General features: G+C 44.6%; 1 protein-coding gene across 3 annotated transcripts; it reads right to left on the bottom strand.

The window, feature by feature from the left end:
- Nucleotides 1-58,758: 58,758 nt before the first annotated feature.
- Nucleotides 58,759-243,203, bottom strand: PIP4K2A (phosphatidylinositol-5-phosphate 4-kinase type 2 alpha). Of its 3 annotated transcripts, none has more exons than XM_047755043.1 (10): nt 242,808-243,200; nt 130,315-130,412; nt 128,621-128,717; nt 112,563-112,715; nt 98,183-98,329; nt 93,669-93,707; nt 72,626-72,739; nt 63,981-64,224; nt 62,572-62,675; nt 58,759-60,972 (listed from the first exon to the last, which is right to left on the bottom strand). In XM_047755043.1, exons 1-10 carry the CDS (start codon nt 242,949-242,951, stop codon nt 60,892-60,894), a joined length of 1,221 nt encoding a protein of 406 aa, XP_047610999.1. In that variant the 5' UTR covers nt 242,952-243,200; the 3' UTR covers nt 58,759-60,891. The 3 variants fall into 3 exon arrangements, with proteins under 3 accessions (XP_047610999.1, XP_047611000.1, XP_047611001.1); XM_047755044.1 differs by lacking the exon at nt 242,808-243,200 and adding an exon at nt 176,802-177,020; XM_047755045.1 differs by lacking the exon at nt 112,563-112,715 and having other exon boundaries at nt 242,808-243,203.
- Between the last annotated feature and the right edge of the window lie 45,155 nt (nt 243,204-288,358).

The raw sequence follows: 288,358 nt of genomic DNA, 5'->3' as shown, positions 1-288,358 counted from the left end.
AAGGGCACTAATCCCATTCATGGGGCTCCACCCTCATGACCTCCTCCTCTCTCAAAGGCCCCCTTCTAATACCATCACATTGGAGGTTAGGACTTCAACATATGAATTTGGGGAGCTGCAAACATTTAGTTCATAGCAAAAGTATTGTAGGCATTTTCTATATATTAAACCATTTAATCCTGCCAACAGCTCAGTAAGACAACTATTAAGCCATCATCCTCATTCATTCCATTTAGTAGGGGAGAATACTGAGGCACAGAAAGGAGAGAAGATTTGTCTGAGGTTATGTGGCTGGTAAGAGAAGGAGTCAGGATCCTGGTTCTGGGCAGTGATTCTTAGCCTTGAGTGCACTGTGGAATCACCTGGAGAGCTTTTTAAACGCTGATGCTTTGGGTCTCAGCTGAGGTGCCCCCTCCCCCATGCCTGGCCCCAATTCCAGATTCTCATTTAATCGGCCAGGGATTTTAAATATTCCTTGGGCAATTGTAATTAGTGGCCAGGTTGGGCCTCTGGTCTGGGACCTGGCATCTTAGCATCGTACCATGCTGTCCTCAAGAAGTTCTGGAACAGACCCTATACCTTGGTTCCTATGGCTTTCCTCATTGGGCACAAACTGGTTAAAGTTGATGGAAGGACAAGTCTTGTGAATGAAATAATGACAGCCCACGGGCATCAGCCAGTCACAAGGTTTTAGGCAAGTGGCTCAGGACTTAATTTTTTCATCTGCAAAGCAGAGGGTTTGACTTGAATAATTTCCTGCTTCCTTCCAGTTCTATGAGTCTATGAATGAAATCAATATATTAAACCCTTGATTATCCATGAGTGGATGATCCACAGAAAATGTTTAATCTGAGGATGAGCTTCCTTCAGTCAACCTTCTTATCAGTTGGTGTCCGCCCAGGAATGCACATCAATTTGATTTTTGGCCTAAACAGAACATAATGAGGAGGGAAAGAATCATGTGTGTTTGCGTGTGTGTACATGTGAAAACCATTCAGAAGATAAATTAAATGATTTGGAGGGATTATCTGCTGTTGTGGATTATCCACATCGCTGCCCCCTCCAAGAGCGTTGATAATTGAAAGTTGCCTTAGACTGATTGCTGACAGCTGAAGGATCCATGTTGCCAAGGGAGCTATGGCAGTAAGCCAAGTAGCGACCTGATTAATTATCCTGTTCTTTGTGCTGTCTCAGCCCTTCATCCTCCTGTCTCACCAGAGAGGTGTCCAGTTTCAGGAACCTGGAAGAGAACACTAAGCCCCCCAGAAATGAACAGCACCTCTTTCCTGAGGCAAAAAGTTCAATAGAGAGATTTCTCATCCCTCCTCAGGCCCTTTGCTCACCACCCTACTCACTGACTCTACCTGAGACAATAATTAAATCAAGGACGGTCTGTCCAGTCACTCTGGCTTTCCACATGGAGGGTTTGGGAAAAATGCTCTCTCTTCTTCAATCCGATGCATGTGGAAGTCACCCAAAATAGTACAACAGATGCTCCAAGATAAGAACAAATTGTGAGGGCTAAGTGGCTCTATGAGTAATTATCCTTAGTATTTTGTTTTATTTTACTTTATTTTTAAAAATCTTAGCATCGTACCATGCTGTCCTCAAGAAGTTCTGGAACAGACCCTATACCTTGGAGTAATTATCCTTAGTATTTTGTTTTATTTTGCTTTATTTTTAAAAATCTTTTATTTATATACATGTATTTTTTTCTACTGTACAGCTTGGTAACCCAGTTACACTTACATGTATACATGCTTTTTTCTCACATTACATGTTCCATCATAAGTGACTAGACAGAGATCCTACATAGCAGGATCCCATTGCTAATCTATCCAAAGACAACATTCTGCATCTATTTACCCCAAGCGCCCCGTCCCTCCCACTCCCTCCCCTTCCCTCTTGGCAACCACAAGTCTATTCTCCAAGTCCATGATTTTCTTTTCTGTGGGAAGTTTCATTTGTGCCATATATTATATTCCAGATATAGGTGATATCATACGGTATTTGTCTTGCTCTTTCTGACTTACTTCACTCAGGATGAGAGTCTCTAGCAATCCATGTTGCTGCAAATGGCATTATTTTGTTATTTTTTATGGCTGAGTGGTATTCCATTGTGTGTATGTATGTATATATATATATATATATATATATATATCACATCTTCCTAATGCAATCATCTATCAGTAGACATTTGTGTTGATTCCATGTCTTGGCCATTGTGAATAATGCTGCAATGAACATGTAGGTGCATGTGTCTTTTTAAAGGAGAGTTTTGTCCAGATATACGCCCAAGAGTGGGATTTCTGGGTCATATGGTAGTTCTATGTATAGATTTCTAAGATATCTCCATACTGTTCTCCATAGTGGTTGTACCAGCTTACATTCCCACCAACACTGCAGGAGGGTTCCCTTTTCTCCACACTCCCTCCAGCATTTATTATTGTGGACTTATTAATGATAGCCATTCTGACTGGTGTGAGGTGGTATCACATGGTAGTTTTGATTTGCATTTCTCTAATAATCAGGGATGTTGAGTATTGTTTCAAGTGCTTGTTGGCCATCCGTAGATAAGACAAGACACCATCAAACTCCTAGAAGAGAACATAGGCAAAACATTCTCTGACATCAACCTTATGAATGTTTTCTCAGGTCATTCTCCCAAAGCAACAGACATAAAAGCAAAAATAAACCAATGGGACCTAATCAAACTGACAAGCTTTTGCACAGCAAAGGAAACCAAAAAGAAAACAAAAAGACAGCTTACAGAATGGGAGAAAATAGTTTCAAATGAGGCAACTGACAAGGGCTTAATCTCTAAAATATACAAACAACTTATACAACTCAACAGCAAAAAAGCCAACATCCCAACTGAAAAATGGGCAAAAGACTTGAATAGACATTTCTCCAAGGAAGATATCGTCAGTATTTTACTTTGGAGTGGCATCTAGAATTCTGATGGCTTTTTCTAACACCGGTTTTAAACAACTGGCTTTCTACAAGGGTATTACATGAGCACTGAACTTATGGCTTCAGGGCAGAGGCACTGATGGCAGAGGGTACCCTCCCTGGCCTACACTGCTTGTGGGAACAGCCTGGCAATGGAGAGCCCATGTGCTTTTCTCTACTTCCTGGTCTAATATCAGGGCTGAGGGGCACTTCCTACCATGGCAATTTGTGGATTCCAAAGGCTTTCCCTGTCCATCACTCAGTCAATGGCCTCCACAGTCCTTGAGAGACCACCTTCTGATTTTTACTGGATGTGCTTGCCAGGGGCCAGCTCTGTACCATTCTGCTGAGGCTCACCAGTGCTGGCCCTCGGGGCCAGCCTCTGGGATATGTCACCTCAACTCTGGGAAACAAGCCAGGAAGAGGGTGGTTCTCCTCAGCCCTAGAGCTTTTCTTGGCTGATGGCTTTCTGTGTGACAGAGTCAGGCAGACCTCAGGCATCTGTGCTACCTGAGGCTCCATGGGGGTGATTATTTCACTGAGCATAAGTCTGATTTGCAGAAATTTCAAACAAATTTCTTAAGAGTAGTGATCTTTCCTGGGGACAGCTGGAAGGGGACAAAGTTCCTCTTAGAACTTGACCTTTGAAGTAGACCCTGCCAGCTTTTCTGCTCTGAGCTTTTCAAGAACACAGTTGTAAACTGATTTGGGAGTTTGTCCTAATGGGCTGGAAAACAGCTCTTCTGTGTGGGGAGGTTCAGGGAAGCCACTATTTAAAAACAATTGGATGCCCCACACATAGCCCCCCTCCAATGAGATGGTTCTGGACACTTCTTGAGGTCAGTAAAAAGAAGTTGAGCTTGTGTTCCTATTAGTGGAATAGATGAGTTTGCAGATAATTGGACACTGATTTAGGCATAGATTTGTGCTTAAACCACATAAACAGATTACTCTGGTATCTAAGATGTATAAATAACTTGATTTCACTATGGATGCTTGTCTATAGATATAGCTTATTAGTTTGTCTTCATACCTTTCTTCCAAAGAACAATTTACGTAGTTTAGAAAACACATTGATGTTTTAAATAATAATGTAGTTTTATAAAGGAATTTTAGCCTAGACTTGAATTGTTTTGCTTGTCTGCACATTTCATAGATTTACTCGGGTGTAAAATACTAAATTGATGTTCCCTTTATCTGTTCCCTAAATTACTTTATGACTTTACCTATTGCCCTAAGGATACTTGTTGATAGATATGGAGACCTATTATATTTTCCTAGTCATCAAAGGAATGTAAACTGAAACTCAAAGATAATGATTTTTTCCCATCAAAGAGTAATATTAGCAAAGAAACTAATATTGCCACTGTGACATTTAGGAACACATCCAGACACAGAATTACTCTTAAATAGGAGGAAAAGTTTTATGCACAATTTACTCAGTACTACTCTATAACAATTTTTAAAAGTTGAAAAAAATTAAATATCTGATTACAGATATTAATCAGAAAAAAATTAAATATCTGATTATGCTCAATGACTAGCCATATTGCAAAGAAAAACAGCTCTAATGAAAATATTGAAAATGTTTATGATATACAGCTAAGTAAAAAAGCAGGCTATGACAGAGTGTGGACAATGGCAACTCAGTTAAAAACAAAAACAAAAAACACAACTGGGTATAAAATGTATTTCTGGAGACAAGTTCCCCCTCCTTCCTTCACTGGAGGCTCAGGGCTGTAACACAAAGCCCTGAAATTTAAGGCAGGGCCCAGCCTCACCTCTGCTCCCACACTGCTCTGCTTCCATCAGCCCAGACTGCTTTCTATTGCATCCTGCCTCCAGGCCTTTGCATGGGCTCGTCTCTCACCAGAAAAATGCTTCTCTCTTCCCCATCTCAATGCATCCCCCAGTCCTCCTGGACAAGTGTTTTCTGTGCCATATGTTGGTCATTTAAGGTCTTGCCTTCTACTCTAATTAGTCATGTGCTTTCATTTTTTGTACATTCATCCAGGTATTCAAGAAGAGCAAAAGCTCCTAACAAGCATGTGATTATTGTATCCATATCCATATTTACTAAACGTACCCTGAAATGCATTTCATGAACAAACCGAAGAGTTACAAATACTCAGTCTCTTGCTGCGGGTCCCAGGGAAACTTGCAATCAGTGCTTTTTGATCTGCCTGAAAGTGGAATAAAGTTGTGTTCAAAAAGTCTTAACTCAGAGGTCCCACTGTGGCACAGTGAGATTGGTAGCATCTCTGCAGCGTCAGGAGGCAGGTTTGATCCCTGGCCCAGCACAGTGGGTTAAAGACTCTGGCCTTGCTGCAGGTGCAGCATAGTTTGCAACTGCAGCCTGTATCTGATCCCTGGCCAGGGAACTTCATATGCCTCAGGGAGGCCGAAAAAATCCCAAACAAAACCAAATAAACAAACAAAAAAGAAAAATCTTAACTCATGACACATGACAAGCTCATGTTTGTGACTTAGATGTGAGGCTGGTGGCTCTGGTAATAGTGGAACCAGGGATCATGTGAGGACATGGAAGTCCTCAAGGACTTGGAAGTGATGCAGCTGTTATTGTGCCTGCACTTAGGACAGTGCCCTGGGCTTGGTGCTCAATGATTAAACAGATAAGTCCAAGGTTTGTGGAAAGCAAACTATAGCAAGTATCTATTAGGCAATCAAGATAATATGTAATAAAAATATGCTATATAAATCTTTTATGATTAGGAGTTCACGTCGTGGCACAGCGGAAACGAATTCGACTAGGAACCATGAGATTGTGGGTTCGATCCCTGGCCTCACTCAGTGGGTTAAGGATCCAGCGTTGCCATGAGTTGTGGTGTAGGTCGCAGATGCGACTCGGATCTGACATTGCTGTGGCTCTGGTGTAGGCAGGCCACAATAGCTCTGATTAGACCCCTAGCCTGAGAACTTCCATATGCTGTGGGTGCGGTCCTAAAAAAAAAGACAAAAAAAAATTAAAAAAAAAATTTTATGATTAGGCATATATGAGTGAAAAGCCAGGGCAGGATGCATGACAGTGACTAGAGAATGTCCCTGAACATTATTTCTGACAATACAAAATCAGTTTCCTTTGACTGCATTTAAAATAACCAAAGCACCCAGAATTATTTGATATTGCTAAAGAGAGCCGAAATTGAATCTTAATGTGGTTCGTGAGTATATTCAGCAGTTTCTTCAAATGCTTCATGTAATCACAGTGCTTTGTTGTCGAAATGATCAGGTTTGTGATATAAATATGCTAGATTCATAATTAAAACATTTTGCCTATTAATACCACTACAGCATTTCTTCAAGTAGACACTTAAAAAAACATCCTACTGGAGTTCCCATCAGTGGCGCAGTGGAAACGAATCCGATTAGGAACCATGAGGTTTCGGGTTCAATCCCTGGCCTTGCTCAGTGGATTAAGGATCTGGCGTTGCTGTGAGCTGTGGTGCCGTGAGCTGTGGTGTAGGTTGCAGACTCTGCTCGGATCTGGCATTGCTGTGGCCTTGGTGTTAGCCAGCAGCTGTAGCTCTGATTCTATCCCTAGCCTGGGATCCTTCATATGCCGCAGGTGCGGCCCTAAAAAGACAAAAGACAAAAAAAAGAAAGGAAAAGAAAAAAGAAAAATCCTACACACTTTCAAGGATGATTGAGTTCCTCTTTTAAGAGAAATCCTTCCCTATACATGGTTTATTTATTAATATGATCAACCCAGAGAAGAATAAAGCATTAGAAAAATTAATGAGGCCTAAGAGCACAACATTAAAAATAATCCTCACCTTGCCCAAACTGTGAAATAGTCCCTCCAGACTACCCACTTCTTCTGTGGTTTGACAGTGGTATTGATTCTAAGGCTCATCAAACAATGTGGTCAGAGCCATCACAGAAAAAAGTTAAAGCTCTAAAGAAAGGGTGTATTTTTTTTTTTGGTTGTTTTTTGCTTTTTTAACAGAGGTTTCCAGTATGGTCAGAATAGCTTATTCTATGCCCTACTCTATGGTTTAGGGATGGATGAAGAGTCTGGCACCCCCACCCCACCCCCTACTTCCCACAGGGCTCTGGGGCAAGAGAATATTTCCACACATTTGCCGTTACTGGCCAAGCATAGTCAAGGATGCTGATAGGCAAGAGTGAGGCAGGAGTGGACTAGGTTTGGAGGGCAGTAGAAAAGAGCCAGGGAGTATTCCTGGGGTATCTTTGTGCTCCACTGCCTAGGTGGTTAAAAAAATCTAAAAAGGGCTTTGGGGTATGCTGTGCTTAGAAAGCAACAGTGCATTTGCCCCAGAAAACTAAGCACGGGTACCTAGGGGCCTCCAGCCTAAAAGATACCAGACATTTGGGCTTCAGGCAAATCAAGCATTGTCCTTAAAAGCTAATAGTGTTCTCACATTCTTATATAACCTGTTTTGCCTTCTCTGGTTTAATTTTCATTAAAATTTATACAATGAAAGTGTCTAGAGCAGAGGCATCCAGCCTTCTACAATCAAGTACTCTTTTTAGTATTCCCAATCATGGAAAAAAGAAGTAATCATTAACTAGTTTTCTCCTTTTGAGGTTCAGAGTACCTGATCAGCAGGCAGGACAAATATTACCCCAAATTGTTCCTGTTGTTCTAGCTAAATGCCATGGCTCATGGTGTTTTGATCAGACACAAGCTCTTAGAGAAGGCCCATGTTGAACCTTGTTGGACTTTGGGAAATATCTTAAAAAATCTGAGGACTCCTTTGGGTGTCATGAAAACTCTTGACAAGCGGGGGCCTGTTGTATTGGGCAGAAGAGAATCCGGGGAGCGGAGAACCTGGAGCACGCCCATTAGTTGCTGTGGGGTCTCAGGACTTTACACATTTCCAGTGGCCGTGGTGGAGCAAGAAGCTGGGAGCCTCCTGGTGCTGAGCAGGTTTGCTTCCAGGGTTGGGAGGAGTTCTGGAAGAGCAAGCTGGTTGCTTCAGGGACGCAAAGGTTAGACAACAACAGAGATGGATATTTTGAGAGCTCTCCAAAAAGCTAAAAAATGGTAAAAACGCAAAACAAAAACCAACCAACCAACCATGCAAACAAAAACCAAGGAGAGAATATGTAATTAAGTGTCCCTTTTCAGGCCACCAGTGACAGACGTGTTTAAAGCAGAGAAGGACTATTTCCACAGGGGATATCAGCATTGCTGAACCGATGCCACATGCCAGGCACTGTGCTGCGTGCTTTACGGGGCTGGGTTTTTCCAATAGCCTAGGGTGAGTCACACAGATCATTCTCTTGTCTGTCCCCATGGGCTCACCAGCTGAACGCCCACATGAAGGGGGCTGTCGTCCGAACAACAGCTATAGCAACATCAACTACAGCAACATGGACAGAACATGTCATGCCAACCGAGAGCCTGATCTTGGCACTGGATTAGCCTTTTACACGGATCTGTTAGTTCAGCCCTGAGGACACCCCCATTACAGAGGCCCTACTATGATCATCCCCACTTTGCAACTGGAAAAGCCTCGGCTCAGTGACCCTTTCCCTAGACTCCAAAGAGAGAAGGGTATCTGGGGACCCAGATTCCAAGTCTGTCTGGCTTCAGAGCCCTTGCTTATAATATTAGAGTGGATGATAAGAGGAGAGAGAAACAAGGAACTGCTTCACTAAAATTTCCGCAGAACACAGAGGGTGAAAAGGGCAGTGTCAGCAGCCATGGAGGTGGAGGCGCACTTAACATGAAGCCTCAAGGAGCCCTATGTGGACTGAGCCGGCCCTGCAGTTCCCAGCACCCTCCACGCCTGGCTATACAAGACAGCCTTCTGTGAGCTGGGGCAGAAGAGAAGGAAAATTGTACAGCTGACACGGAAACCAAAAGAGACAATTTCCACTCTCCCCATCATCCCTCCGTTACCCCCAAGTCCTGGGAGTGTTTGGGGAGATCTGGGGGTCTGAGGGGAAGACTGGGGCCCTGCTGAGTGAGTGATCCCATGTCTTGAGAAATATGAGGTTTTGACTATTGATCAGGCCCTCTTTTTACTCCCAAACTGGTAGGCCTGGGAAATAGGTCTTAGGTTTATGTGAATAGTCTATTTGCCTGATGGGTCTTGTATCTTTTTTTACATCTAGGTAGCTATTTTCCGAGTTGGAGTTCAAGCTTCTTATATGAAAAGTCTTCCCCTGCTTCTTTGTATTTTGCAAAGTGTTGCCTGAATTTCAGCCTTTTGTCTGTTAGAGTTCTATGACAATTGCAAATAGGGCTAAGAGATGGGGATCTTCTTCACAAAGTTTTTAATTCCAGAGAACCCTCTCCTTAGCAAATCCTTGGTATTTGTTTCCTAGAAATGAGGGAGGTGTTCCACTGCTCTTTTTAAATAATTGGGTTGCGTGTGTTCACAGTGTGTTAGTTCCTTTGTCTTACACTCACACGTCTTAGATTTAGTGGGTTTGAGCCCCAACGAGACCATTATTTGCCATTTGACTACCCAGTCATCAAGCAGATTGCTTTATGATCCGATAGGATTGTTATAGACTCACCTAAGTAACAAGAGGAGACCACAAGGTGGTGGCTCTTACCAGGCTCTCGTGTCACTGCTCTAGGACTTACAGTGGATCCCTATTGCCCTTTGGATTCACCAGACACTCTGGGCCACAGTCTCCCTCACGCAGGCTCCCTGCCCTGTGTGCTGCATTTCATGCCCCAGCCCCTCTCTGCTCAGGGGCCTCCACCCCGTAGGGAGCTCTCAGGAGAGTGTGCTTCCCTTCCCACAGCCAGCACGCTGCGGTGACTAAATGGAGACATGCTCAATCAATTTATAATTAACATACCATTCAAAGGCCTGACAAGCATCACACGTTCTGAAAACCAAAGACAGGGTGAGGAAGGACTGTTTTTAAGAGTGAAAAGGAAGAAAAATAACAGGCTGTAAACAAGGATTGTTTACATTTGTCAGCATTTCTACCTGAAAAAAAAAAAAAATTTAAAAAGCCAAAGAACAGAAGCAGCTTCTTGAAAACCAGCCTGTTCAAAACCACAGAGATACGTTAAAATACACACCAGCACAGACGTTCTATCACTTTAATAATGTTTTGTATCCCCGATGCCAAGCAGGATGCTGGGGGTTCTTGCAGCCAGCACTAAGTGTTGGGAAAACATCAAAAAACAAAAAACAAACTCTCCATGTTGACTCAGCCAGAGTAAACATTTCATGACTCCCATAATAAAGATGACTTCTTGATTGAGCAGATGAAATTCCAGGTAGCTTTCCAGGTTGTACTGGGGAAGCGATTTTCAGAGACGCATCATAATAGCATGCATGTTAAAGTATTGAATTTGATTGGCCGGAGAGAGATTGAAGGAAAAAGATAGCACCGTGAATGAGTGTGATAAGCCCTAGCAGGGAATTTGATGGATGATTGAATCCAAGGACTTGTGTGCCATGTACTAGGTATTTACTAACAATGCCCCAGAAAATGTAAAAATAAAGTAATGGCAGAAAATGTGAAGAAACTGTCTCCAAGGAACATGCTGAAAAAACTACTCAGGCTGGTTTGTGGAATTTTTAAGAATGCAAGAAAGAGAGAGAGGGAGAAAGAAAGCAGGAAATAAAGGAAAGGAAGGAAGATAGGAAAGGAGAAAAGAGGGAGGGAGAAAGAAGGAAGGAAGAGGGAAAGGAAGAAATGAAAGAAGGGAAGGAGGGGGGAAAAGCAGTGATTTAAGTGGCTTTGTAATCCCCCCTCCCACTATCCCCATGAGCAGCAAGCACCCAACCATTCTTCAGGGTTTTTCCTCATATTTTACCTTATTTCATTCTTATCACAACCTTGAGGGAGCCGTTTTTTTTTTTTTTTTTTTAAGCAGGGAAATGAACGCACAGAGGGTGATATGGCAAACAGATGGAGGAGCGAGGACCACAGCCAGTCCCTCCAACAAACAAAGCTAAGAGGGCCTGTTCTGTGTTGTGGAATGAACCATCCTGCCTCTTGTCTGGGGGCCCTCTGCCCTCATGTTTCTGTTCAGGTCACCATATGGAATGATTTATAGAAAGTCTTCTGAGGGCAGGGCCATGGACTTAATTATGCCCAGAGATCTGGCCATGTGATGGTTTCCTTGTACTTCTAAAAGTGCATAGTGGGGAGTTCCCATCGTGATGCAGCGGAAACGGATCCAACTAAGAACCATGAGGTTGCGGGTACGATCCCTGGCCTCGATCAGTGGGTTAAGGATCCGGCCTTGCCATGAGCTGTGGTGTAGGTCATGGACGTGGCTCGGATCTGGCATTGCTGTGGCCATGGCGTAGGCCGGCAGCTACAGCTCTGAGTAGATCCCTAGCCTGGGAACCTCCATATGCCCTGGGTGCAGCCGTAAAAAAAAAAAAAAAAAAAAAAGACAAAAAATAAACAAATAAATAAGTGCATAGAGGGCCTCTATAGAAACAGAGTCTATTATATTAAGCCAAAATATAGATAGGATCTGAAATAAGATATCAATAAAAGGGAATAGATGCAGTTTAAATAATTTGGTTTGGGAGAAAGGCAGAATTTGTATTCTGAAGTCCCTTTATTTCTATCTTTTACTTATTATTCATGTGGGAATCACTGGTTAAAAATAAAGTCCTTACCTTTTAGAGATTCACACTGAGGTATTTATGGATGAAATGATATGGATATCTGGGCTTTGTTTAAAAATAAGACAGTGGGTGAGGGTTGGAGAAAGAGGGAGGATCGAAATGAAACAAGATTGGCTATGTGTTGACGGTTATTAAAGTTGGCAATTGACACATGAAGCTTCATTAGACTTGCCTCTACTTTTGTATATGTTTGAACACAAACTAAAAATTAAAATAATAACGATAATATCGTCGGGATCTGTTCCTACGTATAAATTCTCTGGTAGAGACTGAATGCTCAATTTCTCTTTTCAAGCCAGGCAAGCATGAATTTATGTCAGCCTGATGCAGAAATCATGTTGCTACGGCAACTCTTCATCACATTAAATGAATGTGGAGGCAAAATGGCAGCACGTTTTCTCCAGGAGATGATCTGAGTATCAGAGAGTGAAACCCATTCTAAAGACGCCTCCCAGCAACCCCCAAACTCTCAAAGAGCCTCCAGTCCCCACCTGCCATAAGGGATTGAGGGGTGTAGATGCCTACAGTTTGAACCCAGAAGATTAGGAGATGAGGAGACTCTGATGCAGACACTTGGAAGAAGCTATCTAAATTCTCACTCTGTCAACTGGACTTCATATGAAGTCCCCACAGCTCAGGTGAGGGCCACTAGCTGCCAAGCAATGAGTTCTCCTTAGAAAAACAGACTGTCAATGAACATGTTTCTCTTCTTTTATGCCCTTTCTCAATATGTGCAACTGGACCAATGACAAGAGACGGAGCCCAATCTCAACTTCCTGCACACAAGAAAATACATACCTTTAAATGGAGGGGGAAGATTTTCCATCATGTCTGCCCACATCGACTTTATTCAATATACAGTTTTCCAGTGTCTTTTTAGACCTAGTTATTGCAATTTAACCCGGGGGGAAAAATAGCAGCATGTTATCTGAAGTTTAACATTTAATATCTTAAGATTTAAGATTCTTATGTTGAATTACCACTACTAACAGTTATTTTAGGTTTCAAAGAGACAGGCAAATATATAGAGCGAGAACTGAAAAGTCAGTTTTAATAGAATGTACAAATACTTTCCTTACATTTAATAATACAGTAAAAAGATAATCCAAATTTTCTGAGACTGTTCTAGTTTTAAATATTTGTCTCTTACTCCCACATGTACTTACCAGATCACACACCAGGCTTTGCTTTAGAAAATGTAGTTACTATACCAATGGATTAGTAATAATAATTTTAAAGTTGTGCAGCAACTCAACAATTGTCCTTCTTACACAAGCTTGTGTATCTTTCCATATTTTATTCTAGGTGTTGGCAAATATTGAAAACATCTCATGTGGTGGTTCTGGGATTATACTGAAAATGATGGTTTTTTTAAATGTAACTGTGTAGCTTATATAGTTCAAGCTGTTTCCTGAGAAATAGAAATAATCCTAGGTAAGCGCTTATGGGAAAAATCAGAAGTCTGATAATTTACTCTGCCCTTTTTGCTTAATATAAAAACATAGGAAGGAATTGAACATTTAACATATATGTCACCCATCACCAAGTTTCTGCATTTTTGTCAAGAAAGATTTTATAAATTGCATTCTTTATACTGAGGGGGGTGTGTGTGTGCACACACGTGCACTCAGAGTTCACACTTAAAGGATATGAAATTCCAGCTCAGCCGACTTCTTTGCTGTCTTTGAGAAATTGCTTAATTTTACGTGGTTCATTTTAATCCGTCACAAATGGGATAATATATGAGTCTTCATATATTATTATGCTTCGGGAATTAGACACAGTGTCTAGGCAGTGATTCGGTGTTCAACCAATATTTATCTGATAAAGATTTACTCTTCTGCCTCAAAAATAGTCATGGATGCTAGTCCAGGTTTGGGGGCCCATGACTTCCTAACCCTACACCCTTCAATTCTCTTTGGGATTCTTTTTAAACTCAGAGCCAATAACCAGGCAACTGAAAAATACGTGCTCTGGAAAGGTTGGGAGCCACAGCAGCCATGGTGACAGTCTCATGCCCGAGCAGGAGGGGAAGCTTGTCCGCTGCCGTCTCACTGGCCCTGCAGGATGTGTGGCTGCCAAACAGCTTGAGAGCAAAATGCTCGAGCTTGAGAACACCACTTCTCCTGGGTGCTCTCTTGAGGCCGTCCCGTGCTGGAAAGGCTCTGGCTTCCAATGCAGAGCGGGGTTCCTCCAAAAAGGCACAACTTCTCACTGGCTTTGTCTTCCCTCTGAGGCACGAGGAGGCAGGGATGTTGGCCAAATGACATTATTGCCAAAGGCCGACTTTCTGTTAAATTAAATACAACCCCTGTCCGAAACAAAATTTTTAATCATGCTTTCTTTGAAGCAGTTTTAGTGTGCCTGTCTCCATGCTCTCAGAGAAGCAGTGTTTATACTTGTGTTTAACCAAAGCTCCCAATGCCACAGCAAGTCACTGGCATAGGAGCTGGCCTCACTTTCCAGTCTGCAGAGTTTACCTTTGGGCCTCTTTCAGAAACATTGGGAGAGCAGATGGCAACTTCAGCTAAACTGAAAGAGAGTGTGGCCTTCATCTGAAAGGAAAAAAGCCTTTTGTTGCTGGTCCCATGATAGCTCAGAAGCAGCACAGAGCAAGGTCTCAGTTTCACCTAAGAAATGACACCTAAAACTTTATATTTGTTTTTGTTGATGTAGAATTACAGTCCCTGAAATGGGTAAGGCCATTCCTTCTGGTATCATTGATTTTAAATGCAGGCATCATTCTACGAAAAATAGCAAATCCTGGGTTGGAAGACACCAGACTTTAGGGAATAATTAACCCAAGAGATACCAACTTATTCTAAATAAAACCTGGCCCCAACATAGTTAGGTGGATCGTTCGTAAATAATAGCTAAATTTATTGAGATGTATTGTGTTGAAGGTACGGTGCTAAGGAAATGACATGGATTACCTGATTGAATCTTGATAAGAAGTAAGAAAACTATGAGTGTGGTATTCCGTTTTTAGAGGAGGAAAATGAGGTTTGGAGGTGTGACTTTGTCCAAGGTCATGCAGCTAGCAGATGGTAAAGACTGCCTTTATTCAAATTTCCCTGCTCACTGATGCTCAAGCACCCATCTGCCACGTCACAACATCTCTTAGAAGCTATGGATTCCTCTCTCCCTCAATACCCACCTCAGTCAGGCCACTTGAGTCAGTAGGAGTGATTCGTTGTTGTTGTTGTTGTTCACAGGTATTAGAACTTCATACTTTGGTTCTTAGTGTGCCCAGAAGAATAAGCAAAGAAGTTGGCAAGAGTGAAACGTATTTACTCTAATCCATTTTCGCAATTCTTAAAGCTCCTTGAGAAATTTTAAAATAGTTAAACATTTTAAGCTAAATGAGGGAGATAACTGTAATTCTGCACACACTTTATTTTAGGATTGGAATATATGTTCAATTTAGTTCTAAAGTGACATTCTACGGAATCAATGCTATTTTCCCATTGATGCAAACTGTAAGTCTATTTTTCACGGGAAATTTTCCTGACCCAAAAGCTTTAAGATGCTGGGCATGATCATATAGGACACCCTAGAAAACCGCATAGCAGGCTTTCATCAGGCTTCCATGTCCGGGATGGCCCAGGTATCCATCTGTAGACTGGACATGTTCATGTCCACCTCACACTCGTGTGTCTGAGATCAGACATCTTCCTCCCCAGACCTGCTCTTTCTCCAGGATTCCCTCTCCGTCATTGGCTCCACCTTCTACCCAGTCCTCCAAACAGAAACCTGGGGTCTTCCCTCCCCCTCTGTTCTCCCTTAGTCCCCACATCCAATTGGTGGCCAGACTTTGCCTCTTCTTCCTCGGGAGACTCATCCCTCCTGCCCACCCTTCGCAGCTCGTCTCTCCTTATTGCTCACCTGGATCAGTGCCACGTTTTCCCTCCTCGTCCACATAGGTTTCTTCTCTGGGAGGTTTTTCTTGCCTCCATGAACCCCTCAGGGACTGGCTCAGTGTCCTGTAAAGTCACTCTTGTGCCTCTATCATAACACTCATCCTGAGTCCCCTCACTGCCCATTTACTTTTGTAACTTGCCCCAGTGCCCTGTAAGCTTCTTGAGGGTGGAGACTATGTCTTATTTATGAATAGCCGGCTCCTGACATTTGGTCATGACCCATGAATATCTGTTGGGTAAGTGGAGGAGACTTTACAGGTGGCCCCCTGTCTTCAGCGTCCTGGGGGGAATCTTGTCAGGATCAGTGTGGAATTACGTAGCTTATCTGCTTGGGGCGTGGGGGTAGGCTCGCCAGGAGTTACATTTCCTTTTCCCTTTATATCTCTTCTATGATGATGAACAAGAACACAGCAAAATCAGTGGCATTTAGGACAATGTTATAAATACTGTAGGCCAGAAATAAGAGCTTGTTAAATTACAATGAACAGGTCAAACAGGTTCAAATCTAAGGATTCACTTTTTAGACTTCATGCAGCAATACATCTGATCTCTACATTACTGAAAACCAGTATATAATACACTACCTTGCCACAGCAGCTATTACAAAATTAACCATAAAAGCAAAGGTGGGAGTTCCTGCCATGGCTCAGGGGTTAATGAACCCGACTAGCATCCATGAAGACACGGGTTTGATCCCTGGCCTCATTCAGCGGGCTAAGGATCCAGTGTGGCTGTGGTGTAGGCTGGTGGCTGCAGGTCCAATTGGACCCCTAGCTTGGGAACTTCCATATGTCTCAGGTGCAGCCCTAAAAAGACAAAAAGACCAAAAAAAAAAAAAAGCAAAACAATAAATGTGGTATTAATACCCCCATTTTACCGTTGAGAGCATAGAGTTAAGTGACATGCTTAAGGTCACTTACAAGTCAGTGGTGGGACCAGATATCGACCTGGCTGTCTAATTTCAGAGGCCACATTCATTAGTCACTGCTGCCTGAACCAGTACACACAGGAAGCTGGCTCTATGCAGGCAAACTCTCAGCCTTGAGTGACAGCTGCTGAAATATGATTTGTAAGCAAGGAGAGAAACAGACTGTTTCCAACATCCTTTCTGGTAGTCACAGCTTACCCAAATTCAGGCAAATAATTTAAAACATCACACATGCTAACTTGTTCAACATTATGGCTTTTCTTAGCTGTAAGTAAAGGTAGACTTCATTAAAAGGGCATTACTCCTCAAAAAAAAATTCATTAGCTTCCTCCCAGAGTTATCTTTCTGGAATATATTTGTTCATATTCCTGGGTTTGGGTAGGAACTGCGATCGATTTTTTTTAGAAAGGGTGGAAAATATTTTTATGCTAATTACACAGATCTTTGACTCTTCTTTTGTCATGGTAAAAGAATGACAACCATCTGCATGCCACTCCCCACACCTTTTGAACATTCTTCTACCCTAGTTGGCTTGGTTTTTACTTGTGGACTGGGAGAGATAACACGGGCCAGAATGCTGTTGGTACAAAATGGCCTGACTCTAAAATTCTGTTGGCCAAATACTTCCCTTGAAAGGCAGCTCCTGGAATGACTGACAGAAGCATTCTCTGACATGACCAGCTTCAACTAAATGTGGTCAGGGCTCCACCCTACTGGGTGTCTTAAAAATAGTTATGCATAAATAGTGACTAGCACAGAGGAGAAACAGGGCCTTAAATTTTATGTTTTGTCTCTGTCCTCACTCTGTATAACTAGCCATAAAAATATGACCTGCTGAGCCTATGAGCATGAACCACCACAGAGATTGAAAGGAATTTAGATTCTACTACAGGCATACCTCAGAAGATATTGCAGATTTGGTTCTGGACCACTGCAATATAGCGAAAAATGCAATCAAGCAAGTCACACAAATTCTTCATTTTCCCAGTGCATATAAAAGTTATGTTTACACTATATTGTAGTCTATTAAGTGTGCAATAGCGTTGGGTCTTAAAAAGCACACACCTTGATTAAAAAGTACCTTATTGCTTAAAAATGCTAACCATCATCTGAGCCCTCAATAAGTCAGAGGAGTGACATAAAAGATCACTGATCACAAATCACTGTAACAAAAATAATAGTAGTGAAAAAGTTTGAAATATGGCAAGAATTACCAAAATATGACACAGAGACACAAAGTGAGCAAATGCTGTTGCGAAAATGGTGCACATAGACTTGCTCAATGCAGGGTTACCACAAACCTTCAATTTGTAAAAAAAATGCAGTGTCTGTGGAGTGCAATAAAGCAAGGTGCAATAAAATGAGGTATGCCTGTAATTGAGTGTGTCACTCACCTGTTAGTTCTGGGTTTTGGTACCCGTGTTCACAAGGTATAAGACCTTTATCTTCTCAGTTCTAAACTTGTTAATATCACTTAAAAATATATATCTACATATCTATATATGTGTGTGTATATATGTATATGCATATATATATACACACACATACATACATATACATTCAGGGGCTATACCATGTGTCAAATTCTCAAGAACTTAAGGAAATATGGAATACATTTTTTTTTTTTTACAATTAGGAGAATCAGTGAGCTATGACAGAATTGCTGACGTGCACTTTAAAACAATTCTAAGAGCTGTACATGAACGAGCACATTATCACTTCAATATTAAGAACTTAAAAATGAATTTTTTTAAATTGCTAAGTCACCTAGTAAGCTCCCCCAGCCTGACTCATCCCTTGATTAGTCTAGTTTCTTAAGGAACATGCCTAGATTATACTCTCTATAGAGAAGAAAATGTTCTAGAACAGAGACTAATCCCAGTAGCTTAAATTGTGTCCAAAAGATTATTGAACTAAGTGATCAACAGCTCATTAGGATAACAATATGTTAATAGCTCTTTAATAGCCTTTGGAACTGAAAAATTTTTAATTTTAAGTTGGAATTGAAAGATTTGGGGAAATTTTTAGTAGACTGCATATATATGTGGGAGAAACTATACATATACATTTGCAATATTTGTGTGACAACATTTCAAATATAAGATTTGATGTTTTCTATGCAAAAGTGGATTATATTAGGTATATGCAATTGTTGAAACTCATAAAACTATGACTTGTGGTCTCTGCATTTCAGTATATATAAATTATATTGCAATTTAAACAGATTCTCAAACTGTTAAGGTCATCAAAAGCAAGGAAAGTCTGAGAACCTGTCAGTGCCTAAGGAGACATGAGGATTAAAATAATGTAATATCCTGGATGGGCTCTAAGAACAGAAAAGGGAACATTTTTAAGTGAATGAAATCTAAATGAAATACGTAGTTTAGTTAATAACAATATATCAGTATTGGTTCATTGTGACAAATGTACCTCACTAATGTAAGATGTTAACAATAGGGAAAGCTGGAGCTAGGTATAGGAAAACTTGGCCACTTTCCATAAGCCTGAAACCATTCTAAAATTCTTTAAAAATAGAAACAAGTAGGATGGGGGGGGGAATGAATAATATGGCAGTCACCTAAGAACCTACTGGAAGGTCAATAAAATGAAAATGAAAACATCAATATACATTATTTATTTCAAGCAATAAGTGTAAATAAGCCATAGAAAGCAAATGTTTTTATTTACTGAACCTTAGCATCAAATATATTACCTTTCTATAGATATACTTTCCCATGATAAAACTGAAGATTATCAGCATTAACCATTAATTTTTTAACTGGGCTATCACATTTAAAAAGAAAAGGTTGTACACATACAAGTGGCAATGGACTGAATAAACAGTATAACTTTTATGTTAGAGTAGCAGATTCCTCATCGTAAATTATCTAATACCAGTGTTCCGTCCTGTTTAACTCCACCATCCATGGGTTATGTACATTCTTTACGTGGGTAAACAGAAACATTCATTTCGTGCCTGCCAAAACATTTTCTTCTCAGATGTGTGTGTGTGTGCGCGCGCAGAGATTGTATGTAAAGAAAACTCGCTTACAAAGCCATCCATGTCTCTGGTAAATATGCGTTTATGCTATAATCCATAATCATTATAATAAAATCCTCTTGGTCATCCTTTTGATACACAGAGAGTCTTCCTCATTTATTGGTATGGGTGCTAACCAGCCCTCGGAGCGGATCGGATGGATGGAGCACAACTGTGAAGCAATGTCTGGTGTCGCCACATCTGGGCCTGGATGCGGGAGGCGGGGACTGCTTTGGTACCCATAGGATGTAGCAGGTACCTTCCTTTGTGTTGCGCAGCTCCATCGGGAACACCCCTTTCGACGACAAATTCCTTTTTTTCAGTTAACAGTTCTGGGGCAGGGGATGGTGGAGAGGCCCAGAGCCGACGTAGACCGAGATGAAGATGAGGAAGACCAAGAGCAGAAAGAGGCTGGCTGCTGCGGCGGCCACAGCGAAGACCTCCATCCGCCGCGCAGTCTCCCGCAGCGGGTACTCGCGGGTTGAGGCCAGCGCCGCGTTGCCATGGGAACCGCGGCGGCGCCTCTGCGGAACCCTGCGTTTATTACCGGAGAATTGACTGCGCGGACGCCGCCCCCACCCCTGGGGCTTAGGGACGCGCATCCTCCCCGCTCCCGGTCACCTTGTGCAGAGAAAGCAGAAATCAGACGCGGCGTGAAGGACGCAGTGCAAACGCTTCGTAAGCATTGCCTGATGGCGGAGCCAGACGCCCTTGGTGGAGGCCCACGCGAGATCGGCCGGGACAACCAACCCCTGCTTCCCCGCCGATCCTGCGCGTTTCCCAGGCCCGGGTGCTACGCGGAACGCAGAGAGCCCCCCTCGCTGGCTGGGGCTTCGCCGACACTCTGGAACCCCGCCCGGGGGAGGAACCGCAGCGCAGAGCCCCGCAGATTGGAGACAGAGGCCGGACGTGGGCGTTTTTGATGAACCGTTCCAAAGCCAGGCTGCGTTTACTCCTCCTCGCCCTCGCCCCGCAGGCTCTGGAAGGGGAGGGAGGGAGCATAAAAGACATTTACCCCGAGTCCTAGTTATTGGAACATGTCCCTAACACGCCGTCTGTCCCGGGTGCTAGAAACATACTGCAGAAAGACAATGTTTGGGTAATTAATAAAGAGACAATAACCCGGCTTCCTTCCGAAACACTCGCTGTCCAGAGCAGTTAAAAACGCTAGGCGGGAGGCCCTGCGAGGTGCGGAGCCCTGCGCGGCCGCCTTCGGGACGACCGGACTGCGGTTCCTCCCGGCCGGATTTCCACCGGTCACGTAATTAGGAGAAACGCAGAAGGCAGATGATTCCCCTTTCTCCTCCCCGGTCACTGGCGAAGCCCCTGGCCCCGGAGACAACCGGCTGCGCGCCTGGGCCTGAAAAACCTGCCTCAAGGGAGCGAGGTCTTGTCGCTCCAGGTTATAAATATTAATAAGCTGAAAGGCTCGGGCATAATATCTCCCTTTAATTGCAACTCAACCAAAAATCCAGCCTCCTGCCACTCAGGCCTCACTAAATCGGGATTGCTGCGGTTTGGTGTCAGGAGACTCCCCCGGCCCAAAGCCGTTCTTTGTATCCGCTGCCCAACATGGAAACCATATGCCGCGCCTCTCGGCGTGTTAACATCACCCTCAGATTCGAGCTGACTCCCCTTCGACTTTCATTCGCTCGCCTGCATCCCCCGGCCGCCGGGCGCCCTCTGTTTCTCTCCCTGCCTCCAGGGGACCCCCGACTCTCTCCAACCCGCCCCCAGCCCCGACCTCACTCTACTGAGGCAGTAGTTTGAAGGGTTTGACAAACTGGGAAGGCCCTTAGCGGGGGCGTGGGAAGAGCCTCGGGTTTGACCCGAAGGCACCTGTGGCGGCCTCGCCCCGGGAGAGGCCTGCGGGCCGCGGAAGGCCTCAGTCTGGCGGCGGCCAGTGAGCTGTCGGTCGCAGGCCGGGCCTAGCCAGTGGCCCGGGGCGTCGGAATCCCTCCGCCCAGCCGGTCGCCTTCTGCCCCGAGGGCTGCTCCCGGCGCCCCGAAGGAGCGGCGTGCGGTTGAGCAGGGGCTCTGGGTTGCTGGGGGCTGCTGCTCCTGGGCTCAGCGTGTGTTCCCCCGGGTCGGAGGTGGGGGTGAGGACATGGGCTGTTGCCCGTCGCCGAGCGTCCTCGCATCGCGCCGCCAAAGGTAAGAACTGGGGTTTCGCCGCGACGCCCGGGATGCCCAGGCCTCCCTGCGGCGGGCTCGGGGACGGCCGGGCGCTGGGAGTCGCCGGGAAAGGCCGGGCGGGGTGAGGGCTGCTGGCTCCCGGCCCGCGGGCTCCGACGGCGTAGGCCCACACTGTGGCCCGCGCCGCTGCCCGGTGTCCTGGAGGCTCGCAGAGCCGAAAGGAGTCCCTTGCTTGCTCTCCAGGCTGCGGAACCAGCCTCGGGAGGAGGCCCTGCGGAACCCAGGCGCCTGGGCACGGGAGAAGCCCAGCCGCGCTCCTCCCGGGCAAGGGGTGGAGGCTGGGCTCCCTGTCGGGAAGACGCACCGCCGGTCCGCTCCACGTGGAAGCCTAGCCATCTTTTCGAGGACTTGGTCGCTCCCATTTCTGAGGCAGCATCGTAGGCCAAGAGGAGCTGCCGCCTTATTTCTTGTTCACGCATTTCCTCTTCCTCGAGCAGCTGGGTGCCAACAAAGAGCGCCCCCCCCCCCCGTGACAGAGAGTTGCTGTCCACTTCCTAGCGATTATTATATGATCATTTAAAAATATTCATGGTCGTTTACTGGATACATTCCCATTTAAATTGCATCAAGAGGAAAGTTAGAAACGCAAGATAAGGATTTAGGTAAAGCACCACAACAGTTAGTAACCCTTTTACTTTAGTTAAAAGCGGTTAGTTTAGGTAAAGCACTCCAGCAGTTAATTAGTACCCCTTTTACTTTAGTTAAAAAGTGCAGACCCATCAGGGAGGCCCAATGAAAAGACGTTCATAACCTGTGTAGTGTGTGCTCTTCTACCAGACATGTTGGTTCGTGTGACCTGCGGGGGTCCCTGAGTTTCGTGGATGTTAACTGTCCAGTGTGTGAAATGAGAAAAATCCACCTGGGAAGTCAGATGCTTGAACTGTAACTGTGTGAATCGTAGGTGGTTTCTCCCAGTCACTCCAGTGGCAAGATCAGCTTTTTTGCTGACCAGTTCCCTGTAGCATTAACGTAGGCTCCAGGTTTTGGTAACAAGTAGTTATCTGAGGCTGAGCTGGGGAGGATCCCATTTTGGTGGTCAGGGCAAGGGCATCAGTGCTACCACCATTAACACCGAGGTTTTGCAGCTTCCCCTTTCTACATCCACCCTCCCCCACCCAGGTCACCTGGGTGGGAATAAGCCTGGGAGGAGGTGATGATGAGGGCACGAGCTGGCAGGCAAATGCAGAGGGCGCAGTGGGCATCTGGCAGGCATGGGTTTTATTTATTATTATTGCTGCACCCAGCAGGTGTTGAGTACATGTTAAAAGACTACAAGAAGAGCTACACGAAGACAGTGTGGGCTTGGCTTTCCCTAAAGACAAATTTAGCTTGAGCTGCCCAGTTTAGAATCAGGCCTAGAGGCTGCGCAGAATAACATTTCGTTCTATCTTGAACTTTTCTTTCTGCCGTGGTGGGTGGAGGCAGGCAGGGGTGGGAGGTGGGCAGCTGTAAGGGCCTCTTGTCCCTTAGAGCACAGGAAGGCATCTGGAAATATGCTAGTGGGAGTGTTTCTCCGATTGTACTGGGAACTCTTTCATCTCCACCAAGAAGGGTTTCACAAGGCTGAGATAGGCACGTAGACATTGTTCTTTGTTAATGACAGTCCGGGACTCTCTTTCTCACTCCGTGCCCTCCTCCCTAGCCCACCCCCAACACACTCCCAAATCTGCCCTTTTTTGTATTCTGTGTTAAACTTTTTAGCTTGATGAGATCAAAGTCACATACCAACTTGTTTCTCCAAAACTCTGCACACAACCCTGCAAAGTCCTCTCTGGCAGTAAAAGTCTGGAAGGTGTTTTTGAATTCTGCTGGCTCCACCTCATCCCGGCCCTCCCGGATGATGCAACACCAGAGCAGCGCCCAGAAAGCTGCTGGGTCTGTCACCAGCTGGCTGAGTCTAGCCTCGAGGTGCCCGACTGGACAGAAGGAGAACTCTGTTGAGTGATCTTCCCTGAACCCCTGGAGCTGTGACAGGAATCACTACCTTCCGTCTTGGTAGGGCTTTAGAGCAGACAGCATTCTGGCTTGTTCCCTACAATAGCTCCTTGTTATCTGCATTCACAGATGAAGAAACAAGCCCAGATAGGCTAGGTGCTTAGGCCAAGGCCACATGGAGAGATTGGGAATCTTGTGAGTCTGACCCAGGGCTCTTGCTGCCACCCCTGTTTTGTTTTTTTTGTTTTGTTTAGGGTGGCACCCTCAGCATGTGGAGGTTCCCAGGCTAGGGGTCGAATGAGAGCCATAGCCACTGGCCTACGCTACAGCCACAGCAATTCGGGATCCGAGCCATGTCTTCGACCTACACCACAGCTCATGGCAATGCTGGATCCTTAACCCACTGAGTGAGGCCAGGGATCGACCTCACGTCCTCATGGATCCTAGTCGGATTCGTTAACCACTGAGCCACGAAGGGAACTCCCATACCCGTTGTTTTAAAGTCAGCGATAGACAATGTGAACTCTAGTCAGTATTTTACCCTGGAATTCAAATGCATCTCTGCTCTGTTTGGCAAACACATCTGTTAGCGGCAGAGAGATTAGTGGATGCCTAACAAGAAACTGGGTTCAGTCCAGGTAGCAGAGCCACAGACAAGCGAGAGCCAGGCCTTTCCACAGGACATGGCCTTCCAGCTGGAGGACAGTCCCCCAGGAAGTGGAAGCCCCTTTTTACAAAGACAGGGGCAGAACAGGGGTGGTGATGGGTGCCCCTTTGTCTCCTCTTGCCTCCCTTCCGCCTTGCCTGGCTCACTGGACACAGGCCCAGGCAGCTGGCCTTGATGGTCAGTGCAGGCCGTGGACTAGGGCGTTTCTTTTTCTCCCCAGAAGCTGCAAGATGTGACGTTTATTAGCCCTAGACGGTCAACAGCCTCAGACCTATAATGCCTCCTGAGTTTTATATAGCATAGACGCCCAGACACACCCACCATTCACAGTCCCAAACAACCAATCTAATCTACACCTCTCACCTGGTTAGGTCTTGCGACAATGAGACTGGGATCTAAAAGAATTAAATGTAGTCTTTCTCTTTTTTGCTTGGATTTTCCTACTTGCTACTTAGAGTTGCTCGTTTTCTCAGCCCAGAGGCATGAAAAATATTGGAATGAGGTAGGAAAGTGTATCACAAAAAAGAAAATGACATCTTTTTGGATTGATAGGACTGGCGTTAACAAGCATTTGAAGATTTTTGTGAACAGCTTATAAATGTATGAAAATTACAGCTCAGCTGCTGTTCACCAAAGCAGTGAGTCTGACTGGAAATGGGAGCCGACACTGATGAACACTTAACTAATTACCTGGCCACTGTGCTAAGCGCTTGACACTCACCACTCACCTACACGACAACCCTACATACGGAGCAGTGATTGTAGCCATACCAGCTTTACAGGTGGGAACACTGAGGCGCAGAGCAGTTCTATAAAGGTGCTAGTAAATAGCAGAGTCAGAATCTGACTAAATTTTGCTCACTTGTGAATTAGTGCGAGCCATCAATCAAACAGGTTTAGCTGGTTTCACGGAAGTTATGGTCACTAATGCCAAGTGGCTTCATTTGAAAGTCAAGTCTTCACTCTCCCAGCAGGAACACATTTCAAGTTTTTTTCGCCTCCTTCCTCCCTGCCCTGCCCCTTCCCCCTTGCACCTACGATGCCAGTGGTTGAGTCTCCAAGAAGGTGGTAGGTGGTTAAAAAGGGGAGGGTTTGTTGCCATTTATTCCTCTTGTAACCTGTATCCCAAATGGCTCTGAATTCAGCTGGGCTGAAGTGTGCAAAGAAAACACCTGTTTTTACCAGCCAGTCAGGTCTGCCTTAGGTCAATGACAGTAGTGCCTTCTATACATTTGGATGTATTTGGTCTACAAAGCATATTCACACACCTCTCATTTTAGATGTTTCCGCTTGGCTCTTGGGGCTTTATCTCAAAATATGGAATGGAAGGCAGGCTCCTTTGTTAAGAAGATCCCAGGCCAGGCCAGACTGCCCCAGATGGAACCCGGTGACTAGCCATGCCGTCTTGGAAGGAGAAAAATGTAAATATGCCAGGCTTGGGATCAAAAGAAGGCCGTCTTATCCAGACACATTCTTCCAGGGTTTCCCCTTTATTACAGCTTGTCTTGGTTGTTCACAGTTCAGCATGTTTTCCCTAGATTGTTCTCATCCTATCCCTGCAAATCAGAGTTTGGAAACTGCGCTCTATGGGCTAACCCAAGGCACAGTGCAGAGAAGGTTTCTGCTTCTTCTGTCCTAACACATCCATTTTGCACTTGGTTAACATGCAGCCAAGAGACTGAATCCAGGAGGTCAGAGTAATTTCTCCAGAAAGGGGTGTGTGTTTGTAAAATTTTCAGACTCCTTTTTTCTCTTCCCTTCTTTTTCCCCCATCTTTGACGAGACAGAAGGTGGGATGATCCACACTCAGGTTTCTTCCTAGGAGTAGAATCATCAAGTTAGGTCCCATGTGCATTTGCGCTTTTTTTGCTGCGTCTGCTCTATTAGGACCCTTCTAGCTCCCCGAGCACCCCTGCTTTTTCTGCAGGGCAGAACGAGGGTGAGGTTAGTGGGGTATGTGCCTTGTGCACACATTTTCAGGAGGTGATCGAAATAAATATTTGAATGCAGTATTTTTTAAAAAATCAACACTCACCCCCCCATGAACAAATAATAAAACTTTTCAATAGAAACAGTATAACTGACATTTCCTTTTGCCTCAAGCTTCAGTATGACTTGTCACAGCACTGCTTTCTTATTTATCTTTCTCTTAAATCAGAGGAAATGAGAGAGGCAGCAGGGATAAAGCTAACTGAAATCCATGTAATAAACCAGAGAAACGAGATGTGAACCAAATGAAACCAAAAGTAAAATAATGTGTTGAAAACAAGAGGAAGAGAATGAGAGGGAGTGCCTAGATTAATATATATATGGCTTTTTTTATCAATGTCAGAGATTTTTAGCAAGAACTGTTTGACTCAAGCTATTATCTTGTTACAGTAATTATTAAAAACCTTGTTACCGTTCAAAATGTTTTTAAACACGTGTATACTTCCCTTAGTTTTTCAGACTTTTTTTTTTTTTTTACTCTGTGTTTTTAGATTGCTGTATTTTTCAAAGCACTTGGGGGGAGGGGTGTATTTTTCATTTATTCTCACATCAAGGAGGGAGAGAGGACATGTTATCGCTTCTCAGAAAAATGAGGAGGTGGAATTTGGGCAGGAAAAAGAAAAGCTGTCTGCTGAGTGCCAGGCGTTGAGCTACATGCTTTACATGTGTTTTCTTATTTATTTCCTAGATAACCCTGAGTTATGGATATGATCAGCTCTTTTTTACAGATCAAGAAACTGAAATCCAGGAGGATTAGTTAATTAGCTAGTAATATTCTCAGAATGTTTATTTGCTGAAAAGCATATGGTATCATTGTCATCAATATGGTACTTTTGGTTGTTAGTAAAACTTCTAAAAGGCTAATTAGACCAAGAAGTTATAGTCCAACAGCTCCCAATAGCGTATAGCACTAAAAATTTTTTATACCTCCATGTTGAGTCAGAGTAACTCTTTAAGACTCTCTCTCTGCCTCTTCTGAAGAGTCTATATGTATCTATGCCAGAGTGAGTCTACTTCTAAAGTGCTAGTTTGATAGAAATACAGAGATTCTTTTAAAGTGAAAATATTTTGAATTAAGTAGATGTAAATGATTGGTTAGGAAAGGGTTTTGGTCTTTTTAATATAGTAAACCCGTGCCTGAGAAAATGAAACATTAGCTTGTTTCAATTTTATTTTTTGGTCTTTAATTGATAATAATAATATAGTCTGCCACGTTTTAAGCACTTACAGAGTGCCAGGCACCATGCTGGCACTTTTAAAAGTACATATGATTCCACATCAGGCTTACAGAAGCCCCAGGAGATAGGTTTTATTAACCTTATTTCACAGAGCTGGAATCTGAGGCGTCGAGTGGTGGTGGCAGACCCAGGAAGGGCTGAGCTGGGATTCAGAGTCAGCGCAGCCTGTCTCCCGCATGGGTTCCCAGTCACCCCGTGACAGTCGAGGCTGCCACGCCTCTACATTTAGTCTTTTATTGATCAATTTCCAGCGAAGAAAAAAATCTTTATGGCTCTTCCCAACCAGTCATATTGGGGTTGCAAGTGTGTATAATCCTCCCAGTAATGAAGAAAGAACCAGTCTCACCTTCACCTTGATAACCTTGGATGTTGTTATTACCTGTGTGTGTGTGTTATTACCTTAAAAAGATGCTCCACCAGCAGGTGTAAAATCACATCATAGGGTTGTTCTAATGTGTATTTCTCTGATTACAAATGAAGACATGTATTTTTGAAACATTTGCTAATTTACCTTTCCTCTTTTATGTCAATTGTGGTTAATATACTTTGTCCATTTCCTTATTGGAGTCAATATTTTTCTTATGAATTTGATCTCTTTATATTTTATACATAAAAATCCTCATCTTTCAGAGCTGATCAATATATTGTCCCAGCCTGCGGTTGACTTGGTGATTTTTTTGTAGCGTACGTTAAAAAAAAAAAAAATAGTTTCATGATGTAAATGATCAGTTCTGCAGCGCTGCCAGATGACTCAGTATTAATTATCAAACTGATTGAAGTTGATCACTGGAAGTTAATTAAGGGTGGACTTCCTCAGCTCTTATCAGGTCAAGCTCAAGTATGAACATACTTCTGTCATTTTCCATTCCTGCAGAGACCCTTAAACAGCCATGTAACAAGTAAGAAACCAGCATAGCCATCTCTGATTTTTATGTTTTTAGCTGTAAAAACATTTTAAAGCAAAACCATGTTTCATTCAGGTCAACATGAGTGACCTGAAGGATCAATTATGCAGTTAACTCAGGTTTAGTCTTTGCTTGCGTCTCCGTGGACTTTCCCAAGATGGGAAAGAAAAATGTTCTGTCATCTTACTAGGTAGTCAGCCAGCCTCTGGAGACTACACAGGACTGTCCTCCCCTCATTATAAAGGCTTTCTAAGGTGGAAATACCAGTACATCAGAGTCATTTTTTTTCTAATTTAATATAATCTCTGACTATATGCCTTAAATATGTGCATTTTAGCAAGCAACTGCCCCCCCAGTTGCATTTTTTTTGTTTTTTTTTGTTGTTTTTTTGTTTTTTGTGGGGTTTTTTTTGTTTTGTTTTGTTTTTATTTTTTTGTTTTGCTATTTCTTGGGCCACTCCCACGGCATATGGAGGTTCCCAGGCTGGGGTCGAATTGGAGCTGTAGCCCCTGGCCTACACCAGAGCCACAGCAACTCGGGATCCGAGCCGCGTCTGCAACCTACACCACAGCTCACGGCAACGCCGGATCGTTAACCCACTGAGCAAGGGCAGGGACCGAACCCGCCACCTCATGGTTCCTAGTCGGATTTGTTAACCACTGCGCCACGACGGGAACTCCCCCAGTTGCATTTTTTAAGGTTTATTCATGGAGGCTTTTTATTTTTGTTTTTGTAATTTTTAAAGATCTGCTCATGGGTAGTTAACCAGGGCCCAGGAACACACCCATGGGGTGGAGACAAGTGGCCTGCTGGGAAGGTGTTCCTCTCCCTCGGCAGAATTCCCCTCCCTCCCACACAAAGGCCCAGTTCTGTCAAGGTTCCCCCTGGATCACTCTCAGCGCTCCAGGGGCCCTAAGAGCAACACCAGCCTCGGGGCCACGATGGGCCACCAGTAGCCGGAGCTGGTGCGATGAGTGAATCACCATTCCTCACTTTTTCCTTTTTAATGTAGGAAAATCTTGAGAGGTTCCCTCTCCCCCACCCCCTGCAAATATACAGAGGACGAATCTAAATATAAAAATAAGTCAAGAAAATAAGGCGTTTCTAGAGCAGTTTCTGTACTTTGTGCTGGCGGTCCCTGGCCGTTGTCTTCATGGCACCGTTAGCATTTGCCTCCGCCCCCTTCCTTTCCAGAAAAGTGGCCAGAAGCAGGGGCCCCTCATTTTTCTTGGAGCCAATCAGCTTTTATCAAGGCTTTGCCGCCAGCAAGAGGTTCTGCACTCTTAGCGCGTCTGAAGGCTTGCTGAGGCAAAGTTACAAAAATACAAGTGAGTTGGTACAGGTTATATTTTACTTCCAGCGGATGCCACGAAATTGTGCAAAGCACAGTAGCTTCAGAAAACAGGATATCCTTGGACCATGAAGTTAATTTGACCCATGTGGTGTCTAGAGTACCAGAGAGTCGTGCTGAGACAGGTTTGCTGCCAGGGTCCGTGGCCCCCTCATTTTCTGCTGTGCTGCACTCTATAATCTATTTATCCTTTGGCCTTCCTTTTCCAATTTTGATGTCTTTACAGATACTTTCTTCCTGAAATGTGCCAACAAGCTGACTCTATACCTGGGGCTTGAAATGTCTTTTAAATTAAAACTCTCCGCACTCACCTATCAGAGCAGCTTACAAAGCCCTTTTTGAGAAAGAGGAGTCAGAAACTGTGTCCTCTGCTGAATGGTGCATTTTCCTTTTTTAAGAAAGTCAGTTTATTTGAAACCAAAGTATTCTTTATATTTTTAAAAATTCACCTGGTCTCCTTCTTACATGGAGGGAGGGGGGGGAAGCCCTTATGGTAAAGACCCAGAAAAACTCTCCAGGAGGAAAAAGGGAACTACCTTGTAGCTCTTCAGGTTTGAATTTGGCAGCCAAATATTTGTCTCATCCAAATAGTTGTTTCAGTCTCTTGACGACATTCTTGCGCCTCAGGTTTGTGGGCGACCTCGTTAGCAGCGCTCAGCAATTTAGGAAGAAGACCAGAACCTTCCGCTCATGTTCTCTGAGGTCACGTAGATGAGAGCCTTTTCTGTCACAGGCGTTCTTCAGAACAAGTTCAAGTGTCCCTGGAAAACACGATGCATGCCACATGGATGTAATTGTTAATAGTTTTTAAATGGAATGGAAGGACCCTTGTTTCGTGAATTCAGTCAGCCCTTCCCGAGACGCCTGCTACATGCCTGCTGCACGCCTCACCTGCAAGAAACATCCTTCTCTCACCCGGTCCTTGCTAAACCAGAGGACTCAGACCTCACCCTCGTGCCTGCCATTTCTTGAGCTTGTAGCCCGCGTGGAGCTCCATGCCAAGCGCTCCACACATACAGCTTTATTTTATTTTATTTATTTTGTCTTTTTGTCTTTTCTAGGGCCGCTCCCGCAGCATATGGAGGTTCCTAGGCCAGGGGTATATTCGGAGCTGTAGCTGCCAGCCTCTGCCACAGCCACAGCCACAGCAACGCCAGAGCTTCGACCTACACCGCAGCTCACAGCAACACCGGATCCTTAACCCACTGAGCGAGGCCAGGGATTGAACCCGCAACCTCATGGTTCCTAATCAGATTCGTTAACCACTGAGCCACGACAGGAACTGTGATATAGCTTCATTTAATATTCAGAACACTCTGTCCGGGTAGGTGTTAGAACTCTCATTTTAAACACCTGGGGAGCGAGCCTTACAGGGCTTCTCTTTCTCCAGCTGGTAGCAGTGGCGCTGGAGTTGGCCCCACTTGGCTGAACTCCAGGTTTGGGTCTGGAATCTCTTGGTCCCTGACAAGTTCTCCTTCCAGAGACTACTGAAAATGGCATAAAGATAAGAGGGTTGAAACGGAGGAAATCAAGGAAAGTGTGAACTAAAGTCACTTGATGGCCTTTCCTGCCTGTTTGTGGCTGCAGATTTATTTTTAGATCATATTATTTCACCCAAGTGTTGCCTATTTATTCACTAAGTCATCAGTCTTTAATTTAAAATTGTAGTAAATGTATCCTTCCAGGCCTCCGGTCATCAGTCCCCACTGGTCTCTTACACTTTGCAACTTCCCAGGATTTAGGGAAACCTGACCCACCGCCTCCAAGGAGCCCTTCTGGATCACTCAGCACAACCACCTGTATCACGTGCTCCTCCCAAACTGTTTTGCCCTGAGGGACCAGGGCAGGGCCTCTCTCCTCCACTGCTTTTGTAGTCTCTCTGGTGCCTCGCATGTGGTATGTTCCTAATAAATATTTGCTGACTGTAGGAACACCACTTACTGCTTTTGAGCAAGCACAGAGATGAAAAGAGCCGAGTAGTTTCACGGTGTGTCAAGTTCTCTGAGCATACCAGGACCTCGGCTGGTGAAAAGGCTCTCCCAAAAATCATTGTCAGTTTGTTGATCCCCCAAAGGGGCTGGCCTGATAGAAGTGAAGTCCACTGTTCATAAAGACCAGATAAAACTTTTATTTAGAAAATGCATTAGCAAAGCCACCGTAAAATTCCTAATAGCCAGGAAGCACAGAAAATCACAGTTTAAATTCCTTTAGCAAGTTCCTGTTGTGGTTCAGTGGGTTAAGAACCCAGTGTTGTCTCTGTGAGGATGCAAGTTCGACCCCTGGCCTCACTCAGTGGGTTAAGGACCCCAGCATTGCCACAAGCTGCGGTGTAGGTCACAGACATGGCTTGGATCTGGCATTGCTGTGGCTGTGGCATAGTCCAACAGCTGAAACTCCGATTTGGATCCTAGCCTGGAAACTTCCATATGCCATAGGTGCAGCCATAAAAAGAGAAAAATAATAATAAAATATAAACCTGTCACCAGCAGCCAGATGCCAGAGCCTGTCGGAGAAACTCTGTGTCACTTTGGAAACAGATTGCTCTCTGTCACAGGGCGTTCTTCCCTGGGCCCATCCCTGGAGACTGGGAGATGCATGACATCTCAAAACCATTTGTCATTTGACTGTACCAAAGTTTCCCTTTAATTTTGAGGGTATTTTGAAGCTATGGAGATTCCCACCTATGAAAAGGACTGTTTGTCACAGCAGTTTTTTGGTGAGAGGTAAAATATATTTGAAAATCAACTCCAGTTACATCATTTCATGTAATTGGGGGTTTTGCTCATGGCAGGCATGTTGTGAGTCACATGGAGGAGACTGCAGCTCATTTCTTTGTCATAAAGACTTCCCAAATCTGGCCTTAACTGCCAAGCGTATCACTGTTCAATCAACATAATGGGGAAGTAAGAGTTGCCACACTAAAAATACGCCAGGGCATTCCAGGAGGCTGATGGAGCAATGACGACATAAAGAAAACCGTGGGCTGGGGGAATGAATGAAACTCACAACCCATCTGTCAATAACAGACATTTACTCGGCCCTTGCTGTTTGCCAGGTGCTATGGAATACAGAAGCAATACGAAGCAATACGTCGTTTTGTGCAGAAGCAATACGAACTTGACCTAGCAACTGCTGTTCCCAAGATCACGGCCAGCAGAGTGCGCCCTGAGTGGGGAGGGGTGCTGTGATGGACGTGAGTGGCTCACGGACCTTGAAGAATCCCACAGATTCCCTTCCGAAGGCCAGCTTCTTTGAGCCCCCGTTCATGAACCTCACACTTCAAAATCACATGTCAATAGACTGTTGATCCTTTTAGGCACCTGGTGTCCCTGAGCAGTCCTATTTAGGAAACACAGCACTACATTTGGGGGTTTTTTTTTTGCTCAAATGAAACATCAGCTCATGGATGAAACTTAAGCGGGATAAATGTTCGACCTAGAAATAAAACCTTACTAAACAAGAGAAAGCATGGCATGATAGAAAGAATACAGCTGTTAGAGGCAGACACCTAGGCTTGAATCCTTGCCTCAGCTGTGTGACAAAGGGTGGATTTCTCAGCCGGGCACATCGTCGTTGTACCTACGCTGTGATGATTACGATATCATCCATGAAAGCACTTAATTCATGGGAGCAACTGTCCCCAAAAGGAAGACACTCACGTTGCTCCGATGGTACATCTGGGGGCTCTCAGGGAAGCAGCGGCACTGGGAGTGATTTGGAAGAAAGGATTTATTATAGGGATTAGATGAATCCAGGCTGCTGCTGCCTAAGCCATTGGTGATCCCCAAGTCCTGATAGATGAGCAGGGCTGGCAGTTGGGAAGAAGATCTGGAGACAGATGGCAGAGAGTGAAGACCAACTGGAGCGCACAGGGACAAACCAAAATCTGCCTTTTCTCTCTCTGACCACAACTGGGAGTCCCAGGAGGCCTGCAGGGTAGCTGGTACCCTTCACCTTGGAACAGCGTGCACACCTAGCCCAGGCCTCAGAGGAGTCGAGGCAGGTGAGCTTGTGGGAGCCACAGGAGCGCCTGCAGGGGCCTCTCCACCCTGACAAGGTGAGCCAACAGGTCACCAGCAGGCGCTGCAAGGCCCTTGCTGTCCTACCCAGACCCTCAGGGTGTCTTGGCTGCCACTTGGCTTCCGCCTTTCTATCTGGTACACATTTCTCCTAGCCAGATCTCACCGGGACCTTGCTGGAAAGGAGGTTCAGGGGAACCGTGTCAGGTTCATTCAGCTGACCCAAAACTAGCCTCACAGATGGGAAGCACGTGTTGCTCTGCAGCCACAGAACAGGCTTCTCTGCCCTTCTGTGGTCTTGCATCCCTCCTTGCCCTGCCCCATCCCACTCAGCCCCTTCGCACTTGGACAGCTCTCTGTGGAGTCCTTCCTTGGTCACATGGACACTCTGTTAGATCCAGGGGACAAGACTGTGAGATAAAACAGCTGTTTTAACAGACTACCCTTGTGACATTAATTTAGTAACCACACACATAAATGTACACGTCCAGCTATGGTCAAGGCCCCAGCAGAGAGCATGCGTGGTCTCTTGAGAAGACACAGAAGGAGGATTTTTGCCGAACCTAAGAAAACACCTGGAAACCCAGAGATTAAAGTATCACTTCTCTCTCAACCTCCAGAGTCGTCTGAAGCACCGATAATGCTGTTGATTCTCATCAGCTCCTGTGGGTTAGTCTCAGACCACCGGCATCCCTGATGCGTAGCCCTCATAGGGGACCAAAATAATGGTCGCCGAAGATGATATCAAGATCTGAAGAAACTTCTCAGAGTTGCGTTATTCGACGAGTTCATTTCTTAGGGAATTCCAGTTCATGTTCCAGTGGAAAGCTGAGTCGTGGAGAAGGGGACAGGAATGGAATGCTCATGTGGTGTCCCCCACGTTGCTTACCCCAGGGGTCAGTGGGACATCCCACTGATTGACTCATTTTGCAAAGGTAAGACCCGGTACAACTCAAATTACTGTACAAGAGTGGCACCTCCGTTGCCTATTTAAATATGCTCCAACTTTTGCAAGTGATGATCTGCTTTTTCCAAGGTTGCATCCAAGTACTGACATAATGCATGTCAGCCACTTACTTTTCTTGTTCTCTCTCTGCAGCATAATCCTTGCCCCATGGCATGCTCCGTAAGCAGAGGCTGCTATAACAAAATACTGTAGATCAGGTGGTTTGGAAACAGCAGGAATTTGTTTCTCACAGTTCTGGAGTCTGGCAAGTACAAGATCAAGTTGTGGGCCGGTTCAGTGTCTGGCGAGAGCCACTTCCAGGTTCTCACTGCAGCCTAACATGGAGGAAGGTGTGAGGGATCTCTCTAGGGTCTCTTTTATAAGGACACTAATCCCATTCATGAGGGCGGAGCCCTCCCAAAGGCCCCACTTATTAATACCATCACATTGGGGGTTAGGTTTCACCATATGAACTCTGTGGGGACACAGATGTTTAGTCTACAGCTATGAGTATTAGTTGAATGAATGAATCCATCCAAATGATGCCTTGGATGTCAGGGTCTGCCTGGCATGTCAGCTGGCTACACTGTAGCAAGTGTTTCACCTTCTTTCCACAGTAGGAAGAGTGTAAAAGGTTTTACACTTGAGCCAGGATTTGCCCAAATTAAAATCCTTCCTGTGTCTGGTATATATTTGGTCTGACTACAGATTTGGCTTTGACCTTCAGCTTGTTTTGTTTTTTGTTTTTTGGGTTTGTCTTTCTAGGGCCGCACCTGTGGCACATGGAGGTTCCCAGGCTAGGAGTCAAATCAGAGCTGTAGCGGCCAGCCTACACCACAGCCACAGCCATGCCATATCCGAGCGGTGTCTGCAGTCTACACCACAGCTCACAGCACTGCCCGATCCTTAACCCACTGAGCGAGGCCAGGGATGGAATCTGCGTCCTCATGGACACGAGTGAGATTCGTTTCCACTGAGCCATGACGGGAACTCCTGACCTTCAGCTCTCTAGTGACCTTTGGGTTCTCCAGACCTGGGTGGGGAGAGTTGTCTAGCATTGACTCATCTCGAAGTCACCAACTCTGACTCTTATTGGCCCCCACACCCACCTTGACCCTTTGGTTTGCCCTGTGCCCAGTTTGCAGAGATTCACCTTTCTGTTTCTCACTCCCACTTCCCACTTCCCATTCGCCACGTGACTACAGTTGTCAGACCTCCTGTAGCAAATGAGGGCCAGCAAGGCAGCCAAGGGCCTGTAGGCTGAAAGACCACATGTGTGGGTCCACGGTAGGTGCTGCTGAATGGTGCTGTCACAGACATTCCAGAAGTGGCTTTCTAGGGCTACACTGATGAGAGGCAGAGTGAAGGGGCCAGTTCTAGTCCTTAAAATTCTTTTGAAATTTGATGCTAGTCTCATCTTCTGGGTAATACTTTTGCTGAGAAAAAAAAAAAAAGACTTTTTTTTTCTGATTAGAAAAGTAAAACAGGCTCACCATAGATAATTTGGAAAACATTCGAAATCCATCATCCAGGGACTTACTGACTGGAGATAATCATGGTTAACACTTAGACCCTGTTTGGGTGCCACAGGTAGGAGCCTTGCCTTTTGGTTACCTAGTGTCATCTAATTAGGAATGCCGGTCCTTCCCAGGCAAGGCACTGCCCTCCCTGTCTCTTGTAAACAGCCCCAGAGCTGGGCATTACAGTCCCACTGCTGTCAGAGCATCTTCTTAGAGCAGAAGATCTCATCATGTCACTCCCTGCTGAGGTCACCCGCTTCTTGAGAGGAGGACTTTGCAAAGTTCTGCTCAGCGGCTCGCAGATGCCTTGGTAGCAGTGGAGTGAGGGGCTGCGGGCTGGGACAGGGTCATTCCCAGTGAGAGGACAGACGGTACCCTCTGAACGATTGCATCTGTGATCTGTCCTCACAGGACCCAGGCTGCCTCTCCCGCTGGCCACATCCTCCAGGAATAACCACCTTCCCATCTCATGCTAGGAAATCCCCACCCAAAAGTCCCATGTGTGGAAGATTCTGTGAAGACGCCCCCACCCCTGTCAGGCAGTGTGGGCCGTATCACTGGTTCAGACAGCTGGTGACAGCGTGCAGTGGGTGTGAGTCAGGGACACAGGGCTGTCGGCGGAGTGGCACCCTATTCTCTTGTTTTGGTGGCTGTCACCATTGCCTTTGGTTTATAAACTGCTAGAGCAAACATAAAACACTGTAAATTCAAATACACTCGAGGATTCCTAGACCAGACCGGGACTGGGGGGCAGTGGTGGTAGGGGGAGAGGGACTGGTCCAGAGTCTCTGCACAGAGTGCTGTGTCTGGAGGGGCCTCATCTGGTCCTTTTGCTGGTGAACTCCCCAGGGAGGGACCACAGCCTCAGACCTGCACCCCGTTTCCCGGCCTGTCTATCCTCTCTTCCAGCATCACCGGCTCAGCTTCTTTCTTTCTCCTCTGGCCTCGCTCGGAATGGAAAGCAGCTGGCCAGCCGCCTTCCTCCTGGTTCCCGAGTTCTGCCCTTTTGCGTTTTCCCTCCGTAGCTCGTGGCCCTTCCTTGCTTCCCCAGCATCCAAGGTACCGTGTCAGCAGGAAAACTCATTACCTGCCTGCCTGGTTCCGCTGTCTCAGCTCCTTCTTGGAAGCAGGTGGCGTCTCCATGATGAATACATTAAAGAGAAAAAAGAAAGAAAACATTCCTGGGTTGTTGTTAGACCAGCTTCTCACTGGAGACACAGTCCTCCTTCAAGGTAAGTATTTCCTAAACCACAAGAAGGAGCTTCCTATGGAGAAAATAGTTTTTCTTCTGATATTGTCAGAGGCCTAGATTGAAAGGTGTACATTGCAGAATAAATTAATTAGGCAGCTAAGGCAGGTGTAAGTACTGTTTAGCTATGCAGATGCAAAGGTGTTTCTTCCTGGTTGGATGACATCCAGGATGGTAGAGGCAGGGGGTGCAAAAAGCGGCATCGAGGAGACCTGTGTCCCCCTCTCCCTCTCTCCCCTCCCCCGCCCCACCCCCGGGGCAGCACGGCCAGGGCACTGAGCTGGGCGCAGAAAAGTGACAGCCAGCAACTCAGGAAGAAACCGTCAGCAGTTAGTGGTGGCGGAGTGGTTGTGCCAACATGAGGGCCTGGCAGGGATGTCTGATGGGAGGAGCTTGGCGTGAAGAAGGAGCACTTCCAAATGTGGTATCTAAATTAAAACATTAATTTCGGTGCCTTTTGATGAAGTGCTGTCACTTCCCTTGGGCCCTTCCCAAATCTGGGCCGCAAGGATGGGCTAAGAGTGAAAGGAGAAGAGGGGAGCGAGGAGCAAGAGAGGGAAGAAGAGAACTCAGAGGTTTACGAAGTAAATGAAAAATTACTTGGCAAAATTCAACCAGGCCCACAAGGTCTTCGACTGCTGGGAAGTGCCAGTTTGTACCAGGTCGTTTAGGTTGTTAAACCAACTGTCACTGGAGAGGAAAGAAAGAGCTGTTTAAATTTTGGCAGCTTGATAGACTTTTTTAAAACCTCTTTTGCAGGGTTGATTTTAACATAAATCTTGAGCAGGCCAAACATGTAAAACACCACTCAGGCCATTACAGTTATGTCAAGGTTCTATTTTCTCCCGCCAGCGGGCTCTCACTCTCTGCTGATATTCTATGCATCTGCCAAAACCATATAAAAATCATTCATGGAGAAAAGTTCCCAGCGCCAGCAGCCAATGCAGTCCCTTCCCGATCTGAAGTTTAACGCTGGCCTGGAGACTGGTGAGGACTGGATGTTGGGGAAGATCCTGAGTGAGGAAAGCTTGAAGGGAAGATGAATGTATTCAGTGTCTAGCGGTCCCCGCCCCGGGGGGAAGGACGCACACCCTTCACTTCATCACAGCTAAAGCTGAAAAGAGACACAAGTTTGTGGTATTTCTCAGTGACGTATACCTTCTCATCTGTCTGGAGTTGTTTTCTGCCAACAAGGAGATGCTGCTTAAAAAAGCCCAACCCAGGAAACCCTGCAGTTTGCAGTCATCAGTACTTAACATCTGCACTTTCCCTGTACAAGACATCCTGTCTCCCTTTCCTCCTTAAAAAGTAGGAGTTACAGAGAGGGTCAGAGGGAAAAATGCCTGTCTGTAGTAAGGAATGGCTTTGATGAGACACACACACACACTGCCCATGGCATTTAGAGTCACACAAACTTGCCTTGAGCCGACAGTCCTACAGTGACATGGGCCATATATTCAAGACCTTCGAGACAGATAAGAATTCTGAAGTCCCCTGTGATTACACTGTGAGAGGAAGCCTTTGTTTAGCTCTTGGCAGTGTTCACAGGACAATGGGCTGCCAGTGATATATGCAAATGTGTCCTTTCCCCATTACTGGACGTGACCTTTATGATTAGATTGGAAGAGCAACATCAATTCCTGGGTTAATAGGACTTATTGGCCTAAAGGGAGGGAGCATGTTCTCCTGGCAAGACTGAAAAACTCAGAATCAGACCCACCAAATTCTCATCTTCATCACAGCCCCAGGGTTCTTGTGTGGCTAGAGAAATCCTTCACCTTCTGTGCCTTGTTTGTTCTTCGGAAATCAGGGGAAAGCACCTTTCTCAGGAGCCTTAGGAGCCTTTAATAAGAGTTTAAAAGTCAGAAGAGATGGCATAAATGCTATCACGATGTTTCAGATCTCCTTGCAGGACCCTTTTCAGATTATTCCTAACCTCCAGGGCCATGGGCTGATTCAAGCCAGCTTCAGAGACAACCGTATCCATAAGAATCATCATGAAACAGAGTTAAGGGTTACTGATTATCCGCAAAAACTGTCCCATTGCAGTTACACACAAAAAATGCGAGAAGGTGACTTTCCTGGAGGAGTGATACAGCCTCACCAAGCAGCACCCCTGCTCCAGCCACCCCTCAAATCAGCTTTCCCCTCACTTCAGAAGCTATGGATTTAGCTGTAATGTTACTGCTCTGTCTATATTCATCATGGTTATTTATCTGCTCTGTGATAACACTTTACATTAAAAAAAAAAAAAAAGCCTTAAAATAACTTGACCAGATTCTCCAAGTCAACATGTATTAAAAATCAGGGGGAGAAAGACAGACTAACTTAAAGACACAGAACAGAGCCAGCATGTGCTGACAAGTACCTACAGTCACCGACAAAGCAAGCAGAGATGGATGTGGGTACATTTTTTAGTAACTTCAAAAAAAAAAAAAATTAAAAGTAGTGTTATCATTTAAAGGAAGGTGTCAGATCCTGTAACAAAGAAGGGACTCCCCATACTTCTAGTTAAAAAAAAAAAGTAAAGACAAGGTTTGCAACTGCATGAATAGTTACACACTTTACATTTAACTGTTTGCAAATGTAGAGCTCTACTGAAGTGTAAGGGTCAGAAGAAGCTGGCATCACCTTGTTACAATGTTCTCTGTGAAAGAGGCATCTGGCTGGGTTTCCCACTCACAGCGCTAAAACGGTTAAGCATTTAATTGCTTAGAAAGTAATCCTATTATTTCAGATTTTTGTGCATAATGAATTCTTTTTTTCCTCTAGTTTGAGAACCTATGAAGGGCAAGTGAGATCCTCTGGTAAATTTATTTTTGAAAAGGCCGGAGTTCCCGTCGTGGCGCAGTGGTTAATGAATCCGACTAGGAACCATGAGGTTGCGGGTTCGGTCCCTGCCCTTGCTCAGTGGGTTAAGGATCTGGCGTTGCCGTGAGCTGTGGTGTAGGTCACAAACGTGGCTCGGATCCCCTGTTGCTGTGGCTCTGGTGTAGGCCGGTGGCTACAGCTCCGATTCAACCCCTAGCCTGGGAACCTCCATATGCCGTGGGAGCGGCCCAAGAAATAGCAACAACAACAACAACAACAACAATAACAACAACAAAAGACAAAAAAAAAAAGAAAAGGCCCTCGACAGATGTTGTAGCATCTAAGCAGCGTCGGTCTCAGGCAGAGGCTCTGAGCAGCAGATCGGGGGGGGGGGGGGGGGAGAGGGGTTGGGTATCAGAGGGTGGACTATGCCAGACCCACGTGACAGTCAAATGAGGTGATGTCTGCCTTTGGTGCTGAGCATGAAATCACCGTAAAAACAGGACTTTTGAGAAGCAGGGCATAAATGAATCCTTTGTTTCATCAAAGCCTCTAATGTTTCTCATAGGAAGTGGTGCGTTTGAGGAAATGTCTCAGTCCTGAGCATTTAATAGTCAATATGCGCGCCTGTGAGACGTTTGGGGGAAAGAGGGAATGCCTTTACAGTTTCTGACAGAAATGACTGGACAAGAAGGTGATTAGAAGAAGCAGAGGAGGGGGAGGAAAGGACAGATGGGTCAACAGAAGTGTTGGATGAAGAAACTGCAGGCACCGTGAGCTCCCTGTAACAGACGTCGATAGGAATTTGTTGCTTGTGTGGATGGGATGGACAGAGTGAAAAGGTTTGTGGTCACACAGAAAGGTCAGTCAATGCTTTTCCTTGAAGACCCTCTGTCTTCCCAGCTTGCATCACTGGAAAATGGGAACTTCCGATTAAGTTGATTAATATGCCCTAAATGAACCACTTAATTTCAAAAAAAGTGTTCAAAGCCTCCAGTAACATTCACACCGCACAGAACAATCCAGCCATGATTGATGTGTCTCTTTGATGAGTCATAAAGCCCTTTAGGATAATGCAGTCCCTGGGTGTCATTTATCACCGCACAGTTCAGCAAAAGCATCCTGTGAACTCTCCTCTGCAGTAACGTTGATTCTTGATAAATAGGGCTTTATTTTACTTACATTTTAATTCTTGCTTTTAGATTATGAAAACATGCTCTTATCTGATCTGTGCTTGAAGTTTTGACAGGAGAATTTTGCAGGAGGGGCCACCACAGCCTTGACCTTGGTTGATGGGTTTGACCTTTGCTAAGTGGGTTGCTAGGGGCACTGAGAACAGGATCTTCTGGAAGTGAGAAGAATGGGCACAAGCAAAAAACTGAGATTTGGGGTTTTATGTTGTTGCGTTTCTCTCTGCGACCTTGCCTATATTTACAATTTAATGAGATTGACATCTTTTTTATTATGCTTTTTAAACTTTTTCATTGCTCTTCAAAGATAGTTTAGGACGTTTTCATTATTTTGCCTTTTTTTGCTGCTGTTGTTTTTGTTTTTTGTCTTTTTGCCTTTTCTAGGGCCGCACCTGTGGCATATGGAGGTTCCCAGGCTAGGAGTCCAGTCGGAGTTACAGCTGCCAGCCTACGCCAGAGCCACAGCAATGCCAGATCCGAGCCACGTTGGTGACCTACACCACAGCTCATGGCAACGCCGGATCGTTAACCCACTGAGCAAGGCCAGGGATCGAACCTGCAACCTCATGGTTCCTAGTCGGATTCGTTAACCACTGTGCCACGACGGGAACTCCTATTTTGCCTTTTGAATTTAGTAAAACATCTAAAGATTATGTATTCACAACATACAAGAAGCTGAGAATTATTCTTGCTCACCCCCCACCCCATATCTCCATCTCCCCAGACAGCACACTCATAACATGCCTGCCTTGAGCTACTATTCCAGTAAAGCTTTTTTTTTTTTTTTTTTTTTTCCCTGAGTTGCATCATAGAGCCTCTAAAGAATAGTACTCTGACAGAGGGTCTGCATACATTTTACCTGTAAAGAAAAATCAGGAGGGAAGCCATTAGCCAGAGGAAAGTTTCAGGAGGACATGGAGCAAGCTGATGATGAGGCAAGGTGACGATGAATCTGTCTAACATGTTATTACGGCAACTTGAGAAAAAATCCTCATCCCCGGAGAAAACCCACCAGAGGTATGTGTTTGCCAGGTCCTGCAAAGCTGTTTTTCTGTCGCTGGAGGTGAGAGGCTGTCACATCATTTGCCTGGGAGAAAATTCTCATGGGGAGGCTAGGCTGCTGTGGGGGGTGAGCCATCAGCCTCCTCCCTCACCTGTGTCCCCTCCTTTCCCCCAGAGCCCGGGCTGCCAGCCAGGTCCCCAGGTCCCTGCAGTTAGAACCCTCTCCTCCCTCTGGTGCTTTCTGTAACTGCCTGAAAAGACATCACTTTGTCCAGGGCACAATCTGATCCCATTTGGTGACCCATCTGTTCCAACTACCTTGGAACCTACCTTGTCGTATCTGCATCATCACCCCCAAATGTTGTCCTTGCTCTGACACTTTAGACAGACATTATCCTGGCTCTGAGATATCACGTGAATACATAAGAGAGGAAGTTTGAAAGGAAAGATGAACAGAGGGAAGGACTGATGTCCCATCATTTGGTCTGTAGATAGGAAGAAATGGAAACTGTGGATGAAGACAGAACATTGACAGATCTCTTACAACTATATATCTGTGTATCTATATCTATATATATCTAGAAGACAGAGTTTATGTCTATTAAATTTTCAGAAGGTGCAAAGAGCCAAAGCTATGTAGGTTTAACATCTGCCATATTATACACATCTGTTGTGTTAGATGATGAGATGGAAACGGATACAATGACTCCTGCTAATGAATAAATCTGGAATGGCTGATGGGTACCCAGAATCCTGAGTGACGTGGGGGATGTGTGCACCTACTGTGTGCTAGGTCCTAAAACCAATGCCTAAAACTTGTTGTCTCCCTTCCTTGCAAAACAACCATGGGAGCTGCAGATCGCCCACTTCCCATAGATGTGGAAAGGGAGGCTCAGAGCCTGCCCCATATCACGCTGCAGAGCCGGGATTCACACTGCAGAACCTTGGCTCTGAATGATCTTAACGTCTGTGCTCTTCTCACAATGGAATATGAAAGAAGAACCTTGAACTTTCCTAGGAGAAATGCAGAGACACCTACCTACCCGCAGACAGCGAGCAGAGGACACGGGCCCGGGGCCCTTAGAGCAACTGTCCCCAGGGGAAGCGCCCCCTGCCACCTCGGGAGCCCTGGTCCTCTGGTTCTGGCATGATGTGGCAGTGATCTTTTATGCCAGCCTGGAAGCTCCTTGATCTTAGTTCACCTACTTTTACATTCGCTCACACAAACCTTAACACCTAGCAGGAGCTCCACATGATGTGTTAGATAAAAAATTATGAGGCAGATTCTGCATCAAATCCTAGAGGCTGGACTTTTCCACTCATCCAGAGAGCTTGCTTCATGGCAGCACTTTCTCAGGCTTGGGCTGCGTTTTATAAGCATCTGGGACACCATCCAGACACATCAGACACATTGGCCACACGGCCCTCCACCTGCCTCTGCTGACTGTTAAGGCTGCTTCCTCACAAACATCAGGGCTTGCTGTTGACGTCTCATTCACATGTTTCAATTGGTTTTTCCCCTGCGTGAATTCTGGTTGGGGAATAACAAATACATGAAAATAAGTGAGGGAAATAAAAAGGAAAAGTTGGGGGGGGCCCCCGAAGCTTCACATCCTGTTTCTCACAAGAAAAGTTATAAATGCTGAATCGCCATCCAATCAAAGAATAATGCGGAGGTGAATCTACGTCTGATACCCTGACAGGTGTGATTTAATGCAGCCTCAGGAAGGCCCAGCCGATCAGCACCCATGCTTATGAGATCTGCTCGGGGGGGGGGGGGGGGGAGGCGGTGTGGAGAGGGTGGAAGCGCACCGACAGCCCTCTCTGTAAATACAGGGCTTTAAAAGCTGCCACACGTTACCCCGTCTGCTTGATGTGCAGGCAGCAGTATACAGGCTTGAATCCACCACGAGAAAGGAGGATTAGCCATGTGCTTGGATCACTGTGTGACAGCTCTGGTCCCACAGTCTTCCGTGAGGGCCCCTGAAGCATAGATACCTGACCACGTCCCCTGCTCCAGAGGCAGCACCAAGCAATGAAGCCTTCACCCGCTCTGAGAACAAGTTGTCTGTTTCCCTCTAGGAGGGGATTTTGCAGTGAATGTAGGTAGAAATGGCCAGTCTGGGTAACTTCCCGGCTCCCCTCCCTTGAAGCCTCTTGTGGCTTCTTTTGCCGTAACGGGGATGAATTCCTAGAATAAGAGACATAGTGAGTATTCTGACAGCAAAGAAAATTCTGAAAGCCATACCCTTTCCCTCAGTTTCAGTGCCACCACTCTTTTAAAGAATTATGATTTCATTTGTATATTGCACTTGCCAGATCTGCCAAGAGTATCTATCAGGTAGAGGACATCTCCCTCTTCGTCTCCCAATGATATACGTCACCTCCCAGGGGCCGTCACTGAAACTGGTTTCTTGTGTTTTCTCCCAGAGATCCTCTGTTTATCTACAAGCATATGTACGTATGTAACACAAATGGAATTATCCTCTATACACTATTAGGCACCATGTTTTCTTTTTTCATTGGTCAGTTTATCTTGGAAAGATCATTCCCACGACAGCACATTTAGAGCATCTTCATCTTTCGAGGCTCTGTGGTATTCTCTTTGTGGATAAACTCTTATTTCCTTCCCTTCCCTCTCTAGACATTTGAGTTGTCGTCGTCATCTTCTTTTTTGAGTGGTGGCACCCACAGCATGTGGAAGTTCCCAGGTCAAGGATTGAATCTGAGCCGCAGCTACAGTTATGCCAGATCCTTTAACCCACTGCGCCAGGCTGGGAATCAGACCCATGTTTCCACAGTGACCTGAGCCGCTGCAGTTGGATTCTTAACCCGCTGCACCACAGTAGGAACTCCTTCCATTTTTACCAATACAGACCGTGCTTCAAGGACTATTACTTGAGTCATGTTTGAGTATTCATGTAGGGTAAACTATCAGAGGAGCTGGTGTGCCAAAAGAGTAAGTTCCACATAGCATCCCTCTCAGGTGTAAGCACACAGAGGGCACAGGCATGTGAACCCACCTTGTTCTGGCTTGTATCTGCTCCTGGCCTCTAGCTCTCTACCCCAGCCACACGAAACCACTGTCAAATGCTGTGCCGTCCCCAGACCTCTCCGTTTACTTCTTCTCTCAGCCCGAACAGACCCTTTTCCTCACTATTCTACCCCCTTTTGGGCACATGATCCTTTGGATTTCAAACTGGACAGTGCCACATCCTCCTGGCAGCTTCCTCTCTCCTCAGGAAAGAGCATACATGCCTCCCTGTGTGCATCCACAGCACCCTGGCTTTTACCTGAGAGCAGAGCACATACAGAAAACCAAAAATGGATTCACAAGCCAACACACATGCAAAACATTACAGACTGGGAGATGGATTGTAATGGAAATAGAGAATGCTATAGGGAATAATGAAAGAACTGCTTTCATAGGATGCTCGGTGTGAGAAGGAGAGTCATGGGATGGGCATTCTGGGATGTGGGGAGAGCAAGGATGGAGACACTAAGGTGGAAGAACTTGGCTTGAGAAACTGAACCAGATCACAAATAGCTGGAGGACAGAGAGGCGCTAGCTAGGAGAGGGGTAGATTAGATCTAAGATACAGGCAGGGACAAATACACAATGGAATATTATCCGGCCATAAAAAAGAATGAAATCTTGTCATTTGCAACATGGGTGGACTTTGAAGGCATTGTGCTAAATAAGTCAGACAGAGAAAGATAAATACTGTGCGCCCTCCCTTATATATGGACTCTAAAAAACAAACAAAAACAAGAACTCAAACTCAGAACAAATTGGTGGTTGTGGGGGGAGCAATGGGAGAAGGGGTCAAAAGATACTTCCAGCTATAAAATAAGTAAGTCCTGGGATGTGATGTATAGAATGGCGATGAAAGTTAATGTTACTGTCTTTATTGTTTGCTAATGTTTGAAAGTGGCTAAGAGAATGGGTCTTCTAAGTCCTCATTACAAGAAAAAAAGGTTTTTTAACCACATAAGGTGATGGATGCTAACCAGACTTATTGTGGTGATCATTTCACAATGTATATTCAAATATTAAATCATGTTGGATACCTAAAACTAACATAATGTTATATGTCAATTATACTTTAGTGAAAAACTGTTCTTTTGAAGGAATAAGGCAGTAGTAAATTACAAGGGAAAAAACCACTAGGCTATGTGAGGAGTGGGGATTACTCTAAGTACAGTGAGAGCCATTGAAAGGTTTGTGTAGGTGAGTGACATGCTTTGATTTACCTTTTAGGAAGAAAAGAACATGCCTTTTAGCAAACGAGTGCTCTGTGATTAGGGGTGGGGGTGGGAGCAGTAACGGTGGCCTGGACCAGAATGGTAGCCGTGGAAACAGAAATTGATGGAGTGAGATATTTTGAAAGAAAAGCCAGCAGGATCTGCTAGTCGATGTGGTAGCGAGGGAAATAAATGAGTAATGGAAGCTCCCAGGTGTGTGGCTTGAGCAACTGACTGAAGCTGGGGAGCTTAAACAGGATGGGTAGATATGGAGGAAGTGGGTGAATCTGAGGGACATTTAGGAAGGAGGATGAGGAGGATGTGATCTTACTGGATGTGGGGAGGGTAATGGAATTGAGGTTGAGGAAGGAGGACTCCCAAGATTTTCAGTTGTGCACTTAAATGGATCAGGGTAAGATAAGAAACATTGGAGGTGAGCTTGGGTTTGAGGAAGATAATAGTGTGACTTCAGTTTGGTATTTGCCAGATCTGTAGAGTAAGGGCCTTTGAAACATTCACGTGAAGAGGATGAGTAGACAATTGGCTAAAGTTTTGGATCTCAGAGGGGATGTGTGGGTAGGAGATATATCTGTAGGAGTTAGTGATGCACCGTTGGTAACTGGAGTCATAAAAGTAGTGGAGATGGACCAGAACCAGTTTTATCCAGTAAGCAGAGGACCCAGGTCCAAACCCTGAGGAACTACACTTAAAGCTCCGTTGGAACTGCCAGGTTTGGAGGACAGTGGGGGCTGCCTAATTCTGTTGTGAGCCATACGGGCAGTCCAAGTGGCTGCCTAATTCTGAATCTTCCCACTTACCTTCCCCAAATATCTAGAAACCCAAAAAAGAGAGGAAATAAAACCACACATGACCCGCCCCTTCAGCAGTATCAGGAGATAGAGAACGAGAATCAGGATGCTCCAATTACCTGTAAATAGAAAACTAATCAAATTCCAACAGCTTCTGTCATCACTGTGTACACTCACCACTGCAAACTGATGGGTGTGGACAGCAGGGGAAAAGAAGCTTAAGAGGGTTAAAAAAAAAAAAAAAGCAGTGGGGTACAGAAGACAGAAATGTTACCCCAGAAAGAAAAAGCTCAATACAAAATACAGAATGCCGGTCAGAACTTGGTAATTCATAGCACTGGCTACAGGAAAGCAGCTTGAAAGTGTACAGAAAAGAAAGTGGCATCTTGGAGAAATATTGTTTCTTGGGGAGACTCAGCTGTATAGAAAAAGAAGGCACCTATTGAAAATGCGGCAGTGAGGAAAAAAAGGAAATGAGAAAATGAAGGACCCTGCAAAAGAAAAAGCCTCCTCCCATCCTATTGAGGAAATGCATGAAAATAGAAAAGATTAGACCATATCCATACAAGACTATTGTTGAAATTGGAAAAGATAAATCAAAGTGTTTCAGCCAGTGAAAATGCACATGTTTCAGCATTTGGGGATTTGATAAAACATCTTGAACCAGAAATACAAAGATGAAGAACAAAAGTGAAAAAAAAAAAGGAAATTAAAAAGGGGACTATTACACTCAGGAGAACAATAGAAAAATAGAATAGAAAAAATAGAAAAAAATCTTCTCAGAAATGATGATTCAGTTACAAAGTAACCAAGGGAGAATATATTTGAATGAAATTTTTATAAAGGATATTGAAGAAAAACAGGAAAATATCAAAAGACAGAAAACTAGGTAAACAAAGATGTGAAATGGGTCATAGAAAAAGTGGTTGAAATCGAGGGCAAAATAGGTCCAATATTTGGAGACCCTGTAGAAGGTCAGAGCAATGGAACTTAGCTAATATTAGAACTCTAATCCAAGAAAAACTTTCTGGAACCCCACAAAACCCTGAACCTCTCTATTAAAAGGACCACTGGCACCCATGTTCCTAGCAGCATTATTCCTAACAGCGAAAGGTGGAAGCAACCTGAGTCTGTCAAGTGGATGAGTGGACAAATAAAATGTACATACACACAATGGATTACTGTACTTAAAAAGGAAGGAAATTCTGGAATATGCTACAACATGGATGGACTTGAGGGCATTATGTTAAATGAGATAAGCCAGTCATAAAAAGACATACTTTATGATTCCGCTAATATGAAGAATCCAGAGTAGTCGGTTTCATAGAGACAGAAAGTGAAACAGTGGTTGCCAGGGGCTGGGAGAGGTGAGATATGAGAGTTGTTGTTTCATACGTACAGAGTTTCAGTTTTGCAAGATGAAAAGAGTTCTGGAGATTGTACCACTGTGTGAATGTACTTTGCACTACTGGACTCTACACTTAAAATGATTAAGATGACAAATTTTACGTGTACTTTACCACAGTTTTTAAAAAAAGGAACAACTGGGCACACTTGAAATAAACTTGAGATGATCAACTTTGAGATATTCTGGGAGTATATGTTATTTATCGTGGTATAACAAGTTACCCCCACATTCAGCAGCTTAAAATAGCAAACAATTCTTATCGCACAGATTCTGTGGATCAGGAATCCAGCAGCAGTTTAGCTGGTGCCTCTGCCTAAAGGTCTCCCATGAAACTGCAATTAAGTTGTCAGCCCTGGGTCTCACCTGAGGCTTAATGGAGTGAACTACACTTAATAAGAGATGATTGGGGAAACTTGGGTAAAAGGACTGATGGAGAGCATTTCCTAAATTTAATTGCAGACCCGTAGCTAAAATAAAGATGAGATTATGAGTACAAGAGTAACATATAAACATGGTGTGTTCTGAGGAAAAGAACGCAACTCAAAATGGGAAGAGAAGGGAGAGAAGAAAGCAGAGTAAATTTGAACTTTGCTGTAGACCTGAAAGTCAAAGCATGCCTCTTTCATGATCGTGAGCGTGCGCGTGCGCGGACACTGACGCAACCACATGGCGGGTCAAGGGTCAGCCCAGCAAGATGGCGGCGGCGACCTGCCAGCTCCTGGGTCCGGAGCTTTGTGGAGGCGCCAGGGCTTTGGGGATCATGCACACTGGCTGGGATTGTGACGTTAAAGACTGCAGGAAATTTTGAAGTGTAGGTTGTCAGAAAGAGGTGAGTGAAAATTTTGCCATTGATTTGATAGCAGAGCAAACCTGGGTGAAGTGAAGAGCGATAGTGTGTGACGGCGGTGGGGGGCTCTTGATCTTGAAAGTGTGCGTAAACTTGAACCAAGCAACAAAACCTGGGACATGCAGTTATTGCGGACTGCAGTTAGACAGTAACATCCAAAGGGGAGTCGTGCACCCTGGATCTTAGAATTGTGTCAGATACTATTTCCTGATAATATAGATTATACCTTCTTTTTAAGTACATCTGAACATTCCTGAGAAGTTAAATACAGGGCAGAAAGGAATCACTGATAGGTTTCATCAAAGTCAAGTATTACTAATAGCTTCTGAACGCTGTACAGTAAAGCTAGAAATTAAAAATGAAACTACAAACAAAAAAAGGCACTTCCACCTGGTAATTAAAAAATTTTTTTTTTAACTCGAGTTAAATGGGAAGTAGAAACAGCAATTACAGAATTTCTGAAAAATAATCATGAAAAGGCTATGAATCGAGAGCATAAAAAAGTTCATAGCCCTCAACACCTATATCAAGTAAAAAATGAAATCTAAAATAAAAATTAATGAAAGTCCCAATTCAAAAATCGAGAAAAAAGAACAAAATAAACCAAAAGAAAGCACAAAAAGATAATAAAATAAATGCAGCGATTACTGGGAGAGAGAGAATGATTGTAAGATGCTGCACTGGTGATTCTGAAGATGAAAGAAGGGACCACAAGCCCCAAATGTAGGCAGCCTCTGGACACTAGAAAAGTCAGGGAATGGGTTCTCCTCTAGGGCTTCCAGAAGAAATGCAGTCCTTCTCTTGGGTATATATCAAGGCGGGGAATCCTGAGTCATAGGGTAACTTACTTGAGAAGCTGCCAGGCCCTTTCCAAAGTGGATGCACTGTTTTGCATTGCTACCAGCAGTGTTTGAGCGTTTCAGTTCCTCCACGTTTTCACCAACCCTTGCCATGGTCTTGTGATTTGTGGCTTTGATTTGCATTTCCCTCCCTAACAACTAATGATGTTGAGCATCTCTCCATGTACTTATTGACCATTTGTGTATCTTTGAAGAAACATCTTTTCAAATTCTTTCCTCGTTTAAAAATGTCTCTTTTAGGAGTTCCCGTCGTGGCGCAGTGGTTAACGAATCCGACAAGGAAGCATGAGGTTGCGGGTTTGGTCCCTGCCCTTGCTCAGTGGGTTAGGGATCCAGCATTGCCATGAGCTGTGGTGTAGGTCACTGACATGGCTCAGATCTGGCATTGCTGTGGCTCTGGCATAGGCTGGCAGCTGTAACTCCAATTGGACCCCTAGCCTGGGAACCTCCATATGCTGTGGGAGCGGCCCAAGAAAAAGCAAAAAGACAAAAAAAAATATCTCTTTTACTGTTGAGTTGTGAGGTTTTTGATGAAATCTAGATACAAGTTCTTGTTCCTTTGTTTTGAACATTTTCGCCTGATTGTTCATTTTCTTCGACTGTCTTCGCCAGTGTCTGTGCATTAGACAGAACAGGCACCTCTTCCAGTCTTCATGGACTGGTCTTGTACAGAAGATAACCCCCATCAAGCAGCCCAGTTAGAGATTCCGGGGGTCTCTACCATCTCTTTCCCCCCACTGGGAGAGGCAGCTAGCTGTTGTTTTTGTCAGCTTACTCTCTGCTGAGGGGGTTTGGGAGGAGCTGTGGCCTGTGTCAGCCCAAACCATTGTCTCTATTCTCCCCCGACGCAGCTAGGCTGTGCACACCTGTCAGAGATTCAAGGCAGGTAAGACAGCTGCTAGTGCTTGTGGCAGCCCTGGAGAAGGTGGGGTGGTGGACATGCAGATCTGCTCTTTCCTCCCTAGAGGGTGCTGACAGCAGGGATTTTTCATCTACTCACTCTCTGCTAGGCAGGGGGAAGGTCTGTGGCCTCTGCCAGCCCAAGCCATCTTGTGTGTTTTTCCCTAGCTGAACTCTTCCAGGCTGTTGGAGCTCCAGGATTGGTGAGACGGAAGCTAGTCCTTGAGGCGGCCCCTTGGAAGAGCAGAGGTGCAGAATGTGTAAAGCAACCCCCTCCTTCCCCTGGGCTAAGCAGGGAGCTGCCCAGGGCCCTGGAGGCTCTTCCTGATGGTATGGTGCTGTGCTGGGTACAGGGACACAGTGAGACGGGTCTGGGTCTCCCTCCTGACTTCAGATTTGTGCTCTCCCAGGTGCAGGAGCCTTTTGGTTAGTTTCTGGATTTCTCACAAAGAGACTTTGTGAGTTACTGCTGAATTGGTGTGTTTGTCGGGGAAGGAGGGTCTGGGGCTTCCACTCCACCATCTTGCTGACAACACTCTCATTTCGGCTCAAAGGACCTCATTTAATATTTACATAAGGTAAGATAAAAATACAAAAAGCTCCCTGTTCTTTCCAAGATTCACTTGTTTTCTTGAATAAAGGCTCTTCAGATTGCTCCAAGTTTTTGGCTAATGTCCAGAGTTCTGAAAAAGTTGATGATGACCATTCTGGCTAGTTCTGATTGCTTTCATGGAGAAGTGGATTTTCAGAGGTTTTTCTCCTGCCATCCCAGAAGTGCTTCTTTCCCTTGTTATTGAAAAAGCTCTGGAAGGTTTTCATCAGAAAAATGCATCCAGTAAGAGCTGTATATTAGGAGATTTATGGCAAGGCATTGGTTTATTTGATTGTGGGGGCTGTTTAGGTAAGTACAAAATCCTTAGGGAAGAGTGAGTTGGAACTCTTAGGCACAAGCTGGAGCTGCTTTCCACAGGTAGAATTTATTCTTCTGAGAAACTTCAGTTCTGCCCTTAAGGTCTTTCAACTTAATTGATCAGGCCCACCCAGATTATCTACAGTAAACTTTCTTAGTTAAATTGCTAAACAATTACTCACATTGCTCCTACAAAACACCTTCACAGCAACACCTGGATTAGTGTTTGATTAACTATTTTCATCTGATCTTGGGGGGTGGGGGAAGCCAGGAGGTGTGTGTCGGGGGGTGGGTTGAGTCTCAGAAGGCAACAAGTTTTAAGAGCTGTAAAGAAGGCAAGCCCAGGAGTTTCCACTGTGGCTCAGTGGTTAACAAAACCGATTAGCATCCGTGAGGACTCAGGTTCGATCCCTGGCCTCACTCAATGGATTAACGATCCCGTGTTGCTGTGGCGTAGGCTGGCAGCTACACTCCAATTCGACCCCTAGCCTGGGAACTTCCAGATGCTGAGGTGTGGCCCTACAAAGACCAAAAAAAAAAAAAAAAAAAAAAAGACGGCACAGCCCAAACCAGATACAGTTGTAGGAGGCAATTTGACTCCACATGCACTAAATGGAAGGAAATTGACAGGAAACCTGAGAGTAGAGGCGATAGGATGCAGAGCAGAGAAGTCCGGGACCGCTTGGCTCTGTGACTGATGACCTCAGAGCTTACCAACCTGTCTGAGCCTGTCTTCTCAACTGCAGAAAGAAAAGATTAATCAAAACCATAGGTATAAGATTTAAATGAAAGTGAAGGAAAACGCTCCATAAACTATAAAGCACAGTGCGAACGCCTGAGTTAATATAAAGACTTTTGTCAAGATTAAGGTTTCATCACATTGATGCTATAAACACATTTATATAACATTAGTTAGACTAGCCAAGAAGACTGAAAGAAGACAAGAACAAATCTACACCGATGGTGTGTGTATCCCCTACCCACCTGGGAACAGAGGACATGAGCCCAGTCAGCAAATCCCACATGCCCCTGAGGCTGGCCCTCTAGAGCTGTCATCAGTACACACAATTCACTTGTATATTTTTAGCATTCTTACTGCTGCTTATTTTTGGTCAAAAGAGGCAATGCTCAGTTTATGGCATTTTATTTAATTAAAAATGGAATAAGCCCACATAGGAAAAGTATTAAAAGAAAAAAAATGAATGGCTTCACACTTTAGAGACTCAGTGTTTGATGTCAGGGGCCTTGTGCTTGACAATGTGAGGATGCTCTGCTTTGTGTGCCTGGCAGTGTGTCTGCATTCACTGCAATAACGTGTTCTGTCTGTGATGAGCCACTTATTTTCAGAGACGTAGAAACACCTGCTGATTTTCAGGAAACCAACTCCACAGTCAGGGAAAAAAGTGTGGGGTGGGAGAAGGATGGGTTCCATTCTCAGAAGTTAAGTGGAAAACTCCCTTGTTTTGTGTGGTTAAACCCTGGTTTGGGGATGTATAACTTCATCCAAAGCAGGAAGAAGCTCCTTTTTGGAATTTTGGGGGAAACTATCTGAGGTCATTTAAGGCACTGAGTCCACAGGCTAATGAGCAACCACCCCCCACCAGGCACTAGGAAGTTTGCCTGGGGGGTAGGGGGTGGAAATGCTAGATAAACCCACAGTCCAATCACATTCTCACATTACTTTTGGTGAAATTAAGTAAAAATAGCACATATTTCTTGCCACTGATCTCTTAACTGAGGGGTAATACCACCCGAGGCTAAAACCATTTTTAAAGTGTGTGTGAAGATATTAAAGTGGTTTCTTAAGAAAATAAACATATCACATATGTTGAAGAATTTAACACTCTTTTTTCGTAGCACAAACTGACCATATGACTTCAAGTTATGACCCCTTTATAAGTGGATTTCTCAGATAGTCAACTCCACTGATAATTGTGATGTTAATATAACCACAGCAATTTACTAAAAAAAAAATTCAAAAAGCAGTAGAGCTTTAACAAAAACCAAGGGCAATCATAAAATTGTAACAACTTTAGTAAAAGAATGACAACTCTCAGTGTCTCCAGATGAGAGGTGAAAGATCTCTGTAGATAACACAGCAATTGTAGCTGAAGTCCATGGTACTGCAGAAACTACTTTATGATACTAAAATGGGGCTCTCTTTCAGGGGTCAGTGAACTTTCTCTGAAAGGGGCTACCTAATAAGTGTTTTAGGCTTTGTGGGCTATCAGTCTTAGTCATAATTCTATACGCTGCCACTATGGTTTAAAAGCAGCCATAGAAAATATGTAAATATGGGAGTTCCCACTGTGGCTCAGCAGTAACAAACCCAGCTAGTATCATAAGGATGCAGGTTTGATCCCTAGTCTTGCTCAGTGAGTTAAGGATCTGGCATTGCTCTGAGCTGTGGAGTATGTCTCAGGTACAGCTTGGATCCCTTGTTGCTGTGGCATAGGCTGGCAGCTGTAGCTCCAATTAGTCCCCTAGCCTGGAAATTTCCATATGCTGCTGAGTGTGGCCCTAAAAGGAAAACAAAAAATTATGTGAATGTGGTGCTATGGCTTGGGTTCCATCCCAGGCCTGGGAACTTCCACAGGCTATGGGCATGGCTCAAAAAAGAAAAACGTGAATGAATGGGCATGGCTGTGTTTCAATAAAACTTTAGTTACAAAAAATCATATGGGTCTAGATTTGTGGTTGGCTGACCTCTGTTCTGATCAATAGGAAGCTGTCCTGTTCATATAGTACAAGTACAGAGAAAGGGGGAGAGGTAGAAAGAAAGGGCTGGAAGCATATTACAAAAAGTATTTAAAATTGGTGATCAGAGTTCCCGTCATGGCTCAGTGGTCAACGAATCCGACTAGGAACCATAAGGTTTCGGGTTTGATCCCTGGCCTTGCTCAGTGGTTGAGGATCTGGTGTTGCCATGAGCTGTGGTGTAGGTTGCAGATGCAGCTCAGATCTGGTGTTGCCGTGGCTCTGGCTTAGGCCGGTGGCTACAGCTCTGATAGACCCCTAGCCTGGGAATCTCCATATGCCGCCGGTGCAGCCCTAGAAAAAGACAAACAAAAAAATTAGTGATCAGGTAAGCATTGAGGTCCTACTGTGTAGCACAGGGAACTATATCCAGTCTCTTGGGGTAGAACATTGATGGAAGATACTATAAGAAAGGAAATGTATATATATGTATGACTGGGTCACTTTGTTGTACAGCAGGAATTGGCACAACATCATAAATCAACTATATTTTAATTAAAATAAAATTAGTGATCAGTTCACTGGGAGGGTTTAACTACTTAAAGACAGTTTTTTCCAAACCAAGCCATTCATCAGAAGCACCTGGGAGAAACCTAACAGATTTTCAGAGTTCCCTAGTAGGCTAGTGGTTAAGGACTTGGCATTGTCATTTCCCTGGCTTGAGTTACTGCTGTGGCTCAGGTTTGATCCCTGGCCCAGGAACTTATGCATGCAGCAGACACAGTCAAAAAAATTATACATTTTCAAGGTCCACCTCCAGAGACTTCAGTTTAGTAGGTCTAGAGAGATTTTTCTACTCCCCCGTGAGACCTTGTGATTTATTTCATTTATTTTTTGGTCATACCCACACATTTATAGACGTTCCGGGCCAGGATTGAGTCCAAGCTGCAGCTGCAGCCTACACCACAGCTGCGGCAATGCCAGATCCTTAACCCACTGTGCTGGACCAAGGATCTAATCCTTGCTTCAGCAGCAACCCAAGACAAGACAGATCCTTAACCTGCTGGGCCACAGCGGGAACTCTGACCTTTTGATTTAAAAAGTCAAGTGATAGCAATAAAATGCTGTTGGACTAAGAAAATGATAGGAAAATGGAGTAATAGAGATGGACTCTCATAAATTGACATGTGTGGAACATTTGCTATAAAATCTAGGAGGGTGCGTGCAGGCAGGCTCTTCTGATGCCATTAAAGGAACTGATGAAAGAGCTTTGACAGAGGAAGGGCGGCGGCGAGGTCTGGAGTCCCAGGGGGCACGAGGTTCATCGCTCATGCATTCAACCTTCAACCTCCAGTTGCCACAGAGCCACCCTGGCTTTGCCACGAACTATCGTGTGAGCTCAGACAGTCCCTCGGCTTCTCTGGGCCAAGGTTTCCTCCTCTGGGACACCTCTCCCAGCAGCAAGTGCAGGATTCCATACCACTCGTATCGCAGTGGATTCCGAGAAGTCCCAGCCTTTTCTCCCTCTCTTATGAAGTTAAACTAAACATAAGTGTGTAAGAGTGAGAAAAAGACTGGGGCGTGTTAAAGCCCCTTTGGTGGGATTTCACTGAATCGCAAAAACAGGACTAAACTTCCGAAGGACATTTGGTTTAGATGATGGGTTTCCTTTTATGAAGGAACTTTTACTAATCACTCTGGGGAACTTGTCAGCTCTACTTTTCCAGACACTTACTGGTCTCCTGGGCCACCTTCCCAATAGCATTTCTCCCTTGCACTGATACCAGGAGCCACTAGCCTGTGTGTGGGGAGAGGCTGAAGGCAGGTGGCCAGGCCGAGCTCCTGTGCGCAGGAACCCAGAGGCACGGCAGGCCTCTGCCCTTTACAGGATAACTTTTAACATAGCAGTAACATAACTGGAGCTGAGTAAAATGCTATTTAAGATGGGGAGAGAGGGAGTTCCCATCATGATTCAGCAGTTAATGAACCAGACTAGCATCCATGAGGACACAGGTTTGATCCCTGGCCTCACTCAGTGGGTTAAGGATCCAGTGTGGCCGTGAGCTGTGGTGTAGGTCGCAGACACGGCTTGGATCCTGTGTTGCTGTGGCCCTGGCGTAGGTGGGTGGCTACAGCTCCTATAGGACCCCTAGCCTGGGAACCTCCATATGCCATGGGTGCAGCTCTAAAAAAAAAAAAATGGAGAGAGGGGAGGTGATGGGGCTTGATTTTGAGAGCTGGAGGAGGCTGTACTGTGTAGGACACACACTATGATTGCTGCTTTTATGCTAATTTAAAAATTCCTGAAAAGGCAGTGGTGCCGGGGCCTCAAGTCCCGATGCTAAGAACTCCAGAGCTTAAACCTCTGTCTCACATTCTTTCCACTCCCCTGCTTCACTTTAGTGTATTATATATATTACCACTTCATTATTATATACAAATTCTTAATCTCTTGCATTTCACCCTTAACCACTATTTCCAAAAGTGCTACATTGGAGTTTAATACCTCAGACCACCTTTTGTCCTTCTGTGAATCAGCAATAACCAGTTTTCTGCGACTAATGTGAATTCAACCCACGAAATTAAATAACCGAAATGAAAATAAATGTCTGTGTTCCAACTGACTACAGAGAAAATGGCACTTAAGCTCTCTGCTGACCACAGTCAGCTGTGCTGTAATGTAACATACATGTTGCTAAAAATCTCTGCTGTGCAAACTCGCCCAGTAAAAACCACAGAGCCCATGGGAATAATGGGGTACAACTCCCCAAAGCATCAGTGGTGATACACTGAAAAAAAAAAAAAGGAACCTATTAATACAAACAGTAGCACAGTTTTAAACATGCTAAGTGGTCAGGAAATACATAAATGTTGCAATAAATGTGGCGCATTACCTTGAAAAGACCTGGAGGATGCCTGTGGTCATAGGTAGTGGGTGTTGGAAGGGCTGCAGCTCTTGGGTTATTGAAGGTAAAGGGAGGAGGGTGACGTGAGGTCAGAGGGAAAGTCACGGCTCCAGATACGGGCAGTGTGCCCCCCGTGTGTTGAGCTGAGGTCACTGTTTGAAGGATGTGTTGGGCACAGGTCAGCTGGGGCAGTTTCTGTGCTCATCAAATGTTCCTTGAGGACCAGCGGTGCATGCGGCCAAAGTGAAAAGTGCCTCAGGCTCAAATTATTCTCTCCCATATCGATCACATTAAGAATGACTGCATGTTCAAAACAAGCGCTGCAGCTGGAACTGGGTTTGCTCATCTGGCACCAAGGACAGTGGAACACTATGAAAAGCCTTCTAGCCACCAATGGTGTCCCAATAATGTTTCAAAACATACTGACAACTACAACTTGATTGGGAAATGTAAAAAATAAAACTCTAACTTTAGAGGATATTCATTGAAGAGACTTCTCTATCCATCTTGCAGTGAGTCAGTTTTGTCATGGAAGTTTCTATTATTGTTTATTAGCAGTTCACAGGTTGAAGGCAAAGCTCTAGTTCCTGAAAAGTCTCAATTTTACTTTTACTTCTTCAGGGATCATCTAAAGATACTCCTAGTGCTGCGTATTTAAAATCTGTTAGCAACAGAGAGAAACACAATTGAGAGAGAGGCACGAAGGCTGCACCTTGTGAGTCATCAAAGTGCTTTATTTCGTAAAGCCTGGCTCATGACTGGAGTGTACTGTTAGCACTAGGAAATACAAGGCAAACGTCCTCACTCTGTCCCAGGAGTTGACCAACAGAAATGGAAGACAGAGACTGTTACAGACAAAAATAAAGCATTTTGTAAACTTCTAAAAGCATACACAGTTTGGCCACAAAGGAAACAGTTACTCAAATAATGTACGGGTACCTTCTCTTCACTTCAGGGTCTCACTTCTGTAATTGTGGATCAAAGAAACCACAGCAGAACTTCAGAACACTGAGAGGGACTTGATGCCAGAATGAATTACGGGTGGGGGTATTAAATCACCATCTCCATTCATTTAAACACACAAAAAACAGATTTGGACAACAGGGCACATTGCCGTTGACATCATCTGTTGAGGATAACAACTATGAGAAGTCCGCAGATGAGCAGAATGGCCTTGCTGCTGGCTTCCCAGGATTCCAACTTGCTGTCACCTTGTGTGTTCGAGAGTCAACCCACATACCACGGGGTGCAGTCACAGATCTGGTCAGCCCTGAAGTCAAGTCACTGGAAGAGGCAGTATGGCAGGGGGCATTTGCTGAGTTGTAAGTAATTATTGAAGAGTGGGATTTTTTTTTTTTTCTTTTCTGAACCTGCCTACAAAAATCATCTCACGTTTTAAACAGAGAATTTCAAAGGCACAGCTTTAGCACAGTGTATAAATTGATAACCTATTCTAAGCAAATCTAGTATTCACTTGACGCCTTTCAGAAAATGCCAGGAAGTTGGTAAATACATGATCAGTGTTGAAAATTTATAACTCGATTAGACACAATCAGCACAGTTTAGGGCAATGAACATACATAACCAGATCTGGGTTAAACATTTTCTTAAAAAAAAATCATTAGGTTAATAAATGTATATCTGGAGGAAACAAACTAAACCTTTTCCTTTTCCTGTAAAAGACTGCCTACCAGGTACTTTGAATAAAACATTCACCCCAAAATGTGACTGCAGGATACATTTCAAAATAGGACAAACATTATTTCACCTACACTGTCAAGTGACTTTACATGTAAACTTCAGAAATCACATGCTGTACATTAAATTTTTAGATTCAAAAAATCCCTGTTTTCCTAATAATGTAAACAGTAATATTGAGGGTTTCAATTAAAGGGATAATTCATAACAAAATACTATGGTTTAACAGGAGAATTGAGAATTCTAAATGCTTTGCTTGCCTTCCCACTCTGGGAGATGCAGATACCATTGCCCAAAACGATGCACTTTTAAGGAAAGCTTTATTTTATTTTGTAGCATTAATTCCTATATTGCAACATAAGAGTGTATCAGTGAAGAAGCTCCAGGCAAGAAAAGAGAAGCAGTTTTCCTGGACATATTTACTGAGGTGAAAATGTACAGAGAGAGTCACCAGGGGCATCAGCTTCCTGCCGAACGAGGGGCGTGTGTCCCTGGACACTGGGAATCCCGACACCTGAACCAGAACGCACGGGGGATGCCAGCCTCCTCCGCCCGGGGCCGGGGTATGACTGTTAAGAAGGAGTGTCAGCGTGCGTAGTAGAGTGTGACAATTGCGGTAAGTTTTTTTCCCTCTTTTAATCACCATTATTATTATCTTCATTATTATTATCTTCATTATTATTACGAATACTGTCTCACATCTTTCAACTCCAAAAAATAAACTGATCCACAGTTTCTCGTGTGGTGCCGACCTGGTCGGTCTGACATGCGCAGCCTTCTCCCCGCCCCCTGCAGGTGCTCGCTCGCTCACTCACTCATTCGTCGACAGCTGCAGTCAGAGGGTTGTTGCCCCCAACACACTCTGACCAAAGCTGGTTGGTTTTCACTGATCAATGTTTAAGATGCACGCACACACACACACGCACACACACACACACACACAAACGCGCGCGCGCACGTCAGAAATAGCTAGAATGATGCTGGGAAATATCAGGTAGCTGTTAAAGCGAGTAGCCCCCAAATCAGTCATCTTGGCCTGAAGGTGTAAACGAGGAGGTGTGCTTCACTGAGTTTGGTTTTCATTTTTCCTGCGCCGAAGCCACCTCTGTCCTTCCCACGCTCACATCTCTCCGTGGCCGTGCAGGACGTTACGTCAAGATGTGGCCAATAAAGTCCAAAAAGCGCTTCGAATACTGTTCTGGGTTCACGGTGGAGATCTCCGCGCCAGCCTGGGGATGTGAGGGCAAAGGAGGAGTGACAGGATTACTACTCGGGACCCAGGCAGCTTCCACTGCAGCGGAATGAGAAGCCAGTCACTTTCCAACCTCTGCAGCCTATACTCTTAAAACAGCTGAAAATGTTTGGATATTGCGTCTGAATAACCAAGGCTCTTAGGAATCTGTGTGTGAAAATGAGGCAGAGTCGTAGGAACAACAGATGCCATCACCACAGCACTGTGACTGCTGCCACTAAAAAAAAAAAATCCAACCAGCCACCTCTGGAATGCTCCCATCAGACGTGGGACCTGTGTGGCCTATGTTCAGAAGCCACGGGGAGAATACTTTTGTTTCTCAAGAGAGCAAATTGGAGATACCTTGAGAATGACACAAAGAGCAACATTTGCCCGCAGGGAAACTCTAATAAGGATGCAAGGGCTGTGTTGTTTTTTAGGACTGAGGTTAGTGGCTGGGTGCTCAAAAATGAGGGGTGCCAGCGGCAGCAAGCAGGCTCCGTGTCAGCTGCCCGGGCTCTTTCAGGCACTGTGACCAGATGAGACACTGCTGTGACTGCATCTCCCCCAGAGGGGCAGGGCTGGTCCCCGCTGTGGTCAGTGGACCGGGTGAGGTCCAGGCTCTGCACACAGCACAACCCCATACACAACTGACAGTGTTTCTGAAATAGTTCTGTGGCAAATGGGGGGTGATATTAGGCTAGTTCCAAAGCTGGGATGACAGCCTGTTCGATTTTACACTAGAGAAAAAGAGCCTTTAATAGAGGCTGACGTTCTGGTGTATCTTGGCTCCACACTGAGGGGAGCACGTCTCTCCTTCCAGTGTGAATGAGCCAGGGCACAAGATCATCCCTGTGGGACGGGCTCTGTGGCCAGAATGGATCCCTACCAGACAACATGGTGGAGACTCGTAACTTGTGAAGTTCAGCGAGGCAGGTGGACCTCACTGGTAGGGCGGGGAGTGGGACAGAGCAGGGGCCCAGCTGGTCCTGGAGAACAACCCTCTCTCTCCACCACTGCCTAGTGACGGGATCCTGGTGAGTTACCCCATCAGCTCCCTTCCTCAGCTTCCTCATCCAGAAAGCAGGAGCACGCTAGTTGTCCCTCACAGGCTTGGCCTGGGAATCCCACAAGTTCCCACAGGCCTGGAATAGAATTCTAAGCAAGCACAAGAAAAGTGAGGGATTTGTATTATGAAACTGTAATCTTACAAAAAACTTCTCTAATAGATGAAAATACAGTCCACTGTGCAGAAATAGAATATTGCATACCCTGGAAGTGTCTGAAGCAGAGAACAGCGCTTCAGGTCTGAACATTTCATAGTAAAACACTTAGCTGTCATCATTCAATCCTTTTGTCTGAAACATTTTTCTAACAAAACGAATTTGTATAATGTGTTCTCATGTTGCATGATGCCTAAAAAGAAGAGCTGAGACTTGCCAAAAGCCCGGCTCTGACTCTGGCATCAGAATGTGACCCCTGCCGGGAACAAGGATGGAAGGACTGTGGGCAGCGTAGTGGGAAGGAGTGGACCCGAGTTGATCCCTGCAGGACAGGAAGCAGGGAGCAGAGAGGGAAACAAGACTGAGATACTTACACCGTGTTTAACAGTTTTTGCAGCGTGGGCAGCTTTCTTTTTTGCATCGTAATGAGTCAGAATGTCAATAATTGCCATAAAGTACACCTCTTTCCTAGGCGAGTCTGTAAAGGGATGAGAGCAGTGATTGTAGGACAGGTGACAACACCTGGAGAGGCTTGAGCTTCTGATGGGGCTGGGAGTCCAACTGGACGGGATTGAGGGGATCCAAAAACAAAGGCAGCAGAGGCCTTTAAAAAGTCTTGCGTGTGCCTGTGAAACAGCTTATTTAGCTTTTTGTCCCCAGTTCTCTCTCAATTTAAGAACTAAAAGGAGGATATAACCCCAGAATATAGCAGAGGAGGTCCAACAGTAAGACTGAGTATTTTTCCTTTTTTCTTAATCTGCATATTCTTTAATAATTGTGTATTACTTTGGTGTAAAGGAAAATGCTATTTTAAAAAATACTCTCTAAAACAAGAAGTAATTACATTCCCTAATTTTTTTCTACCATTACATACAACAGTTCCTAATTCTCATTGGATCTAGTATCAAAATTGGATAAAGGCATATATCATCTACAATATCTTCTAATTTCCACGAATAGGATGCTGCTTCAATTATGAACAATAAGAAAAAGTAAGTTTGACTATATCTAACTTTCCGTGTCCAAGAGACAATTTTGGTGAGCAAAATAAAAAATGCAACTACACAACGCAAACTTACCTGGCTGCTATGCCATGAGATATTTTTCTAAACAATGATGAACCACAGTTTTTATTAATCAGAGGCATGCTTTCATCTCTAAATTATTTTGGTGGTTTCCTGTAGCATGTAGTATGCCTACAAATATCCCATCACCCAGATTTTGACAGATCTCACTTTAGAGAAGAGGGCCGCAGACCCACCCCTTAATGGGGGAGAAGAGCAGAGGACATCAGAGCTTCTCATCTGGCTCCCAGGGCCAGCATCAGCACTTCTGAGAAGGAAGTGGCTGGTGGCAATGCGATGCCTGGTATGCGTGACGCGTCCATGGGAGGTTTGGAGTGGACCGCGTATGTACCTAGCTCAGGACAGACTTGAGAGCCGCAGGAAAGAGAGACAGCTAAGAGAAAAGCTATTTGAAGACCTTCCTCACATATGGTATGGATATTCACACAAGCATGTGCATGTGCGCTGTACGTATGCAACACACTCTCGTTCTGTTCCCTCAACGTCACATAATTCAAGGACCTGTCACATGACACTTCAGAACCAGACATGACAGTTACCTTTAACATACTCTTGTCCTGAAATCCATTTAGGGGGACTCTGGAGAATGATTCGTATAGGGCAGCATGCTTTTAACTGGGGTATTGATTCCTGGTAGATAGCAATGCAAAAAAACCCAGACCAATGGTAGAAAAAGTGTTGATAATAACCCCGCTTACTTTCATGGCATTTAATTCCATAAACATCAATGTTTGGGTCAAACTCGCCCGGAGCCAAGGGCGGGGAGCTGTTGAGCGTGTTTCCGGGACTGTCGGGAGGGGTTCCGACGGGGTGGGTGCCGTCGCTTTCCCCCTCCTCCTCCCCGTCGTTCTCTTCACACTCCACTTCTTCCTGCTCAGCTCTTTCCACATCGTGGATTCCTACCAGGAGGCTGTAGTCCATGAGCTTCAACTGCGCCAGAAACTGGAGGGTGGGAGGCGACATGGTCAGTTATGCCTTCAATCAACCCAGATTCCAAGAAAGAAAGCTCAGAAAAAGCGCGCATGGGGCGAGGCTGTGAGTGAAGGGGCAGCAGGAGCGAGAAGACAGTTTCCCCAGGAGCAGCCAGGAGCCTCCCTTAGGACGCTCTCATGGTCCCAGGCAGTTCCTCTGGCCCCAACTGCAGCCTCACGCTGTGGGCTGGCTCAGAGCTGGGATGATTTTCCCTGAAATGCAAAGCTGGATGCTGAGAGGCCGCACTGATCACATCAAGGTTGACTGCACCAGAGAGCAGATGCAGGACTGGCAAGGAGGAGACACAGAGAAGAGTTCACACTGGCTAATGGGGAAAGCAGGGAGCTTCCAGGGGAGTCTCCCAGGACAGCTGGGGAGAGCACTTTGAAATGCAGCACACTCCCCGGAGGAGATTATCATGCCGTCCGTCCGTCACAAGAAGTAAAAGACCAATGTCCCAATCAACCAGCAAATGCCCCTGTCACTGCTCTGGTGAACAGGGCTATCCTTCAGTCCCCTTCGGGTTTCCTTCCCATGGAGATGCTGAAGCTGGCTCACCCTCCAAGAGGCAGCACAGGCCATGATGCCCTTCCTTCCTCCTGCTCCAGCCCCGCCTAGGAGGTAACGTGCGGCAAGACCCAGCTCTGCGCACTTGGCTACTCTTGTTGGCCGAGTTCCTTTTTTACTTTCCTTGTCATGCTTTTTATTTCTTCTTTTTTAGTAGATGCACCAGATCTGAAGCACAGTATTCTAACAGATCAGTTAAATGTGGTATTTTGGTGTTAGGGCAAAGCGAGATAGCCCATCTGCCAGCTGAAGCCAAAAGGCTCTGGAACCCTCAGCCGGCGGTGCACAGGAACCATGTCACCTCTGCCCCTGGGCTCTGGGTCTGAGAGGGCACATGATCCTGACTTTCAGAGGCCTCGGGCCCCCTTGCTCAGTGATGCAGAGAAGCTGATGGGCCTTGGGGGCTACTCTGACAGAATTTAGGAAGTAAACTTCCTTACATAAGGGTAACAAATGAAATGATAGGTCTTGAAGTGCTAGCTGCAAATGAAATCAATTTGCAGAGACCTGCAGAGCCAGTTCTTTCTCCCAGCTCTGTCTCTGAGCTGAAAGAGAAGCTGTGCTCCCTGAAAGTCGGGGAGGAGAGGACGGCAAGGTCCAGCTGTTTTCCAGCGCCTTCAGCCTCGCCTGCTGAGACTCCTGCCTGCTCACCCCTTCCTTAGCTTGTCTTTCTACAGAGAATCCCCTGGGGCCAGGCTTAATCTTCCCCATTTGTTCTGAGCTCAGAAACCAGAAATCCAACAAGTCTTTATGTTTAGATATTTAAGCAAGGTAGGAAAAAGCTAATACTAAAAGTAGATAGAAGCAAATCCTTTGTCAAAAACGAGTGCCGCAGAGCAGCCAACATACATGAAAAGATGCTCAACATCACGCATCAGGAAAATGCAAACAAGGAAATGCAAATCAAAACCACAATGAGATGCTACCTCAGGCCCATGAGAGTCGCTCTTAGCCAAAGCACAAATAAGTATTGGCGAGGATGTGGAGAGAAGGCGGGCAACCCTTGTACGCAGTTGGTGGGAAGGTAAACTGTCCTTTTCTATGGAAATGGTGTGGAGGGAGCTCAGAAAATTAGAAACAGAACTACCATATGATCCAGCAATCCTGCTTCTGGGTATATGGCCAAAGGAAATGAAACTATCTTGAAGAGAGATCTGCATCTCCCATGTTCACTACAGTATTACAACACCTGAGATGTGAAAACAACCCAAGTGTCTGTCTATGAATGAATGGATAACAAAGGTATGTGTGTGGATAACACACACAGTGGAACATTAAGCTTTAAAGAAAAGGAAATTCTTTTGCAGCAACACGGATGGAACTAGAGACGCTCATACTAAGTGACATAAAAAAGAGAAAGACAAGTTTCATATGATATCACTTATATCTGGAATCTAATATTTGGAACAAAAGAACCTTTCCACAGAAAAGAAAATCATGGACTTGGAGAATAGACTTGTGGTTGCTGAGGGGGAGGGAGTGGGATGGATGGGGAGCTTGGGGTTAACAGATGCAGACTCTTGCCTTTGGAATGGATTAGCAGTGAGATCCTGCTGTGTAGCACTGGGAACTGTGTCTAGTCATTTATGATGGAGCATGATAATGAGAGAAAAAAAGAAAGTATACATGTATATGTAACTGGGTCACCATGCTGTACAGTAGGAAAAAAATAATGTATTGAGGAAATAACAAATAAGAATATATTTCAAAAAAATTAAGGAAATTCTGACATATGGTACACCATGGATGGACCTGGAGGGCATTATGCTAAGTGAAATAAGCCAGTCACAGAAGGATAAACACTTCATCGTATCAGATGTGGAACCTTAAAACAAGAAAATAAAGTCAAACTCACAGAAACAGAGGACAGAAAGTGGTTGCCAGGAGCTGGAGGGTGGAGGAAACGAGGGGCTTGGTAAGAAGGTACAAGTTTTCAGCTCTAAGATAAAGTCTGAGGGTCTCATGTGTAATATGGTGGCCACCATTGCTAACACTGCCTTGTTTAATGAAATCAGCTCCCCGGATGGCTGCCTGGCTCTGAGTTGGTAAAGGAGTCAAGCATTTTCTGGTGTTACTCTCGAGATGGGAGATGGGGAAGGCCAACCACTGCTGGTTCTGTGATGATTTAATGGGGCCGTTTGGGGGAAGCCATGGGAAGCAGCAGAGGCATCCTCTCTCGGGGGCTCAAAAAACTGATTTTATGGCTGGGGAATCCACCCTGTGCTTTGCTTAATAGAGTACTTAACACCTTAATTTTTTCCAGCTTTACTGATGTATAAATGACAGACACAATTAGACGTGTACAATGTGCTGATTTGATTTCTCGTGAAAGGATTCCCCCCATTGAGTTATTTAACATGTCCATCACCTCAAATATTTGTGTGTGTGTGTGTGCGTGCGTGTGCACACGTGCAGGGCGACAAGGTAAAAGCCTCTCTCTCCCCGTCCCTGCTTCCTCTGTGCCCTTGGAAGGTCCCTGGGACTGGATGCTGCCTAAACTTCCACTTCCAGTCCTCTGGAAAGGGGAGAATTTGATCTCATTACTCCCTGCTTAAGACTTTTCAGCGGGGTCCCATTTCTCACAGGGTAGAAACAGACTGACATGGCCTGTGGGACTTGGATGGTTTGGCCCCATCACCTCTTGGGCCATCTCCAACCCTGCTGGCCAGCCTCTGGCCCTCTCACTGTGCCCGTTCACCTCCTACTTGACCTTCAGGTCTCAGTTGCAGGGGCACTTGCTCAGAGAAGACTTTCCCAGTTCCTGCCTGATTGCACATGTTCCTCTAAGGATACCTGGCTTAGCCGCACACTCATTTTTTTTTTTTTGGCAGTGCCTGTGACCTGTGGAAGTTCCCAGGCCTGGGATTGAACCCGTGCCACAGCTGTCATCAGAGCCACAGCAGTGGCAATGCTGGGTCCTTAACCTGCCGAGCCACCAGGGAACTCCTACACACTGATTAGGTTATTTGAGTAATTTCTATCTTCCTCAAACACCGCAGCCTGACACAGGCAGAGGCTCTGGCTGTGCATCATGATGAATCAAATCCATCTCACCTGGCTTCATTAGTCCAGGTCCTTTTATGACTCAGATGTCCTCCAAGGGGCATGAAGCCTAAACAATAAAAGCTACCTGCCTAGGTGTTTTCTAGGAACTTAGAGTCAGCTGCATCTAGTTGAAGCTGAGCTGATTAAGGCTGGATAGGACCACCGACCCTCCAACTGGGCATTCGTGAGTGTCCTTTTGGCCTCGCAGAGGATGGAAAATTCTACCCTCAGATCTGGCAGAGGCCAGCAGTCTACTTTCACCTGTGCCGGAGGACGATTCCTGCACCTTTTGCCAATTGCCTTTCTCCACGCTCCCCCCTCCGCCCTGTTGCGCCTCACTCTGCCCTGCTGCTTTCTTTGTTATCCCATGAGCACTCCAGCCCCCTTGCCTCGGGGAGGCGGGGCTGAGGTTTGTTTCCCACCCTCTCTTTGCTTGGCCACATCGCCAGTGTGCCTTCTCTGCTGCTGAACCTTGGCCACGTCGCTGCTAGAGCTCAGCTTGCTGCACATTGTCGGGCAGAAGGAACCTGGTTTGGTGACACCCTCACTGGCTCGTGACTCCCAGGTAAGCAATGTAGCTACGTGTTCCTTATTGAAGGAGTGGGCTACCTACTGCTTCTTCCCCAGCCCCCTGACCTCTCTCTAATTTGCCCCAACCCCTTCTTCTAATAACCACCCAAACTGAATAAAAACTAAAACTGAACCAGAAAACCTTCTTTTGAGCACCCACTGGAAGCAAAACGAGACCATTTACGTTAGAGCTTTTGCTTTGCGGAGCAGAATCTCTAACACATACGCCTACCATTTCTTCCTTCAAAGGGGTGGTGTACAAACACTCAAGTGTGCCGTCTGTGCAAGAGTACAAAAGGGGCTGCCTGTATTAACTTGCCAAAGGTCAGGCAGGGAGGGGTGACAACCAGAGCTGCCCTGCTACACGAGGCAGGGTGGGTCTTCAGGCTCAAGTCTTCCCCTGGCACCTGGGCTGCTCACAAGGTCGGCCAGGCCCCGAGCTCTTTCCTGGGTCTTTGATCTGTGGTCAGACCACTGCTTGGGCTCCTCTCCCAGTAAAGAAACACTTGTAGTCAGTAAATCAAAGTGACTAGCTTCCAGCATCACCCAGTAATCCATCAGTGACGTGAACATGCATCTCTTGGTAAGAAGTTGTTCCGATTTGCCCAAGATCAAGGAAACCCCTCGCAGCCCTAAATGGGTATTATGTAAATCTTCAAATCTGTGGGACTGAGATAGAAATGGAAAAGACCAAAGGCAGCACAGGGGTTAAGAGGATCGCTTTGACCCACTAAAGTATGAAACTCTTAAATAAAAATTTAAAAATACAAGCCTTGGGGTCAAATGGTCAACTGAATCGTATCTGCTAGTAGCTAACTAAACTCGGGGGGATGTGAAGAGGATTAGAGAGAATGCAGTGCAGGCAGGCTATGCCCTGCACGTAACAGGCGGGGGAGTTTCGATCGTTAGGCAAGTTATGACTGTCCGCGTTCTGGTTAAAACCCTTTTTCCATCAAGTATGTAACTTAAACGTGGTGGGGGGGCAGGTTCAAGTGAGGCGGGCCAAGAGGAGAAGCATGGGGGCGAGCTTTCCCAGCTCTTGACAAAACTCCCTTGAAAATCTCTTCTCAAGTAGATAGGAACAAAATGCAGCAGTAACCCTGAGGTGCTTGCTAGAGAAAGCTGCCGGTGGACGTCAAACTGCTGCAGCGGGCTGAAGATGAGGCGGCGGAAAGAGAAAAAGGGTCCAGGACTCCCTGGAGGTTTGCCTCCAGCTAACACTGGGAACTTAAAACGCATTTGCTGCTTTCTCTTCATCCCTTTAAGCTTCTAACGCAAATTATCTAAGTACATAAGATTTCAACGCATGAAGATTTTTAAATCTTCAGGTCTCCTGCTTTCCAAGTTCTTAATTATCCGCCAGATCTCAATCCGCCTCTTTCCCCCTCGGGATATCCCATCGAATCGGATTCCCTCCTCATTAATTCCTCACAATGGCCAAATCTGAGCTGGTATCTTCCTCAAGATCTTTAGGAGCCTTGCCATGAACAAAGTCATAAAACCTGTGGCTAAAGAGCTGTTAACAAACGCTCCTTCATCAACAGTTTGGAATTCACTTTATTCGCTAACTTGAACACAATTACCACCTGCTGAATTACCACCTCCCAACACTGTGACAGTAGGAGGAAGGTTGCGAGCGGCCCTATTTAAGATTGCATTTTCTCTCTTGTTAAAAGCCGTCTCTTGGAGCGCTTTGCCGGAGCGCGTCACCTGCGATCTCCCCCACACCTGTGTCACCTTCACGAATGTCAATCAGCAGTTTAGGAGCAGTTTGGGCTCAAATCCCAGGCTGAATTTAGCAGCTGCTTGTCCTTGAGCAAATTAGCGCCTCTAGGCTCAGTTTTCTCACCCATAAACTGGGCCAGCAGCACTCACTCCCAAGGAGTGAGAAGAATGAGGAGGAATGACTGCAGCGGAAGGACTTGGGCGCCCACATCCCGCTACCCCCACCACTTCCTCCCCTCACACCCACGCGGCTCTGGGCCCTGGGCCCTGGGAAAGTGCCGTCTTGCACCCGGGTGACACCTAGATCCCAGTGTGAGTCAATGAGAGATGGGAGGACACAAGTGACTTTTCACTCTCCGAAGTGCTTTCTTTTGAAGAAAAGAGCTCCTAGATACTCATGTGTAAAGCTGTCAGAAATAAAGTGCTTTTCTGTAGCATATGAAGAGAACAGGATTTCAACTGCAGGAAAAAAGCAGTTAGATTATTTTCCTACAAAAATACTCATCTGTAATAAAGTCATCTTTTACTGAAAGCATTAAGTAACCACTCCCTTCCTCACAAAAAAACAAAACCAACACCAACCTGTGCTTAAACAGGCTAGCCAGCTAAATTGGAAAGCATAAAACTGATGGAAAAACTAGATTACATTCTAGTCTCATTATCAAGATCAGATGTCAAGCTACTTCACCATAATTACCTGCTTAAAAATTTAATAATGCTTCTGCATGAATCTCAAAACTAAGGACACTTATCAACCATTCAGAGTTTTTTTTTTTTTAAATGAAAGAACGCTTTATGCCCTGTCTCCATTTCAACACAACAGCTTAAGTGTGAGAGCCATGGATGGGATTAAAATTATCCAAATTCTCTAATCAACGGCATTATTAGAGACAATGAAAGGGCGAAGAGAATCCTTATGTAATTCAACTGTAAATTTGAACAGCTTCAGTTACATTATTTCTGGAGTTGAAATATCACAGTGATATACAGCCAACAGAAAAAAGATGAAAACCATTTTTCTAGTAGATCAGATAACCCTAAGGGCTATTTATAATTGCTAAAACAAATTATGTTCCAAATCAAAGACTTGCAGAATAATAAATAAAATTCCCAAAGAGTATGTCTACCTATGGCACTGTTATCATCAGATCAAGCTGACCCAAAGTAAAAAGGGAAATACTTAACTCATTATTCATTTTAATAAAAACAACTGACAACTGAGGAAAAATAAATGCTTATTAATGAGAAAATGGAGAAAAACTACTTTTAAAAAAAGAAACTTGTATCCTTTGCAAATAACCATATTTAGGTTCTAACTGAAGCCTGTTTATCATATAGGTTAAATTGTAAAAAAAAAAAAAAAAATCTTATAACCTAAAAATAATTATGAACTAATTTGGTCAGTCTGAGTGTCTTGCAATGAAAGATGTGAGAAGATGAAAAAGGAAGTTATAATACTGCTTCTGTCCCCATGGGGGATACAATCTAATGCAGGACACTCCTTCTCTGGCTCAAGTCATTTAGTTTTGAATGACCTGAGAAAGCATCTTTCCACAAAGCCTCCCTAAGGGGCAGCTCTGTACTGGTATGTGGGGAACTGTATTTCCAAGTTAAAACACACAAAAGCAATAGTTAAGAAAAGCGTGGTTTAGTAACTAAGAGCGCTCTTTGCATGGTTTTGTAACCTAACAAACTTCAAGAAAATAACTTTGCCTGGCCTTATTTCTAGAAGAATTATATAAAAGGAAATTCAAAGGGAGGACTGCAATGCCTTTACAATAAATAAGATAGGGAAAGGTATATTTTTAATTCCTAATGTTTACGAAGAGAGCTCCGTTATAGACTAAAGGTGCATTTCCAGAGTGTTTTATTTCTCACAACATGCCCCATGACCCTGGTGTCCCTAACTGCCTTTGTGCTGTTCCCATGATGTGCAAGGCTGTCCCGATGGGCCCAGGGGCACTAGCCTCAGAAAGGCTGGTAGAAACAGCGTTCAGTGACTACGACTGGGTTTTCTAACACTGAGATGCGGTTCAGATGGAGAAAACCCACCTTCAGGCAGTCGATAAAGATTTGTTGCGCACATGCTCTGCTCTCTGACAGAATGCAGTCCTTCCCCATCCACCCCAAGCCTAGCTGCTGTGGGCAGTCAGTCTGAATGGACTCCAGCCACGCAAAGGCTACCCCCCTCCCTGCCCCCCAACAGAGAAGATGTAAACCTGAGGGAGGCGATGCACGTGCCTGCCTTTGTCTGCCCTCTGGGGAGAGACCTGCCGAATTGGCACACTTTTCTCTCAAGCAGATCACATATGAGATACACCTGTTTTTATCTGCCTTCAATAATGTACGATATATCCATTTTTGCCTTGGTTGCAGGATAGATGGTTTTAAAAGCTCCTAAAAACCCAACAGTGTTGACATTCGTATAATGGGGCCATCCTTTATATTGATTCTTTTTCCTTACCTCAACATCCTTCTTCAGTTTTTCCAGGAATACCTTTTTGTTGTTGTCATCAATATAAATCTTCTGACCCTCGTTAATGAAATCATTATCCTTTAAAGTTGGCAGTTCTTTGGCCTGAAAAGAATGAGAAAGAAACTTGACTAAAATCTTGAAAGTCATGCACAGCTTCCAATCCTGGAGGTTACGTTTCCACCCCCTGGGAAGCTGAGGTTGCCCTGTTCACTGCAGGGGCCTTACCCAAGGCAACATGTGAGGTAGCCTGAGGGCCGCAAGGGGGCACTAGTGAGCTATGACCGCTGGAAGCATTCCCACTAGGAATGGAGGGTCCGACATACATACTCCATATCATGAGGCTTCTGTGATAAAGATTTCACGGTTTTCATAGGAATGAACCTGACTGCTTTCTTAGATTCATTTTCTAACAAGAAGTCTTCTGAGTATAGCATTTGTATTCTTGGAATTCTTTATCAGGAACCCTTGATTTTACTGCAGATACAACCCAACTGCCCTCCGCCCCCATCACACACACTCTTTTGGGGTAGCCTTTGCTGCACTCAGGTTACAAATAACATGTCATCTTGCTCAGGAAAGCACCATCCGTAATCATATCTCATCTCTGAGTCAGGAGAATGTGTAGCTAGAAGTCTGCCCTTTGAAACCTTCCTGCACACCACTCCAAGAAGGAAATGGTCTTCACCTGGACAGCAGCAAAGGAAAATGTCTTTTAGCATGAAGCATATTAAGATGAGAGGTCTTACCCTTTAAAATAAAACGGTAGTGAGCTGGCAACTAAACTGTACTTACACTGGCCAACACAAAGTAATGAGCGACTAGCAAAATTGGGTCATATGCCAAAAAAAAAAAAAAATTTGGTTTGTACTGCAGCATGTAGGACAAGAAAGGCAAATAGCTTTAAAATAGGGTGGGAGTTCCTGTTGTGGCGCAGTGGTTAACGAATCCGACTAGGAACCATGAGGTTGCGGGTTCGGTCCCTGCCCTTGCTCAGTGGGTTAACGATCTGGCGTTGCCGTGAGCTGTGGTGTAGGTCACAAATGAAGCTCAGATCCCACGTGGCTGTGGCTGTGGCTGTGGCGTAGGCCGGCATCTACAGCTCCAGTCTGCCCCCTAGCCTGGGAACCTCCATATGCCGAGGGAGCAGCCCTAGAAAAGGCAAAAGGAAAATAAAATAGGGTTGGATTAGTGCCTTAGCGCAGTAGGCTTCGCGTCAGTTTCATAAAATAGTGTGGATTATTCCATTTAACTTTGAAGTGCAACCTGCATTCTGGGAGTTATAACCACTCCTGCTTATTTCTTCTCAGTTGAAAGGAACTCAGTATATTGCTTTTCTGAGTACACTCATGAAAGCCTCCCTTCCACAAGTGCGAGCTAGATGGGGAAATAATCTGAGGAAAGAACACATGCTCCTTTCTGGTCTTCACACTGCCACCCTCCTTATTCAGATAAAAGAAATCACTGAGAACATCTACTGAGCACCTTTCAAATGCCTGAGCTTTTTCCTCCTGTTCTATAAAGTACACACTCGCATCTAGCTGTACAAACAGGTATAACTCAATCCTAAATGAGTAGCTTTGCTGCTCATTGTAACTTACAGAAAATTTGCAGTTTTGTGGTTTGTTTTTGAATTTGATACAACTACTGCCAAAACAGTTATCCTTAACAAAGCAAGTATAGCAAAGCTTAGAAAACTAAAGATTTCATTCGATAAGCAGTTACTGAATGCCTGTCAAGTATAGGAAGCAAAAAGTAAACAGGTCATCATTTGTATCCTAAAGGAATCTAATCCTGCAGAGTAAGAAAACAGGGCAGTGCGAGTTTGTAAAGCACACAGTTTCGTACTGTTCTTTGAGGGGAGACTGATCTACTTTCAAGTACTTTTATGCTGAATCAGAGTCTAAGGAAGTGAAATGCAGTGCCGTCCTTCACAAAAATCAAGGGGCCTGGTAGACCAACTCCCTGAATTTGTCATCAATCATTGAAAAGTGTAAAATGTGAAAGAAAACCCTGAATGTGAAGACAGCATGTTAATGGGAAATGTTTGAGTCAATCACCTAGACCCTACGTGTTCTTTTCTTGGAACTGGAACACGATGAAATTTCACAGTGAATGAAATGCAAGGGTCTTGGAGGGCAGTGAGAAGCTAAGCATTGCCAAAGATACCAAACTGGGTGCTTTAGAAAGGGCTGAAGCCAGATCCTTTGTCTCTTTCTTTTTAAATTATAGTTGATTTACAATGTTCTGTCAATTTCTGCTGTACGGCAGTGACCCACCAGTTGATATATATTCCACTGTGTATATGTACCACATCATCTTAATCCGTTCACTTGGCAAGGAACATTTAGGTTGTTTCCATGTCTTGGCTGTTGTGCATAGTGCTGCTGTGAACACAGGGTGGGCGGGGGCATGTATCTTTTTCATTGAAAATTTTGTCCAGATATATGCCCAGGAATGGGATTGCTGGATCACTGGCAGGGTTTTTTTGTTTTTTCGTCTTTTTTAGGACTGCACTCACAGCATATAGAGGTTCCCAGGCTAGGGGTTAAATCAGAGCTATGGCTGCTGGCCTACACCACAGCCACAGCAATATGGGATCCAAGCTGCGTCTTTGACATACACCACAGCTCACAGCAACTCCAGATCCTTAATCCACTGAGTGAGGCCAGGGATCGAACCTGTGTCCTCATAGATACTAGTCAGTCATTTCCGCTGAGCCATGATGGGAACTCCTATATGGTAGTTCTATATTTAGTTTTCTGAGGTACCTCCATACTGTTTTCCATAGTGATTGTACCAATTTACATTCCCACCAGCAGCATAGGAGGGTTTCTTTTTCTTCACACCCTCTCCAGTATTTGTTATGTGTAGACCTACTAATGATGGCCGTTCTGACTTGTGTGGGGTGGTATCTCTGTAGTTTCGATTTGCATTTCTCTAATAACCAGTGATGTTGAGCATTTTTCCATGTACCTGTTGTCCATCCATATGCCTTCTTTGGAAAAATGTCTGTTAATGTCTTCTGCCTATTTTTCAATTGGGTTGTTTTGGTTTTTTTTCCTCGTAGTTGTAAGAGTTGTTTGTATATTTTGGAGATTAAGTCCTTGTCGGTTGCATCTGTTGAAACTATATGCTCCCATTCCATATGTTGTCTTTTCTTTTCTTCCTCTTTTTTTAAAATGGTTTCCTTTACTGTCAAAAGCCTTTAAGTTTGATTAGGTCCCACTGGTTTATTTTTTTGTTTTTATTTCTACTGCTTTGGGAGACTGACCTAAGAAAACATTTGTATGGTTGATGTCAGAGAATGTTTTGCCAACAATGTTCTCTTCTAGGAGTTTTATGGTGTCTTGTCTTATGTTTAAGTCTTTAAACCATTTTGAGTTTATTTTTGTGCATGGTGTGAGGGTGTTCTGGTTTCACTGATTTACATGCAGCTGTCCAGTTTTCCCAGGATCACTTCCTGAAGAGACTGTCTTTGTCCCATTTTATATTCTTGCCTCCTTGGCCAAAGATTAATTAACCATAGGTGCTGGGTTTATTTCTGGGTTCTCTATTCTGTTCTGTTAATCTGTATGTCTGTGTACCAGTACCACACTGTCTTGATGACTGTAGTTTTGTACTATTGTCCGAAGTCTGGGAGAGGTATGCCTCCTGCTTGGTTTTTGTTCTTCAGGATTGCTTTGGCAATTCTGGGTCTTTTATGATTCCATATAAATTTTGGGGTTGTTTGTTGTGGTTCTGTGAAAAATGTCATGGATAATTTGATAGCGATCACATTGAATCTGTAGTTTGCTTTGGGTAGTATGGCCATTTTAATGATATTAATTCTTCCAATTCAGGAGCACGGAGTATCTTTCCATTTCTTTGAATCTTCTTTAATTTCCTTAATTAACGTCTTATAGGTATTTAATTTTGGGGGTGCGATTTTAAGATACTATATTTTTATATTCCTTTTCTAATATTTCATTGTTAGTATACAGAAACGCAACTGATTTCTAAATGTTCATCTTGTATCCTGCTATTTTGCTGAATTCATTGATCAGCTGGAGTAGTTTTTGTGTGGAGTCCTTTGGGTTTTCTGTGTATAGTATCATGTTATCTGTAGAGTGACAGTGTTACCTCTTCTCTTCCAATTTGGATACCTTTTATTTCTTCTGTTTGCCTGATTGCTGTGGCTAGGACTTCCCATACTATGTTGATTAAAAGTGGTGAGAGTGGACATCCTTGTCTTACTCCAGATTTCAGTGGGAAGGCTTTCAACTTTTCTCCATTGAGTATTATATTGGCAGTGGGTTTGTCATAAATGGTTTTGATTATGTTAAGGTATGATCCCTCTATACGCACTTTGGTAAGATTTTTTATCACGAATGGATATTGGATTTTGTCAAATGCTTTTTCTGCATCTATTGACTTTTTTTTTTTTAATCTATTTCTTGGGCCGCTCCCATGGCATATGGAGGTTCCCAGGCTAGGGGTCGAATTGGAGCTGTAGCCACCAGCCTACGCCAGAGCCACAGCAACGCGGGATCCGAGCCGCATCTGCAACCTACACCACGGCTCATGGCAACACCGGATCGATAACCCACTGAGCAAGGGCAGGGACCGAACCCGAAACCTCATGGTTCTTAGTCGGATTCGTTAACCACTGTTCCACGACAGGAACTCCTTTTTCTGCATCTATTGAAATGATCACGTGGTTTTTGACATTTATTGATGTGGTGTGTGTCACTGATTTGCATATGTTGAACCATCCTTTGAACTTGGGATGAGTCCCACTTGGTTGTGCATATGATCTTTTTTGTGTGTTGCTGGATTCAGTTGGCTAAAATTTTGTTAAGAATCTTTTCATCTATATTGATCAAAGATTTGGGCCTTTAATTTTCTTTTTTTGGTAGTATCTGTCTAGTTTTGGTATTGGGGTGATGTTGGCTTCATAGAACGTCTTTAGGATTATTCCTTCTTCAACCCTTAAGAAAAGTTTATGCAGGATGTACTGGTATAGTTCTTCTTTGTATGTTTGGTAGAATTTGCCTGTAAAGCCATCTGGTACTGGACTTCTGTGTAGGGAGTATTATTATTACATATTTAATTTCATTTCTAGTGATTGGTCTGTTCAATCTATTTCTTCTTGATTTAGTTTTGGCAGGCTGTATGTCCCTAGAAAGTTGTGCATTTCTTCCAGGCTGCCAAATTTGTTGACATATGACTGTTCATAGTATGCTTAAGTTTTTTTGTATTTTTGCAGTATCCGTTGAGACTTCTTTTTTCATTTATTTTGTTTGAATTCTTTCTCTCCTCTTCTTGGCAAGTCTGGTCAGAGGTTTGTCAATTTTGTTCACCCTTTCAAAGAAACAGCTCTTGGTTTTACTGATTTTTTTTTTAATCGTCTTTTGAAGCTCTATTTTATTGATTTCCTCTCTGATCTTTATGATTTCCTTCCTTCTGCTGACTTTAGGTTTTATTTGTTACTAATTTTCTAATTCTTTTAGGTGCTGAGTTAAGTTGTCGATTCGAGATTTTTCTTCTTTTTTGAGGAAGGCCTGTATCACTGTAACTTCCCTCTACAAACTGCTTTTGCAGCATACCACAGATTTTGAATAGTTGTGTTTTCATTATCATTTGTCTTGAGGTATTTTTTAATTTCCCTTTTGATTTTCTCATTGACCCACTGGTTTTTTAGTACCATGTTGTATAGTCACCATGTGCTGTTTTTCCTCATTTCTTTTCCTGTGGTTGATTTCTAGTTTCATGTCATTGTGGTCAGAGAGGACACTTGAAATATGCTCTTAAATTTGCTGAGATTAGTTTTGTGCCCCAGTATGTGGTCAGTCCTTGAGAATGTCCCATGTGCACTTGAAAAGAATGTAAAGTCTGATTTTTTTGGATGTAATGTCCTTAATATATCAATTTAAGTCTAACTTTTCTATTGCATCATTAAGGATTCCTGTTGCCTTAATGATTTTCAGTCTAGAGGATCTGTCCATTGATATGAAAAGTCTCCTACTATTATTGTATTCCCATCAATTTCTCCTTTTATGTCTGTTAGTATTTGTTGTATGTGTCTGTATGCTCCTATACTAGGGACATATATATTGATGACTATAATATCCTCTTCTTGAACTGATCCTTTTATCATTAAATAGTATCCTTCTTTGTCTTTATGGTCTTTATTTTAAAAAGTCTATTTGTCTGGAGTTCCCATTGTGGCTCAGTGGTTAACGAATCTGACTAGGAACCATGAGGTTGCGGGTTCGGTCCCTGCCCTTGCTCAGTGGGTTAACGATCCGGCGTTGCCATGAGCCGTGGTGTAGGTTGCAGATGCGGCTCGGATCCTGTGTTGCTGTGGCTCTGGCGTAGGCCGGCGACTACAGCTCTGATTGGACCCCTAGCCTGGGAACCTCCATATGCCGAGGGAGTGGCCCAAGAAATGGCAAAAAGACAAAAAAAAAAAAAAAAGTCTATTTGTCTGATATGAGTATTGCAACTCCTGCTTTCCTGTCTTTTCAGTTCTCATTAAGTATCTTTTTCCATCCCCTTACTTGCAATTTATATGTGTTCTTTGCCCTAAGGTGAGTCTTTTGTAGGCAGCATATTGTAGGCTTTTGGTTTTTTTATCCTGTCTGTATGTCTTTTGATTGGAGCATTTAGTCCATTGACATTTAAAGCAATTATTGATAAATATCTACTCATTGCCAATTTAAACCCTGTCTTCCAGTTGATTCTATGTTTCTCCTTTTTTCCTCTTTTTTTGCTTGGATGTTTTCCTTTTATTTTATGCTTGTGTCCTCTTCTTTTGTTTTTGCGACTGTCTTGTTTGGTTTTGATTTCTGTTGCCGTGTTTTTCAAGTATGTTAACCCCTTCTTATATCTGCTTGCTTTAGCCTGAGAGTCACATAGCTTCTATTTCTTTAAAAAAAAAAAAAAAAAAAAGTCTAGATTTTCTTACCTTTCTTCCCCACATTTTATGATTCTGATGCCCTTTTTTAACATCTTCATGTTTATCCTTTTGCTATTCCTTGTGTTTATCGTTGGTTTTACAATAGTTTTTCCCCCCCTTTAGATCTGTATAGTGGTTTATTTAAGTGATTATATTCCAATTGTGATTTCCTCCAACCGATTTCTTCTTTATTTAGAGGAGCCTTTTCAGTATTTCTTTTAGAATGGGTTTGGTACTGCTGTACTCTTTCAGTGTTTGTTTTTTTGGAGAAATTCTTTATTTCTCTTTCTATTTTAAACAATATTCTTGCTGGGTAGAGTGTTCTAGGCTGAAAATTTTCCCTTTTAGAACTTTGAATATTTCTTGCCACTCCCTTCTGGCCTGTAGTGTTTCTATAGAGAAATCAGCTGATAGCCTTATGGGGGTTCCCTTATAATTAACACTTTGTTTTTCTCTTGCTACCTTTAGAATCCTCTCTAACTTTTGTCTTGGTGTGGGCCTGTTTGGGTTCAACTTGTTTGGGGCCCTCTGTGTTTCCTGTATCTTAATACCTGTTTCCTTTAGATTTGGAAAGTTTTCAGCCACAGTTTCTTCAAATATATTTTCAATCCCCTTTTTTTAATTCTCCTTCTGTAATCCCTACTAAGTGTAGGTTGGCCCACTTTATTTTATTCCGTAGGTCTCTCATATTGCTTTCATATTTTTTCATTTGGTTTTCTGTCTGCTGTCCTGACTGGGAGATTCCCATTATTCTATCTTCCAGGTCACTAATTTGTTCTTCTGCATCATTCTGCTCTCCAGTGCCTTTAACTCAGCTTGTGTCTCTGCAATGAATTTTCTAATTTTTCTGGTTCTTCCTTATATTTTCTAGTTCATTTCTAAAGTAATCAGCATATCTGCTCTTAATTCCTTCAGTATTTTCACTATCTCCTTTTTTGAACTCAGTGTCTGTCAGACTGTAGAGATCTATTTCATTGTTTGCTCCTTCAGAGGAATTCTCTTGTTCTTTTATCTGGGAATGGTTCCTGAGCTTCTCCATTTTACACATATTTTTTCTTATTTTGTGAGTTTAGAGAAAACCACCATTGTAGTCTTGGAGGGCTGTTTATATGCAAGAGTGCCCCTGAGTATTTTGTGAGGGCTTACCATTTATTTTTGGCACGAGGGTCTCTTTCCTCAGTGTGAGCAGGCTCTTATCCCCTTGATAAGGTGCTGCACATGCTTCCAGGGAAATGGAGTCAATGGGCAGGGCTAGTAGCCAGTGCTTGGTTGCTGGGCAGTGGCAAGGACCCATGGGAAGGCGGTACAGGCCTCTCCTAGTTGGAGGGCCCTGGGAAGTGGCAGTGACCCTCAGGCAGGTGTAGGCAACACTGGATTGTTTGGCAGTGGCAGCAGCAGGGTGTGTGCATTCCCAGGGGAGTGACAGCAACAACAGGTGGAGCTTGGTTGCACCTGTGTCCTCTGTGCTGACCTCTGAGGTGACTGGGGCTGTAGGTGGTATCTGTTCATGGATCCCTCATGGTGGCGGGCTGTGCCCACCTCTGGAATCTGAGATGACTGAGTTTGCCCCTGCTGCCTATAGATTGCACAAGAGACACCCCGTTGTGCTTAGCCCGTGCAGGAGGCACCGCATCACCCACAGCCCACTCTCTGAGAGTCTGCACTTGCACAGAGAAAGACATTTTCATGGCAGTCCTCCCCTCCTCCTCCTGCCCCTCCCCAACAATGGCTCCTTGCTTCACCTGCGGGCCCAAACCTCCTCCCAGGTTCCTTGGCTGTGGCACACTGCTCCCTAGCCCCTCAGGCTATCTCCACTCAGCCAACCCTGGGCCTCTTCCTAGAACTGACCTCAGAGCCTGCATCTCAGTGCCCCAGCCACCTTCCAGACATCTCAGGCTGTGGTGTCCCGGAAGGTGGTACCAATGGTCTGCGTGGCTCTCTCTCTGCTTTGCCCTCCTCAGTCCAGCTGCCGTAGTTATTCTCTGCGGCTTTGAGGTCCCTCCAGTTTGGCTGATCTCCCTGTCGGCCAGGTGGCTTCCCAGGGTGTGGGTTCCTTTCCTCTTTCACAGCTCCCTCTCAGGAGGGCTAGTCCTGTCCTGATTTCTTTCTTTCTTTTGTTCTGCCTGGTTATGTGGAGGGTTTTCTTGCCCTTTTTGGAGGTTTAAGGTCTTTTGCCAGCATTCAGTACAAGTCGTTCTACATGCAGATGGGGTTTTTGATGTATTTGTGATGTGTTAGGGAGATGTTGAATGCCACATCTTATTCCTTTGCCTCCTGCTCCTGAAGCCAGATCTACACACACACACACACACACACACACACACACACACAGAGGAAATGAAGGCCAGTGACTCTCCAAATGACAAGCTGACATCTGTCTAGGGGAGCGTGGTGTGGTGGTTGGGGGCATTAAAGATTAAGATCAGCCTAAACTCTGCAGCTCGTTTTTCTATGTCTAAATAAAGAAGGGGAGAGAGATTTTTGTTTATGTGTGAGCAGGAGAAACCTGAAGGCAGGGATGGCAGGCTACAGGCAAGGTGGCTGTAAATGTCACCCAATCCATGCTGGTGATACCCGTCGCATTAATGAAGATGAATGCAATTTCAGAGGCACCCCAGCAGAATTACCTCCTGTGACAGGGAGAGTATAATCCTACCTCATAAAACTCCGGACACTCTGTACTACATTACTAGGCTTGTGAATTTCACAGGCAGTAGGGATGTATTTAGATTGGATCAAGTTCAAAAAAGGGCAACAAGATTGGTTAAAAGACTTAAGGGCTTATTGAAAGGCTCAAGAGGTGTAGGCAGACCCTTAGGGCAGCTGTGAGGGGAACCCCACACTGGTCCATAAGCAGCATCAACCCCTGCCTCTGCTCCCTTGCTTGTGTCAGCGGGATGGCAGGGTGCTTGGCAACACCAGGACTTTGAGGATATGAATCCTGAGGGTCTAATCCTCCACCCACCCAAGAACTTCCATATGCCACAAGCACGGCCCTAAAAAGAAAAGAGAAAGACACCATTTGTTTTGAGGGACGCTATTTCACTATGAATTAATGAGCATAATAAACTCTAGATCTAACACTACCCACAAAGGTGGTCTGCAGAGCAGTGCAGAGTAATTGTGGGCAGCAGCAGATCCCACCCTTCGCTTTGCAACACTGGCTTATCTACACTTAGGGGAGTTTTGAAAGCCTTGAAGTCACTGGGTCTGGTTCTTTTTTTTTTCTTTTTCGTTTTTTTAGGGCCATACCTGTGGCACATGGAGGTTCCAGGCTAGAAGTCCAATCAGAGCTACAGCTGCTGGCCTTCGCCACAGCCACAGCCACGCCAGATCCGAGCCGCCTCTGTGACCTACACCACAGGTCACGGAAATGCTGATCCTTAACCCACCGAGTGAGGCCAGGGATCGAACCCGCAGCCTCATGGTTCCTAGTCAGATTCTTTCCGAAAGACATCAGCTCGGAAGCACTTTTGAACTGGGGACTTGGAGGCCGGCTTCGAGCCAGCAGTCAGCCAATTTTCCAAAGTGGTCATAGCTTAAGCTTTACTTACTCACTCTGAATTAAGTTCTCCTGGCCAGTTGCAAGTAGACTGAGAGCCTCCAAGTGTGATGGGGAATTGCATCTCCTCACACGGTACTTGCTGGGAGGCAGCGCCAAGGGGGAATGAGGCATGGGAAGGGCTTTTCTTCCTACATCGCCCTCCCTGGGACTCACACGGGCGCCCAGGCCTTGGCAGGGGAAGTGAGGCTGTGGACCACCAAACTCAGCACCAAGGCCGGCACAGCCCAAGTCTAAGGCAGGAAGCAGTTCTACCGGGGTGGGCTGGACTCCAGTGGCAGTCATCTCCACTAATGTGGCATGTAAATGTACCAACGCGGCTAAAGGCATAAGCACAGGGACACCAGTCACCCTGCAAGCCAGCTTTCCTGCTTCTGTTGTGCAGATAAAGTCAGCAAAGTATCTTTCCTTGGCACTCCTGGTGGGTGATGCCAGACCCCAATCAGATTCGGTGCGACAGAGACTGGATTCAGGCCACCTGGGTTGTTTCTTAGCTCCCCCAGTTACTGTGTGACTTGGAGCAGGTTACTTAACCTTTCTGTGTCTTGGCCATCTTTAAAAGGGGATTGGCACACAGCACCGCTGTGAGGACTCCACAAGTTCATATACCTAAGAGGCTTAGGGCCACGCTTGCCACGTGGAGAGTTACATCTAAATGTTTTTGTTGTTTGCTGGTCATGTTCTCAAGTATGGTGTGTATACTGAGAAAAGTTCATCACTAATCCAGAACGAGATTTTGTTTTTTAATTGGCATATTTAACACTGAGAATAGCTGGGATGTTGCGAACCTGCTGCTCAATCTGTCCAAGCCTCAGGTTCTTCAGCTACGTAGTGGAAAATCAGTAATATCTATCCAGTAAGGTTAGCACATGAATGAAATGACAGTTTTCAACAATGAGAACTCACTACGGAAGCACGCATCTCAGTTGCACATTGGTCATTTTTGACCATTACCAATACGGTCACACGGTACTTCCTACTATTGAAGAATATAGACTTGCCCCTCGTCTTCTATCCTTCCTGACTTTTTAAAACAAATAGGCTCGTTAAATTGGGGCTCTCAGTCATCTAAGCCATGCTTAAAACTGTGTTTTCAAGTTTAATTAGGCACCAGTGTCTCATGCGGCTTCTCTACATACTGCCTAAGTTTTCAAGATGCTTTTGCTGATTGCACCCCCCCCCCCCAGCATACACAAGTGCAAGGTTATTTCATGTCACTGCATCAGATAAGGTGCATTACAGGTGACAATGGCGTAAGCCCCTGCCTTGGCTGCTTTCCAAACCTTTTCTGTGAAGTCTCTTGGCCCAAGAGACCGCTGGTCACCGCCAAAGCTCTCCCTAGCTAGAAAACCTCACTGAAACCCAAATGAGAAAAAAACACTGCTTTATAATAAAAATTGGGTAAGTTAAATTTTTAGAGTAACAAAGTATCTATATTTCATATTTGTTAATATGGCATTTAAGTAATACTTTTTTATGTATATGGCCAAAGACAAATATGCTTAATTTTTCATGGGTTTAGTTTTTCCTCAGTGAGTAGATGATAACCGTGGGTAATTTAATGAGTGTAATTTTGCTGACCTAACATGGAAATTCACTAATTGAAATCTCAGAAAAACAATGAAAACTAGAGAGTAATAAGCTCCTTGGGAACATTTCACTTGCTATGAGCTGTAGAAGAAAACTGTTTCATTATAAACATGCCCTGCCCTCATTTTTGTAACTATACTATTGGATGAAGAGTTTTTGGTTTCTTTTATTAAAGCACAGCATCAGAGGCTCTAGTTCAGCAAGTCCATATTCTTCAACAGTAAGAAACACACTATTAACAGTATCAGTCTTGGTCAAAGATGCTTTATGTGTAACTAAAACACAAATGGGCGGGAGACTTGAACACACAGAACCGCGTCTGAGCTTAAAGATGAGCAGCATGCAGGCAGAATTCTAATGTAAGATGCATCTGAATATACTTATTCCCTAGGGTTCAATGAAAGCTATAAATGATCTCTAAGGACAGACCTGGCCAGGGGTTTGAGATTTTTAAAAGAGGAAAAAATTCAGAACTAAGAGCTACAAAGTCTAGAGCTTTCGTCTTCAGAACTGTGCCTCTGTGGCCAGCTTAGCAAAGCCCCAGGTGTGAAGGCGGTGGCGAGAGAGAAACGACAGGACCCGGGAGAGCAAAGGAAGCACAGAGCCCTGCTGCTTCCCACTGCAGGAGCAGAAAAGAGATTTTAAAAAGCCAGGCATTAGAACCTTCCTTTTTCTCCTTTTTTTTTTTTTTCCATTTTTGACCACCCCATGGCATATGGAGCTCCCAAGCCAAGGATCAGATCTGAGCCGCAGCTGCAGCAACACCGGATCTTTAACCTGCTGTGCTGGGCTGGGGATTGAACCTGGTTCCACTGCACCACAGTGGGGGCTCCAGAACCTCCCTTCTGGTACAGGGATATTTAGCACTTTATAGCACTTTAAAATTTTAAATTACTAAAAATTCTGCACATTTTCTGAAAACAAAACCCCAAAAGATGCGTCCCAAAAGGATTTAAGTTATTCGTTTTCAAACAGAAAGTAACCTGTTTGTAACATAACTGTTTCACTGGGTTCTGTGACTTGGTGTGTGATTGCTGTCATCTGCATGAAGTAATGCTGGATGTGTTAAGAGTTAGCAAAGCTAGAAATTATGGAGAAATCTTATTTTTAGTGTGATTAAAAATCAATTGGATAACATATATTTTAAAATCACAAATATCTAAAATCTATTTATAGTTAAACTTCAAATAAAGAATTCAAACTAAACGTACTGGATTTTTATCATCATTCCACAGCTAAGCTATACAGAGATTCTATTAAATTGCCACTGACAGGAAAATAAAAATACATGTACTTAAAATGCATAGAGCCAAAATTTATATAATATAGTGCCATGTCTTAATTTCTGCCTGGATAGAAACCTTAACAGGAAGATGGAATGACCTGTCGCATTGAGTGTTTAATGCAGTCAGGATTCTGGCACCAGAAGTTTTCATAGCACAGGATAATAAGACACAGTGTAGCACTCTGTGACTAAAGGACTTGTATTTTAGAAGGAAATGAATTTTTGTTCAATGTGCTCATTTGGCAACCTGTTTTTAAAAAGCTGAATTGTAAGCCTTGATGTCAAAGACTGCTGCCTGGTATCCCTTTGATGGACCATATTATGACACTCAGAGCTGCATATACAACATAAAAAAAAAGTTCTAATTATTGCCTCATGTTAGGAGTTTGCTTATGTTCCTGATTTATTTGTTATTCCAAGCTCACCTAAATGAAAACTTGCAAAAAATAAATAAATAAGCATCCTTTGACCAGAGCTTGCCAAAATAACTTCATAAAAATCTGAGTCAGAGGGGCTGAAGAATAAATAAGCATCCTTTGACCAGAGCTTGCCAAAATAACTTCATAAAAATCTGAGTCAGAGGGGCTGAAGATAGACCCCAGAAACATTTCTGTAAGGGAGAGATTTCTTAGGTAACCCTTACACTAGAGCGTGGATAAAGATGATTTGATTAGCATCACATGTGTGGTATCAATTTTAGGGTAAGAAGAGATGTTAAAGATTTTATAATAAGATCAGTTCTGCATCTCAAAACATCCAAGCCACAAATTTGATACATGAAAGGCCAAATTAGTGAATATGGGTAAAGTTCAGACAGACGTATCAAAGATAACAGGTGTTTTCTCACAAAAAGTACATATAACAATCTTAAAAGTGGAATGTCTGTACAAGTTCACAGCTTGGGATGTGGTCCAACACATCATTAATAACTAGTAATTTCCACAATGAGAATGTTTACATTTGTGACCAGCATCTGGACAGGGAAGTCGTATTTTTTACTTTGAACGTCTTTGTCTATGTGTAAATGTAGAAAGAGAATATCCCTCGGCATACTTGCACAAACAGCGCTGCAACTAAGAAGCACAAAACTCAAGAAGCCGTTTCCTAATTCTACAGTGTAGAACCGCTAGGGCTGGTGGACCCCAGCTGTTGGTTATTTATTTCCCCTAAAAGCTTATATTGAAGAAAGTGAAAGTTACTCCTTTTCTAATACTCGCAGACTTCACAGAATGGCCCTTTAAGAGACACCACCACCAGCTGTAACATGACAGTTAGTTTATGTGTGAGCCCTACACATAGATTTCACATCCATCTGACTGGAAGAGCCTGTGGCATGGATGTCGATGGGGATAATTTACGAAATGTCAAAGTCTGAAAATGCAAAAAGTTTGCTAAATCCCGTAGTTTCCGGTTTTAGACGAATCTAGTAAACATCCTATCTGTTTTAATAACTGTACACCTGCAGCGGGTTGGCTTAACTACAAGGCACATACTGTGTTTTAGAGGTTGCGTCTCCATTCCAACTCTTTCTGGAGCCAAGTGAATACCTATCAGCTTAAAAAAACTGCCATCTCTAATAGCACTGCTCCACGTGTGCCTGGGATACTCTGAGCTGAGTTGACTCCGGCAAAGTGAGGGTTTCTCTACCAGCAGGAGCCTGACTGGCCTGAGCACTCTAGTGCTGTCATCTGGGAGATGTCATCTCTCTCACATGCCACTCCGACCAAATTCCAAACTTAGAAAATCCTACTTCCCAGAATAACCCTCATTATTTACATTACAGGGTTCTTAAGGCTTTGCTGAGACATCTGCAGAGGGATTTAACAGCTCGGAACATTTTTTCCATTAATACCAGCAGTCATCTTAACCCATACCTAGAACAGACAGGATTTTAGCGACTGTTAAGTCTGCCGAAGTTCACCTCTGCAGGAGGGAAAGCTTCATCTGCAACGAGAGACTCCTGCAAACCTTAAAGCATAAGCCTCAAGCATACAATGAAATCCTTTAATTTTGCAAATGAGGACAAAGCGGAATGACTTCTCCCCAGACTTCCACTGATGCCAGAGCAGGGGCTGAGACTCGGGATTTGCTAAGGCTCCGGTGGGTGCCTTTCCCCTCCAAACCCCCATTTGTGAGACATCTCTGGGCCAGGAGGCAGATGGCCCTGCTCCTGCCCCAATGGGAACTTCCCCCTGCACTCTGGGCGCCAGGACAGGTGTGCCTAAGACTGGCTGCTAAGGGAAGTGATTCACTTCCGTCTGGAGAGAGAAGACCTTTTGCAGAAGGTTAAAAAGCACTAGCTGACTTTAGGGCCTAAAATCCTTGACAGTCTCCCTTTAATCACCCACTGACAACAGAAAAGGAAGCACTTTTTAATGGACAGCAAAGAAGGAGTTCCAGAAGGATGCACTGCTGTTTTTGTACCCTACTCCCTGAGCCTGCCATCTCGATTACCTTGCCTTTAATTCCACCCAAAGAACCAAGTGGAGGTAGGTATGAATGACAACTGGTTACAACTGAAAGATCACAGAAGAAATGCTGAAACTGGTTTAGGAAAGCATTTTTGGATGTGAGACTATTAACGATGAATTTTCTTGAACCTTCAGTCAATAATAGGTAAAATGTCAGATGGTGACGGTCGCTTAATTGCTACTGCAATTCACAAGTCCTAAGAATTGACCAGGAGGCTTTTTGTAGCCCATTATCAAAGTGTCAACACTGATTATTGCCAATATAGTTAAACAAATGCCAATTGCAGGGCAGCTGTTTTCTTTCAAATGGGTTCCAGGGAGAAGGTTATATGTTAAAAGGAATCTTCTTGTTGTGACCCTGTGACTCCATTACACAGGCTTTACTTTACCTAATAAAACCAGACACGGGTTTTGAGAAGAACTGTGCAGAACGAGGAACAAAATCTGTGTAAATCCCCAGGACTCCCTCTCTCAAGACATGGGTTTTTTTTTTTTTTTTTTTTTTTTAAGAGTCAGGTCAAATCCCCCAGAAATCAAGTGAGTCCAGTTATGTTTTCTTTTACTTGCCTGGATTCCCTGCTGAGTCGCTTGCTTGCTGGCAGCATGCTAAGACTGTCATTTGTAAAAAGCGGTCCGCTCAGCTATAATTACTAATTTGATGTCACACTGGAATTGCAGCGCAGCTGTGAAAAGATGGACCACCAGGGAGATTCGCATTTCTGTCTCATTTAGAGGGGGCTGAACTGCTGGCGCCATGAATGGAAGATGCCCTTCCATTAATAAAGGAAAGAATTAAAGAATAAAACAAGTCATAGCAGCTGTCAGAATTTGACAACGGTTTAAAAAAAAGCACTGTTCTGCTTTTTAAAAAAAATTCAAGACATCTGTACATGCGTGTTCTGATACTTGTTGCCACGAAAGTGATTCCTTTATTGTAAGAATATAACTTCTTTATTTTCCTCAGTTCCATCTTCATTATTATGCTAATGCAAATCGCACTAATTACGTGTCAAGCTCAAACTGAAAAGATGGGATTTGTCTGCGCCTGTATCATGAAATATGTGAAATGACAGTTTTAAAACTTGTCATCAACAAGTGAAAAGTGTGGGAAATTGAAACAGCTATAATGACGCACATGAAAGAAAAACGAAGAATTACTAATTAAGCCACGTCAAGGGAGATACTCTGAAAAATTGTTCAGTGCAATTTTATAACCATGGTGTAGAGAATATGGTTATACAGCGATGGCAAAGAAAATATTCTGGCAAACCATTTGGTTTCATTTAGAAAAGGCGAAAATGCAGAAAATATTTTCAGCCTTCTCCAAGGGTTTTGTAACCAGAGGGAACAGTGATTGTTTTGATAACATTTATGGTTGTATTTGTGAAGACAAAGAAGATGATGCTTTTTGGCAGAGTCAAAAATAATAACTGATTGTGGAGAGAAAACCTGAAGCCTGACAGAAAAAGGAAAGCAAAGACTTTTTTTTTTTTTTTAGAATTTAAAAACCGGGGGTTTTAAGAGTTCCACTCCATTAATACATTTCATTTATTTTTATGTACTACAGTTTAGTAACTGTTGCCTTGGTCATTGCTAGATGACAAACAAACTAGAACAGAGACACGACGTCCTGTTGTCGTCAAGGCAGGCACTGTCCCCGTGGGTCACCAGCTCTAATTACGTGTACATCCCACATCTCTAAGCTCCCCCACCCCCCGCCTGCCCCGGTGAGCACCTGTCACCTTAGAAGGGCAGGTGGATGACCTCCTGGAAGAAGAGCTATCAGGAAGCCCAAGCCCAGAAATAAAAAGCACTCAATTCTTCCTCGGGCTCTTGTGTAGACACTTTGAATGGTTTACACTACAGTAAGCTACAGTGACACAGACTGTATTTACAGAAATACCTAAATGCCTCAAATGGAGGAGATACGAATTGGCTGGTGTGCCAACATAGAATGAGGCCAGTTTATTTCGCCACTTTTTAACTTTTAAATCCAGACTCCATGAACTTGCCTTAGTACCCTGTGTAACCCCCAAACAACGTTTTTGTCAGTGAAACGTTGTAGTGAAATGCTTCCTCATTCAACTTCATGATTCATGGGGTTAATATGAATTTTTGACAAAAAGTCTTAAAAAAAAAAAAAAAAGTAGTACCATACAGCGAAGAGAAGTGTGAGCTCTGGGCCAGAACCCTGGCTGTGTCGTGTCCTGACTGTGGGACAAGGTCTGAGCCTGTCAGGGAACTTGGTTCACACAAAGGAAGTGATACCAGCACCCACATCAAGGGGCTGGTCAGGGCAGTTCGCACGGGCCCGGCTCGGGTCAGGCATGGCCACCTTTCCAAGTCCCGGGACAATGAGACAAACACCACCATCTCCCAGGTAGTATTTCGCCTCTGCCCCCAGGTGCGATGCAGCGTGGGAACTGAGGCTTCTGGGTCTTGGATCTGCCACACGCGAGGAAGGGCAATCGGACCTTGACCCTCAAGGGGCTCCCATCCGATTTCTCTGCGCCCCCCTCTGAGGGAGAGGATTTGAGGAACAATCTGCACACGTTCAGCGTGTGATAGAAGCAGCCTCAGAAAAGTGGCTTTCTGCTAAACACAGTCTCATTTTCATGTCTTTTCACAGAAACCTGCCCCAGTAAAGGGCTAAACGTCTCTGGTGGGGGGGGGCGGGGGCGGGGTGGAACCGTGGTGAATGCCAGCAGGTCCTGGAAAGCACGAGGGCCCAGAGGCAGCAAGAGGAGGGACAGGTCGCTAACCGACTGCTCTGCTCCCGATGAAGAGACGGCACAGCCACATCAGCTACCGTGGTCTCCTTCATTCGTGTCCTTGCTCAGAACGCGGCGTGCCACCGCGCTCACCCCACTGGCTGCAACTGTCTGTCTGGGCACTGGTTCCCGCCAGAGCAGAGCAAGCCCCTGGGGGTGGGACCTGAAGAAATGGAAATGAAGGGGTGGGGGGAGCTGCTGTAGTCGTGAGAGACTTGGGCACAAAGTAAAAATGGAGTGACCATGCCCAGCGGTGGCTGGCATCGTGTCCACACTCTTGGGCTGCTTCTGACGCTAGTCTGTTTCTTTTAACAGCCCAGGAGAAAATCCCGCTGCTACTCAGCCTCTGAGTTTCTCATGGACTAAAACTTAAGACACTTGCTTGAGTCTCTGGCACCTGGAAGAAACGTTTACATAGCAATGTGGAAGTAGACAGCTTATCGTCTTCTGCTGCTTTTGGTCAAAGCTGGTGCCTTCGAGGTGATTTACAGGGGGGTTGGCCGTGTGAAAATGTATTCCCTGGGGCACAGTCCAAAACTCAAACCGTGAGAGAAGGAGCCACCCTCCCCTCTTCTGTGCCTCACTTCTTAACCTGCTGCCACCTGGGTTTCTGCTCTCCTCACCATCACTGACGAGGTGGCGGGGGACTGCCCTGCTGATAAAGCCAATGGGTAATTCTCAGTCCTCATCCCACCTGCCCGCACAGGTGCCCGGGACCTGGGAAAGTGCTCTTCCTCCGGTCCCTGGGATGCCTCTGGAGTGCAAGTCTCATGAACTGGGGCGCTGGACACAGAGGCATTTCTCATCCTGCTTGGCAGCATGCTTGCTCATACTAGACGCTCAATAAGTATGTGAACAAATGACCCAGGCTTTCCTCCTCACTGCCTGTCTGGCTGGTCTTTTGCAGGCTCTTCCTTTACCCAACCCCTTAAATGATGACCTACTGGGGGCGCCAGACGTGCTTCTCTTCTCCCCAAAACTCGTCCTGGGTGACCTCATCTAGGCATCCCTGTCTTTACTGCTCATCCTCTCTGGAGGTTTCCTAAGCCCTTTTTTCCCAGTGGAAGCCCTCTCGGCAGCCTCTCGTGGGACCTCTGTTCTCTTGCCATGCTGACGTTTCTAGTACTGCGCCTGCTTTCCTCCCTTTTTCAGTGAGTGGGATCAACACCTGCCCACTGTCCAAGCCAGAAACTTGGGGGTCATCCTGAACCCCACCCTCCCTCCACACACACCCTGGTACCACTCACCTCCCAGATTAGCTCCAACTTCTGTGGCTTCCTAAATCTCTGCTGTACCCTCTTCCAGCAACCCAGGGCAGGCCACCATCCAGGTCATTTCAACAGCTGGTCCTGCTCACCTCTGTGGCCTCCCCTCCCCTCCAATGAAAGCGCCAAGCGCTCCCTCTCTTGTACGCTCTGCTCTTTCCTGCCTCTTTCTCTAGCTCACCCTTGCTTGTCCTTCAGGTTTCCAACCACCACCTCTTTCAGGAAGACCACCCAGCCAGACTTTAGGTGCCCTTGCTCCATGTTCCCTAGCAATGCACTGATCATGTAGTACTGTCACTTCCAGTTTAACGTCCACAGTGCTTTGCTGGACCGGTCTGTGCGATTCATTATTTTAACCCCTGAAGATAAGACAGTGACCAAAAAGACATTCACAACCTTCTGGGTGCATTAAGTAAAAGGGCATTTCCAAATCTATAAAACTGAATGATAGCATCCTAAACATTTAATTTAAAAACAAACACCCATGAGCTCAGCTTTCAAATGGTTTGGTCAAGAAATGGCACTTCAGCGTGAGGAGGAGGAGCTGGGCGCGAGCGGCACCTTCCATGTAAGCAGCTGCTGGTTTGGTTTACGTACAGAAAGCTCTTTCCACACTCTTAAACTGCTTCCAGGTGAATCTGTCTAAACTTGCATAATCGACAGAATGTTGTTCAAATATTACCTCATGTCCAGTGACTCAGGAAAAGGTAAGTTTCCTCGTCCCTAAGTCTTTGTACAAAAAATACTCTAATCGGATCTTAACACTTTCTGGTTGGAAAGGAGTTTGAGGGTGAGGCAAGCCAATGTTTTACAGGTGAATTTGAAGCCCAACACCATCATTTTACAGGTGAGAGAACTGGGGCCCAGAGGTAAAGACACAGACTCAAGGTCACACCTGGCCTGCTGGCCGTAAAGTGGGGTTAGGACCCGGGTGCTGAGGGACCTGCCAAGTTTGGATCGTGTTGACCTTGGAGGCGGCAGGATTTCAAGATCACATTGATGAGCAATGTTTCACCCACAAACACCACTGGCCTTGCTCGGCAGGGCAGCTCACGCGAGGAGGAACTGGGGCAGAGGGAGGTGGCAGGCGTCACAGCGAGAGGGCGAGAAAGAAGGATGCAGAGCACAGGGGAGAGAGACAGGCACTTACCTTTTCTTTGTCACTAGCTTCCCTGGCCACTGTGGAACCCTGGAACAGAAAGAATGAATGAAAATATGCACACGCGTGGCATCGGTTTCGTGCTGCAACACACACACGGTCCAGGCAGAGCGTGGAAATACACGAGCACCAGCTCTGTTTTGGAGCCTCATCCGAGGTCAGCATTGCACCCCTTGCAGGTATTTCTGCCTCCCGGCCCCAACCCCTTCCCTGTCACGTCACCTGTGCTGTCCTTGCCCTGGTTCTCATCCTGCTGGAAATCAGAAAACCCGACAGTCCTAGATGATGCCTTTGCAAACGCTGGGTCCAAATCCTGCTCTCCTCACCTCAGCTGCCAGACACAGCCGGTCGGAGGGTCTTCAAAGTGAGGTGGGCCACCAGCCAGCCGCAGAGACCAAGGCCTCTTTCCCGCCCGCATCTTCTGGAGGGGGGCAGGCTAAGCCCCTGCCTTTGTCCCCTGGTTTAGGGTCACAGATGAACGTGCTCTCCTCACGTACTGTGGGTGAGCCCAGCGGGTGCTGTCTGGCCCCGTCTGCTTTGGAGGCCCCTCCAGACACACATGCATCCCTTTTGTGAAGAATCCAGGCTGAGTGTAAAGTGGAAGAAAACACAGTTCTTGGGCTCAGGAATTTGTACTCCACCGAGCTGGTTTTCAAAAGGATGCTCTCAGTTCTGAGGTGGGGGTGGGGTGGGGAGGAGGGCCCTGGGGTAGAGTTTAAGAACAGAAACTGCCCTTTGTTCGTGGAAGATCTTAATGCAAAAAAAAAAAAAAAAGATTGGGAAACAACTGGGCAGTGATTTCCTAACTTTAATACAACTGTGAATACTCTGTGCTCCCTGGTGCCCACGCAGTGTCTTCCCAGCGGAATAATCGCCTGGGGAGCTCACAGCCCAGTTTGCTGCTCTCCTTCCCCTCAGGCACTGGGCGTCCACACTGCCCTGAGGTGAGCAGAGGGATCTGGTCACCTGACCACCTTCTAAAGACACATTTATGGGCCCAGAATACGTGCATATAGCCATTCATTAAGAGAATGGCTATATGACTTGGGGAAAGTTAAAGCAGTTTCTAGACTGGCCATCCTTCAGATTCTGGCTCTGTGACCATCTTGCATGCAGGCAGCTCAGGCTTTCGTTAAGACACGTGTGACCTGTCGTTCACAGATGGGAGCCAAGCCCAGGCCAGAAGCTCCCCGGGGCTAATTCTCCACCCCGGCGCTCAGCATCCCCAGGTCTGGTGGATCTGAGAGACCCTGCTGCCAGCCCAGGGAAGATGCTCGTAGCTTCTTGGGGCTGTGTCAGAGGAGCACAGAGCTGACCCAGCAAGCGAAGAGGAGCCATGGGGGTTGGCAGTGAAGGAAAGCCCTCTGCCGCCTGAGCTCAGCAGCTTCCGCTGGCAGTGGACTGCTTTCCTTCCTTCACGGATTCTGGAACATGGTCCACAAATATCTTCCTCTACGTGCTGAATGCTAAGAAAGAAGGTTTCCAAATTAAAAGGGGGTAATTAGTACTTGAGTATTAAATACTTGTAATACCTGGGTTTTGCATTAGTAACAGTTGAGTAATTCCTACACTTATGGGCAGAGGAGGAAACTATTCCTCTTTGTAGCTTTAGCCAATTTTTTAAGTCTGTGTTTCCCCCTCCTACAGTATAATTCACTCTGCTGCTGATTCTCGGTGACAATTCGTCTCTATGTAAATGCAGATCATTAGCCTGGAAAAAACTCATCCAAATTTAAATTCATTCAGAATGAAAAATTAAAACAAAATTAAAAAGGTAAGTCAGTCGAGACCAAGCGTTTGAGCCATGAAATGATGCCAGAAGTCCAGGTGCCCCGACAACTGAAAGTCCTGGTGAGAACAGAGCTCATTTATTCTACAAGCTAAAAAGGGAGCTGAAATCATAACGTGCAAGGTTAAATTAAAACTATAATACCTAGTCTATAAGCATAATTCACAGCAGGATATGCTGACTGGCTGCCTGCTCAAATGAGGCACTATCTTAAACATTTGAGGAGGATAAAAAAGTAGGACTGAAAAAATTGCTTTTAAGTGACTTACTCACTAGTAGAATGGGTGAGACAACCAAAATCACCCACCACAGGCTATTGCTGGACATGACGGGTACATATCTCTTTAACCCTCACAAATACCCAGCAAGGGAGATAAAATAATGTTTCACAGACCAAGAAACTGGCTCATAAAGGTTCAGCATCTTGCATGGAGCTAACAGGTAATAAAACCAGGACCTGTAGCTTCTGAGGTCATCGGGATTCTTACATGGGTGAGTCAGACCCACAGGCAGACCCCTTGATACTCAGCAGAGTGAGCTCTTTGCAACAGAGATGGTGGCCAAAGGGCCTGTAGGGTGGCTGGGATTTCCAGGGAACAAAAACAGCTATGACTCGGAGGCAGGACAGAGCAAGACTGTACTTGGGAAGCTTATATGGTTGAGCCGCACTCCAAAGGGGAGATGAGCCCAGACCACTTCCCCACTCTTAGACTAGCATCTCTCAGTGCAGTTCAGCACCCAGGGGGCTCAGGACTCTTTGAGGAGTTGTGACTTTCTTTGCAGACCATCTTTCTGACAATACTGAGACACTATTAGCCCTTTTCATTATTTACTATTTGCACAGATACTGCAAAAACAATGGTGGGTAAAAAACTGTTGGCAGCTTAGCACACATCCAACAGTGGCCCCAGATGGTACTCCTGGAGTTTGACATAAAATAGATTATCCTTGAGGAAGCAGTGACATCAGTCTTATTAAATCCTGACCTGGGAGGACAGATCTTGCCAACAGTCTGTGTGGGGAGTCCGTACAAAGCATTTCTGTTTAAGAACAGAAATTTTTTTTGGTGATGGTTTGAGTTACGAGCTGAACTAGCCACTTTCTTCAGGAAACATTTTTATAGGCGAGGACACTGGGAATCTGTTTATTCCAGTTGGCATTTAGCAGGCATAAGAACTAGCTGCTGGCTCGGCTGTATGCTGTCACTTCATAGGAAGCAACTGGTGAAATTTAAGCTTTCAAGTGAAAATGAAAAACAAATTTAAGCGTCAACCCACCACCCCCAGCTTGGCAGCTTCTCACGCCTTTTCTGATGAGGCAGGTGATGGAGAGGTTAGTGTGGCTGCTTGACACTGGATGATGAAGTGTGGTGCTGGTGAGAGGCATGTAGCTCAGCCCGTCGTTCTGAATGCCCAAAGCAGGAGGTTTCAGACCCACACCTTTTTTAAAAAGTTCACGGATGTGATTTTAGATTCCACACTGTAACTCAGCTTTGAGAAATGACCGCTTGTCAGGGCAGGTCTAACATCAAAGAAAAATATCCGCGAACTTCTGAAAAAGTTTAAACAACCCCTTCCTTCCCTTTTCACTACATATCTGTGTGAGGTCTGATTTTCTTCATACACTTCAGTCAGATAACCTGGCAAGAGACTGAGCGCAGAACCAGAGAGAACCTTCCAACCATCTCATACTAAATCAGACATTAAAGAGCTCTGCAAAGATGCGAAACAGGTGCCACCTACCTCACTAACTTCTGATTTGGAAGAGAGTTCTCTTTCATAAAGGTATGCTAACATGTAATGGCTTGACTATTTTATATTAAGTTTTAAAAAATTTCTCATTTCTAACATTGTAAATATCAGCAGACAAAACTTCTGTAAGCAGAAGCTTCCGGGGGTCCTTTAAGGAATTTAAAGTTTTGGGGGGGGATCCTCCTTGAAGGACTTTCACTTTGAGATCCACTGATGAAGCCCAAAGATTGGCAGACCTTTTCTGAAAAGGGTCAGAGGGTAGGTGTTTGGGGGCTCTGGGGTCCAGGGCGGTTTCTGTGGGAACCACCCAACTCCGCCATCACTGCGTAACGTGGTACAGAACCCACGGGCACAGTGGGATTCGGATAATACCATCTATGAAACGGCTACATTGGACTTGCCACGCAGGCAGGTGGTAGTCTGCCAGCCCCTGACCAGGACCCGATCCCTGCACTCAGGCCCCTCACTCCCTGTCCTTTGAGACGGCCCATCCCCAGGCCTGTTCCTCGGCCTACGCCCTCGCCTCCCTCAGGTCTGCCCTCAAGTCCTCCTCTCAGGAAAGCTTCCCTGACCCCCTATGCAGAACTGCACCCCGTCCCCAGCCTTCCTTCCTCTACTCTGTCCTCAGCACTGACCGCTCCCTCGGATACGACGGATTCACGCTTTTCACCTAGTGTCCGTCTGTCCCCACCAGAGTGTCGGCTCCCTGAGTGCAGGTTTGGTCTGTTTTGTTCCTCACCCTATTCCCAGCACCTGAAGCAGTGTCTGGCACAGAGCTGGTGGCGAAGAAGACAGAGGTGGTATCTCTCGGGTACAAGTGACCGTTGCTTCACACAAAGGAGCGCCCTGCTGGCTGCCTGGTGGCTTTAAGCTCCGAGGGCCGCCCACGTGCTCTGCACAGTCAAGTCGAGCATGTACAGCCTGGACGAGCAAACTTAATCAACACTCACGGAAATCAAGCTCACCTTTAAGTCGTACTTCCTATATACAGATAAACGGTGGCTGAACACATTCCTCGTAACAATCACATATATTTCAACTCCGTCAACATTGAGCCGGTACATGCCCAGGAACTGGGGAAGAAGGGTGATCCCATGACATTCCACTATATACTGCAGAGGAGAGGAAGAAAAAGGGGGAAATGACTCCGTCAAAAGGTGTTCATTCAGATGTAAAATGTAACTCTTCCGCCTGTGGTATTTATACAAAGTGATCATGGCTCATACAACCAGTAAGGTTCTCTTTACCAAAAACGACCCATGTTCGTCCTGCTGAACTGCAGACACAGATAAGAAAATTCAAGTTTATCTCCAGAGATATTTTTTTAACATTCCAAACTAATTTGTAAAGTCAAAACTTGGATAAGTGGAGTTCCCGTGGTGGCTCAGTGGGTTATGAACCCGACTAGTATCCATGAGGACGTGGGTTTGAATCCCTGGCTTCGCTCAGTGGGTTAAGGATCCCGTGTGGCTGTGGCTGTGGCATAGGTCACAGACGCGGCTTGGATCTGGCGTTGCTGTGGCTGTGACGTAGGCTGGCAGTCGAAGTTCCGATTCAATCTCTTATCTGAGAAGTTCCATATGTCGAGGCTGTAGCCCTGAAAAGCAAAAAAAAAAAAAAAGCAAAAGCCAAAACAAAACAAAAAAACCTTGGATAAGTAGTGTAAGGTCAGAGGACAAGTGACTGGTCTTTTCTGTAATTCCTTTGAGTTGAAATCACACTCTACTTGGGGCTGCCAAGGTCCTCCCTGAAAGCCCTGATGATGATTTTATGGGGCCGGGGGAGCATCACTTGGCCACTAAAGATCAGCCCTTTCATTAGTGTTGAGGTCAAGGTTAAAGAGAAAACTGTGGAGAAAGCTCAGTGTTAGAAGCTGGGAGAGTTGGGCTCCAGTCTTGGTTTTCCTGTTTCTTATTCAGACACTAATGTTGAAGCTAAGTTGCCCATCAGAGCAGCGGGATGCAGAGAGATGGAAATTCTTTGGCTCCATGTTGGATTCATGAAGTCACTGGACAAGTCCCAGCACTGATACCATCTAGAGAGTTGCAAAAACACAACATGAGTTTCTTGGTCTCTAATGACCATACCCCTAAACGGCCACAAGATGGAGACACTTTTCAAAAGACCATCTTTATAAACTGGGTCCCAGGGCACTCTCCAAAGGGAACTTCGGTTTTCCTTTCTTTACAATGGGGGGGGGGGGGGGAGAAGATTTAAAAAAAAAAAAAAAAAAATTATGCCAATCATAGATGTGTGAAATCCCTAGGATAATGAACAGCATGAATAGGATGAGTCCAAAACTGTAAAAATCATACTCATTTACAGAGAGACGCATAGAAGAATGGTATTCATTCATGGTGATGGTGAAACCTGGGCAACTGCTTTCTTCCTTTTAAAAAAATTATACTGTTGGAATTTTTCTGGTTTACAGTGAGACTTTTACAAAAAAATAATCAGAATGCCTTTCAAACTTTTTAGTGATAAACACTGTCAATAACAACTCTGATAATACTGAACCATCTTGAGGTTTTTTTTAAGCCTGTGGTTTTTAGCATTAAAGAAAAGGTGAACAGCATCAATACAGGAGTTTGATTTTTGCCCCTCTGAGTTTTGGCAGACTTTAAAGATGCTCCTGCCCTTTTAAAAAAATCTTCGTGATTGGAGTTCCTGTCTGGTGCAGGGGTTAACGAATCCGACTAGGAACCACAAGGTTTCGGGTTCGATCCCTGGCCTTGCTCAGTGGGTTGGGGATCTGGCGTTGCTTTGAGCTGTGGTGTAGGTTGCAGATGTGGCTTGGATCCCGCGTTGCTGTGGCTCTGGCATAGGCTGGCGGCTACAGCTCTGATTAGACTCCTAGCCTAGGAACCTCCATATGCCGCAGGAGCAGCCAAAGAAAAGGCAAAAAGACAAAAAAAAAAAAATCTTCGTAACCATAACTGAGCTATGTATTTCAGTGTGATGGATTTTTCTGAGTCTCACCCAACCTGTTCTTAATCTGAAGTCAGATCAGAGGAACCTTTTTTCTGTGTCTCATCTTTCAAGAAAACCCTGTAAATTAATTAACTGGAGTTTTGCTAATATAAAACAGGCGGCAAAGAGCTCTTGGCTGAAAAGATTTCTCACGTCTGATATAAAGAAATGTGTTAAAGAAGTGGTCGTCTGATGCCTCTGAAGAGGGATGATTGGATGGGCCTTAAAAACAGAGACCAGGGGAGCTGTGTAAGCTCAGCAGGAAGGATGCAGGTTTCCGAGCCAGAAAGATGTGGGGGGCCCGCCTGGTGCCTCCATCCACCCGCTGTGAGATCCTGGGCAAGTCACTAACCGCGCTGCATTTCAGGTTCATCTTCTGGAAAACAAGCACCCAAATTCGTGCCAAGAAGGTGACAGTGAGGCTTACAAGACAGGAGGGTGTCCAAATACCTCGCCCAGTGCCTGCATCTGTACTACCCTTTCTCCTACTGCAGAGGATGAGGAGCAGTTATTTTCATTCAAAACTGACAAGACATTTTAATAGTACGCTTCTCTGCTCTGTGCTCCAGACTGACTCACAGACACGGTCTGGGGGCGCACAGGCTTCGGTCTGGCCGTTCAGTTCCCCAACTTGTGTGCTCTTCTGCTCAGATTATTCGCGTTGTGGCCTATCTTCTAAAAGTCCTGCTTGGCAGAAGATGTCTCCTGGGTCACAATCTCTGCACCGAGCCACAGAAAGCCACCGCAGAAAAGAGCAGGTACGAGCCCTGACTCCTACCGACGAATACGTTAAAGAAGCCTGAAAACTACAGAAGGAGTCACTGACCAGCTTTTTTCTACCCAGAGAAAAACACACGTAGAGATTACATTCTGCAAGTGTTCTAGCTTTCAGATTAGATCAATTACTGTATATTTAAAAGCTGATCAGATTTGACCCACTTCACCAGCAAGTTACTATGTGCACTTTCTCAAAGGCAAGGCTCACGGATAAGGCTCTTTGATGAATGCTTGGAAGAAGATATTTGGTAACCTTAAAACTTCTGCATTTATAAATATGTACAAAACCACAATTGCAGGAAATCTATCATGTTAGAGTCCCAGTAATGACAAGCAGCAGTTGGTACCAAAGCTTTAGAAGAGCATATATGGGCCAAAACTTTGTAGAAGAGAAAATTCTTCCCATGAATCAAATTTCGGGGGGGGGGGGGAGAAATATGCTATTTCACCTCAGTGAAAGAACGAAAGACTCACTGTTCTATGAACACCGTGGCTTGGGACCCTAGACTGTAACACCAGGAGTCACTGCGTGTGACAGCTGACATAGAGAGCCCCAAATAGGAGTTCCCGTCATGGTGCAGTGGTTAATGAATCTGACTAGGAACCATGAGGTTGCAGGTTCGATCCCTGGCCTTGCTCAGTGGGTTAAGGATCCGGCGTTGCCGTGAGCTGCGGTGTGGGTTGCAGATGCAGCTCAGATCCCACATTGCTGTGGCTATGGTGTAGGCCGGTGGCTATGGCTCCAATTAGACCCCTAGCCTGGGAACCTCCATATGCTGCAGGAGCGGCCCTAGAAAAGGCAAAAGAAAAGGAAAAAAAAAGACCAAAAAAAAAAAATCCCCAAATATTAATTCCTCAGATTCCTCACCAGCTGACGGAGGAAGCACTGTGCATATGCTGATGCTGGGGGGCACCCCCTGCCCCCAAGGCACACACACAGCTCCTGGAGGTCCCTCATCCAGGGAGATGGTAAACGCATGGCCACGCCACACTGCTGAGCCTTCTGGTCCAGCTCCACATTTACTAGCTGTGTGACCTTGGGGGCACTGTTCAACCTCTCTGTGTCTCTGTATTTGGAGAAGGGGGTAATATTAGTACATAGAGCACAGAGGTGAGGATCAGGGAAATGGCACTGGGGGTGCTGCCGGTGACTCCAACAGGAGCAGGATGAAACCGAGACCCTGGGGAGGGCGGGGCGGGGAGAAGGGCGGGAGGGGGGAAGGAAGGAAGCGGGGGAGGGCGAGGGAGGCAGGCTTCCCACCCGGTGTACTCCTAAAATGCTCGCAGAGAAACGGATTCTGTTTACAGCGCTCTGCCTCAGAGTCCCTGCTCTCACCCATCACACCCTCCTGCCTTCTGCTCATTCCGTCTAAATGCATGATGGGAACCCCCAAGGTCAAGGACTCCATAGACCAGAGACCCTCCAAAAACGAACAATATTGCATGTGGGCGTATGCATGTGTTTATAAAGTAAGGTGATATTTTAAAGAATATGAAACCCCCCCAAATTACATTTCTCACTCACGTTGCTTTTACAAGCACTATTGTAAATCTGAGCACTGTCCCTTCAAAAGCCTAAACATCACTGACAAATTAATGATCTGTAAACAAATGCTTCAAAGATTATTTTAAAAGGCCGTATTGTTGGCGCTACAATATCATGATCAGTTTTTTGGCATGAGCACCCTTTTTAATAGTGAAGAACAGTCTCAGCATCTTTTTTTTTCAGTGGCTGCAACCGAGGTGTATGGAAATTCCCAGGCCAGGGATCAAATCTGAGCCACAGCTGCAACCTATGCTGCAGCTGTGGCAACACCAGATCCTTCACCCATTGCACTGGGCCAGGGATCAAACTCACACCTCCACAGCAACCCAAGCTGCTGTAGTTGGACTCTTAACCCACTGTGCCACAGGGGGAATGCCTATTAATTTCTTTTTAACACTGGCCAGCTAAGAATCTAACCATCTAAGGAAGAATATTTGCTTCCTCCCTTTCACATGCTTAACTTGCAATTCTTGTAATTCCAGGGTCGCTCTTTAAAAAAGCGTAGATCTTTCTTTTACTTGCAACCACTGTCCTGACGCTCAAGGCCACCCTTCCCCACAAGGTGAAGGACGGAATGGACATGGGGCCTCCCCACCTGCCGTCTTAACACCTCAGTTTACAGCCTCACAGGTGCAGGGTCCCAGTGCCACCCAGGAGACTCTTTCTAGAGGTCAGATGACTCTGTGGACCTCTGTCCCCTGCCACTCTGAGGTCTCAAGGGAGCCAAGAGGCCACAAATGGACCAAACATTGGGCAACGCTGGTCACCTGGAACTCGGGGCACACGTCGGACAGAGGGATGCTCTTCCGTGAGGGCCCTGCCGCGTGGATACAGGACCCAGAGCCTGCCTTGCAGCGGCTCCTCAGAGCTGGCCCTTTCCGGAGGCACTCCCATCTCTGGCACAGAGCCAACCTGCTAATTCCACCTGGGCAGGCTCTCTAGGTCACCTGCAGCCAGGCCAACCTCCTCTCACAACCAACAGGGAAGGTCTGTCGGCACCTGGACTGGCAGCTTTCAGATGCTGGCAATTCAGTGATGACACTGAGCTTCCCTCTGAACCCGGTGCCTAATTTTTAAAAAGTGACCTTGACGATCATCGATTCTTCTTACGCTCTCTGGACGGAGCTAAAACCATCACAAGGATTCTCGGGGTCAGGATCCACATTCTCAGTGTGAAATGCACCCCAGCACCTATGTTTGCATTTTTCAAATATTGTTTTTATTATTTTTTTCACTTTTGCATTTTCATAGTTGGATGCCTGGTGTCACCTCGCACTGTTACTGATCAGTGGCTTCTGTGTTTTTCCAGAGTGCCTCAGACACTCGTATTCACTGGCAATATTTGTCTATAACCTGTTCCCAACAACGACAGCTTTTACTTTTTCCTGTCTTCTTTTAAAAAACCTCATGTGTAACTTCATGTCACCAATAAAGGCAAATTTTATCTCTTCATTAGACTCCCTTAGAACTTCTTCTGGGATAAGTGGCTTCTGAGAACTATAATGGAATGATAAACTGATGTGGTGAGATTGAAATTTAAAAACATAAAATGCGACACCCACGAGATCTGTTTCCTTTGCTCTTTGACGCTCAACAAGAATAACAAGTGTTATGAATCCTCGATTTGTTGCTGCTTCTTGTGCAAAATGAAATGCCATTAAAAGATGCACGGCTGACTGAAGGTTTCAGTAGAGAGGATTCCAAGTGATGAACAGGAACGGATAAATATTTCTCTCTCTACATGACAGTGTGAACCCGGGCTCTGGCTCTTGGAAATTGCTCTTATTATCATGTTTCACTCATTTTTTTTTTAAAGAGGCTTGAAGTAACAATTTAATATAGCATCAAATTAATACTTCAGTGAAAAGTCTTGTTTCAGCTAATGGTTTTGAAAGGTTAAATTATCTGTAATCCTTATTGTGCCTTTGCCTATGTATACAGATCACTGCAACAGTGTTTTTTACGGGGGGGGAGGACAGAGAGAGAGAGAGAAGGGGGAAGGAAGAAAGAAAAGGAAAAGAAAAAAGAAAACGAAAAAGGAAGGAAGAAAGAAAAAAAGAAAGATGGAGTTCCCACTGTGGTGCAGTGGGTTAGGAACCTGACTGAATGGCTCAGGTCACTGCAGAGGTGCAGGTTCAATCCCCAGCCCCAAAAGCAGTGGGTTAAGGACCCAGCATTGCTGTAGCTGCTCCATAGGTCACAGCTGTGTCTTAGATTCAGTCCCTGGCCTGGGAATTTCCATGTGCTGGGACTGCGGCCATAAAAAAAGAAAGGAAGGGAAGGAAGAAAGAAGTTAAGGTCTTCGTTTAGAAGGAAGCCAAAAAAGAATGTAAGGATGACTCCATTCCAGCTGCTATCAGTACAAGATGGTACTGCTTTTTAAAAATGTAATAGGAGTTCCCGTCGTGGCGCAGTGGTTAACGAATCCGACTAGGAACCATGAGGTTGCGGGTTCGGTCCCTGCCCTTGCTCAGTGGGTTAACGATCCGGCGTGGCCGTGAGCTGTGGTGTAGGTTGCAGACGCGGCTCGGATCTGGCATTGCTGTGGCTCTGGCGTAGGCCGGTGGCTACAGCTCCGATTAGACCCCTAGCCTGGGAACCTCCATATGCCGCGGGAGCGGCCCAAAGAAATAGCAAAAAGACAAAAGAAAAAAAAAGTAATAAAAATCAGGCTGAGAAGGAACAAACATTCCTCTGCGGTACTGACAAACATTCTTGGGGCTGAGAGACTGCAGAATCAACCTGAATGCAAACACTGGGGCTCCTAAGTCTGTTACACTGACCCATAAATAACATCGTCATTAAAGATGAAATGACTTTGCAAAAAACACCTCACCGTAAGTACAGAAAGCATTTACTAAAATGCAGAATGACTGCCCCAGGCATCACAGTATGAGGCGCCCTGGAGGCCCTGCCACCCAGCCTCCAGCTGGCAGCTCCTTCTAGGCCTCCCCCTGTCACTGTGGCCCAACACAGCATCTTCTGGGTGGGCGACCCCAAAGGGCCCCAGTGTGCTGGCTGTGGTCTGCGGGGGGTGCTGCCTGGCAGGCAGTCTGCCCTCTCCCTCCACGCAGGCCTCTCCTCTTCCTGCACCAGCTTCCATCCCTGATCCGTATCCTGACCCCACACACCCTGCGTGGCCTTCCGCTTCACCAGTCACTCCTGAGGGTCAGCAACAAATTCCCCCAGGACTGGCAGAGGCAGGGCTATAGGAAAGAAAACTTGGAACAGCTCTGCCTCAAGCACTCGAAGAAATGAGCAAATAACCACAAACCCCAAAAGGATCAGGAGTGCACTGGCGTATTTTTTTGAGATGAAATTTCTAGAAGGAAAAATAGGATCTCTGAAGTATAAAAATCATTGGATAGGGGAGCCTACAGGTTAGAAGAGCTGAAGAGAGAATGAGGAGTGGGTGAGACAGCTGAGGAATTGACCCCAAACTGAGCAGAGATGTTTGGAGACAGAAAAGGGGAAAGCTGGGGACCTGGAGGCTAGAAGGAGAAGGGCAAGTCCACAGCTGCCGGAGAGAGGAGGGGAGAAGCGGGGAGACGGTGATGTACAAAGGAAAAGGATGACGGGATTGCCAGAAATTGGGGACAACGTGCAGAAGGAAAAGCGCGCTGACAAGGAAGCTGGGCAGCCCCCTGGACACCTGGGGGGCAATGGCCAGGATGCTGGGAACACGGTGACTCCCCATCGGCAAAGTGGAGCTGGAAGGGGCGCTCCCTGGCCTCAGGGACCCTGGAGGTGGCAGCACCCTCCTGAAGACAGAAGCAAGAAAAGCGTGTGCAGCTTCTGATGGCACAGAAGCTCTGCTGGCGCTGCCTTTAACAGCAGAGTTCCAGGTGCTTTGAGGGCTTAAATCTTTATGTGCTTCGTGTTCTCCAAAGAGAGGACAAAAGCCCAATGAGCAGACTCGGAACGCTTCTCCGGCTCTGGAGAGCAGGTCCTGCACTGCCACTTATGGGGCTTCATCGGTGTCCCCGGTAGCGCATGAAAAACAGCATTGCAGGTCTGCCCGGTCTACTGAGTCGGAATGTGAATTTTCACGTGATGCTGGGGGAGGGGGGTTCTGTCTTTAATCAACAGTTTGGGCAGTGCTGATGGAGTAACTTTTCCTCTTTGGGCACCACACCCTCCATTTTTTTATTTTATTTTATTTATTTATTTATTTATTTATTTTTGTCTTTTTGCCATTTCTTGGGCCACTCCCGCGGCATATGGAGGTTCCCAGGCTAGGGGTTGAATCGGAGCTGTAGCCGCCAGCCTACGCCAGAGCCACAGCAACGCGGGATCCGAGCCGCGTCTGCAACCAAACCACAGCTCACGGCAACGCCGGATCGTTAACCCACTGAGCAAGGACAGGGACCGAACCCGCAACCTCATGGCTCCCAGTCGGATTCGTTAACCACTGCGCCACGATGGGAACTCCCATTTTTTTTATTTTAATTTGTGGGTCTTATGGTGCCTATTCTCAGTTTCCCTCTATGGCCAATGCCACCATCCTTCATGGGAGGACAAAAAGATATATTCCAAGGAGAGGCCAACGAAGTCAAGCATTCGCCCCAAAATCCTTTACTGAAATGAAAGGTACTAACTAGCTCTTTCAACAAGGACTTCAGGACCTTCAGGTGTAACGTCTAGATTCAGCTCAAGTGAATCATGGCACCCAAATAACAAAGGATAAGAAGGGATTTTTAGGTTACTTTATCAAGCTATCAATTCAGTCACTTTGAAATAAAAATAAATAAATTCAAACCCTATATTTCAAAACTGTAAAAGATATTCCCAATGTTATTTTCAGAAGGCATTCCTTGGTCATCTATGTTGGAACTTGCTTCTTCCCCTAAAATTTCTAAAATTTTACTAACATTGACTGAATTTTAATTAAAGCTGAAGCTACATGGTACCAATACTCCCAATGAAGTCAGGGCAGTTAAACAAATCATCAGTCAATTTAGAAGAAAATAAGACAAAACGGTTCTTGACCGTTTTTTTCCTTTTTGAATGCTCTTCTACATTGCTTAGCTCAACAGCTGGCAATCATTTATAAGACACGAGTTTGTTCGGACCTAAAAGAAATTTGAAAAAGATATTTTAACCAAAACATTAAGTGATTTTCCCAACTATAAGAAAGGGAAAATAGACTTATAAGTAAGTCTGCTCTGCTTAATATAAATTTTTGGTTGGTCTGAAAGATGATGCTGTGCTTTCTTAGGGCACAGTGGAAATGAGGGTAGAATTTGGGCAGCCAATAAAGACCAAGGCAAGATGCTGGAGCTTGGGGGAAAACATCTAACTCCGCAGGATGGATTCCAATCTTCATAACTCTGCCTCAGGGCTACAGCCTGCCAGAAACCACGCCCCCTAGTGGATTGAAAGAGTTAAAGATTTCAACACTGGGACAAGGGAAGCAGCACAAGAAACTGAAAGGTATTTAAGGATCTTATTCAATCATTTACAGAGCACTCACCATATACCAGGCACTGTTCTGAGCAGGTTATAACTATCAATTCACCTAGTTAGCACAGCACTGAATGAAGGAGGTACTATTATCCACACTGGACAGATAGAGAAGCAGGTGTGGAGAGGTTAGGTAACTTGGCCAAGGCTACACAGCAGGTCAGGGGCAAAGTAGCCAGCTTCAGGGTCCCTGCCCCATGCCACCTGTCATATGGCACTGCTGGGGCTCATCAGAAAATCAATCCCAGAAGGCATTTATTCAAATATCTAGCAATGTTCCACTTCTCCTAAGGCTGGCCTTAGAGTAGTTTTAACCTTCTAGAAACACGGCTGAAGTTCTGGATATATTTTACTAAAGCAAAAAGCAATGAAAGAAAAAGAGAAGCCAAATGTCAGTAAGTCCATCCAGCATGTTCCACAGGAGCTGCCCTCTCTGAGAGCCTGTGCCATCTGTTGATACACCATTTGAAAGCCTCAAGACTCATCTTCTGGGCAGTTCAGAAGCAAAGGCACATTCGGAGATAAAAGCAAGAAGAAACAGAAGAGCTGACAGTTACCACTGAAGCAGGAAACAAATTTTAAGACTAGACATAAATCCTAAAAGTGGTCCCAGTCACCTCACATCCTTTTTGGAATTAGGTCAAGAGTAAACACCTGGCCCAGGGACTATGGTCAATAATATTGTAGTAACCTTGTGGTGCACTTAATCTATAAAAATAAGGCAGCACTACGCTGCACACCTGACTAATATAATACTGTAAGTCAGCTATACTTCAGTTTAAAAAACGAGCAAATAGGCGTTCCCTTCATAGCTCAGCGGAAACAAACCTCACTAGGAACCATGAGGTTGTGGGTTCAATCCCTGGCCTTACTCAGTGGGTTAAGGATCTGGCATTGCTGTGAGCTGTGGTGTAGGTCACAGACGCGGCTTGGATCTGGCGTGGCTGTGGCTGTGGTGTAGGCCGGCAGCTGCAGCTCAGATTAGTCCCCTAGCCTGGGAACCTCCATATGCTGCAGGAGCGGCCCTAAAAAGACAGAGACATTAAAAAAAAAAAAAAAAAAAGAGTAAATACATGAACAAATGAATGAATGAATGAAGTACAGATGGCAAAACTAGGGTTCAGAGATCACTTAAATAACCTGTTCATGACAGGCTATGATCTGGGTCTCCTACTCTTCAACTTAAAGTGCTTTATCTATTTTTATTAAAAAAGATTTTTTTGTTTGTTTGTTTTTGTCTTTTCAGGGCCGCGTGCGGCACATGGAGGTTCCCAGGCTAGGGGTCTAATCTGAGCTGCAGCTGCCGGCCTACACCACAGCCACACTACACCAGGTCCAAGCCGAATATGTGACCTACACCACAGCTCACGGCAACGCCAGATCTTTAAACCCACTGAGCGCGGCCAGGGATCGAACCCGCAACCTCATGGTTCCTAGTCAGATTCGTTTCCACTTCGCCACGACGGGAACTCCTTAAAAAAAAATTCTTTTAATGGCCACACCCATGGCATATGGAAGTGTCCAAGCTAGGGATCAAACTCACCTCTGCAGTGGCCTGCGCCACTGCAGTCGGATTCTTTTTTTTTTTTTTGGCTTTTGTCTTTTTTGTTGTTGTTGTTGCTATTTCTTGGGCCACTCCCGTGGCATATGGAGGTTCCCAGGCTAGGGGTTGAATCGGAGCTGTAGCCACCGGCCCACGCCAGAGCCACAGCAACGCAGGATCCGAGCCGCGTCTGCAACCTACACCACAGCTCAAGGCAACGCTGGATCGTTAACCCACTGAGCAAGGGCAGGGACCGAACCCGCAATCTCATGGTTCCTAGTCGGATTCGTTAACCACTGCGCCACGACGGGAACTCCTGCAGTCAGATTCTTAACCCACTATGCCACAGCAGGAACCCCCTACCTAGAGTCCTTGAAATAAATTGTATTAATTATGGTGATTCTCAACCACTAAGGCCCTTTACGTATTAAATATTTTTCTTCCAATCGTATTGAGATATTCTTGGCACACAGCACTGTACAAGCTTACGGTGTGCAGCGTAATGATCTGACTTACAGACACCATGAGATGATGACCAGAGAAAGTTTAGGGAACATCCATCATCTCAGAGATACACAAGAACAAGGGAAAAAAAAAAAACCCAACCTTTTCCTTTGTGATGAGAACTCACAGGAGTCACTCTCAACAACTTTCACATATAACATAGAGCAGCATTAATTATATTCCCCCTGCGGGACATCACAGGCCTAGTACGTATTTCTCTCATAACTGGAAGTTGGTGCCTTCTGCCTGCCTTCATCCAATTCCCCACCCCTGGTAACCACAAATCTGATTCCTTTTTCTGTGATTAGCTGCTTATTTGTTTTTGAGGACTAATGGACCTAGAACGGTGTGTTTGAAGGTCAACACTAAGGCCCTGTAAGTATATTTAACCTATGATTCACAAGCAGAAAAATACAGACGGTGAAGAAAATGAGAAATGAGCTTTTTCTGAATCAAGAACATATCAAGAAAATAATCACTTTGTAGGAGTGAAATGAAATATTTAGTACTGTGAAAGCCCCTGGAGCATGTTAATAGACTTATTTTGGTCCCCAACGTATTTTATATAATACTGATGACATGTCAAACCTGCATGTTCGCTTACAGGAACCACCCCAGAGGAAACGTTTTAGACTGTGATTTCTGTAAAGTCAAAAAATTCTGAACTCAAAGATGTCATCAAGAAGTTGATATTTGAATTGCATGTCACATTTTATTAGACTGGCATCACAGTCACTTAGCAGAAGAGTATGTTTTCATCAGTCAGTGAGGTATTACATTGCTTTGGAAGTGCAGAGGCAATTTAAAGAAAGCATAAAAAGAATGCATCAGCGCGACGTGAGGCTTCAGAAGGGCAGAAATGAAAGAGCAGGCAGTTTAATAGGTGAATGGCTGAACACTGCCTCCTATTAATTGATTCAGAAGCCAACACCTTAGCGTTTTCCCTCTCGCAGGTACTGACCCAGCTCGTTAGCATTACCTCCATAATAGGCAACAGCATAAGGGCTGTAGACCAGATTTCAATAGGAATAGATGTTATATAAGATTTATTAGATGTTAAAGGAATCTTGAGGCTGACTAATGGTTTTGAAAAACAAATCCGGGGCAGCCCCAAGCTTCCAGAAACAGAATGCAGCTTAACGACTTTGAGAGACCTCACTGCCAGCAAAATGCAGTCGATCACATTTGAGAAGATCAGAAGAATAAGCAGCTGCCAAGAAATAATTCCTAGTATTATAGCCTGAAGCGTGACCATCAATTAAGGAAGCTGTCTTTTATATACAGACACCTCCGAGCCCACACATCCAACCGGGCAGTAGTCACTTTGAGAGGCTAATACCTGATGTGATGGTTTTAACTCCTTTGGTTAACAGCAACAGTGTGTGTGTGTGTGGGGGGGGGCGGGGGTCAGTGTGTGGGTGAAACACCAGCTTGGAAGGGACTGCTTCAGTGCTGCCATCAACAGGCACATTCAGGCCATAAGACTGCGATTTCCCAAGGTGACATAGTGGTTACTGGTCACTGTCGCTACAGCCACCACCACATGGTGAGGGCCTCATGGGCAGCAGGTTCTGAGTACCTGACTTACAACCTTCCAGACTCTGGAGTTGGGTGGTATTTTTTATCTCCAATGTATAAATCAAAAAACTGAGGCTTCCGAGTGCAGGAGTCATGCGGTTAGTAAGTGACAGGGCTGGGATATGAACCCAGGAATGTCCAACACTGGACTTCATGCTGTTACGACTTCACAGTAATGATGACCTCAACTCCAGCTGGGACCTGGGAACAGTGCCCTACCAGGCACTTGCTGGAAGTTATTGGAGTGGGAGTTGGGGGAATGCTGTTCCCAACAGCAGTTTCCTTTTATCCTCAGGTGATTCTAACAGGATAATGCTGAGGGGTGAAAAGCAGACGGTGAGTAGACAAACACCCACTTTCTAAAATCAGAGACTTGGAGTTCCTGTCGTGGCTCAGCGGGTTATGAACCCAACTAGCATCCATGAGGATGTGGGTTGGATCCCTGGCCTCGCCCAGTGGGTTCAGGAGCCAGTGTTGCCATGAGCTGGGGGTGTAGGTTGAAGATGCAGCTTGGATCCCGCACTGCTGTGGCTGTGGCGTAGGCCTGCAGCTGCAGCTGTGATTCGACCCCCAGCCTGGGGAGTTCCATATGCTGCAGGTGCAGCCCTAAAAAGAAAATAAATAAAATCAAATCAGAGACTTTTCCTGGCAGCTGTAAGTGGATTAGTCCTCAGAGGTCGACACCTCACTTCCGCTATCTGCAAAAAACTTCTGCAGTGTCACCACCTATGAAGTTGAGTGGCTGTAAAATCAGAACGGTAATCATGGCAACCACTGCAGAGAAGGGCCATGAGATGACAAGTGTGACATATCTAACTAGTGACCTGTCACTCGGTGATCCGGCCACCGGCGTGTTTCAAAGCTCTCGCCCGTTTCTAACTCGACTGCAATCTCTGGCCTTGATGAGACCGCATCACGCCTGTCAACCTTCTCAGAGTTTCAGAGAAAGATAACGAGACATTACCTGGTGGTACTTCTTGAGGATGTTGTGCATCTCGGCCACGTCTTCGCTCGTGATGGTCTTGATGACGTACCTCCTGTCGTAGGACGTGTGGAACCGGGCCCCGCTGCGGGCCTGCGAGTCGTTGGGAAGGGGTGCGCTCCTGGTCAGGGAGTTCTTCCCGCAGGACGACGACGACGACGACGGGGGAGGAAGGAAGAGCACCGGTTAGAGACGTGGCTTTCTCACGCCCAGGTAAGCTGCTGTCACCACAAGGCGTCAAAACCATGTGTGCTTGGAAGAAGGCGACAGGTAGGACGACCACACTGTCTATGCATCGCGACTCACGTGGCAAGTCCGTCAAATGAAATGAGAACAGTGACTCTAACGTCTAGAATTATGACGCCAGGTACTTTGTTCACCTTGTTCTTTTGAGTGGGACAGGAGCTCAGATTTCCTTCTGACTAAAACAAGGTTCCCGCCACAAAAGGGCGTTTCACATTCACGGAGTGTCGCCCTGGAGGACAGGTTCTCTGTGCGCGGCACAGCTCCCGATTCTGATGACACTCCCCGAAGTGGTGAGACCCCCGTCCTTTCACAGATGAGGAGGCAGGGGTCAGAGAGGGGTCATAACTGGGGGGAAGGCCATGCAGCTGCTAAGGGGAAGAGCCGGAATGCCATGCCCTGCGTGGCTGGCTCCACACCCCAGTTCTCTACAAGCCGACCCCTTAAGTCGTGAAGGACTCAACTGGCCAACTCTGCTGGCTCAGCGCGTGTGCAATGAAACGGTGCCTCGGATTCTGATCTGGGGCCCCCCTCCTTCCCCCGCCCCCCGGCCATTTCTGAGGACGATTATCTCCTGGAGGGGACGTGGCGGGGCTCTGGGCGGGCTCCCCTGCAGCCTGTCACTCCAGCCTCACGCCATCCACACTGAGAGCTGTCTCCCCCGCTTTCCCGTGTGACTTTCCCGTTTGAATCTGCTTTCTTAGGGCCTCCTGGAAGTATCCCCCCCACCGTCTTACACTGGTCACCAGACCAGTGGGGTCAGCAAAGCCCCCTGGGTCACGGGTCAGAGGGAGTCTAGTCCTCACATCTGTTCATTGTGCTCCTGAGCACTGAGCTGCATTCTTCCCACCCCGGGACTGCGCAGGAGGGACTCAAGGGGGGACACGGTTGCTCTTCACCTTCCTCCCCACAGACGGGCACACAATGGTCCCGGTGAACCACAGCCTGTCCAGTTACAGGGACACAGGGACACGGATGCCTTTAGAGAGGGGGTGGTACCAGTGTATCACGACCGTCCATAAATGAGCTCCCGGTCTGTCTAGCGCAGTCAAGCCTCCTTAACCTGTCCTTCTTCAACGGAAGCCAAGGGGATGGAGCATCTGAGGTCTAAGGACACTGCAGTGCTGCAGCGCTCATGGAGGTGCTCCTCGGGCAGAGCGAGACGAGGGTGCTCTCACCTCGGGGCAGACCCTGGCGCCCTGTCCCAGCATTCCCTTCTGAGACAGCGTGTCCTGCTTTGCAGGCAAGTGGGCACACCTGCCCCGTGCAGAGCTGTTCCTGCCAATTAACTGAATATGCTTTCCTTAGCTTATTAAAAACTCAAGACAAGGGGTGGGGGGAATCAAAGCAACGCCCCATGACTTTAAATAGCAGGATTAAGCCAGCTGAAATTCATTAGACTGAGATGGAGGAAAAGGATTTTCAGGATGAAAATGGCCATATCCACAAGAGTTTGATTCTCACTTATATTGTTTTTTTCCTCAAAAAAACAAAAATTCTCCTTTACACCACTTCCTACTAAGAATAAAAAGGAGGAAAATCAAAGTGAATGCCCCCTTTGGGGGTTTTTAACACTGGCCAAGAAAAGCAATCATTGCTCTTGGCTAATGGTCTGAATTTCCTCTCAAACATTAATCTATAAAAGGCTCTTCCAAATAAAACAAGAACACTAAGAATTGTAAGATTACAAATTGTTTTCAGGCATAAAAATCAAAGCAGGAACAATCAGCCTAATGAAAGCCAGGTGGGTCAGGTTATAAACTTGGTAGAACTGACAATACATGTAAAATCACATTTTGGGGGGGAGGTGATAGAAAAGGATCATTATATTCAGCAAAGGACAGAGCTGCAGCAGCATCAGTTGCATAGACTGTTTTCTTAGGCTTGTTGGATATGAAAGTGTAACATGCTATCATGAACCAGTGGAATCGAACAGAATTGAAAGCTGCATAGTCAATGCTTCTCAAACTTTAATGAACGGAGTCACCTGGGGAACATGTGACAATTCAGCCTCTGACCCAGCAGGTGTGAGGTGGGGCATTTGAAGAAGCAGATGATGCTGAAACGGCAGGTCTGCGGATCACAGTGAGAATCAGGAGTTTACGGAATCGTGGCTAGGATGTGATCTGTGTGGGGCAGAGTGTGGAGAGTCTAATGCATTAAGTGCTACAGTTACAAACGCACCTGCCTGGACACTCGTCCCATTGTAGTCTGTCCAACTTTGGTTTGGTTAAAATGGGAAACTTTACAGTGAAGATTAATAATGCATTGCATTCCCCGTATGAATTCATCAGCTTCCTATCAGGAGTAGAACCTAAAGCTAACGGGTTTCACTAGGAACCGGATATTGCTCCCAAAGAGAATGATACTGTTTAATATTACTATGTTCAAAGCAATGTTTGGGTTTACAAAGCAAAGCGCTAGAAAGGCAGAGGCAAAGATGCACCAACTCCTTGGCTAAGATGCTACCTCCTTCCAAATTCTTTGCCTTTCCCTTCAGTTTCAAAGACATTGATAATTAGGTATTACAGACTTTGTGTAACAATATTGGCTTTCCCATAATGGCTGCGGCTATAAAGCGTCAAACATTCTAATCTTGATTCTGCTTTAACTCAAGTTTTTCAATAATCACATAAGTAGTCCCAATGCACAATATCTTCTTTCAATGTGTGGAATAATTTTTTTTTTTTTTTTTGAAGGGCCGCACTTGTGGCATATGGAGGTTCCCAGGCTAGGGGTCGAATCAGAGCTACAGTTGCTGGCCTACACTACAGCCATAGCAACTCTGGATCCGAGCTGCGTCTGCAACCTACACCACAGCTCATGGCAACACTGGTTCCCCAATCCACTAATCGAGGCCAGGGATGGAACCTGTGTCCTCATAGATACTAGTCGGATTCGTTTCCTCTGCACCACAATGGGAACACCAGTATTTTTTCTTTTAAAAGGCCCTTGGTTTTCCAATAACCAGTGAAATTAGGAATAGGCACATTTTGTCAAAATTCAGGATGTACCTTTTATAATCACTATACATATAAAAATATATGAATCAAATTTACTGAAAGCCACAGACAAGCAGAAAACATGCGATCCTCGGAATGACTATAAGACCTGGACAAATGCATATTCATATTTATTTCCACAGCATTCCTAGGAGAGAGAAAGGGCCAGGTGAATTTTCCCACTTGAAAACACTGAAATTGGGGTACCATGGGGCCAAGTGACACACCTCGGCTCCCGCCTGAAAGCTTCCTCTGAAGTAACCAAAAAGGGCAACTTGCAGAGTTCCCGTCGTGGCGCAGTGGTTAACGAATCCGACTAGGAACCATGAGATTGCGGCTTCGGTCCCTGCCCTTGCTCAGTGGGTTAACGATCCGGCGTTGCTGTGAGCTGTGGTGTAGGTTGCAGATGCGGCTCGGATCCCGCGTTGCTGCGGCTCTGGCGTAGGCCGGTGGCTGCAGCTCCGATTCGACCCCTAGCTTGGGAACCTCCATATGCCGCGGGAGCAGCCCAAGAAATAGCAAAAAGACAAATAAATAAATAAAAAAAAATTAAAATAAAAAAAGGGCAACTTGCACGGCTAAACTTTTGCCATTAATTAATACCATAATCATTTTTGCGAGGCTTTTTTTTTTTTTTTTTGCTTTTTAGGACCGCACCCATGGCATATGGAGGTTTCCAGGCTAGGGGTCCAATCGGAGCTACAGCTTCTGGCCAAAACAACACAGGATCCGAGCCGTGTCTGCGACCTACACCACAGCTCATGGCAACGCCAGATCCTTAACCCACTAAGCGAGGCCAGGGATCGAACCCGAAACCTCGTGGTTCCTAGTCGGATATGTTTCTGCTGTGCCACGACAGGAACTCCTTCCTGTAGTGTTTGAAATAAGGCAGGAGTGTATTGGTAAAGGGGGGTACTGAGTAAGGCTAGTCTGGGGCCTGCAATGTTCGCCAACACTCATCAACCCTCAGAAACGTCCTCAGCCTCTTTGAGCCTCACTTCCCAGGACCATAAAGTGATGGAGGATAAGCCCAGGGAGAGGGCGGGCGGAACTCCCCGTCGGCTCTCCTACAACTCCCCAGATGTATTTTCTCGAAGCCAGGGCACATGGCTCTAGGCAGGGCTGGGCCGTCAGCCCTCAGGAAGCGATTCGACTCTTCCCCACAAAAATCCGGTCGGAAGAAAAGTCCAACCGCCACCTCAGCAGGGGCGTGATGATGGCTCAGGATACCCGGGCCAGGATTAAAGAGAGGCGACAGTTTTGAGAGCAGCATGGAAATAGCACACCATAGGTTCCGGGCGTGCTCAGGACAGCTTTGGTGAGCGGGAGAGGACGGGCTAAAGGAAAGAGGTCGCAGATTCACAATGAACATGGCCCAAGCAGTCTGCTCTCTGGAGCAACTGATACTGAAACTCCTCAGTGTCCTCTGGTGTCGCGAAGGAAGGGTGACCCACAGCCTCACAGCCAGATTCCTGGGCCAGCTCAGGAGGCCAGGAGGAGAAAGGCTGAGAGAAGCGGAGCCCGGGAGTGACCTCCAGGAGCCCCAGGGGGTCCGCTTATGAGTAAATGAAGCTCACAACCATCTTTTGGTTGGTGACAGGCTGACAGAAGCGACCTTAGGGACTGCTCCGAACCGCCCAGTTTACAGGTCAGAAAACAGAGCCCCAGAGGGCAGAAACCCTGGCTTTCTGGCTTTCTCATCTAAGTGCACGGGAGGCCTCTCGGGGGCCAGCATCCCCCCACCGCTGCCGCCCCGCCCCACGTGGGCTCGGAGCCTGGTGGGCATTTCCATGGGATCGCTGCGGTGAGATTTTTCCGTGGTGACAAACACCTTCCGAACACAGGACCAAAGTATCAGCCAGCCGGCACAAAGCCCAACCTGTTGCTCATTTTCCCAAGGAAAACGTGTACAATGGCTTCAACAACAGCCTCGATGCTAACGCAGCCCGGAGTCCTCAATCTACGCTTTGACAGACACGTGTGCAGATCTCTCTGGCCTCCATCTAGGACCGTCCCTTACTGGCCTTTATCGGTGAGGGACAGGCATGGGGTGGCGTTCTCTGGAGGCAAGAGCTGACACAGATGTGTTTGGGAACAAGGCTTGAGGACAGGAAAGGCACGTGCGGCTGAGCCCTGGGCTCAGAGTCAGACAAGCTGTGAGGCAGAGACCCGGCTGAAAGAAGCCTGGCACCTGGGATTTCCCACAGTCCTGTGGACGGTGGTGACAATGTCAGGCCTGTGAACGCTTCACATTCCTGACCATGTGGCACAGCGCATCATGTCTGTTTTAATTAATCCACTTGTTCTGAGAACTGCTGGAGGTGGGCACTCTCTCTCGGTCACTGGCTTTACAGGCGTGTCCTGGTCTCTGTCCCTCCCTGCTGACAACCACACGGGTTTTCTCGGCGAAGAATGCCAACACTGAAAGGGGCAGTCTTTATACCGAGAGTGCTCTGGGTTTCTCTCTACAACACGCAACGGAAAACAAGCAAGCAAGCAAACAAACAAAAAACCAAAAGAAGAAGTCAAGACAAAATTTGCAAGTTAGGACATGATTAACTTGGACTGAAGGTCTAAGTGAAAGAGCTATTTTTAAAAAGTCTTCTCATCTTAACCAACCAATTTAAACGGCCAAGTCTGAGAAGAAGATCTGATCCAATCTAAGGCCTAAAAAGTACCACATATAGGAGTTCCCGCCGTGGCACAAGGGGGTCGGCAGCATCTTGGGAGCTCTGGGATGCAGGTTCGATCTCCAGCCCAGAACAGAGGCTAAGGATCCAGTGTTGCTGAGGTCGCAACTGAGGCTTGGATCTGATCCCTGTCCAGAGAACTCATATGCTTCAGGGCAGCCAAAAAAAAAAATAAAAAAAAAAAAAGGACCATGTATAGGGTTGGTTTAGTCTTTGTCAGGATAATTCCCATTTCTAAATTAAATACTCACTCTCGGGAACCTTCACCTTTACCTGCCCCTCTTTATGAGAAAGTTGCCAGATAAAATTACCCAGTGAAATCCACCTAGTGTTTGGAGGGGTCTACTCTCATTAGAAAACAAATTTCTTGTCATGGACAAAGCTCAGGGAGTTACATATTTTTGTCATAAGCTGACATTTTAAAAATTCAAAATCTGGGATTCTGAACCTCTCAGTGCAAATGTATGACTGTGTAAAACAAAAGTAGATACGTGGGGTCAAGGTCACAACACAAATGACACTTTCCACTGGTCTTTTGAAATGTCCTAACAGACCTACCCACGTCCAGAAGCCATCAGAAGAGCAAACGTCTGAACTCACGATGAACACACTCATCAGAGGTTCTGAACCTCCAAACCCTCTCTCTGTGTTACATCTAGTTTATGCATCTTTTCCCAGGTTCATAAGGTCATCACAAGCAGAGGTCTGATGACATTTAAGTTCCAAAGAGCAGAGCTGCTGAACCCAGAAGACAACATAACAGCATCAGACACGGGGAGCTTTAAGCCAAGACGGCGTGACTTTGAGCAAATTATTTAAGCTCTTTGTGCCTCGGTTTCTGTACTTGTAGAAAAGTAATAATGATGAGAACTAGCATCATCGGCATCAACAGTCTGCCTGGGAATTAAGTAATACAGTGGTTTTATAACAGTGCCCGGAACAGTAGCCCTCATTAATGGTAGCTATTATTATAAATAGCAAATTTCAACCCGGGGACCAGAACAACATCAATAAATTATTCTGAAGCTGGTAAGTCAAAAATGAAGAAGGACTTAATGAGTTCTTCCACTTGGCTCTGCTTCCTTTTCTCTCCCCCCCGCCCCCCCGCCCCCACCGAGCCCCTCCTCAGGACCCAGTAAGCATTAAGAACCACATTCTTGCCTCTCTCATACTCTGCATTTTACAGCTTCCTTTCTACAGCCCTCAGTAATAAGCACTCGCAGTTCTAAAAAGAATTTTAAACGTTTTACACAAAGACGTTTTCTTTCTTTCTTTTTAGGGCTGCCCCCGCGGCATGTGGAAGTTCCCAGGCTAGGGGCTGAACTGGAGCTGCAGCTGCCAGCCTCCACCACAGCCACAGCAACTTGAGATCCTTAACCCACTGAGCGAGGCGCCAAGGGTTGAACCCGAATCCTCATGGACACTAGTCAGGTGCATCCTGCTGAGCCACAAGGGGAACTCCACAAAGAAGTTTCAAGTCAAATAGTCCTACCCCACAAGGTCCTCCGTCTGTCCTTGGCCTCTGCTCACCTCCCAGCATCCTCTGCAGCCAGAGGGCAGGTGCGGTGGCAGAGGACTGGGCCACTTCTCTAAAGGAGGAGAAAAAGCATAAACAGAAACGGCCGGAGAGCTGGGGCAACTGCTCCCCAAGGAGAAGGGGTGGGGAGGAGGCTGGCAGAAGATGCCAAGGAACCTGCAGATACAGGGAGTCTGATGTCTGGGTGACCTTGAGGTGGCAGCGCGGGTGAGGTGGGTGAAATGAGGGCTTGAAGGGAGAGGAGGAGGTTTAGAAAAGCAACCTGGGAGCTGCCAGTCTGGGAAGTCATTTGTGGGACATGTCGGGCTATCCCAAATCTACAATCCCATTTCACGCAGAGCCTTAAAGGCTTAATTCAACATAGAAAATAGACATATAATTGAAATCTGACTTGGCGTCTGCCCACAATAGTCACTCATAGCCTTCCTTCACTACCTTTCTTTCCTTTTCTGGTTTTTGGGTCTCAGCATGTATTAGATTCAGTGAGAAGTTAAGGGCTGTCAGTACCCTCCTCCCCCACCCCTTCCTCTGTTGTCTGATTATCTGCAAAGAAAGACTGTTAGACTTACTGGCCTCTAAGTTTCCTTCTTGCTCTACTAATCAGTATTCACTAATAGTTACTGCTTTCAGTTTGTAGAGACTTAGGAAATGGACAATAATATTTTGCTATTAGTTTGGGGGGGGGAATCTGATCCATGTATTCAGACTACAAAAAACACATGCTTTTATTCATTAGCCACCCTTTTCATTAGATTTGATAGCTGCATATTATAAACTACGTAATTCCTTAAATTCACTTGGTCTAAATGAAAATAGTATTATCATCAGCCCCTACAACAAGAAGAAGGCAGCCAAAACTAATGGTTGGGGGGAGAAGGCCTCATACTGAATATAGCTGAACATTTTTCTCCCTTCATGGCTTTACTGAGATATAATTCACATACGAGACAATTTATCTATTTAAAAGCATACAAATCAACGATTGTTAGTACAAAGTGAAACAACCATTACCACAATGAATTTTAGAATATTTTCATCACCTGCTAAAGAAAACCCTGTACCTATTAGCAGTCACTTCCATTCTTCCCCCACCCCCAACTAGGAAGCACTCGTCTGTCTGTCGGAGAGATTTGCCTGTTCCAGGCATTTCCTACGATGCAATCATACGGTACACAGGTGCTTGTGACTGGTCCAAACATTCTCCTTGCACATCCCCTGAGCACACTCACCACCCCAAGGGACCCCTGTGCCAGCTGTAGACCCTGGGCTGTCTCTAGGTGGGTGAGATGACACCATGGCTTATCTCTATTCAGTCCAGGGCTGTGGACATGTGGCAGCCAGTCAATGCTGCCAGGCTTGAAGGGGAGTTGGGTAAAATAAACTGACAAGAATTAAATTTCTAGGGCAAAGCTATGAGATGCAGCTCAGAATAGGACAGTTAAGTCCATTCTGCTGGATGATCTTAGTGCCGGATAAGTAAGGTCATTTCCCACCACTTCCGTTTCCTGTGGCCAAATACATCATGGATCTTACAATATCCCATCTCAAACCTCAACGGCTGTTTTAAACCCTAGTGCCATGTCAGCCAGGAAATAAAGGAAGGGAGATGCAGCTCACTCTTGAATGGCCTTCTTACACTTATAATTGGAAATTTATTCTCCTTTCCCTAAAGCAAGGGATTAATGGTGCTCGCTTCCTCCCCAGCCCTCTAAACGTCTGCATTGAAGATGTTTATTTCCACAGTGGGAGGGCTGGGATTACTGGGGCCTGGGGGGGGTGGGGGTGGAGGAAATGTCAATTTAATTAGCTCATCCTTAGCACCAATCTTTCTATACTTCTCGTTAAAATGTCATGACTTATCAACCATTATGGTCCCTTATCCATTTTTAAAATACCCAAGCATCTTGAACATTTAATTCGCTTGAACTACTCATACAGTCTTATATATATATTTGGTGGTTTTATTTTTTCCCCCATTTTGATATGAGTTTGCATTTCTGCTATAAAAAATCATGGATGAAAGTGTTTCTATTGAATCCCCAGAAAGGTCACTCGCAATCAGGTCTGCCGTGTTCAAACGTGTAAAAGCCAGCACCTTACAAAGGAGACGTGGCAACATCACACACAAGAACTGAGTGACAGTCACCTGCTGGTGGTGACTTACTAAGATTCAGAGATTTGAGGCTGACAGGTCCTCAGAGAGGATGGCGTCCTTCTCCTTCATTTCACAGATGAGAAAATTGAGACCTACCAGGGCTAAAGGATGGGATTAAGTCACAGCATCCATCACAGAAGGTCCAAGACTCAAAGCAGCTTCCCAACTCCAAGGAAAATGTTCTGTCTCCCCACCTGGGCTCCCTGGTTCATGGACCTGAAACCTGGACGCCAATGGCTGTCCTGCTGACAACTCAGGGTTCTGATTACAAGCCTCACAACCCACAGCCCGGGAGCCACAGCACCGAGACCAGGCTGCTTCCTGGGTTTGCATTTATTTGATGGATCTGAGAGAGCAGATGGTCCTCTGACCTCAGCAGGGAGGGAGAGACCAACATGCTGATGTGAACATCATCAGCAGGAATTTGTCAAATGCCCACTGTGTTTAAAGCCCTGTGTTACGCTCCTGGGGAATTTCGTAGGAAGTCTGAGCTGTGATCCCAGGTGTGGCATGGCTTTCACTGCAGAGGGAGCAAGACATGGTGCAATTTAACACTTATTAATAATGGAACAACTTATCAGAAAAGAAAGACACAAAAACGAACAGTGATGACCAGCAGAGAAAGACGACCAGTTGTAGGAAAGTCGCAGAGTGAGATCGCCTCGAAAAATCTCAGGCTGGTGCTTGACTGAGATTAAAATACCAGAGGCCTGTGTCCCAGGCCCCTGATAAGCAAACAGGGAGCATCTGACCTGGACAGGAGCTCCCGGGACAGGCTGTCAGCACTAGGCTGAAATCAGACTTTATCCAACGTGGGAAAATATGGGCAAACTGGAAGGCAGAGTTGTCAGGTGGGGCGGTTTGGGGTAGGGCAGCAATTGGTTCAAGACTTAAGCAGCAGAAAAAGCATGTGAGGAAAACCTGAGGATGCTGATAGGCTGGGAGGGGGTCTCCCCAAAAGACTATCAAGAGACTTGTCTAATCTGAGGGGCACCCTTTGGTTTCCAACTGCGGTGGAGTCTCTCCGATATTCATCAGAACAGTTACAAAGGAGTCAAAGAGCTTATTTGGCTGGAGTCAGCAAATCCGGGGAGGGGGGACAGTACAAACACTTCTGTGCCCGTCACCCCCAGATCTGGGCCTCTGCTCCTGACCCCAGTCACCAGACACCTAACTACATGCTGGCCAGCACCACACAAGCACCTCAAGGTCACCTGTACCTTCACAGGTTAAAAACTCAACTTCCTCCCTCTCCTCCCCCATCCCCACACGTCCCCCTCCCCCTGCAGCCCTATTCTCCTCCTCTCAGGGTCCAACACCTCGGCTCCTGTCCTTTGCCTCTATGTTTTCTCTTCTTCCCATCCTGTGAAGCTGCTCTCTGCTCAATTCCGTCAGTGCAAGGGCCCTGGGTTCATGCCTCTTCCTCACTCGTTGGGATATTTCATAGCCTCCTAATTTCTTGACTTCCCTTTTGTGCATGCTACACACAACCGCCTCGATGAGCTTTTAGACAATCCAGATGGCATCACACCACTCCCCTGTGCAAAACCCACAGGGCTGCTCTGGGACTGAAGAATCCAGTTGAGGTCTTCAGCTCTGTTTCTACTTTCTCCAAACTCCCGGCTTTATCCTCCCCAGGCCCCCCACCATCCGATTGCTTCTCACTTCCAGAGCTCTCCGGCACTTTGGCCCAGAAGGCTCACTCCTCCATAGATGCTTGCCTCAGCCCTCCCTCTCTTTCTTCCCAAGTGCTTCTTAAATGCCTGCCCAGAGCTGGGCTGGTGCTAACCTCCGGGCCTGCAGCCCTGGTAAACAAGCCAGGCTCACTTCCTGCCTTCAGATGGTTTAAATTATATTTGGGAAACCTACATTTGAAAACACCGTGAGAGACTTCGTAGATACCGGCAGAACTTTTTTCAAAGTTAAGTATACTCTAAAGGTCTTTAAAGCCTGAGCAAGTTCTTTTTAAACTTGGATCAAGAACATCAAAAGTTTACACCATTAGCTTTTTTAATTATTTTAAAATTAGAATTCCCTGTTACCAATACAAAGAAGAAAATGCATCAAATGCAAATAATGAGGGATTCTAATTCAGGAGACGCAGCAGTGGCAAAGTAAACCTGATATTATCCTCCACAAAGAACCAGAGGGCTCAGTTTCAATTATGTGGTGTATTTAGCTTTAACTGTATCATCGCCGCCATCCTGCAGAACTTTTTGGTTTCTGGGGGCCAACCCTCTCCCCACAGCTCAGAAACTTTAACTGAAGCCTCTAGTTGATTTCCCAGGCCTGTCACAAGATGTTCTGACACTCAGAGACTGGAAAGAGGGATGCAGGTTTTCTTGAAGTATATTAATAATCAAGACGTCTGGGTTTTGGCAAGTCTCATTAGTATCTAACACGGAATATGTCGTGTAATAGTTAAAAAAAAAAATTCCTTCATCCTTCCTTCTCTTGCCGGACACACAGTGGGTGCAAATAAACACACACTAAGTTGATAATTGTGCATGAGCTCACCCACCTGTGGGGACCAGAGGTTAAAGTGGCAGAGGTTATGGAAGAAACAGAACTGCGGCAACAGTAACAGTGAGGCCTCTGTGGGAGCATTCATCGTGAAAGACATCATAAAAGAATGCTAATGGGCAGTCACACTGTCCCAATAATGATCAGAAGAACATAACTCTGAGCCTATTACAAACCAATGAAATAATTTTAAGAAGCACTAATACGCTGGAGAAAGTTCTGAATCTGGAAGCACCAACAGACACACACACAGGTTTACGTGTGTATGTTAAATGATACTGTTATTAATGATGAATATGGTAGAACTGCTGCTGGAACTTATCTTTAACAGCGAGAAAAAGAAGTTCTATTTTTAAAAGATCTTCAAGACATCAAAACCAGAGGAAAGATACAAATGTTTACAAAGACATCAGGGATGTTTCTCAGTTCTTTTCAAGGAGTTTACCTTGGTTGCTGGAGGCCAATTAAGTAGCCTAATGACTATGTTCTACTTTGATCAGATGAATCAATACCGACTTTTCTCAGGTGCAGCAAAAAGGCATTCCCATAGGCAATTGGGGCAGGTGGAGAACATTTACCCATTTGATTTAACACGAAGGTTTGAATACTAAAGAAATACGACAGTAGAATTCCTTTTTGCTACACTGACTTAAAACCATGTGTCCAATAAGCAAGCATTTCAGAAAAATAAACAGAACAAGGCCCGGGGCAACACCGAAGGCCTGGGCCCCTTCGGCAATCCCGCGCCTCCAAAAAACGACAAGACCCCAGGTCACTGATGGCACTTTTCAAATCTGATTGAGAAAGAGAGTTCAGTTTGGTACTAAGCGTCAACTGGTACCTGTTACCTGTTCTGGCCACAATGAAGGAAGCATCTGGGCAGTGGTGAGGCGATGATGCGCAGAGCAGCTACGCTGACAGCTCCCCTAGTCCCCACCCGGTCCCAAGGCCCCTGACTGCGGGCCTGCGCAGGCGCACGCAACTCCGCCTCCCCCACTTCAGTGCGCAGGCGCCTGGAGGCACCGCTCCCAAGCCAGAATTGGCACAACTTCCTCCTTTTTTTCCAAACCAAGCAGCCAACAAAGTGGGTTGAGGCCCACGTGTACCATCCTGTCTTTAGGCGTTTTTGCTGTTGTTGTTTGTCTTTTTAGGGCCACACCGGTGGCATAGAGAGGTTCCCAAGCTAGGGGTCCAATGGTAGCTGCAGTTGCTGGCTTGCGCCGCAGACACAGCAACGCAGGATCGGAGCCGTCTCTCACGTACACCCCAGCTCATGACAATGCCGGATCCTTAACCCACTGAGCGAGGCCAGGGATCAAACAGCACGCTCTTATGGATACAAGCCCGGTTGGTTTACCGCTGAGCCAGGACAGGACTTCGGATCCTGTCTTCAGTTTAAACGTAGGGGCCCTACCCCAGCTGAAAACATTTTAAGAGGTGTAGACACTGGGAACGGAATATAGAAATGGGGTTGGAAGTCAGTATAATTGGCAGCCGAAGCCACGGATTCCACAACCTTAATTTAATCCGCAGGTGATAGAATCTGCAGGTGCGGAGGGACTGTGTATCTCTGATTTACCAGAGTTACTTTTAAACACCTACTTTTTTTTTTTTAATAGAAATACAGATGCCAAAGAGAAAGCAGCAATCAAAGTGCCAAGAGCACCAGACAGGACTGAGGGAAGGGGCGGTGTTCAAATGATTAATGACACTCGCACCAGTTCTCCCTTTTACTGATGGCTCCCGCTCAGAGTTTAACAGACTTGCCAGTTAGTTACATTTGCCTAATTTGCCTTCGAAGTTTGTACTTCACCATTTGCGTTTAGGAAATATCAACTTCCATGGTTTTGGTTTTAGGGGGAAAAAAGAGAGGGAAACCGAGCTCCTGTCCTAATATTTCAGCAACTAAAGATCTAATGGGTCCACTTTAGATCTCATTCAACAGGGCTGGTTTTCAGAAGAAATACAAGAACCTGATTGTGGTGATACTTTGGGGAATCTAACAAGATCTTGGAGCACAGGTCCTGAAAGTCAGTTTCTCTGAAACCCCAATGTAGCTGTTGTATTAAAAAAAAAAAAAAAAAAGAGGGGAGGGGCAAAGGAGGGAACACCTTGAATATAGCGTCCAAGGAGATTTTCTTTAGAGGCCAAAGTACGGAGTTCATTGTCACATGGCCTCTTTAAACTTAAAAAGCATTCTTACACAATGCAGAATGATCCTTTTTATTTTATACAAACCCTGTTTACTATATTCAAAGTGTGTTCTTTAACGGTGACTTATTTTTGTACAGGGACGTGTCAAGTCCAAGGGTGATGGGATTCTTTCTCTCTTACACAGGAAGCCCATACCTAAACGCTGGCTCCAGCGCAGATTTTAAAAGCAAACCAAGCGCCCATATCCCACTTCCCCTCAGCCCTCTCTGGGGCCTGCTGCTCAGGACTTGGACCTCCGGTGGGGACCTTGGCCTTGGTCTCCAGGGGAGGGGCTGTCACAGCAGCCTGACCAGCACTACTTTTTCAAAACATGGCAGCTTGGAGGCTTCTCATGCCCGAGTGAGCCTGTGAGAAATTCTTGGAAATTTGCAACAGTAGGCAGAGAGGGAAGGCCCATAGGTCACAGGAAAGTGCATGAAGCCTGATTTTCCTTAGGGCCCTATCCTTTACGGGAAAGCACAGGGGGAGCTGTGCCAACATCCACCCTGGAAGGTCACTCATGGTGGCAATAGGACATGTAATGCAGGAAGGGTTAGGATTTTTGATTTGGGGCAAATGAGAGTGTTTATTAGATTTAAAATGTCAGTAAAATGAATGGACTGTCATAAAAGACTAGGAAATAGCCCTTGAATCCCCTGACTTCGATTGCTGCTTTTTTTTTTTTTTGCCTCTTTAGGGTGGCACCCGTGGCATATGGAGGCTCCCAGACTAGGGGCTAAATCGAAGCTACAGCTGCCAGCCTACACCACAGGCACAGAAACTCGGGATCCAAGCCACATCTGTGACCTACCTCACAGCTCATGGCCATACCACATCTTTAACCCACTAAGCGAGGCCAGGGATCGAACCCGCATCCTCATGGATACCAGTCAAGTTCTTGACCTGCTGAGCCGCCAAAAAAACTCCTAATTTCTACTCTTTAAAAAATTCTTGGTTTTTAGGAATCTGGCTGGATCTGTGAAAATCAGGGAAGCAATGTCAGGCCCTTTCTTAGGAGAAATGACAGCACCATGAGCTCGACTGTAAAAGTCAAAACTGAGAATCAGGCAAACCTGGAGAGAAAAGCACCAGGGCACGTCGTGACGTGCTGGGTCCCGAGAGCAGAGCAAGGTGTTGCACAAAAGTGTCCCTGGGACTGGTGGGCTCCTGCTGGTGACAGGGTCCCATGGTCACTACACCACTCCGCACCGCAGGGCACCAGGGGGTGGAGGAGCCCTCTGACCAAACGCCGCGAAGAGAATGGGGGGGGGGGGGGGGGCGGGGGGTGGCGATTTGAAAAGCAGCAAATCAGCAAGAAGGAAAATAAATTTCTGAGCTTCCTCAGTAGCCCCTACAAATACAGAAAATGCGAATTCAGCGCCACATACACAACTGCATGGGCGGTCAACACATCTGAGGGCAGAAATCAAAAGGAGGGAGCAAAAGTGCTCTATGAAACTCACAGGCTTGCTCTCTCCCCAAAGAATAATTTCTTTTCCTGCCGACCACTGAAATCACATTGCATAGTGGTCCCTAGTGGAAAGAACCCTTTATTCCAGAAAACACTGAAAACTTCGGATACAAAATGAACATTACTATTATCTCATTACTCGTCATGACAAAAACGTGGGTCCTAGTTTACAGAGCAAAAGGCACAACGAAACCCATTTGACGCAAACGTTACACAAGCAACTCACCTGGAAATCCTGATCATCGATTCCAAACCTCTCCCGCAGGTTCCGGAAAACCATCGGGCAGTATTCCTTAAACTTGAAGTGGCTCGGCATGTTTTCTCTGAAACAGATTGTGAGATGAAGCTTAGACGTACGAAGACTGAACCAGAATTGAATCTGCCACCACTTTGCTCTCCTGCTGCCAAAGAAGTGCTTGGGGTTCCCAACCCACAGAAGGCACAGGTGGGTTTCAAGGGACCAGTGGGGAATCAGTGAAAGAAAAGCAGAGTTTGGTGAGTCAGAGAAGGGTGGCAGACAGAGCCACAAACAGTTCTCGCCACGCTCGTCCTGGGTTACTTGCTGATTAAAGCTTACGAACCCAGCCAGACTGTCTCTCACTCCTGGATCCACCTGCTTTATCTTTTGTATAAACACCACATTCTCAACTCACACAGAATAGATCCCCTCAAAAGGTTAACTTTAGGAGTTCCCATCGTGGCACAGGGGAAATGAATCTGACTAGGAACCATGAGGTTTCGGGTTTGATCCCTGGCCTTGCTCAGTGGGGGAAGGATCCAGCATGGCCATGAGTTGTGGTGTAGGTTGCAGATGCGGCTTGGATCTGGCATTGCTGTGGCTGTGGCTGTGGCCGACAGCTGTAGCTCTGATTCGACCCCTAGCCTGAGAACCTCTATATGCCGTGGCCCTCAAAAGACAGGAAAAAAAAAAAAAAAAAAGGTTAACCTTTAAAGGTATCATGAGAATAATTATCATGTCAGCTTCATATCAGAACAGTGGCCCCACTGGGAGTTCCCTAGTGGTCTAGTGGTCTAGTGGTTAGGGTTTAGGGTGCTTTCACCTCTGCGGCCCGGGGTTCCATCTCTGGTCTGGGAACTGAGATCCCCAAATCAAGCTGCTGCATGCCACCGCCAAAAAAACCAAACCAAACCAAACAAAAAACCAAAACAAAAAACAATGGCCCCACTAAGAAATTTCACAACTGACTTCACATGGGAGGGCCTTCTCTGGGGCTCATCCCACTCATTCAGAATGGCTTCCTCCTTTGTGTTCACACACAGACACCCCTACATGGTGGACTCTGCACACCAAACAATAGTACTTGGTATATGTGTCCATTTTCAACCACGCACCTGACTGTGAACCCTCTGTAGGCAGGACTGTTTCTTACACAGCCATGTACCACCAGCTCTCAGTGGACTGCCTGATACATGAGGGGCTCTGTCAAGATGTCTAAAATGCCATTGAAAAGAGGGAAACATAGTGTCACTGCCCAACTGGCAGCCAGAATTAAGGAAAAACACCTTAATTCTTTACTGTTCTAGGAAGTACTCATTTCTGTTCATAAAGTAATCAACAGTAGGGTTTTGTGTAAGAAAGCGAGGTCCATAGCTGCTATTAAAAAAAAAAAAAATCCAAGCAATGTACAGCTTCAAACATTTAAATTGTAATGAGAATATCACTTTTAACATATAAGACATTCATAGAGAACAATATGCCATATGGCAAAAAGATATTACCCAAGAGGGCCTGCTGTTGCTTTTTTGAAGATGACAGATGGTTATGTTTATCACAGGATTAACTTCATCAGCAAAACTTTACTCCCACCCATTGAAAAAATAATGTGATTATAGAAATTCACAAAAATCCCACTCTTGGCAGCCACGTCAGTTCTAGCAAAGGTCTGTGTTTGTACTTACTTGTTAAAAAGGTGATTGTCCACCTTTATTTTTGAATAGGCTTTGAAGTCATCTGGCATCAACATAACAGGGATTTGAACATGGCTCAGTTCATTGATCTAGAAAAATATAAAATAAATGGCATAGGTTGTTACTATTTAGGTGGGAGGGGCTTGACTCGAACAGGTCATTCACCAAGAAAGCCTGGTGGATGCTTGATCTTCCCACCAATTTTCCTCCGTGTTTCTATCCCAAGTCATTTCTCCTGCTGCTTTCCTCACTCTGCCACTAGACCTCGCCACTGCCTCCCGCCTCACTTCCAGCTCCGACTCCCCCGGTTCATCCCTGTCTGCTGCTGGGTCTCCAGGAAGACCGTGGGAAGAGAAGGATGCTAGAGGGCGAACCTCATGGCCAAATGCCCCTGCTTTTCTCCACCCACCTTCCCACTCCCCCTCCAGAGTCTCAGCCCAAAGCCCCTTTGGTCACATGTCCAGATCAGCTTCCCTCTGTGGAGAAAATATTATCTGAGAAAGAGGGTTTTTAATTTCTGACATTAATAGTTATCGAATTAAGGGGTATGAATACTTCTTGAGATAACGCTATATCAACTCCATTTGTGCAAAGCCCAATTACAGTTCTGTGCCTATCAAATTATGGCAATGACTCAATCAGACATCACTTTCAGCTCATTTCGTACTACATTATTAAAATCTCCTTTTTGTTACAGCCCATAAAAAAGTATGAAATGGCCACTTAACCAAAACACTAGACTAATTTAAAATGATATAATCTCTCCCATTCAGTTTATTCAAGTATCTTATAACAGTAAATAATTCTCAGAGTACATTTGTGAAAAATTAAAATCTACATATCTTTATGCTAGTACTGACATATCAAAGTTTGAGGGAAAAAAAGGGGAGAATCAGAACTGAAAACCAAACCTTGTGACAAGCATTTAGAATAAAGCCAATGGTGAAGACTTAAACATAAGACACAGCACCATTAAACTCCTGGAAGAGAACATAGGCAAAACATTCTCTAACATCAACCTTACAAATGTTTTCTTAGGTCAGTCTCCCAAAGCAACAGAAACGAAAGCAAAAATAAACCAATGGGACCTAATCAAATTGACAAGCTTTTGCACAACAAAGGAAACCATTAAAAAAAAAAAAAGACAACTTACAGAATGGGAGAAAATAGTTTCAAACGATGCAACTGACAAGGGTTTAATCTCTAAAATATACAAACAACTTTACGACTCAACAGCAAAAAAGCCAACAACCCAATTGAAAAATCGGCAAGGGACCTGCATAGACATTTCTCCAAGGAAGATGTAGAGATGGCCAACAAGCACATGAAAAAATGCTCAACATTACTGATTATTAGAGAAATGCAAATCAAAACTACCGTGAGATACCATCTCACACCAGTCAGAACGGCCATCATTAATAAGTCTCCAAATAATAAATGCTGGAGAGGGTGTGGAAAAAAGGGAACCCTCCTACACTGTTGGTGGGAAGGTAAGTTGGTACAACCACTATGGAAAACATTATGGAGGTACCTCAGAAAACTAATACAGAACTACCATATGACCTAGCAATCCCACTCTTGGGCAGATATCCAGACAAAACTTTCCTTGAAAAAGATACATGCCCCCGCATGTCCATTGCAGCACTATGCACAATGGCCAAGACATGGAAACAACCTAAATGTCCATCGACAGATGACTGGATTAAGAAGGTGTGGTATGTATACACAATGGAATAATACTCAGCCATTAAAAAAGAACAAAATAATGCCACTTGCAGCAACATGGATGGAACTAGAGACGCTCATACTAAGTGAAGTCAGAAAGAGAAAAACAAATACCATATGATATCACTTGTATCTGGAATTTCATATACGGCACAAATGAACCTTTCCCCAGAAAAGAAAATCATGGACTTGGAGAATAGATTTGTGGTTGCCAAGGGGGAGAGGGGAGGGAGTGGGATGGACTGGGAATTTGGGGTTAACAGATGCAAATTATTGCCTTTGGAATGGATAAGCAATGAGATCCTGCTGTATAGCACTGGGAACTATGTCTAGTCACTTATGATGGAGCATGATAATGTGAGAAAAAAGAATGTATACATGTATGTGTAACTGGGTCACCATGCTGTACAGTAGACAATTGACAGAACACTGTAAACCAGCTATAATGGAAAAAATAAAAATCATTATAAATGAAAGAAAAAAAAGAATGAAGCCAATGGCAGTATCTTGTATTACTTCTCAATATCTTGTAGAAACAAAAGAGAGTAAATAAAAACAAAGGAATTTTTCAGGGTGACACAGAAAAATGAAGGCATAATCAATTTCATATTGCTTTCACCACATTGTAGAGAAAAAAGCTGGGAGAACACAGTAAGTGAGTCCTATCACATCTCTGCTTCCAGTGGTTACTGAGAAAGCCAGACCCAACCCAGAAGCAGGCCCATCCAAACCCATTCACTCCTCCCTCGGGCTATTGATACAGTATTGGCAACAGCCTCTTGCTTAGAGAGCAAGCAGGGAAGGAGGGACTGGGGGATCCTTTTGGCTTTAGAAAGCTCCTGCTCTGAAAAAAAATGTTTTGTGGTAAAACCATGAAAACTTTCTGGCCCAAGTGGAGAGTGTCATCTGGGAGGTTCCCTCGTGGATGCTATTCCCCACCCATCCTTCCGCGAGGACAGCCCGGGAGCTTCTGCTCTGTTTGGCAGAGCCCTGTGCTCACCCTCACGGTGGTCACAGCCTGGAGGGGCACGCACGTTAATTAAAGAAGGTCACAGTTGTAAAATGCCAGCAGTGACAAGTGACAAGAGTGAGGACGTCATCGGGCTACCAGCAAGCTCGACGGAGGCGGGGAGCAGGGCAGGGGCTGCGGGGAGAAGGGCAGGGGCGGAGGGGAGGGGGCGCCCAGCCTGAAGTGGGGGCAAGGCAGGTGTCGGGGTGCCGGGAAATAGGGTCGCGCGTACGAGGCCCTGCGGCAGGGTGGGAGTGGGGGAGATGGGCAGTTACTGTGTTAGGAGTGCAGAAATCCAGGGGGCACATGGCCAGATGGGCGTGCCCGGCCTCAGAGGGCTGTGGCAGGCCCTAGGGGAACAGCAAGAGACGACAGAGAAAGCAGAAGAGAAGGAAGAAGATTCCAGAGATACTGAGGGGGTGAAAAAACAGGCCTGTGTGACCGGCCGGAGGGGGGGTTCCATTTACTGAGATAGAGCATCTCAAGGCAAGAGTTCAGTTTTGAACCTGTTAAATTGGTTGTGCTCTTGAGACATCTTAAGCATGTCAGGAAGGCAGGGGTTCTTGTGGATCTGATGTTTGGGGGGGCTGGGGGGGCTAAAAAATGAACACCTGCGTGTAAGGCATGGTTTCTGCCCAGGGTGAAGGAGGTGGCCTGGAGCATGGACGGGCTGGGAGGCGGGAGGGGCGGGAAGCAGTCTTGAAAACCATCAAAGGTCCACAGCCTGGAAGAGGGGAGGATGCGGAGGAGAAGGGCTGCAGGGAGGGGATGAAAGCAGCGCTGCTCCGGAGACAGAAAGGGAAGGGGGAGTGGAGGGCACAACGGGACAAACTGTGCTCCGTGCTTCCGACTGGAAAACAGCAGCAGGAGGTGTTGGGGACCCGGGAGTGGGGCGTTGATGGAGCACGGCCATGGAAACCAGGCTGCGGGACAATGCGGAGGGCCTCACGGTGAGGGGGCAGAGTGCAGACCTGGATCTGGCAGGAGAGAGATGAGGAAGGCGAGGGGTGGAGGAAGGGGCTGAGTCCAAAGGAGGGCTCTTCTGTGCTCTGGGGAGGCAGCTCCTCGGCCAGGAAGAGGGAGAAGGGATGGGGCTGCCTGCGCGCAAGCGGCAGAATCTGACCGAGGGGAGAAAGGTGCTCCATCCGGGCAGGATGAGCCTGGCCATGTGGGAGGGTGAGAGGTGGGCCGAGGGGTGCAGAGGCTTAGGGGACATGGGGAGCTCGAAGAAGAAGTGATGGCAGAACGTGGGAGAAAAAGTCCGAAGAGAGAAATGCGACTGGGCTTTGTGGCAGCTTTGGGAGTCCATTTGCCCTGATGGTTAAAGTTACAGGGAACCAAGAGAACTTGTGGAGTGATATTCCAGGTGTTGCTGGAGGATGACTGGGTTTCTTGGGGTTTGAGGTTTTTGCTAGTGGGGTGGACCATAAAGATGTCCCCACGGGTTGCAGAAAGAGCAATGGAATTAATTCTATGATGACCACCAGGAAATGGAAAGTCAGTACAAAACACGTACTCCTGACCACAAAGTGAAGGACAAAGCAGCAGGGGTGGACAGCTGGAGGCTGGACAGTAAGTGTCCCGGGAACCCCAGGCAGGGAGCTGTGACAGGTGTGTGGAAGGACTTTCTGGGAGGGAGGGAAGCCCAGTGTGACTCTTGGAGGGTAGAGAGATGGGACTAGTGTTTCATTTAAATACATTTCTACATGTTCCATCGTTACTAATCAAGAGATCTCCCTAAACAACCGAAGGCTTGGCCCTCGTTATTAGGCAAGAAAAGATGAGAAATCAAAGATGATCACACTTCAGATTGGTTTACAGAGAGTCATAAATGATAAGATTAAAAGAGACCTTGGCAAGTCCACAGTCTCCCCTCTCACTGTGGATTACAACACAGCCTGTATGGCTGTACCTTTAACCTGGGAGGCGTTTGACACTGAGTTGTATTAAACAGGGACTCCACTTTCTCTCTCTTCTGGGTGGTCTTTATTTCTCAGTGGCTTCACATTTCCTTTGGGCTGCTCTTTCCCCCCCTAAATTCTCTTCTCATGGCCATGTGAGCAGCTAGATCTAATTAATGACTTGTGAATGAACACTTCACAAACCAGACGATCTACCACTTAAAAGAAGCTCTTAAGTAGTAAACAGTATTTTTCAATAGTGTATCCATGAGCCCCATCTTTATTTTTTTATATGTATTTTGGCTTTTTAGGGCCGCACCCGCGGCATATGGAGGTGCCCAGGCTAGGGGTTGAATTGGAGCTCCAGCCACTGGCCTACGCCACAGTCGCAGCGATGCCAGATCCAAGCCTTGTCTGTGACCTACACCACAGCTCACGACAACACTGGATCTTTAACCCACTGAGAAGACAGGGATCAAACCTACGTCCTCATGGATACCAGTCAGATTTGTTGCCACTGAGCCATGGTGGGAACTCCTATATTTCTTTTCTATAAGCATGTTTTATTTTGTTATGTACTGGGCTCATCAATCATTCATCAGTTTTACTGAAATGTATTAATTATAGTGCTGCCTGATAATTGAAAAGCCATTTAAGTTCCTGGATAACTCTCTGCTGTAGCCTATTACTTTGACGTCACACAAACTAAAAGTATCCTTGTCTGTAATTCACATTAATGACCTGTTGCAGATAATGACAAGGAGCTATTGTTTTGAATAAGGTTAGTTAATCCTATTTCTTCATTTCTGTATTCTACATAGGACAATGGTCTCTGAACTCTCAAATTTCAAGACAAAATTCTTAGGTTTCAAAGTCTTCAGTTTGAGAAAATTTTAATTTATTACCATTCTACCTAGACCAACCATTCTATACAGCCTACCTTGAAACTGGCAGCAAAACCAATAATGGTTTATCATCATTAGTTGACATCTGCTATCATCAGCATTTTTGTTTTGTTTTGTTTTAGGGCCGCACCTGCAGCATATGGAAGTTCCCAGGCTAGGGGTCGAACCAGAGCTTCAGCTGCCAGCTTACACCACAGCCACAGCAATGCAGGATAGGATCCAAGCCTCATCTGCAACCTACACCACAGCTCACAGCAATGCCAGATCCCCGACCCACTGAGCAAGGCCAGGGATCGAACCCACGTCCTCATGGATACTAGTTGGATTCATTTCTGCTGCAACACAATGGGAACTCCCTATCATCAGCATTTTAACAAAGCATTTATACCTTTCTTTCCATCTTTCTTTATAGATACTCTACAGACACATAGGAAACACACACACACACACACACACACAGAGAGTTTCATTTATACGTTACATAGTATTCACGAAAAAAACAAAAAGATTTGTGCTAACCATTCCTATTTTTTCAACCATTACTATTTGAAGGAAACAATAACACACTTGTATAGGAACAAGCATGCATCATGAATTCCAAGTAGTTTTTAATTTATGGAGATAAAAGTGCTTTTGGAATTTATCAAAATTTTAATAGGTTAAACAATAACTGAAAGCACTCGTTCTATTATTAAGACCACATTTAAGGTTCCTTCAAGTTGCAAACATTTAATAAGCTCTCACAACAAAAGTGCAATACCACTTTATACTTGTGAAGTACTTAATAGGTGTCAAACCGCTTGGGCAAACAGTTTTTCTTTTTCTCTTTGTGCTGACAGTCACAGTCATAGTCCTTTAAAGCTCGTGATGGTACAAGTTTATTACAGACACCCCCAAGCAGAGAGGCTGTAGGCTGGGTCTTCCAGTGCCCTTGGAAAGGGTCTCTTGTTCCCATTTATGTTGTGCTAGTCACCCCCCAAAACAGACCGGTGTGGACCAGCCCAGACTTTCTGCTTAGCCACTGGGCATCAATGTGGCCAGAGCCAGGCCTGGGCATCAGCACTGAATAAAGAAGCTTCGTTGGGAAGATCAATAGACACAAGGGCAGAGTAGGGGAGGAGAGGGCAAGTAAAAAGTTTAGTGCCAAGTGCCCAAATGTTCCTGATGGTATTACAGCTCAAGCGTGGGGGCAGGGGGGAGAAGAGGGAGAGCCGTAGAGAGGAAGATACTGCGGATACACAGGGTGGGGGAGGGGAGAGCAGGCGAGGCTCCCCTTGGCCTTGACTCACACTAATACCTTGCTGCTGATCCTTAGTGGACACCTGCCAGAAGTTCATTAACACAGCGTCTCATCTGATCTTTAACCAAATGGAGTAAGTACTATTATTATCATCTCCATTTTCCAGATAAGGAAACTGAGGCTTAGTAAGATTTGGCAAACTAATCCAGCCTAAATCTTCCTCAGTCAGGCAACTCACTTGTGTTACCCCAAATTATGAAGCTCAGAGAGTGGGGCTGGCTGGCCCTAAGAGCCTTTGGAGGTCAAGACGGACTATGAGGTCAGGGTCACGGCAACCTCAGAAGATGTCCATCTGAAATACAAGTCTTCATTGTGTCAAAAACTTCTAAAGGAGTCCTTTCCTTTTTTTTTGTTTTAAGGAGTAATTAAACGACTATTTAGAATAAAAGACTAAATGCACGCTTAACTGAAGATGCACCACAACCTACAACTACATCAGCTGGGATTTTATAAGTGTAACCTAAATTTGGAAAAACGTATATCACCGAAAAGTTTCCATTTGTCTGACATTTCTTGTCATTTCAAAAAAGGGGAAAAATCGGAGTTCCCGTCATGGCTCAGCAGAAACGAATCTGACTAGGAACCGTGAGGTTGCAGGTTCGATCCCTGACCTCACTCAGTGGGTTAAGGATCCGGTGTTGCTGTGAGCTGTGGTGTAGGTCCCAGAGGCGGCTTGGATCTGGTGTTGCTGTGGCTGTGGCGTAGGCCAGTAGCAACAGCTCTGATTCGACCCCTAGCCTGGGAACCTCCATATGCTGCAGGTGCGGCCCTAAAAAAAAGACAAAAGACAATAAATAAATTAATTAAAAAGGGGGAAGAAATAAATATTCCTCAAAGTTCCATCAAATCTTAATGAATCATAAATAGTATCCTTAAAGGATATGAAATCAATTTCCAAAGCAGTATTTATTAAAGCAAATTGTTGTTTTCCTTTATGAAAAATATAATTAACATATGGTACCATAAAATTCATGTAACTTTTCCTTTTAAAATACTATATGACCAGAAAAGGAATCCTGATTCCTCTCTTCAGCAAAATATTCAAATTTCTATCCCACTCAAATTACCAACACTGTAAAACATAGGGTTTTCCTCTCAGTTTGTTTTCGCTTTTATTTATTTATTTATTTATTTATTTATTTTGATGGAATAAGTCTGCTAATAGCAATGAGTGTCATTCCTGCAGATGTAACCCTGAATTCACACTGGCTAGAAAACCAAGTTTGCAGTTAAGCTGCAAAAATGGGAATAATAAATAGCTACTGGACAAGGAATAAACAAGTGAGGCCCAGCTGGTAATGTCCCCGAAAGCAAGACAAACAGAAGTGTCCCCATACAGCCAACTCACACGGAGATATTTAAAAACTCAACTTCACTAATTTATATGATTTTTTTTTGGTCTTTTTTTGCCTTTTCTTGGGCCACTCCCGTGGCATATGGAGGTTCCCAGGCTAGGGGTGTAATTGGAGCTGTAGCTGCTGGCCTACACCACAGCCCATAGCAACACCAGATCCTTAATCCACTGAGCAAGGCCAGGGATCGAACCTGCAACCTCATGGTTCCTAGTGGGGTTCGTTAACCAATGAGCCATGATGGGAACTCCCTGATTTTTAAAACAAGAGTATGTTTACAACTTATGAGGCGTTATTAATGATACCTAGTCAATTCAGATATATTCACCCTAAATACTGTGTTGTCAGATTAAAACAGAATTTGTGTTGATTTTCATTCAGCCAAGCTTAAACAAATAGGACTGGGGAAAAAAAACAACAACAAAACAGAAAAGGAAATCTCTCACTTGCAGGAGACACTGGGATGGCTAATCTGATTATAACAGGTAAGTCACTACAAATTACACCACAATAAGATGAAATGGAGGATCCAGCATGAGAGTCCAGGGGATGCTGCTGATTCCTGGGTGCTGGTGGGCAGGGCACATCCCAGATTGGGCCAAGCTGGACATGGCAAGGGTGGAGATTATTTTAAAGGGCCTATTCATTCTTCCTCAAAATCTCAAAACACAGATTGAAGCGGGCTCAGTTTATCTCCTAAACAACATTTACTGCTACTTAAATATGAGTGCATATTCTAAAACACGATTCGATGATAACAATAAACTGGGTAGACTGAACAATGACAAACCAAGCAAGAGAAGCACAAAGGATTCACAATCAATAAGGACCCAATGGGAAAAAGAACCGGAATGCATAACTGGACATGACTGTAGTTTTGGATACGGTTTTAACTTTAATTAATTTCTTAGGGAAATCAAACAATAAATATGTCAAACTAGATCCCTAGACTTGACAAGTTTTGCAATTGCTTCCAGCTTCTACAAAAGGATCCTGACTTCACAATAAAAAGGGGGGGGGCAACAAATATACCACTAATGTTAAAAAAAAAAAAAAAATCTTCCTCCCCACCCTTCATATTGGTGTTTGAAAACAGATATTTCCACTTACTGGACTCATCCCCCCCCCCCAAAAAAACCCCAAAACATTCCTTTGTGACTCTAGAGTTGATAAGCCTAGGATTCCTCCCACCAAATAAGTTACTCTGAACATATCTGCCCTGGGGTTCATTGGCTATAGGAAGTGAATGAGTAGAAAACTACTGAGAGGTAAGAGTCTAGGGTATTTGGAGAGCCACTGGAACAACCCACAGCTGGATGTTCTAATGCTTCGGCCCCTGTTCCACAAACAGCGGGGGCCATTCAAATGTGAATTGGAACTTTCCCTGGTTCTCCCCCAAAGGTGTACAAAAAGATTTCAGGCACATTTCTGAGAAAGTATTTTCCATAACGTGACCTGGAAAAGGTCACCAAGATTGTAGGAGCCTCTCCATGCTCTCGTCCAGACCGTCGGCACTCACCATTTCTGGAAAGCATGGGGATCGGGCACTTGGGGAGCAGCAAGGAAGCAGAGCGATGTCAGAACATTCAGGGGTAGAATAAAGAACTTTGAGAAAAATTAGGTGGGCTGCCTAATGTATACAAAATTGTCTAAATTAGGTGCAACACCTATGACCACCAGTTCCAAAACACCTTCTAAAGAAGACTTTTAAAAAATTCTTGTATTACATCTATGTGTTTGTAAAATGGGAATATGCCACCAATGCATGTAATTTAAGTTTTATTTTATGATTGTGGCAGCAACCATAACATCCTCAGAACAAAGACGATCATAAAGGCACCACATCCTCTTAGTTTTTTCTACTAATTTTCTTAGCAAGTTTGTGGCAATGGGGGAAGACCACCTAAAATACTTTATCTGATTTTTACTACTTGATACCTACTTATACTTTCTTATTCCATATTCATATATATGTGTGTACACATATATAAACAAACTTGAACATCAGCTCTCATTTGGAAATAATTTTATACTCTTGTAATGAATATAGGATGAACTAAGTAAGAATTTTTAAAACTGATGTCTCAATACGATTCTAGCATGAAGCCCGCTCTTGGAATGGCGTGGCTCTCATTACAACTTACGCTGCAAATTGAAGAGCAATTTGAAAAGTTCTGAGGTTCCAGAGGGGCAGACACAGCAAATTAGAGTCAATTATAGAGAGAGGAAAAAACAAGCAGTTAGAAGTATCTGTGGATGGTATTTTTATTTGTCTTGAGGCAAGAGGTCAATTTTCCACACCTGCTCCATTGATGCTTGTTTTTCTAAGAGCATTTTCTGTTTTCAAAGTTAATATCTTTCTATGGGCATACGAGACAAAAATCAAAGATGCAAGGATATTTTCATTAAAGCCTTCTTTTGAAATGTGAGCTATTTTCAGATGTCTAGAAAATAGATTTTTTTATTTTGACGAGCCCAATAAAACTGTTCTGAGGGGAGGAATGTGACTCAGAGTACAAAGGTCTGCTGTTCCAACATCCACCAGCTCCAAAGCCCAAGTTAATACGCTTGAGGGGATGTGTCTGTTGAACAAGGATCATTAAATCAATCTTTTTTGATGAATGGCTACTTGACAAAAATTAAAACATCATCAGGAATATTTAAACTCTTGCTCGGAATCTTACTTTAATTGGTAACACAGGCCTACACTCCCCCGTAGACCATCTGGCAACTCGGTATCTTCGGGCGTAATCAGAGATGTCTGACGGGTGGGCCTCACTTGCTGGCCAGGGGCCAACTTCATCCCAAAGAGTGAAGTCACAGTAAAATTCTACCTCCCGAAGAATCTGACACGAAACTTTTGAAATAGGCCAAAGATGCGTAGGCTATTACAGAGGTAACACAGCCTTTGAAAAATACAAAAAATGGAGCTCCCATTGTGGCTCAGCAGGTTAAGAACCCAACAGGAGGGTGTGGGTTTGATTCCAAGCCTTGCTCAGTGGGCTAAGGATCTGGCTTTGCTGCAAGCTGTGCCCCCTCGCCTGGGAATTCGCATATGTCACAGGAGCACCCGTAGAAAGAAAAACAAATTTTTTCAAAAAAATTTGTACCAATGAAAAGAAGGTCTTAGCATGGGAATGTGGTCCTTTCCAAGGGCCCCAGACTGTGACAGAGCCCTGGTCCTCCCGCTGCTTCAGCTCTGCCTAATCTTAAGAGAATTGCTTCCGCTCTCTTGATCTCGCTTTCTACTTTTTAAAAAAAGGAATTGGAGAAGATAGCTTGCAAATGATGTATTGTTTGGCCTAGACTGTGATTTAGAAAAATGCCTGAATTAATCACCAATTTCTTTCAGACGGGAGAAAATTTACATACAGATTTGGACTTCTGGCTTCTTTGAAAAACGGGAAGACCTGGCACCCTGCCTGGCCTCACTCCAGGGCTGAGTGGCAGTGGGCACATATCCTCTAGTCCAGCCCAGACTCCGCCCTTCCCTACGTCTTCCACCCAGATGTTTTTGCTCCGTCCAGGGTTTCAGCCTCCCCCAGGCTCCAGAGCCTGGCATGCAGGAGACAGGCTCCCAAATACAAAGGAATCCTGCGGCAACTGTCCACAGAGCTTCTCTTCATCCCTAGAAGTAACATATACGGCCCCAGGAAGTTTGGCATTCATATGGGAGGCGGGGACAAGACACAAAGAGAAGCCACAGCTCCAGTAGCATAATCAAGGACAAGGCATGATCCTGGGCCTTCCTTGAAATCGACATAAAGACACGGGAGGGGAGTTCCCTGGTGGCCTAGTGGTTAAAGGATCTGGCATTGTCACTGCTGTGGCTCAGGTTACTGCTGTGGTGCAGGTTCATTTTTAGCCAAGAAATTTTGGCATGCTGCGGGGCGCGGCCAAAAAAAAAAAAAAAAAAAGACATGGGAAGGATGCTAAACAGAGACAGTGTGCCTGCAGCTGCCTGGGATTACATTCACGGGGGCCGGGGGGCATGGAGCTGGACACTGAAGAAAGCTGGGGGAAGAGGGACTAGAGCCACGTGGAGATGACCCCATGGGTTTTTTTTTTAGGGCCTCACCTGCGGCATATGGAGGTTCCCAGGCTAGGGGTCTAATCGGAGCTGCAGCTGCTGGCCTTCGCCACAGTCGCAGCAATGTCAGATCCGAGCTGGGTCTGCGACCTACACCATGGCTCACGGCAAGGCCAGATCCTTAACCCACTGAGCAAGGCCAGGGATCGAACCTGTGTCCTCATGGATACTAGTCAGGTTCATTACCACTGAGCCACACGGGAACTCCAACCCCGTGGATGTTGAGGCCACCCCCCCACCGGCCATCCTTCCCGGGTACATGAGCCAAACAACCCTTGAAGCCAGTGGAGTTAGGTTCCTGCCGCTCACCTCTGACGACATCCAAATACAACACTCGAGTACTCAGTGGAGGGGGAATGAATACAAAATTCCTTTATGGGGAGGTGGAGGTGGCAAGGGACATAAATGCCAGCAGCAAGGACACAACACTTCAAGAAACTGATCTCGAAAGTTTCAAATGAACAGATTTTACTATGAAAACATAGTCTGATATCTAACAGGCCAAAAAGCTGTACTACCTCCTGGTGGCTTTCTCTATATTCATCCTGCAACGAGGTCACCCTAGAAGTACAGTCCCCCAAGTGGATTGTCAGAGAGGCTTCCATGAGGCACTGGAAGACTCCGGGCTGGCAGCAGTTGCAGCAGGAGGCAGTTGTGGAGGACAGCATCCTCCTGCCATACCCATCTGCCAAAAAATCACTCAGAAACTGCGACGCACTTAGAAAACCTATCACTTACACACCATCAATAAAGCCTATGAGAAGATGGAGAAGGGGCTGGACATGACTAGTTCAGCATTTTATTTTATTGGTTTTTGTTGTTGTTGTTGTTGTCGTCGCGTGGCTGTGGCCGAGACACGCAGAAGCTCCCAGGCCAGGGAGGGAACCCGTGCCACAGCAGTGACAATGTCAGATCCTTAACCCACTGAGCCACCAGGGAACTCCAAGTTAGGCTTTTTTTTTTTAAAAAAAGGATTTCTTCAGCAGTTGGGAATCTATAATAAGATTCCAGAACGGAAGCACTGAACTCCTGATTCAGTTAGGGCTGGACTTTTAGTTTTCCTTTCCATCAGCAGAACAGAGGGGCTGCTCGTTCTGCTGCACAAGAAAGAACAATGTGAGGAAGGTTACATTAGCACTTTCCACAGCCTTCCCGGATTCCCGCTTCAAGTCATGAAGTGACCATCCATTTTTATCTCCTTCCCTTCCAGCCACGCTGCTGAAATGACAATAAAGGAAGCTTGAGAAGGAAAAACAATTATGACCAAGAAAACTACAGCGCAGACAACACAGGAGCAGAAATTTCAAAGAACTTTTAAAAGACAAACAAAGAGAATTGTTAATTGACAGAAGAGGAGAGAAAGGGAGTTCCCTGGTGGTCTAGTGGTTAGGACTCGGAGGGTTCAACCCCTGGGAGGTTGACCCCTCAGTCTGGGAAATGAGATCCCACATTAAGCCGATCCATGCTTAGCCCCCCAAAAAAAGAAGAAGAGAGAAAGATGCTCTCTACACGCCCATGGCCACTTTGCTCTCAGAGATGCAGAGCCGAGCACCTCAAGGTGCCTTGCCGGTTGCCAACCACTGTCCCCACAGGACATGGGGATCGGTCTTTGAGAAGTGAACCCAAGGGGCTTCAGAGCTGGGAACACCAGGCACAGAGCAGGGCCGGGCTGGGGCACAGGAGGAGTGGAAATACCGCTCTCCCCCGAGACCTCAGCCCTTCGCCTCTGCTCTGCTACCATCACCGGCAGCCTGTGGCCACTCCCTGGAGGGACCCTGGAGGACTCCTTGCAGGAACAGAGGCCCCCGAGAAAGGCTGGCCCACATCCCCACCACATTTATGTACAAGCTGGTCAAACGCTGCTGCTCCATGTGCCCAGAACACGGGACTCTGTTTTCCAGTGTCTCCTTCTGGAATGTGAATGGCCAGCAATGAACAATCAGGTATGGGAGGAAAGCGTCAGTTATGGAAGAAAAGGACTGAAAGAAATCTGTAATTTTTAGTGATAGTTAACCCCACTAACATTAAATTATGAAATTCAGCACTTCGTGAAGTACTCAAACTAACTGAGACCTAGCAGGGTGAACACTACTACTTTAACCAAAAGCTGTGTGTTATTTTAGCCAAAACAAGGGATGGGGAGTTCCCTGGTGGCCTAGCAGTTAAGGATCTTGTGCTGTCACTACTGTGGCTCCGGTCCCTGCTGTGGCATTTGTTCCTGGCCTGGGAACTTCGGGATGCCACAGGCGTGGCCAAAAATAAAAAATAAAAAAAAAGGAGGGATGAAAGAAGCAGTGAAAAGGCAGGAAAGCTATAGCATCGTACATCATGGCAGAAAGTCAACAGTTAATCTCCATAACCGACAAACTGATAAATAACAGAATAAGCCTGGTACCTAGAAATACAGGAGTAAGTACCAGGGGAGGTTATCCTTATAGTTATTATTGTAGCTGCATCAAAGTGAAGAGGACTCTAGCATGTTTCTGCTTTTGGTGTTTGCTAAATTATCTCATATTCAAAGAACTACTGTGTGCGGTTGAGAGGGAAGCAGAGCCCAAGGACCTGAACAAGTTGCAGAATTTAAGACTCAAGTCATGCATTTTCCCTTTTCAGAAAGACAAGGGTTCCATCAAATTCATGGACTTTTGCAGGGGTCAGAAGTGCCTGTCCGTAGCATGCTACCGAGTGGCAGACACATCAACACATCTTAAGCTTCCTTGCAAAGCGTAGGTGAGGCTCAACATCAAGTAAAAAAAATAAATGCTTTTTAAGAAGAAACCAAAGCTTTGAAAAGAGATCATCCTAAAAAAAACAAAAGCAAAACCAAACAACAAAACAAACCAGATGCTGGGAAATGTTTCCACTGTTTTGTGATCCTGTAGCCCAAAACAATGTGTCATCTGAAAACTCCTGTATCCTCTTACTCAAAAACTTGGAAATAGATAACTCTAGCCCATGAGAAGCCTGTTTCAAAGGTCATTTGTGACTGGGTTTTGAACCTGTGTGTTAAAACTTTAAAAACAATACCTTCCAGTAAATTTAGAGATTTTCAGGGAAATTAAAATTTAACATCTGAAAGTCTGCTGAAAGCTGTCAACTGATAGGTTGGGCTGAGACAAGGCATATGACGGTTTAGTAAAAGTGGCCAGTCATCCAGTTCTATGTACATTTACAAATCTTATTTATTTATTTATTTATTTAGGCTTTTTTTTTAGGGCTGCACCCCAGGCATATGGAGGTTCCCAGGCTAGGGGTTTAATCCGAACTGTAGCTGCCTGCCTACTCCAGATCCGAGTTGTATCTGCAACCTACACCACAGCTCACGGCAACGCCGGATCCTTAACCCACTGAGAGGCCAGGGATCGAACCCACAACCTCATGGTTCCTAGTTGGATTCATTTCCGCTGAACCATGACAGGAACTCCTAATTTATTATTATTATTAATAGTATTATTATTTTTACATTTACAAATCTTTGTGAGTATATTTTTCAGCCATTAAACAAAAGCCATTAAAACCAAGAATCAAAATATAGAGAACCTTAGAGGTATCTTTCAAAAAAATCAGGAGTTCCTGTTGTGGCCCAGATACTAGTTAAGAACCTAACTCCATGAGTATCCATAAGCAAGAGGGTTCAATCCCTTGTCTTGCTCAGTGGGTTAAGGATCCAGCATTGCTGCAAGCTGCTGCATAAATCACAGATGCTGTGGCTGTGGCGTAGGCCTGCAGCTGCAGCTCCTTCAGCCCCCAACCTGGGAATTTCTATATGCCGCAGAAAAAAAAGACCAAAAAAATAAATAAATAAATAAATACTAGGAGTTACCTAGTGACTCAGAGGGTAAAGGACCTCACATTATCAATGCTGAGGCTCTGGTCACTGCTGTGGCACAGATTCCATCCCTGCCTGAGAATTTCTGCATGCTTCGGGTGCTGCCAAGGGTGCAAAAAAATAAAACAAAATTTTCTTCAAATACACAAAGTATACGGCTCTCATTGAAAAATTAATCATTTTGAATGGGCAAAAGATTTTTTATTGTATTAAAATTATTAAAAAATATTTAATCTTGGAGTTCCCGTCATGGCTCAGTGGCTAATGAACGTGACTAGGAACCATAAGGTTGTGGGTTCGGTCCCTGGCCTTGCTCAGTGGTTTAAGGATTCAGTGTTGCCATGAGCTGTGGTGTAGGTCGCAGATGCGGCTCAGATCTGGTGTTGCTGTGGCTCTGGCGTAGGCTGGCAGCTACGGCTCGGATTAAACCCCTAGCCTGGGAACCTCCATGTGCCAGAGGGGCGGCCCTAGAAAAGACAAAAAAAAAAATTTGATCTTACTATTTCACTTTGAGAGATGCTGTACATGATACACATTAATATTTGCGCATGAATATAATGCATAAATAACTATACATGTTAGCATCTTATATTTCATCCACATGATGTGTGATCAAAAATGATGGGAGTCCTAATGTTTCAGATGAACATTTATTTACAGTGAAGACAATAAACTTCTACAGTTAAGGAAACATACACTTACCAGGAGAACAATGACTTAATGATGGCATTTACAATAAAACTCAAAGACTATAGGAAGAATTAAATACCAACAGAGCTTAGTCTATATGGTAAAAGAGAAATATTATTATGGGACAATAAGTGGGTGGAAGCTGAAGCAAAAAAAAAAAAAATTCATTGTTCTAGGAGGGGCTTTTCAAAAATACACCTGTCTTTACCCATCTCCGAGCCCTGTGTGGGGGAACAGGAATTTGGCTGAGTGTTTTGGAGAATAACAAATGCCCAGGTATTTTTGACAGAATCCTCTCCCCTCTGCTTCTCCCCACCCTCTCCCAGGGGCCCAGAGGTCCCTCTGCAGGCTCTGAGCATTTAGTGAGCCTGGCATAGGAGGAAACTCGATCCTGGTACATTCCTGCTGGCCAGAGGCGGGCACGGCGCACAGCACTGACTTAGCTAGAGCAAGAGCTCATTTTTAAAAATGTCCCCATCAAACTTTCTTATATACCTGCTTTTCCCCTCCTAACAATAACATTCTCGCTGAACAGATGAGAAGTTAAATAACTCAGCAGAGAGGGTAAATGGGCTCCCTAGATCATGAGAAAGGAGGACCTGGACGCCTCTCTGCTGAGGTTCCCAGCAACACAATTCGACACTGGACCGTACAGTCCTGATGGGGGTGCCCCCCAGGAAAGAGATGGCACCCCGGTGGCCCTGCCATTTACAAGGAAGCAGGGGTCCAGCTGAGCCCCTTTCTGTGGGTCTGAGGAGGATGCAAATTAGTATTCCAGGAGCGAGGAAGCAGGTGAGGAGGGTCTGAGGAGGGAGTTTGCACAAATTTTCAAAGTTGGGAATATAAATTTATATCAAATGATTGCAAGAGATTCACTTGTAATCACTTTTGGCATCTAATCCTTTTTTTTTTTTTTTTTTTTTAGGGCCACACCTGCAGCATATGGAAGTTCCCAGGCTAGGGGTCGAATACCTGCTGCTGACTGCCTCCACTACAGCCACAGCAACACCGGATCCTTAACCCACTGAGCGGGGCCAGGGATCAAACATGCATCCTCATAGATAGTAGTCAGTTTGTAACCCGCTGAGGCACCACGGGAAACTCCTTATCTAATCTTCTAATCACAATCTTCTAGGTTAATTTCTCCTCCCCCCTTTTTATAATATATTTTGTTCAAAAACTTCAGAGGAACTTGCTTCTGAGCTTTCCTATCTGATGTGCTGAATTAGTCATGTTTTCCTGGTGAGTTACATTCTTGGGCCCCAAAGACTATTTCAAGCATGTGTAAATGCATTTTTCTAAAAAATGCAAGCCGATAGGCGACTCAAGTTTTGTCCAAAAAAGAAATAATTGTTTAGCAAACAATAGTCCAAAGCTATTTTATTCAGAACAAGAGGATATTGTTTCTAAGACATACCAAACTACATTTCTTACATAATTTTCTTTTGTCACTGAAAATGTTTCTGAAATTTGAGGAAAAGCTCAACTTAGATTTCAGTTGAGGTTTTTCAGAATACCTACACTTCTATCACAGTCAACTGAGGAAAATCACTTTTTTTGGATAGATACAAATTTATTTTCTACTTTGCTTAAAGCACAGGGGTGGGGTTTTAAAAATTATCATTAGCCAATTTCTTTTTCATGGTTGAAAATGGAACTTTTTTTTTTTTTTTTGCTTTTTAGGGCCACACCTGCGGCATGTGGAGGTTCCCAGGCTAGGGGTTAAATCAGAGCTACAACTGCCGGCCGACGCCACAGCCACAGTCACGCCAGATTGGAGCCACGTCTTCGACCTACACCACAGCTCATGGCAATGCCAGATCCTTAACCCACTGAGCGAGGCCAGGGATTGAACACGCAACCTCATGGTTCCTAGTCGGATTCATTTCCACTGAGCCACAACAGGAACTCTGAAAATGGGACCTTTTTAACCCTTTACTTAGATGCATACAAACTCACAAATGTCCTGAAGTGCTTTACAAATAACAAAAAAATAATTAGCACTTTTTAAAACCTGTTTTTAAAAAAGCTGTCAACATTTCATGATTTATTAATTTTCGAAAACATGTCACACCAACAAATATAAACCTCCTATCCATAAACTATCAAAAGAACAACAACAAAATGCTACTGTTTGTTTTCATTGTTTTAGGAAAGAGAGCACTTGCTATCACATGAGTTTTGCATAAATGAACCTTGCTTTTCCCTGCCTCCTCGTACATAGAATTCTATGTATTCTACCAGCTATAAAAATAGATAAGCAGGAGTTCCTGTTGTGGCTCAGCGGCAACGAATCTGACCAGAATCAATGAGGACACAGGTTTGATCCCAGGCCTCATTCAGTGGGTTAAGGAGCGGGCGTTGCAGTGAGCTGTGGTGTAGGTCACAGACTCGGCTCAGATACTGCGTTGCTGCGGCTGTGGTGTAGGCCAGCAGCGGTAGCTCTGATTTGGCCCCTAGCCTGGGAACTTCCATTTGCTGCAGAAGTGGCCATAAAAAGACCCCCCCCCCAAAAAAAGCAAAGCAAAAACCCACAGAGAATTAGATGACAGAGAATCTTAATTCCTAATTAGATGAATTGACATTAATTTCTCATTCTCTATATGCTATGGACATGACTTAATGAGGCAACACACCAGATTTAATCTAGGCCCTTCTCACTAGATTTATTTATTTATTTATTTATTTATTTTTGGTGTTTTTCGGGTTGCACGCACGGCATTCCCAGGCTAGGGGTTGAATCAGAGCTGTGGCTGCCGGCCTATGCCATAACCACAGCAATGCCAGATCCGAGCCATATCTGCGACCCACACCACAGCTCACGGCAACACCGGATCCTTAACCCACTAGATTTTAAGTCTAGAAACTTCTAAAAGGCTGAACAGGGACTGTCATCTTAACTGTTACAAAAGATCCAAATGTTCCTTTCCTCATTATATTTCAATCATTCTTCCCCCTCAATCATTAGAGGCTAACAGTGTTCATTAAGATAAAGAACAGACTGCAAGTGGGCATTTAAAACCCACTTCCTGCGCCAGCATTAAATATATTCCCGGGAACAACACAGGACATAAGGCTGCCCTAAATGGTCTAAGGAATGGTATTATGAGGCAGATCTTAAACACTACGTTAGTTTTTTAAAAAACATTCTTTCAGGAATGCCTTTTTTTTTTTAACCTTAACTTCAGGAGTCAACTTTTGCATTCAGAGGTAACCTAAAGCTAAAGGTTCAGAGTCTGAGGTGTGCTTGCCTTTGGAAAACACAATTTCAAGAGCTGATCAAAGTTTATCAGTCACCTCTCATAGAAGGCGAATGTATGAGAGGAAAATGTGATTATGATAACTCCCAGTTCATGACCTGTCACCTCTGAATAAATTCATTCCTGGTAATTTGTTCTTCTACCTCTGAACTTGCTTAAGATAAAATCAAGGGATGCTGTGGGAAATCCCATAAGAATCCTGAATAATTTTTAATCCTAGCAGAGGAAAACCAAAATTTTACTGTTTCATGGTGAATTATCAGTTTGTCTCATGCTCTCCTGTTTTTCCCTCTTTTGTCACATGTCATCACATGTATCTTAGGAGAGGCCAAAGGAATGGCACTTAGCTATGTCCCTCAGCAGCAGGAAAGGACACTCTTGGCCACGAGCAAGTCATCGTGACCTGATGAAGTCTGGTGATGACACACAGGAACCACAGAGACCTTTGAAAGTGAAGAAGGAGAGCTTCAACCTGTGCTCACTGCTACCAATTCAAGATAAAAAACAAGAACAAAAATCACTCTCCGTGGTACACCCTAAACAGGAAGGCAGCCCAAAGCTACTGTATTGCTTTTTTCTGCTCATCAAGGATGTGAGATCTAAGAAATATTTGAAAGAAACCAGCATTTGTTAAACCAAAATCTAATATGTGAACAAAGAGAAGGAAAGCCACTCAAGACTTTGCTATGATACATGACAAATTCCGCTTTTCATGGCTGCCCTCTAAGAACGATGAGGCCTTTTATTATTGAATTTCAGAAACCCTAAGATATTCAGTGATAGCCCCAATGACCCTCAAATAAGAAGGATACGCAATGAAGTCCTACTGTACAGAACAGGGAACTATATCCAATCTCTTGGGACAGAACATGATGGAAGATAGTATGAGAAAAAGAATGTATATTTATGAATGACTGGGTCACTATGCTGTGCAGCAGAAATTGACACAACACTGTAAATCAACTACACTCTAAAAAAAAAAAAAAAAGACAAACTGGAGTTCCTGTTGTTCCTTGGGGGTTATGAACCTGACTGGTATCCATGAGGATAGGATGCAGGTTCAATCCCTGGCCTCGCTCAGTGGGTTAAGGATCTGGCGTTGCCATGAACTGTGGTGTAGGTCACAGACACCACTCGGATCTGGTGTTGCTGTGGTTGTGGTGTAGGCCGGCGGCTACAGCTCCAATTGGACCCTTAGCCTGGAACTTCCTTATGCTGCGAGTGCAGCCCTAAAAAGCAAAAAAAAAAAAAAAAAAAAAAAGACAAATTAAGGAAACTATAAGACTGACTATAAGTATTTGTTGTAACAGCAAATAAAACTTCTCATAATAAGAAAAGTTGGTCTACAATCATCTTTTTTTTTTCCCCTAACAGGTTATAAGCATGTTAAGTGTGGGAACTCGATTTTCTTAATCTTTCTACATTCCTGAACACCTCAGGGACTAACTATAAGAAAGAGTTGTTGAACAAATTTTAAACTAAATCTTTCACATAAATGTAACAGGGACTTTACTGTTTTATCTAGTGAAGACAAATCCTGGTATTTATATCAAAGCGCTCAGAAAAACCAAAAGCTACGATAACCAATTACTAAATTCCTGTTTACGGAGTTACCAAAGTTTGGGCTGACAAGAATGTAAAATGACTTACAGAAAGATTATTTTACTGGCATAAAGGAAATATTCTACAAATGCTAGTTCCCCCAGCTGAACAAGTCTTGAAGAGTATGTTTGTTTTTGTACATGTGCCTAGCATTTCAAATTTACAAAGAATGTTCACACCCTTATTCAAATCACCATTATAGTATATGAACCTGTGACATCACCCAAAGGCCCAGAAATCAGAGGAAAAAAATTGTACTCTAAGTGCTTAAAGTGTTACTGTACTTTAAGGAAACAATAATTCCTCACCCTGAAAACAAAACAAAAAACAAGCTTCTTTCCCACTCTCATATAATTTGTTGTCAGCCAATCAAACAGAACATTTATCAGACTTAGTTCAATAAATCTTAAGAATGCATTGTTTTAATACACAAGCACCTTTAATCTCACGAGCTCTAAATAAACACTATTGAAAAGCCTAAAAAAAAAAAGAAAGAAAGAAAGAAAGCAGCTATTATAAGCATGCTTTACTTATATGGGGTTAAATGTTAACTTACTTGCATTCTTTTAAAATGTGGATTCAGGAGTTCCCATCATGGCTCAGTGGTTAACGAATCCGACTAGGAACCATGAGGTTGTGGGTTTGATCTCTAGCCTTGCTCAGTGGGTTAACAATCCGGCATTGCCGTGAGCTGTGGTGTAGGTTGCAGACCCAGATCGGATCTTGTGTTGCTGTGGCTCTGGCGTAGGCCGAGGGCTACAGCTCCGATTGGACCCCTAGCCTGGGAACCGCCATATGCTGCGGGAGCGGCCCAAGAAATGGCAAAAAGACCAAAAAAAAAGTAGATTCATAAAGACCTCTGTAGACCCAGGATTACTCTTAAGACAATGACAGCAATATCCCAAATGGGATAAACTAGATGGGGGTGACCATTTTTAAAGGAAAGCAAAATATCAACAGAGTTAACTAGAAAATAATCTGTCCATTAAAAAAATTATATATTTCATTTCAAAAAGCAAGAGTGACTTTTAGGTAATACATAAACAACACTGAAGATAAATTTAAAATACAATCACATAGCCAAAGGTAAAATTTCAACTGGTTTATCATTTTCACTGAGCAGACGGGCCTAACCTCACTAAAGCTTTAGAAAATGTCATTTTCCTGGAGTTCCCATCGTGGCGCAGTGGTTAACGAATCTGACTAGGAACCATGAGGTGGCAGGTTCGATCCCTGGGCTTGTTCAGTGGGTTAAGGATCTGGCGTTGCCGTGAGCTGTGGTGTAGGTTACAGATGCAGCTCGGATCCTGTGTTGCTGTGGCTCTGGCGTGGGCCAGTGACTACAGCTCCGATTCGACCCCTAGCCTGGGAACCTCCACATGCCGCCGGAGCGGCCCTAGAAAAGGCAAAGAGACAAAAAAGAAAATGTCATTTTCCTAATTTGATTTGTTAACTCAATCTCACTTTTTTTTTTTTAACACTTTACAGGGGATATAGTTTCTATGTAAAGTGTCACTTCACAACAAAGATAACAGAGCCTATAATTACTGATGGCAATAAATGTATTCAACTCTAAAGACGGGGGGTGAACCTGCCTTTCTAAAAGATTTCTTTCCAAAAGGGGATTAAGGAAAAAAAAATATTTTACCTTCACTCAATCATGGAAAAAAGGAAGAGATATTAGGTATTGCTATAGTCTGAGTATTTGTGTCCTTTCAAAATTCATATGTTGGCGTTCCCATTGTAGCTCAGCAGAGAATCAAATTAGTATCTATGAGGATTTCGGGTTCGATCCCTGACAGTGGGTTAAGGATCTGGCATTGCTGTGGCTGTGGCTGTGGCTGTGGCTGGCAGCTGCAGCTCCAATTTGACCCCTAGCCTGGGAACTCTATATGCTGTAGGTGCAGCCCTAAAGAAAGCAAAAAACAAAAATTCATATATTGAGATCTTAACCCCCAAATATGATGGTACCAGAGGTGAGGCCTTTGGGAAGTGCACAGCTCATAAGGGTGGGGCCTTGACGAATGGGATCGGTGCCCTTATGAGAGAACCCACAGAGATCCCTTCACTCTTCCGCCAAGAGAGGACACAGAGAAAAGATGCCAGCTGGGAACCAGGAAGAGAGCCCTCACCGAAAAGTAACCATACTCATGCTTTTTTTTTTTTTTCTGTCTTTTGTCTTTTTAGGACCACACCCACGGCATATGGAGGTTCCCAGCCTAGGGGTCCAATCGGAGCTGTAGCTGCAGGCCTACACCACAGCCACAGCAATGCAGGATCCCTAACCCACTGAGCGAAGTCAGGGATCAAACTTGCATAGTTGGGTTCGTTAACCACTGAGCCGTGACAGGAACTCCGACCATACTCATGCTTTGATCCAGAATTTCCAGCCTCCAGAACTGTGAGACATAAATGTCTGCTCTTTATAAGCCACCCAGTTTGTCGGATTTTGATGAGAAGCCCAAATGGACTAAGACTGATGTTACTCCCCGAAGTCGGCCTTTCGGGTGACTGGACCACACACACGATGCTCTGTATGTACCCACCTGACTCATCTGCTTGCCCACCAGGGCGGGTTTCCAACTCGAGGCCGGAGCACCAAGAGAGTACACAGGACAGGGTCCCTTCTTGTTTGATGGGAAGCTATAAATGATACCAAACCATTTCCTCCACCCAATGGCCAATTTTAATAACGACCTACAGTGCCCCTGACCATCACAGTAACAGGTTACTTACGCAGCTTATACTCCTTCCTCTAACCCTGTGACATAGAACCCTAAAACTAGTGTATTACATACATGATAGTGTATTACATACTATCATGTTACAAAAATTGTCTCAAATGCTCTGCTTTGGAGCCAGGCACAATACGTTACATGTTGCTCCTTAGGCATTAAAATACAGAATTACTAAATGATTGTTAAAAATCTAACTGGATGGAGATGATCTTGGTAACACATGAAATGGAGTTCCCACCATGAAAACTGCTTTACCTTGTGAGTCTCCCGAGTCAGCAGCTACTAGAACTTCTGGATTTGTTCCCTTTACACCAATGACCATGGAGGTCTGTTTTTACATATTGGCAAGTGTGGGATCATCAGCAAAACATTAGAATGAGCCAGAGAGGAGAGCAAAAAACAATGAGCAGAAAACCAGGCAGCCTCAATTTCAGGAACCAGAGCACCCGCTAAAGTCAGATCAGATCTGCAAATCTGAGGTCTGACTCATCCCCTGCCCGTTACAGCAACGTACCTGAGTCCTCTCACTTTCCTTTGCCGTCCACCCCAATTAAGCCAGCAGACTCGGGCCAAATTTGACACATCAGTCCTCTCACTCTTTTTACAACAGTAAACACTAATGAAGGGCGAGAAGGTTGGCAGGCACCAAGACGACAACTTCTCACAGGACAGGAGCCAAGGCATGTTATGCCGTCCAGAAAGCAGCACAGTAAGACCGTGGGACACTCCCCACACCAAATACCAGTGCACTTGCACTTGGCATGGAGAAGCCCTCTCCTATACAATATACATATTTGTCTTTTTAGAGCTGCACCCGCAGCATATGGAGGTTCCCAGGCTAGGGGTTGAATCAGAGCTGTAGCCCCTGGGCCACACCACAGCCACAGCCACAGTCAGGCAGGATCTGAGCCATGTTTACCACCTACACCACAGCTCATGGCAACAGCAGATCCTCATGGGTGCTAGTCAGATTGATTTCCACTGAGCCATGACGGGAACTTTTTTTTTTTAATAGCGTTTTGTAAATAATGATAATAATAGGCTGTAACCCATAGAATAAAAATCTATGAGTTCAGGAGTTCCCGACGAGGCTCAGTGGTTAACGACTCCGACTAGGAACCATGAGGTTGCGGGTTCAATCCCTGCCCTTGCTCAGTGGGTTGAGGATCTGGCATTGCCATGAGCTGTGGTGTAGGTTGCAGACGCGGCTCGGATCCCGAGTTGCTGTGGCTCTGGTGTAAGCCAGTGGCTACAGCTCCGATTCGACCCCTAGCCTGGGAACCTCCATTTGCCACGGAAGCAGCCCAAGAAATGGCAAAAAGACAAAAAAAAAAAAATCTATGAGTTCATGCCAGGGTAGAGGAGAAGCAGACATGATTCCTCACAGTAGAATTCCAACTAATACATGTAGAAGGGATGATGGAAATATTTTTTAAAATAACCAATTTGCGATGGTAATAGCTGTTTTAGGCCAGAATCACCAATGGATGCTAAATTTAATGAGCAAAAGTATGGTGAGAAACAGGATCTGTGTGTAATCTCCAAGTATTTCCCCACAAAATACTTACCTAAGAACAAAGGGAAAAATAATAGTGGAAGAAGCTGATGCCAGGCTAACCAAGGGATCCAAGTTCACCCCCAGTAATGAGATAAATCAAAATCACGGGTCTCCTGATAGGAGGCACTGAGACAGACACAGCATCAATAACCTGGTAGTCTGATGAAAAACACATCTGTTGCCAATTATTAGGAAATAAACCTGAGGGTCCTTCTATATATAAAACAACTGGTCAGAGTCCTTCATCAAAAGTGTAAAGACCCAGAGAGACATTAAAAGATAGAGAACCCGGAGTTCCGGTCGTGGCGCAGTGGTTAACGAATCCGACTAGGAACCATGAGGTTGAGGGTTCAATCCCTGCCCTTGCTCAGTGGGTTAACGATCCGGCGTTGCTGTAAGCTGTGGTGTAGGTTGCAGACGCGGCTTGGATCCTGCGTTGCTGTGGCTCTGGCATAGGCCGGTGGCTACAGCTCCGATTCGACCCCTAGCCTGGGAACCTCCATATGCTGCGGGAGCGGCCCAAAGAAATAGCAAAAAGACAAAAAAAAAAAAAGAAAAAGATGGAGAACCCGGTCCAGATGGAAGGCAGCTAAGAAGACAAGATAACCAAATGCAACATGTGATCCTGGACCAGAAAAGAAACTAAAATGGGACAACTGGGGAAATGCGGATAAGACCTATCAATCACATGATAATACTGTATCAGTGTTAATGTTCTGACCTTCATTAACTGTTCCCTTGGTTACGTATGACAGTAACATCTGGATAAAGGGTGCAGGGGGATTTGTTGCACTATTTTTTTTTTTTTCTCTCCTTTTTAGCTTTTTAGGGCCGTACCTGAGGCATATGGAGGTTCCCAGGCCAGGGGTTGAATCGGAGCTATAGCTGCTGGCCTACACCACAGCCACAGCAACTCGGGATCCAAGCTGCATCTGCGACCTACACCACAGTCACAGCAATGTCGGATCCTCAACCCACGGAGCGAGGCCAGGGATGGAACCTGCATCCTCATGGATACAAGGCGGATTTGTTTCCACTGCGCCACAGTGGGAACTCCTTTTTTTTTTAGGGTGGCGCCTGTGACAATATGGAGGTTCCCAGGCTGGGGGTCCAATCAGAGCTGCAGCTGCTGGCCTATGCCACAGCCACAGCCACAGCAACCTGGGATCCAAGCTGCGTCTGCGACCTACACCACAGTTCACAGCAATGCCAGATCCTTAACCCACTGAGCCAGGCCAAGGATGGAACCCACATACTCATGGAGAGTGGCTGGGTTTGTAACTGCTGAGCTGCGATGGGAACTCCCACCATACTGGTTTTTGGCAGCGTTTTTATATGTCTGAAGTTACCTGAAATTAAAAAGTTAAATTAAAACTGTGTTTTTAGGGCAGCACTTACACCACGGTTCCTCCCTGTAATCATCTGTACCCGGCTCACTGAATTTAACCACTTGGTCTTACCTCAATTTGCAGCTCCTATGTCACACATGCACCTTACACAGTGTTAACTGGAGTATGTCTCTGATACCCACTGGGAGAAGAGCACCATCTGTTCTGCTCTATGAGCAAGAGGTATGTCCCTTGGGGTCAGGACATGTAGTTAACATTCCAGGCACCAGGTTCAGTGCCTGGCTCAGTGCTGAATGAATGAATGAATGAATCTTTGAAGCTTATTTTAAAAAATTAAAATTATGGGAAAAAAGACAAGGGGAATAGGACATGAAATATTCCTGACTCTGCTACATTATCCCCCATTATCAAGTTTGAGGAATAATCCCCAGTTAAGCAGGGGCGGGAGCCTAACTTTTGGAAAGCAGTCATGTTTTATTTTTTGTTTTGTTTTATTTTATGTTGGTTTTCTATCTGTGCAGTAGCTCTTCATCCTCAGCATTCATCATTTCTAAAAATTACCAGTAACAACACACCCTCGGGGCTAACATTTATTTAGGGCTTTCTACGTGTCAGGGTTCTGCGAATTGCTTTACAGTCTTCCCTAGGAAATCATCTGAACAACCCTGGGAGATGAGCAGGACTGTTCCACTCCGTGGCCCTACACAGATAAGGAAACTGAGGCTGAGAGCAGCTGAGTGACGGGCTCAAGGTCATCATGACCTCTAGAGTGTGCCCTGACTCCGTTCACCTAGTCAGACCCACTCCAGAGCCTGGGCTCTCAGGCATGACCCTCCACTGCCTCTTGTCTTAGATACACATAAAGAAATAAAAAGGACATCCATTTTAAAAAGAAAAAACAAAACCAAGCCACCTGTTTAATTACTTAAAAGTAACTGGAGGAAAACTGCTTAAGGGGCAGATGGCAACCAGATAAAACAAACACAAAACGGTCTGTGTATATACTTGTCCACTTTCCTCGCTCAGTTTTCTGCTCTTTTTATTTTGCCCAGTTACCCACAGTAAAAATTCCTCACCGAAAAAAAATCCCAGCTTTTGCCTCATCTGCTGGTAAAGGGAGAGAAAATGTAGTGTTACCCTCATCATTCAGCACAGACTGCAGCTTCTGGGCGCTCCTCGGAGCCTGGAGGGAAGGATGCAGGGAGAAAGGGTTCGATGGGGGTGTGGGCGACACGGGGCAAGAAGCCAAGAGGGAAGGGGGGCTACTGGGGCCCAGGGTAGCCCACCCCAAAATGCACCTCAACGCCATAGCGATTGTTTCGAATTAAAGTTAGGAAGAAACAGCTAACCCGGAGCTCCCGTCGTGGCGCAGTGGTTAACGAATCCAACTAGGAACCATGAGGTTGCGGGTTTGATCCCTGGCCTTGCTCAGTGGGTTAAGGATCTGGCGTTGCCGGGAGCTGTGGTGTAGGGTGCAGACTCAGCTCGGATCCTGTGTTGCTGTGGCTCTGGCGTAGGCCGGCGGCTACAGCTCTGATTAGACCCCTAGCCTGGGAGCCTCCATGTGCCACGGGTGCAGCCCTAAAAAGACAAAAAGACCAAAAAAAGAAAAAGAAAAAAAGAAACAGCTAACCCAAGCCGGACACTGTGTCTCTCCTTTCTGTCTCCTTGGAAGAGAGAAATAAATTTCCCATGAAAGGTCCACTCCCTGCATCTGGAAGTAGAAAGACGCCCTTATCAACAAAGAGGGAATTCAGCCCAGAAACCTATATAAACAAACCTGGTTACCTCTTTAACTGACTATTCCAAGCCCGAACTCTGTTTAAATTCTTCACTAACTGGGTACTCTGAACCTCAGTTTCTTTGGCCCATCGATTCCTCACAAATGTATCGTATCTTTGTCTATAATGTGTAAAGGCTACCTGCTTTGGCCACAACTTGGGTCCTGTTTCTCTGAGACCTCCCGGCGCATGAAGTAAAATGTTTTCTGTTTCTTCTCTGAATCTGTCTTGTGTCATTTTTATTATTATTCCAGCCAGAACTCAGCAGGGCTAGAGGGGGAAACTCCCCTTTCACAACGGAGCTGCCACTCCCTGATGCCACTCACAAAAGCTGTTCATAGTTCTACTCTTTGCAGTTCCCGAGGTGGCGCAACAGGACCCCCGGTGTCTCCAGAGTGCTGGGGTGCAGGTTTAATCCCTGGCTCCGCAGAGCAGGTTAAAAGATCTGACGTTGCCACAGCTGCACCGTGAGTCACAATTGCGGCTCGGATCGGATCCCTGGCCTGGGAACGTCATTGGCTGCGGGGCAGCAAAAAAAGGAAAAAAATCTTTTCTCTCTAAAAATACTTCATAAAAGTGATAACCAAGGAAGCAAGACAAGAAACACTAAGCCGTTTAGCAAAGCTTTATTTTTGCAAATCCCGGCCCCACCATGGGAGCAACTGGCGATGGGAAGTGGACAAAGGTGGTGTAAGTCTTTTCAAGGCATCTCCACAGCAGTGTAGCTGGAAGGACCGCCTGAGGTCCAAGCACTACCTGGCACTTGGTCGGCGCGCCTCGCAATATCCCCAGGTGCTACTCCAGAGGACCAGTACATCTTGGATGACTTCTATTCAAACGAAATGTGGTTCAATCAAAATGCAATTATTTAGATAAATACTAGCGATATAACGTAGACCAGGATAAAATATCATCAGCACGGCTACATGTGACATATGAAAGTTGTTAAGAGAGTAAATCCTGAGTTCTCATCACAAGAAACGATTTTTTCTTTCTTTAATTTTGTATCTAGATGAGATGATAGATGTTCACTAGACTTATTGTGAAAATCACTTCCTGATGTAGGTTAAGCCAGATCATTGCGCGGTACCTCCTAAACTTATACGGCGCTGTGTTTAGAGATATCTCCATAAAACCGGAAGAAAAAGAAAGGATTAGTTGGCTTAGAGACTTGAGGAGCCCGAGATTAAGGTGAGAAACTACAGCAGATGCCCTGCAGTGAGAGTCAGGGGCAACCCCAAGCGCCTGGAAAATGTCTGCCCACAGATTACAGCCCAGACCAAGGAACTCAGCCCGAGAGGATGGGCAAGGAGCCTTGACCAAAACAGGACTGTGTCCCGCAAGAAGCCCTGCCCGTTTCCCCTCCTGACCACCAGCAAGCCTCAGCCAATGTTACATCATGCCTTTTCTTCTGAGAAACGGTAATGTCACCTTCCAATTGTCCCTTTTGGCTACTATGGGCCTTCCTTTCCTTAATGGTTGCACATTTAGACTTGCTAACAATGCTGTTCAAACAACTTCAGGGGTCTGTATACATTTTTGTTGCGCTCTTTTGCAACAGTATCATGTTCTGCATGCATACAGGTTACTGCTAACCTGCTTGGCACTTGCTCCCTTTTCTTTTTTTCTTTTGATGGCTGCACCTGTGCCATATGGAAGTTCCAGAGCCAGGGGTCAGATTGGAGCTGCACCTGTGGCCTACACCACAGCCATGGCAATGCCGGATCCTTAACCCACTGAAGAAGGCCAGGGATCAAATCTGCATCTTCATGGAGATATCAGGTCTTTAACTCCCCATGCCACAATGGGAACTCCTACTTGTTTTTTCAATTATAAAGAAAGAGCATCTTTTAGAAGTCCAAATTTAGGAATTCCCTGGTGGCCCAGTGGGTTAAGGATCTAATGCTGTCACTGCTGTGCCACGAGTTCAGTCCCTGGCCCAGGAACTTCCACATACCCAGGCATGTCTGAAAAGAAAAAAAAAGGTCTGAATTTAGAAAACTAATTACAGGTTGACTGTTCCACATTAGAAAAGGAGATTGCTTTATTTTGTTTTCTTTTTCTTTTTTTTTTGCTTTTTAGGGCCACACTGGCAGCATATGGAAGTACGTAGGCTAGAGGTTGAATAGGAGCTACAGCTGCTGGCCTACGCCACAGCCATAGCAACTCGGGATCCCTGTCGAGTCTGGCACCTACACCACAGCTCAGGGCAACACTGAATCCCTGACTCACTGAGCAAGGCCAGGGATCGAACCTGAATCCTCATGGATCCTAGTCGGATTCACTTCCACTGCACCACAACGGGAAGTCCCAGTGACTGCTTTAAAGAAGGATTCACTAAAGTGTTCCTTTCCAAAGCCCAACTTTCTGTCTCTCTCAATTCAGCACAGTTTTTTGGGAAGCATGGATTTCTTAGTCTCAAGAGGAACCCTTTAGGAAGGAGCACACTGCGGCTACAAAAAGCAAAAATCATCTCTAGTTTCACAACTGGAACTAAGCTGTAGAACGAACGTCTCCCCAACGGTCAAGGTTCACTGTTCTTTTCCAAAAGCAACCTCTAAACTTGGTGGAATTTCCCTCCTTGAGATCCCCCCGACTCCCCCCTGCAGGCAAGATTCCAATTTGTGTAACATCTGGACCTTCCAGAGGAGATAATTACTGCTCTTTAAATGAGATTTGAAGGACGTAGTCTATGTATCCACATTTTTTAGAGATCTACATTCTGAAGGGAGACTGAGATAGGAGGGTTCAAAACCAAGTGACAGAAACAGACATATGGGAGATGAGTACCAAGTGCCAGCAACGTCGTGGGGAGAGAGGGAGGAATAAACAGAGCTCGGGGAATTTTTACGGCAGTGGAAATACGCTGGGAGTTCCCATCATGGCGCAGCGGAAACAAATCCAACTAGGAACCATGAGGTTGTGGGTTCAATCCCTAGCCTCGCTCAGTGGGTTAAGGATCTGCTGTTACCGTGAGCTGTGGTGTAGGTCGCAAATGCAGCTCAGATCTGGCATTGCTATGGCGTAGGCCAGTGGCTACAGCTCTGATTAGATCCCTAGCCTGGGAATCTCCATATGCCGCGGGTGTAGCTCTAAAAAGACAAAAAAAAAAAAAAACAACAACAACTCTAGATGGTACTATAACGGTGGATACGTGTCATCACACATTTGTCAAAGCCCATAAAATGTACAAAGCAGAGTGAACCCTAATGTGAACCATGGACTCTGCTTGGCAATGACATGTCAATGTTGCCTCACCGGTGGGAACCGATGTATCATGCGGTACAGGATGTTGGGAGTGGGTAGGGTGAAAACTCTCTGTACTTTTCCCTCCATTTTGTTCTGAATCTAAAACATCTCTAAAATATAAAGTCTATATATACAAAGTCTATATATACATTTTTTTTTTTTTATGGCCGCACCTGTGGCACATGGAAGTTCCTAGGCTAGGGGTCGAATTGCAGCTGCAGCTTCCAGCCTACACCATAGCCACAGCAACACCAGATCCAAGCCGCAGCTTGTGGCAAAACTAGATCCTTAACCCACTGAGCAAGGCCAGGGATCGAACCTACATCCTCATGGATACTAGTCAGATTTTTAACCCACTGAGTCACAATGGGAACGCCTATTAAGTTTTTTTTTTTTAAAGTGCTATCAGCATGAACTGCTATAACACCATCATGCAGGAAAAGACTGTTATCCAGGGAGTTTGTCTGAGGAGCCAGACCTGGGAAGAGGGAAAAGACTTGGGGTTTGGATATGAGAACACGTCCCTAACTTGGGAAACGATGTGGAGGATTTCAAGGGACCAACTGACAGGACCTTAAGGGCCAGGCTGAGAAGGCTGGTTTCTGTTCTTCGGGGGGGGAGGGGTCACAGAAGGTCCTGAGCCAGGGGTCCAAGACAAGGACCATCTGAGGATTTCGCTCCTGACTCTGTGGGGTGGAATGCCCAGCAGAATGAAGCCTGGAGGCCAGCTGGTGGGGGCACAGGATGTGGTGATGGGGACCCAGGAGGGTAGGAAGGGATGGGAGGGGCTAAGAATGCTGAAGGGGTTTTGAGCCTATGAGACTGGAACGGTGAAGCCATTACCAAAAATAGGAAATACAGAAAGAGAAGTAGATTTAGCGTACGTACAAGATGTATTATTTTGGGTGTGCACAGATTATTCATGTGGAGAGGTCTAACACGCAGCTACAAATGTGGTTCTGAGGCCAAAAATATTTAAAAGCAACCTGAGAAGAGCTACTAATTAAAGCTTTGGGAAAAGCTGCCGTTAGAGAAACTGATTATGCTGCCAAGGGGCTCATTCAGAGTGAAAAAAGAAAATGGCCAGAATCTTCAGGAAGAGGACTTGACAAAGGAGCCTGAAAAGGAGTATTTAGGGATAGAAGGACCAGAAGGAACAGGCAATGTTCCCTGCTGGCCACACTCAGGGAGTACACACACCTACCTCTATTGTCACCATTCGTTCATTATGTCCCCTCCCCATTTCATTACAGGTCATAGATATTCAGCAAAAACGACACTGGTACTTTGTGGAAATTGACTACCTAGGATAAAGAACATAGACGTGTACTTCAAACATGAACGAGTGACTATGTGGTAGATGCAGAGGAGTGGTCCCTGGTGAATCCCACCTCCTGCACCCATACCCCTAAGTAGCCGCTCCCTCACTGCCTCTGGTCTTGGCTGATCAGGAGGCTTATTTTGGCCCACGGGACATCAGCAGAGGACATGAGACCACAGGCACGAGCCTGACAAGTTTCTGTGTCCTGGGCTTGTCCTTCTGGGATGCTGCTGCTGTGATGGCCTCAGCAGACCACTAGACATTCAAGAAGGGCCATGAGGGGCCACCAGCTCTAGCAGGTTCTCCAGCCAGATGAGACTAGAAGTAGTGACCAGCAAAGGCTAGCCTGGACTGCCGAGTCGGGAGCAAATAGAGTTGTTGTTTTTCAGCCACTAAGTTTTGGGGGCATTTATTGCACAGCAGTTAATAGTTGCAGAACATTTTAAAGGTTGGGGGCACAGCACAGATATGCGGGGAGATAAGAAAGAGCAAATGAAGAAGTTTGAGGTTCAGAATGAAAGGCCATCTATCCATCTCTGGATAGCCTGAAGACGGCTGAAGATGGCTCCATGCTATAAACCACGGTTGGTCTTTAATGGCACTGAGCACATTTTCCAGACGGCTCTTTTTATTTTTTATTTATTTTTGCTTTTTAGGGCCACTCTCGCGGCATATGGAGGTTCCCAGGCTAGGGGTCCAATCAGAGCTGTAGCTGGTGGCCTACACCACAGCCACAGCCACACCGGATCCCTAACCCACAGAACAAGGCCAGGGATGGAACCTGCATTCTCATGGATGCTATTTTGGTTCGTTAACCACTGAGCCATGAAGGGAACTCCCAGATGGCTCTTTTTAAACGGCCACATTCTCATCTGTGGATCCCACTCATGATCTACAAATACAGATTTCAGAATTTAAGAACAAAAAGGTCCTGGAGATGACCAAAAGATGAGGAAAAGAAAACCAAAGGAGTGATTCATTTCTAAAGCACCACAAACTAATTACTGCTAACATCAAAACCAGAATCCAGAGTGGCTACCCCTCAGCCTGATGTGCTCTGGGCTGTACAAAGCTGCCCAGTCAAAACCACACTCTTGGCATAATTTAGCCTGTACAGACTATTCATAGGTCCACTGCTCTCAAGAAAGCCAGCCTCTCTCAGGCGCCTGTGCACATGGGGCAAGTGGTCCTTCCCTCTTGGTCAGGTCAGGCTCAATGCTTGGATGGAATCATCCAGGTGGTGCTCAGCGAAGCCTGGAGCATGAAGTGCACAGGCTAAGGGCTGCCATGGAGTTGAGACAAGCCCGGAACGCAGGCCACCACTAGCACCAGAGCAACCGCAAACCAGGCTTGCTGAACACTCAGGCCTGGTGTACAGCGAGTCGCAGGATGAACAGTATGCGTTTACTGGAGGGCCTCGCCATTCCTCTGAAACAGGCATTTCTGATGCACAGGCCGATCAGAATGGATAATAAGAGTGAAGGCAGCTCTGGGATGGATCTACAAACACTGTCTCTGGAACATCTGCCCTTTGGAGACCGGGTGCTCCACCACGTGGCTGCCTTATCCTCCCCTCCCCCTCTTCCTGTCCCCAGGGACCAAAAGCTACAGTGGAATTTGACTGATGATCCCTACGGGGCTCCAGGAGGGTTGCATTGCGGGTAATAACCTGTATTCTGAAGCAGCGTTCAACTTCCTGGTGGACTGTGCGTGGCTAAGAATAAGTTAATATAATTAAAATAAAAAGCACTAGGTTTTGGTTTTAAAAACACTATGTGATAGAAAATTAGGTGTGGGGATATTAAAAGCCCATCACAGTAAATGAACTCTGCTGTCCCTACCGCACTGTCCCTTTTCTTGGAACAATCCCTTTCTATCTCCCTGTTAAGTGCCTATATACATGTGGCCATGTTCTTTGGCTAATCTGACCTAAACTTATAACCTCTCTCAGTAACTCTTCTCCCCTCTCCCCAGAATCAATTTTCCTGACTTCCTGCTTTCAATTATCCTTCAAGTATGTCTTGAAAGGAGACTCTACACTTAAGTCTGAAACCAAAAGGAGGGGCAGGAAGAGTCCACCACTCCTGTTCTTCCTGCTCTCTCCTTTTTTCCCTACTTTCTCTCGAGCCCATCTAAACACTTTCCAAAACAAACATTTTAAATAGAAATTGCCTTCTACCCTTTCCCTAAGGGACAGGAAGCACTTTTTTAAACAGAAGGAAAAAGGAAAAAAAAGAGTTGTCTGCTGTTAGTCTACATTCAATCACAAGAAATCCTCGGACCCACTTTTTTGGGTTTTTGTTTTAAAAGAGTTCTGTGGAACCTTGAAGTTCAAAGAAGGAGAAGGTCTAAAAACCGCAAGGGCCTTGCGACAATGATTATGGGTTCTTCGTAAAAGATGAGCAGTCCTATACCCAGCTAAGACTCTTTCCTGTAGCTATTTCCATTTTTTAATAGTCACAGATCTCCAGCACTTGTTTCAAAATAAATGTGGTCGTGGTGATTGCTGTACACCTATACATGTAATAAAATGCATTAAGTAATTTTAAAAAAATAAATAAATAAATAATAAAAGTATTTTTGTTCCCACCACCCTGAAGGCATGCTATTGACTAACAGGGTGCTTAAGCTGGAGCCGCATGCACTGACCCATTCCTTCAACCAGAGGCAGCAAAGTCAACTTCATTTAACAGATCTAGAAAACAAACTGATGGTTACCAAAGGGGATGGCGGGAGAGGGATAAATTAGGAATATGGGATTAGCAGGCACACATTACTATGTACAAAATAGATAAATGACAAGGTCCTACTATATAGCACAGGGAACTATAGTCAATACCTGCTAATAAACTATAATTGAAACAAATCTGAAAAAGAATATATATATATATATATACACACACTTATATTTATAATATTGTGTTTTATATATACGTATATGTATATAACGTAGTCATTTTGCTATACATCAGAAACCAGGAGTTCCCGTTGTGGTGCAGTGGTTAACGAATCCGACTAGGAACCATGAGGTTGCGGGTTCGGTCCCTGCCCTTGCTCAGTGGGTTAAGGATCCGGCGTTGCCGTGAGCTGTGGTGTAGGTTGCAGACGCGGCTCGGATCCCGCGTTGCTGTGGCTCTGGCATAGGCCAGTGGCTACAGCTCTGATTCAACCCCTAGCCTGGGAACCTCCATATGCCGCGGGAGTGGCCCAAGAAATAGCAACAACAACAACAACAACAACAACAACAACAACAAAAAGACAAAAAAAAAAAAAGAAACCAACACAACATTGTAGATCAACTACACTCCAATAAAATAAATAAGTAAATAAATACTTTGATCATACTGACGAAAAACAAATTACTCATGGTCAAACATGTGAGGAGAGGGTTGGGGGGTGCCGAATCCTAAGGACACCCACCAAATCAAAGACATTGGAGAAAAAAACTAAAGCATGTAAGTCAGTCAATAAAAGGCAAACACAGATGATCCAAGGAGACCAGGCACAACAATACCTGAAGCACAACTCAGAGCATGAAAGTAAGCAAACCAAAAAGCGCTCAGAGAAACCACAGCTGAGCTTTGCCAAAAAGGCCCTCCTGGGCTCTCCTGTTTATGCCTAAGGGAAGGCACAAGGACAGGACTTTTTAGAAGAATTAACGGTGTAATTCATTGAGAGACACAAAATAAACGAATTTCTCTTACTTTCTCCCTTTAAGATTTGGGATCAAGGACTCTAAAAAAAAAAAAAAAACCAGTATGTGTAGCCTCAACTTTCATCAGGTGCAAACAGATTTGGAAACAAGCAGGGGCCAAAGTGGATAATAAACCCAAGGATACAAATTGGTAAAAACACAGAGCGTGCACCATCACAGAAGAACGCTCATCTGAAATTTCTCTAAAATTACACCACAATTTCTCACAACCCAAAATGCCTCCAACTTTTCCAATCAAAACCCTTGTTTGCTATAGCTAATAAAAAGAAGTAGCTATCGTGTAAAATTGAACGTCTTTTCTTTACATGTTCTTATTAGAGTATAGTTGGTTTACATTGTGCCAATTTCTGCTGTACAGCAAAGGGACCCAATCATACACATATACACACTGTTTTTCTCATACTATTTTCCATCATGTTCTATCCCAAGAGACTGGCTATAGCTCCCTGTGCTATACCGGAGGACCTCATTGCTTTTAACAGTTTGGATCTACTAACCCCAAACGCCCAGTCCACCCCTCCCTCCCCTCTCCCACCTGGCAACTGTAAGTCTGAAACTGAACATTTTCTTTAGTGACCTCTTCCTTCAATATGCATAAGAGAACTTTTATGAACACCAATAAAACTAAAAAGGTGTATTTAATTCACAGAAGTGGGAACAATTAGTCATAAAACGTCTTCATCTGCACAAATCCACAGGCCCTCCAAGCAGAACACGTGAAGGAAATTACTATGCTGAATTTCATCCAGCTCGCAGCCATATTCCAATTTTCAAACTTAATTAAAACTGGCAGTTTTACTCAGAAGACTCAAATTTCAATCAAATGGGTATGTTCTCTCTTTTTTTAAAAAAAAAAGCAAAAGAAAAATCAGGATGTCCCAAGCAAAGGATTAACAGAGCTTTGATTAGAAGTGCCAGGCACGCGTTAAACAGGTGTTTCGAATTACCACTTTTATTAAAACACAATCCTTTACATGAAGCTCACTGGATTTTTTTTATTACTTCTAGAATATTGAAAGAAAATGTTTGTTTGGCTTAACATAATAGGGACTCATAAACCACCATAGGAAGAATGATGATGGCATTATATCTGGGAAATTCACACCTTTGGTAGCAGCACCTGGTATTTTAGAACCCAAAGAAACCCTGGCAACAATCAAGTGCCAGTCTTTCTACAGACCCAAGAACCCCTCGGGGTGAGATGAGAAATGAGATTCGTCCTGTAGCTTGAAGGGAATAAAAAATTACATGAAAGGGTTTAATGTTGGCTGGCAGGATGGCACTGTGGCAGCAAGACAGGCTGGCAGAGACCCACTGCCCCAGAAAGGACCCCAGGAGTGGATTAGGCTGATGCTGTGTGATAAGGCAGCACTCCGGTGGCTTGGTCCCTGCTGTGGGGATTTGCCTGCCCTCTTCATGGAGTTCTGCTGAAAAAGACAATCATGGGCACATGCTAATATTTAGGCTTCTTGCTCAATCCAATTTGTTTACCTTCTTCTCAGCCTGTGGGAAAATGGAATCTAGATGCCAGTGATTGACACTAAGTTGCTTAAACACGGCTCAGTTTTGTATTCCCTAATGCATAGTGGAAATAATGAGCAGCTGAAACAGATGAGAAGCAGTTGTAGTTAGATGAAAGAGAATGATGTTTAATACTCGATATAAACATAGAGCAAAGAGATGGAGCCCAGTGAGATCTAGCGAAAAATTATCAAGCAAAAAGGCAGTACACAGCTGCGAGAAGCAAGAAAAAAATGAGGGAGGGGAAAACATTTTTCACATTTCATCTTAAAACATTTTGTTTGTTTTTTAAATTTTGTTGCTTTTTAGGGCTGCACCTGTGGCACTTGGAAGTTTCCAGGCTAGGGGTCAAATTGGAGCCACAGACATAGCAACCCAGGATTTGAGCCACCTCTGTTACCTACACGACTCATGGCAACGCAGGATCCTTAACCCACTGATCGATCAAGGCCAGGGATCAAGCCCAAATCTTCATGGATACTAGTCAGATTCATTTCCGTTGTGCCACAATGGGAATTTCTGAAAAAGCATCTTAATGCCTCTATCTTATACGATCAAACATTATCAGATAGCTAAGTGCAACATATGCTAGTAGGGCACCAGTGTTTTTTAAACAGATCACAAATCTTCTGGCAAACTTATTATATTCAATGACAAATGATGCTGCAGACAGAAAAGCAGTTTTATTTTATCTTTTTATTTTTTTGTCTTTTGGTCTTTTTTAGGTCTGTACCCAGGGCATATGGAGGTTCTCAGGCTAGGGGTCAAATCGGAGCTGCAGCTGCCAGCTTACTCCACAGCCACAGCCACAGCCACATGGGATCTGAGCCACATCTGCGACTTACATCACAGCTCATGGCAGTGCTGGATCCTTAACCCACTGAGCGGGACCAGGGATCGAACCCGCAACCTTATGGTTCCCAGTCGGATTCGTTTCCGACTGCTGTGCCATGACGGGAACTCCAGAAAAGCAGTTTTAGACTTGGAGGGCACCCCTCTCTAACCTCCTCACTTTATAAATGAAGAGACTGAGACTCAAGGGCCTTTGGGGGAAGCTGGGGCAAACCCTAGGACTCAAACTGCCCAGCCAGATGTCCTGCTTTTACCTCCCGCCCTTCAAATGGTCCTGAGTTCACCAAGGCTGCTCCGTCACAATAAACTCAGTCTGGCTCAGAAAACAGATCCTAAAAGATCACATTAAGGTGATGACAGTGGTATAAAAAAGTGATTTTTTTGTTTTCTTCAAGAGACTACATATTGACTCATTTAATGCACAGTCAACCCTCTCTTCTGAATGCCCAGCTCAACACCCATCTCCCTCCCCACACCCATCTGGTTACCAGAGGAGTAAGGACTCTTTATGCTGGGACCCTGTTCCTTGGCCATCAGAGTTCCCTACTCCCCGCCCAACTGCCACGTCCAGGGCTGGCTCCAGCCCCACGCAGGCGCAATGAACTTTCTTTCCCAGGTCAGACATGGGACCTTCACGCTGGCCTCTCCCCACTATCGAATGATGAGGTATAAAGAATGGAGACCATTGGAAGTTCCCACCATGGTCAGGGGTAATGAACCCAACTAGTACCCATGAGGTTGTAGGTTCAACCCCTGGCCTCGCTCAGTGGGTTAAGGATCCAATGTTTCCATGAGCTGGTCACAGATGTGGCTCAGATCTTACGTTGCTGTGGCTGTGGTGTAGGCTGGCAGCTGCAGCTGTGATTCAACCCCTAGCCTGGGAACTTCCATATGCCGAGGGTGCAGCTCCCCCTCCCACCTTCCACCCCCAAAATAGAGAATGGAGGCCATCAGTGCCCTCCACAATCAAGGCTGGAGGAGGCCAACGCAGAAGATCAAACAGTAGGGTCCTAGCAGCGTCAGTGGCCCTAGTTCCTGCCTTGCACCTAGTATCCTGAAGACAAAGCCCTCTTTCTGCTCGGCTAGAATTGGGTATAATATTTAGTAATATAATTAACCCCAGTAAAACACTTTTAATTTCATGATCAACTCCCCTAGGAAACTGATAACCCCGGCACAGTGCACTGCAGATCAACAAACAGGGCTACACCCGAAAGCCAACTTTCCATGGACACAGTGAAGAAGCAACGTCTCTGTTTTCTGCAGGCTCTAAGGGCGGGAAAGACCCTCCTCTGGGGTCATGATGTGCCTCCCAGTGAAGACAGTGCCCATCCCCACTTGCAGCTGGAGAAAAAGCCAAAAGAAAAGGAAGAGGGAAGGTTAGGTTTCCTGGGATTTCTGACTCTTATTACTTAAAAAAAAAAAAAAATAATCCAGACAGCCTGACACTGTGCTTTCATTCTTCCATCTCATACAAAAGAACTTGCATTTTGCTTCTAGGTACTTTGTGCTCATCTATTAGGTGGGGGTTTTAAACACACACATTTTTCTTACAAACAGCCTTGGGCTCTGAGACGCAGGAAGCAGATCCGTTTGGATGGCAAACTATCAAGACCACCCTTACTTCTGCTGAGAATAATTGTTGGGGATGCCATCTGTTTATCAGAGCAAAACCTGCAGTCTCCGTGCGGGGTTTCTAACTCCGAGGGACACGTTTTCCTCCTCTTTTGAACCAGACCACAAGGGGGGTGGAGCCAAGGGCATCTCCCGGGAGGCATCTGCAGGAGGCTGCTCTTTAACCCCCACCTGCAGAGTCAGAGCTGACCTGAAGCGTTAAACCCGCGCTCGGAAGAACGGTGACGATTATCTACCCAGATCATTCTCCAGATGATATATTCTTTTCTTTAATTACTGCCTTCCTTGTAGGTAGACTGAGTCTCCTCACAAAAAAGAATCCGCCGTGGGGTGGGGGCGGGGGGGGGGGGGGACCACACCAGGATCAAAGGTGACTAGGCTATCAGCTCCACGGACCCAGAGATGTTTTCTCTCCCTTAAGTAAATAAACAACCTTGTTGACTCTGAAGTTTCTTTTTTTTTCAAACCGGGATGGAAAGCCACTTTCTCAAAGAGGCTTTTTGGTAGCAGGAGATGAAAAACGACAAGACTTCCTAACTTCTATCCTCCTGACTCTTGCTGAGCTCCAGGCAGCGTGTTAAGAGCATGCCTGTGTGTTTGCCCTTGGGAAACACTCACAGGGAGGGAGAGTCATAGTCTAAGTCTTTCTAGATAATTTGGTGACTAAATACCGTGTGTGTGTGTCTGTTTTCCTGCTTTGTCATAAAGTAGATGCGTCATTATTTTGTGAAAGGGTTTGCGACGAAGAGGCAGGGACAGATAAGCATATGAAAGGAGCAATGGGATAAACACAGACGCCAGCAGTTTGATGGTTGAGGGATCCTAAACCCCATCCAAGACCCATCTGATCTATGCAACGTGAAAGATAATAACACAGGGGTAAAAAAATGACAAGAATTCAGTGTCTTCAACTACAAGGGAAAAAAAAAACCCATCGACTGGTGGGACGGTTGACAGGGAATGTTTCTTCCCACAACCAGCCCTCGCATCTGTGTCTAAGTAACAAGGGAACGGCCCCCAAAGGTCACAGAGGAGGGGGTTGTGGAGACTAAGCAGTGGGTCCATTGGGGAAGCAGGGAGACGAAGCCACAGTAAATAACCCAATGAAAACATGCTACTGACAACGAGTATATGCAAAGTGACCCTCTGGGATTGCAGGCAATAAAATCTCCAGTGAGGAACAGGAGACTTGAGTCCTAGCCCTGGAAGCAGAGGGCTGAGAACAACAAAACGAAAACAATGTGTGAAAGGAATTAGGTTCCAAGAAAAGCATTTAGAAGACAAAAATAAAATATCAAGGAGAACATCTCAGCCATATTTCACTCCTGGTGAACCAGGCTTATCTAAAAACTCCCCCCAGTCCTTCAAATTCGATCTCTTTCCCCTCTAAGCCAGCCTGGGATATTCCATTCTAACTGATCTTCCTTCCAGGCACTGAGCCTCTGCAGACTCTGTTCCAGGCCATCATTCGGTGTGTTCATACATATAGTTTTCTTGCACTGTTTCTGCAAAGGTTGCACCTCAAACTATACGAAGAAGAAAAAAGAGAAAAGAAAAGAAAAAAAAAAAAAGGACCAAATAATGAGCGATACTATGTATAGAAAATTCAGACCAAAAAAAACCAAAACAGAACTTACCACTCATTGAAATAAAGAGACAAATCTGCATAATGCAGTCATTCTGTGAATATTCTGTTACCCAACATTAACTGGTTCTTACTGTATCAAAGAAGCAGAAAAGCAGTCAAGGAAATTTCTTCCAGAGAACAGCTTCTTTCCATTATTCCTCTTGTTCAGATTTTTATGAATATCTTTGAAAATCTCTAACCACTTGTTCCAGACAATGACCTCTCTGCCTCTTCTAAGGATTTTCCTCAGACTGAAAAACACTTAATAATTGGAGTTTGACTCTTTCCTGTCATTTCATACACCTCTCTGATTTTATGGGAGGGGGAGCCTGAAACACTAACTTTTTTTTTTTTTAAATGCAGTTTATCTCCAGGAAGAACAGAAAGCCGATTAACCACAATCAAACATTAACAAAACAAACAAACCCCCAAACCTTGCTCTTTGTGGTCTGGAAACAGGTGGGTTTTCTCCCCAGGCTTCAAGGCAACAAATATAATTGAATGCAACTATTTAAAACATACTCCAAGTATTTCGTTGCTCTAACTAGCAAGAAGTGCCTTTGCCAGACCACAAGGTCTTTGAGAGATCAATTTGGCCAATAAGTGCTGGGGATAAACATTCCTGAAATAAGAAAGCAGAGAGATGTTTCTGATCATGAGAACGTGGCCCAGAGACATTTGCTTGGGATAAATAAGCACCCTCTTGTAGCAATACCTTACCATCAAGAGCTAATCATGTAACTTCCCTCAAAGATCTCATTTTTACAAGTCAGAAAGCCCTGATATTAAAACAAACAAACAAACAAACAAAACAAAAAAACTAACACAGGCACTGGGTTATTTTTCATTCATAGTGCTAATTGGGGTTTGGCAATATGTCATTCAATTTTTCAGAAAAATTTTCCAGAAATTCTTGCAAATGTGAGACGGAGCATGCATGCATTTGTTTAATGGATTCTCTAGAAGGCTTTGCCAAATTCGAAACATTCCATCATGCATTTATTCACCAATTATCAAGCAACTTATGAATAATTTAACATTTTCCCGTATTCCACTGACTATCAGACGACTGTGCTGTCTCTAAGCTTTTTTTTCGCCTTTGACTCTAATTTTTCAAGTCAAAGAAAGTTCCTTTGTTAGGTTCGTATTTTGAAAATATTAACTTGGCCATCGAAGGATTCATGTTCCCCATAAAAAGGGGCAGCGTGACAATGCTGAATGTGAGACAAGATTCTGACCCAAAATACATGTCAAATTGCCACTTCTTTTCTACACAAATACCATGTTGCTTCTGGTACCAAGTGTAGCTCTGGGGTCCATGGCTACTCAAGGGAACAGGGGATTGACTCCGCAGGAGGGACAAAAGCTGACCCCTTGGTGCCTCCTGCAGTGCAGCAGGGAGGGCTGGCCCTGGACAATATGCTTACGTAGATTTATTCTTCAGGAAGCTGCCACCAGCCACTTCTTTCCTGTGTTTCCCTTACGGTCACTGGTCATTCCTAACACCCTTCTCTCCCATCTGGTCACAAAAGGTCCCCTGTGTTAGCTGCAGGAAACTGACAGGACACCCCCAGTCTCAGTTTCCCATCCCTTGGGGACTTCTCAGGTAACAGATGCCAACCTACTAATCCATGGGAGGAATTTATTAGTGGCTATGTTTGGCTGTCAGGTCAGTTACTCTTTTGATAGCCTCAGTTTTCTCAGCTACAAAATGGAAACAGGCTCTGCTCTACATACTTCACTGAGAAACATCAGGGTCCACTAAAACAGTGCTCCACCAATGTGAGGCCATATCAAACCTGGATTCTGTGAATAATCTGGATTTCTGGTCTCAAAAGTAGTCTCTCATTCACGTTTCACTCACGGTATGCCATGACAGTTAACGTGACAAATGCATTCATTATTTTAAATGAACTTTTCTAGGCACGGTTTAGCTGCTAGCAGAACTACAGTTTTTAGAAGTGGTCTATTTTCAAATATATATTCCCCGCTATTTAGAATGGATAAAGCAATGAAGTCCTACTGTATAGCACAGTTAACTACATCCAGTCTCTTGGGATAAAACACGATGGAAGAAAATATAAGAAAGAGAATATATATATATATAAAGTGACCCAGTCATACCTATGTATGTATGAGTATATGTGTAAATGTATGACCAGGTCACTTTGCTGTGCAGCAGAAATTGGCACAATATTGTAAATTAACTACAATTTTTAAAAAGCTAAAAAAAAAGATATTCCCCACTAAACTTTTTTTTTTTTTTTTGGTTTTTGGGCTGAATCTGTGGCATATCTAAGTTCCCAGGCCAGGGGTCTAATCAGAGCTTGCAGCTGATGGCCTACGCCACAGCCACACCAATGCCAGATCAGAGCCCTGTCTGTGACCTACACTGCAGCTCACAGCAATGCCAGATCCTTAACTCACTGAGAGGGGCCAGGGATCGAACCTGCATCCTCATAGATATTAGCCAGATTCGTTACTGCTGAGCCACAGTGGGAACTCCTCCAAAGGCTTTTCTGCCAGCTCCACGGAGACGCTCAAGAGCACTCATGCCCCAGTTCATGATGCCAGAACCCGGGCAGCTTTCTTTTCTTTTCTTTTTAGGCCACACCATGGCACAAGAAGTTCCAAGGCCAGAGATGGACTGTGGTGTAGCCTAACACTACAGCTGTGGCAATGCCAGATCCTTAACCTTCTGTGCTCGGCCTTGGATCAAACCTGGGGCGACAGAGAGACAAGCCAGTCACTAACCCACTGCACCACAGCGGGAACTCCAGGCTGCTTTATACTCAACATTTCTTTCACTCTTATTCCCAACACTCAGACACTCTCCGAGTCCTCTGAGCTCCTAAAGAGCATCCAGATTTATACCTCTCCATCTCCACGGCCGCCACCCCAAACTCAACCCCCTCCCACCCCCCGGCCTGTCTACCACACCAGCCTCCCAACTGGTCTCTGCTGGGATCATTTAAAACCACTCATCTGCGATCGCTCTCAGACTCAAAAGATGACTCCCTGTTGCTTTTAGGCAACAATCTTTCTTGGGACCTCAAAGCCTTGCCTGATAGGACCCTACGCAACTCTGCAGCCCTGTCACCTTTCACACCCCACCTGGCCTTCTCTCCTCCTTCCACTGAGCCCCAGGCCTCACTTCCTCTGCCCAGAATTCTCTTACTCACCCCACTTCCTGCTTCACCTGGCAAACTCACCCCCACCTTTAAGGCTTAAAGGCACCTTCCTTGACCCGCACCCCACCCCCATCTCCAGTCCAGATTAAGCCCCACTATTATTAAGTTACTTCCAAGCATCCTGTGCAGGCCCTTTTCGGCCTCCTCGTGACTGTCACCATGGCTGTCTGTGTGGTGTGTTTAGTGTCTGTCTCCCCAGGAGAGCAGACCAGGACTCTAAGTTCAGTGCCACCCTGGAGCTGGCTCAGGTTCAAGCTCCTCAGAGCAGCCGCACTCACCACCATTCGAGCTTCCTCCTTGCCTGCCTTCCTGCACGGCCCGAGCCTGGGGCTACAAAAGCACGTTGCTCAGCCTTTCTTGACGGTAGCCATCTGGGTATGCAACCACAATCCCAACCTCTCCAGCTCAACCTTGAGCTGCCGCTTCTGCCTTTGCAAAGATTCTTCAAGCCACTGTTAATACCCACTGATCTATTTGATTCCTTGTTATCTGTATCAGCGGCAGTAACTTCCGGTTTTTCTAGGTGAACGCTCAGACAGAGCTCCACTTGTTGAGTGACTGCTTGATATTCATGACCAAATTTAAAATCCACACCCATGACCATTTTTTTAATTTTTTTTTTGAGGGCCGCACCCGCGGCATATGGACGTTCCCCGGTTAGGGGTCCAACCAGAGCTGTAGCTGCCAGCACCTACATCACAGCCACAGCAACACCAGAGCCCAGCCGTATCTGTGACCAACACCAAAGCTCATGGCAAAGCCAGATCCTTCACCCACTGAGCGAGGCCAGGGATCGAACCCACAACTTCACGGTTCCTAGTCGGATCCGTTTCTGCTGTGCCACAACGGGAACTCTGACCCATGACAATTTTTAACTGTTCACTTTAGCAGCTGTCTTATAGGCCACTGGACTGTGGTATTTTATGGGGTGACTCCCTTTGCAAAGCAAGGTCTTCAGAGTGATGTAACAACACTGCGGTTACAGTTCCCGGAAGAAATAATTAAAATCAGAAAATTTAAATACCTGTGATAAAAGTCATCAAGCCTATTTATTTTATGTGTGGAAGATTAACACTGGCTTTTAAGACAGTCAATGAGGCCTTAAAACTCAAAATCAAAAACATCTATCAGTGTGTGATCAGTTCAGTCTTAGAGCTCAGCTTATGTTTAACATGTGCAACAGATGGAAACAGAAAAAGACATTTGGCTCAACAAACAATATACAAATAATTCTCAATGGAAAATGCTGCTTCTTGCTCTACCTCAATGCTGCTTTAAAATGTCTGTAAGAAAGGGCCACCCCTAGGCGTATGAGTCAGACTGGTTTCAAGTGAAGTTCAGGGCCACCGCGGACAATTCAGAAGGAAAATATGAGGAACAAATAAGGCAGAATGTATAGAAAAGGAGGAGGGGCCGCCCACTGGCCTCAGATGTGGGGGGGGGGGCTGGAGCGTGGGAGGGAAGGAAGCAACGGCAGGCAGGCAGATTCGGTCCTCGACGCAAAGCCACTTCCTCCCACGATCTCCCCCCTGCCCCCTCCAGCTCCCCCCCCCATCCCCCGCCCAGGCCCCCAAGTCACAAGAGGGCCCCTGAGCCAGGCTGAGGAAGAAAACCAACTCTCCAACTTCTAAATCTTTTTATCTTCTCTGCACAGCCAGCCAGGGAAGTGAGGTGTCAGCACCAACAGGCTGTAAGTTCGATCCTCCACCTGCACCTTTTCTTAATGGCTCCGTTCAGCAGAGTCACCACACTGCCCGGACAGGCAGGAAAGGGGAAGCCAGTTTTTGCCCATCCGCAGCTTCTGTTGTGGTGGGTACAGAACGGCCGGGAGTAAACCTGCAGAGACGCCTCTGGACGGCAAGGCAATCCTGTTCTGAGGTGTTGCTCTGAGGTTCCCGGAGTTGGTCTGACAAACATCAGCAACACCCCCGAGCTAAGAAGACTGGTGACGTCTGAGGAGCTGCAGGTCAGTGGAGGTCAGTGCTAATGCCAAGGTGAGACAGAGGTAGCCTCTGAAGCGACCGCACGTTTGGCAAAGGGTGGCCTTTGGCTGAGTGCATCAGTGTCCCTGCTTGTCACGGGGCAGAAATTTAATGACGTGCAAGAAAGGAAGTACCCCCGGCTGGAGGTTCTGGAAGAACCAATGACTTTCTGCTGGGCACAGAGGCCCACGGCCATTCCTACTTCCAATTTAATTTTGGAAAACAGAGGTTTCAGGAAATTTTCCAGGAAAATGTAATCTCGTAATTACTCCCAGAGATGCCCTGAAAACCATTCCTGAAGGATGGAAATTATTTTATTTCCTCAAAGTCAGTCGGTCACTCAGCACTTCTTGAACTTTCCCCTAGGAGAAACAAGTGTTAAGGAAATGGGAAACACAGCTCTCACCTTCTAAGCATTGACAGTGTGAGGAGAAGAAAAAGAAAATGGAGAAACAGATCCTTCGCATGGACAATTTTCCAATCACAAGGTATTAAAAAGCACGAATCAGAGACTTCTATTAACAATGACACCTGTGGAAGGTGTTTTGGGCCGGGGCTAAGGTTTCAGACTTTAAAAGAGGGTGAGAGGGAAGGTAATTCAATGGACTGAGCAGAACTGGTTTAGTTGTCGCTAAGAAGTAAAGCCTTCAAAGAAAGGTTAAATTATAAAGAGATGCAACATGTTATTCCCAGCATAGGATCTGGTCCTTCTGCTGGGTAGACCCAAGCGTGCCCCAGAGTTGGAAGCAACCCAGTGGCACAGAAAGTAAAACTGATCTGGAGCCATAAGACCTGGTTGTATAATTTCAGGTGAGTGAAAACCCCTCAGCCCTCTCCTCACACTTGGAAACAGGGCTCAGCATATCGCCCAGCTCTAACACAAGGTAGCCGATGAGACAGGTGAGACCGCTTTGAAAACTAGGAGAGGTAGTGCCTGTGAACCTTCAAATGAAAACCCAAGGGGAAGGCTCTGGAAGAATGGCTCTGGAGCCTCGCTGAGGCAAAGGCAGGGGAGGGAAATGAGTGGCTGCAGGTAAGAGTCTCAAACTGAGAGGGAGGAGGCGAGGCTCATGCAACGCAAGCTGATGGAGGTACCACTAGGTGGAAAAGTAATTACACCCAACACGGAGGAGGCAGAGTTCCTTGAACTTCTTGGGAAAGAGGTTTTCTTTCTTTTTTTTTTTTCACTTTTCTTTTTAGGGCCACACCTGCAGGATAGGCTAGAGGTCAAAGTCGAGCAGCATCTGCCACCGAGGCCGAGGCTTCCGGCAACACCAGATCCTTAACCCACTAAGTGAGGCCAAGGATCGAAGCCGCATCCTTAAGGATACCAGTCGGGTTCTTAACCTGCTGAGCCACAACAGGAACTTTGGGAAAGAGTTCTTAAAACAATGGGACAGGCATTGTGGGAAGTTCTGCTCTCACTGTGTCTGGCAGTATCTGCACGTGTGAACAGAGTCTGCAGGGCTGGAGCTCTTTGCAGGAATGGAAGGCCTATCTGTGACGGCTGCCTTGACCTTCAGAACCATGGAGGTTCCCGCTCTGCCTCTGCAGAAGTCTGGTGCCCTGTATTTCAGATGCCATCTCTCTCTCTCTTTTTTTGTCTTTTTAGGGCTGGCATATGGAGGTTCCCAGGCTAGGGGTTGAAATGGAGTTGGCTCACCACAGCCACAGCAAAGCCAGGTCCGAGCCACGTCTGCGACCTACACCACAGCTCACAGCAATGACAGATCCTTAACCCACTGAGCGAGGCCAGGGATCGAACCCATGTCCTCACAGATGCAAGTCAGGTTCGTTTTCACTGAGCCACGGCGGGAACTCCCTCAGAAGCCATCTCTTGATTGAACCAGCTCACAGCTGTGTGGTCTGTTTTATTTGTTTTGAAAACACAGGTTAGTCTCAAGAACAGAGGCCACCACACATCATTTTGATGGAGTTCCTTCTAGGCTTTTTAGGCTCAAAGTTGTTTGCAGGTGGCTGAGCCTATGCAGTAAACCATGCTGCAGCCTACTATTTCTGAATTAAAAATTCATCGGTGAGAAGGGGATCAGTAACTGTTCATTGAAAAGTGAACATGACTAAATGGCTAGACAATATTCTAACATACATCTGAACCATAATTCCTTTCCTTTTCTTAAAAAAAGTATTGTTGACTTCTGTATTTCATCACACCCATGATTTGCTCAGGGGAAAGTTTATAGTTTCTAGGTTCCTTTATCAGGCTAAGGGCATCGGCCCCCTGGAGACTCGCAAAGGAACAGACACCAACAATTCTCCACTGCCATCAGCCTCATCAGCATCTTGGGAGGGTCAAATCAAGAACCCTACCTATCCAGGCAAGTTCTGGGGTGGTGCAGCGGGTTAAGGATCCAGCATTGCCACAGATGTGGCACAGGTTCGATGCCTGACCTGGGAACTTGCACAAGCTGTCAGTGCAGCCAAGAAAAAAAAAAGAAAAAACCAACCAAAAAACAAAATCTTACCCATCCTTAAAGACCAAGTTCATGTGCATCTGCTCTATGAAGCTTTAATGCCTCATCACTCCAGCCTCACTTAGACACTACTCTCAACCCCTAGAGCACACTGAATGAAATAATTATATGATCACCACATAGCTCTTTAATGTCATGTTATTTTTTTCCTTCTTGGATTAGTCCTGCCTTCCTGTGCTGGACACCTGCTGTTCTTGCCACTCCTTCTGGTATTGGTGTCCCATGTCCTTACCTGGGGACAACCAGTCCCTCTCTGATTCCCAGCCCTGCCCCAGAAGTGGAACATGTGAACCCCCAGGAACAGACACAAAACCCAGCCTAAATCAGTGACAGTCAGGCCCAAGACTCTTATTCAACCTTTTTTTTTTTTTTAACCCGCGGCATAGGGAAGTTCCTAGGCCAGAGATCCACTGTGGCAATGCCAGATCCTTTAACCCACCGCGCCAGGCCAGGAATGGGACCAGCATCTCTGCAGAGACCTGAGCCACTGCAGTCGGATTCTTAACTCACTGCACCACAGCGGGGACTCCTCTTTGAACTTTTATTAGGGCAAGAGACACTCTCCTGCTGGACTCAATGATGAAAAAATGTAGAGCTGGGGTGATCAAAGCCATCTTGCCACCACGAGGGTGAAGATAAACACTGAGCAAGTGGCACTGAGACAAAAGTAGCAGGGAGTGGTCAACTCGCCAGGCCTCTGGGCCAAATGACACTTGGACTTTGTGTATTTGGGTCAGTAAGTTCCCTTCTTGATCAAGCCAGCTTGAGTTATTCAAACCAGTTTTATTTTTTGCATCCATATGTTTTTGTTTGTTTGCTTGCTTCTTTAGGGCCACATCTGAAGCATATGGAAGTTGACAGGCTAGGGGTGAATCAGAGCTGCAGCTGCCTACACCACAGCTCACAGCAACACTGGATCCTTAACCCACTGAGCTAGGCCTGGGATCGAACCTGCATCCTCATGGATACTAGTCATGTTCTTAACCTACTGAGCCACAATGGGAACTCCCAAAACCAATTTTAAATAGAGTCCTAAATCATTTACCAATTGGATTTTAAATTCCCTGAGCCAGATTTAAGTGTCCTCTGGTGCCCAACAATACCAAGAACAGTGTTCAATGTCTAATGCACACGTTGGGTCCAGGGCAGTGTTTTATTTTGCTCTGTTTTGGTCCCAGCACCTAATACCGTGACAGACGCATCAAACATCAAACATCTGTACGTTATACCTCAGAACTCAGGCTTCCAAATGGAATAAGATCCTCTCCTAAAGGTCCTGACCCCATTACCGCCAGTGGTGGAGACAATGCCGCTGGGAAAGCTGTGCTGCCCACCCTCTGCCCAGCCCTCGGACAGCCAGGAAGAACAGGTGGGCACAACCGCCAACCACTTTAGATCAGTGAGTGAGTTTTAGGAACGAAGCTCTGGTCTTTCTGTCAAAGCTCCACATTTCAAGGGACTAATACTGGCCTTTTCAAGGAACTTCTTACCTTCCTTTTTTTACTTTCATGGGGCTCTAACAATTCCTCCCAGGGCAATTTCAGATTTCTGTCTTCACCTGAAGGATTCCAAAAGGATGTTTTTAATCTCTCTACACTATAGAGCAAAAGAACAGAACCGTGTCCCTGGAAGACTATTTTTACAAAAACAATTAGAAAAGAAAAAAACAAAAAAAACAAAAAAAACCTAAAACTAATTTAGATTCCATAGCACTCAACATTGCGTATTTCTTCTTTTTTAGTTGTGGCAAGACAACGTCACAGGTCTATTCCCTCTTAAGTTTTTATGTGGACAATGCAACATGGGTCAGTATGGGCCCAAGGTTGCAGAGCAGGGCTCTAGAACTTAATCTTTGCTTAAACTTGCTCTTTGCTCTTAATTAAAATGTCTTCTCAAACAATATGCCCACCAAGGACAATGAGATCTGATGATACTGCTTGAATTTTGGTAAGATTTTCTCTATCCACCTGACTCTTTGAAAGGCATACAGTATTGCGGGCCTGGCCACCTGCAAAGCTTAAAGTTCAGGCATGAGATGGGAGAGGGAAGATGGGAATTTTTTATTATTACGATAACTGCTATTTTATTTTTTTACTATGACTTTTTAAATGGGTACAATCATGCTAAATTTCAGATCCAGCATCTTTTTGGGGGGCGAGGGGGGAGAGGTATAAGCTAGCACTATTGTGAAATCATTTTCAACAGGTCTTACAAAAGGGACCAACCCATTTTGGGGTTTACAAACCATAATGAGGTCATGATAACAGAAACATGTGGCACCCAAAGGACAGACAGGAAAAGAAACGGGTCATTTTTCCTAAGTAATCAGCTATGAATAGATTGCAAAACTACTCGACTCACCCAGAGGGGAAATCGTTTTCTATAAATTTTTGTTGATCTTCTCAGAACTAGACTTGCAAGGGTTTGCTCTAAGTTGAACATGTGGCAACAAAATGTCACGCCATGATATAAATCATTTTAGAAAAATACTGCCAATTAGAAAATGCAACGGTTCTAAAAAATGACTCCAAGTGTTGAATGTGACATAAACTGCAATGAAAAGATTTTTTTTCTTCCTGGAAAGAATTGAAACACGATGCAACATCATACCATTTTAACACTTGAAGTACATGCCCAGGTGGAGAAATTAGTCACGGTACATTAATGTTTTACATACATACAGGAATCTGAGAACTTTTAAAAAATTTATGTTGCTTTGATGCAAATATATTGGGAAGAAAAACTGAGAAGGATAATCGGTTTAAGGTACAAAAAGGTCAAAATACAGTGAGACAGAGAAAATAACTCAAATTCAAGAATCACAATTAGAAGAAATTCCATACCTATCTGGTTAAAAAAAAAGAAAAAAAAAGCCTCAAAAAAACAAGAAGCTTCTTTCACTAGATTTTTACCAAATCTCCTCTATCTCCCCAACCCAAGGGGATTATATAGTTGCTATGTAGCGAAAGATCCCACAGGAATGCGAATGAGGATGTCCTTCTTTTTAATTAACTCTAAGCCGCTATCCTAAACCCAGTAATATCTGAGGCATTTTACATATATTATCTCATAAGGTCTGCAGAACAATTCCATTAGATATGAATTTTTAATCTGCATTTTAAGGAGAGGGAACCCAGTTCAGAGCAGTTAAATAACTGGCCCAAGATCACAAGGTCACATTTCATCCCACCGCAAAACCCAGGTCCTTTTGATAAAAGGACCCAGAGAGGCTCTCCAGGCTCCTAGGGGCTGCCTGGGGCAGCTCAGCGCTGAGGAATGTGCCCCAACCAGAAAGAACCTCAGAGATCAGGAGCTGGCCCTGGCTTCCCTCGGGCCAGACACACCACCAGCCCTCCGGCCTCAGCACACACGGAGGTTGGATTGGACTGGGTGCGCGTCCTGGCTTCTGGTTCTGAGAATTGAATTCGGTTTGAGAAAATCTAGCTTGAACCATTTAATCCTTTTCTTTTTCTTTTCCTAAGCATACATCACCCGAGGCACTCACAATACGTGTTCCTCTGCACTTCTGAGCCACAAAATAACTCAATTACCCTAAGGACACACTGGACGGAGGGTTCTCATTGATCCACTGGAGGTCTTCTAGAGGCCGTTTTCAGGGGGAGAGGGCTATGGTCGTGACCTGGTGAAGCTGAAATGGACCCTCCCTCCCAGCCCACACCCTCCCACCTGAAGCAGAACTCAGTCCCTCCCAGCTGCAAGGTACAGATGTCCTGTCGTCATCACACCCTGCAAGCTTTCCACGAGTGTCTGCCATGCAAAACTATGGGATCCAGGAAGGCATGAATTCCATCTTACCCCCATATCCTCAGCATCCTCTCCTTGCTACAATGCTGCACCTATAATCAGTGTTCACTTGAATAGTGAATTTTCTTTTTTTCTTTTTCTTGGTCTTTTTAGGGCCACACCTGCAGCATATGGCGGTTCCAGGCTAGGGGTCTAATCAGAGCTGTTGCTACCAGCCACAGCCACAGCCACAGTACTGCCAGATCCAAACCACGTCTGCAACCTACACCACAGCTCACGGCAATGCCGGATCCTTAACCCACTGAGCGAGGCCAGGGATGGAATCTTCAAGCTCATGGTTCCTAGTCGGATTTGTTTCCGATGCGCCACGATGCAAACTCCTTTTCTTTCTTTCTCTCTCTCTCTCTTTTTTTTTTTTTTTGTCAGCATATGGAGGTTACCAGGCTGTGAGTCAAATCAGAGCTCCTGCTGCTGGCCACAGCCACAGCCGTGAAGGACCTGAGCCACATCTGTGACCTACACCACAGTTCATGGCAACGCCAGATCCCTAAGCCAATGAGCAAGGTCAGGGATCGAACTCACATCCTTATGGATATTAGTCGGATTCATTTCTGCGGCGCCAAAACAGGAACTCCTCTTTCTTTTTCTTTTTTTTTTTTTTTTAAGGGAAGGCGGGAAGGCAAATGAGAGGAAAGAATCTAGGTGAGCTATATGCTTCATGACTCACAGGATCCGATTCAACACACACCAAGCACAGGCCTGTTTCATTATGCATAAAAGACCTATTCCTGAAAGGTAAGGAGATTTATACCCTGACTCATCTTGTTAACAATTTCCAAGAATCTTAACCTTAATTTCAAATGGAGCGTTGCCTTACACTTTTCTTTAAGACTCTGTACATCCTTCATTTCCTGACAACAATAAATACTTAAATATACTTAAGAGCCTCTATAAGTCAAGGAAATTGTCCGGATTTTTTTTTTAAAGCAAATAATGTGTCATGGAATCTGGACACCACCTCAGTTAATCTACACTGTTAAAGACTTGAGTGATTTAGACTGTTTATCCCTGCAGTTGCAAACCACAACATGAAAAAATCATTTGTTATCTGCATGCATCCAAAATGAATCAGATTAAATCAAATGTAATGAAAAAATAAACATCCTAAAAACAAACAAAATGAATCAGATGGAGTTTTCTTATAAAAGATCCATATTTATCCTCCAAATTCATCTTGGTATTTTTGCTGTTTTGTTTTTTGCCATGCCCATGGCATGTGGAAATTCCCAGGGCTAGTGATCATACCCACGCCCCAGCAGCAACCTGAGCTGCTGCTGTGACACCACCAGATCCTTGGCCCATCACACGAGAACTCCAAAATTCATTTTGTTTTTAATTCAGACCTGTGTGTGTTAGGCTATACACCTCTCTTTGAATGCCTTTAATACACAAGAACTTGTCTTAGAAATGTCACCTGTTCTGAAGTGGGCCGTGGAACCCTGTCATCAGGGACACCCTCCTACCCCCGTACCCTGTCTCCAAGGTGGAACCAATCAAGATACCTTCAGAGGAGGCCATGTGAATCCAGGTTTGAATCAGTAGGAAAGAGGGAGGAGTTTCCGTCGTGGCTCATTGGTTAATGAACCCGACTAGCATCCAGGAGGATTCGGGTTCGATCCCTGGCCTCACTCAGTGGGTTAAGGATCTGACGTTGCCACGAGCTGTGGTGCAGGTCGCAGATGTGGCTTGGATCCTGTGTTGCTGTGGCTCTGGTGTAGGCTGGCAGCTATAGCTCCAAGTGGACTCCTAGCCTGGGAACCTCCAAATGCCATGGGTACAGCCCTAAAAGGGACAAAAAGACAAAAAAAAAAAAGGAAAGAGGGAGCAGACTACGAGAGCGACATGTCCTAATGATGGGAGAGCAGGGTGGACAATATAAAGGAGGAAGCAGAAAAGCAGTGTGCCCGGAAGCAAAGGGAGTCCTGGCTGGAAACAGAAAATCCCACCCGCTGGACAGAAGCTCAAGGCTCAGAGAACACCTTCAGCAACTCAGCCCTTGCTGTCCCCGAGCGGTCCCTGCTGGTTTGCAAGCAGCCAGCCTGCTGCCCTTCATATTCTGGACCATTTTTCTTGGCACTTCATTCTAACCATCTAAATTAGTGTGTGCTTTTAAATTAAAACATAAGCTCCTTGGGAGTTCTCTTTGTGGCTCAGCGGTAAGGAATCCAACTAGTATCCATGAGGATATGGGTTCCATCCCTGGCCACACTCAATGGGTTAAGGACCTGGCATTGCTGTGAGCTGTGATGGAGGTCGCAGACGTAGCTTGGATCTGGTGTTGCTGTGGCTGTGGTGTAGGCCAGCAGCTGTAGCTCTGATTCGATCCCTAGCCTGGCAACCTCCATATACTATGGGCGTCGCCCTAAAAAGACCAAAAAAAAAAAAAAAAAGCCACAAACAAAAAATAAGCTCCCTAAGGGTAAGGAACTTGCTTTTTACTGAAGTTCTTCCCCTTCCCCTGACAGCTGGTATGGGTAGTAGGTACCCAACAAATGCTGTCTCAGTCAGTCAGTCAGTCAGTCAGTGAGTGTATTATTTCTGAGCAGGGAGTTACAGACACTTCCTGCAGAATCTAGTGTTGAGGACCAAAGAGAAGCGGCTGAGAATGAGAACCAGTCACAGGAGGAAAACCACAGCTGAGCACAGGGGGGATATGAGGAAGGGGATGGGGTGTAGTAAGAATCCTAGGAAATCAGAAGCCAAAATGGAGCCCTCGGTCTGTGGGAATAAAAAAAAATATTTTTTTTTGTCTTTTTTAGGGACGCACCTGCAGCATATAGAGGTTCCCAGGCTAGGGGTCAAATTGGACCTGTTGCTGCCAGCCTACACCACAGCCACAGCAATGCCAGATCCGAGCAGCGTCCGTGACCTACACCACAGCTCACGGCAACACCAGATCCTTAACCGACTGAGCGAGGCCAGGGATGGAACCTGCGTCTTCATGGTTCCTACAGATTCATTTCTGCTGCGCCATGATGGAAACGCCCAGAATAGAAATTCTTTAACCAGAAGAAACAACAGCCTCAACATCTGACTCTAAAAAGCTGAGCGCAAGAGGAAAACCCAAGTAAGTACCCACCACTTCCGCTGGAGGAAGCAGAAAGGAAAAGCTATTGAGACTCAGCACCAAATCAGTATCTGGTCCATGGCCGGTATCTCTTCATTGTAGACTCTGTACTAACTCTTATCTACTACATTCTTCACTGTGCTATTCCTCCACATTCTCATTTTTATAGATTAAAATCCTTTAATCTCGCTTTTCTATCAGACTATATTGTTCCATCAGTTCTAGCTCCTCTCTTCCCACATTCCAAATCCGCTTCCTTTCCACTTTCCTAAATAGAATTCAAAGAACCAAGAGCCCTTTGTAAGATCAGAAGAGTTTTCTTCCTGGTTTGGGTCCAACATTTCAGTGAGATTCTACTGAATGCTGAAGAGGATATTTGCAATGTTATGCTGGGAGGTTTCCAAAAGGCAACTTCAATTTGAGAGTTGTGGGCAGGCCAAGAGATGCAATTGAAAACATTTTGCACATAATTAAGGATTCCTGCCTCTAGGGTTCAGCTTTGCCCTTTAAGATGCAAGGCACGTCATTGTTCATCTGGGGGGAAAAAGAAACTTTTGGCCCCATCTGATGACCACTTGAATGGCTTAGAAATGCACAGTACGGATTTCCCATCGTGGCTCAGTGGTTAATGAACCCAACTAGCAACCATGAGGAGGGGGGTTCAATCCCTGGCCCTGCTCAGTGGGTTAAGGATCTGGCTGTGAGCTGTGGCATAAGTCGTAGACGAGGCTTGGATCCAGGGTAGGCCGGCAGCTACAGGTCCAACTCGACCCCTAGCCTGGGAACCTCCGTATGCTGCAGGTGTGACCCTAAAACGACAAAAAGAAAAAAAGGAAAGACAGACAGACATTAAGAAAGAAAGAGAAAAGAAATGCACAGCGCACCTGCCAGGAAATGGAGAAATTACACTAACAGAGTGTGTCTGAACACAGGGAGGTGGGGAAAATGGTAAAAGCTGAAGGCAGGGACATCTAAAGATGGAGATACAAATCTGACTATCTGACCAAGCTGGGAATCTGCAGGCCGGAGTGTAGGGTGGGACCCACCCATGAAGGAGTGTCTGGGACAAGCAATGCCGCCCACAGGCAGTTCGCCACATTCAGAGTAGGTTGCCCAGGGTGCGGAGAGAGGGGAGGCCGTGGTAAAGTCCTATACTCTGGGGCTGGCCTGGAATTAGGATGCACATTCTGCTAATTCTACCAACCGTCCAGTAACCACTGGTAAATCAACGTAAATTGAGAGGATCCTGGCAAGTCCAGCGGGATGTAAAGCCTTGGCTTTCCAGTTAACGAGCTGCATGATTTCCAAGGATATGCTTCCGCGCCTATTTCCCTCTCTGTAAAGAGAACTGTGCTACTGCTCTGATGTTAACACCAGTAGGGGGTTAGTATATATTTGCTCAATCAGTAAATAAAGGAATGCTTAACTGAAAGAATGATAAGACCTGGTAGACAATTGTTGTTAAATAAACATTCACTACTTTGACCTTCCTTTTCCCTTTAACTCTGAAGAACCTTTGTATTTTCCATAAGGTTTTCTGTTTGGCTTTTTTCTTAACGTATCAAATGAACGGCCATTTTATGCTAATTGTAAGAGGATGCATGTTCATTGCAAAAAATGAACACTTATACATTCCATTTGTAAAGTGAGAAATATATTTGTATGTAGGCACTACATTTCATAAACTTTGAGGTTATCTCCAAATGCCAAAAAAAAAAAAAAATACAAGAGAAGATAATAATCACTCACTATCTTCCAGAGATATCATTATCTTTTGACATATTCCTCGAGACCTCTTTCATGCAGTGCTAATACCCAATATATAAATATATATATATGTATTCCAAAAATGGAATATATGAGCCACAACAGGAATTCCGACTTTATTATATTCTTATCAGCAATGTATAACTTAGACAAAATAGTATGCCTTTATGGTTGCCAAGTTTTCTCCATTTTTTTCTTTTGATTTTACTATAGTAAGCACTGATGATAAAATATTTTCATTTTTTATGTGGTTTAATCTTCCAAAGTCACAAATCTATCAATCTCTCCCCTTTTATTTTCAGTTTGGTATTTATATGTTTTTACACAAAAATCCTACAATTTTGAAATTTCTATTTTTAATACTAATAAATGTTTTACAGATTTAACACAAAAGGAATAGCTTTCTCATGTTAATACAAATTATTAGCCCAGAGCCTCAGATTATTTTCATTTGTAAAGAAATGTATTTTTGTGTAGGTAGCACATTAAAGATTTGGGGATTATACCATGATGGTAAAAACACAAAATTGAATATTAGACATCATCGTTCTTTTGCTCCCTACTGTAAGAACTTTTATTTTGTTTATATTATATAGACATGGGGTTCTTGAAAAAAAATTTTAAACAGAGAAAAATTAGGGAAAAAAACAGAAAAACATTACTGTATACTAATACCTAAGATAACCACCATTAATATTTTGAACATTTGAATGTATGTATCTTTATGCATATAGTCAATATATTCATATGGAGACATATACATAATATACACACATATATACTTTTATATAAACAACTGGCTCTGTATCTGTCTTACCACTTCACTTTTTTTCCCCTAACCTTCCTGCCCCTCCCAAACCACAGAGCCAACACTGACAGCTTGGCTGGTAGGTATGACAACAATAGCCATGCAGAAGAGGAAAAACAAAACAATTTACATTAAAAAAAAAAAAAAAAAGAAAGAGAAAGAAAAAGACCAACACAGATACTTTGTCATTTCAAAATCTGGAATCTTATTACATATACTTCTCTGAATTTTTCTTTCTCTAAGCTACATCATAGAATTCACCCAACTGGTCTCTTTCCCAATTGGTCTAACTCACTTCTAATAGATACTTAGTATCCCTGAGTATGACTGTATTACAATTTATCTGGCCATTCCACTACTGAAGGCTATTCGCTTTGTTTCCAATATTTTGACACTATACACAATCATGCAATAAATATACTTGTGTATATAAAACCTTACTTAACCAGTGCTTTTATTTCTAGGGAATAGGTTATCAGGAGTTGGGCTGTGTGTACACTCTCTATACACTTTTAATATTGATAGATATTAAAAGATACTTTCCCCGAAAGATTATAAACATATAACATTCTCTAACAATGTTTGAGATAGGCTTCTAATAAAGTTGACCAGTTAAATACTGATTTATCATTTATATGCTGAGGAAAAAAATTAAATACTAATCACATTTATATTATTCTCCCCAAATTCTAATGATATTGTTTGTGCTACTTTTAATATTACATTTGTTTCCCACTAACACTTTTTTTTTCTTTTTTGACTGTCCCACAGCATATGGAATTCCCGGGCCAGGGATCAGATCTGAGCCGCAGTTGTGACCTACACTGCAGCTGTGGCAGTACTGGATCCTTTCACCCACTGTGCCAGCTGGGGATCGAACTTGCATCCTGGCACTGCAGAGACGCCACTGATCTAGATGTGCCACAGCAGGAACTCCTCCCACTAACACTCTTATCTAATCATTAAGGCCACTCAAGGGACACAGAAAATGATGTAAAGTTTTCCACCATGAATTTCCAAAGAAACATCTGAAAAATGCTGAGCACTACAGTGACTTTAAAATATATTGAATAACTTACTGATGATCTACCACAGTTTTTATGCTGGCCATCTATACAGTGGAAAAAACTAAGTATGTTCAAAAGTCACAAAGGAAACCAGGACCTTTCAAGGCCTCTCTTCCCAATCTATGAAAGGGGAGTTTTTTATGCAGCAGGAAGGCATTAATTTAGAGAGTCTATTTTGAAAAGTTATAGATCCAAAGAGATATAATCAAATACTTAGGGAGAACCAAGGACCAGCTTTAAAATCGACTCAGAAAGCTGCTCCAAACCCAACGCAGCCTTCTGTCAACATCTTGCAGCCGGCTTATCATCAAAGGCTCGATTCAGTCTGCCCGACCCCAACTGTGGTTCTGCTCACCGCACTGTTTCCAGGCACTTACTTTTCTACAGGCCCCCCCAGACACCGAGTTTAAGCCCCTCTGAAACAGAGCTTTTTTTTTTTTTTTTTTGAATTTTTGTGTTTTTCTTGAGCCGCTCCCGCGGCATATGGAGGTTCCCAGGCTAGGGGTTGAATCAGAGTTGTAGCCACCGGCCTACACCAGAGCCACAGCAACTCGGGATCCGAGCCACGTCTGCAACCTACACCACAGCTCACGGCAACGCCAGATCCTTAACCCACTGAGCAAGGGCAGGGACCGAACCCGCAACCTCATGGTTCCTAGTCGGATTCGTTAACCACTGAGCCACGACGGGAACTCCTGAAACAGAGCTTTTTGAGTAGTCACCTGCATTTGATAAACCCTACCCGTGGGCTCCCCAAGTACGCATCTTCCCCTTAGTTTTGTAAAAAGGTTTTCATCGTTCTATGCAGCTAAGAGTGTTAATGTCAGGGCAGAAACCGAAACACTTAGTCATTCTCATTGCTGCAAGAAGCTCATCATTGGCTGATGCCATTTTACAGGCTGTGAGTAAAAAAGGCAGGTGAATCCAATTCACTATTTGCTTTAGGAAAACTTGCCTTTAAATAAGACATTGACAATAATCATACCAAATAAAGTGGGAAGAAAAAATGCTAACCCACAGACTATAACTTTGTAAAAAAAAAAATATATATATATATATATGTTTCTAACCCACAGACTATAACTTTGTAAAAAATATATATATATAAATATATATATACATAAAGTGTGTTGACAGCACAGAAATTCTTCATCAGATTCAGAATAATATTTTCCACATCATATAAAACACCTTATTTTAGCTTGTAAGAGTGTGACTATTAATGGTTTCATCTGATGCTTAAAAGAGCAAGATCTTGATCAAGTAGCAAGGAAATTAAAATAACTACAGTTCAATCAAATTTCATTCAACAGCCTTAAATTAAATTTCTCATATAGGAAAAAGAGAGTAACCAGCAAATTTTGATGTGTGTATTCATATACAGCACACCACTCTTCAAATACTGGGTCATTTATTTCAGGGAATATCAAATCACAATTATAGCAGCAAATAACTTAAGATCTCACTATAAACTCCTTGGCTTTGAATGTATTGGCTTTCATCCAAAAGTTTTAAGTGGGAAAGTCACATCAATGTGGTTTTAATCATTTTTCAACAAATAAAGGGTCGTTGATAAAACTCATGGTCATGAAAACAATTAACACCTGACAAAGGAAAGAGTTTTCATGTTACATGCATTTCCCTAGACACACACTTCACACTAAAACATTAAAATGGGAGGGTCAGAGATTAAAATTCTCAAAAGAGAATCCTTTACTTGTATTTCCTGATTAGAAAATACATGTGTCTTTCAGACAGTTTTCCCCCACTTGTAAAAACAACTTGGGGAAAAAACTTTGAACACCAGTTTTAAATCCCCTCTGAAACAGAAGTAGGTCACACTTTCACAACTGATATGACTTTTAACCATGGAAAATCCTGAAGTTGTCAGTGGACTCATATAAGCAGTATTTTTTTAACTGCTCTCAAAATTTCTGCATTAAAATTTTTAAAAATTCTCTAAAAGTTTCTCAGTAGGTGGAGGTTCCCAGGCTAGAGGTCAATCGGAGCTACAGCTGCTGGCCACAGCCACAGCCACGCCAGATCTGAGCCATGTCTGAGACCTACACCACAGCTCGCAGCAGTGCTGGATCCTTAACTCACTGAACAAGGCCAGGAATCAAACCTGCATCCTCATGGATGCTAATCAGATTTGTTTCCTCTGAGCCACGATGGGAACTCCTCGGTAGGTGTTTTTCCTTTTTTTTTTTTGGTCTCTTCTAAGGCCGCACCTGCCGCACACGGAAGTTCCCAGGCTATGGGTCTAATCGGAGCTGTAGCCACCGGCCTACACCACAGCCACAGCCACGCAGGATCCAAGCTGTGTCTGCAAGCTACACCACAGCTCTCGGCAACGCCGGGTCCTTAACCCACTGAGCGAGGCCATGGATACGAACCTGAAACCTCATGGTTCCTAGTCGGATTGTTAACCACTGAGCCACGACAGGAACCATCACTAACTAAAAGACAACAAGGTGATTTCAGATGAAAACTAAGCCTTTCCTGGCTAATTAGAAAAAGGCTTGCTTTCTTTTATTTTATTGTTGGCTCAATTAACTAAATGACTCTGCATCACATTTCAATATGGTACAAAGTAAAAGCCCTTTGCAGGCTGACATCTTAGGAAGCTCCCAACTCATGCAACTTGCCCTAAAATTTAATGTTATAGGAGTTCTCTTAGGGTGCAAAGGCTTAAGGCTCCAGTGTTTTCATAGCTGTGGTGCAGCTGAGAACTTCCACATGCCATGAGCAAGACCAAAACAAAAAACAGAAAATTAATTTTATATAGGTATGTTTTTTGAAACTGGTCCACAGAATTCTATGACCCATATGTACATGAAATACTGACTGGGTTTGTTTGTTTTGGTGGCACTTGTAGCAGGTGGAAGTTCCTAGGCCAGGGGTCGAACCTGAGCCACAGCAGTGACAATGCTAAGTTCTTCATCACTAGGCCACCAGGGAACTCCACGTGTTTCATGTGTTTCACTGCTAAAAATACCAGAAAATAACTTTCTTTGCAATATCCGTTCTATCACCATTTGACATTAAACAAAAAACTAAACACTAATGGAAATTATATAAGAAAATTTTACTTAAACCCTGGTGCTTGAAGTAAAACATACTTTTGGCTGTTTTTATAAAACAAACAAATGAAATACAGTTTAATAGCAAACTTTGGGGAGGTACCTCCAAGTCTGGCTTCTGTTAACTATTTGTCTCTTTAATATGTATACAGAATAGGAGTTCCCGTCATGGCACAGTGGTTAACAAATCCGACTAGGAACCATGAGGTTGCAAGTTCAATCCCTGGCCTCGATCAGTGGGTTAACGATCCGGCGTTGCCGTGAGCTGTGGTGTAGGTTGCAGACTCGGCTCGGATCTGGCATTGCTGGGGCTCCGGCGTAGGCCGGTGGCTACAGCTCCGATTCGACCCCTAGCCTGGGAACCTCCACATGCCGCAGGAGCAGCCCCAGAAAAAGTATAAGGAATATACATACATATGTATATGTTTTTATGTTTCATTTTTAGTGAAACACTCCTGGTTTCAATACCCATGTTGTTGCTAGTTCTATGTAATACACTATTATATAGAAAATTATCAGTCTAAATTTGTTTAGGAAAAACATGTTTAACTGGAGAGAAAGACAATTGAAACATTTCCACAGAGTTTTCAAGAAGAACTCTGAGGATAGGGGACCCTATGCCTAAGCCTTATGCTACTTCAAAATGTATGGCTCTGAAATTCTCTGATAGGTGTCACAAGTGCTAACCATATGGTTCTCAACTATAATCAGGGGAGATTTTTTTTGGTACAGAAGAGATAAAAAGGAAGACAGGAGAAGCTGTAGATCAAAAAGAAGGAAAGGAAGGTAGCTTGTGTAAATGATTAAAAAAAAAAAAAAAAACCTCTCTGAAGTAGAAACTAAGCTATGAAAGGAAGAAGGAAAAGGACAACTCTAGCTGCATAATTCACCTCCACTGAGTTAGGAGAGCAAGGCTTGTGGTGGAAAGGGGCAGAGCTGTGGGCACAGCAGCTCAGACCAGTGGCTGCTGGAAAGGAAGTCACAGCTCAGAGAACAGCAACCAAATGGATTCAGTTCCAGGTGCAGGTACGGGGGGTGGGGTAGGACTAGAAGACTTGGACTAGAAGACTTAAGTTTTTGCCAAATACTCATCACTAGCCAAAAAATAGAATTGGGTTTTTTTTTTGTATTTTTGCTATTTCTTGGGCCGCTCCCTCGGCATACGGAGGTTCCCAGGCTAGGGGTCGAATCAGAGCTGTAGCCGCCAGCCTATGCCAGAGCCACAGCAACGCGGGATCGGAGCCGCGTCTACGACCTACACCACAGCTCAAGGCAATGCCGGATCGTTAACCCACTGAGCAAGGGCAGGGACCGAACCCGCAACCTCATGGTTCCTAGTCAGATTCGTTAACCACTGTGCGCCACGACGGGAACTCCCGGATTGGTTTTCTGATTCCCAGCCTGCAGATTTGTTTATTTGCAGAAGTGCAGTGGAAACACATGTGATCGTTGCTGACATACTGAGCACAGTTACAGAAAGAGAGGCTGGGCTAGCCACGGGGACAAAGGCTTCACCCCAATGTCGGAGGAGTCTCAGCAGATATGTGACTGGCCAGCATGACAATGACCTAGCCCGCCTCTTAGTGCTTCATCAATTGCGGTCTTGACAGAGTAATCAAACAACACACGTAATCGAACGCGTTCTGACAACTAAAAAGGAAGACTGCACACCCATTCTGCAAATTCTACCTGATTGATTAATTTCTCTCTGATGTAAACAGCTCTGCCCTTATTTTCTCTGCAGGCTCCTTTCTATAAATTCCATGGGTTCGTGAATTTGTCCTCTCATTCAACAACTGTTTACTGCATTTGTACTGTGCAGTGGGCTCTATTCTAAGGGCTAAGTAGTGAGATTAATAAAATAACTGTAATTTTATTTTGTGCTCATCCATATTTTCTGCTTTTTCCACAATGAGACTATATTGTTTATGTCACTTTCAAAGCTAAATCAGTAAGAACTCACTTTTATACTTCTCCATGGTAGCTAAAAACTTCTCCATGGTAGCTAAAAACGACAGAAATCTTAAAAGACCGTTACGTGAATGCCTTTCCCTCTACTGAAGACTCACCAGGCATTACGGTGAATGCTGGTGTTTACAGTAATTTCTTAGTGAACAGTTGGGGAAAATGATTATATATATACCTATGTATGTATATGTAGGTACATATACAAATACACGTATGCGTGTGTATATAATATATATTTATAAATATACACACACATAGAAATAAGAATATATTAGTCTAAAATGTTATCAAAATAGCTAATTCAATACTATTTAACGTTCTTGGCAATAAGCAACTGTAGAAAGAAATAGGAACAAATAAAAATGCAACAAAAGAAGGAGGAAGAAAGACCTAGTGAATCTTGACTACAGGTCTCTTCTGGACAGAGACAGGCACTGATTTATTTTTAATGAGGGCTGACATCCGTTGAGCGCATGCTATGGTCGCCACTGTTCTAAGGCGTTGACTTAAACCATCTCATTTCATCCTTAGGGCCTGCATGTGGGAGGGGGCAGCCTGCGTACCCAGCATTGCTGGAGAGACCTTGATAAATAAGACGGCATATGGAGCTTCCACGACGTCTGTGTGAATAATTACGGGCGTGATGTAAGCAATGGGGGGGGGGGTCCAACCTGGTCTAAAGAGCCAGGGCAGGCCCTTTTTTTTGGCTTTTTTTTTTTGGCTTTTTAGGGTCACACCCATGGCATATGGAAGTTCCCAGGTCGGGGGTTGAATTGGAGCTATAGCTGCCAGCCTACACCACAGTCTCAGCAATGCCGGATCCAAGCCGAGTCTGCAACCTACACCACAGCTCATGGCAACATGGGATGCTGAACCCACTGAGCAAGGCCAGGGATCGAACCTGCATCCTCATGGTTACTAGTCAGATTCGTTAACTGCTGAGCCACGACAGGAACTCCCAAACGCAGGCCTTCTTGAGGACATGTCATTTTGAGACTTGAAGAAAGGTTACTGAGAAGAGACAGTTCTCACTTTTAATTGCCTTAACTTCCAGATTTACTTAGAATCTGCACATATTATGCAAATACACATGCACACACACAAATTAGCAATCTAGGACTCTTCTCCGAGAATCTTTTTCTAGCTAAATGCAGAAGAAAAGCTGTTCTTTCATGGAGTAGGCAGGCCCATTACCATGAAGAAACACAAAAATGTTTGGACTGGCACCCGCTGGGAAGAATAAATTATCAAGATAACCAATCAAGTGTTCATATGAAACAACTTCTTTCAGCAACCAAAGCTCCAATATAGGTCAAAATTATTACAAAAATATGCAGCTATGTAAATAGTGCTATTTACATGCACTAACAACAAAAGCCATATAAGGTATGTCTCAACTTAAATCAAAGGTTCTCCCTCAGAAAGATTCCCAGTCATTCTAATTCTCTTAAGGATAAAGACCAATTGACAATATGTAGTTATTATTAAAAAAAAAAAAAAGAAAGAAAGAAAAAAGGGGAGTTCTCATTGTGGCTCAGTGGGTTAAGGACTCAATGCTGTCTCTATGAGGATGTGGGTTCAATCCCTGTCCTTGATCAGCGGGTTAGGGATCCCGTGTTGCCATGAGCTGTGGTGTAGGTCACGGACACTGTTTGGATCCCGTGTTGCACGTAGCCTGGGGGAATTTCCATATGCTGCAGGTATGGCTGTTTAAAAAAAATATATTTATGCCTAGCCATCTAACACCTTTGATTCCATGATACCATATCAGCAGGAGCATGAGGAGGGGCAGACAAAGTGTCCCCCACCCCACACCCCCAACCCCAGAAGCCCTTAAGGGAGGGATGGGGCTAAAAGCACAGTCAGAATCCAGGGCACTGCCCGCAAAGGGTGAATATATTTATACTTTCGCATCTGCTTCCAGGGAATTTTGAAAATGGATAGATTGCTTATCCATAGTAATTTAACCTTAAAAACATGCTCACTTCAGTTTCTTTTGATGCTTATTTCTCACTAATGCAAATACCTGAAAATACAAAAGCGCACCTGAGAAGATGCACAGGGACAAATCAGCCAAATGTGTGGGACATCCACATGCACAGGAGAAGACAGACGTGAACATTTAAACCCAGGAGAGATGGGTGCAGAGATAAACTCCGGAAGAAGAGATTAGGAAGGAGCAGAAAGAGACAGACACCTGGAGGGATGTGAGACAGACAGGGAGATAAAAACCAACAGATAGAGACAGGGAAACAGGAGTCACGCCATCTCAAGCCAGAGTCACGTCAACCTGGATTCAGGATGTGCCGGTTCAGAGTGCTGCCAAACGCTGAACAGTAAATATCTAGCCCTCAACATCCTCCAAAGGTAGGCTCGGTAATCAATCAAGAAGCAGCAAAGGGGATCGAGATATGACACACCCAAATATGCCACTCTGGCATAAGAATTTGTTTAGGCTGAAAGGCAACTGGGTTCCTGAAATCCTGGATCTACCTAAATGCAGGAGCTCTCAGAACTCACCTGTCATACACTCTGTCCTTGGCAGCAGTTCCAACCTCCCCTTCTTGGAGAAGAGAGGTCAGTGCCACAGGCAGACAGACTGTTTTCACAAGCAATCATATCCACCATCTATTATTTTAAGGGCCCATTTCCAGGGACTCCCAGTGACTTCCAAGAAGTCATTTGCTACCCTCTCTTCCTCCCTTTAGCATCCTAAATGAGGGACAGAGACCCCAACTCCTCACCACTCCTCTACAGGTGTGTGCACCGCGCACAAGTTAATACATCTGCATTTATTTCTCGCTGGCTAATCTGTCTTCTGTCAGCCTAATTTACAGGGCCCCAGCCAATAAAGCTGTGATGGGTAAAGGGGGAAAAAAGGATGTTTTTCTTCCCCTAGAGGAGCAAGGTAAAATTTTTCAAGAAAATGCACGAGCTCCTTAGAAGCCTTCTAATATTAGCGCAGCCTTATTTCAGGTGCAGAAACAGACCCAGGGATCTCGCATCCAGCCTCCCTGTTCAGACGGTGGCCCTGGGCCAGTAGTAACTCCTCTGAACAGACCTGGGTACTATCTGACTTGCTGTGTGAGTCCCTCTGGCCCGGAAGCCCTACAGATGGCCTGATCCCCCAGGGCAGCAACTTCGAGGGAGTTCAGGTATCACCTCCTCCAGGAAGTCTTCCCCCCCCTGCTCCTCACTAAGGATGGTTTGGGTTCCTTCCCTACATCAAAAAAATAGTCCGTACATGTTATCATTATGCTCCAATGGATGATCCCCCCACTGAATTGATTCTTTAAGGGGAGGAACTGGAGTCCATTCTTTTGTTTTCCCAGAACTTAACACAGGAAAGCACAGTCAGTGTTTATGAACAAATTCATTAAAATGATCGCAACCATCAAAGGTAGACCTACAACTAGAACCAGGTGTCCCAGTTCTGGTCTGGGGGCGGGGGGTCCTAATTTCAACTTGAGAGCATATTAAACTCAAAAGTAGCATGCAATACCCACAAGGAAATTTCAAAAAATATACAAATCATTCTAACACCACTTAAAACACATACCAAACACAATCCCGAAACAACCATAACTGCCTTTTCTGTTCTTCTCAGAGGGTCACACCAGACCCTTCGGAGAAAAAGGAAAAAACAAAACAAAACATCCCACTATTCATCTAATTGTGGACTATTATGTAATAGGGAGATAGAAGGCACTGTTCCCAATCCAGCCTATAATAAACCAGACCCTTCCGCAGGATGATTGACAGTCCTTGTAATTTTATCCCAGGGAGAACAATAATAGATACTATTTTTATTCATACCAGTATTTAATCCTTTTTCCTCAGTAATATACTGGATGGCACTAATTTCTATGGGTTAATTATATATTCCCTCAAACAGAATAGGTTTTTCTTTAGCTTTGTTTTATTGAATTCACAGAGCCATCCCAGAGGAATAGCACAGCCAAAGGAAATTCATTTCACCAACGAACGACCAACTTCTTTTCTGCAGCAATGTGCCTGGCAAGCAAGTCTTCTCTCCTCTACCCTCTCGGTTTTACACAGAACCTTTGCTTTGCTTCTGCTTCTTCCTGTTTCTAACGCTGCGTCGTGTCTATTTTGTGCATGCTGACAACCAAACATTTAACCACAGGGATGCAGACTTTCACTTTCCCTAATGTCTTAGAGCAAACAGCAGGCACCGCCTTGCTCATGGTGGGTGTTTACAGAGCGTTCACCAGCCTTAGCGGCTATACCGACATAGTCTCCCTAGCAATCCTTTGCACCTCCTATCACTTCTTTGGCTGAACTGTTCCTTCCAAAGCAGTTTCCAGGCTTCTCGGACACCTCTGACTCCTAAGAACCAGGCTACAGCAAAGAGAGACAGACAGACTCAGAAGCAAAGAAAGGGAAGTTAGCTGCTTTTACTCCCCAAATGCTGGTCCCCCAGCCTCTAGTCACACCTTCCACAAATGTTTTTGTTTGCAAATACCGTCCGCCAGACACTAATAGGGGTGCGGTTCTCACTGTTCACCCCAGCTGACAATGGAAGGGAAGTATTTTCTTTTTTCTTTTCTTTTTTTTTTTTCGTCTTTTCTAGGGCCACTCCCATGGCATATGGCGGTTCCCAGGCTAGGAGTCGAATCAGAGCTGTAGCCGCCAGCTTATGCCAGAGCCACAGCAATGCGGGATCTAAGCCTCGTCTTCGACCTACACCCCAGCTCACGGCAACACCAGATCCTTAACCCACTGAGCGAGGCCAGGGATCGAACCCACAACCTCACGGTTCCTAGTCGGATTTGTTAACCACTGAGCCACGACGGGAACTCCTGGAGTGTTTTCCCAAAATGGAATTTTAGAGATTCCTTGTAGCATGACAAATATTTATTTTATGAAGAAATTTCCAGCTGGGCTTTACTTGGGCTGTTAAAAGACAGCCCTCAAAGACAACTTACTTAACTGCCTTAAAGAGAACATAGTTCAGGATGGCCACCATCAGCATGTGACAGCTTTCTGGTCCTTCCTTCTTACAATTTACAGTGTTTATCACTCATACAATGTTGACTGGTGCATTGATTATTGGAAGCATCTGTATTAATACCAGAGCAGAGAAAGTAACAAGCCAATGAAATTCTGTCAGAGCTACCATGGCGATGAGGTATTTACCTAACATCTTGGCTTTAACTCAGGAAAACCAGTAAAGAAGGCAAGCCAGGGAGTTCCTGTTGTGGCTCGGCAGTAACGAATCCAACTAATATCCACGAGGACGTGGGTTTGATCCCTGGCCTCGCTCAGTGGGTTAAGGATCCGGTGTTGCCATGAGTTGTGGTGTAGGTCACAGATGCGACTTGGATCTGGAGTTGCTGTGGCTGTGGTGTAGGCCGGCAACTACAGCTCTGAATGAACCTCTAGCCTGGAAATTTCCGTGTGCCGCAGGTGCAGCCCTAAAAAGACCAAAAAAAAAAAAAAAAAAAGAAGGCAGGCCAATGAACTAGCCATCATAAGTGAGGAAAATGGATGGTTGCCTGGAAAGGGCTGTCTCGTCCATGCTATAGAGCATCAGGGGCGGAGACAAAGGCCAGGAAGCGTTAGCGCCTTTCTAGTTCTTGATCATCATCTCCGAGCGCTCTCTGACGTTTCCTGACGTGGAAGAGGGACACCGATTTACACTTTGGTACAACGACATAATTTATTGTGCATGATCTATCACTTAAAGGCCCTGGGAATGCTGGTCAGTATTTGCCCCACTACCATTCACAGGCAGGGAGGCGGGCTGCAGCCCCTCATGCTACTCCGCCCGCCTGCTCTGTGACCTGGCGGCTGGCCCCCTCTCCTCTCCGTGCCTCTCCACTTTCCGTCTCCTCCTGAGGTTCCCAGGAGAGCATTTTTCCTCTGTCCCATTCCATCGACAGCATAGGCTCAAAGACGCTGGTCCGGATAAGAGGGGCTTTCATTTCACTAAGTTTCTTCCACTTGATCAGACTCTTGACCAAGCTGCATTAAATAGCAAATAAAGGGAGACCGCATCTGCATTAATTAAAACATGTCCCCTTCTTTTAGGAACGAGCATCAACAGAACTTCCCACTAAGCAGGCATCGTTCCCAAAGGGCACAGTGACGGCTCCAAGACGCTGAGTACCAGTCAGTCTGAAGCAGAATCTATACAGTTCAACCATCAAACTGGTCACCTCTCAGCTTTCTGCCTCACTTCCTCCACAAGACAGCATTTCATGCCCACGAGGCCAAGTCAAGAAGGACGGTCTATAAAAATCTGAAGGTGGCTGGAAAAAGTTATAGATGGTGAACCTCTTCGTCTGACACACTCCCCACGTGCAAGGACAAGGGTGAAAGGGAACGTGCAGACTCCAAGACGGGCTGATGAGGGACACTGTTTGCACAGTGGCCCACAGTCCAGCTATTCACAGGCCCTTCTTGCTGAAGAAGCAAAGCAAGAAGGAAAGGATTCATTTGTTCAATGAAAACAGACTGAGCACCTGCTATATTCCAAGCACTGCTCTAGGTGCTAAAGGGACACGGTGAAGGACCAACGAGAAAAAAGCTCTTGCCTTCATGGCGCTTCTCAGTTGAGGAGACAATTCAAAACAGTCAATGTACAGAGAATGGCAGGTGCTATGGGGAAAAGACTGAGCTAAGACGGATGGGAAGGATGGCGGTTACCATTCCGTAGAAGGGACTCGGGACAGGCCTCTCTGATACTTCCTGAGGGGAGACTGGAAGTCACCAAGGGACCAAGCAGTTCAGGACTGTCAGTGCCGTGTGTGTGTGTGTGTGTGTGTGTGTGTGTGTGTGTGTGTGTGTGTGTGTTATAAAGACATTGACCAGACTTTAGGACCATATCTGGCACAGGGTTAGTCCGATACAGGTCACACTGCCAATACTAGAAACATGAAGAAAAAAGAAAAAAAAAAAAAGCACATTATTTTATTACAACGCCTTCCATTTCTCTTTGACATTCTAGTTACAGCATTCTGCTCATTTTTTAAAAAAAATTACATGTGTGGTTTCTGTAATCTGTGGGTTTCACAAAAAGATAGTAGAGGAGATTACAACACATGATTGCAAAAAAGGTGTTGATCTCCGTGGGTCGAGCATCCCTGCTGTGGCCTGTTGGCTCACTGGTTAGTCACTGGCCAGTCACTGGTGAGTCCAGCACGGTCTGCCCGTCCTGGAAGTTCCAGTATCATGGGAAGTCAGACTGAAACTCACCAGGCAAGTCAAAAAGTAACGACCAGTTTAAAGCTGTGGTTATAAAGGAAATAGACAGGGGTGTACACGGGATAGGGCTGTTGGAGGTTTGTTTAGATATGGGGGTGAGGGAAGAATTCCTTGAGGAGTCCCTAGCAGGGAGGGCAGAATGTCCAAATAGGCTGTCAGGTGGCACATTTGCATTCGGAATTGCCACCATTCACGGCCCTAGTGGCTGCTGGACGGGATGCTTACGCAGAATGACAAGACAGAATTGGCTCTGAGAGGCTAAATGCTGAAGACAAGGAACAGGTTCCTGCGGGCTCAGTACACTATTCCACTTATTTATATAATTTTTTTGGACTTGCCCACCTACATGCAGAAGTTCCTGGGCCAGGGATCGAACCAGTGCCATAGCAGCAACATGAAGCCACAGCAGTGACAATGTGGGATCCTTAACTGCTAGACCACCAGGGAGCTCCTATTCTCTCTACTTTTGAAAAGTCTTAAAGTTTCCGTTAATAGAAAGTCAAGGAGTTTCCACTGTGGTGCGGTGGGTTAAGGATCTGGCATTGCCGCAGCTGTGGCATAGGTCGCAGGTAGAGTCAAATATGATAGGCCACTAAGGACTCTTAAAGGAATCTAAAAATAATAAAACACGCCCTACCGCTCTGGTTCTTTTCAATGAAAAGCTGACCAATAATTATGCTAAAGTAGATTTTACAGGGCCAGCACATCAGTTAAAACTCCTCTAGGTTTTCACTCCTTTTAAACAAGTAGGAATAAACAATGTAAAAATTCTATTTGATTCTAATTATTTGACTTTATTTTTTAAATGTCTTTATTCTGTCACAAGTGCCTGAAAAACATCAGGTACGTTCTTTTTAGCCCTGCTGATCCCCCTTTCAATCCAAGAAATTAAGTACCAGTTACAAGACCTCAGCAAAGAGGCAGCAGAGGTTCCACTTTCCCCAGAGTGATCCCATCAGCTTATACATCAATATACTCTGGGTCTGTGCATCTCTTTATGTGGTCTCCCCAAATAAATGCAAATGGAAGATGTGGCACACTGAGATACTTTACTTAGTGGCCGTTTCCAAACCTCCCTGAATTTCTTTCACGGTGTCACTCTATGGAAAGTAGTCTATTCTCCCACCATAGAATATTATACAGCTGTTAAAACAATGCACTCCATAGGCATTATCCTGGAGGGGGTCGCCATTAAAAACAAAAACTTGGAGCACAACCTATAGAGTTGAAAATAAATGAATAAAATAATGTAGTACTTTAAAATTTTCTAAAATCTTTGTGACCTTGGCTTAGGCAATCATTTCTCAGAGGGCAATCATTTCTCAGAGGGCAATCATTTCTTAGATGTGGCACCAAAGGCAGAAGCAACAATACCACCATTGGATAAGCTGGACTAACATGGAAATTGAAAACATTAATGCTGCAAACAATGCTATCAAGAAAGTGAAAGAAAATCCATAAGATGTGAGGTAAGATTTGCAAAGTTCATCTCCAATGTAAGGGACTTGTATCCAGAAGAATTCTTACAACTCAATAATAAAAAGACAACCTATTTTTATTTTTTTGTCTTTTTAGGGCCGCACCCTCAGCATATGGAGGTTCCCAAGCTAGGGGTCGAATCAGCTATGGCTGCCAGCCTGTGCCACAGCCACAGCAATGCCAGATCCAAACCACATCTGTGACCTATACCACAGCTCACAGCAATGCCAGATCCTTAACCCACTGAGCAAGGCCAGGGATTGAACCCGCATCCTCATGGATACTAGTCAGGTTCATTAACCACTACACCACAACGAGAAGTCCAAGACAACATATTTTTTAAATGGGCAAAATATTTGAATAGAGATTTCTCAAAAAAGATATGAAAATGGCAAGTAAGCATATCAAAAGATGCTCAACATCATTAGCCATTAGGGAATAGCCAATCAAAACCACGAGATACCACCGCACACCCCCCCAGGATGGCTATAATCAAAAAGATGACATTAGAGAGTTCCTGGAGTTCCCGTCGTGGCGCAGAGGTTAACGAATCCGACTAGGAACCATGAAGTTGCGGGTTCGGTCCCTGGCCTTGCTCAGTGGGTTAACGATCCAGCGTTGCCGTGAGCTGTGGTGTAGGTTGCAGACGCGGCTCGGATCCCGAGTTGCTGTGGCTCTGGCGTAGGCCGGTGGCTACAGCTCCGATTCAACCCCTAGCCTGGGAACCTCCATATGCCTCGAGAGCGGCCCAAAGAAATAGCAAAAAGACAAAAAAATAAAATAAAACAAAGAGTTCCTACCATACAAAAAAGTGGAGTACAAAACTATGTATACTTAAAATGTTATAAAATAAGAGTACATTTGTAAATTTAAAAAAAAGGGGGGGTTCTGGAGCAGCAGAAACAAATCCGACTAGTATCCACGAGGATGCAGTTTCAATTCCTAGCCTCTCTCAGTGAGTTAAGGATCTGGCATTGCCATGAGCAGTGATGCAGACTGCAGATGCGGCTCAGATCCCGTGCTGTGGCTGTGGTGTAGGCTGGCAGCTGTAGCTCCAATTTGACCCCTAGCCTGGGAACTTCCATATGCCACAGGTGTGGCCCTAAAAAGTGGGAGTGGGGGGAGGCTAGAACTAATAGGGATTCTCTCTAGATGGCAGAATGGTAACTTAAATATTGTGTTTTAGAATTTTCTGTTTTTTCTAAATTTTCTCCAAGAAGCATACATTACTTTACAATCATAAAAATAACGATTTTTCAGGTGATCCACATGCACCAGACTATTCTCTCCCTTTCGTCTTTCCCAGCAAAAAGTCACATATATCCCCAAGCCTTTTCCACTGGGTAATACTGCATAACAAAGCCTCCGAAACACAGTGGTTTAAACCACCACCCTCTTGTTGGCTCATAATTACGAGGGTCACTATTCGAGAAAGGCTCCATTCAGCTCTCCTAGAGGACCACCCGACTTCTGGCTCTTGGTGATGGCTGCCGGCTGGAGGGTCTGCCTTCTCCTCTTTGTCCCATCTCATCATGAGAGAGTCCAGCTCAGGCCTCCTTGTCTGGAGGCTGGTTTTCGTTTTCTTTTTTTTGTCCTTTCAGGGCTGCACCCGCAGCATATGGAGGTTCCTGGGCTAGGGGTCGAATCAGAGCTACAGCTGCCAGCCTACACCATAGCCACAGCAATGCAGGATCCGAGCAGCCTCTGTGACCTATACCACACCTCATGGCAATGCCGGATCCTTAACCCACTGAGCGCAGCCAGGGATCGAACCTGAGTCCTCATGAATACTAGTTGGGTTCGTTACTACTGAGCCACCAAGTAGAACTCCGAGGCTGGTTTTCAAGAGGGCAAAATAGGACAGCGGGAGGCCTGTACCTGAGGTCACACAGCATCACAAGCCCACAGTCCACTGGTCAAAACACTTCCGAGGGCCAGCCCAGATTCACAGGGAGAGAGGCAGGCTCCACGTCTCGGGGAGAGAAGCAGTCAGGTGTGCACAAGAACAGGAGGAATTGCTGGCGAACCTGTTTGCAGACAGTTTGGAGACAAAGACCCAGAAAAAACCAATTTCCAACCGAGTGAGCCCTTGGCTGTTGAGATAGATACACAATAGATGAACTTGGTTTCTGGCGAACGGCTGCTATATGGCCCCTCTTTTCTATGGTTCTTATAAAATAAGAGATTCACTCTACTGAAAAAAAACTTGGCCCTTTCATTTGATAAAAATCACAAGGTGTTTGCTAAAACTTTGTAATTGTTTCTAAAAAATCACAGAAAAAAAAAGAAAACTCTAATTCGGGGTCTTAGTAATATCTGGCTCTAGCAGGTATACAGTAAATATTCTAGGCTTTGTGGGGTATATGGTCTCTGTTTCAACTAGTCAACTCTGCACAACAGCAGCTACAGGCCACATACAAACAAAATGAGTGTAGCTGTGTTTCAAAAAGACTTATGGACATCGAATCTGAAAGTCATATCATTTTCACCTGTCACAAAATATTCTTTTAATTATTAAAAAAAAAAGTATTCTTAGGTTGTGTGCAAAAACCATGCTTGGCTCAAGGGCCCTAAAAAAACAGGCATGGGGCCCGATTTGGCCCACAGGCTATAGTTCGCCAAGCCCTGTGCTACAGTTAATTCAAGAGATGTAATGAAAATGCCAAAAGAGGAGATACTCTGCTGAGTGCCTTAGATACACAACCACATGTATTTCCTGTGTCGAACAGTCAACCAGCAGCTACTGAATTTCTCACTCCCCTCAAATTGTTCAACTTAAAAGCCATTTTACTTTCCGTTTAGCTTTTCTCCCTACGTCCACCATCAGTTTAACCTTGTTTTGTTACTAACAACACTAAGGCCTGTTTGTTTCCTTTCCCAGGAGACAGCAACAGCCTCCAAACCTCGGGTCAGCACACCTTGCCTTTATTTACCAGAAAATGCCTGGAACCTAAAAATCAGAAAACTACCCTATTCTGGGCATTTTATTCCTAGTGCAGTGTTTTATTTACCTGATTAAAAAAAAAAAAAAGTTGGTGGGGGAGGGATAAATGGAGAAGACAGGATTAACACCAAATATATGTAAAATAGACAACGCACAAGGACCTCCTGTGAAGCACAGGAAGCTCTACTCACTGTTGTGTGATAACCTAAATGAGAAAAAAGAACAGAGGTATGTATATTATGACGGATTCACTGTGCTGTAAACTTGAACCTAATACAACACTGTAAATCAACTATATCCTAATAAAATTAAAAAAAAAAAAAAACCAAAGATTCGGTTTACCTTAACCCTGCAAATGCTAAAAAGTTTGGTAACATCACAGGATGGAACAAAGACAGGACTTCAAAGCCTATGTGATTTAAAGACAAAGGCAGAATTTTGAGCCTCCAGAACACTTTGCTTTTGAGAGACAATAAAAGCCCAAAAAAGGGGGTAAAATATTGATGATCACATTAACAGTACCCATGAATATAAAAACAGAAAAAAAAGGAGTTCCCGTCGTGGCACAGTGGTTAACGAATCTGACTAGGAACCATGAGGTTGCGGGTTCGGTCCCTGCCCTTGCTCAGTGGGTTAACGATCCGGCGTTGCCGTGAACTGTGGTGTAGGTTGCAGACGCGGCTCGGATCCCGCGTTGCTGTGGCTCTGGCGTAGGCCAGTGGCTACAGCTCCGATTCAACCCCTAGCCTGGGAACCTCCATATGCCGCGGGAGCGGCCCAAGAAATAGCAACAACAACAACAACAAAGACAAAAGACAAAAAAAAAAAAAAAAGAGGGCAAGTGACTAGACACTTGTCAGTTTAGCTAAAAACATACCAAAGGGAAGTTTCTGCTGTGGCCAAGTGGGTTAAGGATCTGACTGCAGCAGCTCGGGTTGCTGTAGAGGCTCAGGTTTGATCCCTGGCCTGGCGCAGTGGGTTAAAGGATCTGGCATAAGTCAGATTCAATCCCTGGCCTGGGAACTTCGTATGCCATGGGTTCAGCCATTAAAAAAATAAAAAACAAAATAAAAAAAAAAGCACAAAGGGAACAAACAACACTCTTGGTGCTAGTGGTGGTGGTGGGAGCCAGCTGATGAGGACAGACGGACTCACAGCCTCTAAAATACCAACAGTATCTGCTCTGACACTGAACCAGCCGGACCTGTCAGGCTCCTTCTGATCTGAATTTGGCTCTCAGCCTTTATTGGGGGGGGGGGGACACAACCAAGACCTGACGTTGGGGTCAACAGGAGGCATTAACACTTGCTTGGGATACTTGGTGTTCTCACCAGGCATCAGAAGAGAACAGGATAATCTTTAAACGGGCATCACTGCCTAGAAAATGCTGGCATGACCCCCACCCTGGGAAACGAACAGTGTGTGATCATCTACTGTGTGACCTGCGGTCCTTCTCTCACACAAGACTGATCTTTTGGGTCCTTCTGCTTTTTCTACCTAGCGGAGGCCACCTCTGATACCCAGGGGGGAAAAAAACCTTATTTTACATGCTAGTATAGTACAAATAAAAACGAGGAAACGTAACATTGGATCAAGTCAATACACTCACCCCGTTCTATCCCCAGCCTCTTAGCAGGTGACCTACGAGGTGACCAGTTACTGTCCCTGACCCCCACCCTCCAAAGTCCCACTAATGCCAGAGTCAAGGCTTTCCTGCAGGGTCTGAATACCATTCACGTTTTACATTTTCACTTCATTATGTAGAGTTTGCCATCACCACTGAAGTCACCATAGAGACAGACTCCACACGTGGGGTGTAATAATGCTGAGTTTTTCAAACAAGAAGGTGGGACGAGTGCCCAGGACCTGAGTCAGAGCTGGATTTGAGCCTGACCCCAGCCCTTATAGGGTCAACCCAGCCAACACGCTCTCTCTGAGCTGTTTTCACACCTGTCCCATGTGAATGATGACCCATGCCCTCTGGCCTCTCGGGGCTGTGTAAAGGTGAAGCCGGTGACAAAGGTACAGCTGCTTTGTAAACGTTCAAACAGAAGCTATTTTCTTTTATCATAAACTTTCCTCCTCAGGCATCAACAACTAACTTTTGTTCAATTCTGCAGGGACTGGTAAAGAAGTGTCAGTGCAGTCTGTGCTTTTTGGTTTTTTCTGTTTTTTTGTCTTTTCTAAGGCCGTACCTGTGGCATATGGAGGTTCCCAGGCTAGGGGTCAAATCGGAGCTGTAGCCGCCGGCGTACGCCAGAGCCACAGCAATGCAGGATCCAAGCCGAGTCTGCAACCTACACCACAGCTCACGGCAACGTTGGATCCTTAATCCACAGAACGAGGCCAGGAATCGAACCTGCAACCTCATGGTTCCTAGTCAGATACGTTAACCACTGCACCAGGATGGGAACTCCTATGCTTTTTTGTTTTTAATCACGGCTTCACCTTCTGAAACGGAAGTTATTTGTGACTATAATTTCTTCATTTGGTTTGATCCATCTTTTAGTTGCTCTTAAACCTTCTACCAAACAGCATGTGCGCACGCACACACACCCAAGCATACTCATGATTCAAAATATAAGGTCTTAAAATATTTAAAACTGCCTTGGACCTATCACTGGCTGCAGTAGAAAGCACATCAGGCAAATACCTGCTAGAAACAGTCTCAATGAACCTGTTGTGAAATAACAAGTTTGGAGCCTGATCCTTTCTATGTATAATGCAGACTCTTTTTTTTTCTTCTTCTTCTTCTTTTTTTTTTTTTTTTTTTTTTGCTGTGGTTCTAAATGGGCTAACTTCAGTTTTCTGTACACACTGCCCACTCCTGCAGTTTCAGATCTGAAGCAAATCACCTTTTACCTTATCGTCCCCATTGCTTTGCAGTTCTCCTATCTGTAAATGCTTATTATCAAAATGTAAATTCTAGCAATCTCAAAGATATGACTGTTTGCTTCTTGTTTTATTAAAAACCAGCATCAACGTCTATGGTGTGAACAGTCAACGTTAAATATCCTGTGTCCCTGTCCCGTGCTCCTTTCCTCACAGCCATACTCTCACTTCTTTTGACGTTGTCAAAAAACTTTTAAAGCCCATCTCTCTGTGCAGCCCCCTCCCTGGGGTTACATCCAATGTGTTTACCATTATTCCTTGGACTGGACTGTACCTGTTTGTGTCACTATACCCTTTTGTGTACATATATTTGTAATAAAACCATATACACCCACCAGCTCTCCTAACCTCTTAAACATAATTCCTATCTCAGAAAAAAAAAAATTTATATTAGTGCAACATCATTCAGGTCTATCAGAAAACTGGAAGCTCCCTCCCAATACACAGTATCAGCTCAAGCTCCTTATTATCAGCAGACCCCTGACCTACAGGCTACCACAGTCACCTGGGGCATCACCCTTGGAAGCAGAGTCACCTGCTGGAAACTGCTATGACATCTCAGCGGATGGCAGAGTGACCATCTGCAGAGTGCCCTCAAGTACTCTGAAAATTTCTGGGGAAAAGCCCAGTCTATTAATATTGTTTCCTAGCATTTCCCTGCCTTGCCGTATCATTTTGAGTCCTGCTTCGGGGGGTCCTTACAGCATTTCTTAGGCCCATCTTGCTCACAGCTGTTTCTCTTTAGTGCAATGAGTACAGATGCTTTCCTTCTCGTATTGGCTGTTTCAGCAAGAGTCCAGTCCAGTAAAGCAGTGGGTTAGGCAGGATTACTTGCATGCTTGTGCGACAAATGTAAAGAAAAAAAATCCTCATTACTGGTGACAATCTTGCCATTTAACGTCAACTACGGCAGATAGGCCATGTGTATTATTTTTTTCTGGGATTCTAAGGTTTACATGTTCATCAGGATTTTGATTCTTAAAATGATTCTGCTTTGAGTGTTTAAAGATAATGCAGTGAAAATTATAATGTATAATTACAAAGCCTAAGAGATTTTATGCATGTGGCTTTCAAGAGGAGTTTAACAAAGTATCTATGCATATCCTTCAACTGATTTTCTTTTATTTACCCAATGATTTTTTTTTTTTTTTCTGGCTGCACCCACAGCACGCAGAAGTTCCAGGGCCAGGGATCGAACCTGTGTCACAGCAGTGATAATGTCGGATCCTCAACTGCTAGGCCACCAGTGAACTCCATCCAGTGATTTTATATTTAGTACTGGGTCAAGTACTTACTGCAACATAGGCAGAATGGTCTAAGATATGTCTCTACTTCTCTGAATCATAATGTCGACTGTAATAAATTTCAGAAGAAAAGTGAGCCATTAAAATAAAATGTTCCCTGTGAATGTTTGGTCATGACACAGACTCAGAGTCCCAGGGTCAAGAAAGTTAAAAGCTGCACAAACTACAATATATGAAATAAGACACAGAACATACTGTGGAGCACAGGGAATACAGCCTATATTTTATAATAACTCTAAATGGGGTATAAACTATAAAAATATTGAATCACTATGTTATACACCTGAAACCAATATAACATTGTAAATCAACTATACTTTAATTTCAAAAAGAAAGAAAGTTAAAGCCTGCCTAATCCTATCACCCACCTGGTGCTGGCACCTGGGACAAGGACAGGCTTTGGGGGCAGCTGTTGTCAACTGCAGGCACGCACACTGGTAAGGGGGCAATGCTCAATTAGCAGCTGTGTTCTTGGTTATTTGACATCAATAATAATTATACTTTTGTAATAATTCACTTTTTATACATGAGCAGATTCAAGACTTTTGTATGTCGGAGTTCCCATTGTGGCTCAGCGGTAACGAACCTAACTAGTGTCCATGAGGATGTGGTTTCGATCCCTGGCCCTACCCAGAGGTTTAAGGATCTGGTGTGGCCGCAAGCTGTGGCAGAGGCGGTAGACGCCACTCTGATTCACCCCTAGACTTAGAACTTGCATATGCCTTAGGTGTGGCCCTAAACAAAAAAAAAAAAAAAAGGGAGAGAGAGAGACTATTGTATCTCTTCACCTCTCGCTTGGATATTCACTCTTGACTGCGGGGGAAGGGGTGGGCTTCCGGCTGTGGGTCAGGAAGGCCGCCCCAGCCCAATCTGCCCCTGAGAGTTGCTGTGTGTGTAAATGTTTACACATCTTGTCTACCACTATGGAAAAAAAAAAAAACAACTTTGAAACGTGCTGACCCAGCATAGAGTCGGTATAATTTCAGGAACAGGAAGTTCATTATTCCCAGGCAGCTGACTTCATCCTTGGACAACTTGAACTCCTAGATAGTTGTTCATTTCTACGAAGGAAATCGGATCTCCCAATCGTGTCCATGGATTAGGTCTTAACCAAACCCCACAAAGGAACTGAGGGAGAAAACACTGAACCGCTGGGTCCCTTTTAGAGCCTTGGAATATTAATAGGTGTCAAAAAGACTGTTTCCTTCCTGGCAGTTATTCTAGATTAAAGAGCCAATCAATAATTAAAGCAAGCAAGCTCTGCTTTCTGTTTTGATAACAAGTAGGTTACCACACCATTTCAAAATTTTAAACTTGACACTGAATATAGTTCCCCTCTTATTATAGATGAGTAAAGGGCCCACTGAAATGAAAACTACGTGAAACATTTTTTAAAGAAGAACATTTTCTGAATAGAAAAATCTGAAAATGATCACATAACACAAAGGAGTTAAAATATGGTATCAAGAGTTAAAAGAGGGTATCAACAGAGAATAGGACTCTGTACAGACTTAAAATGAAGGATTGTATCTAATAAACTTGAAAACAGTCTCCAATATCAGGCACAAAGAACCACCGTGTAGAAGGTAGGTGCATATGTCTTCACCAGCAGGGCTGGCTTCTGGTGGGAAAACTGCATGGGCGCTAAAAGCATGAAATGTTTTTATCCGCAAAAGCTGAGGCATTGCTATCTCCATTCAGTTCCTTCCCTATGTGCTTGCCTGGAACCGAGAGCAAAGGACCTGGGCTTGTTGTAAGTTACCACATTCTCCAAATAATCCAATATAATCAACACCTAGATTCAAGAAAGGACCCACTTAAGGGTTCATCTACGAGTCTGTCTATAACTTGCAAGACACCAACCCACCCTCTTCTCCTTTCTGGGCCAGGTGTTTCTTCTGGGAGCGTTGTTCCCAAAGCCCCGCTTGCCCGAGTCCTTCAGGCTCCCCTCTCCCCTCCCGCTTCCCCTCCCCTACCCTTCCTCTAGGCCACCCCACCACACCAACTGGTCTGCGATGTCACCAACCCCTCAGATGAAACAGACACAGGGACTGCTCCAGGGACCTCACCAAGGGAACATATGACTTGAGCACATAAAGACATTTACCTTGGAAAATGAGGAACCCATCAAGGACAACCAGCAAAGCATGGCTGCTGCAAAAGGGACGGTGCTGGGACGACACCTGGCAGGGTCTCCACTGACAGCCAAGCTTTTCCTTAGCAAAAGCAGCAAAAGCTTTCATGTCAAAAAAGACAGACGAGGAAGGAGTCCCTGCTGTCTGTGCAAGGGGATCAGTGGCGTTTCTGGAGCACTGGTTCCTACGCAGGTTCCATCCCCGCCAGGCGCAGTGGATTAAGGATCTGGCATTGCCACAGCTGCAATGGAGGTCACAACTGTGGCTCGGATCTGATCCCTAGCCTGGGAACTCCATATGCCTCAGGGTAGCCAAAAAAAAAAAAAACCAAAAAAAAACCAGATGAATCATTCTAAGGACAGCCCTAAACTAAGCCAGAATTTGCTTACTCTCTTTTTGGATACTTGAGCCCTGAAGAAAGAAAAAAAAAAAAGAGTTCTGTAACTGCTGATCCTAAGAAAATATTTTATTCTAATTGTTTCTTTAAATGCATATTAATCTTGACCTTATTAGCATTACATTAATGGCAGCAATAGAATCCTAACAATAATAACAATAAATAGCAGTTAGTGCCAGGTGCTGTCATAGGGTTTTTGTTTTTTTTTTAAAGGTCACACCCTCACCATATGGAAGTTCAAAGATTAGGGGTCACCCTGGAGCTACAGCTGGGGGCTATGCCGTAGCCACCACAATGCCAGACCAGAGCTGCATCTTTGACCTATACTGCAGCTTGTGGCAACGCTGGATCCTTAACCCACCGAGCAAGGCCAGGAGTCAAATCTGCATTCTCACAGGTACTATGAGGGGTTCTTAACCCACTGAGCCACAATGGGAACTCCTGTCCTAGGGGTTTTATGCATATGAACATACTTAATCCTAAAAACTACCCTCTCATGAGGGGAGGGGAGAACAACCCAATGAGCTGGGTGTTAGTACCATGCTCCCCCATCCTACCGACTTTGTACAAATGAGGAAACTGAGGCACAGAGAGGTTAATCAACTTGCCCAAGATCACAAAGCTACAAAGTGGTGGGCCAGGGTTGGAACCCAATCCGTCTGGCTTCTATGCCTCAACTCTTGGGTACTATGTAACCACCTCTGATAAGTCTTCAATACAGGATCAGGTCCCATTGAAATCATTAGGTCCTCTCCTTGGAAATCAGTCAGCTCTACAGATTTCCTTAGATCATTTACCATCTTAGAGTGTATTCTATAAACCGGAAGATTTTAAATAAAAAAACTGAAAGATTTTCATTTCTCCACTGGTGGAAGAGTAACATAAAACTGAAGTCATCTCCTCTTTCAAGAGAATTTCTCTTCAAAGAGCATAAGTACAGAAGAAGGGGTTAAAAAAAAAAATCACGTTTCTTGAGGGCACTGCAACTATGAATACTGCCAGGGGCTTTTATAGTCTCTATCTCATTTTGTCCTGGTTCACAACATGGCAAGAAAGACCCACCCCGTCTTACAGATGAGAAAACTGAGCTTGAAAAGACAAATATAGGACAAATAACTTGCCCAACGCAAATGGAAGGGCCAAAATTTAAAGCAGTCCAGTCCCAATACCAACCCTTTGTTGATTAGGCAATGCTGCCTTGACTTTAAAATCAATATATACATATTTCCTTTAAACAAACAAACAAATTAACAAGAGGGTTCAAAGCAAATGCAAGCGTGGCTGCTGGGCATTCGGGCAAACGTTTCTGCCACCCAGCCCCTTGGCCAGCGCTGGCACTTGCTCAAGCCGGAGGATGGAGGGAAGTGTCCTTAAGCTTCTCACACATCATCTTAACGTGTCCCCACGGAACGTGCTGGGGGAGGCAGAAGAGGTGGTGCTATTCACACTTTACAAATAAAAAAAGCCTGAAGAGGGCTGGCGGCTCAGACAACGCTGTTGTTTTGTATCTGCGCCAGATAAGAGCGAGAGTACACACCCGCCCACAATTTACTCCGATCACGAGCAGTGCTCAGGATGCTGACCGTGACTCAGCTGAACCCAGCAGTCCTGCTCTGGCCGAGCGCAGGTCGGATCTGGCTCTTGTGCCCCCCTCTGTCCTTGTCGTCTTCCCTCCTGCGCTGTCCCCCAGGACCTTATAGGACAAAAACCTGGGGTGCTTTTCTGGATCCATCACTTTTTTTCCCACACCTGTATGCGCTGGAGCCCCAGGCTCTTCGTATTCTCTCACGCCTTCTCCTTCTTCTCAGGGGGACAGATTTCTCTCTCAGTGTGTGTCTCCGTCTATGTGTCGTCACACAAGAAAGAGAGACCTGGGTTTTTATTTCCACTGCAAGTACTTACAGAATGTTTGGGTTAACTGAGTTTATATATACATATATATATATTTACTTCTTACTTTTCATCATCATATATAAGTCTTAACACCATCATTTGTGCAAAACAGAAATATTTTAACACTTGGAAATGTTCCTTATTTATGTACGCCCGACTCAAAGCCACAAAGGATGAGGTGGCTTGTCCATTACTGTGACAGTTGGATGTCATTTCCTGTGTTTTCAGTTGTGAGCTCCTGGTAGAAGAAAGGAAACCCGCTCTCGGCAAATACTGGACCCACAAGGCTTTTGTAAGCAACTTTCAAGAACACATTTCAAAGCAGCACAACCCTCATGTCTCAAAAATGAGCTTTCCCAATAACATTCCTAATAATTACTGAAAAGGAAGAGCTGTCAGAAGCATTTCAGAACTGGAATCAAGACTAAATTCCTTGTCGTTGTCATTCTGGACCGTGTATCAGAAACCTGTCAGTTTCTTTAGACGACAGCAAATAGTCTAAAATCCACACCAGATCATTTGAGGAATAGAGTCGGAAGCATTTCTAAATACACTTAGCATGGAAGCTATATTCAGATTCTTCTCTTATAAAGGTAGGTCTTGCTACCTCTTATCGCAAACTGAATGCTTCTGAGGAAGATCCAAATCCTGCCTGTGACCTTGCCCTGGACGGAGATGGCCCTTCATTATGAGGAGTCCACAAGTCAGGTCCTCCTCTCACCAATCAAACATGGTTTTCACCACCAACCAACTTACCATAGAGTGTGCCAGCCTTCTCTCAGCCAGTGATGCACACAGCCACTCCAAGATGACCTCAAACTGTCACCAAGCCAGACTAGACAGTGGTTCCTGAAGCAATCATTTACTCCAGCTTTATCTTGGGATTAAGCCAGCATTAGGGGAAGGCCATACACTTGGCCGACATCAGAGTCCCCAAGTCACACTCTGCCCTGGACTTTCACAGAAGTCAGTAATGAATAGTCACACATCTTGAATAATTTTAATCCTCTTTTAATCAATCAGACTCATTCATTTTGTTGTTTAACCCCCTCCATAACAAACTGCCGCCATAGATGCAAACTATTGCCTTCGGAATGGATAAGCAATGGGATCCTGCTGTACGGCACTGGGAACTATGTCTGGTCACTTGTGATGGAGCTTGATAATGTGAGAAAAAAGAATGTATACATGTATGTGTGACTGGGTCACCTTGTGGTGCAGTAGAAAATTGACAGAACTCTGTAAATTATAATAGAAAAAATAAAAATCTTAATAAAAAAAAATTCCCCCAGAACCAGGGAGTGAAAATAAAACAGTATTTGTCCTCCCATTAGACAAGGGTAGTTACAGCATAACTTTCTCAGGGCTGCCCTGAAATTCAGACCTAAGTCTTAAGTTCCAATGTCAGAGCGTCCTTAACCAAGACTGCAAAAGTTTACAGTGAGTATATACGGCCCTCTTCTTCTTTACAATTTGTTATTTTTACCCTGCTTGCTTTCTGCTTTCTTTTATCTGTATTTTTATTGTTACAAGTCTCAAAGTCTTTTGAAGAGCTGAAACATTATGAAGATTTCAGCTTCATCACTAAGAAGAGGCATCTTGATTCACTTAGAAAACTACTTCTCAGGAAAGAAGGCAAAGCATATGGGTCTATGATAAAAGGGAAGGAGAAGAGGAAACTGAAGATGATCTCAGGGCCATATGCGGGGAGAGCAAAGGAACAGAGCAGAGAGATCTGGGGAGGAAATTAGGCTTTTGGGAGCCAGTTACCAATAGACCTTCACTAGTTCACATCTGGGGAGCTCTTGGTCATTTACACACCATCCAGGGATGAACTTGACAAGAACACCTGGCCTGGTCTAGGTCAGCAGACGAGACTCTCAGTCTAGCTTATTACCCAGGGCTATCTCATTACTCTGCATCCATGTTCGCAACTATAAAATGAAGGGGCTGGGGGGAAAGTCTGGGGGACTATCTGGTTCTAACATTTTATGATTTTTGAGATGGAGTCTAAGAAACAAAGAGAATCTGATGACAAAGGTGTCCATCTGGAATTGCTCCTTCGTTTACATACTGTGCCCAAAGAATCGTCTGAGGGGTGTGGATGGGGGAAGAGTAATAAGCAAGACAAGCTACTGGGTGCCAGAAAAAAAAATGACCAGAATGAATGTTTACAGTCCTTTTTACTTTAAAAGGTAAGAAATGCATCTTATATCAACACCAGCCACCTCATTTGAGTTCACATGTTAGATGGCCCTATGTCAAGAGTGTGGGTTATTTACAGCAGGATGTCATCCTTGTGGTTTTATTAAAAAAACAAAACAACAAAAAAAAAAACCCTCTAATTAATGAGGTAGAGTGACCATAAAAATATTTTGCACAGTACAGAGGTGTTATATGGCAACATACATAAAAGAATTTCTTCTAAATTCACTGACCTATTCTACGATCACAAGTGGGCTGGCCGATTTTTTTTTTTTTTTTGTAATGGGCTTACTTAATCATTCCCTTCAAGATAAAGATGAGGTTTTTATTTAACAAGAGCAGGAAAATAGCTGCCTTTTGGGAAGAAAAACTACAGAAAAAGCATTTTTGAAAAGAGAAGTGTTTTTGTGTCTACAGAGAATTAGAGATACTTTTCTAATCTGTTTTACCATTTTTAATAAATATAAAAAGTGTTTTTATTTTGAACTCCCCATCCTTATTAATATAAACTCTAATGCTTTTTTTTTTTTTTTTGGCTTTTTAGGGCCGCTCCCGCAGCATATGGAGGTTCTCAGGCTAGGGGTCTAATTGGAGCTGGAGCCGCAGTCTTAAACCACAGCCACAGCAACACCAGATCCTGAGCCGAGTCTGCGACCTACACCACAGCTCACAGCAATGCCGGATCCTTTAACCCACTGAGCAAGGCTGGGGATTGAACCCGCAGCCTCATGGTTCCTAGTAGGAATCGTTTCCGCTGCGCCACGATGGGAACTCCCTAAACTCTAATGCTTTTTGTGAGAACGTAATGAAAATAGAAAATTACTAGACATATTTTAACCAAATCTTCAGCAAAACTTTCGCATAGCTGGTAGATGAGAATCATGAGTTAATATGTTTGGTCAGTAATGTTCTTCATCCATTTAGACCAAAAAACCTTTGCGACTCACCTTTTTCACCCAGCTATTATTAAGTTTTAAAACCAAATAGCAAAATAAACTGAATAGACTTTCAAACCGCTTTATCGCAAAGTGTTCACTGAGATTTTTATTTGTTTTCATTAAGAAAAAACCCCAACATATTAATGATCATTTTTACAGGATCAAGTTCTTAACTGTTAATATTTTGTCTTTAGTGCATCTTTTTAAAACTGCTGTGTACTACAAAACATAAAATAATGCAGTAGCACACACATGAGATATATAAATAAAAGTTTCAACTATTGAGGGCCTGTACTCAGATTTTTTTCACTGATGTGATACACAATAAAAACATGAACACTTGGCAAATTTGTATAATCACACACCAGTTTATCTTTGTCTTTCCCAAGCTCACAAAAAGTAACAACTTTTAGAACCATTATTTACTTGTTTTTTCCCAAAATAATCGATAACTCCTTTCATCAAAGGACTTTCTGGGATGGCAACCCAAAGGCGGGGAAAAAAATCCCTTGCATCAGGCAAGTATGTCTATTACACAAATAGCAATTTACAAGTTATTTCTCTTTCTTTGGTAAGATTTTTTTTTTTGTCTTTTTGCCTTTTCTAGGGATGCTCCCTCGGCATGTGGAGGTTCCCAGGCTAGGGGTCTAATTGGAGCCTACGCCACAGCCACAACAACTCAACAACTCAGGATCCAAGCCATGTCTGCAACCTACACCACAGCTCATAGCAACACCAGTCCCTTAATCCACTGAGCGAGGCCAGGGATCAAAACCTCAACCTCACGTTTCCTAGACGGATTCATTAACCACTGGGCCATCATGGGAACTCCTTGGTAAGATTTCTGTTTTTTCTATTATAGTTGATTTACAGTGTTCTATCAATATCTTCTGTACAGCAAAGTGACCCAGTCATACGCATATATTTACATTCTTTTTCTCACATTATCTTCTATCATGTTCCATCACAAGTGACTAGATATAGTTTCCAGGGCTATACAGCAGGATCTACAAATTACTTCTGCATCATCAAATTCAATACGTAAAAGATGTCTTTCCACACATCACACCTAACTACATGTCTTGTTTTTCCTAACTATGAAAATACCGCACGCTCAGCAGTGGGTAAAAAAAAACCCAAACTATAAAAAGATGTAAGTAATCACATACACCAAAGGATATAAATAGAAAGTAAAAAATTAACTATAATCCCTCCTCTCCTCAGAGAAACGTGGTATTTTTAAAACAAACTGCCTTCTCACTCAACATGCAAAGTCACTTTGCCACAGCAAAACATTCACCTCCATAAACACTTTAATAGTTACAAAGTATTTTAATATAAGGACACATCTTATTTCATTTATCCCAAATAACACACTAATGGGCATTTGTATTATTTCCAATTTGGTTACTACTATGAAAGATCTGTATCTTTTGTTGGCTTTTATTTTTGTTGTTGTTTTTTGCCATTTCTTGGGCCGCTCCCCTCGGCATGTGGAGGTTCCCAGGCTAGGGGTCAAATCTGGGCTGTAGCCACCGGCCTACACCAGAGCCACAGCAACACAGGATCCAAGCCGCATCTTCGACCTACACCACAGCTCACGGCAATGCCAGATCCTTAACCCACTGAGCAAGGCCAGGGATGGAACCCGTAACCTCATGGTTCCCAGTCGGTTTTGTTAACCACTGAGCCACGACGGGAACTCCTGGCTTTTGTTTTTTAGGGATAAAAGGTCTCTCCTCACTTGGTGTATCTGATACTTTCATGTAAATATTTCTAGCTTATAACTTATTGTTTAGGACTATTCTGCATATCACCAGATGAACAGCTTCTTCGTCTTCTTTTATTTTAGGGCCACGCTCGCAGCACATGGAGGTTCCCAGGTTAGGGGTCGAATGGGAGATACAGCTGTCAGCCTACCTCACAGCCGCAGCAACGTGGGATCCGAGCCTCGTCTGTGGTGTACACCACAGCTCACGGCAATGCTGGATCCTCAACCCACTGAACGAAGGGATCAAACTTGCATCCTCATGGATACTAGTCGGGTTCATTACCCCTGAGCCATGATGGAGACTCCTTTTTTTTTTTCCTTCCCTTCTTATAAATAACCAAGCTGAAATGAATTCTTAAACGGTCTCTTGTTTTAGATTCAGAAACGGGAATGAATTTATTCTGAAATCATATTTGGCCACTGTGGTTAAGGAGAAAACAACAATTCTATTCAAAACATTACTGTGCACTGAAGCTTTCCTGAACTCTTGCAAAAATTTTTCACATAAGGATACAAGGTACTATCTTAAAACAGAAAAGGCATAAAAGATTTATATTCATAATTTTAAGTCTTTATTTTGAAATTAAAGAAAAATTGCACATTGTATATTAATACTGAAGTCATACTGTGTTCTCATTCATCACACTTCCCAAAGCCTATTCAGAATGGTCTGTGACTCATAAAACATGAATTAAAGAGATTTCTCAAATAAGATGGAGTATGTTCTGCTTTTTTGTATCAAACATTTAATTTTTTAAATAATAATAGGATAGGAATAATTCTCCCTGAGATAATCGATCACCCAAGTTAATATACATATTACCATCTCTTATTTTTAAAGGCCCCTAATTTTCTACTTAATTCAAGCTTAAAAAATAAAAGTCAATCAAGGTTCATTTTTAAAATAAATATAGTCTCTAGGGTCTAATTTTAAAGCTGCATCCATCTGAAACAGTCAGTAATTTAGGCCTCCTGAAAATTGGTAACTGTAGCTACTTCTGTCACAATAAAACACATCCACATAAAGTGGAAGTGACAGCTTATCTAGGTGGCTCTGGTTTATAAGCATGCCCCTTCCCTTCTTTCTAAGAGCTCTGCCTTTGTTCCTTCAATTTTCTTCAATGTTCTCAAGAGTTCTTTATCTTAAGTAAAAGAGAAGTGTTACTTTTAATACTATGCAAAAGAGTTCATTAAAATAGGGAATTTTACTATATTATGAAAATATATAATTGACTTGTTCACTCCTAGTGAAAGGAAAATTAACCTAGGTTTCGCCTTATTTTGTCTTTTTAGAGCCACTCACGTGGCATATGGAGATACTCAGGCTAGAAGTCGAATTAGAGCTGCAGATGCTGGCCTACACCACAGCCACAGCTACAGCCATACCAGATCCCAGCCTCGTCTGCAATCTACACCACAGCTCACGGCAATGCCAGGTCCTTAACCCACTGAGCGAAGCCACGGATTGAACTTGCGTCCTCATGGATCCTGCTGGAGATTCGTTTCTGCTGAGCCACGAGGGGAACTCCGCTTTCTCCTTTCTGAACACAATCATCTAAACAGAAAAGAGCAGGGCTCTCCCAGTCACCAGGTGAGGCTTCACTCTCCCCAACCTGACCTTGTAAAGTCAGCACAGGTGACGGTCATGTTTATATCGGCTAACACTGAGTGGAGCAGACAGAGCACAGAATCAAGCTCCAAGCCAACAACAGGACTACCGACCAGTGGTAACACTCAGCCTTCAAAAAGCAAACACACGCACTCTATGGAGTCCAGTGGATGTCCATTCATATTTTCTGAACAGACTCATCTGAATCATCCACAGGTCAAGTCTAGTGTGAGGCAGCAAGACTAAATAACTGCAAATTCCTGGCTGGGAGCAATCTAGTTGCCTGCCAATGAATGCCATTGGGTTGGGAATAGCATCAATCACGTAGGGTAGGACCAGTCAAACTGAGTCGGCCATAAGCAGTGGATACCATGTGCTCCTGGGATGCCAGCATGCTCTGCCTAACAAAGCACCACCTCCCCATGCCCCACGCCACCTCTGCTGTACTCCAGCTCAAAGCCAAGCCTTGGACTTGCTAAGAGAAGGAGAAAAGAAAGAGGAAGGCAGGGAGGGAGGAAGGGTGGCGAGAAAGGGAGAAAAGGAAGGAAGGAAAGAGAAAGAAAAGAAACAAGGAAGGAAGGGAGGAGAGAAGGAGGAACAGAGAAAAGGAAAGAAGGAAGGAAAGAAAGAAGGAAAAAATAAGGAGGGAAGGAAAGAAAGAGAAAGAGAGACGAAAGGAAGGAAATGATCAGGCTTTATTTTCAGAGAACCTGAGGATTCTAAAGCAGAAGGAAGCCTGAAATTGCGAGAAGTGGGGCAGGTGCAAGCCGCTCTCCTCGGAGGTGGGGTCCTCAGGCAGTGAGTGGCCACGGTGGTTGGTCCTCCATCCCCCGGATGTGACAGCCCCCCACACCGCCCATGTGGGCACCCCTTTTATTACACACTGCCTTAAACTCCTCACAGGGCTTGAAATGCGTTATGCTCTTACAAATATATACGTAAAGAAAAGCCTATCTTTTTACTCCAGTCTTAGCTGTTGAAGTCAGAAATGCTCAGAGAGGAAGTGGGAAAGGGAATCTTGCCCACACGGCCAGGAGTGCAGACCTGGGCAGCCCTCTCTGAAGGCAACCTGGTAAAACGTGCCAAGAGCCTTGCCGTATTCATACCCTCTACCCAAGTAACTCCCCCAAAGGGGAATCCGTTCTAAGGAAATCATCCAATATAAGAAATAAAAAAAAAAGTGGGGCGTTCCTGTCTTGGTGCAGCGGAAATGAATCCGACTAGGAACCATGAGGTTGCAGGTTCAATCCCTGGCCCCGCTCAGTGGGTTAAGGATCCGGCATTGCTGTGAGCCATGGTGTAGGTCGAAGACCTGCTCAGATCTGGCATTGCTGTGGCTGTGGCATAGGCCGGCAGCTGCAGCTCCGATTCGACCCCTGGCTTGGGAACCTCCATATGCTGCAGGTATGGCCCTAAAAAGACAAAATAAAAAAAATTTTGTCTTTTCAGGGCTGCACCCACGGCACATGGGGGTTCCCAAGCTAGGGGTCCAATCGGAGCTGTAGCCGCTGGCCTATGACACAACCACAGCAATGCCAGATCCAAGCCACATCTTCGACCTACACCATGGCTCACAGCAACACAGGATCCTTAACCCTCTAAGCAAGGCCAGGGATCAAACCTACATCTTCATGGATACTAGTCAGATTTTTTTTTAAACAAAAAATTTCATAAAGAGAGGTGTTGATAGCAGTATTATTTATGGTAGCAAAGAACTGGAACCAATATATAGACTACTAAACCTTCGTTAGACTATTAGGCAATCATTAAAAATCACCACTGTTAAGATTGCATACTGATAAGAGGAAATACCTAGGCAGTATAATTGCAAAGAGATTTTCCAAAAAGATATTGTAAAGAGACCCACCAAGGAGTTCCCAGCATGGCGCAGCAGAAACGAATCTGACTAGGAACCATGAGTTTGCAGGTTCGATCCCTGGCCTCGCTCAGCGGGTTAAGGATCTGGCCTTGCTGTGAGCTGTGGTGTAGGTTGAAGACACAGCTGGCTCGGATCCGGCATTGCTATGGCTGTGGCGTAGGCCAGCAGTGACAGCTCCAGTTCGACCCCTAGCTTGGGAACCTCCATATGCCGAGGGTGTGGCCCTAGAAAGGACAAGAAGACCAAAAAAAGATACCCACCAAAACATTAGCATCAACTGCTTCTGGATAAAATGATCATGGTAATTCTTTACTATATTTGTCAATATTTTTCAAGTTTTTCATGCATAAAATATACCATATACATGCACACACATATATATACACATCTCTCCTCTTATTAGAACTTAAATTTCACTGAAACCATGTATAGCTTGAGTTCACCTAAACAAATTTATAAAGAAAGAAGTTCTACATAACACAAAATAAAAATAATCACTCTGGCCTATTTACTGGGTCTTCATCACCAGCATGTTTTAAACATGTGAGGATCTGATGCCAAAACCACAAAAAAAAAAAAAGTAAGTCAAAGGGACACACTAGCTTCTTCTAACCTATATTTTTAAAATGTCCCTTAAATGTGCTCCTATCTTCCTACTTTGGCAAAAAGTGCCCCCAAAAAGAAGTGCCTTCTGGCTTTAACATAATTGTTTCTGAACAGTTCCTTCTCTGCCAGAGCTTCTGAACTTTTCATCTGTGTCCAGGCAGAATCTAATTGATGAACGAGTTGTGTGCCAAGCATTCATTTGGAAGGTGGCTGTTTGTTTCAATGGGGAAACATATCCTAATTTCCTAAGGGAGTAAAAGCTTGGGGTCTTGTTCTATGAGGGAGGGTCATTTGAAAAAGAAGCTGCTTCTCGGGTTCCTGAGCACGGGAGACAGCCAGAGCGCGTTTTCCCCAAGGCCAAGCTGAGGAGCAGAACCGTAAAACCAGTCATTCTGGAGCCTGGAAACTTAAGGAGTCAGTTAGTCCTCCCCAAGAGGACGTGTGTTGTGGTTTTTTTGCAGCAACACGGATGGACCTAGAAATTATCATGCTAAGTGAAGTCAGCCAGACAGTGAGACATCACCATCAAATGTTATCACTTACATGTGGAAATTTTAAAAAACGACACAATGAACTTCACTGCAGAACAGATACTGACTCACGGACTTTGAAAAACTTACGGTTTCCAAATGAGACAGGCTGCGGGGTGGGGGCGGATGTGCTGGGGGTTTGGGTTGGAAATGCTATAAAATTTGGTTGTAATGATTATTGTGCAACTATAAATGTAACTGAGTAATAAAAATGCTATAAAAAAGAAAATGTTATTGTGCATTGATACACTACAGGGTATTGTATTAAAATATTCTTAATGAAAAAAAAAAAAAGAAGAAACTTAAGGAGTCAGGGCAGGCTTGTAAAAGACACACAAACACCCTTGACACCAGGGAGTATGAGAGACTGAGACGGCGATGTGGGGCTGGAGGGGGATTACTCAGAATATTCAAGAAAAGACGAATTATGTTTCTGCTTATTTAGATCCACGTCCATTTTTTTTTTTTTTTTTTGCTTTTTAGGGCTGCACCTGTGGCATATGGAGGTTCCCAGGCTAGGGGTCTAATGAGAGCTGTAGCCACCAGCCTATGCCAGAGCCACCACAATGCCACATCCAAGCTGCATCTGCGAACTACACCACAGCTCACAGCAATGCTGGGTCCTTAACCCACTGAGCGAGGCCAGGGATTGAACCCACAACCTCATGTCTGCTAGTTGGATCCATTTCCACTGCGCCACAAGGGGAACACCCCAATTTTTTAAAACTATGGTCTTTGTGAATGTATCAGCAAGGTTTCCATCACCATTTACACATGATTATCCCTGGAAACAAAACAATGACAGTGATTGTGTGTTTGGGAGTAGGGGATCCCAACCTGTGCATACAGGCGTGCAAAATAAACTGTAAATACCAATGCTTCTATTTACGGTGCGATATGTGGGTTCCTGAAAAAGCTTTAGGTTGTGTATACACGCTGAAAATAGATTTTAGGCAGACCACTCAAAACCCGTGGAAGGCTTAAAAGATAAAATGCTAGAAGCCACACATCTCAGTCTTTACAACAGTTCCATTTCTAAGGCATATAGAAGGGACTTTAAAAACACAACTGTGACGGTCACTCGATGGAAAGAATAGAAGGAACGGGTGAGTTTGTACAGACTAGAACCAAATGCACAAAGACTAGACAGAACCATGAAATTAGTTCTTCCAAGACCTTGGACCTGGCCACCGAGGGAGGAGAAAAGCAAGGACAAGGGGGCCAGGTGTCCCACTGACCTAACGGTCTGCTACCCTGGGCCAGTCGCTGTTACCTGGAGGCATTACCCAAGGAAGACTGTAGGGACCAACTTCTCCCTCCTACACTAGCACTCCCCACTGACCCATCTTGTGCAAACTAAATTGCATTATGCAAACACACATATAGCAGGAAAGCTACAAAATTACGATTTTCTTTCTTTTTTAGGGCTGCACCCTTGGCATATGGAAGTTCCCAGGATAAGGGTTGAATTGGAACTACAGCTTATAGCCGACACCACAGCCACAGCCACAAGGGATCTGAGCCACATCTGTGACCTACACCACGGCTCCCAGCAAACCGGATTGCTGACCCACTGAGCGAGGCCAGGGTTCGAACCCGCAACCTCATGGATACTTGTCGGGTTGGCTTCCGCTGTGGCGCGATGGCAACTCCCCACATTTTCTAAAGTAGATTCAAACCTTTCTTTTCTTCTGTCCAGCCTAACACCCCAGCTGAAAGCTTCCTCCAAGACACCAACATTCAGCAACAGGACAGGAAACAGTGAGATGCACGACCTGAGCAGAGCAGGACAGCTGCTGGCACTCAGGGCACCTCTGCGTGCAGCAGACAACGAGCTTCCCTTGAGCAGGCCAATTACGAAAAGGGAGCCTGGTTCTGGCTACCCCAGCCCTTAGCTGGGGTGTGCGGGTGGCAATACTGATCGATCTCAGCGCCCCTGTCCCTCCCTGCCAGGGGCCTCTATGCAGGTTATGTGATGGCCGTGCCACAAAGCCCCTCATGCTTGAATCCGTTCACATAGCATACCTCCTGCAACATGTGGGCTTGTTACCAACACAAACAGCTCTAAGCTCTGAATGTTAGGGTGTCCAGCCACTTGCAGATAGGATTCACATCCTCCATAACCAGGCCCCAAAGAGTCAATGCACTACAGAGTGGAAACAAACCAAACAGTAAAGAGAGAAGATGAGAAGCATGGTGCTACCTAAAAATGACACAGGCTCTTGCTGCTTTTGTCTGTGCTGCTTACCTTGCCTACAGCCATTTTCTCCAGCCTCTTTACCAAGTTAATTCAACTCATTCTTCAAGATCCAACTCAAATAGCACTAACTCTCCCTGGGCAGTTTATGGATCCTCTGTTGTCTGTAGTTCGGGGCCCACAAGCTGGGGAGAGGGGTCCCCGCCCAGAAGGATTCCGAGGCTTGTGAACCTTCACGGCCCCTTGACCCGGGGGGCCACCCAGCAGTCAGCCTCTGCTGCTGGAGACCCTGCGGCCACAGCCGGTGGATCTGATGGCCGCTGACTCTCTTTTTCGGTCTCTCCTTCTTCTCACTCTTAAAAAATGTGACATCAGAATGCAGAGTAGTTAAAATGCCATCTGAATGGACCTGGACCTAGGGACAAAGAAGCTCAGGAGCCGGGTGGGGTCCACGGGCACAAGGCAGCAGAGAAAAGACAATAACCTTAGAGAAAAGGTTCCCGGCAGGTGATGCAAAGAGTAGAGAGAAAGTGAAGACAGAGGTGCTGTGGCTCCTGGTTTCTGCGTGGCTCCCAGTGCACGTCTGTTCCAGGAGTTACTCCATCACGCCTCCCTGTTTTTCCCTTTACCTAACCCACGTGCGTGACTGTCATTTACAACCAACTAAACCTTGGAGGCAGTTCCGTTAATTCATCAATTTACCACCTTGTTTACTTATAGTTATATGCCTATATTCCCAGGAGGAATAGGAATTCCTTACAAGCAAAAAGCAAACAAAAAAACCTAAACCAATGGCAGGTTTTGGTAGCGGAACTTTAGATAGGAAAATAACATTTTTTAACAAAATAAAGTACATGTTAGTTATAACTAGACCATTATCCCAGGAATCTATTTAGATCAAGGACATCAAAGGCTGAATTTACTCATCAAATGCTGGATTTACCTATCAACAGTAATGTTTAACATTTGTGAGTTACCTAAGTGCAGATAATACAGACTCTTTTCGGCTAACAGCCCCAAAGAACCATTAACATAAGGGAGAACATGAATGGAAGAAAAACAGGTACCAAACTTGAAAACCTGGGGAGTTCCCGGTGTGGCGAAGTGGAAACAAATCCGACTAGGAATCATGAAGTTGCAGGTTCGATCCCTGGCCTCACTCTTAAGGATCTGGTCTTGCTGTGAGCTGTGGTATAGCTTGCAGACACAGCTCAGATCCTGTGTGGCTGTGGCTGTGGCAAAGGCCGGCAGCTGTAGGTCTGATTTGACCCCTAGCCTGGGAACCTCCATATGCCATGGGTGTGGCCCTAAAAAGCAGAAGAAAAAAAAAAACAAAAAACAAAAACTAGAAAACCTGGGATCGCCCTTGATTCCTTCCTATCTGTTCCCCACGTAGCTTCCAAATCCAGTGGATTCAACCTCCCAGACGCTCTCTCTGCCACCACAGAACTGCTCTGGTCGCCTCTTGCCTGGAGGACATCCATGGCTTTCTCAGAGCCTCTGCTGGTTGGCCAGCATCCCATCCCTGGCCCATCCTGGGATGGTGGCCACAGAGACAAGAACCACCAGGGACTCTGGCTTCTCCCTCTCTTGTCGTTCACCTGTCATTCCCTCTCCTTAGACACTGTGGTGCCAATGTCCATTTGCAAGGGTGTGGAAATAATTCAGAACAACTCCGTCACTGACGGTAACTAAACATCCTGAATGAAATATGCTTTTTAACTTTTTTTTTTATTTTTGCTTTTTTAGGGCCGCACCCATGGCATATGGAAGTTCCCAGGCTAGGTGTCCAATCAGAACTGTAGCTGCCAGCCTACACCGCAGCCACAGCAATGCCAGATCCTTAACCCACTGAGCGGGGCCAGGGATCGAACCCAGATCTTCATGGGTACTAGTCGGGTTCATTTCTGCTGAGCCACAACAGGAACTCCTTAAACATCTCCTTAAAGGCATCAGAGCACTTGAAGAGACAAGAGTTAATGTGCCAAAATCTGAGTGAAAGTGGGATGTGAGAGCAGGCAGCTCCCCCCGGAAGCCACTTCATTCCGAGGACTCTGATGGTCCCGTGAGCTGAAAAGAACCAAAGTCAGAGCCTAGAGCCTACCCAAGGTAGGGACCTAATAGGAAACCCTTTCTCTATAAGGCTAGGACCCAAAAGGGTCACTCCTCCTCCGAGTAAAGGTGAACCCAAAATAAAATCATTCCACCCGCAGGGGACTGGAGCCCCCATTTCCATCACCAGCCAGGTCAAAACCTTCTGAAACCTTCTGAACTGTGAGCTCAGTTTACAATGAATGGCCTTGGTCTCCAGTGTCTTGAGCCACGGGCAATGGGAAACAACCTTCTCTAGAGGGACACACTTTCACCCTAAGACGCAAAAATCCTCCCCAAATAGTTGTCCAAGGGACATGAGCGGCTCAGAGCCAAAGGAACCAAGCAAACATGGGAATGAGGCACTGTGACCAAGACCAAGACACACGACTCAAGAAGTAGAAAGAGACCCAGGAAGATCCAAGTCACCGGGTCATCACTCTGCTAGAATGTTTGAAGAATCATGAGTTTAATTACCTTAGGGCACACTTCTCAACACTAGAACTTTGGGAGGGAGGCAGGCCCAAAGCCATCAAAAGACTCCAGAAAGGACTTCCCATGGTGGTGCAGCAGAAAAGAATCTGACTAGGAACCATGAGGTTGCGGCTTCGATCCCTGGCCTTGCTCAGTGGGTTGGGGATCTGGCGTTGCCGTGAGCTGTGGTGTGAGGCTCGGATACTGCATTGCTGTGGCGCTGGCGTAGGCCGGTAGCTGTAGCTCCGATTGGACCCCTAGCCTGGGAATCTCCATATGCCATGGGTGTGGCCCTAAAAAAAAAAAAAAAAAAAAAACAGAATAAACCAGAAACAACACCGCAGTGCCACGCTTCTATAAAATGATGTCTCGGATTGTTCAGAAATGTTTTCCTGACCCGCACACCATTGACCTGGTGACGTTCTACTCAAGAAGCTGTTTACTCTCGGGACCTCCTCTGTCGTGTTCACGAGGCAAAGTTCTCGAGGGCGGTTGTGGACACAAGCTCTTGATTTGTCACCAGCTCGCGGTTACCCCACAGCTCTTATCACCAGCTTGCAGCAGGTTCTTCTCCGCTCTCCCAGGGGTTGCACAAACCGCTCAGCAAAATGCTCTGAAATAAAGCTCACTGTACAGTTCTGGGTGGACGGGCTCCCGGCACGGCCCTGGAGCCCTCAGTGGCTCCACTCGTTCGTTCAGACACATCTATTGGGCGCCTACTGCACACAAGCACCATCCTGGGGGTGGGGAGGTGGCAGTAAATTAGACCTCGCCTCAGCTGCCAGGGAATACAACTTAACAGGGCTGAACAGCCGGGGGAGCTAAATAATAAACTTGTAAACAATGCTGTGCCCGATGGTGTCAAGTGTCACGGAGAAAATAAGAGTCAGGGGAGAGCGGACAGGCTGCCATGGATGAGGTCAGGAGGTTATCGGGGACGGCAAGCCTTTGGTTGAGAAAGGAAAAATGACCGGCTAGGGGCCCTCCAGGCAAAGACCTGGGGGAAGAACATTCCAGACAAGAGGAAGGTACATGCAGAGGCACTGGGGCTGCTCTGAGCTGGTCCAGTTTAAGGAGGAGAAAAAGACTCACGTGGCTGGAAGGGAGAAGGCACAGAGGAACTGGGGCCAGGCTGGTTAAGACCTCCAAGCCACGGAAAAGAGTTTGGGGTTTTTTGGTTCTGTTTTTTTCCTCTTCAAGTTCTTTTTTTTTTTTAATTGAAGTATAGTCGATTTACAATGTTGTGTTTCGGGTGTACAACAAAATGATACAGGGAAGCTTCTGCAAGGTTTTCACTGAAGAAGTGACAAGATATCGTGTACATTTCAAAAAGCCCAGGCCAAGGCGACCACAGACAGACCCGGGGGATCCTGGCTGCCCTGTCCTCGAGGAAGAGGATTCATGCACAGATTCGGGATTCAGACATGGGAGTCGGGAGGGAGGGAGGGGAGAGGAAGAGAGATCAAGGTTGGTTCCTGGGTTTGGGGCTTGAGCATCTGGGTACACGGTGACCTGCTGACTGAGATGAGGAAGAAACAGGCTCAGGGCACGGCTGGAGGTGGGGCTGGGCAGGGAGGAAACCACAGGTTCTGGTGGGGACACATCTGAGGTGCCCGTTAGGATCTCAAGTGGAGATATTGATTAAGAAATTGAAAATAGGAGTTCCCATTGTGGCTCAGTGGTTAACGAACCCAACAAGTATCCATGAGGATGCAGGTTCAATCCCTGGCCTTGCTCAGTGGGTTAGGATCTGGTGCTGCCATGAGCTGTGGTGTAGGTTGCAGATGTGGCTTGGATCCTTCATTGCTGTGGCTGTCGTGTAGGCCGGCAGCGACAGCTCCAATTCAACCTCTAACCTGGGAACTTCCATATGCTGCAGGTGTAGCCCTAAAAACCAAAAAAAAAAAAAAAAAGGGTGGCCCCTGGACCTGAAAACACGACTGATGCTGTGGACAGGAACAGCTTCCTCAGAAGAATAAGGATGAAAGTGGCAGGTCAGGGGGACAACAGGGCTTCTCAACATTTTTTGCTATCTCAAGGAACAGAGAAGCAGCGTGGATGCTAATGTGAGAGACAAGACATCAAAGGACGGTTCTGGTGGTCATGGCTGTTCATTCTGTTTCCGAGACGGGAGGTCCCAGAGCAGGCAGTGCCGTTCAGTCCAAAGTGATGCAACGGATGGAAAAAGTCTATTTCTCCAACTTGGTGGCCACCACCCACCAGTGGCTACTGAGCATTCATTGACAGCGAAATCTGAATCTTTATGGCACAGTGGGTTAAGAATCCAACTGCAGTGGCTCGGGTCACTGCATAGGCAGAGGGTTGATCCTCGGCCCGGCACAGTGGCTTAAAGGATCTAGCACTGCTGCTGCTACAGCTGCAGCATTGGTTGCAGCTGTAGCTCAGATTCAAACTGTGGCCCAGCATTGTCACAGGCCACAGGTGTGGCTATGAAAAAAAAAAAGATTTTATTTTAATTAATTAGGATTTAAAATTTAAATATAGCCACGTGCGACTAGTAACTACCAAACTGGACAGTGCAGCCCTCCAGCACATCTGCAGGATGATGGATTCAGCATCCCAAAGTTAGTGGATTGGGTAGTAGGGAAGGTGGGAAGGGATGATTTCTATTTGTTCCATGCTTTCTAAAGCGTTCAAGGTCATTGGCTGGGGGTGGAGTGGGGCCAAGAGGCAAAACACTAGTGGGAAGTTTAAGGAGGGAAAAAGGTAAGAAATAGTTTCGAAAAGCAGAGAACCCACTTGGGGGGAATAGTGAAATTTCAGCATTGAGTACCCCTTGAGATTTATGGTAAATGCTAAAGTAGCCCTTGTCAGAACTACTAAGGTTTTTCACTGGCGAACATCAGTGTGAACCTGTTAAAATCTGGCCTCCAACTACCTTTTCCACCATCTCCTAACGCGGCCCATCATGTACCTCTGCGGTTTTCAATCTCGACTGCGGAATCCCTTTTTCCTTGTATACCTACAGTACAAACTCAGGGCCCCAATTTTAAAAAGGTGATGATGACGATGACGATGAGAACAAAAACAAGCTGTTCTGCCTAAGGCTAAGTAAGGCAATGGCTAAATTCTCCCACCAGCCTCAGAGGCACCTCCAGGAAACCCCAGGGTTTGAAACCAAAGATCTACCCCAGAGAGGCCTTCTCAAATGGGAAGGTACTTACAAATCACCTGTCTTACTAAAAGGCACATTCTGCCCCAGAAAGTCTGCAGAGAGGCCCACACTTCTGCATTTCTAACAGGCTCCTGGGTACCAAGGATGTAAGGATTATACTGAGTGAGTGGCAAGGCCCGAGGCCACAGTCACAGCAGACCCCTCAGCATCATCCATTCGGACTGCTTCCTTTTGCTGGTGCCGCACAAACCCTTTCTGGCCTTCTCCAGCTGGGAGATTCTATTCCACCTTCAAGGCCTTCTCAATATCAGCTCCTCCTGAACCTTCTCCAAGAGGCCTGGGCAGAAGTAATTTTGATCCAGCCCCACCCCCCAGCACACTCCCCCGTCTCACTCTGCTCCAGCCACATGAGCTTCCCTGCAGTTTCCTAAACATGCCAAGTCAGCACCAGCCTCAGGGCCTTTGTACTAGCTGTTCCTTCTGCCCCAAATGCCCTTTCCTCAGACATTCTCATGCCCAACCCTTCATCTCCTTCATCTCTTTACTCAAATATCTTATTCCTAAATTTATACTCTGACTCCCCTGTGCGACACCCTCCACCCCAGCATTCCTAATACTCTAGTTGTCTATACACAGGTCTATGTGTGTGCTCCCCCTGCAGTTGCAAGCAATTTGACAGTGGAGTCTACAATATATTCATTCTGCATCTTGCACAGTGGCTCTCATGTTAAAAAAAAAAAAGGTGAAATGTCAAATCTATAGCTGACATAACTTGCAACTAATGAATGTAATTTAAATTTTTGACACTTCATACAACCTGATCACTAGCACAGGCATTAAAGAATAAAAAAGGGAGTTCCGGTCGTGGTGCAGTGGTTAACGAATCCGACTAGGAACCATGAGGTTGCGGGTTCGGTCCCTGCCCTTGCTCAGTGGGTTAACGATCCGGCGTTGCCGTGAGCTGTGGTGTGGGTTGCAGACGTGGCTCGGATCCCGCGTTGCTGTGGCTCTGGCGTAGGCCGGTGGCTACAGCTCCGATTCAACCCCTAGCCTGGACCCTCCATATGCCGCAGGAGCGGCCCAAGAAATAGCAACAACAACAACAAAAAGACAAAAAAAAAAAGAACAAAAAAGAACATTATAACAAAATACAGATGCTAAAGCAAGGGCACAAAGGATGCCAAGCCCCATAATGATGTTTCATCTGTAAACCAAAGTAATGGAACAACTAACTTAATAGGCGCTCTAGTAATTTTCCATGTTTTGTCATTTAAAACACTTTACAAATAATAATAATAAAGCTAACATGTATTAATAACTTGCCATGTGCTAGCAACTCTTCAGGCATCTTACAAGTACTAATTTATTTAATCCACACAACAATCCTCCATAATAGATGCTATTATCATCTCTTTTTACAAAGAAGGAACTGAGATCAAATGACTTGCTCAAGGTCATACAGCCAACCAGACAGTGTGGCTTCAGAGCTTGAACTCCTGACCACTGCAGACAGGTGAAAAACCATGCTAACTTTGAATAGCTGGGTAGGTTACTGTTTTAAAACTCCCTACAAGATTTTCAATAAATTATAAATATGCCCTCCTCCTTATATACTTGGAATATAAGAAGGGTTTTGTTTTTTTTTTTTTTCTGTAAAGGAAAAACTGTTTTCAGTTTTCAGTTAATATTTTGTCAAAGTTTTAATTTTTTTCCCCACACATGTGGCTTGCAGAAGTTCCCAGGCCAGGGAAAGAACCCACACCACAGCAGTGACTTGTGCCATAGCAGTGACAATACCAGATCCTAAACCCATGGAGCCACCAGGGAACTCCCATGTCAAAGCTTTTAAGATGAAGGAAAGGAACAAAATGACCTCTAAGAAATAAAAAGTTCCTGGGCCTGGCCTAGGCAGCACAGTTTCAGGGTTAAGGGTAACAGTTTGAAATCTACCACCTACTTGCACTGTGATCTCAGCAGGCAGTTAATTCAGCCTATGTTTCTGCTAGGCACTACACTTTCCGGTCTGCTGTGTGCTCTCCCCATTTCCCACTCCACACCATCTCCAACTTATTCTTGCAAGGGTTCTTAATTGGGTTCCACAAACTCCCAAGGGGTCCATGGATAGAATTCAGGGGATTTGTGAACTGAGTATGTATCCTACATAAGGAAACAAACCTGGTTAGGTTGGTAGAGGGGAGAAGACATGAAGTCAAGGAAAATACCTAGGTTTTCCTAATAAAATGGCATCTGTCATCTCCCTGCTACTTCTAACCTTCTAAAAAGAGAAGCTGCCTCTACTTCTACTCATTTGCTCCATAAATCTTTAAGTTCATGCACACACACACACACACACACAGCTCCTACGTCCCAATCAACCACTGTCTCAAAAAAGTACATCCACGAATACTGTGATCTCTGGAGCATCTAATTCTGCCAACTGCAAAGCCACGTGTCCCAGGTGTTCCTCCTTCTCCCTCAGCTCCAATTTACCCCACGGTTTCAACCACCAATCCTGCATGGACAACCGTCAATTCTCCATCCCAGACCTACCCGTCTCCTGAGCTCCGAAGCAACCTCACAACACCCTGAGGCAGGCACCATCCTTAGAAAGTCCACTGGCAATTCAACACTCCTCAAATCAAAAATCTTTGCATCCTTTGTTCAACACACAGCTCCTTCCCCTTCCTTTTCTCACTCGACCACAGGGTCACCATTCTTCCAAGGATTCATCACCTGCTGTCAGGGGACAGATCCTCAACATTTCTCCTTATTTTTAATGATATTCCTTCTACGGTGTTGCTACTCAACGTGTGGGCCCATGGACCAGCAATGTCACATCAGCTGAAAGTGTGACAAAAGCAGAATCTCAGGACTCACCCCAGACCTGATGAGTCAGAATCTGCATTTTATTTATTTTTTCATTCTTTTTTTATCTTTTTAGGGCTGCACCCACAGCATAAGGAAGTTCCCAGGCTAGGGGTGGCATCGGAGCTGCAGCAGCCGGCCTAAGCCACGCCACAGCAACGTGGGATCTGAGCCATGTCTGCGACCTATACCACAGCTCAGGGCAACGCTAGATCCCCAACCCACTGAGTGAGGCCAGGGATCGAACCTGAGTCCTCATGGATAAACCCTGGTCAGGTTTATTATCACTGAGCCATGATGGGAACGCCACAATCTAAACGCCATTTAAAAATGTCCCCAAGTGATTCAAACACACATTAAATTTTGAGACGTGCTTATCATGCCCTTAACACGATACCAGCCTAACAGCATCTGAATTGGTTCATTTTTAGGTATCAACTACTCATTATGTGCCAATTACAGTGCTCTGACTCGATCCTCAAAACAATCCTGCGAGGCAGTCATCATCAGTCCCATTTTAAGAATGAGTAACTGAGGTTCAAGTGGATAAATCATCTATCTGCCCAAAGAGCCCACCAATGAGGGGCACAGGATTTGAACCTAATCTGTCCGACCACAAGCCACTTGGCCCAATTGCACTAATTCGCTTAAATTCTAAAATCTGTATTTCCAAGGGTGTGCTGGCAGTATTAATTACTCCGGTTGACTGAATTTTCTAATCAACATAAGGTAGATTTTGTTTATTACAATTAGCTGAAAAATCTTTCCAAAGATACAGCAGACAATCCTGTCATAGAATGAGAAAGCGTTGTCTTGCCATAGGAATCATTCTGATTATTCAAGTTCACTCTAAGGTAGCCAATCAATGGAGAAGAAAATGTATTCTGTTCTTGGGATATAATCCTAAGTTTTAGGGGGTATAAAAATATTTCCCTAATAATAAACTCTGTGGTGTGTGTGTGTGTATACAGATGTGCTTGGCATTCTTCTTTCCTTCAAAGTAAAGAAAAAAAGTTGTGTAAGACTAGTTCTTTTTTTTTGGGGGGGGGGTCTTTTTTTGCCTTTTCTAGGGCTGCTTCCATGGCATATGGAGGTTCCCAGGCTAGGGGTCTAATCAGAGCTGTAGACGCTGGTCTACGCCAGAGCCACAGCAATGCCGGATCCTTAACCCACTGAGCAAGGCCAGGGATCAAACCTGCAACCTCATGGTTCCTAGTCGGATTCGTTAACCACTGCCCCACGATGGGAACTCCAAGACTAGTTCTTAAATGAGTGGTTATCTTGGGTTGAATTCACTGAGTTTCATCTAAAATCTACCTCATTATTATTTTAATTTAATTGCCTCATTATATTCCATTCAGTCAATATTTCATAATCCTTCATTGCATTTTTACACCCTAGTTTCCTTCTTTTATCTTTTCCAGTGCCCATACATAAACCTATCATCTATTTCTCCAACATTATTTCAAGTCCCAGACCTTGCTGAGAAGATAATAAAAGCTACGAATGCTCAAGTCAGAAAACCATGTATTTGCCAAACACACAAAACAGGGCACATGGGCACCAAGACAATCAGCCAGCTCTTATACCGGGACAGGCGCCTCTGCTCCCAGGTGTCAGGCCCTCTCCCTCCTTTGGGGAACTGCTCTTCCCCCAGTGGGCAGGAGCAGCCACCTTTTCATAACAGCTTGGTCCAGGGAGATGCCAGGACCAGTGAGGAAGGTGGACCAGTCAGAATCCATCCATGGGATTTCTACAACTGAATCAGAGACAGAAAGCCCCTTTGGAAGGATGTGAAAAATGCGAAATTCAGGAAGCACTAGCTCCCTGCCCTGGGGCAGGGGGTGGGGTGGGTGGGGAAGCAGACAGTTACAAGCGAGCAATAGAAGAGGCCCAACTGCACCCAAGCACCTGGTTCCAATTATCGCCGAAGCCCAGCGCACTGCTGCTCCCCCGGGTTGCTTACCTTCCCTCCACACTGACCTCCAAAAGCCTCCTAATGTTTACAAATTGGCCTGTGCTCATCCACGTTTCCACCGCTCCCAACCAAAAGTCTGACATTAATATTGGTTACTTATAAATACTACATTTGTTTTAAACCAACTATATGTCCTTTAAATTTTTCCTATACAAAGGTCTTCCTTTAGATATTTAAATAGGCTTTTAAATACACATTACTAAAAGGCTCCCGGTTCACTCTGCATAAAACTCTTCTTGAACATCTATTTAAAACAAGCCTTGACTCCTATCATTCCACATGCTCCACACACTATTGAAATACAATTCTAAGAAGCTAACTGCCGGATCATTTTTTAGTTTAATTCCAAATGTAACAAGACAAAACTGCCTTCTTAAGTCATCTTTTCCTTTATGTATTCAATTATAGTCCTTGCTTAAAATACTTAAAATAAAAATTGGCAGTGATCCATTCACGGATGGGTATTTTAAGTCAGAAAGCAGTAACATATCAAATTAACCACACAAACTCAAGCTTATTCTTGTCATTGAGAATTACCACCACAATGGACCTGAAATTTTCCACCTTAATTGCAAGTTTTTACATTTCAGTCAAATAGACTAGGACTTAACAGACGACAATGCAGCCCAACTACAATCTGTCCAATAAACTCTGAGTTCACACGTGTCTTGCGATCACCGAGATTACCATAGATTTCCTTGCCACTAGCCACGGCCTTGCAAATTCCCTGAGGGCAGCTGCATTTGCAAGGTTGTAATAGTAATGCAACTTTTGTTTTATTCTATCACTATTCCTAGTCTGGGGAGCCTAACTTAATGCTAGAAACTTAGTCAACTGTAAAAGTAATGAATCTTGAAGTTAGAAAAAAAAATTAGAAATTTTTCAGTCCGATTACTTCACAGATGCAAATATCAATACAAAAATAGTTAACGGGCCCCCAAAGCCAACAAAATTAGAGAAAGAATTAGAACCCAGATCCAATGAGGGTTTTACTGCAGTATGTAGAAGATTCCCAATCTTAGAAGAAGCCTATATGATACTCTATGCAGCAAATGACTACTACAGATCTCCTTTAGTGCTTCAAATAAATGGTTGCTTCTAAATGTCCTAAGACAAACCGAAAAGAACTTTAAAAGCAAGAAATGGCTATGTTCATGACAAATCTTTTCCCATCAGTCCTGAACACATCAGAAATATATGGAAAGACGGGCTTAAAAGAGCTCTTCCTTTTCTGCTAGGCTTTCTCAACCGTCTCCATTCATACACAATACGATGCTTCCTCAATAATGCTGACAAATTTATTCTCATATCATACTATAGACTTTGGTGCACACAAGGTCATATGAAAACATCTAAGACTTTGTCACTAAAATGAAACCAACCAGAAATGCATGGCATCTAAGTGCTTAGATTTCATCTTTACATACACTTCCTCTTTTTCTCAAAAATAATAAAGAAAATAGACATTTTTAAAAAGAAGGATGCTGAAACAGACCTTTCTTAGGTCAACTCAGAGCTCTCAAAGAGATTCCGACAAAAATATGAGGGGCGTACAGAGGCTGGCACTATGTGTCTGATATGTATTTGTTGAATGAGTAATGTGGTTATATTGCAAGTATGGAAGCATGAGTCCTCTGAATAACTAAGAACTGCTATCTTTTTTTGAAAGCAAAAGAAAACGCAGTACCTACAAATCACATTATTTTTATAAGTTTTAAGTACTTCCAAAAGCATTTCCAATTAGCAAGGAACTCTAAAACAAATGTAGCAATTCAAAAGTAGAAAGTAGCAACAGAAGTGGGTACAGTAAAACACACACAATTACAAGGCTTTCTAAAGTAAACTGGAGTTCCAACTAATTCCCAGAGAGCACACTCTCTCCCTGGCAATATTATCACCACTGCTTTACTAGATTAAACCCTCAGACACAAACACTCCCCTGACCAGAACTTCAAAGGAGATAAAAGCACCCATATATGCAGAACTAACAACATTAATTTTTTAAAAAGTAAATAACGTAATAACAAAAAAGCTGAACAGATTCAGAAACAAAACTCTGAACTGTACACTTATTACATAGGAAAAATAACATTTTATTTACTGTAATAAAACTTAGGGGAGTTTTGGTGCAGTAACATTTTCTGTTGCAAAAGCTTACATTCCTAATTGCTAAAGAAGTTATTAGCAAGTTAAAATGAACTTCAGTGGATCAGGCATTAGGCTGAAAGAAATAATCATTCTTCGACTTTCTTACAGTCATTCCTTGCAAATACAATCAATCCTGATACAGTTTCACCTTTTTCCCTGCTCAGCTTGGGAAAGAAGAAAAAAAAAAATACATACAATGCTTTTGAATCATTTAAACTAACTTCCTTAAACTGAGAATGTTCTTTAAAAAAAACAAAAAACATGGTTTTCTGTCATTTCTATTATGCTGAAAAGGGCCCACAGACACCCATGCAAATCAAAAGTACGGCAGGCAAGCTTATACTTTTCCTCAGACGCTGACTGCAGTGAGTAAGGTCATGGTCAAAATGCACAGGCTCATTTAAACTTTCATGGCTCAGCCAACAGCTCCTATCAGGTTTCCTGATCCTAAGGAGATTAAAACTGCAAGAGTTTCTCCCGGTAAGGTCGGCAGGAGGCTATTTCGGACCCTCAAACCGCAGTCCGCAGAGCCCGCAGCCGCGCATCTTCAGCACCTCTGGCTGTGTGTGTTAGGCTAACCTTTCCAAGCGTCCTCTCCAACCTTTGAAACAAACCCCACAAACGGATGCAATCAACTCAAGACCGCCTTCCATCGCTCCCGGCGAGACCTACCCCCAACCCCCGCTCCCGATGTCATCCCCAGGCCGCCTTCCGCAGTCGGGGACTTCGGCCTGGCTCCCCAAGGTGGGGGAGGAGGTGTGGGGAGCAAGACTCCCCGCCAAGCAGCTCTTCAGCAGGCAGAGCGGCAGTGCGATGCGGGAGAGGAGCAGAGGATGATGCTAAACCCCAGTGCCATATTTACACTGGCTTTTTCTTTGCCAAAAAGATTTCTTGTGTCCAAGAATATCGCCTTTAAAGGTAAAAAAAAAAAAAAAAAAAAAAAAGGACCTAAGCACCAAGCCGCTGCCCAAGCTCCCCGATCTCCAGTATTCTCACCCCTGTCCCCCGTGCGGGGTTGCCGCCAGGCGCTCCCTAGCCTCGGACAGGTACACCTGCAGAATCACGGAGGATCGGGCCGCCCCCGCAGAGGAAGCGTTCGCCAGGACTCCGACCCCAGCAGCCCCCGCTGGGGTGATAGCCCAGGCGGAGTCGTGCCCCGCACAAACTTCCCAGTTCCTGGGCTCCGGGGACAGATCCGCCAGCGAGCGGACGGTCGGACTGGGGGCGACAATGGTACCGGCCGCAGAGCTCAAAATGCAGATGGGACCCTCGTCCTACATCCAGCCCTAGGTCCAAAGGGTATCCAAGTGGCGCCCGGGCGGCCCCCGAGGGGCTGGCGCGCTGCGCGGGGCTGCGGCCACCGAGGCGCTTCGGCTAGCGGGCAGCCCCAGAAGGCTAGCAGCCCGAAGGCTGGGGCCCCGCTCGGGCTCCCCGCCCCGCAGCAGCTGCAGCGGGAGGAGGAGGGGAGAGGGGAGGAAGAGGAGGAGGAGGAAAGGGACTGCGCGCCGCAGCCCGAGTCCTTACCGAGTGGTTTACCCCCCACATCAGGACGCTGAGCAGCGGATCGCTGGCCCGAAAGAGCTTCACTTTCTGCGCTACGAAGTGCTTCTTCTTAGTCTTGGTCTTGCTCGCCAGGACGGAGGACCCCAGGTTGCCGGGGGTCGCCATGGCCGCCGCCTCTGTCCCCTCCACCGCCGCGCTCCCGAGGCCGGGGACCCGCCCTCTCTACACGCCGGCCCGGGGAGGCAGCCTCATCCCCCCCCCCGGCGGCGGCCCCGGCGCTCTATGTCCGCTGCGCCCACTGGCGCGTTCGCCCCGCTCCGCCCGCGGTGCCCGCTCGGCCCGGCTGGAGAGGGAGGCTGTGCTCGGCTCGCGCCCCGGCCGGGATCCCGCGCCCGCCGCGGCTCCGCGCTCAGCCCGCGGCTGGACCAGGCGCGCCGCGAGCGGCTTCCGTGTTGGGCGCCGGCGTCATGACGCAGGGGGCGGGCGGGCAGCAGCTGCGGCGCCGCCGGGCGGGGCGCGGGGCGCGGGGCGCGGCCGCGGGACCGTTAAGCTGCGCCCTCGCGCTCCAGCTCCTGCCGGGGCTCCGCGGCGGCCCGGGGGACGCCGGCGAGCTCGGGGCGGACGCTCCCCGCCGGCTGAGGAGGCCGCGGGGTGGGCATGCGGCGCAGGGAGCGTGAGGACTCCCGCAGGGCGTCCCCTTCTGCCCGGGAGAAAAAGAGGAAGGGGTGGAGGCAATGGGGAGGTCGGAGGAGAGGAGACCCCAGAGGCGGTGGTCAGGCTAAGGAAGGAGGCTCGGGGCACCGCCGCTCTCCGGTGCCAAGAATCGGGAGACCTAGAGAGATCTGAAACCCTGGTGGAGACCAGAGCTTCCCTAGCACCGGGGAAACGGACCTGGACACATTGTTGGCCTCCTCCCAAAGGAGCCCTGCAATGAATTTATTAATCCCTTTGTGCCTTTAACCATCGAGCCTTTTGGACCCTGAACTTGGGCCTTCCCACGCGCATGCAGAAGGGAGACGCTCACCCAACCCCCGGGGCTGTCTTTCCCACCACAACTCGCGGTCGCCAGGGACAGGACTCTGCATGCCTCATCCAGAGCCTTTGGTTTGGCCCAGAGAATCCTGCCCCAAATTGCACCTTCTACGTCAAATCCTCCGAGGTTTCCTACATCTCTTCTTTTTATCCGTTCCACTCACCTTCCACGGAAATCTTTCCATTGTCTTCATCCACGTACACCTAAATTTAGCCCTTCTGAATGCTAGGAACACCTGACTCACCTCAGGAAGCTGCCTTCCCAAGCATGTCTAAAAACCTGCTGTCCCTGTATCTTCTCCAGTAACCAGCATCCTGGTCTAGGCACTTAGCCTATTCAGGCTACCCGGCAAGATTATATGTCTACTGTCATTGTTACTCCCCCAAGTGCAGTGGTTTCCTGCTGTGTGCCTAGCAATCTGCTTGCTTCTGTCAGAGAAAGACAGGATGACAGACCCTTATCCCTTACGGAGCTTGAGTCTCAAGGGGTAGGAAGTGACAGATCACGGGGTCACCTTCCTTTGTTCCTTTGTTCTTAAACATAAGGGTTGCCCCAAAGTCCTCTTACTCTCTTGCTTCATACTGTTGTCCAAAATGTTATCTGTTCCCCCGGCCTCAACCAGAACCACACTTACTGTTTAAAAAAAAAGAACCTGGAGTTTCCATGGTGGCTCGGTGGCTCAGCAGAAACCAATCTGATTAGTATCCAAGAAGATGCAGGCCTCACTCAGTGGGATAAGGATCCAGCGTTGCAGGGAGCTGTGGTGTAGGTCAAAGATGCAGCTTGGATCCCATGTTGCTGTGGCTGTGGGGTAAGCCCGGCAGCTACAGTTCCAATTCGACCCCTAGCTGTGGGTGCGGCCCTAAAAGACAATAATAATATTAATAATTTTTTTAAAAGAACCTAAATTTGTAGTGAGAAGAGACAGGGTTGCCCAGTGCTCCCATTGAGCAAACCAGTGAAACTCTCTGAGTCTCAGGTTTGTCATGTTACTAAAATCAGACACAAATGTCACTTTAGGGACTACTCTGGGCCTGGTGATCATAATCCTGCCCTACCTACTTTATACGATACTTGTTAGAATCAAAATCCACAGTTGACAAGGGGCTCTGAAAAGCACTCCGTAAATCACATGGCATTGTACACATACAAGGTAAGATGCAGAGTTCTTGTGTATAACCCACAACCTCTATCCTGATCTTAGAGAAGTGCCTGGTTGAGCATCTCTACATCAATTGCCCACAGGCACCTCAAAAAATTGTCTAAAGCCAAGATCAACATCTTCATCTCATACATCGGTTCATTTTTCGATTATATTGGAAATGGCATTCATATCACTCAGTTACTCCAGCCAGAAGTTCATTTGTTTAACAAACTTTCATTGACCCAGACTTGAAAGCTTAGAATTATCATTGATTATTGCCTCTCGTCACCACTCCACCTAAAACACTTTCCCAGGTCCTGTCCTTGAAAATAATTGTGCTCCAGTATTCTCTCTTTCCTGATGCTCTCATGGTCCTCCTAGTTGAAATTAATCCATTCACCTCAGTGCTATCATAGTGCTTTATTTGTTCTATGACAGCTCTACTAGACTTAACTATATGTTAACAATGCACAACAATAGGCTTGCTGTGAATGCTTAAAAGCTGAATGTAGTGATGACAAAATGCTGAATGAACCTACAGGAAGGGGAAATGGATACCTGTGGGCTCCGTCAGGGGAGGTTTCACATAGGAGGGTGACCAGGCATCAATGAGTGCACAGGTGTCATTCCTGTTTGGGGCAGACCTAGGCCTGGGTGTGGAGCTGAAAATCCATGTGGTATTTTCAGATAATGAGGAAACGTGTAGCTCTGAAAGGACAAAATTTTTTCCCCCAATTTTATTATGATAGAGTTGACATATAACATGGGGTAAGTTTAAGGTAAACAGCTTGATGATTTGATACACAAATGTACAGTGAAATGATTCCCACCCTAAGTTTAGTTAAACCTACATCACGCATAATTACCATTTGGTTGTTTGTTTTGTTTTTTGTTTTTTTGTCTTTTTCTAGGGCCACATCCACGGCACATGGAGGTTCCCAGGCTAGGGGTCGAATCAGAGCTGAAGCCGCTGGCCTACCTCAGAGCCACAGCAATGCCCGATTGAAGCAGCGTCTGCGACCTACCCTGCAGCTCACGGCAGCACTGGATCCTTAACCCACTGAGCGAGGCCAGGAATTGAACCCGAAACCTCATGATTCCTAGTCAGATTTGTTAACCACTAGGCCACGTCGGGAACTGTCATAATTACCATTTGTGTGTGTGTGTGTGTGTGTGTGTGATGAGAGTATTTAAGATGTGCTCTCTTAGCAACTGTCAAGTTTGTGATACAGTAATGTTAGGGGACAAAATTTTTGATGGCTCGGCTTGCTTTGAATGGCATTTAATATAATGCCGTTCATGAAGAGGTCATTAAGTGATCTTTGCCAATGACCTTTCACACTTCCTGTGTCTTCTGCAAGAATGTGTGTGGTCGTCAGAGTTCTAGAGTCACAGAAATGAACTCAGAAAGTACCTAACCCAGTTCCCAAATTATCTACATTAGACAATGGAGATCTAGAGAAGCTGAAAGGATTTCCTGAGTTGTTGGGAGACAAATTCCTTGAAGGCAGAGTCCCTGTAGTCTTCACTCTCTATCTTCCCAAGGCACCTAACCTACTCCCTTAGGCATAGCACCTGTGGCAAAATTTTGGTGAATAAATGAAATGTTCATCTCTCCCATCAAAGTTACAAGTAAAGATTCCATACCCAGGAAATGTGTGTGGAAACTTCCATTTAGAAATAGTTTACTGAGAAAGTAGGTCAAATTAGACCTAATATTTAAAAGTGAGGGTTACATACTATGTGGACTTAACAACCCAGTGATTTGAGCACTGTTTTCCTTTGGAGTTTGTGTGATCATGAAACAGTACACAGGTCTCTGGTTCAGCACCTAATTCGGGCTGCTGAGGTAGTCAAGGGTGGAAGCACCCCAACCATCAACATTCAATCTTGGTGGGCATGGCTCCAGAAAGAAGAGGAAGGAAGTTCCAGGTCTGGATGGGCACGTGATCAAGTCAACCAAGGAGAACTGTTCCCGCCTCCTTGCATTTGGCCTGCTGGGCTTTTCAACCAGGTGCCAAGGCCATCCCAGCTGCCAGAAATGCTCCAGTCTCCAAGTTCACCAAGAAGAAGGAAGGAAACGTTGAGAAGACTAAAAGGCTCCTGATACTGATGTTTCTGCTTGTTTATACTTTCTTTTAAAACTTTTACTATAAGCAAATTTATTTACTATTCCAGAAGAGTATGGTGAAAGTGTTGTGTTCACTAAGGTATGCGATATCAGAAATGGAGGTTAAAATAGTGTGGATGCTCTGATTTTGTTCTTTTTTTTTTTTTTTTGTCTTTTCTAGAGCCGCACCAGCGGCATATGGAGGTTCCCAGGCTAGAGGTCGAATTAGAGTTACAGCTGCTGACCTTCGCCAGAGCCACAGCAATGCCAGATCCGAGGAACATCTGTGACCTACACCACAGCTCATGGCAATGCCAGATCCTTAACCCACTGATCGAAGCCAGGGATTGAACCAAAACCTCATGGTTCCTAGTTGGATTCGTTTCCGGTGCACCATGACGGGAACTCCTCTGATATTTTATTATACCCTTTTCACCAAAAAATACTTTTTCATTTGAATAATTCCAATTAGAATTCTTCCTTGAGAAGAGGAATTCCGTAACTTCCTTAGTGCTTTTTGGAAGCTTTTATGCTTTCCATTGCTTTCTGAAGAGATCAGAGCGATATGTGGGACAACGGCATTCCATCTTCTGTAGTGTCATCCAGAGCCTTGCCATTCAAGGTGGACTTAATTCAGAGGGCTGTTATTAAAGTACATACACAGTCAAACCCAGCCAAGATGCAATAAAAGGCATCCAAGAATTCAATTGTGACATGTGAGTTGCTTTTCAGGGGGAAGGTGTTGACATGATGCAGCACAGCTTGCCATCTGGGAGTTGAGGGTCTCGGTCTGCTGCCCACCCTAACCCTGGGCTGGCTGTGGTGTGCCACCAGCTAGCAGGGGTTGTCCACCCAACTGAAATATTAATGGTGATTTTTCTGGCTTCTATACCTGGCTGGGACTTCCAGGACAGTGGCAGCAATTCCAGGAATCTTCCCCTTGGTTGGCAGCTATTTCGTTGGCCTGAGTTGGGAGATTGGACTGGAAGACAGGATATAAAGAAACCAACGTGTAGGGTGACCACTTCCCAGCCTGCCTCGCCTTCCCCGCCACACCCCAAGCAGGGGATGGGAACTTCAGTTGCTCCCTTGGAAAACAGGAAGCTGTGTGGAGGACAGGAGTCCATCTCTAAAGACATCATGTCTTTATTATGTATAGCCCTACAGCAGAAATAGAAATTCCCAACACTGGGAGAACAATGGAACGAATTACAAAAGATCCATATGGCAGCAGATAATACAACAAATAAAAATGGCAATGTAATGACTAAGTAATCATGATATTAATATATAAGTGAAAAATAGGATACAAAATTGCAGGTATGTTATTAAGACTATAAAATGTATATGCATATGTGTAAAACACTAAAAGAAAATACATCATTGTTAACATATATATGTATAGGAGTTCCCGTCGTGGCGCAGTGGTTAACGAATCCGACTAGGAACCATGAGGTTGCGGGTTCGGTCCCTGCCCTTGCTCAGTGGGTTAACGATCCGGCGTTGCCGTGAGCTGTGGTGTAGGTTGCAGACGCGGCTCGGATCCCGCGTTGCTGTGGCTCTGGTGTAGGCCGGTGGCTACAGCTCCAATTCGACCCCTAGCCTGGGAACCTCCATATGCCGTGGGAGTGGCGAAGAAATAGCAAAAAGACAAAAAAAATATATATATATATATATGTGTGTGTGTATAGATAAATAAATATGCAATATTTAAGGGGTGCAGTTTGAATGACTTTCAAAATATATTTCTGCATTTACAAATTTTCTAAAACTCATATACCTTCTATTTTATATATATATATATATGTACATATATATATATATATATATGTCTTTTTAGGGCCGCACCCAGGCTAGGGGTCAAATCGGAGCTGTAGCTGCCGGCCTACACCACAGCCACAGCAACGCCATATCTGAGTCGTGTCTGCGACCTACACCACAGCTCATAGCAATGCTGGATCCTTAATCCACTGAGCGAGGCCAGGGGTTGAACCCACAACCTCATGGTTCCTAGTCGGATTTGTTAACCACTGAGCCACAACAGGAACTCCATTTCTACAATAATTTTTAAAGATGCAATCATCTTCCCTCATTAAATAAATAGCACAGTAAAGGCATTTAGCATAGCAGCCCAGTTTCTATAAGAGAACAGCTTTCTAAGTTACTCCTTGCTATTTAGCATAGCAATTTGTTAAAACAAGTCTTAGTGGAGAAGCCCATTTTTCTACATGTAGGGGAAGGAAAGCTCCCCTGAGCTCCCAGAGAGTCCTTAAGAGAAGGGAAGTCTAGGAATTCCCATTGTGGCTCAGCGAGTTTTGAAACCGACTAATATCCATGAGGACACAGGTTCAATCCTTGGCCTCACTCAGGAGGTTAGGATCCAGTGTTGCTGTGAGCTGTGGTGCAGGCTGGCAGCTTGCAGCTCTAATTTGACCACTAGTTGGGAACTTAGCTATGCTGAATGTGCAGCCCTAAAAGAGAAAAAATAGAGAAAGAAAAAGGAAGTCGACAAATACGAGGAAAATAAAATAGTGTTGTTTTTATCTATTAGGCATTATATTCCCAATGTATAGGGCCTATAACTTTATTTTATTTACTTATTTTTTGGGTGTGGTGTGAAGCGACCTGATGTGGGATCTCAGTTCCCAGACCAGGGACTGAACACGGGCCACAACAGTGAAAGCACCAAGTCGTAACCACTAGACCCCCAGGGAACTCCTGTTTTGTTTTGTTTTGTTTTAGAAGTTTGAAATAAGGTAAAAAAATTTCTCCAAAAGAAAACTGCAAAATTAATATTCTAATAAATACTTTATCTAGTGTGTACAAAACATGATACTATGAAGTCTATATTTAGTCTTAAAAATGTCATGACACAAGCTATTTGTGAGTTAGGGTTTGTGTTACAAGTATATGTGGTTAATTAAAAAGATAATACATAGTTGATCAAAAATTTAATGTTGATCATAGCCAAAAATCCCAAGAGCAACATTATAAACATCTTTCCTAATATATTTTACAGCAAGAGTATTGTATTAAATGTGGGATATGAGGGGAGTTCCCATTGTCGCTCAGTGGTTAACGAATCCGACTAGGAACCATGAGGTTGCAGGTTCGGTCCCTGCCCTTGCTCAGTGGGTTAAGGATCTGACGTTGCTGTGAGCTGTGCTGTAGGTTTCAGACGCAGCTCAGATCCTGCGTTGCTGTGGCTGTGGTGTAGGCCGGCGGCTACAGCTCCAATTCGACCCCTAGCCTGGGAACCTCCATATGCCGAGGGAGCGGCCCAAGAAACAGCAAAAAAAAAAAAAAAAAGACAAAAAATAAATAAATGTGGGATATGAATTCATTTCAGTGTGTTTGATGTAATGAGAGGGTGGGGCCTCCAAAAATAAGATCACCCAGCACTTAGCTTCTGGGAAGAAGGGAGGTTCTATTCTTTGTTGATTGACAATGTCCCTACGAATTGCTGTGACCTTCAGAAGTCGAGACTGAATGAAAAGACCAGAAGTATCGGAAGATTTTAGCCTGAGCTCTTGGTCCTGGGTAAGGGAAAACTCCAAGGTGTCTGGGTGCAGGAAGCAAAGGGACCCCAGCTGTGGGGAGGCTGGCAAGGACCCAACTAGGAAGATAGGAAATCCTGCAGGTGCCTGTGATTTTGCCCTAGTCCCTTATGGCTGCAGCATGAGTTAAGGCAGGTGGCATTTGCCTCAATTATTTATTTCTCCACTGACAATCAGGGGAAAAAATGCATTCATGCAACTACTATTTTGGGGGGGAGGGGGTGGGGAGGCGCCCTTGTGGCATATAGAAGTTCCCAGGCTAGGGGTTGAATCAGAGCTGCAGCTGTTGGCCTACACCACAGCCACAGTAACACCAGAACCGAGCTGCATCTACGACCTACACCGCAGCTTGCTGCAACGCCAGATCCCCAACCCACTGAGCGAGGCCAGGGATGAAACCTGCATCTTCATGGATGCTAGTTGGGTTCCTAACCCGCTGAGCCACAGCAGGAACTCTACAACTACTATATATTGATTGTGCCTACTATGTGCCAGGTAACATTGTAGGTATTGTAGATAATTTCTTCCCTCAAGAGTTTTCAGGCCGAGAGGATAGAGTAGAAGCCAGTAAACAGATAATCTTATAATTACACGTTGTGACGAGGGTTCTGAAGGTTAATCAACCTGGTACCTTGACAGAAAATTGGCAAAGTGTCAGGGGAATCCTCCCCAAGAAAGAGACACACAAGCCTGAAAGGTGAGGAGCAGTCAGCAGGTGAAGAGTCGGGGGCATGTAGTCTGGACAGAGGGGCATCTGGCATGAAAAGTGCCTTTCTGGAACCCAGAGGGGGCCTGCGTTGGCAAGGCAGGCAGAACTCAGCATTGAGACCCTGGCAAGGATTTGAATTTTCTTCTAAGTGCAAAGGGAGCCCTTGGGAAGATAAGGACTTATTTATAAAAAGATCTCAATGTCATGGACAGGGAGAGCAGACTTGTGGTTGCCAGAGGGGAGGGGGATGGGGGTGGGGTGGACGGGGAGTTTGGAGTTGGCAGATGCAAACCATTGCATCAGGAATGGCTAAGCCATGGGGTCCTCCCGCACAGCACAGAATGTATGTATGTGCATGACGGCATCCCTATGCTGAACAGCAGAATTTGACAGAACACGGTAAATCTATATACCCTATATATACCCTATATATATATATATATACACACACACACTATATTCCCTAATAAAGAAAAGTCTTAAAAAAAAAATGTCAGTGGCTCCAATGGCTCCAATAGATGGAAGGAACAAAAGCGTCGAAGTGGAGAGACAAGGGAGGTGACTGTTACAGAAATCCAGGTAAGAGGTGTGGGGTGGGGGTGGGGCCTGGACTCACATCTTGACAATAAAGATGAGGGAAAAGGGAGCAAATTCATCTAAGAGGGGCAGCGGTGTTTTACTGCGGATGGATGTGGAAGAAGAGCTGACTTGGCCTCCCTGCTTAAAGGGGCACACAGGGGAAGAGCTCAGTCACCGATGCTTTGCCCTTTTTTAACATTCCTGCAAATAAGGGGCAGCTGCTTTAACTGCCTGCTGCTCTTCATGAAAAAGCACCTAATGGAGTTCCCACTGTGGCTCAGCAGTTAACAAACCTGACCAGCATCCATGAGGATGCGGGTTCCATCCCTGGCCTCGCTCAGTGGGTTAAGGATCCGGCGTTGCCTTGAGCTGTGGTGTAGGTCCCAGATGCGGCTCAGAATCCACGTTGCTGTGACTGTGGCGTAGGCCAACAACTACAGCTCTGATTGGACCCCTAGCCTGGGAACCTCCATATGCTGCAGGTGTGGCCCTAAAAAGACCAAAAAAAAAAAAAAGAAAAAGAAAAAAGAAAAAGAAAAAGCACCTAAGGAGAAATCTCCCTGAACTCTGCTTTAATGGAAGTATTATTCTTTTTTTCTTTGTTGGCCATACCCTTGGCACACGCCAGGAACTGATCCCAGCTGCGGCTGCGGCAACCTTAACCCCAGCCACCACCAAGACAATGCTAGATCCTTACCCTACTATGCCCCAGCAGGAACTCCCAACGAAGTACTTTTAATTCTCCTGTATAGTATGTGGTCTACTGATGCTACACTCAAGAGAACCTAGAGGAAGGGTTGATGTGTATATCTGAAACATATCCAAAGAAATGTAAGCTGAGATCAACACAAGGAAAATGATCACAGGTATCTTCGTGCTGCCGTGTCCAACAGTCAGAGATGGGATAGTTCCCAAGGTCCTCCCTGCACTTGAGAACCTGATGGAACACAGAAAACAGCCTTGAGCGCTAACAAAGGACGAACGCTTTCCCATGCCTGGTACTACCATGGAGGGTCTGAGTTGATTAACCCTGGGCAGGTCTAGTTCTTCAATCCAGGGGGGAAGAACTGAGTGGGAAAGAGGAACGAGCAGTCCTGAGAGATTTCCAGTCCTACCCAAGCTCTTTCTACTTCCTCTGAACTGCTCTCACTTCCTAAACTTCACTGTTTCTGCATCCTGCCCAAGCAGAAGCAGCCCCAGAGCCCTCCGTGAGGAGACACACGATAAGGGCACCTCTTAGACAAAATATTCTCCACGCCCCTTCTTCCAAACCTGGGGAGCATCCATTTTAGCACCCTGAGCGTACCGCTGAGAGTTATGGAGACGTCTGCAAATCCATTGAACCTTCTCCGTTACCTGCAGAAGAAACCTTTCAGAATTCTCTGCTGAGTGTTCTCACTGTTTTGAGTTTGGGTGCCTGGTCTGAAAAGTGCTGGTTAACTTCAGTCATCACAATCTGGTGTCCATGCTGTCACCCCCAGACATGCCTTAGTCACTTTTTCAAGTCTCTTAAACTTGAAAGAGCTGGAGTTGGATTTCATGGGTTCCTTCGACTCAGAAGAGTCTAATTTCCCTAAACATTTTTGTGCCCACTGACATTTCAATGTTGTATTAAAAGGAGACTATAGAAGAAATCCTTATTGCATAGAGTTCTAGGCCTGAATTTTAAAGACCAGAGAGTCCTGATCATTCATAATATTTATGCCCTTTCTTCTTAAATATGACACGGTAAAAAAAAAAAAATGACATGGTTCTTCCTTAGAAAGTTGGCAGAAAACTACCTTTCAACAAAGACTCCTGCTTTCTCTTTATTAATTAGCCTTTTTCTGTGTTAGCTTTCATATTCAAATTTTAAGTAGGTCATAACAGCAATATTTTGAAACCACAAAACTAAACTCAGGGACTCAGCTGAAATCAGAAATAGGTTTATGATCACTTTTTCCCTCACTCATTCATCACATACGTGTTGAGGTCCTAGAAGATTCAGGGCACAGGGATGAAAAAGATGCACCCTCGCCTTGAAGAGCTCATTGTTTACTGGAGAAGATACGCCCATGAGCCAATCATTTTCAGTGCGCTATATACACCGCAGCACATCTATGGGGATGCCCGGGGGAAGACCACTGGATCAGCCTGTGCGGGTAGAGGAGGGAGGGGAAACTGGTCAGAGCCAGAGAAGGTGGTCCTGGAATGATGGCACCTGAGTTTTTTAAAAACGCAGCATAATATTGCGTCTTTTTATTTCATTGTTGTGTTTCTACAAAAAGTAGTTAAATACATTCCTGTAAAAAGTTCAAGCTGTACTAAAAAGCATGAACTAAAAAGAGAAAGTTCCTTCCTACTTGTCCACCCCCTTCTCCTTTCTACTCCTCCAGCCCTGGCCAACTCCCTTCCCTGCCACTTCCCCCTACTCCCCTGTATACAGAGTCATGTGCCCTTAAGCTGGAGTACATGTTCCTCGAACCCCAGTGGCTGCATGGAATCCTGGAGTGTACAGAATGCTATACATCCTATGCTCTTTCCTCCACATACACATCTACGATAAAGTTTCACTTCTCAATCACGCACAGTAAGGGATTAATAAAAATCACAGTAAAATAGAACATTTCTTGTGAACTATTAGATTTAGAATGGATTAGCAGTGAGGTCCTATTGTGTAGCACAGGGAACTATATCCTGTCTCTTGGGATAGAACATGATGGAAGATAATATAAGAAAGGGAATGTAGGAGTTCCCATTGTGGGTGGCATAGCACAACCCCTAGCCTGGGAACTTCCATATGCTGCCACTGCAGCCCTAAAAGAACAAATAAAAAAAAAAAAAAGAAAAGAAAAAAGAAAGGGGAATGTGTATATAGATATTGATGTAGATATAGATACATACGGCTGGGTCAATTTGCTATACAGCAGAAATTCAAATAAAAAAATTTTAATAAAATAAAATTGAACATTTCAGTCGCAAAACAAGTAAGTCACAAACCTGAAATGCAGAGTGTAAGGAATATAGTCAGTAACTACATACTATCTTTGTACAATAACAGGTTGAATCGAGACTTATCCATGAGGACGCAGGTTCCATCCCTGGCCTCACTCGGTGGATTAAGGATCTGGCGGTGCCATGAGCTGTGGTGTAGGCCGCAGATGTGGATCGGATCCCACATTGCTGGGGCTGTGATGTAGGCTGGCAGCCACAGCTCCAATTCGACCCCTAGCCTGGGAACCTCCATGGGCTGTAGGCGTGGCCCTAAAAAAAAGACAAAAAAAGAAAAAGAAAAAGAAATCAGATTTGTGGTTACCACAGGTGGGGTTGGGGTATTAGACGAAGGTGGTCAAAAGGTTCAAACTTCAAGATAAATGAGTACTGGAGATGTAATATACAAGATGATAAATATAATTAACACTGCTGTATGTTATACATACATGTTAAGAGAGTAAGTAAATCCTGAGAGTTCTCATGACAAGGAAAAATATTTTTTCTATTTCTTTAATTTTGTATCCATATGAAATAATGGATGTTCACTAAACTTATTGTAGTAACCATTTCATGAGGTATGTAAGTCAAATCATTATTTTGTCCATCTTAAACTTATATAATGCTGTATGTCAATTATATCTCAGCAAAACCACATGGGAAAACAGTTTAAGAGAGAAAATATTTGCAAATGGCAGATCTGATAAAGACTTATCCAAAATATGTAAAGAAATCTTAAAACTCATCAATAAGAAAATAGATACCCAATTTAAAAATGGGCCAAAGACCTTAAGAGATATCTTTCCAAAGAAGATATACAGATAGCAATTAAGCATATAAAAAGTTGCTTCATAGCAAATGTCATTAGGGAAATGCAAATGAAAACAAAAATAAGATGTCACTACGTGCCTATTAGAATAGCCAAAATTTGGAACACTGACAACAGCAAATGCTGGTGAGGATGTGAAACAACAGCAACTAAATAGACAGGTAGAGAGAGAGAGAGATGATAGATGGATGGATGATAGGCAGAGAGAGAGAGATGATAGAATGGATAGATAGATGATAGATAGATGGATGATAGGTAGAGAGAGAGAGATGATAGATGGATGGATGATAGAGAGAGAGAGAGATGATAGAATGGATAGATAGATGGATGATAGATAGATGGGTGATAGGTAGAGAGATAGAGAGATGATAATAGATGGATGGATGATAGGTAGAGAGAGAGAGATGATAGAATGGATAGATAGATGGATGATAGATAGATGATAGGTAGGTAGGTAGAAAGATGATAGATAGATAGATGATAGGTAGAGAGACAGAGATGATAGATGGATGGATGATAGGTAGAGAGAGAGAGAGATGATAGAATGGATAGATAGATAGATGATAGGTAGGTAGGTAGAAAGATGATAGATAGATGATAGGGAGATAGATGAAAGATAGGTGATAGATGATAGACAAAAATAAAACAGGAACTCTAGATAGATAGAGGGACAAAAATAAAGTAGAACAATTATAACCATATACTATAATAAAAGTTATGTGACAGCGGTCTATCTCTCTAAAACAATATTATTGTACAAATTAAATGCCTTTTCCATCTTGACTAAGCACTTACCACCCAGTGTCCTGAACTTTTGGTGTGATAGCAAAACAAGCATGGGTTTCTTTATTCTTTTTTACAAGTTCACAGATAGATTTGCTCTTAACCGTAGACTGCAGCAACCTCAGCATGTGCCTTTCTTTTCTTTCCTTATCAAGTTGAGAACTTTCACCTTCTCCCTTACAGGAAGCAGTTTACGGCTTCTCTTTGGCATCATCTGAATTGCCAGCATCCCTATCTTGCTCTTGAGCCATGATTAAATGAAATGGGGTCACTTGAACACAAGCACTGCCATGATGCAGCCATCAATCTGATAATCAGGATGGCAGCAGGTTATTTACTGGGGGATACGCTTGACAAAGGGATGATTCATGTCCTGGGCTGCACCAAAGAGGGTGGCGCAAGCGTTCGTCACGATACTCAGAATGGCACACAATTTTATATGACTAATTCATTTCTGGGATTTCCCATTTAATATTTTTGGACCCAGATTGACTTGGGTAACTAAAACCACAGAAAGCAAAATTGAGGATAAGGAGGAGGAACCACGGTAACTGGGAACAAACCTTAGATATTGTTTTATGACGTGCTTCCTTTCTACTTAATACTATGCCTTGAAGATCTCTCCTTTAGTAAGAGGTTTTATTGTTTGTTTTTTGCTTTTTAGGGTCCCACTCACGCATATGGAGGTTCCCAGGCTAGGGGTGGAATCAGAGCTACAACTGCTGGCCCACGCCACAGCCAAAGCCACAGCCACGTGGGATCTGAGCTGTGTCTGCCACCTACGCCACAGCTCACGGCAATGCCAGATCCTTAACCCACTGAGCGAGGCCAGGGATCAAACCCGCGACCTCATGGTTCCTAGTCGGATTCGTTTCCACTGCACCACGACAGGAACTCCTAGTAAGAGGTATTGATCTCAGTATCTCAAATCTCATATATACAAAATTGTCATTTTCTTGGTCCACTCTGTAATTCATTTAGATCTTAGCTCAGTTGATCAGCAGAGAACTTGGTTGAGTCCCCTCTAGATAAACCTGGTCAATGCTGAGTTATTCTCAGGTCTATTGGGTAAATCCTGAGTGAAAGCCAGTTCCCCTCTCCCTCAGAGTGACCTAGGATGGAGACAGAGGCTTATGTGCCGTGAACTGGGGATGGAGACGCTTGATGGATGGTGGGCAGACCCTTCTCCTGGGATCGACCATAATGACCTCCATCACACCCCCCTGCTCTTTTACTCAGGCCCCTGAGGTCTGGAAACTTCCCAGCCCAACTCCACATCCCTTCACATCGGCCCAATCCCCAGCAGCCCTCTTGGCCTCCCTAGCAGGCTTTGGGCTACCCCACACCCTTCCGCCTGGAGCGTCAATCAGTCAGCACTGCTCCCAGCCCTGGTCCCTCCCTGGCTGTTCTCTGTGAGGCTTTCAGCCTCCTGGGACACATCTGGGCATCAAGGCCTAGATCTTCTCTGATCTGGGACTCCTGCCCTATACCAGAGGCCAATTCTGCTGCTCTCCTCCTCTGAGAAAATCTCCTAGCGGCAGCAAAGGTGTTTTTCCCTAACTCTTACTATAAGGCACGTGTTCGTCCCAGACTGTCATTTGAGGATACTTGGAATCCTTTAGTTACACGACAACTTTTTATATATTTTTTTATATTTTTTATTTTAAACGTTAAGCTCTTACAAGCAAATGCCTTGGCTTTCAAGCCTATTACTTTCTTTGAGTTTCTTAGACCTATTTTGGGAGGAACAGCTAATGATTTCGGCTTTATATTTTCTGCCCTTTGGCCTTTCTTTGTGGCAATAGGCACCAGCATTGTCCTGGCCCAGATGCGGATCAGATAGAACAGGGGTACCTGCTGTAGATGGCTGTTGTGAGGATTCGTGTAATGAATACACAGAAAGCACTTTCCATGGCACAGAGTAAGTGCTCCAAAAATATTATCATTATTATTCATTCAACAATTTTTTGGGGGGTGCTTTTTAGGGTTGCACTGCAGCATATGGATGTTCCCAGGCCAGGGGTCAAATCAGAGCTGCAGCTGCCATCCTACACCACAGCCACAGCAATATGGGATCCGAGCCACATCTGTAACCTACACCACAGCTCACAGCAACACCAGATCCTTAACCCACTGAGCAAGGCCAGGAATCGGACCTGCAGTCTCATGGATACCAGTTAGGTTCGTTACCACTGAACCACAGCAGGAACTCCCTTTTTCTTTTTCTTTTTGGCCACCCCACAGCATGTGGAGTTCCTAGGGCAGGGATCAGATCCAAGCTGCAGTTGCAACCTACACCACAGCTGCCACAACACCAGATCCTTTACCCCACTGTGCCAGGCTAGGGATCAAGCCTGCGTCCCAGCCAATCCTGCTGCACCACAGTGGGATCTCCTCATTTAACAGATATTAATTGTGCCAGATCCTGTTTTAAGCACCGGAACAGAGAATACCACAGAGTAACATACCTGTTCTCACAGAGTGCTCAGAGTAGAAAAATATAGAATATGTTATATGGGAAAACTAACTAAGGAGAAACAAAGCAGGTGGGGGAGAAAGGTAGGGTTGGAGAGTGCTCTCAATTTTAGATAGCATAGCCAGGGAAAGCCTTCCCAGGAGACATCTGAATCATGACCTTGAAAGAGGCAGGCAGCCGGCCAGGCAGGTACCTGCAGGAAGAGGATTCCAGACAAGCGCAAAGGCGCCGATGCAGGAAGCTTAAAAGAAATCACTGAGAGTGAAAAGCTACGGGTTGATGATGCAAAATATTATCCTACTACGAACATCACTTTTTTTTTTTTTTGGTCTTTTTGCCATTTCTTGGGCTGCTCCCGTGGCATATGGAGCTTCCCAGGCTAGGGGTCTAATCGGAGCTGTAGCCACCAGCCTACGCCAGAGCCACAGCAACGCGGGATCGGAGCCGAGTCTGCAACCTACACCACAGCTCACACAATGCCGGATCCTTAACCCACTGAGCAAGGCCAAGGATCAAACCCGCAACCTCATGGTTCCTGGTCGGATTTGTTAACCACTGCGCCACGACGGGAACTCCATGAACATCTCTTTTAAACTACTTCATGTTTCCATGGTACAGCAGGGCTTGGCAAACTTTCCTGAATTCCAAATCCGGCCACCACCTGTTTTTGTGAATAAAGTTTTATGGGAACACAGCCACTCTCACCATGTACATCTTGTCTGCAGCTGCTTCTTGTGGCAGTAGAAGAGCTGACTGGCTTCGATGCTGACCACACGACCTGAAAAGCTGAAAATAAAATGACTACTATCCTGCTCTTGACTCCGAGTACGCACGCACTTACTTCAGGTGTCCTCGAATTATGTTCATGTATGATCAACACGTGATGTTCATCTTCTACTGGCTGCAAAATTTACAAATGTTTTAAACTAGTTTTAGCAAAAGTAGGGGAATTTCTGGTTCATCGATGTGGAAGATTCAGGCATAGCCAGGCGTGGAGACTGAATGATTTCTTCAAGGAGCAGTGTTTCCATCTCTTGGTCAGCGTGTGTGTGTGTGTGTGTGTGTGTGTGCATGCAGGTGCACACGCAAGCAAGCACACATACTGCTTTCATTTCACCAACAGGCTATCTTCATGTGCCAGAGAAGATGGCCCCTGACAACTCCAGCTTAACTTCTCTGTATCAATGGCCACCCATCATTTCCAGAGCAGGTCTCAGAGTGGCCATGTTGGAATCAAGGCACCTCTCCGTACCTATGAGTGGTCCAGGCGAATGAGGTCCTGTGCTCACCTTTGTGCTCAGACGGAGCCCATTGTACTTGTATTAATCAGAGTTCTCCAGAGAAACAGAAGCAATAGGATAGCTGCCAATGTAGCTATAGATATAGACACACAGAGAAAGAGGTTTGTGATGAGAGATTGGTTCATGAGATTATGGAGACTGAGAAGTCCCATGACTGGTCCAGGCAAATTCGCGGTATAGTTCTAGTCTAAACCCGAAGGCCTAAAAACAAGGGGGCCAATGGTACAAATCCCAGTATGAGTCCAAAGGCCCGAGAACCAGGCGCACTGGTGTCCGAAGGCAGGAGAAGATGGTTGTCCCAGCAAATCTGTCCTTCTCCTCCTTTCTGTTCCATTCAGGCCCCCAAAGGATTGGATGCTGCCCACCCACACCAGTGAAGGGGCAACTTCGTTACTCAATCTACTGATTCAAATGCTAACCTCTTCCAGAAATATCTACACAGACACTCCCAGAAGTCATGTTTCATCAGCTATCTGGGTATCCCTTAGCTCAGCCAAGTGCCTGTTGGGGTTGACAGCTCCACCTGTACTGAGCTGGAAAGAGGTGGTTCCCCAAAGGAAGGACAGTTGAGAGGATTACAAAACGGCACTTGTACTGTTGTTTGCAAAGTGTCATGATTATAAATGTTCAATGAAACATTTTTATGTATGTTTCTTTATACAAAATGTACTAGAATTTCTACTGGTGGAATTGATATGTTATAGAAAATTGCTTCACAAAGATAATTTACCAATTTACTTTCTGACACTGTACCATAGACTCTTTTTCTCCCACACCCTCACCAACCCTAGATACTATTGTTTTAGAAAATGTTGCTAATCTAATGAGCAAAATAGGATCTACGGTTTTGTTATTTTTTAATTTTATTTTTCATTTCTCAAATTAGAACCAGAGCAAGATATCTTTCCATGTCCTCAGCCTGTTGCAGGTCAAGTCCTGGGAAGCAAAGGCCGAGATGCAGGTTAGAGTGCAGGAAGTTCCTGGGGAGTGCTCTTCTGATTAACAGCCATGGAGGAAGGGAGGGAAGCAGGCTTAGGCTGAGGGGAAAGTGGGGCTGCACAACCGAGGCCTCAGCTGACCTCTTGGTGATCTCTGAAGCCAGGATGGACCTTTGGAGTTGTCCTGAGTTAGAGCAAGACGGTTGGGCCCTTATACCCCTGGGCCCCTGAGTTCTGGGGTGAGGGCCACGCTGTGAAGGCTCATGCCTTTGGGAGAGGCGCCTCTTTTCCACTGAGGGTCGTTTCCAGGGAGGCCTGACAGCTGAGGGCAGTCAGCCAGCCTCCGTCTCAGCAGTTGGGGGACAAATCCTTCAGGACTAGAACACAGGCAGCATGCATTACACTGACTGTGTTTCTTAATGTGTGAATTGCTTGTTCATAGTCTTTCTGGGGTTTTTTTTGCATTGACTTGTGGTGCTTTATGTTGGAGAGTTATCCTTTATATATTACATGTGCTGCAAATATTTTATGTCCATCTATTGCTGGTTTTCACTATTGTGAAGGGGCCATTTATTTTGAGGACCTGTTACATTCTTAGGTAATCAAATTTGTCCATTTCTCTTCTCCAAGATTATAAAAATATTTGTTTTCTATGAATAGGTCTATGCTTTTATAGACTATTTTTTACTATTTTAATTCCTTTGGAGTTTAGTTTATATTCAGGGTAAGAGGTGATGCCAAACACCATAGATTTAGCAGAATATTTTCTAAAGACTGATGTAAATAGGTATATACACTAGGATTAAATTTTTCATTTAGATGGGAATATTTCTTGACTGCAATTCTCAGTACTCTGTTATCTATTTTTTCTTTTAATACTGTGTTTAAAAGACACTGTATTTTGATATTTTGCTATCTGGTTGGTCATAGCTTTCATCATGACTCAATTTTTTCCAAAAATTTTGGCTGTACTTAAGCACTTTTTCTTATGAACTTGAGAACGAACTTGTCTGTTGATTGCATTGACTGTATCCATTACAACTTTACAACACTGAGACTTCTCACCTAAAAACATCTCTTCTCTTGAAGATTTTTAAAGAATTACCTTTAATAAAGTGCTATAATTTCCTTCATTTAGGACTTATACATTTCTTATTAGGTTTGCTTGTAAGTATTTTGCTTATTTTCCCTCCTTTTGTCAATGGAATTTTTTTTTTTCCTTCAAGTGATGGATGTAACAATCTGCTGGTTGGATACTAGCAATTTATTATATCTATGTTCATAAGTGAGATTGGCTTAGAGTGACATCCTTAGTAATAAATCTCACATTGATTGGTAACAGATACATTAGGAAACTTTACATTTTTTCTATCATATTTAAAGAAATATGATTAATTTTTTAATCATAATAAGCAATATGACAAATAAATATGATTCATCGGTTCATAAAGGGTGTAGCAGAAACTACTCATAGAACCCTCTCGTCACAGTGTCTATTTCAGGGTTTTGGGGTGTCTATTTGATTTACCTGTTCAGTCTTCTATCTTCTGGACTCAATTTTGATAATGTGCATGTTTCTAGAAAATTAACCACTTAGGTTTTACATTTTATTGATATAAATTTCTACATAGTAATCTCATGTAAATTAATACCTTTTGTACCTGGAGTTACACACAATTTCAAGTTGTATTTTTGTTTTTTCTTTTTCTTGATCTTATTTGCCAAAGTCCAGGTGTTTTTATTCTTCCTTGTGGAAAAAAAAAAAAGTTTTACTGATTAGCTTTATATTTTTTTATGTTTTGTTTTTAAATTTCTTTTTAAAATTCTTTTCTGTGGATTGTTTTATTCTTTTTCCAGGTTCTTGAATGATTAAAGGTTTTGTTTATTGATTTCTAATCTTTCTTCTTTTCTAATACATACCTGAGTCCATACATTTTTTCCTGATTACCACTTTGCCTGTGTCTCACAGGTTTTATGTTGCCTCATTTTTGCTCTTTTTAAAATACTTTGTAATTTTATTTTATTTTATTTATTTATTTATTTATTTATTTATTTATTTATTGTCTTTTTGCTATTTCTTTGGGCCGCTCCCGCGGCATATGGAGGTTCCCAGGCTAGGGGTCCCATCGGAGCTGTAGCCACTGGCCTACGCCAGAGCCACAGCACCGCGGGATCCGAGCCGCGTCTGCAACCTACACCACAGCTCACAGCAACGCCGGATCGTTAACCCACTGAGCAAGGGCAGGGACCGAGCCCGCAACCTCATGGTTCCTAGTCGGGTTCGTTAACCACTGCGCCACGGCGGGAACTCCAACTTTGTAATTTTAAATGTCCCTTTGAATCTAACATTATTTGGAAATGAAATAACAAAAATATAACAAATATAGTTGGAGTAAATCGCTCAGCAGAAATAAAAAAGAAATCTCTAGAAGCCAGAAATAAAGAATGAAATGATTGAAGTAGATGAGAACGACTCCCTGTTTGCCCAGTTTCTTGAGGCTGATAGGAAAAAGGCCTGAGGGGCCATCTGCTAAGGTTTTCAAACCCTGGGAGTCATGACCTTGGCTCTGCACAACCAAGGTTTGAAAGCTAGAACAGAGTCCCGGGCATAAACCTGGGCTCAAAAATCAGCCCCACCCCATGAAAAGGATAATGGAACTCGGCCTGCAGGCCTGGTGAAGGCCCAGCGAAGTTTGCCATGCAGGTAAGTGCTCGACAGGCTACTTTCTGCAAACCTACTAAGCCTATGGGAAAACAGACGTGCTTTTGCCAGACTTTTAGTTTCCTCTTAGTGCTGTTAAGAAATGACAGTAAATTTAACATAACACTCTGTGGCAGTCAGGGGGCTGCTTCTCCCTCATATTAGATCAAGCCAGGGATTCCTCCAAGAGAGCGTGGGGTAGGAATGCAGGGGATATAACACATGAGTGGCCTAAAACAGCAAAATTGATTATCTTACAGGTGCTGGAGCTCAGAAGCTGGAAGTGGATTTCACTGGGCTAAACCCAAGGTGTTAACTGAACTATGTGTTTGGAACTTTATATTTCGGCCTTCCTTGGGACCTATTTATTTATTTAAATTTTTAAAGTTTTTAAATTTACGTATTATTATTTTTGTTTATGGCTGTACGCACAGCTTATGGAAGTTCCCGGGCCAGGACTGAATCCGAGCTGCAGCTGTAGCAATGCTGGATCCTTTAACCCTCTGTGCTGGGCCAGGGATCAAACCTGTACCTCTGCAGTGATCTGAGCCGCTATAGTCGGATTCTTAACCCACTGCAGAATTCCCCTTGGGATCAATTCTTAAAGTACATTCCCCTAGAGAGGAGCTTTTTAATTTTTTTTCCTTTGGCCATATATATAGTGTGACTCTGGCTCTCCAAGCTGGGTGAGAATATCCTAGGGCTAAAACACTAGAGACTTTTCAGCCCTCTCTTAGTTCTCCACCCAGAGTCGAGGCCCAAACAGGACAATATACTTTTTTCAGGTCCTGGCTTTTGTGGGCATCCTCTAGTTTGCCCTTCACTCGGCTTGGCCTTCAGATGCTGGGCCATCAGGGATTTGCAGATGCCCTCAGGTTAAATGCTGGGTTGAGTGATTTGAAATCCTGTTTTCAAGTGCTTTGCAGCCTCTCATTGTTTTCTCTTTCTCCAGAGCAAAGAAACACCTTTTGGAGACAATATTTTTTTCCTATTTTTATCCATCACTTCAAAAGGGTTACATCAACCCTTTACCTGGTTGGTTACACAAACTTTTACCAAATTGTTGAAAACAGAAGTCAGGAGTCAAGTTACAAAGGCTAATGATGGAAAAATTAATCATTCTAGGTTATAAAAAAGGCTCTAAAAGGACACCTATAATAGAGCAGAATGAATGAAAACATTAACACCTAATCATTTATACTAAACTGCTAATGTCAAAGATAAAGACAAATATTAAAGATAGAGAAATAAGTCACCTAGAAAGTATGACAGTGAAATGGTAATCTCTCAGTTGTGATACTGGATGCCATATGACACCGGATTACTGAGTGAAAGTAAGCATCAGCCTAGGAATCGATCCTGAACTAAACTGTACCGTATCTCCTCCATCACACTGGCACAGATTTTTAAAAATCTAATTATACAGAGAATTGGTCAGGACATGGGGAAATCAGAAGCCTTAGGCCCTGCATTCCACATGGGTGGAATGTAAATTGGTACAATTTAGCACAGTCTGACAATATCTAGGGGAGCTGATGATGTAAATCCCCTGTGATTCAGCTATCCCACTTCTCTGGGAAACACTCTCACATCTGCCTACAAAGGTAGATGCAAAGGTGTACACTGAAGAATTACTGTAATGGCAGAAAATGGGAAGCAACCTACATTTTCTCAGTAGGAGAATGGATCTCTGACTGAATTAAAGACTTCACAGCGGCTAAAATGAATGAACTTGGTCCTATTATTTAAATGGATATATTATACATCAAATATATCTCACATCTGGGGAAAAAAACTAAATGGATATAGCATGGCTACTTTATTTTGAATTTTTAAGATATCACAGAAAGAGGGAGTTCCCGTCGTGGTGCAGTGGAAACCAATCCGATGATTATCCATGAGGAGCGGCCCCACTCAGTGGGTTAAGGATCCGGCATTGCCGTGAGCTGTGGTGTAGGTCACAGGCACAGCTCACATCCCATGTTGCTATGGCTGTGGTGTAGGCTGGCAGCTGTAGCTCCGATTTGACCCCTAGCCTGGGAACTTCCATATGCTGCGGGTGCGGCCCTAAAAAAAAAAAAAAAAAAAAAAGCAAAAAAAATCACAGAAAGATACACATTTAAATAAATTAAGAAACAGCATTCAGAAAAAAAAGCTCTCTATCCTCCCCCATTTGGCTTTTAGCAGGACATACATTTCCATTTATAAAGGCGTCTCTCTTCCTTCAGTACCAGGCAGAGGAGAACTCTTTGTTGGCTTATTTTCAAAATCTGTTACATTGAAATATAATTGACATATGATCCTGTATTAGTTTAAGGTGTGTATAACATGATTTTTTTTTCTTTTTTCTTTTGTCTTTTTAGGGCCGCTTCCGCAGCATACGGAGGTTCCCAGGCTGGGGGTCAAATCCGAGGTGTTGCAGCAGGCCACAGCCACAGCCATCGCCACGCCAGATCCAAGCCTCGTCTGCGACTTACACCACAGCTCATGGCAACGCTGGATCCTTAACCCACTGAGCAAGGCGAGGGATTGAACCGGCAACCTCATGGTTCCCAGTCAGATTCGTTTCTGCTGTGCCATGAGGGGAACTCCAGGTGATTTGATATATAGCAAAATGATTGCCACAAGTTAAATCAACATCCATCATCCTATGTAGATAGCAATTTTTTTTCTTGTAAGATTTACTCTCTTAGTAACTTTCAAATATACACTAGAATATTGTCACCTGTAGTCACCACGCTGTTCATTAGAGGAGAATAATTCATCACCTGGTCACTGAAACGCTTCCATTTCCAGAAATGACTCTGATAGGGATAGAGTAGGATAACTAAATAGTCAGCTTAAAAATCCCATTAGGGGATTAAGGATAGAAAGGGAATTTTTTTTTTTTTGTCTTTTTGCTATTTCTTTGGGCCGCTCCCGTGGCATATGGAGGTTCCCAGGCTAGGGGTCGAATCGGAGCTGTAGCCACCGGCCTACGCCAGAGCCACAGTAACGCGGGATCCGATCCGCGTCTGCAACCTACACCACAGCTCACGGCAACGCTGGATCCTTAACCCACTGAGCAAGGGCAGGGACCGAGCCCGCAACCTCATGGCTCCTAGTCGGATTCGTTAACCACTGCGCCACGACGGGAACTCCAGAAAGGGAATTTTAAGAGTGTTTGGGAGATGGCTGTAAGCTCGACCCCTCAAGAAAAGAATCCAGTGACCCGGCAACAATCTACACTACTTTGAAGGAAGGGCAGGGGCATCTAAGCACCAGACATACTCAAGCCACAAACCCCGTTAGAACACAAGACCCTGGACTTGGGGTCTGAATCTTGTTACGTGACATCAGAGTTAACAGTCCTTGAAGAATAGTATTTCTGCCATGTAGCCAAGACAGAAATACGGGGAGCGGGGGAAGTAGGTAAAAAGGGGGACACGGTACAAAAACCTGAGATGAATTACCATATTTTAGAATATGTTACCATTCTTTTGCTTACATAAGATTTAAATAGTGCCATGACAATCCCGGTGAAACCATACAGGTAGGGTCAAAGGAGGAACTAATGATGGAAGCGTGGATGTCTACCCCCATAGGGAAGAAGGGGGTCTTCTCCTCCATCCATTTTTTCTTTAATTATAAAAATATAGCCTTCTCTGTTCTCAGGGTTGCTGCACTCCCTTGCCAGCTTGCTTGTACCTCTCACAAGTGTCCTACAGGAATAAACTCAGTCTTCGCCTGCCACTTTGCCTCACGCTGAATTCTTTCCCCAATGAGACAAAAGAACCAGAGCTTCAGTAAGTCCTGACACCAGGTGAGCAGTTTCAATTAAAAGACAGTGGGTTTGAGACCCCTCCTAGTCAGGGATCGTGGGTTCGAGTCCCACCCAAGGAGTGTGATTTCAGCTAGAGTCTCGATGTTATCAGCTGGAAGAGGATTTTGCCTGGCAAATCTCCCTCAACCACCCTTGTCTCTCATGAGTTTCCCCACTGATTTACCTTCCTTTAATTTATCACCCCCTAAAAGCCTAAGTCTCCTTTCCTTTGACTTGTCACTCCTCTTCAAATTTTTTGCTCTTTAAGATGCTTTAGAAGCCCCAAGTTTTAATGCCACTTTGAATTACTCATCACTGAGTTTCTACCATATGTTAACTCTGTTCTCTTGTTGATCTGTCTTTGTCAGTTTAATTTCTAGGGACCCAGCCGCAGAGCCTAAAAGGATGAAGGAAAAGTTTCTTTTTTTTTCCCCTTCCCCTGTAGGATATATATTAAAAATACATAAAACAATCCTATATTATTTATAGAGACATATATACATGATAAAAATATAAAAAAGGAGTTCCCATCATGGCTTAGTGGTTAACAAATCCGACCAGGAACCATGAGGTTGTGGGTTCGATCCCTGGCCTCGATCAGTGGGTTAAGGATCTGGTGTTGCTGTGGGCTGTGGTGTAGGTTGCAGATCTGGCGTTGCTGTGCCTTTAGCATAGGCTGGCAGCTGTAGCTCTGATCCAACCCCTAGCCTGGGAACATCCATATGCTGCAGGTGCAGCCCTAAAAAGCCAAAAAAAGTACCGGGAGTAATGTAACAGCACTGTACCTGCCAAAGAGATAGATAGATAGATAGATTGATTGATTTTAAATTTTTTGGTCGCACCCACGGCATGTGGTAGTTCCTGGGCCAGGAATGGAATTGCACCACAGCAGTGACCAGGGCTATAGCAGTGGCAACACTGGATTCTGAACCTGCTAAGCTGATAGGGAACTCTCCAAATTAGCTTTTGATAACCGGATAGAACTACAGTATTTGGGGTGATCTGGAACAACTATAAGACAGTAAATAGAACACAACTATGTAATCTATTTTGATTTTTTTCACTAAAATCTTTATTATATTAAAAAGGTGACCTTTGAGAAAATTGTGGAACTTCACTGTGCTTTAGTTTCTCATCTCAGATAAAAAAGATAATATTCTTTTCTTTCCAATTTAACTTTACCAAACATTAATTTATCTCTGTAGCTTTGTAGCCTCTGCCGGGATGGCTCATCTCTTAGCTGGGACCACCTCACCTAGTCTCCTATTAACTAGTAGAATATCCCAGCCATTTCTACATAGCAGTGGACTCTGCAGGAACTTGTGTGCAAGTGCTTTTCAAGTCTCCATTTATGTCACATTTTCTGGTGTTACATTGGTCAGAGCACGTCTCATGGCTAAACCCAGAGTCAAGGAGTAGAGAAATGGCCTCCATTTCCCCAATAGGAGAATCTGTAAAGTCACTTCACAAGGGTGTGCACACAGGGTGGGAAGAATTTGTGGCTATTTTCACAATCTACCAATTCTCTAAAAAGATTAACATTACATTGATATCAAGTATTATTAAGCGCAGTGTAGTACCAAGTTCTCATTAACATTTGCATTGTTAAATTATGTTATCAGAACCTCTGGTTGAGTGTAAATGTTGAAATGTTTATGCAAATACTGTGTAATCTTTTACTGATATACCCTCTTAAAACAAACACCACCATAACAACCTCCAAATAACAGATAGTAACACTGTAAAAGTTTTTTTTTGTTTAAACATTGTTCTTCTTAAGAGTGCCCTTGTGGCACAGTGGGTTTAAGATACAGCATTGTCACTGCAGAGGCCCGGTCACTACTGTGGTGAGGGTTCAATCCCTGGCCGAAGAACTTGCAAATGCTACAGGCACAGTCAAAAAAATTTATTCTTCTTAGATAATGTTATCCTATTAAATTAAAATAACATTCAATTTATTAAATTTATTCACATGTACTATAAACACTTATACAGTAGAGTGGGAAAGCCAGGAAGTCAAAGACTTAGGGGCTAATCTTAATTTTGCCTCTGTCTTTGCAGTCTTAGGCAAATCAATCTCTTGAAGGCTCAGTTTCTTTCTTTATAGAATAGATGTTCTGGAGTTCCCGTAGTGGCGCAACAGAAACTAATCCAACTAGTATCCATGAAGAAGCGGGTTCAATCCCTGGTCTTGCTCAGTGGGTTGGGGATCTAGCGTTGCTGTGAGCTGTGGTGTAGCTCACAGACGCAGCTTGGATCTGTAGCTCTGATTCAATCCCTAGCCTGGGAACTTCCACATGCTGCAGGTGCAGCCCTAAAAAGCAAAAAAAAAAAAAAAAAAAAAAAAGGGAATAGAGACTCTAGGGGAATAAGATCTGTTTCATTTCAGCGTTAGAAATACAGATTCGTTTTTCACAAACAAATCTATGGCAAAACCGAAACCCACGTATATATAGAAATAGAAATATCATCAACTATATACTTCAATAAAATTTTAACAATGGGGAAAAAAACCCTCCCACTTAAAAAAAAAAAAGAAATATCAAAGTCTTTAGCTAGAGCCTCAATTATTGAAGATTAGTGGAAAAAAATTTGTGTCACTCCCTGGTTATATGCAGAAGTCAGACTATTTCTCTTTTGCTATATATATCCCATTTTGTTATAGTTCAATTCTATTTAAAAATATAATAAAATGAAATAATGGATCTGAAAACCTTTTGATAAAACACTTTCTAAAAATTATCTAAAAATTGCTGAGCAATTGTGTTTATGATTAGCTCAGCATTAGAAAACTATCTACAAAGGAAGACATGGGCATCCTTTTTTTTTTTTTTAAACAACCGTACCTGCGGCACATGGAACTTCCCAGGATAGGGACTGAATTGGAGCTGCAGCTGCGGGCTTATACCACAGCTACAGCAATGCCAGATCCAAGCCACATCTGTGCTCTACACAGCAGCTCACAGCAACACTGGATTCTTAACCCACTGAGCCACTAGGGAACTCCAATAGTCTTGCTTTTAAAAAAATTTGTTCTTAGAGGTATTTTGCCACCATGATATTTAACTGATACTAAGAGGAATATGGGAATGAATTATACTTACACTATACTGGTATTTTTCACTTATGTGAGTGGTGGCGAACATTCCCCAAAGAACTACTTTTACCTACGTATACAAATACGAGGCCATATTGCACAGGGAGGAAGGGGCTGGGAGCAGAGCTTATCTAATCATCCAAAGTTGAAGCCCATCCACAAAATGAACAGTATGTGGATTGCGGTGCTTGTAAGTGGTCTTCTTGTAACTTACACAATATTTAAGACTTTTGAAACATACACATCAGTGGAAATAATCCTTTGAGGGAAAAGAATTCATAACCTTAGAGCATGTGTCCTTTGGAAAACTGTGTTTCTTGCATCTTATCTTCCTGACCTCTGCATTTGGTGCTTGAGGCTGCTTCCTTCTGTTTGAAGCTCTTTCTTCCTTTAACTTCTGAGACCGGCTGGGTCTCACTTCTGCTTTATTTCTCTGAGCGTTCCTCACAGCTCCTCACCTCGCTTGTGCCTCTTGCCTCTTATTTGTCCTCTGGGTTCTGTCCTTAGCCTTCTCTTCTTTCAAGCACATCTACTTCAATGGCTGCAATTACTGCCCGTGTCTAGTGTCTACATTGTTAACACCTTTATGTCTTTGTGTCTTTTTGTCTTTTCTAGGGCCGCACCTGTGTCATATGGAGGTTCCCAGGCTAGGGATCTAATTGGAGCTGTAGCCATCAGCCTACGCCACAGCCACAGCAATGCGGGATCCGAGCTGTGTCTGCAGCCTACACCACAGTTCTCAGCAGTGCCGGATCCTTAACCCACTGAGCAAGGGCAGGGATCGAACTCTCAACCTCATGGTTCCTAGTCGGGTTTGTTAACCACTGCGCCACGATGGGAACTCTGACACCTTTAATCTCCTTCTCAGTCTTGTGCTCTCTCCCAAGGATGAGACTCAGCGATGTTCTTAGGGCGCCTTAAACTCAACACATCTGCAATGGGACAGATTTTCTTTTCCAAACAACCTGCTGCTTTTCCTTCAGTTAATGAGAAGAGCCTACATGAGTATATGAAGTTCTAAAGGTACTTTCCAGCCCCTAGGGCCTCCCCATGCAGCTTGCTTTCTTTGCCACGTGTCCCAAACAGGTGATAATACTCACTTTATCACTTGGCCGGTGGGGGGGGGGGGCGCCTGCTGTGGACAGGACTCAATATCCTCTGTCTACCTCCCCCAAATAAGCAAAAAGTCGCTTTTCAAAAGCATCTTATTAGGAGACAGAGACTATATTTTAAAAATAACACAACGGCAAGTAAAATAATTAAAGTACTTACTCTGCCGGGTGTTAAGAGGACCACATGGCAAGTGCCAATGAACGTGGGCTTTGCATTGGCCTCTAAGTCTGAGAAGAAGCGGGATGGGTAGGGAGGGGGAGAAACGGACCTTAACCGAAATATCACATACATATATGTGAAATTCCAACTGTGACACGTACAATGAAAGAGTGGTTCCAGGAGAGTCCGTAATAGCGTGATTTAATCTAGGCAGGGAGCCCGTGATAAGCTCCCCTGCCCCAAGCTTATCTAGAGCCAGTATCTAAAAGATAATGTGGAGGATGATTGCAAAAGGGTCCCAATTGTTTCTGTCCTTTTACAAGGTGACACGCAGCAGCTCTTCGCACCAGGAGAATCTATTCCATGACCGTGGGGTTTTTTTTGTTTGTTTGTTTGCTTTTTAGGGCCACACCCATGGCATATGGAGGTTCCCAGGCTAGGGGTCCAATTGGAGCTACAGCTGCTGGCCTACACCACAGCTCATGGCAACGCCAGATCCTTAACCCACTGAGCAAGGCCAGGGATCAAACCCGCACCCTCATGGTTCCTAGTCAGATTCCTTTTCACTGTGCCACAACAGGAACTCTTCCATGACTGATTTTTAATCTGGCTGGACTCTGTGAGTTACCTTAGCCAATAAAACGTGGAAGAAGTGATGGTGAGTCAGCTTTGAACTTAGTCCTGAAGAAGCTTCATGGTTCACCCTCTGAAAATTCTGACACTGCCACGGGAATGAGCTGAGCTAGGCTGCTGGATGGTGAGAGGCAAATGGCCGAGTCGCCTCTGACCCCTTAACTAACAACTAGCTAACTGCCAGACAGCGGGTGAGACCATCCAAGACCAGCCAGGTCCCAGGTGATCTGTTAAGCAAACACAGATGCATGAGCTGAGATCAGCCAGCCTGGTCCAGAGCGGCTGAGCCAGCCAGCTGACTCAACAGTCTCGAGCCACGATCAGCATTTGTGGTTTTAAAAGACTGAGCTTTGACATATTTATTAGCTGCAACAGCTAACTAAAACAGATGGGTAGAGGTTAACTAGGTAAACAGCTTTACATTATAGACAGAGGACAAATGTGTAAATCCCTGTGTGAGGAGGGAGCAGGGCGGGTTCCTGGGACTGGAAGAAGACAGTGGGATGGATCGGAAACAACTGGGGCAAACGACATGAACCGGGGCAGGGTGGTCAGGGGCCGGTTGTGCAGAGCCGGGGAGACCGTGCCAAAGACTCGAGTCTTGGAGTTCCTGTCGTGGCTCAGCAGAAACGAGTTTGACTAGCATCCATGAGGACACGGGTTCGATTCCTACCCTTGCTCAGTGGGTTAAGGATTTGGCAGAGCGGTGAGATTGGTGTAGGTCGCCTACATGGCTCAGACCGGGCATTGCTGTGGCTGTGGCACAGGCCAGTGGCTACAGCTCTGATTTGACCCCTAGCCTGGGATGCCCCATATCCCTTGGGTGCAGCCCTAAAGAGACAAAAAAAAAAAAAAAAGACTTGAGTTTTGATTCTAAGAGCAATGGAAGATTACACAATGATTTGTTTGTTTTGCTTTTTTTTTTTTAAGGGCTGCATCTGTGGCATATGGAGGTTCCTGGGCTGGAGTCAAATCGGAGCTGAGGCCTACGTCACAGCCACAGCAACACCGGATCGGAGCCTCATCTGTGACTTACACTGCAGCTGGTGGCAACACCAGATCCTTAACCCACTGCGCGAGGCCAGGGATCGAACCCACATCTTCATGAATCCTAGTTGGATTCGTTTCCACTGAGCCATAATGGGAAGTCCTACACAATGGTTTTAAGCAGGAAGGATCATAGCTGGATGTAGGTTTTGGAATCTGCCTGAAGCATGAAGAAGAGAGCCAGAATGTTGATGGCGTGGGAACAGGGAGAGTGTTGCAGCAGTCAGGCTAGGATGGTGACCATGACTGGCCACAAGCTTGCCCCAACCCCAGTCAGCTCTGCTATTCACTCTGTGGTTTACCAGCATGGCTGTCCCTAGATTTGTGCAGTGCATCTCCTGGCAGTGGGAAGAATAGGATGGATGCAGGAAGAGTTAGGAAGATAACAGGTATTGGTAATGGAGAGGATGTTGCAAATGGCAGGTTTCTAGGGACATATCAAGGTGACTGCTAGGTTTCTTTTTTGTAATTTGCAAATTATTTGCATACCTATCAAATCTAAAGAGCATTACAATTTTTTTTTTAAATTTTGTTTTAGGGTCTATTTTTAAAAACACTGTTGAGTAGTTCCCATGTGGCTCAGCAATAATGAACCTGACTAGTAGTAACCATGAGGATGCGGGTTTGGTCCCTGGCCTCACTCGATGGGTTAAGGACCTAGTGCTGCAGTGAAGACTAGTGTGGGTTGCGGACATGGCTCAGATCCTGTGTTGCTGTGGCTGTGGTGTAGGCTGGCAGCTGCAGCTCCAATTGGACCCCTAGCCTGAGAACTTCCATATATGTGGGTGCGGCCCTAAAAAAAAGATTTTCGAAAAGAGGAATTACAGGTTTACAGCAGAATTCTTTATGCGCTCTATACCGCCATGCACACATAGCCCCCTCCCCATTATCAACATTCCCCCAGCAGCGTAGTGCATTTTTCACAACTGATGAACCTACACTGACACAGGCGTCATCACCCAAAGCTCATTGTTTGCATTTGGTTCATTCTTAAGTGTACATTGTGGGTTTGGACCAAGGACATATATCCACCTTATAGCATCATACGGAGTACTTTCATTGCCCTATAAATCCTCTGTTTTCTACCTGTTCAGCCTTTCTCCCCTCCCAACCCTGGGTAGCCAGAGATCTTTTTACTGTTTTCATAGTTTTGCCATTTCCAGAATGTGATATAGAATGAATCATATAATATGTAGCCTCTTCAGATTAGACAGCCAGATTACTTTCTTGGTGGATGAAATGAATCCTTGAGATAGAGAACAAAGAAGGAAGGTCACATTTGGAGAGAATGAGCCTAAGGGTGGGTTTAGACATGTCAATTCTGAAATGCCTTTGAGATTCCTGAGACGATATCAGAGTGGGCAGCTGGGTGGATGCGGCTGGGCTCAGATGAGAGGTCTGGGTGGAAACACTTTTTTTTTTTTCTTTTTTTGAGTCACACCCGCGGCATGCAGAGGTTCCTGGGTCAGGGATCAAACCCACACCACTGCAGTGACAATGCCATACCTTAACCTGCTTAGCCACCAGGGAACTCCAGAAACCTACCTTTGAGCCATTTGTCTATATATGTGGTTCAAAGCCCTAAAAGGCTTTATCTTGAAGAGAGAATCTCACAGGTTTTATGTTACTGGTTCAAAGTTCCCAACGCTTTCACAGATGTTTGCTGAGATCGGGGACTCCTGTTCCTAGAAATTAGTTTTTTTAATGGCTATACCTGAGGAATATGGAAGTTCCCAGGTCAGAGAGTGAATCTGAGTTGCACTGCGACCTACAATGCAGCTTCAACAATGCCAGATCCTTTAACCCACAGCACTGGGCCAGGGATTGAACCCGAGCCTCTGCAGCAGCCAGAGCCTTAACCCACTGCTCCACAGTGGGAACTCCTTTTACTTCCCTTCCCCCCCCCCCAAAAGTATTACTGAATGTGAGGTTCACACATCATCTCTTCTTTCTAGCCAATGGGGAGCTACTATCTTCTTTTCGTAACTTTAATCTCAAATAAACAATAAAAACGGTATTGCTTTTTGAAACCACTGGACCGGATGCCACCTAACTAGAATTTCAGGGGTACACCAAAATGATCACTTTTGTACTTTTCTCTATAATGATGCACTTCAAAACTCAGGAGGTGTTTCCTCTTCAGCTTGTATCTCCAGCCGTCAGGCATTCATTGTCCAACAGCTGCCCTTCTCTTGACTACATCCCATTCCCTCATCATAACCTTCCTGGTCTATTTCTGGTCTCATTTGCCTCTTAGCTTCTAGTTTTATTTTCCCCCAATACATTTTTTGGACAGCTGTCAGAGTACTTTCTCTAAGATGCCTACCCAGCCGTATCACTATCCTAAAAGTACTCTCAAGATCAAGGGCCAGCTCCTGGGGACAGCTTTCCAAAGCTTTCTGCCTACAGCCACAGGCTTTCCCAATTTTACATCTTGCCACCGACTTCCCCACCCCTGCCCAAATCTGCTTCCAGCCTTATGGGTCTGCTTTCATTTCCTCCAGTATACTGATTCTTTGTAAATAGGTTTTTAGGAAGAAAAGCATATAGATGCTTTAGTGATGGGCGAAAATCATCTGCTTCAGTGAGGGCCAAATCAAAGCAATAAATAACAGCTCTAAGCAAGCACTGAAGCCCTGCTAGGAAGAGTTTGTTAAATACACAGTCAGGGTCGCTCAGGTTGGCATCATGGTAGCTGAAATCGAGATTTTGGTAGCTTTATTCAAATTGAAGTTCTACAATACTATAAAATCATAATACATTATTGGTTATTGCCATATTTCATGGCCCACCCCATTTAAATAGTGAAACTAGAATCTATTTCATGACACTATAATCGCCGTCTAAAATATTTAAGTACTATGCTCTAATATTCAGTTTTGTTTTGCTTATTTTTGGCCACCCCTGTGGCATAGGGAAGTTCCTAGGCCAGGGACTGAATCTGAGCTGCAGCTGCAGCCTAGGCCACAGCTGTGGCAACACTAGATCCTTAACCTGCTACACCACAGCGGGAACTCCCAATACTCAGTTTTTAGTTATGTTTAATAGTTTTATTCCATTCTTCATATTAAGTAGAGAAAACATTGGATATTTTCTTTGCTTTTGAAAGGGTTTATTTTACTTTGAAACTCTTCAACATTATTTTGGCATTACTCATCAGTTCCAAATGATTTTAAAATATTCATCGTTTCTCTCAGATGATAAAGTATTGCTTTAGATTTAGAAGACAAAGAAAAGTATACTTGGTTTCATTTGGAAGTTCTTTAAAAGGAATTTCTGTGATGTTAGCACATAATAAAAATTTGGAAGCAAAGGATAAATCCAAATCTGGAAAGCAATTATCAGCCAACCACTGGAATCCCTGCATACCTGTGTGAAAAAAGTCTATGACAAAATTCCCAGTGTTTTAATAATCTCCAGAAAATCCTCAGTCAGAGCTAATAATAAAACATAATAGTATAGTATCCAATGTGGTTTTTTCTAAAGTATGCAGCATTTTTATAACTATATTCCACATATAATTACCTTGAAGACTTGATAATTTCTTTCTTTTTTTTTTTTTTTTGTCTTTTGTCTTTTAAGGGCTGCACCTGTGGCATATGGAGGTTCCCAGGCTAGGGGTCAAATTGGAGCTACAGCTGCTGGCTACAGCCATAGTCACACAGGATCCGAGCCGCGTCTGCAACCTACACCATAGCTCAGAAAAATGCCAGATCCTTGACCCACTGAGTGAGGCAAGGGATCAAACCCACAATCTCATGGTTCCTAGGTGGATTTGTTACCACTGCGCCACGACAGGAACTCCAAAACTTGATAATTTCTTTGCAGATGGGTGAATGCTGTTATATACAGTCTTAGTAATATTGAAAGCATTTTTTTTTCTAGTTGCACCCATGGCATATGGAAGTTGCCAGGTCAGGGATCGAACCTGTGCCATAGCAGCAACTAAAGACACTGCAATAACAATGCACCACAAGGGAACTCTTGAAAGTATTTTAAGTTTTAAAATATTCTTACAAATCCTTATGATTATTAGATCCATTGATTGATGATGTTCATTTAAAATTCTTGGCTCTTCTTCCCAACACTTAATTCTTAAAATGTTCCTTCCTGTTGGCATTGCCTTCCCTAGGCTGGCCATCTGTCGTCATTCAAGTCCAGTCTGATTCGCTGTCCATGAGGCAAAGCCTTGTAGGGCAGCCACACTATGATACATTTATTGAATGTGGCCTGGGATATTTTCTGGGTGTGTATTACACACACTGACGGCTGTTCTTGCCATTTATCTCTCATCTTGAATAAACGTGGCAACATCGAGTTCATGGACGATGCCCGGCAACATTTCTTTCTTTTTCTTTCTTTTTTTTTTTTGTCTTTTTGCTATTTCTTAGGCCGCTCCCGCGGCATATGGAGGTTCCCAGGCTAGGGGTCGAATCGGAGCTGTAGCCACCGGCCTACGCCAGAGCCACAGCAAAGCGGGATCCGAGCCGCGTCTGCAACCTACACCACAGCTCAAGGCAACGCCGGATCGTTAACCCACTGAGCAAGGGCAGGAACCGAGCCCGCAACCTCATGGTTCCTAGTCGGATTCGTTAACCACGGAGCCATGACGGGAATGCCCCTGGCAACATTTCTGTTTTAATTATTCCAAATATTTTATCTCAAAAATTCATACATTACAATATGTATTTTTACTTTCTCGATTATTTCCAAGTCCCCAGCTTATCATTATTATTCTCAGTAAAATACTATTTTAAAATAGAAAAAATTTCAGCACTGAGTTTTAGGTGGTACTCTAATTTCCAAATTAAAATCAGTCATGTTGCATCACCATCTTCAGGTCAACAATGCAATAATTTCAGATAAAAATCACTGCTTTCCTGGTCTCTGAATGTTTCTGTATTTTATTTTGTTTATTTATTTATTTTTGACTTTCAGGGCCGCATCTGCAGCATATGGAGGTTGCTAGGCTTGGGGTTGAATCGGAGCTATAGTGGCCGGCCTGCACCACAGCAACGCAAGATCCAAGCCTCGTCTGTGACCGACACCACAGCTCACAGCAATGTCAGATCCTCAAACCTGATTCCTTTGTTATAACTCAACTGTTGATGACACTTCAATCACACCAGCTCTTTCCAGCTGTGTGTTCTGCCAATCCAGAGACGCGCTCTTGTTGATTCATGTTGGTACATGCGGCGCTGGCACTAATTGGCTCACAGATTCATTTCTGCTGAGCCACGACGGGAACTCCTGATTCTGTATTTTAAAGTCAGAATTGGTAAACAGTGTCATGGTTAAGTGCACTGACTGATGCTGGACCAGGCTACCTAGGTTTGAACCCCAGCCCTATGCTTACTGTCTGTGTGCCCTGGGGCAGGTCACTTAACCTCTCTGTGCTTTACTTTTCTTATCTGTAAAATGGGGGTAATAAAAGCATCTTAGGATTTGTTTTTTGCATTAATTTTGAGGATGAGAAACCACTTAGAAAAATTCTTGTCACCTGGTAAACACTATATAAATGCAGGCTTTATGTACAATGTTGTATTTCAAACACAGAAATCTAAACACCAAAGCTTTGAAAAACTCAGTTGCAAAAACCCTTTCGTATTTTGTAGGTCATCTTTGTTTGATATTACCCATCACTTATTTTAATGAATTTCAAACTGTGGTCAGGATCCTGGCTTTAAATTGCATAATCATCTAATAAATATTAATCATAGATATATAATGATTAGTTTTTGAAGAAAATGAAATGCTGGAGTAGTCTATATTCCTACTGTTTGGAATTTCATTTGATGGATGGTGGGACAGGATAAAGAAGAAATGTTTAGAATTTTTTGGTGGCAGATGAGTAGAATAATTTCTTTAAAAATCATTTTCAAACATTAGAGTTACTGATAAAGAAACCTTAAGAACCACTGAAGAAGAGTAACAAATCTGTGAGCCAATTAGTGCCAGCCCCGCACGTACCAACATGAATCAACAAGAGCGCGTCTCTGGGTTGGCAGAACACACTGGCTGGAAAGAGCTGGTGTGATTGAAGTGTCATCAACAGTTGAGTTACAGCAAAGGAATCAGGTTTCTCCTTGCTGTGTTTTCTATGCTTGTGAAAATGAACGATGTAAATTATCAGAGAAAAGAGAAAATTTTACCTCATTTTCCGTGTATAATTGGTTCCCCATATACTCTTGGAAATTCTGATTCCTTCTGCCATTTTTTTTTTTTTAATTTTTCATTTGGGAAGTTGGAGTGACTCATGCCTCATTCACTGAAGCTCTCAATTCTATTTGTGTATAATCCTTGGAAAGTGTGTGTGTGTGTGTGTGTGTGTGTGTGTGTGTGTGTATTTATACCTTTTGTTTTTTTAAATAGAAAGAAAATGGTAGCAGAGTTGACAGTCAAAAGTCAGCTCTCTTTGGGACAAATGAAATATTTAAAGTGATGTATTGTAATTAGATATTTATTTATTCAACAAGCTTTACAAATTTTTGGTTGCCTACACTGTGAGAAGCACCAGGTGGTGGGGAACTCATGACAAGAAACAAAACATAATTTCTTCCCTGCAAGAGGGTCATGATCGGGGAGGCAAAGGCAGCAAGAAACTGCTGAAACAGGAGTTCCTGGCCTGGCTCAGCACAAATGAATATGACTAGCATCCATGAGGACACAGGTTTGATCCCTGGCTTCGCTGAGTCAGTTGCGGATCCGGCCTTACAGTGAGCTGTGGTATAGGTCACAGATGTGGCTCGGATCCTGCATTGCTGTGGCTGTGGTGTGGGCTGGCAGCAACAGCACCGATTAGACCCCTAGCCTGGGAACCTCCATATGCAGCGGGTGCAGCCCTAAAAAGACCAAAAAAAAGGAAAGAAACTGCTACAACAAACACTGGGGTGCCCCTTGGGGTAATGCACAAAACACAGTGATAGGGCAGAGGATGGAAAATTACACACTTATTTCTGATTAGGAAAAAAAAAAAAGATTTCCTTCCTTAACATGACATCATAAGGCTCTCAAAATGCTGTCAAAATGTTTTTTAAAGGTAGTCATTATTTTGGTAATGTAAGTATTCTTACAAAGCCAAGAAAAATTCCCAAGGAGAAATAACAAGGCAGAATTTGCTATGTTCCTATATGCAATTTTATGACGAAGTTGAAATAATTTAGCCAGCAGTATTGGTACAGTGTTACCCAGAAAGCTAAATTAAACAGAGTAAGATGGCATAAAAGTCCAAGGAAAATGAAGACCTTCTCATTTATCACAAAAGGATGATCAAAAAAAAAAAAAATCCATGAGAGTTCCCGTCGTGGCTCAGTGGTAACAAACCCAACTAAATATCCATGAGGACTTGGGTTCAATCTCTGGCCTTGCTCAGTGGATTAAGGATCCGGTGTTGCCTCGAGGTGTGGTGTCGGTCGCAGACATGGCTCCAATCTGGCATTGCTACGGCTGTTGGCGCAGGCTGGCAGCTGTAGCTTTAATTCATCCCCTAGCCTGGGAACCTCCATGTGCTGCGAGTGCAGCCCTAAAAAGACAATAAAATAAAATAAAATCATGTATTATAGTAATTGTCTAGCTCTTTAGGGAAAAAAGATCCTCAGCCTCACACTAGATGCCAAATTGATTCCAGGTAGATTAATGAGCTAACTTAAAAAAAAATAGCAAAAAAATGTTATCAGATGTGGAAGGCCTTTTCAAGCATAACACAAAAGGTAAAAGGATAGATTTAGGTTATGAAAATAAAAACTTAATGTAGAGTTAAAATACACCATGAACAAAATTTAAAGGATAAAAAAACAGGACAAAAATATGTAACTTATATGTTGTAAAAGGGCTTTTATGAATTCACAAGAAAAACCAAATACATCAAAGAAGTAAAAGCCACAATCTACACATGGAAACACAAATGTAAATGTAAGTATTTAAAAGACTTAAAAGATAAATAACAAAATACTAAAAGCAGTTAATCATGTAGTGAGATTATGAAAATTTTTGTTTATATTTTCTAAGTATTCTTCAATGGTTATTAAAAATATGCAATAATAGCTTAAAAAAGGGAGGGAATAAAAGGAAATAGACAGTCTATTAAAATACTAATGAAAGCATTGATTTGGCATATCACCTCCAAAGGGAAATCTGGCAATACTTAACAGAAGCTACAATATTTCACAGACTCTTTGAATCAGTAATTCTTTTTCTAGCAATTCATTCTAAGGAAATAATCAGGACTAAGTAAGAAAAATGTAGCTGCAAGAATGTTCATATCACTGCTGTTCAAAATGGAAATGTAAACAAACAACATACGCTGGGCTGAATAAATGTGGACTGTGTCCTCAATGAAATGTTAGAAAGCTATTAAGATAGTGTTGCAAAGACAGGGAGAGGTTTGGGTTCAATTACTGAGCAAAAAGTCATCTTATGAGATAAAATTCAGACAACATTTTATAAATTCTATAGCTGATATTTCTATCTCTGTCTATATATTTATGTTTATTAAAAAGATTGTAACCTAAAAGTATTTAAAATCTGTAACCTAAAGTATTAATAATGGTTATCTCTGAGTAACGAGATTCCGAGTGATTTTTAAAGTTTTTACTTATTTGTATTTTCTTAAGTTTCTTCCCAAAACACACTTGTGAGTGTATGTGGTTTTATGTATGTATGTCTACAGATACATATGTTTTTGAAACAAAGTAAAGAGCATGTTTAAAAAGGCAATCATTTTAACTAGCAGTCATAGTCAATGAGTTCATTATTGGGTTTGTATTAATTTTTTTTTTTCTTTTTGCCTTTGTGAGGGCCACTCCCGTGGGATATGGAGGTTCCCAGGCTAGGGGTCGAATTGGAGCTGTAGCCGCCGGCCTACACCAGAGCCACAGCAACACGGGATCCGATCCGCATCTGCAACCTACACCACAGCTCACGGCAACGCTGGATCCTTAACCCACTGAGCAAGGCCAGGGATTGAACCCACAACCTCATGGTTCCTAGTCGGATTCGTTAACCACTGCGCCACGACGGGAACGCCTATGGACACTCTTTTCTTCTAATGCTCATAACAGCCCTGAAATACAAGTGACTTATTTTTACATATGAGGAAACAGAAGTTTCAAAACATAAATGAACTTGCTCTGTGTCACCCCGCTATAGCTGGTGGAATTGGGCTTAAATCCAGGACTTCTCATGGGAGATTAAGATTAAGAGGGAACAAAGTCCATACTCTTTGCTACCATTTTACTAACATTTAAAAGTAACTGCTGGCCTAGTGGTTAAGGATCTGGCATCACCACTGTAGGCTGGGTTTGATCCCTGGCCTGTGAACTTCTGCATGCCATGGGTGAGGCCAGAAAATTAAAAATTAAAGCAACTTATTAGGTAAAAGTTCAACCCAAATATTACATGGCCTCATTCTTGTTTACAATGCTGCTGGTTTGAAGAGCCTATAAAGGGCACCTCGGTTCCATCATAGGACTTTTCACTCAGAATAACCCATGACACTTTCACAGATTTATAAAGAGTAGATCAGGGTGGATTCAAGCTCTTGTATCACAGCCATTCTAAGAACCGCAGTCACCACCCCGCTGTATGCCAGGGGCATCATGCGCAGGAACACATCAGCAACCTATGAGACTGGTTCTCTTATCCCCATTACACAGATGAGCAAACTGAGGCTCAGTCACACAGCTCACAGATGGCAAAAGTGGGATCTGAATTCAGCCTCCTCTGACTCCAGACTCTTTCTCTTACCCAATTCACCTCCCTTGATTCAACCTGCGTCTGGACTGTGCAGAGTAAACATGTCTTCCTAGTGTCGAGGGTGTAAGTTTCAGAGAACTCGGTTCTGCTGAAGGGGAGACTGTTGCATTCCTTAAACGGTGACTTAGCTCAATGCCAAGGGGAAGGTTACATCACTAGAAACAACTCAGCTTCTCATCATAGACAACAGGAAGGCTTGATATCTTTTTTTTCTTTTCTTTTTTCTTTTGGTCTTTTTATGGCTGAACCCGTGGCATATGGAGTTCCTAGGCTAAGGGTCAAATCAGAGCCATAGCTGCCGGCCTAGGCCACAGACACAGCCACATCAAATTCAAGCTGCACCCGCTTGCAGCAACCCCAGATCCTTAACCCACTGAGCTAGGTCAGGGATCAAACCCACATTCTCTTGGATACTAGTCAGGTTCTTAACCCAGTGAGCCACAATAAGAACTCTGTCTTGGGACATTTTCTATCTTCTTTTTCCCTTTCATAATTTTGCCTTACTATAACAATTCCCTCTGTCTCCTTCATGTAGTTTCTGTCATTGAGGATGAGATCCAGTTACAGCTGCTGGCCAACGCTGCAGCCACAGCAACACGGCATTTGAGCAGTGTCTGCAACCTATACCACAGCTCAGAGCAAGGCCAGGGATCTAACCTGCAACTTCATGTTCACTAATCGGATTTGTTTCCACTGTGTCACAACAAGAACTCCAATAGTTTTTATTTTATTTATTTATTTATTTTTGTCTTTTTGCTATTTCTTTGGGCCGCTCCCACGGCATATGGAGGTTCCCAGGCTAGGGGTGGAATCGGAGCCATAGCCCCCCGCCTACACCAGAGCCACAGCAACGCGGGATCCGAGCCGCGTCTGCAAACTACACCACAGCTCACGGCAACGCCGGATCGTTAACCCACTGAGCAAGGGCAGGGACCGAACCCGCAACCTCATGGCTCCTAGTTAGATTCGTTAACCACTGCGCCACGACAGGAACTCCTCCAATAGTTTTTAAATGTTAGTATCGTAATGCAAAGTTTCACAAAAAGATGTTATCAATTAATATGAATGGGGTAAGTTGGATGATAAGATATATAGGTTTAGAATAAAATTCAACTATATATGTATGTCTGTATGTATATACACAAATACATATGTACACACACATGCATATATATGTATTCACACACATATACTTTCCATATGTATACGGGTGCGTATGTGTATATATCATACACAAACGTTTTTTCAATATTGAACAATTTTTAGAAAATTGCCGATCTTAGCCTTATTATTTCCAACTCACATTTTTTTCTTTTGCTTTTTTAGGGCTGCACCCGCGGCATATGGAGGTTCCCAGGCTACGGATCGAAGTGGAGCTACAGCTGCCAGTCTACACCACAGCTACAGCAACGTGAGATCCAAGCTGCATCTGCGACCTATACCACAGTTCACAGCAATGCCAGTTCCTTAACCCATGAGCAAGGCCAGGGATCAAACCCGAAACCTCATGGTTCCTAGTCAGATTCATTTCCGCTGCACCACGAGGGGAACTCCCCGAATCACTTTTTTTCTTTTGAGCCACATCTGCAGCATGTGGAAGTTCCTAGGCTAGGGATCAAACCCATGCCATAGCAGCAACCAGAGCCCCTGCAGTGACAACACTGAGTCCTTAACCTGCTGAGCCACAAGGGAACTCTCCAAGTCACTCTTTAAAAAGCCCAAAGGGACACAGAAACACTGCAATATGGATGGTTTCCCAAACTGTGCGCCTTTCAATTCTTAAGCAGACACTAGGAATCTCTTTTAGTTTCTATGTTTTTTCCTCTTTACCTTTGACTTTTTCAGAACATCAGAAACAGTGTAAGAGCAGAATGGGTCAAAGAGGGATGCTTTCCATTGCTTGAGCTGCTTTCTAAACATTAACATCATATTTGAGAAAGGAGGTATTAGTCACAATTTTACAAGAGGAACTTCAGAATTCTTATAAATGTAAACGGTTCCTGACTTATAAATAACAGACAGTTGCAAATGTTTATTCTTCATCTCCACACTGGAGCCTCAGCTATTTCCATAAATGCTGTCAAGCAGTGGGGAGGGGGTCAGGAAGGAACACTTCGAGCTTCTCTAGTTTCAGAAAAGGAGGAGGAACAGGGACTATGCAAAGCAGGCATAGGAAACTGCTTCAGCAGATTTAGTGCCTTCATGTGCTCAGATAACTCTCAAATTAAAGGTCCCCCCCCCCCCCCCCGCAATATCTCATTTTACTTTCTCCAACATTTTAACTTGTTGAAAAGCTGGCTCATGCTCTCTCTCTCCTTCTCTCTATCACTCTCTCTCTGCAGGACATTGTTTAAAAAAAAAAAAAAAGCAAATGCCTTCGAATGTTGAAAAATTCTGAGCCATTCGTATCAGTGTAAATTGGCTCAAGAAGGTGGCTTTTCTTAAAATATCTAAAAAATAAAAGCTCTCAAGTGTGTTGGGATTAAGGAAGGATCTGGGGACATGGAGAAGTTCAGAGCGCTGGGCTTGCTGAGCCTGTCAAGTCCCAGCCAAGTGTTCATGAGGGGCTGGGGGTTGGGGGGAAGGATTGCAGAAAAGACACAGCCATCGGGCTCCAAAGCTGGGACCAAGAGGCGGAGAGTAGTGTGGTGCCTGGAATAAACTGCCTACTTTCAGAATTTGTGTCAAGGCTTTAATTTTTAGTTTCCAAGGGAAAAAATCGCCCACTCAAACATACAATTTCCCCCCCTGGCAGACCAACTGCTAGTTGTCCCCTTCTTTCAGGCAGGGAGGGGTGGAGAATAATCCTCATCTTAGTTGGTCCAGCAGTTTCCTATTTCCTGTTTTTGTTGTATTACTGGAAAATTTTCCATATGTATCTGCAGTGCATCACAGACTCTTAGAACATTAGAAAAACTGGAAGAGTCCTGTTAGTTCCCTTCATGTGTAAGAGAAATTCTTGTTTTCAGAGCAAAAACTAAGGGCCAGAAACCACCTCACTGGTGGTACTATAAAGTAAAACAAGTATTAAATTATAAAAATACGGAAACTAATAACAGTGAAAGTAAGGGAATTTAACTTGCTCATTTCACTTTCTTAAAGGGCTGTGTCTGTAAACCAATTTTTTCGCAGTTTTTCTAACATAGGAATGTGAACTGGTTAACATGCTACACCTTATTCACCACCATCCTTTCTATTTTTTGCTTTTATTTTTGTGTCTTTTGTCTTTTTAGGGCTGCACCTGCCACACACGGAGCTTCCCAGGCTAGGGGTCTAATCGGAGCTGCAGCTGCCAGCCTACACCACAGCCACAGCAACTCGGGATCTGAGCCACATTTGTGACCTACACCACAGCTCACAGCAACGCCAAATCCTTAACCCACTGAGTGAGGCCAGGATCGAACCTGCATCCTCATGGATACTACTTGGGTTTGTTAACCACTGAGCCACCGACTGGCACTCCCACCCTTTATTTTTAAATTCTTGTGGTGACTATCTTGTCTCAATCTCCTGCCTGGCTTTTCTCTTGTGCTGTTTTTTTGTTTTGTTTTGTTTTTTTCTGCTTCTCACTTTTTGGAGAAGAGAGGTGGTGGTGAAGTTCCTATTCCTCTAGCAACTTCTTTCTCCTTTAGGAGATGGCCAAGTGTGCATTCAGTGTCTGGGGCTGTCAGACTTCAGACTCCTGGGGCAGGTCTGCTCTGTCATGTACTATTTTCATGAAATAATTAGGATGTCACTTCATCTAATAGGTGAAAATGAAAGTAATGACTGAATTTTCATTCACCCTTGGATATATTCACCCAGAACTTTGAGGGGTGTGATACTGTTACTATTTTTACATGCCAACAACAGCCTTTTTATATGGCCCCCTTCCAACGCAGATTCCTCGAGAGGGATGAATTTATGGTCCAAGCCCCAAGTAACACTTGCACCGACAGGTCCAAAATCATGTATACCACAAACAGTCCATTCAAAAGTTATGCAAATTTTGATATTTTAAGGACTTTATACTCCCCCTGCCAAAAAGCCCCCCAGAATACACATTCTTTTCAAGAGCACACAGAACTATTTCAAGGATTGACCACGTACTAGGGCACAAAACAGCCTCAGGAAATTTTTTTTATTTATTTATTTTAATGATTTTTATTTTTTCCATTATAGCTGGTTTACAATGTTCTGTTAATTTTCTGCTATACAGCAAGGTGACCCAGTCACACATACATATATACATTCTTGCCTCAGAAAATTTAAGAGTACAGAAATTATTTAAAACATCTTTGACCACAATGGCATGAAACAAGAAATCAACCACGAAATAAGAAAGGAGAAAAAAAGATTACATGGAGACTAAACAACAGGCTACTAAAAAACCAATGGGTCAACAATGAAATCAAAGGGAGAATTAAAAAGTACTTTGAGACAAATGACAGTGAAAAGACAACCATAAAAAAATCTATGGAATACAGCAAAAGCAATTCTCAGAAGTTCATAGCAATACAGGCCTTCCTCAAAAAAACATGAAAAATCTCAAATATACAACATAACTTATGACTTAAAATAATTAGCAGAAAGAACAAACGAAACCTAAAGTCAGCAGAAGGAAGGAAACAATAAAGATCAGAGAGTAAATAAATAAAATAGAGATTTGAAAAATGGGGAAAAAAATCAATAAAACCAGAGCTATTTCTTTGAAAGGGTAAACATTATTGACAAACTTCAGGCTAGGCTCACCAAGAAGAAAACAGAGGAAACCAAAATAGAATAAGAAATGAAGAAATACAAAAAAACACAAGGAAATATTATAAACATTTATATGCCAACAAATTCAACAACCTAGA

Source organism: Phacochoerus africanus, chromosome 12 (assembly GCF_016906955.1).
Source record: "Phacochoerus africanus isolate WHEZ1 chromosome 12, ROS_Pafr_v1, whole genome shotgun sequence".
Taxonomy (NCBI): domain Eukaryota; kingdom Metazoa; phylum Chordata; class Mammalia; order Artiodactyla; family Suidae; genus Phacochoerus; species Phacochoerus africanus.
The sequence above is the reverse complement of the archived record's forward strand: the minus strand, read 5'-3'. Positions and strand labels throughout refer to the sequence as shown.

Excerpts from the sequence above, each read along its gene's own strand:
- PIP4K2A (XM_047755043.1), bottom strand. The coding sequence starts at position 242,951 with ATGGCGACCCCCGGCAACCTGGGGTCCTCCGTCCTGGCGAGCAAGACC. Across the intron at positions 130,413-242,807 it reads TGTGGGGGGTAAACCACTCG|ATCAATGAACTGAGCCATGT; the intron begins GTAAGGACTCGG and ends ATATTTTTCTAG. Across the intron at positions 62,676-63,980 it reads TGGAATTAAATGCCATGAAA|ACTCGCCTAGGAAAGAGGTG; the intron begins GTAAGCGGGGTT and ends ATCCCTTTACAG.